Source organism: Pan troglodytes, chromosome X, assembly GCF_028858775.2.
Source record: "Pan troglodytes isolate AG18354 chromosome X, NHGRI_mPanTro3-v2.0_pri, whole genome shotgun sequence".
In the NCBI taxonomy this organism is placed as follows: Eukaryota; Metazoa; Chordata; class Mammalia; order Primates; family Hominidae; genus Pan; species Pan troglodytes.
The window spans coordinates 82562081-82850438 of NC_072421.2; the positions used below are offsets into that span (position 1 = coordinate 82562081).

Below are 288358 nucleotides of genomic sequence, written 5' to 3' on the forward strand. Positions count from 1 at the left end.
TTCTGGCCGATTTTCTGTAGTGCTGCTACAGTATGTTGGGAGTCCACTCCAGTCCTTAGTTGCCTCATATTTCCCAGTACCTGTAGGTATCACCAATGAAGGCTGTTAAACAGCAAAGATGGCAGTGTGCCCTTCTTCTGGAAGCTCTGTCCCAAAGTGGTTATGGACCAGTTTCTGGCCTGAATGCCCCTGTAGGAGGTGGCTGGGTGTTGTGGGAAATCAGGGACCCTGAATGGAGAGACCTGCTGAAGCCCACAGCAGAAGAACATAAATTGTGAAGATTTCATGCACATTTATCACTTCTCCAATCAATACTCTTATTTATAATTTCCTATGCCTGTCTTTACTTTAATCTCTTAATCCTGTCATCTTCGTAAGCTGAGGATATATGTCCCCTCAGGACCCTGTGATGATTGCATTATCTGTACAAATTGTTTGTAAAACATGTGTGTTTGAATAATAGGAAATCTGGGCATCCTAAAAGAACAGGATAACAGCAATTTTCAGGGAACAAGGGAGATAACCATAAGGTCTGACTGCCTGCGGGGCCGGACAGAACAGAGTCATATTTCTCTTCTTACAAAAGCGAATAGGAGAAATATCACTGAATTCTTTTTCTCAGCAAGGAGTAGCCCTGGGAAAAGAATGCATTCCCAGGGGAAGTTCTCTAAAATGGCTGCTCTGGAAGTTTCTGTCTTATGCAGTTGAAAATAAGGGATGAAATACACCCTGGTCTCCTGCAGCACCCTCAGGCTTGCTAGGATTAGGAAATTCCAGCCTGGCGAATTCTAGTCAGACGGGTTCTCTGCTCTTGAACGCTGTTTCCTGTTAAGATGTTTATCAATGACAACGCATGCACAGTGAGACATGGAACCTCATTAGTAATTCTAATTTCACCCTGGCCTGTGATCTTGCTCTGCCCTTCTGCCTTGTGATCTTTTATTGACCTATGAAGCATACGATCTCTGTAACCCACTCCCTATTCATACACCCCTCCCCTTTTGAAATCTCTAATAAAAACTTGCTGGTTTTGCAGCTCAGGTGGGCATCATGGAACCTGCCAACATGTGATGTCACCCCCGGAGGCCCAGCTGTAAAATTTCTCTCTTTTGTACTCTTTCTCTTTATTTCTCAGACCGGCTGACACTTAGGGTAAAGAGAAAAGAACCTACGTTGAAATATTGGGGGCTGGTTCCCCTAATAGCTGGGGACCCAGGATGGGATTTCTCATCCAGTTAGGAGAACTGGGATCAGGGACCTGCTTAAAAAAGCAGTCTGGCCATGTTTTCCTAGAGCAGCTGTGCTGTGCTAGTAGTCTACTTCAGCTCCTGATTGCCTCAGATACTCCAAAGCCCAAAGGCTGGAATGGCTAAGTTTTCCAAACAGCAAAGATGGTGGCCCACCCCTCTTCCTGGGAGCTCTGTCCCAAAGAGCCCCAAAACCTCTTTCAGCCAGAGAACACCAGTGGGGTAGCCAGAAACCCTGGTTTGGAGGCACTACCTGGTGATGAGGAATAGGGTTGGGTACTAACTTGCAAAAGCAGTCTGGCCATGTTTTCATGGGGCTGCTGTGCTGTGTGGGATACTGTTTCCACCCCTGGTCCACTTGGGCTCTCCAAAGCCTGAAGGAAGGCTGGAACTGCTAAGTCACCCAAATGGCAAAGATGATGGCTTGCCCCTCCCTCTGGGAGTTCCATCCTAGAGAGTTTTTGAATATCTGTAGACAGTACAATACTGTTGGGTGTGGCTAGAGGCCCCAGTTGGGAGATTCCACTCAGTGAAGAGGAACGGGGGTGAAAGACCTGTGTAAAAATACAGTGTGTTCATGCATGCTTTCACAGAGTAGCTGTGCTCTGCTGGGGTACTGCTTCCACCTCAGTTGGTTTGGGCTCTTCAAAGCCCACCAGCTGGAAAGGCTAAGTCACCCAAACAGCAAAAATGGTGGCCTGCCCCTCCCTCTCGGGAGCTATGTTCCTGGGAGTTTTCAAATGGCTGTCTTCTGGAGAACATTGGCGGGGGTGAATGGAAGCCCCAGTTGGGAGGTTTCACCCAGAGAGGTGGAATAGGAGTGGGGAGCAGCTTAAAGAAGAAGTCTGGCCAGGCTTTAATATAGCAGCTGTGCTGTGCTGGTATACCTGTTCTGCTTCAGTCAGCTTGGGTTCTCCAAAACCTGCAGGCTGGAATGGCTAATTTACCCAAACAGGAAATATGGCAGCCCATCCCTCCCTTTGGAAGCTCTGTCACAGGGAGTTTTCAAATTACTGTTGGCCAGAAAACATTGGTGGCAGTGGTTGGAGGCCCCACTTGGGAGGTTCAGCCCAGTGAGGAGGAATGGATTGGGGACTCACTTAAAGAACTAGTCTGGCAACATTTTGGTAGAGTAGCTGTGCTGTGCCTGGGGATCCCTTCCTCCCCCGGTCAATTTGGACTCTCCAAAGCCCACAGGCTGGAATAGCTAAGTTGCCCAAACAGCAAAGATGGCAGTTCACCCCTCCCCGTAGGAGCTCTGTGCCAGGGAAGTGCAGCACTTCTACTGGTGGCTGGCTGGAATTCCAAGCCTGTGGGTGTTATCCTGTGAGGTGCCATGAAATTGGGGCCCTTAGACCATCAGTGCTTGACTTCTGGGTTCAGCCTTTTTCCTAGGGGCAGGTACATGAATTTAATCTCCCACTGTTGTATCCTCAACGCACCAAGATGTAGCAGTCTCTCACTGTCTGAGATAACACCCGGAGTTCTTTGCCTCACGTCCAAGATAATATAGGAGCACAGAGACAAGGCTGATTTAGTAAGCAAAAGCAGAAAGCTCTCTGCCAGCAGAGAGGGGAGCCCGAATGAGTTGCCCCCTATGAGGCTGGGGTCCAGTGTTTTACGGACAGGGAAAAGGAAAGAATGTGCTTAGTTTGCAGGCTGTCTTGGAGAATACATGACTCGCCTTGGCCTGGGACCAATTAGAAAACTTGGCACGGGGCTTGACGGAGCAGCTCACGCCTGCAATCCCAGCACTTTGGGAGGCCAAGGCAGATCACGAGGTCAAGAGATTGAGACCATCCTGGCCAACATGGTGAAACCCCATCTCTACTAAAAATACAAAAATTAGCTGGGCATGGTGGCACACGCCTGTAGTCCCAGCTATTCAGGAGGCTGAGGCAGAGGTTGCAGTGAGCCGTTATCACTCCACTGCACTCCAGCCTGGTGACAGAGCAAGACTCTGTCTCAGAAAATAAAGAAAACTTGGCCCGGGACCAATCAAGGGCTGAAGGGATTATTCACAGAGGCTGCCCAGCTTAGCCTGGGACCTATCAGGAACTGAAGTGAAAGCTTTGCCCGGGACCTTGACCCAGGACCAATCAGGAGCTGAAGTGATGATCCATAGAGGCTGGGCTCACAATCCAAAAAGGAAAGGAAAGTACCCACCAGAACCCACTGGAGCCCACTGTGTTCATGCCCACAAAAGGAGAAAAAACATTTTCCTGTAAGCCCACTGATTATACAAAGGACAAAGGCATTTCTATGTCAGGTCTTGTTCCCTTATGTGAGTGAGCTGGAGGTTGGTGCAAGTTTTTACCTGAATGGGCTGGAGGTTCTCCTATCTGTGCAGCTGTGAGCATGTTTCCAGGCACAACTCCTTGTGCTAGTTCTCTTATTAGTGCCTGCAGCTTGATTTTTTTCTCAGGCTGCTTTTTATGTTATGTGGGGATGAGGCACTGACCCATGAGTCAGGGGCTCTCCAGAGACCCTTGCCTTGTCTATCTAAGGCAAGCTAGCTAACTCCTGTCACCACCTTGCCAGAGTTGCAGTTACTTTTGCTGGGATGCCCAGAAAGCTAGAGAATCTAAAGCTCCCAGGATTCCATATGTGCCTGAGCAGCTGCTTGTCTGAGACGCTAGGTAGCTCTGTGTGTCAGACTGAAGGCCCTGGTGGAGTGGGTTCACAAGCCTATCTCTTGACCTTAGGCTTGCAAAGATCCATAGAAGAAGCATGGTTTCCCAAGGCTGCACATTTATTCACCACTTCACTGGGTTGTGGAGGTTCCATTAACTCCATGTCACTCCCAGGTGGGCCATCATCCTGCCTTGCTTTTATCTGTTCTGGGTGGGTTGAGTTGTTTCCTTGATTAGTACCAATGTGAGTACCTGGATGTTCCTGTTGAAGGTGTGTATTTACTCACCCCTTCCATTCCTCTCTGTGGAGAGCCATGCACCCCAGCTACTTCTATTTGGCCATCTTTACCACTCACCCTCCAGTAGTGTATTACAAGAACAAGACAGCATGCCTAAGTAGGATTTACTCCAGAAACTCAAGGTTAATTTAGAAGAAGCCTTATTAGTCTAATTCATTTAAGACTAAAAAAGGAAATCCATGTATTAACAACTCAATAGATACAGAAAAGTTATTCAATACTTTTAATAACAATTCTTGATATAAATAAAAATCTCTTCTGTGCACTGTTTATTTTTTTACTGTGCTTATACATTACTTCTATAATTTCAAATGAAAGTTAAAGTACTATTGCCTAGTCTAACAGGAGAGCTAAAGCAAAACATTGACATTTGACTCTCCATCTCAAAAATGTTACAGAATATTTTAAGAGTGGTCAGGTAACCAGGTAGTTATTTATATGTGTATATGTCAAATGAAAATTTTCTGATAGCCATGGTTAATCCAAAGGAGTGCACACACTCGGGGTCTAAGAATTGAACATGACTCAAACTTTACTTGAGTGTATATATTTTCCTTTTATCAGTCATTTTTAAAACTACCCCAGTTTCATAATGTAATTTTATTGGAATTAAAGTTGAACACTTTAAAATTGTATAAGCAGTTACTACCAGCTACAGCTATTAATCTATCCATATCTGCTATTATGTTTTTTTCCTAGGTTTAACCATCTATAGTGATAGCATGAGATAGATGGTTGGGCTTTACTGTTCTATGAATTCACGTGTGCCAGCTAATCAGATTATAAATTTGGGTAAATTATGTGAGACAGTAAATTAGGTTTTAAAAAATAAAGATGGGTAAAAATAATGTGACTGCTATTTAGTTTTGAAAGTCATCAAGTAGGGGAAGCATAAAAGATCTAACAGCTATATGTTAAATACTCAGGTATTTTTGTCATGATCTATTATTTTTCATCTTCCAGAAAACACAGAGGAATTGTTCACAAATAGAGAATCCACTTCATTTTCTCTTATTTAATTAAAAAGGGACCTTTTTTCAGATAGTTGGGGATTTTTTTTAACATCGTGACGGGATCATTTCTATAAGAAGCCCACCTTTTGATGATTTCTAATATGTGCATAGATTTTCACTGTCATGATTTTACCCAATCTATTCTCAGTGAACAAGACCCACATTTCAAAATTGATGTTTTAATAAACCCTTATAACATTCATCCTTAATATAAAACCAGTACAGATTCTTAAAATACAGGGATCCTAAGCAATTTCACCAGGGATTAATGGGCAAAGATAGGCAGGTGCTATAACTGGAGAACTGCGTTCTAGATCAAACTCTATCACCAACTAACAATAACATGACAAATATTACTTGGCCTTATTTCTCTATCTATAAAGCAAAGGATTGAGCTAGACGATCTTTAAAGTCTCTTCTAGCTCAACAATTCTGTGGTTCTAATGTGCTGAAAAAGAATATATCTGGAAAAGCCCCCTTCTACAGTAGAAGGAAGTGGTAGTGGCCATAGTTTGAAGAAAAAATTTTGAAAAATTATTGCAATCACAGATATCTCATCCTCCTCACACATTTATATATGTGTGAACTCACACAAAGTGACATACTGCATAAGCAATAGCATGGTTTTAGAAATCTAAGTTAAACTGTTATCTTCAGTAACAGGCTCTTAAAAGGTAGGAAAAATGTATAATTTGGTTTGGCTTTGTGAAGAGACCCATTCTCTGTGCATAAACTCTTCAAATTATAGTGACTTCAGTATTCAACTGAAACTTAAGGGAGAACTTTCTCATACTAGTATAACTGTGTGAGAGTCCAGAATAAAGCAACAGTAATTTGATAATTAGTATAACAGTTGTAAGCTGGACCCTGGAGTGATGAGATTTTTTTTGTTTGTTTTTTGTTTTGTTTTGTTTTGTTTTGTTTTTGAGATGGAGTTTCGCTCATGCTGCCCAGGCTGGAGTACAATGGCATGATCTCGGCTCACTGCAACCTCCACCTCCTGGGTTCAAGTGATTCTCCTGCCTCAGCCTCCTGAGTAGCTGGGATTACAGGCATGCACCATTACCCCCGGCTAATTTTGTATTTTTAGTAGAGACAGGGTTTCTCCATGTTGGTCTGGCTGGTTTCAAACTCCTCAGGTGATTCCCACCTCGGTCTCCCAAAGTGCTGGGATTACAGCCGTGAGCCACTGCGTCTGGCCAGAGTGATGAGTTTTTAAAAGTGCAACCACAAGTTACAATGGCATATAGTTGTAGCAAAATTTTAATTAATATAATAATATACACTTAATTTTAAAAATAAAATAACTAATTTTATGAATAAATTTGCCTTGGGATTTCTAGGAAAAGCAACACATGCATTTAAGGAATTCAGTACATATATGTACTCTGAGACCAAATATGTTTTTCTTCCTTTTTTTAAAAAAAATTTTACTTTAAATTCCAGGATACACGTGCAGAACGTGCAGGTTTGTTACATAAGTATATGTGTGCCATGGTGGTTTGCTGCACCTATTGACCTGTCCTCTAAGTTCCCTCCCTTTGCCCCCCACCACCCAAAGAGGCCCTGGTGTGTGTTGTTTCCATCCCCGTGTCCATGTGTTCTCAATGTTCAACTCTCACTTATGAGTGAGAACATGTGATGTTTGGTTTTCTGACCCTCTGTTAGTTTGCTGAGGATGGTGGCTTCCAGCTTAATCCATATCCCTGCAAAGGACATGATCTCATTCCTTTTTATGGCTGCATAGTATTACACAGTGTATATGTACCAAATTTTCTTTATCCAGTCTATCACTGATGGGTATTTGGGTTGGTTCCATGGCTTTGCTATTGTACATGGTGCTGCAAAAAACACACGTGTGCATATGTCTTTATACTAGAATACTTCATATGGGATTGCTGGGTCAAGTCGTATTTCTGGTTCTAGATCCTTGAGGAATTGCCATACTGTCTTCCACAATGGTTGAACAAATTTACATTCCCACCAACAGTGTGAAAGTGTTTCTATTTCTCCACAGCCTCACCAGCATCTATTGTTTCTTGACTTTTTAATAATCACTGTTCTGACTGGCGTGAGATGATATCTCATTGTGGTCTTGATTTGCATTTCACTAACGATCAGTGATGTTGAGCTTTTTTTCATATGTTTGTTGGCTGCGTAAATGTCTTCTTTGGAGAAGTGTCTGTTCATATCCTTTGCCCACTTTTTGATGAGGTTGTTTGTTTTTTGTCCTGTAAATTTGTTTAAGTTCCTTATACATTCTGGATATTAGATGTTTCTCAGAGGGGTAGATTGCAAAAATGTTCTCCCTTTCTGTAGGTTGCCTGTTCACTCTGATGATAGTTTCTTTTGCTGTGCAGAAGCTCTTTAGTTTAATTAGATCCCATTTGTAATTTTGGCTTTTGTTGCAATTGCTTTTGGCATTTTTGCCATGAAGTCTTTGCCCATGCCTATGTCCTGAATGGTGTTGCCTAGGTTTTCTTCTAGGGTTTTTATGGTTTTGGTTTTTACATTTAAGTCTTTAATTCATCTTGAGTTAATTTTTGTATAAGGTATAAGGAAGGGGTCCAGTTTCAGTTTTCTGCATATGGCTAGCCAGTTTTCCCAGCACCTCTTATTAAACAGGAGATTCTTTCCAATTGCTTGTTTTTGTCAGGTTTGTTGACAATCAGATGGTTGCAGGTGTGTGGTGTTATTTCTGAGGCTGAGACTAAATTTTCATGTCTATTACACTGAGATGCTCTGAAGAGATAAAAGAGCCAACGTCTGATTTCAATCATGTTCTTAATGTTGTTTACCTTGGCCATGGGAAATGCAAGAGATGGCTCTGGAAGAAAAGACAGTCTAGAAGAATCCTCTTTTTTAAATGGAAAATATACTGGCTTATTGTGAAACAGTCAACTCTCTACTGGTTGCCTCACAATGTAAGTGTACCAGGAAGGAAAGTAAGTCTATCTATTATCACTGAATTACAGTGAAAAACAGTTAAGTGTTTATTTGTGCCAAATAACAGTTATTTTTGCTTAAACCATAACTTATTTAAATTTTAGTTAGAGCTGTACAGTTTTAGGCTCTCTATCTACACATAGAAAATGAGATCACAAATTGTTGGAATTACACCATTTGTGGCATCCATTATGTAACAATAAAATGATAGCCCGGAAATATACTTTTTTCCTAAAATTGCAACAAAAATGATAAAATACACAAGAATAAACTTAATATAAAATGTGTAAGATGTGTGAGAATAAAATGTAAAATTTTCATAGAGGAAATGATAGATAAATGTTGAGTTATATGGCCACATTTCTGGCTTAGAACAGTCAATATAGTAAATATGACAAATCTCAAATATTTCAAATTAACTTTAAATGTAATGCTACTTTAATCAAAATTTTGATGGGATTTTTTCGGAAGTTGACTCTAACTCTAAAAGTTCATCTGGGAGAATAAAAACTGTGAGAGAAATCCCAGATAAAAATACTAAGTTTAATTAGAAGGTAATCTACCCCAAAAAATTCTAAAATATACTCTAAATGTATAATAATTAATATACTGGCAAAAATAAAAATATGTAAGTATTCTAGTGAAATGAATAAGAAAATCCAGAGACAGGATAAATATGTGAAAAATATGTGAAAAATATACTAAAGGCAATATTTCTTTTATTATTATTATTATACTTTCAGTTCTATGGTAAATGTGCACAATGTGCAGGTTTGTTATGTATGTATACATGTGCCATGTTAGTGTGCTACACCCATTAACTCGTCATTTACATTAGGTATATCTCCTAATGCTATCCCTCCCCCATCCCCCCACCCCATGACAGGCCCCAGTGTGTGATGTTCCCCTTCCTGTGTCCAAGTGTTCTCATTGTTCAATTCCCAACTATGAGTGAGAACATGTGGTGTTTGGTATTTTGTCCTTGTGATAGTTTGCTGAGAATGATGGTTTCCAGCTTCATCCATGTCCCTACAAAGGACATGAGCTCATCTTTTTTATGGCTGCATAGTATTCCATGGTGTATATGTGCCACATTTTCTTAATCCAGTCTATCACTGCTGGACATTTGGGTTGGTTCCAAGTCTTTGCTATTGTGAATAGTGCTTCAATAAACATACGTGTGCATGTGTCTTTATAGCAGCATGATTTATCATCCTTTGGGTACATATCCAGTAATGGGATGGCTGGGTCAAATGGTATTTCTAGTTCTAGATCCTTGAGGAATGGCCACACTGTCTTCCACAATGGTTGAACTAGTTCACAGTCCCACCAACAGTGTAAAAGTGTTCCTATTTCTCCACATCCTCTCCAGCACCTGTTGTTTCCGTACTTTTTAATGATCACTATTCTAACTGGTATCAGATGGTATCTCATTGTGGTTTTGATTTGCATTTCTCTGATAGCCAGTGATTATGCACATTTTTTCATGTGTCTGTTGGCTGCATAAAAGTCTTCTTTTGGAAAGTGTCTGTTCATATCCTTTGCCCACTTTTTGATGGGGTTGTTTGTTTTTTTCTTGTAAATTTGTTTGAGTTCATTATAGATTCTGGATATTAGCCCTTTGTCAGATGAGTAGATTGCAAAAATTTTCTCCCATTCTGTAGGTTGCCTGTTCACTCTGATGGTAGTTTCTTTTGCTGTGCAGAAGCCTTTTAGTTGAATTAGATCTCATTTGTCAATTTTGGCTTTTGTTGCCATTGCTTTTAGTGTTTTAGACATGAAGTCCTTGCCCATGCCTATGTCCTGAATGGTATTGCCTAAGTTTTCTTCTAGGGTTTTTATGGTTTTAGGTCTAACATGTAAGTCTTTAAGCCATCTTGAGTTAATTTTTGTATAAGGTGTAAGGAAGGGATCCAGTTTCAGCTTTCTCCATATGGCTAGCCAGTTTTCCCAGCACCATTTATTAAATAGGGAATCCTTTCCCCATTGCTTGTTTTTCTCAGATTTGTCAAAGATCAGATGGTTGTAGATGTGTGGTGTTGTTTCTGAGGCCTCTGTTCTGTTCCGTTGGTCTATATCTCTGCTTTGGTACTGGTACCATGCTGTTTTGGTTACTGTAGCCTTGTAGTATAGTTTGAAGTCAGGTAGCATGATGCCTCCAGCTTCGTTCTTTTGGCTTAGGATTGTCTTGGCAATGCGGGCTCCTTTTTGGTTCCATATGAACTTTAAGCAGTTTTTTCGAATTCTGTGAAGAAAGTCATTGGTAGCTTGATGGGGATGGCATTGAATCTATAAATTACCTTGGGCAGTATAGCCATTTTCACAATATTGATTCTTCCTATCCATGAGCATGGAATGTTCTTCCATTTGTTTGTGTCCTCTTTTATTTCATTGAGCAGTGGTTTGTAGTTCTTGAAGAGGTCCTTCACATCCCTTGTAAGTTGGATTCCTAGGTATTTTATTCTCTTTGTAGCAATTGTGAATGGGAGTTCACTCATGATTTGGCTCTCTGTTTGTCTGTTATTGGTGTATAAGAATGCTTGTGATTTTTGCACATTGATTTTTTATCCTGTGACTTTGTTGAAGTTGCTTATCAGCTTAAGGGGATTTGGGGCTGAGACGATGGGGTTTTCTAAATATACAATCATGTCATCTGCAAACAGGGACAATTTGACTTCCTCTTTTCCTAATTGAATACCCTTTATTTCCTCCTCCTGCCTGATTGCCCTGGCCAGAACTTCCAACACTATGTTGAATAGGAGTGGTGAGAGAGGGCATCCCTGTCTTGTGCCAATTTTCAAAGGGAATGCTTCCAGGTTTTGCCCATTCAGTATGATATTGGCTGTGGGTTTGTCATATCAATGGGGCAAAGATGGATTATTCAGTGGATAGTTTTGGGTAACTTTCAAAAAATTTGGAAAAGAGAATTATACCTGGATCACTATATTATATAAATGGTATGGTTTGGCTGTGTCTCCATCCAAAATCTCATCTTGCATTGTCATAATCACCAAGTGTCAAGGGTGGGACCTGGTGGAGATAACTAAATCATAGGGGTGGTTTCCCCCATACTGTTCTTATGATAGTGAGTTTTCATGAGATCTAATGTTTTTTGTTTGTTTTTTGAGATGGAGTCTCACTCTGTTGCCCAGACTGGTCTCAAACTCCTGGCCTCAAGCTGTCTTTCCAGCTCCACCTCCCAAAGCACTAAAATTACAGGCTTGAGCCACTGTGCCCAGCCTGAACACTTTCAATAGCCTCTGACCTGTCTCCCCATGTTCACTTTGGCCCCCCTCTAATCTGTTCTACCATTCTAATCAGAGAAAAATTTTCTTAAAATATAAATGTGATCATATCACCACTCCTTCACCTCACTCCACTTTTCCATCCATCCCCTTTATTTAAAGCTATCAATAACTTTTCATTATTTTTAGACTAAAAAAAATCCGTAAAAAGAATTACCAGGCATTGCATGGATTCTATACCTCTCGAGTCACATCTTATACCATGCACCACTGTGGTTTTTTACATTCCAGCCATGTTGGCCTTCTTTTAGTTTCTCTAATGTGTTATGTTCCATCCACCTACGGAAACTCTGCATATGTTTTTCATTTTTCCTATAATACTCCATGACCTGGGTAACTCCTAGTCTTCCTTCAGAGCTCACTTTAATATATGATTCTTTTAGGAAAGCCTTCCCTAATCCCTCCCTGCCCACCAACTTGATCACTTATTAGCTCTCATAGCATTATGTACCTCTACTTCACAGCATTTAGCACACTCATAATTTTACTTTTGTTTTGTGACTCTTGTACTAATGTCTGTCTTCTGCTTTCACAAGTACTACCTCTCTGTTCCCAGAACTTCTAACCCCAACAGTTCACATGCCTCAATATGTGGCACAATGTATGTTGCTCAATTGATATTAACTAAATTAATGAACAGTTGTGATGATTCAATGAATTAATGCACGTAAATTACCTTTGCATAGCGTCTATCACATAATAAGTCATCAGTAAATATCACTCCTCATCATATTATTCTATTCCCTCTTCAACCAATGTGAAAAATCTTCTATTTCAAATGTGAAAATTTTTAAGACCAGTTATGAAATATCAAATCATTGTATATTGTATTAATAACCTGATGAATATCATTCATCTTATTCTTTTCCAAATTAAACAGAAAAAATACTAAATTGTATTCACCATGTTTTCATTTCACTGACAGAGCATTCTTACAATTAATTATCTTAATACAAGCTAAATCAAAGTTCCAGTGCCTTTTTTAATGGATCGGCTTTGTGAGCATTTTTTTCCATGTGGCCTTTTGTCAGATTATTATTAAATGTATGAGATTTTGATTTTTTAATTCAGTGATTGCTAGGTTTATATTTTTATATAACTTTAATAGAATCTTTCCCTTGGGAATTGTAATGCATGTTACAAACATCACAGCATATCAATAGTTGGTTCCCCTTTTTTATTCTTGAAGAAATTGTGACTCAAAAAGAATAAGTGACTTGGTTAGCATTGGTATAATTATAACAACCAGATCTTAGTAACCTCTATAAATAAGTTGAGTGATGTCCAACCTTTTGTCATTTCATGACAATTTCTTAGAAAAATTATGGGTTGCTTGTAATACCAGAGAGAGGGAGAGAAAATGGTATACTAAAAAGACCACATTTCAAATGCTGCTCTGTGATGCCCATATGCTAAACAATTTCATGCTTGGCAACTTCATTTTTAGATATTTTTAAAGAGTTTTCAAAATAAAAATAATTGATGTATGTAATAACCATCCTATATTAGGAAACTTAAGGTTTAGAAATACGTTAAATGTTACTATCACCACCCTTTTCTGGCCTTTTGGGATATATTTTTTCTTCTGTATTTATCTACATGTATGTATTTCTTCTGTTCATGCCCTATTGATGTTGAGAACTATTTGTGTATTTTGAAGTAATTCTGTGTAGTCATTAACTTAAGAGTATGCTGTTACCATAGCTGGTTTACTAAATTCATGGTCCATTCACTTTGCAGAAAGCTATTAATATTAGGTTGATGCAAAAGTAATAGTGGTTTTTGCCATTACTTTTTCACCAACCTAATATCTCAAATGCATGGTAAGCAAACTGCATTCTTTAATAAACAGTCTACAAAACGGTTGTTCATTATCACTCTGGTGACCTGGCTCTTGGCTCTTCATTTCAATGGCTAACACACTCTATTCAGTTTTTTCTTTACATCCTTTTTTTCTTTCCCTTTTCCATTTCTTTTGTAGAATATCAAGGCTGAGATGATTTTATATATCTGCCTGAATTCCAAATTGACTTGGCTCCATGTTGCAGAAGAAACCAACAAATACATCCTTAAGTTCAAAGTCCAGATCAGCACTGTACAATAGAAATATAACATAAGGTACATATATAATTTTAAATTTTCAAATAGGTTGTCCAGAATACCGGTGTTCCAGCATTATGCTGTGACTGGAATTTATGAATAATAGATTCTATAAGATTAACACAATAGTTCTATTACTTTCAAATTAGCTTACCACTTTATTTCATTTTTCACCTTTCTTCATTTTATCTGCAAAATATTAAAATTACCAGTTACCTTTCTTTGGGGGAAGAATCATAGGATTTATATATTTTTATCAAGTCTTTTTCTAACTTACTATATTACAATACCTACTAATTTACAATGTTCTTCAAATGATATGCTGCCCATCCTATAGCCAGATTCCTATAATTAAAGAATGTGTGCACAAAATCATCAGCAAGCTTGGGAGAAGAATTAATCAGCATCAAATTGTTCTTTTCCCTTTTGTTGACTTAATAAAACCACATACATTAACTTAGTTCTACAACCAAGGACCTATAGGAAATCAGGCAATGGATCAAAAAGAAATAGAATGACTTCTGCTTCTGCTCTGGGCTAATATTCTAGAATATGTATGATAAATTATGTTAATGGTTGTAACAAATTTTGAAGAAACTCAGTCGAAGAACTTGGAAAAAATCTACCACCATCAAAATAGCAGAAAAAAACTTTGGAAGCCAAAGTCATCCATTTAGTTTATTATATAAGTGCTAAAATTAAGATGTTTGGAGAATGCCAGTATAGTACTAGGAGATATTGAAGAGATAAGTATCTATAAGTTACTAGATGTCATACTTTCTCTATTAGGTTATATTCTTACTATTATATATCTTAGTATATAATATATAATTATATATAATATATAAGAAATACAATAATATATGATATACATTACATATAAGTCATAGCATATAGTTTATATAGCTTCAGAACAGATGAAATGAAACTTGGGATGATTCAGGGAAGAGAAATAAATCCTAATCACAGGGATATAAAAATAGATTCCATGAAGAAAAGTTAAATAAATCAGTGTGTTTTAGTGGTAGAGAGAGTTACATAATTATTACAACTTAGTATTTTAAAAAAATTATACAAAAAGGCAGTTGAAAATTAAAAATAAAATTGCAAAAATACGTGTTTAAGTTGAAGCTGGAGAGCTTGAATTATCTATAAAATAAAATATATGACCAGAATTGGCTATTGAGGAAAGTGATATAGTTTCCACCTTTTAATATCTTAAACTGTGTCCTGGAGGCTTAGGTATTCAAGCCTGAAGTAAGAAGTAGAAACAAATTGCTTTTTTTAAGTAGCTTTCCAACTATAAGATTGCATAATTTTTCATTAATGTGGACTAGAGAGTATGTCTAGACAGTACTTACCTGTGTGTAAGATATTGCCCTGAAAGAGCTTGTAACTTTTACATTTGTCCCGTGATGTGGAGGAGTGATTTATCTACCAGTGAAGGAGATGAGGAAGGGCAAAAGAAACCCATTCTTATTTTCAAAGTGGAAGAGATTTAGCTACTCAAAAGCCCAGGTCATTTGACACTAGGGGTAATTCACTAAATGGTAAAAAGAATAAACAGTCGTATTAATCACATCTCTAACAATTTACCCTCAAATTCATGTATATTGTTAACAGATAGCTCCCTGGACTGAAAACTTCGGGTATTCTAGAATGCAAATTCCTAGGAATAAAAGTTGGCCCCTGCCATCTAGTGGACACCATAAGATTATTTTCTTTCTAGTATTTACCTACTATTTTGGTTTTGGAAAACAGAAACCAAATTAATACAGGACTTGGTGAATCATTGTCAGTACTATATTTCTTTATTTTGCTCAGAACTATACCTTTCCTTTTTAATCAGTGTTTCATATGTTGGTCACGCCACAGAGGTGGAATGAATCCCCCACCCTCAACCTCAACTTTGGTTAAGAGGTCAAGACACCACATACACACCAGGACACTATGAAAATGTTTATTATTTGCATAATGATGCTTTCCGGGGAGAGCAAGACAGGCATTCCTGCCGATCCAAAAATAACTTGAGGTCAGGGTGTGGTGGCTCAGGCCTGTAATCCCAGCACTTCGGGAGGCTCAGACAGGAGGATCTCTTGACCCCAGGAGTTCGAGACCAGTCTGCACAACATAAGGAAAACCTGTCTGCATAAAAAACTAAAAAATTAGTAGGGCATGGTGGCAGGCATCTGTGGTCCCAGCTACTTGGTAGGCTGAGGTAGGAGGATCGCTTGAGCCCAGGAGGTCGAAGCTTCAGTAAGCCATGATTGCACCACTGCACTCCAGCCTGGGTGACAGAGTGAGACTCTGTCTCAAAAAAAAAAAAAGCTTAGTTTTTCTAATATTTAGGGGCTGAGGCTGGGGATTAAGTTTCTAGCATATGAGGGAGAGGGAGGAGGGTAGAGCTTGAAAACTATCAGCAATCAAATATCTAAAGTGGAGTCAGATTATTTATTACCCTTCTTAAGGGATATTTTGCCCTATTAGACTAAATTTAAGTCTATATAAGGAAAATGAACTACATAATTTACATTGACTATCCTAGTAGACTAAGTGGGTTATTCTGCTAGATTATATAAAGATACTATTGCTGATTCTGTGATACCAATATTATGGAATTGCAGAGAAGAAATATTTCTATTCAAGTTTATAATGTTTTCTAATGTATAAATACTTAACACACTGAAAATTTCAATTTTAAAGCAGATAAATTAATAATTGATAACTCACATTATAAAATAATCACATTACAAAGTAACCTTTACTTAATAACTGACTTTTTTTAAAGTAGTGAGATTTTTTTAGACTAATGATACTTTGCCTATATTATAAGGTAACCATTTTTCAGTGAGAATATATGATTTAGAAACAAATAGGAATGACACGCATCTCTTGTGAATACATTTATTGCAAGGATCATGGTATATTTTTAGTTTACTACTTGCACAAACAATGAGGAATATCCCCATTTTTTATTGTTGCTGCTATTATGTTCGACTTCAATTCCTTTTTAGGTATAACCTACACTTTTAACCTAGACTATGTTGAATTATTTATTTTTTAACATCATAATTCCCTTTGCCTTTTGGAAACAACCTAAGTGCCTTAAGCTATAAAAGTAACTTTGAATTTCCACTGCTGGATTATCACTCAATTGCTGAATTTCTTAATTTTAATAAGAATTGTGTTTGGATAAACCTTTTGTCAATTGCAGTAGATTTATACTTACTATAAAAAACAACAGCACAGAAATATAGTGGCTTTAAAATACTTAAAATTAGGGAACAGGAACACTGACACATTGAAGGATCTGACTATGAAAAATGTTGAAACATTGATATATAGAGAAAGAACATTCACTGAATTTGATTTAAATACAGAGTAAAAACAAAAGACTTGAAGTCTGAGCAGGGCATATCCTTACTTGAGTTTGACTATTTTAGTTTCAGTAGTAGTATACTCAAACAGAATCATACCAAGGATAATGGATATTGTGCATCAAATGTTGACTTACTGGCAGAGATTGCATAAGAAGAAAATTAATGAGTAATAAAGGTCAGCTGTTGTTGATGCAGCAAACTTTTTTAAAAAAAAATTCCAGATCTAGGTAAATTATGGGAGAAAGTGTTCATGTAGTGACCCAATATACGAGAAGCAAGATTGTTAAGGACATTATTGTTTAATTGTACATTTGCACATAAGATAGCCTTTTACAGTATTAATGATATTGTTTTGTTCTATATAAATCTTTTTGTGTTTTATGCTGTTTTTAATGGATATCACACAGCCTTAATTGAAAGTGTTTGGTCCTTAGGATAAGGCACATTTTAGAAAAGAAAATTTTAAGTTGTGGGAAATGGGCACTTATTTATTTTTCTTCTCATTTGGATTAAGCACGTACATAAGAGCCTGTTAGAGGCTAGAATGGTGGGAATGAAACAAAACAAGTGGATATATACAAGATACCTTTAGGAAGTAAAATCAACAACTTGGCTACAGGAATTGAGGGAGATAATGTGTCAAGGATGACTTCTAGGCTTCTGGCTTATATAACAAGATGGATTTCATTGTAATTTTCAATGAGATATGGAACACTGGAAGAGGACCAGAATTTTAAGGACGAGACTATGAGTTTGGTCTGTGGACATGTAGAGTTAGAGGTATCTGTGAGACATCCTAGGGAGTTTCACATAGTTTCCTCTTAGCCTGGAGCTCAGAGAAGAGGACTAAACTGGAGATAATTTGTGAGTTATCTGCATTGAAATGGTGTTTGAAGCCATAGGCATAGATAGGTGAGAACAGCTAAGACAGTGGTTCTCAAACATGAACATACATCAAAATAAACTGGAGGGATTATTAAAACACAGATTGCTGGGGCCCATTCCTGAAGTTTCTGACTCAGTAAGTCTAGTGTGTGGGCTGAGAATTCACCTATCTAACAAGCTCCTGGGTAATGACGACGCTGGTGATCCCAGGTCTCTGAGAACCACTGGCCTAAGGAAAGAGTTTAAAAGTGATAAGAAGACCCTGCAGAAAACCAACATTTAATGGCTGAGTAGATCCTGCAAAGTAAACTGAAAGAATGTCCATAAAGGTGAGCAGAATTGCACTAACACTATAGCATCATTATTTAATATGTTCCTAGGATTCTATAGCAGAGATCTATAAGCACAGACAACACGCAGTACTTTGTTCTTAAGGAGCAAAAGCTGTTGAACTTTCTAAGTCAGGGGTTGTTGTTACACATACAATTTAGCTGTATATAAGGTGTTTGCTTCAGAGATAAGAATATTTGTAGAGGTAAGAATATGTGTTGACTAATGTCATCAATGAAACTTTGACTATAACAGGTTCTTATGTTCATGTTTAATCTAAACGAGAAGAAAAATAAATAATTGCCCATTTCCCAAAACTTAAAATTTTCTTTTCTAAAATGTGCCTTATCCTAAGGACCAAACAATTTTTTTTTTTGTTTTGTTTTTTTTGAGACAGAGTCTCACTCTGTCACCCAAGCTGGATTGCAGTGGTGCGATCTCGGCTCACTGCAACCTCCACCTCCTGGGTTCAAGCAATTCTCCTGCCTCAGCCTCCCGAGTAGCTGGGACTACAGGCGCGTGCCACCACGCCCGGCTAATTTTTTGTATTTTTAGTACAGATGGGGTTTCACCATGTTGGCCAGGCTGCTCTCTATCTCCTGACCTCGTGATCCATCCGCCTCGGCATCCCAAACTGCTGAGATTACAGGCGTGAGCCACCGCGCCCAGCCATGGACCAAACACTTTCAATTAAGGCTGTGTGATATCCATTTTATTGTGTTTCTCAATGTAAAACTAAGAACTGGGATAACTTTGAAACCTGACACAATGAATCTACTCAGCATTCATCAATAGCCACTATGCTTTCACTGATATTTAAGACTATAGAATGAACAAGAAGATATTCTATTTACCAGTGTTCTGTGTTGTTGGAAAGCATTAGGAAATCATTGAAACTAACTGCCTTGATTCAAGTCAATGGTAAACTGCTTTTTACAGGCTGACATTGCTTACCATAATGATTGAACATTTTTTTTGTTAGTTTTATGTACATTTACTTGAATTTTAAAAGAATGTGCAATAAAACTTACAAATCGTTTCTTGCTTATCTTGATTATTCTACGGTCTATAAGCTGACTACAGCACAGTGCCACAAGTTAGTTTAAAGCTTATCATTCTTTCAAATAGATCATGCTTGATCTGCTTGTATATTAAGCATGATCCCTATGGAAGTCGATAGATGGAGTTCTCCTTTTGTAACAAAAATACCCCATGTGAGTAAAATATGCCCTATAAGGCATTAATTCCAATTAGGGAAAACAATACATTATTGATATTTTAAACTACATCCTACAGATTTTAAAGTGTGTTGACTAATGTCATCAATGAACCTTTGACTATAACAGGCTATTACATTCACGTTTAAGCTAAATGAGAAGAAAAATAAATTATCTATAATTTCAAAAGGGAAGTTGTTTACATTTGTAGTAAACATGCGAGAAGGAAGGGTTGTTCTTCCCTTAGTGAGTTTATTCAGCCCACTCTCAATTTTAATCATGCTGAATTTAATCCTGTCACATTGCTAGTGGCTATAATTTATGCCTCTGAGACCCAAGCACAACAACATTCTGTCTTGAGAAAAAAAATAATTTCTGTCTCGACAACACTTAAGTAATAACTCATTATAAAAAGAAAAAAATCTGACAATATCAGAGAGGCTGTCAGATTATTCCCAGAAAAGGGCATAGTGATAAGTGTAGCTAAAAGTCCCCTGGAAAGACTCTGAAGAATATCCTGACATGGAAACAATAAATGTTTTCTATTCTGTCAAGAAGTGTAGTAGGAAGATTGTTTGGCATCTGGGAGAAAAATCAAGATTAAAGGTAGAGTATTGTTTTAAATAAAGAAAAATATTTGAAATGTATTTATATCCTAAAAGGAAAGAATCAATTTAAAAAGGATGAGATGAAAGATACGTCAATAAAAGAAATGGCTGAGGAAGCAAATGAGGAAAGAGAGGATGAGATCAAAGACATATATGGGGAATTAGGTTGTGAAAATGAATAAATAACTGAGGATAGGTAGGTATGCAGGCAAGGTTGAAATATGTCATTACACACAAAGTAAATAATACACTAAGCCTGAGACATTTGACTGTTTGTATTAAATAACATCAAAACAGTGTGAATGTTTTAAAGCAAAAGTGATTTAGCCCAGACTCTTCATAGAGATACCTCCTTCTTAACTTTCAAATTGTCAGCAAACCCTAAGGGAATGCATTCCATAGTCAGCAAAGCAGTAGTAAAACTATGATAGATTCAAAGAATCTTGATGTCTGCTTTGTTCTCTCCATCAACATTATTTTTTAATCAGAGAAATGTTAGAATTTTTCTATGATAAACCTTTGTTGGTTGAACTTGAAATATTTAAGTTATTATATTAAAATATAAATGAAGACCTAAAACATTTCTTATTACCCTTTTCCAGTAATTTTATGTAATTTAAAAATTTATCAGGTATCACCTAGTTAGAAACAGGTAGCTATAGTCTGTCATTCTTTTTCTCTGAAAAAGTTGTTGCATGTCTGGTGATGATTTTATTAGAAAAATGAAAGAAGAGGAATATATAATTGTTTTAACTAAAATAAATCTTTGTCTACATAGAAATATCATAATTGATTATAAATATACAACTAGAAATGAAAATAAAATCATTGAGAATAGATTGGTTTATGTTACATCATGTTACATGCTGTTTTTTCTTTTGAAAGTGAGTGAAGGATATTGAATAATTTGAAAACAGTAATAATTGATAAATAAAACTATAGTAAGTTTAAAAGATTATGACTAAAATGTCATCTAAATGCAGTTTCTATGATCTAAGTGGTTATGAAATAATATCTAATAGGAAAATACTCATAAAGTAAATTTGATTTTACTTTAATTTTAAATTACATACAATATAATTTTCTCTTAAAGAAAATTTAACATATATTCAGATAAAACTTTTCAAAGACTATGCTCCTCTTTATTTTAATAAATGTGAAATCTGAGACACTGATTGAATTCAATTTTGTGCCCCAGATCTGGAAATATCTACTAGAATAGTTAAGACTTTGTATAACCCTGATTCTCCACTCTATGTATATAAGTATTTCTTAATAAAGTGATGCATAATATTTTGGCAAATTATTGTTTTTTACTTTATACCTTATGTAATCCAAAATTATTTCTCTTATCAACATATTTATACAAGGCCATTTACTCTTAAACTGAAGAATCAATGCTCTGTATAGAGTTGACAGGGTTGTAGGTTTGTTTGTGTTTTAATTCCATTAGCTATATGGAAGAGAAAAGAGATCCACACATATAACAACATGGATTGTCATGTTCATATGTTAATGGTTAGGATGTCTGAAGAAACTTTGTTATTTATCTCACAAATCTAAGTAAATGTTGCATGAAAAGAGAGCAACAGAATTATGTTGTATAATCAAATCAGAAGTACTTGATCTTCTGTATAGCTTTACTTATAAAGACTCAGCAATTGTAGCAGCCCAGTTCAGTCATTACAGAAAGTATGCACGCCCTTTGTGTCTGTTTGAAAAGTCAATCATCATTTTCCTCTCAGTAAAACAGAAAATAGAAAGATACGGAACTCCAGATACAAGCTACTTTCACCTGTGAGCAAAGTCTGTTTGGCCAGTGAGATACCCTAAAAACAACTCAGAAAATTCTTCTTACAGGTTTATAAGAAAGAAAGTGGAAGATAATAGAATCTTCTTTGATTTTTGGTTTTTAATACAGGATTATAAATATTCTGGGCAATAAAATAGAAAGCCAGATATGGTAGAGCACAATAGTTTAAAATTAAAGTACTTGCTTCACCTACTAACTAGAATATAAAACAGAGTGCCAAAGTTAAGGAGACAGAGTACCTCAAGGTACAAAATCACAAAATAAACACCATAGATATTTGTCTAAAGAAAAACATGAATGCACAGCCACTAAAATTTATGTTTCAGAATTAAATAAAATCTTTGATACACTAAGTATGTCTGTCCTAGAAACAAAAATATTTATATTGGTCTCTATCAATATGTTGTCCAATTTATTTAAATGCACATATCTATTCAAAGTTTATCTGTATGTATTTATATTTCTTAAGTAGGCCTCATTCAACTGTAATCCTTATGAACCTCAACAACTTGACTTTCTAGTGAGTTTAAAATTTCAGTTCCTATATTTATATAGAAACTTTTCAAGTTTAGCCTATTTTGATCTCATTTTACATCCTATCTCCACAAGTATTATATCTGTAACTAAAGCAATATGAACAATTTCAAAGATATTTTTGCTTGATTTCTATATAAAAAGCAAATAGATATAAATTTCACTTCTAACTAATATAGAATAATAAATATGATTTACCATCTTAAAATATTTTAAAATCTGAACAACATATATAAAAAAAGGATTTTCAAGACATTGAAGATCAATGAAGGACAGTAGTCCCAGAGAATCTGGAAATAAAGGAGTTGGATCATTACGCCTACTTATATTTTTCAGCACACAGAAAAGGGAAGGAGAACCCTGGTGGAACAAGGCAGACTCCCTGAGTTGAGGAAACAAAGTTAAGCATCTGCAGAGACCAAGGGGGCTAAAGTTTATAGAGAAAAATCCCAGAGAGTGGAAGACTACGCAAAGAGTGAGCTCTGTAGATCTGTACAGGTTCCCATCCAGTATTCAGTAGAGCACTGTTTAGGTCATGTCTGGAAGAAAAGTCCTCAATGCTGGTAAAAGAACCACATGAAATGATTAGAGAAAATATATCCAGAGCTCACAATAAGCTTGAAATAGTTCCTATTCCCAGAAACCATACTGAAAAACTGTGTAATTTATGGAGCATTGATAAGAGGGTCCTGCTTCTGTAGAAGGTAATAATTTAGAAAATATTATTCTTCATTTTTTGAGACAGTCACACTCTGTTGCCCAAGCTGAAGTGCAGTGGCAGGCAGGATCTCCCTTTTTTGCCCAGGCTGGTCTCAAATTCCTGGACCCAAGCAATCTTCCCACCACAGCCTCCCAATGCGCTGGGATTACAGGAATGAGACACCATGCTCAGCCAACAAATATTATTCTGATCTCACCTAACAAATATTTTTAAGAGACCCCAAAAGATCAAGCCATTTCAAAGTAACTTAATTGTGTCCCACAAAAAGCTCAAGAATATTTATAGAAAACAAAATATCTACCACCCAAATGAAGTAAAATGCACAATATCTGCCAACCCTTCAAAAATTACAAAGCATGCAAAGAAACAGTAAAATGTGATTTTTACTAAAGACAAAAATCAATCAAACCCAACCCAGAATTCACACACTAGTATTAGTAGATCTAAATATACACTGCCTATGAGAAATTCCCTTTAAAGATAAAGACACACTTGGTTTAAACATAAATAAAAGGAGTAAGACATCATGCTCAATAAATTAAAATAAAGTTCACATGGTCAATTTGTGGAAAATGGTCAATTCATAAGAAGGACATAACAGTCCCAAACCCTTATGACATTAATAACAAAACTTCAAAACACACAATATATACATTTTTTTCATGAGCACAAGGAACTTTTACAAAGATAGATGATATGTTGTGCAACAAAACTAATCTCAATAAATTTAAAAGAATTCAACTCAGACAAATGTTTGCTCACGATGGAATTAAATTAGAAATCAATAACAAAGAGATATCTGGAAAATATCCAAATATTCAAAAACTGAATAACTTACTTCTAAATAGCCCATAGGCCAAAGGAAAAAAAAAAAGAAATTGGAAAGTATTTTGAAATAAATGAAATAAAAACAACATATCAAAATTTATAAGACGCCACTAAAGCAGTACTTAGGCAGAAACTGATAAATTCTTATATTGGAAAAGAAGAAATGTCTCAAATCAATAACTTCAGCTTCCACAAAAAAAAGAAAAACTAAAAAGGAAAGAGCAAATGAAAACCCAAATTATGCAGAAGAGAGAAAATAATAAAGATAAGAAGAAAAAACAATGAAATAAAAACCAAAACAAAACAAAAACATACAATCAATGAAACAAAAACCTGGATCTTTGAGAAGATCAGCAAAATTAATCATCTTCTACACCAAATGATCAGGAAAAAAAACAGTGATGAAATCTCCCAAGATTGAATCAGGAAGAATTAAAACTTTGAACAGACCAATATCTAGTTATGAAATTGAATCAATAATTAACCTACCAACCAAAAAAAATTCCCTAACAAGATAAATTCACAGTTGAATTCTACCAGATATACGAAGAGCTGGTACCAACACTACTGAAACCATTGCAAAAAATCAAGGAGGGACTCCTCCCTAATTCATTCTATGAAAGCAACATCACCCTGATACCAAAACCTAAAAAAGAGACAATGGAAAAAAAGAAACTGGCCAATATCCCTGATGAACAAAGACACAAAAATCCTCATCAAAATACTAGCAAACCAAATCCAACAGCATATCAAAAAGTTAATTCATCACTTCAAGTAGGCTTTATTCCTGGGATGCAGGGTTGGTTCAACATATGCACATCAATAAATGTGATTCACCACATAAACATAATTAAAAACAAAAACCATATGATTATCTCAATAGGTGCAGAAAAAAACTTTCAATAAATCCAACACCCCTCATTTAAAACTCTCAACAAACTAGGCATTGAAGAAACATACCTCAAAATAATAAAAGTCATCTATGACAAACCCACAGAAAACATCACAGTGAATGAGCAAAAGCTGGAAGCATTCCCCTTGATAACTGGAATACAATAAGGATGCCCACTCTCATCATTACTATTCAACGTAATACTGGAAGTCCGAGCCAGAGCAATCAGACAAGAAAAATAAATAAAAGGCAATCAAATAGAAAAAGAAGTCAAACTGTCTCTCTTCACTGACAATATTATTCTATACTTAGAAAACACTAAAGATCCCACCAAAAGCCAACTGGAATGGATAAATGACTTCAGTAAAGTTTCAAGATACAAAATCAATGTACAAAAATCAGTAGCATTTCTATACACCAATAATGTTCAAGCTGAAAGACAAATCAAGAATGAAATCTCATTTAAAATAACTACAAAAAAGTGAAAGTCCTACAAATACAGTAAACCAAGGAGGTGAAAGATCTCTACAGAAAAAAAAACTACAGGCCATGTGCAGTGGCTCACACATGTAATCCCAGCACTTTGGGAGGCCGAGGTGGGTGTATGACCTGAGGTCAGGAGTTCAAGACCAGCCTGGCCAACACGGTGAAACCCTGTCTCTACCAAAAATACAAAAAAATAGCTGGGCGTGGTGGCACATGCCTATAATTCTAGCTACTTGGGAGGCTGAGGCAGGAGAATTGCTTGAATCCAGGAGACGGAGGTTTCAGTGAACCACAATCACACCATTGCACTCCAGCCTGGGCAACAAGACTGAAACTTTGTCTCAAAAAAAAGAAAAGAAAAGAAAAGAAAAGAAAAACTACAAAATACTGCTAACAGAAGTCACAGATGACACAACAAAATAGAAAAACATTCCATGCTCATGGATTGGAAGAATCAATATCACTAAATGGCCATACTGCCCAAACCAATCTACAGATTTAACACTATTCATATAAAACTACCAGCATCATTTTTCACAGAATTGGACAAAAGTATTCTACCATTCACATGGAACCAAAAAAGAGCCTGAATAGCCAAAGCAATTTTAAACAAAAAGAACAAAGCTGGAGACATTACATTACCGGACTTCAAACTATACTGCAAGGCTACACATTAACCAAAACAACATGTACCGGTACAAAAGCACACACATAGACCAAAGGAAGGGAATGGAGAACCCAAAAATAAAACTGCATACCTACAACCACGTGTTCTTTGAAAAAGTTGAAAAAAAATAGCAATAGAGGAAAGGATTCCTTATTCAATAAGTGGTGCTGGGATAGCTGTCTAGCCATATGCAGAAGAATAAAACTAGACTCCTACCTTTCACCATATAAAAAAATTAACTGAAGATGAATTAGAGATTAAAATGTAAAACCTCAAACTGTAAGAATCCTAGAAGAAAACCTAGAATACACCATTCTGGACATTGGCCTTAAGAAAAAATATATGACAAAGTCTTCAAAAGTAATTGCAACCAAAAAAAAATTGACAAGTAGGACTTAAATAAACAAAAGAGCTTCCACACAGAAAAAAAAACTATCAACAAAGTAAAGACAACCAAAAGAGAAAATATTTGTCAAATATGCATCTGCCAAAGGTCTAATTTGCAGAATCCTTAAGGAACTTAATTGAATAAGCAAAACTGAATTACCCCATTAAAAATGGGCAAAAAACATGAACAGACGTTTCTCAAAAGATGACATACAAGTGTCCTACCAACATATGAAAAAATGCTCAACATCACTAATATTCAGAGGAATGAAAATCAAAATCACAATGAGATACCATCTCACACCAGTCAAAATGGTGATTATTAAAAAGAAAAAAATAAAAAAAAGATTCTGGTGAGGCTTCAGAGAAAAAGGAACACTTATATACTGATGGTGAAAAAGTAAATTAGCTCAGCCACTGTGGAAAGCAGTTCAGTGATTTCTCAAAGAACTACCATTTGATCCAGCAGTTTCTTTACTGGGTATATATCCAAAGGAAAATAAATCGTTCTACTAAAAAGACACATGCACTTGTATGTTTATTGCTGTGCTATTCACAATAACAAAGATATGGAATCATCATGGTGCCCATCAATGGTGGATTGGATAACGGAAATTTGGTTTATATATATCATGGAACACTATGCAGCCACAAAAAGAGTAAAATCATATCCTTTGCAGCAACGTAGATGCAGCTGAAAGCCATTATTCTAAGCAAATTTATGCAGGAAGAGAAAACCAAATATTGCATGTTCTCACTTATAAATGGGAGCTCAGCATTGAGCTGAGCATTGAGTACACATGAACAGAAAGACAGCAACAATAGAGACTGGGGACTACTAGAAGAGGGAGGGAGGTGCAAATGTCAAAAAACTAACTATTGTGTACTATGTTTAGTACCTGGGTTATGGGATCAATAATACTCTAAACTTCAGCATTACTCAGTATACTCAGGTAACAAACCTGCACATGTACCCCCTGAATCTAAAATAAATGTCAAAGTTAAAAAATAAAAACTGAGATGGCACTAATTACCAATATCAAAAATGAAGGTTGATGCATGTTCTAAAGATATTTAGAACCTAATAATCGATATTTAAAACAACTTATGCTCATAAATTTGAAAACTTAAATGAAATGAAACACTTATTTGAAATATACAAACTACCAAAGGTAATTCAAGAAGAAAGAGAAAATCCGAATAAACTTACATCTATTAAAGAATTGGAATTTGTAGCAAAAACCTTTACCACAATCAAGACTGCAAGTTTAGGTGGCTTCACTAGTGACTTCTACCAAACACTTAAATTAAAAAAAAAAAAAAGTACCCATTCTAAAGAAACTCGTCAAGAAAATGTTATGAGGTCAATATTTGCTTGATACCAAAACCACACAAAGTCATTACAAAAATTAAAACAACAGACCCATATTCATTATAAATAAAGATGCCAAAATTCTTTTTTAACTTTTATTTTAAGGTCAGTGGTACATGTGCAGGTTTGTTATATAGGTAAACATGTGTCATGGGGGTTTGTTGTACTGATTATTTCATCACCCAGGCATTAAGCCTAGTATCCATTATTATTTTTCCTGATCGTCTCCCTCCTCCCACCCTCCACCCTTCAATAGGCCACAGTGTGTATTGTTCCCTGACATGTGTCCATGTGTTCTAATCATTCAGCTTCCACTTATAAGTGAGAATATGCAGTATTTAGTTTTCTGTTCCTGCATTAGTTTACTAAGGATAATGCCCTCCTTCTCTATCCATTTCCCTGCAAAGGATATGATGTTTGTATTATTCCATTTTCACACTGCTACAGAGACTGGGTAATTTATAAACAAAGGTTTAATTGACTCAGTTCCATATGGCTGTGGAGGCCTCAGGAAACTCACAATCATGATGGAAAGCAAAGAAGAAGCAAGCATGTTTTACATGGCAGGCAGCAAGAGAGTGAAGAAAGCAAAGGTGGAAGAGCCCCTTATAAAACCATCAGATCTCCTGAGAACTCACTCACTATTATGAAACAGCATGGGGGCAACAGCCTTCATGATCCAATCACCTCCTACCAGGTCTCTCCCTCAACACCTGAGGATTACAATTGAAGATGAGATTTAGGTGAGGACACAAAGCCCAACCATATCAATGTCATTCTGTGTGTGTGTGTGTGTGTGTGTGTGTGTGTGTTTTGAGATGGAGTGTGTGTGTGTGTGTGTTTTGAGATGGAGTTTCACTCTTGTTGCGCAGGCTGGAGGGCAATGGCATGATCTCAGCTCACTGCAACCTCCATCTCCCAGGTTCAAGCTATTCTCCTGCCTCAGCCTCCCAAATAGCTGGGATTACAGGGATGCACCACCGCACCCAGCTAATTTTGTATTTTTAGTAGAGAAGGGGTTTCTCCATGTTGCCAAGGCTGGTCTTGAACTCCTGACCTCAGGTGATCCACCTGCCTTGGCCTCCCAAAGTGCTGGGATAACAGGGGTGAGCCACCACACCCGGCCAATATCATTTTTTTTAATGGTTGCATAGTATCCCATGGTGTATATGTATCACATTTTCTTTATGCAGTCTAAGTCTATCACTGATGGTCATTTGGGTAGATTCCATGTCTTTGCTATTGTGAATAGTGCTTCAATGAACATATGCATCTTTATAATAGAATGATTTATATTCCTTTTGGTATATCAGCAGTAGTGGGATTGCTGTGTCAAATGGGATTTCTGTTTTTAGGTCTTCGAAGAATTGCCACAGTCTTCCACAATGATTGAACTAATGTACATTCCCACCAACAGTGTATAAGTGTTCCTTTCTCTCCGCAACTTCACCAGCATCTGTTATTTTATGACTTTAATAATAGCCATTCTGACTAGTGTGAGTTGGTATCTCATTGTGGTTTTGATTTGCATTTCTCTAATGATCAGTGATGTTGAGCTTTTTTTCGTATGCTTATTGGCTGCATATATGTCTCCTTCTGAGAAGTGTCCATTCATATCCTTTGCTTACTTTTTTATGGGGTTGTTTTTTCTTATAAATTTGTTTAAGTTCCTTATAAAGGTTGGATATCAGACCTTTGTCAGATGCATAGTCTGCAAACATTTTCTCCCATTCTGTGAGTTGTCTGTGTAATCTGCTGATAGTTTATTTTGTTGTGCAGAAGCTCTTTAGTTTAATTAGATCCAACTTGTCAATTTTTGCTTTTGTTGCAATTGCTTTTGCATCTTCATCATGAAATCATTGCCCATTACTTAGTTCAGAATGGTATTGCGTAGGTTGTCTTCCGGGGATTTCATAGGTTCAGATTTTACATTTAAGTCTTTATCTTGAGTTAATTTTTGTGTATGGTCTAAGGAAGGGGTCCGACTTGTACCTTCTGCATATAGCTAACCAGTCATCCCAGGACCGTTTATTGAATAGGGAGTCTTTTCCCCATTGTTGTTTTGTCAGCTTTGTTGAAGATAAGATGGTCATAGATGTGTGGTCTTATTTCTGGGCTTTCTGTTTTATTTCATTGGTCTATGTGCCTGTTTTTGTACCACTACCATGCTGTTTGGGTTACTGTAGCCACGTAGTATAGTTTGAAGTTGAGTAAAGTGATGTTTCCAGCTTTGTTCTTTTTGCTTAGAATTGCCTTGGCTATTCAAGCTACTTTTCGGTTTCACATAAATTTTAAAATAGTTCATAATAGTTCTGTGAAGAATGTCATTGATATAACAGTTGGATAGAAATAGCATTGAATCTGTAAATTGCTTTGGGCAGTATAACCATTTCAGTGCTGTTGATTCTTCCTATCCGTAAGCATTGGATGTTTTTCCATTTGTTTGTTTCTTCTCTGATTTCTTTGAGCAATATTTTGTAATTCTAATTTTAGAGATCTTACACCTCCCTGGTTATCTGTATTGCTGGGTTATTTTATTCTTTTGTAGCAATTGTGAATGGAATTGCCTTTCTGATTTGGCTCTCAGTTTGGCTGTTGTTGGTGTATAGGAATGCTAATGATTTTTGTATATTGATTTTGTATCCTGCAACTTTGCTGAAGTTGTTTATCTGCTGGAGGAACTTTTAGGCACAAACCACGGTTTTTTGTAAATATAGAATCATGTCATCTGCAAACAGGGAGAGTTTGACTTTCTCTCTTCCTATTTGGATGTTCTTTATTTCTCTTGCCTGATTATACTGTCTAGAACTTCCAATACTATGTTGAATAGAAATGGTGATAGAGGGCATCCTCAGCTTGTGCTGGTTTTCAAGGGGAATGCATCCAGCTTTTGCCTATTTAGTATATAATGTTGGTTGTGAGTTTTTTATATATGGCTCATTATTTTGAGGTATATTCCTTCAACACCTACTTTTTTGAGAGTTTTTAACATGAAACACTGTTCAACATTATCAAAAGCCTTTTCTGCATCTATTGAGATAATTATGTGGTTTTTGTCTTTAGTTCTGTTAATGTGATGAATCACATTTATAGATTTGCCTACATTGAACCATCCTTGCATCTTGAGGATGAAGCATACTTAATCATGGCAGATTAACTTTTTGATGCGCTGCTGGATTTGATTGGCAAGTATTTTGTTAAGGATTTTTGTATCATTGTTCATCAAGAATATTGACCTGAAGTTTTCTTTTTTTGTTGTGCCTCTGCCAGGTTTTTGTATCAAGATTACTCTGACCTCATAGAATGAGTCAGGGAGGAGACTCTCTGCCTCAGTTTCTTGGAATAGTTTATGTAGGAATGGTACCAGCTCTTCTTTGCATATCTGGAGGAATTCGGCATGAGTCCATCATGTCCCAAGCCTTGTTTTGTTTCATAGGCTATTTATTACTGATTCAATCTCAGAGCTCATTATGGGTCTGTTCAGGGAATCAATTTCTTTCTGGCTTACTCTTGGGAACGTGTATGTTTCCAAGAATTTATCCTCTTTTCTAGGTTTTCTAGCTTGTGTGCATAGTAGTGTTTTTAGTAGTTTCTGATGGTTGTTTTTTTTCTATGGGGTCAGTGGTAACATTCCCTTCAGCATTTTTAATTGTGTTTATTAGGATCTTCTCTCTTTTATTCATTAGTCTAGGTAGTGGCCTATTTTATTAATTTTTTGTGGGAAAAAAAAGCTCCTGGATTCATTGATCTTTTGAATGATTTTCATGTATGAATTTCCTTCAGTTCAGCTCTGATTTTTGTTATTTCTCATCTTCTGCTAGATTTGGGGTCGATTTGTTCTTGCTTCTTTAATTCTTTCAGCTGTGAAGTTAGGTTGTTAACTTGAGGTCTTTCTAAGTTTTTGATGTGGGTATTTAGTGCTATAATTTTTTTTTTTTTTTTTGAGAGGGAGTTTTGCTCTTGTCACCCAGGCTGGAGTGCAATGGCGCAATCTTGGCTCACTGCAACCTCGTCTCCTGGGTTCAGGCGATTCTCCTGCCTCAGCCTCCCAAGTAGCTGGAACTACAGGCACACATCACCACGCCTGGCTAATGTTTGTATTTTTACCTCCTGACCTCAAGTGATCTGCCCGCCTCAGCGTCCCAAAGTGCTGGGATAACAGGCATGAGCCATCATGCCCAGCCTGAATTTTCCTCTTAACACTGCCTTAGCTGTGTCTCAGAGATTCTGGTATGTTGTATCTTTGTTTTCATTAGTTTTAAAGAACTTCTTGATGTCTGTCTTAATTTCATAATTTACCCCAAAGTCATTCAGGAGCATGTTGTTTAATTTCCATGTAATTGCATGGTCTTAGGCAATTTTCATAATCTTGACTTCTGTTTTTATTATGCTGTGGTTGAAAGTGTGTTTGGTATGATTTTGGTTCTTTTACATTTGTTGGGCATTGTTTTATGTCTAATTATGTGGTCAGTGTTGGAGTATGTGCCATATGGCAATGAAAAGAATGTATATTCTGTTGTTTGGGTGTGCAGAATTCTATAAAGGTCTAAAATCCATTTGGTCCAATGTTGAGATTAGGCTTAAAATATTTTTGATAATTTTATTCTGCTTGATGATCTTTTCAATACTGTCAGTGGGGTGTTGAAGTCTCCCACTATTATTGTGTTGGAGTCTATGTCTCTTCATAGATCTCTAAGAACTTGATTAGTGAATCTGGGTGCTCCTGTATTGGGTGCATATATATCTAGGATAGTTAGGTGTTCTTGTTTAATTGAACCCTTTTCCATTAGGTAATGCCCTTCTTTGTCTCTTTTGATCTCTGTTTGCTTGAAATCTGTTCTGTCTGAAATTAGAATTGCAACACATGATTTTTTGCTTTCCATTTGCTTAGTAGATTTTCCTCTGTCCTTTTATTTTGAGCCCATGATTGTCATTATGTGTGAGATGGGTCTCTCAAAGACAGTATACCACTGGGTCTTGCTTTTATTATCCAGCTTGCCACTCTGCACCTTTTAAGTGAGGCATTTAGCCCATTTACATTCAAGGTTACTTTGATACGTGTGGATTTGATCCTGTCATTGTGATGTTAGCTGGTTATAATGTTGGCTTGTTCGCATAGTTGCTTTACAGTGACACTGGTCTGTGTGTTAGTGTGTTTTTGTATTAGCTGGTAGCAGTCTTTCCTTTTGATATTTAGTGCTCCTTTCAAGATCTCTTGCAAGGCGGGTCTGGTGGTAAGAAATTTCCTCAACATTTGCCTATCTTAAAGTATCTTATTTTTCCTTTGCTTAGGAAGTTTAGTTTGCCTGGATATAAAATTATTGGTTGAAGAGTTTTTTCTCTAAGAATGTTGAATATAGGTCCCCAATCTCTTCTGGCTTGTAGGGTTTTAGCTAAGAGGTGTGCCATTAGCCTGATGGTGTTCCCTTTGCAATTAACCTGCCCTTTCTCTCTAGCTGCCTTTAACATTCTTTCTTTTTTGACCTTATGAATCAGACAATTATGTGTCTTGAGGATGATCTTCTTGTGTAGAATCTTGTAGGAGTGCTCTGTATTTCCTGAATTTGACCATTGGCCTCTCTAGCAAAGTTGGGGAAGTTTTCACAGATGATATCCTGAAATATATTTTCCAAGTTGTGTGCTTTCTCCGCCTCCATTTCAGGGATGCCAATGATTTGTAGATTTGGCCTCTTCACATAATCTCATACTTTTCAGAGGTTTTGTCCATTCCTTTTTATACTTTGTTCTTTATTTTTGTCTGTGTTATTTCAGAGAACCAGTCTTCAAGTTCTGAAATTATTTCCTTAGCATGGTTTATTCTGCTGTTAATACCTGTGACTGCATTGTGAAATTCTTGTGTTGTGTAATTCAGCTCTGTCAGATCTGTTAGGTTTTTTTTGTTTTGTTTTGTTTTTTTAACTTGCTATTTCAACCTTCAGTTCCAGTATTACTTTATTGTGATTCTTATTTTCCTTGGATTGGGTTTTGCCATCCTCCTGAATCTCAATGATCTTTCCTTCTAGCCATATTCTGAATTCTATTATGTCATTCCAGCCAGATCAGCCTGGTTAAGAACTCTTGTTTGAGAACTGGTGCAGTTGTTTGGATAACATAAGACAATCTGGCCATTCGAGTTACCAGATTTTTTGTGTTGGTTTTTCTCATCTATGCATGTGGCTGTTCCATTAACTGCACTGTAGATTGAGTACATTCAATAGACTTCTTTCCTGGATGTTTTCACCAGGCCAAGGCATTGTGTAGGGTCTTTACTTGAGGCTGACTTCTCATCTCTGGTTTTAGATGGGTGTATATTAGTGAAATATTTTTGGTGTTCGCTCTATGCTGTGTGATCCAGCAGGTGGCACTTAGGCTTATTGGTCAGTTGGTAGACTCTTGAATGGCTTTGTGGCTTCCTTATGTGTCCACACAGTTGCAGCTCTGTTCCCTTTCAATGCTCTGAAAGTGTGGGTTCATCTCCTGCTTGAGTGCTGGCTATAGATCTTGACTTGGTACTCCTGGGCTACCCACTGCAGCTCTGGGGCAATCTCATTGTTTATGTTTCTTCTCCAACTTGGAGGCAGCAGAGGAAGGGATCTTAGTAGTCATTGTGGCCAAGGGTCACTTATTTGTCTCCTGAGGGCTCCACCCCAGAGAGATGCAGATCAGCAATTGCTCAGTGCAATCATCCCAGGATGGAGAATCTATGCTGTGGGCCCAAGCCAAGGGTTCCCCGTCTGATGTGTGTGGGATCCATGGGAGATGGACTGGCCTCTTTATGGGTCAGCTGTAGCTTCTTGGAGGTACTTAGGGTCTTCGCTCCTTTGCTAGTCTGATGATGGCAAGGGCAGTTCCACTGCAGAGGCAGTGGCAGAGAGGCCTTCAGTTGCTCCTGGAGGCTCTGCACAGGGAGTTACCTGTGTCTTGATAGTTCTGGTGGAGGATGGCTGGAATCCGAAGCCTGGAGCACCTGCCTGGTGAGGAGATATGGGAATGGGCACCCACATAATAGTGTGACCACTTGTCCATAGGGCTGCTGTGGTATGGTTGGGGCCCACTCTAGTCCTCAGTTGCCTTGGATTTTCCAATACCTAGAGGTATCAGCCATGAAGGCTATAAAACAGCAAAGATGCCAACCTGTCCCTCCCTCTGGAAGCTTCATCTCAAGGAGTTACAGGCCTATTTCCAGCCAAAAGTCACCTGTAGAAGGTGTCTGGAGACTCTGGTTTGGAGGTCCCACCCAGTGAAGAGGAACTGTATCAGGGACATGCTTAAAAAATCAACCTGGCCATGTTTTGGTAGAGCAGCTGTGCTGTGGTGGGGGTCCACTTTAGCCCCTCGTTGCCTCAGACACTCCAAAGCCTGAAGGCTGAAATGGCTAAGTGGCCCAAACAGCAAAGATGGTGGCCTGCCCCTCCCTTTAGGAGCTCTGTCCCAGGGAGCTCTCTGTCCCAGGGAGCTCTTACAAATCTCTGTTGGCCAAAGAACATGGACAGGGGTGGTTGGAAGCCCAGTTTGGGAGGTCGCACCCAGTGAGTAGGAATGGGAATGGGGACCCACTTAAAGTAGTCTGGCCATGTTTTGGTAGGGTGGTTCTGCTGTGCTGGGAGATCCTTTCCACCCCAGTCGGCTCAGACTCTCCAATGCCCAAAGGCTGAAACAGCTAAGTTGCCCAAACAGCAAAGATGGTAGCCCACCCCTTCTTCTGGGAGCACCATCCCAGGGAGAATTCAACTCTCTGTTGGCTGGAGAACACCAGTGGTGGTGGCTGCAGCACCTGGTTGGGAGGTCCCACCCAGTGAAGACGAGTGGGATCAGCGACCTACTTAAAGAAGTAGTCTGTCTGAAGGCTCTACTTCCACAGCACCTCATAAGATAAGACCCACTGGCTTGCTTAAAGAAGTAGTCTGGCTATGTTTTAGTAGAGCATCTGTGCTGTGCTGAGGGATCCCTTCCACCCCTGGTCAGCTCAGACTCTCCAAAGCCTAAAGGCTGGATCAGCTAAGTTGCCCAAACAGCAAAGATGGTGGCCCACCCTTCCCCCTAGGAAGCTCCTTCTTAGGGAAAGGCAATGCCACTACCAGTGGCTGGCTGGAATTCCAAGCCAGTGGGTCTTATCTTGTGAGGTGCCACGGAAGTAGAGCCTTCAGGCTGTCACTGCTCAGCCCCCTGGATTCAGCCTCTTTCCTGGGGGTATGTATGGGGGTCTAACCTCCTATTTTGCTGGAGCTGCAGCTACTTTTGCCAGAAATCCCCAGTATCTAAGGTTCCAGGGTTTCCATGCATGCCTGAGCAGCCGCTCTGCCAAGACTCCACATAGCTCTGTGTGTCAGACTGAAGGCCCTAGCGGAGTGAGTTCACAAGGATATCTCCTGACCCAAGGGTTGCAAAGGTCCATGGGATAAGCATAGTTTTTCACTGTGGCACATTCACTCACTGCTTACCCAGGCAGGGAAGTTCCCCTGGCTCTGTGTTGCTCCTGGGTGCATCATTGTTCTGTCTTGCTTTTCTTCATTCTTCATGGGTCAAGTTGTTTCCTTGATTAGCCCCAATGTGAGTACCTGAAGGTTTCAGTTGAAGGTGTTGTATTTACTCACCCCTTCCATTCCTCTCCTTGAGAGCCATGCATGCTAGCTGCTTCTTCTAGTCAGCCATCTTGGCCACTCCCCCCATATACAAATGTTAACTCAAAATGGATCACAGACCAAAATTTAAAACCTAAAAGTATAAAACTCCTAAAACAAAATGTAGGAGAAACTCTTTGTGACCTTAGGTTAAGCAAAGATTTAATAGGTAAGATACCAAAATCCCAATCCACAAAAGAAAATATCAATAAATTGGGACTTCATCAAAATAAAATTTTCTGTTCTTTGAATGATAATGTTAAGAGAATGAAAAGGCAAGCAACAGAGGAGGAAAAAATATTTGCATGTCATATATATGATAATGGACTTGTATTCATAATAAAGAACTCTCGAAATTGAATAATTAAAAAATAGTCCCAAAAATCTTTTTGACACAACAATCTCATTAATCTGATATTGATTTTTTATTACTTTTGTGATAGAAACCAAAGAAAACTCCATAATTGTGTCAACTCCTGTTAAGGGCAAAGAGAGGAATATCAGCCATGGGAGATTAAAGAATCAGCTGCTGAGCTTCTATTTGTCTTAGATAACTAGAAGGGACATTTTAGCTACACAGGGTGATGGAAGATGAAAAACAGTTGATAGTTAATAATCTATTCCACCCCACACATTTTAAGTGAAATGCTAAAGTTTTGGCCAGGCCCGGTGGCTCATGCCTGTAATCCCAGCATTTTGGGAGGCCAAGGCAGGTGGATCACTTGAGGACAGGAGTTCGAGACCACCCTGGCCAACATGATGAAACCCCATCTCTACTAAAAATACAAAAATTAGCTGGGCTAATCCCAGCTACTCGGGAGGCTGAGGCAGGAGAATTGCTTGAACCCGGGAGGCAGAGGTTGAAGTGAGCCGGGATCGCACCACTGCACTCCAGCCTGGGTGACAGAGTGAGACTCCAACTCAAAAAAAAAAAAAAAAAAGAAAAGAGAAAGAAATGCTGAAGTTTTGACTGACCTCTGATGAGTATGAACCGTGAAAAAGATAGTATGGAGCCAGCTTTGCCTTGACAGCCTTTGCCTTGGGCAATGAAATAAGGCTGACTCTTTGTGGAATTAAATATATGTTTCATTAAGATACCATATTGAAAAGATACTTATATCATTTTTATTCCTAAAGTTTTGACAGTTGATTATCTATAATAAAAGAATAATAGTGACTGTATCTGAAGAAAGCAGTATTTCATTTTGGTTTAACTCTAAGCAGAGCAGTATATTATGCAGATAAAAGTTAAAGAGGGCTGGGCATGGTGGCTCACGCCTGTAATCCCAACACTTAGGGAGGCAGAGGCGGGTGAATCACCTGAGGCCAGGAGTTCGAGACTAACCTGGCCAACATGGTGAAACCCCGTCTCTACTCAAAATATAAAAATTAGCCAGGTGTGGTGGCACATGCCTCTAATTCCAGCTACTCGTGAGGCTGAGGCAGGAGAATCGCTTAAACCTGGGAGGCAGAGGTTGCAGTGAGCCGAGATTGTGCCACTGCACTCTAGCCTGGGTGACAGAGCAAGACCCTGTCTCAAAAAAAAAAAGAAAAAGTTAAAGTGGCTTTGAACTGTCGTTCAGGGCTTGTCAAATGAAGAACAATGCAATGTATTCCCATTATATTGCTTTTTATTTTTATTGTGGTATAATATCTTGTGGCCTGTAATGTTTCTGACTTAAATTTTAGGTTAGGTGGAGAAATTTTATATCAATGACTGTGTATAAATTATATCATTCATCTCTTTTTTTTTTTTTGAGACAGAGTCTTGCTCTGTCGCTGAGGCTGGAGTGCAATGGCACAATCTCGGCTCATTTCAACCTCTCCCTCCCAGGTTCAAGCGATTCTCCTGCCTCAGCCTCCCGAGTAGCTGGGACTACAGGCACATGCCACCACGCCTGGCTAATGTTTGTATCTTTAGTAGAGATGGGGTTTCACCATGTTGGCCAGGCTGGTCTCAAACTCCTGGCCTCAGGTGATCTGGCCGCCTCGGCCTCCCAAAGTACTGGGATTACAGGCTTGAGCCACTGCGCCCAGCCATCATTCATCTTTAATGAATGCATGCACTTATCCAGAAAGTATTGAGTACCTAATATATACTGGGCAGTAAGATACAAAAATGATCAAGGCCAATTTTCACATCAAAGAGCTATCAGACTGATTAAGAGGATGAACATTTAAAAAGATAGTGACAATGCAGTATAATACATGCTGTATTAGAGACACATAAAAGATTCTGTGTAGCTGAACAGAGAGAAGTTTAAATCTCCCTGGGGATGACTTAATTGGGCAGCCCTGAAATTTAGAATTTACCCTTCAGGTGATGGATGGCTATTGAAAGCTTTAAGTATGGATTATGATAGGAATTAATTTATGCTTTAGGGAGATAATTCTACATGGCAGTGCTGAAGGTGGATTTGAGAGTGGCAAGATTAACAGCACAGACACTTATTAAAAATATATTATTGTAGTCTGGTGACAAATGATTACATCCTAAATTAAGACAGCCACATTGAAGATTAAGTGCAGATGAATATAAAAGGTATATTCCACAGGATTTTATCACAGAACAGACGTGGGGATCATGACTACACTTTTTCCCAACAGAGAACTTACACAAGATTACATGATCCTTATTCCCAACCCAATCAAAAAGGTTGGTGTTAATGGCATCCAGTCTTGCAAAATAATTTTCAAGTCTCATCACAATGGAAAAAGAAAACTCTGGAAGTTTGCTATATAACATTTTGCAATAATATGCTTCCTAAACAAATAGCTAGCCTTGGTTTTCTTTTTGAATTTTCTTACAAAATGTTATTTTAATTGAAGTCTTTAAAGTTCGATATTTCATAATCAGCAGAGTAAACAGATAACCGACAGAATGGGAGAAAATATTTGCACACTAAGCATCCAGCAAAGGACTAGTATCCAGAATCTACAAGTAACTCAAATCACCAAAAAAAATATAATAATCACATTAGAAAGTGGGCAAAGGACATGAATAGACATTTCTCTAAAGAAGATATGCAAGGCCAGGCACGGTGGCTCACTCTTGTAATCCCAGGACGCTGAGGCAGGAGAACTGGTTGAACCCAGAGATGGAGGTTGCAGTGAGCGGAGATCGCGCCACTGCACTCCAGCCTGGGGACAGTGTGAGACTCTGTCTCAAAAAATGAAAAAAAAAAGATATACAAATGGCCAATAAACATATGAAAAGATGCTCAACATCACTAATCATCAGGGATATGCAAATTAAAACCATAATGAGATATCACCTTACCCCAGCCAGGATGGCCATTATTTAAAAAGTCAAAAAACAGTAGTTTTTGGCATGGATGTGGAGAGAAGGGAACCCTTATGCACTGCTAGTAGGAATGTAAATTAGTACAACCTCTATGGAAACCATTATGGAGATTCCTTAAAGAGCTGAAAGTAGAGCTATTCAATCCAGCAATCACACTACTGGGTATCTACCCAAAGGAAAATAAGTCACATCAAAAAGATACCTGCACTTGCATGTTTATTCCACCATAATTTGCAATTACAAAGATGTGGAATAAACCTAAGTGCCCATCAGTTAATCAGTGGATAAAGAAAATGTGGCTTATATACACCATGGAATACTATCAGCCATTAAAAGGAATGAAATAATGCATTTTGCAGCAGCTTGGATAGAGCTGGAGACCACTATTCTAAGTGACTTAACACAGGATTGGAAAACCAAAAACCATATGTTCTCACTTGTAAGTAGGAGCTAAGATATGAATATGCAAAGATATACAGAGTGATATAATAAACTTTTGAGGTTCAAAAGTGGGAAGATGAGAGAGGGCCTAGGGCTAAAAAACTACACATCAGGTACAATGTACATGACTCAGGTGATGGATGCACTAAAATCTCAGAATTCACTACTATATAATTCTTCCAAGTGACAAAATACCACTTGTACTCCAAAAGCTATTGAAATAAAAAATATAAACTAAAACTACTGAAAATGTAATTTAAAATACTAGCACACATGTAGTTGCAGAGATTTGTTTTTAATTGATCTCTATCCCTTGTTATTCTCATTGGTCTCCCAGGAAGAATAAACTGTTGCACAAGAAAAATAAATAAACAAAAAGAAAATTTGGTATTTCACCACAGTAACAGGAATAACTCATTTGTTCAGAAGCACACAAACCCTGTTCTTCTGTGGTAATAGATAACCCAACAGATTTGGGAAAGTTCCTTTCAATTAGTTAGACATTTTAACCTACTGTTAGAAGATCCACTCTTCTATATCTACATTCTCACCTTTATAAAGTACTATCAAATAATTATCTTGCCTTCACAAGTTGGTTGAACAGGTATGTTAGTTAACTAATTTTGCAGCAAGAAATTTTCATAACTGAAGGATATCCAGTATCTTATAAATAAAACTATGACCTAGTTTATATACTGTAATTTCTTACCAAAACTTAAGAACTCCTTATTGAATTCTTACTTAATTCATGGAAAGGAATTGATATGGCTGACAGGCCAACCTATTTTGAAGGTACTTATTTGGCTTTACATTCCCACATATAAGCAAGTGAAGGTTTCATGTGAATCAGTATTAGTACTGCAAAGCCTCAAGAATGAGACATTCTGTTCCGCAGTTATGCTTGTTATTGGAACCATTATTTTTTTTTTAAAAAAAGATCATTTTTATAAACAACAATAACTGAAGTGTTCATATATGCCAGATGGACTACTGGTTTCCTTTCTTCCTGCCCTCCCTTTCTTCTTATTGTCAGGAGTTCCTCAACGATTGAAGTTGTTTTAGCTCCAAATTGAATTTTTTGAAGGCCTTAAACCTTGATTAAAAATAAATTTACCAAAACATTGTCAAAAGTTACTTTAAAAAGTATTATATTGATAGTAAATCTACTAAACTTATTTATACAAGAGAATGTCTCTGGAAATACACAAGTGGTGAGAGAAGGGAGGGGAGGAGAAGGCCTCTGAGGTAAACTGTGAAGGGAAGTTGACTGTGGGTAAGGGGCAGAGAGGCATTCATTGAACTGCTATTTCTTGAGGTCACTCTGGGCGAAGGGCAGTGCCTGGGGTCCTACTTGCCGACCCAGGCACAGGCACGGAGTCAGAACATCCTGCCCCGCCCCTTCCCCCCAACCTTTCACCTTCCTTTCCAGCCCCACCCCGCTCCCATGGCCCTGGACCTTGGCAACGCTGCGCAGCGCGTCAGTCAACGTCACAGGGCGTGGGGGTGGCTAGAGGCCCCAGTGGCCTCTGATCTCACAGAGCAGATCAGCGCGGGTGTCCAGCGCCCCGATGTGGGCAGTCGGGGCTAGCCGCTGGGGCAGGCTGCCCCCAGCAAGAGGAGCGGCCGCTCCAAACCACAAAATCTCCAACGCCGGACAGCGCGACCTCGGTCACCATAAGCTACAGGCATCCTGCAGGCCATCGCGTGTGGTGGAGCGTCCGGCGCTTATCGTGGTCAGTCCCCCTCTACGCCACCGTCCGATTCCCCCGACGCCCCCGCCGACCCCGGAGCTTGCCCTCAGCCCCTTCATCTGCCGAGGCATACCCTTGCTGCCCATCCCACCCAGGGATCGCCACCGCTGCCCTCTACCAGGCTCCGGGCCCGGTGCCGAGGACTGGCCGCCAAGGGTTGCGGACTATGGCCCTAAAGCTCATCCACAAGGAGTTCCTCGAACTGGCCCGCGACCCCCAGCCCCACTGCTCAGCAGGGCCAGTGTGGGACGATATGCTCCACTGGCAGGCCACCATAACGAGGCCCAACGACAGCTCCTACCTGGGAGGGGTCTTCTTCCTAAAGTTTCCCTCCGACTACCTATTCAAACCACCCAAGATCAAATTTACCAACGGAATTTACCATCAACGTTAACGGAAATATGGGACAGGAGGGAGTATGGCAGAATAGCTAGAGACTGGACTCAGTAGTGTACCATGTAATTTCAAAATATAATTCCATCGCCTTAATAATAAAGATGCAGAAAGTGGCAGTTCACTTAATTGGTTATGTTTTGATTACTTTCTATGAAGGGGAGTCTCCTCATTCTTCTGGGCACGTCTTACGCGCTTTTCTTAGCAGGCAATGAGTGGAGGCCATAGAAGTGGTGGGGTTCTGGGGGTTGGGGACAGGGGCGTGCACGGTTGGTGGAGAGTGTGGCCGAGTGGGAAGTGAGGGTGTGTGGGGAGTGTAAGACAAACAGGTCAGTTTTCATTTAGTTTTGACAAAAAGATTTATTTGTTGATTTAGGATTGTGAAACAAAGCAAGAACAAGGGGGTGGTGGCTTTAAGATTGAGAACAGTTCCACTGACTAGTGGGAATTTTATTTATTTATGTATTTATTTATTTGAGACTGGAGTCTTGCCCTGTAGCCCAGGCTGGAGTGCAATGGCATGATCTCGGCTCACTGCAACCTCCACCTCCCGGGATCAAACGATTTTCCTGCCTCAGCCTCCCGAGTAGCTGGGATTACAGGCGTGAGCCACCAGGCCCAGCTAATTTTTGTGTTTTTAGTAGAGACGGGGTTTCACCATGTTGACCAGGCTGGTGTTGAACTCCTAACCTCGTGATCCGCCCGCCTCAGCCTCCCAAAGTGCTGGGATTACAGGAGTGAGCCACGACCCTGGCTGGGAAAGTTTTTAATGCGCAGTCTGTTTTGAACTGACATCAGTTGGGAAAAGCAAGATGAAGATTAATAAAGCTCGTATTCATTTTATTCTGAAGAACCTGTGTCTTAAGTTGTTTTGATTTTGACCATGAATAATATTACCCATCCTCTACTTGGAGATTCAGATTTAACTGGCCCAAAATGAAATGGATTAGTTGTTACAATATAAAATGTATTTTTTTCCCAGTTTCCGACAGCCCCCATACCTTCATCTTCCACCTTTTTGCCCACTCTGCCTCTCTCCCACACCCAGAGTTGGGTTGTTTGTGACTTCTCAGGACATACCTACTAGCTCTTACTTGTCATGTTTTCTCGAGAACCATGTAAGGTCTGAGATTCTACCCAGCCTGCAAGCTACAAGTTAGCTTGTCACAGTTTGGTGGAGGCTGGCAAAATGACAGAGAGTCCTGGGTTAGAGGCAGGAGTCATAGTACAGCAGGCAGCATGAGCTTCACTGACATCAGTTTCCCTTGCTCCCTCAAGTCCCAAGGAGGAGAGGTAGATCAGACCAGGTGAGTGGTGCACACACAGTGGGTTTGGGTCACAGTTGAGAGAACTTAAGTTTAGGAACCCCCATTCTTTGAAAGGGGACTGCTAGCAAACCTGCCCACCCTTTGCCTAGAGAGAGATGTTCTTATTAAGCTGATCAGGAAACAGGCAAATCTACCCTCTCCCCTGGAGGGGCCTCTAACTTCCAAGGCTGTTGTATACAAGCATATGTCAATAAAACTATTTGAAAAAGAAAAAAAAAATACTTTCAATATGAAACTGAGTTTTCAATAATCCCCTTTTATTCACTTAAACGCAATTTTTACATTTTTTAGTTTTTGTTTACATTTTTACAAGAAAAATCAACTATTAAAGATTAGTATATCTGTAAGAAAATTTATATTTTTCTAAATATAAAAATATATATATTTGAAATGACAGTCCAGGACAAATGTTGTCACAGGATGACTAGAATTATCATGAAGAATTGCACCCTGACAGTTTTAACTGGACTATCTGGTTGTACAGGTAAAAATTAATTTTATGAAAATACTTGTGTGTAAGGAAAAGCCCAGTTCCTCCATTAGAACTTGTACATTCAGGGATGACCAATCAGTGTAATAAGCAGATTACTACCATCATCACATTTAATACATTTTGTAATTTAATCAATTATCTAATCTTAGTAGGCTAAAAAAGTTTTAATTTTCTGAAGGTAAGTTTAATCCTTAACACTTCAAATAAAAGAGAACAAAAACTACTCAGCAGGAAAAATACATGCTTAGTGTCTTACTGCTTTCATGCACGTTTAAAATAATTTATTTGGATGCTGACAATGTTATTGACATTACATTTTCAATACATGCCAACTTTTCTCTTACCTGGAGCACAGAAGAAAAAGAGACATAGAGAAACTTCTTCAGGCCTGGCACAGTTGCTCATGCCTCTAATCCCAGCACATTGGGAGGCCAAGGAGGGCAGATTGCTTGAGTTTAGGAGTTCGAGACCAGTTTTGGCAACGTGGCAAAACCCCATCTCTACAAAAACAAAATTAAAAAAAAAAAAGCCAGACATAATGGCGCACACCTGTAGTCTCAGCTACTTAGGAGACGGAGGTGGGAGGATCCCTTGAGCCCGGGGGAGGGGGGCTGGGTGTTGAGGCTGCTGTGAGCTGTGATTGAGCCATTGCAATTCGGCCTGGGTGTCAGAGTAAGACCGTGTCTCAAAAAAAAAAAAGTCTTTGCATTTAAATATGTGAATTTGTAAATTACACTAAATCTCACTTGAGAAGACTTTATAAACTCTTTTTTGAAGTGTAAAAGTTAACTTTAGTATATTACCTATGATCTACTCTTGTTAAAGGGCAGATGGAGGGATGAAGGCAATACTGTCTAATAAAACTTTCTGCAATGACGGAAACATCCTATATCTACACAATCCAAATACAGTAGCCGCTAGCCATGCATGGCTATTGAACATCTGAAACAGAGAGAGAGGGAGAATTTTGTTTTTACCTAGTTTTTAGTAAAAGCTTTCTTGCATGGTTTGCAAACCACTTTTTAACCTTTGTATTTTAGATTTTACATGCCTCCAAGAGATCTTTACAAAATGTTTACATTATGATATGTAACTATAAAAAAAAAGAATAAAATTTCTGTCCATGTCACTAGAGATCATTGATTTAGTAGAGAGCTATGCTATGAATATGTTTGATATTTGTAGACTGTTGAAACATTACCACTTAAGAAATTTCTAATCAAGAAATTCAATATTATAGTCTGTTCCTAAGAAGCAAATAGAAACTTTTATTGTAGAGATTATGTATGTAGGTCATCAATAGTGATAGCTGGAATTTTCAGAATATTAATACAATGATCTCACACTATTATGAGCTTTTCCTATTATGGTCCAATTCACAGTTACTAATTATATTGCCTTTATTATTTTGCTTCAAATATCATATTTTCACCATCAAAATCAAACCCACATAATAGTAAATATTTGGGGATAAACAATAAAATCTAAGCAGGACATTATGAGACAGTCAAAATGGCCATAGTAGGATGGCAATTCTATTTCTGATTAGAATATTTAAGGTTCTTTTTTATTCAAAATGGTTACTCCCATCTTGCTCTGTTAGTCCCTACCTACCAGTTCCTCGATTTCAGTGAAATCAATTATGAAATGTTAAAATTTGTATTTGGATTAGGGGAGGGAAAGATGATCGTATTCTATTGTCAGTATTTTCAGAAGCAGAATAACTGAGCTGATTTGGGGAAAAGGTTCTATCCTAGGTATCAAAAAACATAGCTTTTGCCTCGTAGAAACTGCTAACACATACTCTACACGTAAAATTGAGTACTTTCAGCTTACTAAATGTTTGGCATGATTTTTAATATCGTGTTTTGTGTGTATTAGGGGTAAGATATTATGACTTTGTCTTGCCTCTATAGATACCATCAGGGCAAGTCTAATTCAGCTTGAAAGTTAGGCCATGAACAAGGATAATCTGGCATATATTATTAGCATTTATAAAAATATTTAGCTAAAAATATTTAGCTTTCTCATGTTAGGTATATGAAAAGCATAGCAAATATCCAACCATCCATAGTACAGCTTTCTTTCATCTCATGATGAGAAAAAAGGTTCTTATATAATTTATACTGGCCTCAAATCGTGATCTTCACTTGTTTTGGGTTTATACTGTCAACAAAAAGAGTCAAACTCTGTAGAATATTTGAAGAGGTTTGTTCTGAGCCAAATATGAGTGACCATGGCCCGTGACACAATCCTCAGGAAGTTGGTCCTGAGAACATGTGTCCCAGGTGGTCAAGGTGCAGCTTGGTTTCATACATTTTTATAGAGCCATGAGATATCAATCAAATACATTTAAGAAACACATTGGTTTGGTTCAGAAAGGTGGGACAATTCAAAGTGGGGGCTTCCAGGCAATAGGTAAATTTAAACATTTTCTGGTTGACAATTTGTCGAGTTTGTCTAAAGACCTGGGATCAATAGAAAGGAAATGTTCCTGTTAAAATAAAACATTGTGGAGACCAAGGTTCTTTTAAAATCTTACAGTGGCTGCCCTTAGAGACAATAGATGACAAATGTTTCCTATTCCAATCTTTAAAGCTGGTAGACTCTTGCTTAATCTCTTTAGGATTGGAAGGGCCTGGAAGAAAAAGATCTAGCTATGTTAATGGAGATTCTTTACAGATGCAGATTTTCCACCACAAAGGACAGCTTTGCAGGGCCATTTCAAGATATGGCAAAGAAACATGTTTTGAGGTAAAATATTTTGACTTTCTTATTTGTCACATAATGTTATGCCAGAGTCAGACTGGAAAGTAAGTCACAACATATAGGGTTAAATAAAACCCATCTGATGAGAATTTGTGATTTTCAGGGCATGATTCTCCAGACCCCCCAGATAGGAATTTGGGCATGATAAAAAAAAAAAATCAGAGCTTAGTCCTCAGTGCCCCCCGTTGGACAAATGTTCAGGCCAACAAACAGCAGCAGGTCCCACAGTGCTAGGAAGGCTCATTCCTAGAGTTGTCTGGTTTGGCCATCTGGCAAGGTTTCCTGGCACTAGGAAGGCTCGTTTCTAGAGCTCTCTGATTTGATGGTAATACTTTTAAATATTAAGCTGGGTGCGGTGGCTTACACCTGTAATCCCAGTACTTTGGGAGGCCAAGGCATGTGGATCACAAGGTCAGGAGTTCAAGACCAGCCTGGCCAAGACAGTGAAACCCCATCTCTAAAAAAAAAAAAAAAAAAAAGACAAAAAAAAATTAGCAGAGCGTGGCGGCATGCACCAGTAATCCCAGCTACTTGGGAGGCTGAGGCAGGAGAATCACTTGAACCTGGGAGGCAGAGGTTGCAGTGAGCCGAGATCGTGCCACTGCACTCCAGCCTGGGCAACAGAGTGAGACTCTGTATGAAAAAATAGATAAGTAAATAAATAAATAAATAAATAAATAAATAAATATTAGCTATTTGGATCACGGGGGAGGACATGGTCTGAACCAATATAATAGCCATTTGTTTAAGGGGTGAGATGGAGTCAGGCCTAGGGTTTAGTAAAAACAAACAAAAAAATTCCCAGGCCAGATGTATTTTGTGAGCTATCATGATCCGGGTCCTTAATTGTGCCTTTTCCTTTTGCTGTATCTGGCATAACATTTACAAGAGTTGTATAATGCTAATATAGTAAGAAATATAATAAAGTTAGTGAAGATTGAGTGTCCAAGGTTATAGGTAGAATCAGAGGGCAGTAAACAACCCAATCTGCCAGAAAATCCCCTGTATGCATTATTATATTCTTGGATCAAACTCACAATGTGTTCAACCCCCTTGTTAAGGGTTATTTGAACTTTATGATAAATCTTATTTGAGGATAGTAGGAGTGACATTAAATCAGAATCCAATAAATTTAGTGTCTCTTCTAGCCAATTTATCTCTATAGGTATAACAACCTGAGGAGGGTATTAATCAATTGCAAGAAACACCCGTCCTCAGTGTCTAAATTGTTATAGACTTGCTAACAGTAGAAAAATCTATTTTTCCCACCACTTTTGTATTGCACCATATACTGGTATTTGGGAGAGAAAAGAAGGCTTTGTCACAGGAGAAGTCATGTAATTCTACAGTGTCATTTCTTTTTGTCCCTCGGCAGGACTCCCTATGGCTGAGAGCCTTAAGAGTCAAAAGACTTATAGCCAATTAATTGTTCTAGGCCAGCTAGGAATGGATGTGGACAGGCATTTGTTACTTCTTAAAATTATTATTTTAAGTAAAAAAGCCAACAACAAAACCAAAAGGCAAAGTTACAAGACACTTATTTTTAACTTCTATGTGTTGAACTACTATAAGCTTTGTTTTTGTTACAGACTTTTAGCAATTAGCTATATAAAACATAAGCATTGTTCTGAAAAATAAACATATCTATATCTATATAGATATAGATATACTTATCTTCACAACTCATAATTGGGAGTGTTATACCCAGGAGGCTTTGTTACAAGGTATTTTTATCCGGTTATTTTACTAGTTAGTAAATATTTCCTTCTAATTCTATAGTAAGCAGAAAATTTTTATGGTCGTGGTGGATGCAAAAGTGACACATGATAGTTTAGAAGGCAATTAAACTTGTTTTACCAGATATTTAGGCATTTTTGTACCCCCTTTTAGATTTGGAGGGTTTGACCTTGACTTAGTCCCTCAAAACTGACCCTTACAATATTATGCACCCATCTCTTCCACGATAGTCCCTGGGCCTAGAGGGAGGCAGCTTGTAAGGTTTTAGTAGCAGAGCATTAGCAGTGAAACAGATCTGGGCCCAGGGGGCTGCCAAATGAGGGAGATTCATATCTCTGGTCTTTAGAATACCATGGCTTTGGTTTCCTTGGAAGTAAAACAAGGAGAGATAAATAACATTTATAGTTTGACAATTATAAGAGTCATTGAGGCCGGGCACCCGTAATCCCAGCACTTTGGGAGGCCAAGGCGGGTGGATCCCCTGAGGTCAGGAGTTCTGGACCAGCCTGGCCAACATGGTGAAGCCCCGTCTCTACTAAAAATACAAAAATTAGCTGGAAGTGGTGGCAGGCGCCTGTAATCCCAGTTACTCAGGGGGGCCGAGGCAGGAGAATTGCTTGAACCCGGGAGGTGGAGGTTGCAGTGAGCCGAGATCCTACCATCACACTCCAGCCTGGAGGACAAGAGTGAGGCTTCATCTCAAAAAAAAAAAAAAAAAGAATAATTGCTATGTGAGAACAGAAAAGGAAACCTATTCAATTAGGGCGCCAACTAAAAATATGAAGAAAAATTATAACGATTTAATCTGTACTCGAAAAAGTTAGGGCTGAAATCCAGTATTAAGTGTTATGTTTTTCCCTTGAAAGTATTTTTTTAGCTGCCTTTATTTATTAAAGATAAAATTATAGCAAGGCCAATTTGTGTGCAAGGTAAATTTTAGGCTTATTATGCTTGCCTGATTATTTGCATAAAATACATTGAGAATTGATTGACCATATAGACTCGTTTTAAGTTGGCTTTGCTGGAACTTTGCTTAAAAATAGGCTATTTTAGTTTAAGTCTTGGTAAAATAACCAGTGTCTCCAATTGTTTTTTTTAGACAGTCTCTCACTGTCGCCCAGGCTGGAGTGCAGTGGTGCCATCTCGGCTGGCTGCAACCTCCACCTCCCGGGTTCAAGAGATTCTCCTGCCTCAGCCTCCTGAGTAGCTGGGATTACAGGCGCATGCCACCACGCCCTGCTAATTTTTTGTATTTTTAGTAGAGACAGGGTTTCACTGTGTTAGCCAGGATGGTCTCGATCTCCTGACCTCGTGATCTGCCCGCCTCGGCCTCCCAAAGTGCTGGGATTACAGGTGTGAGCCACCGTGCTCAGCCTGTGTTTGTGTTTTTTGTTTGTTTGTTTGTTTGTTTGTTTTTACTATTACTGAACTAATGCAGACAACTATAATGTCATAAAATTTCAATCTAAATTTTGGAGAGCTCAGAAAGGTAAATTTTCTTACAAAGACATACTGTACCCAAATAACTTAAAAGAAAAAGATTCTCTTGAGCTTTCTTTAACCAGAGTAGCAGCTTTTAAAACAAGATGTTTGTATACCTTTGAAATGCCATTTACAAACCAAACAGCTCCTGAGAGCTATTAGGCACTGTAGAATTTAGCAGCTCCTCACAGTTAGTCCTAGGAAAGAGGCTCTCTGCTTATTAGGTAGCAAGATTTTATATAAACCATTTTTATTCTATCATGGCACTCTTTTGGGAAACATTATTTTCATTAGCATAGGGATAGCTTCAGTTAATATTTCATAGCAAGGCAGTAAATGCCCCATTAAGTAGAAATTCTCCAGTTCAGTCATTGTCATTGAAAGGTACTCACAGTTTTTGCCAACAGCCCTGATAAAAGCTCCACATAAAGGGGTATGCAGTGGAGGATTTGTCCCAACTAGCACTCCAGCTCTTACCCTATATTCTGTGCACTTAGGCAACTTACTAGTTTCCATTTAGCATGTGCAATTAAACATTTCTTAAAAGAACAGATTTATATGCCTTCAGTTTACACTGCTAGATGGGGAAACATCTAACCGTGTAAGTTTGATATAGTATCCATTTTTATAAGACTTTCAGTAAACGGGTTACAACTACCTTATATAAAGCTTGTTTAAACGTTTCAATTTTATAATTCTATGAGCCTGTATGTTTTTATGGTCCGGTCTCAGTAACCCTTTTTTTACCCCCAGACCAATTTACATTTTCTGGTGAAAAGGATTTCGGTTCCCACAGGGAGTTGCATCTGTAAGACTGATGAGGGACAGCATATTTGATAAGGCTTCTTAAACAGTCCTATTATTCTGTGGGAGGAGCGCCCATGTAAAATGGGCTCCCTTAACCCCAAAATTTACCATGATCTGGGTAATAGGCACATTTGGTGGGAAGATATCCCACTTATCATAAAGTTAGTCCAACGTGGCTTGCATATGAAGCATATCAACTGCTTAATCTGGGGTGCTTCACTTAGTATTTTACAGGGAGAGTTGGGCAGTCCCCTTCTCAAGGCAAACAGACCTTACAATGGCATTATCTGGCCCACTAGGCTGATCACTTTCTTAGGAATAAACCCCTGTTAATTTGGAACAAATATACTCAGTGATGGTTAAGTGATGAGCTGTGGGTCCTGCATTAATCTAAACAAGGTCTTATATTCTGTAGCATTTAAAATTAAGAATTTTGTTCTTAAAGTGGTTATTTTTACAATCCACTATAGTAAAGATTTTTTTTTAAAGAAGCTGGATGACACCAATCTACAAGATGGAACAATTCCTTTACATTACATACTTGGGTTTTAAATAGTTACTTTGTTTTACCCTTTCCCTATATGGACTATTGTCTTGGTAACCACAGGGCTCGGAGTTTTGTTGCCCTGGCTTGCTTCTTTTTTTTTTTTTAATTTATTTTTTCTGTATAATTTCCTTCATTATAAAGCAACTCTTAGTTTTTTTGTTTTTTGTTTTTTTTGAGACGAAGTCTCGCTCTGTCGCCCAGGCTGGAGTGCAATGGTATGATCTCGGCTCACTGCAACCTCCACCTGGTTCAAGCAATTCCCCTGCCTCAGCCTCCCAAGTAGCTGGGATTACAGGCACATGCCACCACATCCAGCTAATTTTTTTTGTATTTTTAGTGGAGATGGAGTTTCACCATGCTGGCCAAACTGGTCTTGAACTCCTGACCTCAGGCAATCCGCCCAACTCGGCCTCCGAAAGTACTTGGATTACAGGTGTGAGCCACCACGCCCGGCCTAACTCTTAGTTTCTTAACTGAAACAAAACTAACTTTTTTTGAAAATTGACATCCTTGTATTTATAAAATTTTTACCAAAGGCATATTTTATGCTTCTACTATTTTAACTTTTTAGTAACCCAAATTTCCAGTGGGAAAAAATCCTGACAGTTTAATATGACTCAAAGACTTTTAAATTACAGGAGAATTTTAGGATTAAATTTACCAAATTAATTTTACCAAAGATTACCAAGGTTATGTGAATTAAAAGGCACCTGAGCTAACTTCCACCAATATGATAAGCACTTACTTTTTTAAAAGTTACTTGATTGTAAGGGAGGAGACCACCCCTCATTTTGTCTTATGCCCAATTTCTGCCTCCAAAGAAAGAAGAAGTAAAAACTAAAAGGTAGAAATGAAATCCACAGGCAGACAGCCCGGCACCGCACCCTAGGCCTGGTTAAAGATCCACCCCTGACCTAATCGGTTATGTTATCTATAGATTACAGACATTATATAGAAAGGCACTGTGAAAATCCCCATCCTGTTCTGTTCTGTTCTAATTACTGGTGCATGCAGCCCCCAGTCATGTACCCCTGCTTGCTCAATCAATCATGACCCTCTCACACGGACCCCCTTAGAGTTGTGAGCCCTTAAAAGGGACAGGAATTGCTCACTCGGGGAGCTCGGTTGTTGGAGACGTGAGTCTTGCCGAAGCTCCCGGGCAAATAAAGCACTTCCTTCTTTAACTCGGTGTCTGAGGGGTTTCGTCTGTGGCTTGTCCTGCTGCATTTCTTGGTTCCCTGACCAGGAAGCGAGGTGATTAATGGACGGTCGAGGCAGCCTCTTAGGCATCTTAGGCCTGCCCTGTGGAGCATCGCTGCAGGGGCCAGCTTGAGCAACACAGATCCTGAGAGTGCTCTGAGGTAGGCAATTGCCCCTGTGGAACGCCTCACCACAGCAGCGCATGGCAGGCCCCCGTGGAGGAACAACGCAGTGGCTGAACACCGGGAAGGAACTGGCACTTGGAGTCCAGACATCTGAAACTTGGTAAGACTAGTCTTTGGAATCTGCCCACTCCATTTGAGTGGAAGCGTGGCCTGATCACCCGTGGCGTGCCTGTACCGGCACTTTGGTTTTTGTTTTTGACTTGACTTGGATTGCTTGATACTTTGGTTTTCATTTTGACCTGGCTTGGATTTCTGGATACTCTGATTTTGGTTTTGGTTTTTGTTTGATGTAAACTGTAAAAGTGTGTGTGTGTGCCCTTTTCACCCGTTCTTTGTTTTGTGGCATGCGTGTGGTGTGAGCCTGCTGTTTTGTCTCGAAGAAGCATGAGTCAGGCACAAAGTAAGCCCACCCCACTAGGAACTATGTTGAAAATTTTCAAGAAAGGATTTAAGGGAGATTACAGTGTTACTATGACACCAGGAAAATTTAGAACTTTGTGTGAAATAGACTGGCCAGCATTAGAGGTGGGTTGGCCATCAGAAGGAAGGCTGGACAGGTCCCTTGTTTCAAAGGTATGGCACAAGGTAACCCATAAGCCAGGGTACCCAGACCAGTTCCCATACATAGACACTTGGTTACAGCTAGTTTTAGACCCCCCCCACACACAGTGGTTGAGAGAACAGCAGCATCAGCGGCTGGCAGAGGCAAAGAAAGACCAGCAGAGAGAGAGAGAGGAAAGAGACAGAGAGTAAAAGAGGCAAAGACAGAGAGGAAAAGACAGAGAGGAAGAGACAGAGAGACAAAGAGGGAGTCAAGAAGAGAGAGAGAAAGAGAGAGGCAGAGAGAGAGGAAGAGACAGGCAAAAGGAAAGTCAAAGAGAGAGAGACAGAAAGTCAAAGAGAGAAAGAAAGAGATAAATATACAAGTAGTTAAGAAATAAACAGTGTACCCTATTCCTTTAAAAGCCAAGGTAAATTTAAAACCTATAATTGATAATTAGAGGTATTCTCCGTAACCCTGTAACACTCTAATACCACTTTGTTGTCAGTGTAAACAAGGGCATATCCGAAAGGACTGAGACCTTCCTATCAAAAATCTTTAACCCAGTAACCTGCGGATGGCCCAGATGCATTCAATCTGTAGCGCCAACAGCTTTGCTAACAGAAGAAAGTAAAAAAAAAATAACTTTTAGAGGAAACCTCATTGTGAGCACACCTCACCAGTTCAGAAGTATCCTAAAAAAGAAAAGAAAAGAAAAGAAAAGAAAAGGATGATTTAACATTAACCACTGAAAATTCTTTTAACCCAGCAGGTTTCCTAACAGGGGATCAAAATCTTAATTACCATACAAAGGTCCGACCAGACCTAGGAGGAACTCACTTCAGGACAGGATGATCTATGGTTCCTCCCGGGTAATTGAAGGGGGAAAAAAAAGCCATCTATACCAATTCTAAGTTAATTTGGACTAAACAAGGTCTTATTAATAGCAAAGGATAATTGAAATCCCAAACTTACAAGGTTTTCAACAAAAGTAAAGTTTGCTTAAAGTTAACAGTGTAACAAGTATTATAGTAACTTCTAATCTTGTGGCCTTAGACAGTCTAGTCCACAGACATAAAGGAAGTTCGTTTTGGAAAAGAATGGTTATCATCTTCGAAAAAAAAAGGGGGGGATGAGGGGGTAGAATTTATGTAAAAAGAGTGTTATATGGTAAATTCTTGTCCTGAAATAAATTAACTGGTTGTTTAAAGAAAGAAATGTTTGTAATAAGTCAGAAAGTTAAGGTATGTTGAAGAATTGTCTGCGAAAGTCATGAAAGAGAAAAATTTTATAAAAAAAGTATGCAAGAAATGTTGTATAATTTAAAAGTAATAAGGCCTCCTGAGTAATATTGAAGAAACAGTTTATGTGCAAAGTGTATAAGGAAAGTAAAATATACCTTTGGTAAAAGGATTATAAGGGGGCATAAGAATGTGGATTTTTATCTACATTAAAAGGTTAAAAAATATTGTTTTGAAGGTTTAAGCAAGTTTTAAAATGTTAATTATAAAGAAAATTCTGTGTGTAAACATATTAGCTCAAGTTAAAGCGGTATCATCCAGTTTTTCTGTGAACTGGACATTAAAGTAAAAACACAACAGGTTTTTCTTAAAGCACTAACCTGCTCTTTAAAAAAGATTATAAAAGGTTAAAAAGAGTCTATAAAAATCTTACCTTATGGTCCGACATTAAAAATTGAATAAATATGTATACAAAGTTTTATTAAAACTAAGTTTAACATTAATAGCACAGTAATATAAAGGTGAAATTTAGCTTATCTGGTATAAAAATCATACAAGAAGCATTGTCAAATGTAAAATGGTGTTTGGCTTCTTTGGTCCAAAAACTAATAAAAAATAGGTGCTAAAGGAAATTTCTCAGTAGAAAGGCACCAAGGACTATAAAGTCCACTGCTGATGCTCCCACACTTAAAACAAAAAGTCAATTTCTTAAAAATTATATACTTGGTTTATCTTCCACTTTCCTTTCCCTCAAAACTAAAAGTCCTTTAGCACGTGTACCACCTCTAGAATTTCCAGTAAACCAGCACCAGCCTGAAGATCACGTTCTCATCAAAGGGTGAAAAGAAAGGAAACTTGAGCCAGCCTAGGAAGGACCCTACCTTGTGCTGCTAAAAAGATTGCTGTTTGTACAGTGAAAAAAGGATGGACTCATCACAACTGAGTCAAGAAAGCACCACCCCCTCCAGTGTCCTGGGCCATAGTCCCAGGGGAAAACCCTACCAAATTAAAGCTAAGAAAAATTAAACTCTTTCATCTATTCTATTACTCTTTCTTCTCTCCTCGCTCTATTGCTGACCATCTAGTTATTAACATAATGAAGTCAATTTTGCCTCAAAATATTGCATTTAATGCTTGCCTGTTACACCCTGTGGGGACTTGCCAAGTCAAAGACAGCTCTCTACTTCAAAAAAGTACCTCTGTCCCTCCTGACTCTCCTCGGACTGGGCATTAGTAAATTAGGACCATTTAATCTGGGGAAATTTTGATAAAGACTCCAGTGTCAACCAGGAGTCTTGCCCCCCAATGTAGAGCTTTTATGCCATAGTTGGTCCAACATTCTGTGGAGCACTAAAGAGCAAGGTTGGACTGCCCTAACTGGTTTTTATAATTTCCTAAAATCATACATTCATTTTACTGGAGGATCATAGAAGTTAAAGACTTAAAACAAACTTTGACAATAAAGAGAGGATGCCAAGTTTCAAATGCCTGGTTGGAAGGGATCAAATATTCTATCCACACATTAAACAAAAGGAGTTGTTATGCTTGTGTGCACAGCAGGCCAGAGGCCTAGAGTGTCCCCTTTCCACTAGGGTGGTCCTCCAGTCGACCAGGCGTGGGCTGCGTGGTAGCTCTTTCCCAGGATTCTACAGCCTGGAGTAACAAGTCATGCCAAGCTCTCTCTCTGCTATATCCCAAAGTCCAGCATCCTGTGGGTCAGCCCCCAAGGGCCATCCAGCTTCCATCTCCCAAAACTAAGTTCACCTCGTGTCTCTCACGACAGGGAGGAAACTTAGCGTTCCTTGGAGACCTGAAGTCACGCAGTGAGCTTAAGAATTTTCTAGAGCTTATCAATCAGTCAGCCCCTGTTCATCCCCGAGTGGATGTGTGGTGGTATTGTGGTGGACCTTTACTGGGCACTCTGCTGAATAACTGGAGTGGCACTTATACTTTAGTCCAATTGGCTATCTCTTTCACCCTGGCATTTCATCAACCAGAGGGAGGAAAAATAAGACATCATAAAGCGAGAGAAGCCCCTTGTGGATCTTTTGACTCTCACGTCCACTTAGACACAATTGGAGTCCCATGGAGAATACCAGATCAATTTAAAGCTTGAAATCAAATAGCAGCAGGATTTTAGTCAATATTTTGGTGGGTGACAGTTAATAAAAATATAGACTGGATAAAGTACATCTATTACAACCAACAGCAACAAGCTTTTCATGAGTTAAAAGAAAAACTCATGTTGGCCCCAGCCCTGGGGCTACCCGACCTGACAAAACCCTTTACACCCTATGTGTCAGAAAGAAAGAAAATGACAGTTGGAGTTTTAACCCAGACTGTGGGGCCCTGGCCAAGGCCAGTGGCCTATCTCTCAAAACAACTAGACGGGGTTTCCAAAGGCTGGCCCCCATGTCTAAGGGCCCTGGCAGCAAAGGCCGTGTTAGCACAAGAAGCAGATAAACTAACCCTTGGGCAAAAGCTGAATATAAAGGCCCCCTATGCTGTGGTAAGTTTAATGATTACCAAAGGACATCATTGGTTAACAAATGCTAGATTAACCAAGTACCAAAGCTTGCTATGTGAAAATCCCTGCATAACCATTGAAGTTTGCAACACCCTAAACCCCGCCACCTTGCTGCTGGTATCAGAGAGTCCAGTTGAACATAACTGTGTAGAGGTGTTGGACTGTTTATTCTAGCAGGCCCAACCTCCGAGACCATCGCTGAACATCAGTAGACTGTGAGCAGTACATGGATGGGAGCAGCTTCGCCAACCTCTGCAAAGTGACTCTGAAGAAGACGACAAGCCCTGCTCCAGTCACACCCAGAAGCTGATTGGTCCACGCATGGCCAAAGCATGAGAAAACTCATCACGGGACTTATTTTCCTTAAAATTTGAACTTTTTCAGTAAGGACTTCAACTGACCTTCCTCAGACTGAGGACTATTCCCAGTGTATACATCAAGTCACTGAGGTAGGACAAAAAGTTGCTACGGTCCTATTATTTTGTGGTTATTATAAGTGTACTGGAACTCTAAAAAAAACTTGTTTGTATAATTTTATTCTATACAAGGTATGTAGCCCAGGAAATGACCAACCTGATGTGTGTTATGGCCTATCTGAGCCTCCCATGACCACAGTTTTTAAAATAAGATTAAGTACTGAGGACTGGTGGGGGCTCATAAATGATACGAGTAAAGTGTTAGCTGAAACAGAAGAAAAAGAGGTGCCCAAACCAGTCATCTTGAAATTTGATGCCTGTGCTGTTATTAATAGTAATAAGTTAGAAATAGGTATGGTTTTCTTAATTTAAAAAGAGGCTATATGGCAGAAAATAAGTACATTTGTCATGAATTAGGACTGTGTGGAAATAAATGTGGATACTGGTCTTGTGTCATTTAGGCTACTTGGATAAAAAATGAAAAGAATCCTGTCCACCTTCAGAAAGGGAAAAGTGGCCCTTCCTGTACCAGTGCTCAGTGTAACCCCTTAGAACTAGTAATAACCAACCCCCTTGATCCTCTCTGGAAAAAAGGGGAGCATGTAACCCTAGGAATCAATGGGGCTGGACTGGATCCTCGAGTAAATATCATGGTTTGAGGAGAAGTTTATAAATGCTCTCCTGAGCCAGTATTTCAAATCTTCTATGATAAACTGAATGTGCCAGTACCAGAAATTCCAGGAAACAAGAAATTTGTTTTTGCAATTAGCTGAGCATGTAGCCCAGTCTCTCAATGTCACTTCATGTTATGTATGTAGAGGAACTGTAATGGGAGATCAATGGCCATGGGAAGCCCAAAAATTAGTACCTACAGACCCAGTTCCTGGTGAATTCCTGGCTCAAAAGAATCACCCTGATTCTTTTGAGAATCTGGGTCCTAAAAGCCTCCATCATTAGACAATACTGTATAGCAAGAGTGGGAAAGGACTTCACCCTTCCTGTGGGAAGACTCACCTGCCATGGGCAAAAATCTGTATAATAATATTACAAAAACAGCCACCTAGTGGAGTTCAAACCATACTAAAAAAAATCCATTTAGTAAATTCCCAAAGTTGCAAACCATGTGGACCCACCCAGAGTCCCACCAGGACTGGACAGCCCCCACTGGATTGTACTGGATATGTGGGCATAGACCTTATGCCAAATTGCCCAACCAGTGGGCAGGTAGTTGTGTTATTGGCACTATTAAACCATCTTTCTTCCTACTGCCCATAAAGACAGGCGAACTCCTGGGCTTCCCTGTCTGTGATTCCCATGAAAAGAGAAGCATAGCTACAAAAAATAGGAAAGATAATAAATGGCCCCCTGAGAGAATCATACAATATTATGGGCCTGCTACTTGGGCACAAGATGGCTCGTGGGGATACCCGACCCCCATTTACATGCTCAACCGAATCATATGGTTACAAGCTGTGTTAGAAATAATCACTAATAAGACCAGCAGAGCCTTGACTATTCTGGCCTGGCAAGAAACTCAGATGAGAAATGCTATCTATCAAAATAGATTGGCGGTTGACTACTTGCCAGCAGCTGAAGGAGGGGTCTGTAGAAAATTTAACCTTACTAATTGCTGTCTACACATAGATGATCAAGGGCAAGTAGTTGAAGACACAGTTAGAAATATGACAAAACTGGCACATGTGCCCGTGCAAGTGTGGCATGGATTTGATCCTGGGGCCATGTTTTGAAAATGGTTCCCAGTGCTAAAAAGATTTAAAACTCTTATAATAGGAGTTATAATAGTAATAGAAACCTGCTTACTGCTCCCTTGTTTGCAACCTGTCCTTCTTCAAATGATAAAAAGCTTCGCTACCTTAGTTCACCAAAATGCTTCAGCACAAGTGTACTGTATGAATCACTATCGATCTGTCTTGCAAGAAGACTTGGGTAGTAAGAATGAAAGTGAGAGCTCCCACTATTGAGTGAGATTCTCAAAGGTGGGGAATAAGGGAGGTGACCACCCCTCATACTGTCTTATGCCCAATTTCTGCCTCCAAAGAAAAAAGAAATAAAAACTAACAGGCAGAAATGAAATCCACTATGACAAACCCACAGCCAATATCATACTGAAGGGGCAAAAACTGGAAGCATTCCCTTTGAAAATGGGCACAAGACAGGGATGCCCTCTCTCACCATTCCTATTCAACATAGTGTTGGAAGTTCTGGCCAGGGCAATCAGGCAGGAGAAGGAAATAAAGGGCATTCAGTTAGGAAAAGAGGAAGTCAAATTGTCCCTGTTTGCAGATGACATGATTGTATATTTAGAAAACCCCATTGTCTCAGCCCAAAATCTCCTTAAGCTGATAAGCAACTTCAGCAAAGTCTCAGGATACAAAATCGATGTACAAAAATCACAAGCATTCTTATACATCAATAACAGAAAAACAGAGAGCCAAATCATGAGTGAATTCCCATTCACAATTGCTTCAAAGAGAATAAAATACCTAGGAATCCAACTTACAAGGGACATGAAGGACCTCTTCAAGGAGAACTACAAACCACTGCTCAAGGAAATAAAAGAGGATACAAACAAATGGAAGAACATTCCATGCTCACGGGTAGGAAGAATCAATATCATGAAAATGGCCATACTGCCCAAGGTAATTTATAGATTTAATGCCATCCCCATCAAGCTACCAGTGACTTTCTTCACAGAATTGGAAAAAACTACTTTAAAGTTCATATGGATCCAAAAAAGAGCCCACATTGCCAAGTCAATCCTAAGCCAAAAGAACAAAGCCAGAGGCATAATGCTACCTGACTTCAAACTATACTACAAGGCTACACTAACCAAAACAGCATGGTACTGGTACCAAAACAGAGATATAGACCAGTGGAACAGAACAGAGCCCTCAGAAATAATGCCACATATCTACAACTATCTGATCTTTGACAAACCTGACAAAAACAAGCAATGGGGAAAGGATTCCCTATTTAATAAATGGTGCTGGGAAAACTGGCTAGCCATATGGAGAAAGCTGAAACTGGATTCCTTCCTTACACCTTATACAAAAATTAATTCAAGATGGATTAAAGACTTAAATGTTAGACCTAAAACCATAAAAACCCTAGAAGAAAACCAAGGCAATACCATTCAGGACATAGGCATGGGCAAGGACTTCACGTCTCAAACACCAAAAGCAATGGCAACAAAAGCCAAAATTGACAAATGGGATCTAATTAAACTAAAGAGCTTCTGCACAGCAAAAGAAACTATCATCAGAGTAAACAAGCAACCTACAGAATGGGAGTAAATTTTCGCAACCTACTCATCTGACAAAGGGCTAATATCCAGAATCTACAATGAACTCAAACAAATTCACATGAAAAAAACAACCCCATCAAAAAGTGGGCAAAGGATATGAACAGACATTTCTCAAAAGAAATCATTTATGCAGCCAAACAACACATAAAAAATGCTCATCATCACTGGCCATCAGAGAAATGCAAATCAAAACCATGATGAGATAACATCTCACACCAGTTAGAATGGTGATCATTAAAAAGTCAGGAAACAACAGGTGCTGGAGAGGATGTGGAGAAATAGGAACACTTTTACACTGTTGGTGGGCCTGTAAACTACTTCAACCATTGTGGAAGTCAGTGTGGCGATTCCTCAAGGATCTAGAACTAGAAATACCATTTGATCCAGCCGTCCCATTACTGGGTATATACCCAAAGGATTATAGATCATGCTGCTATAAAGACACATGCACACGTATGTTTATTGCGGCACTATTCATAATAGCAAAGTCTTGGAACCAACCCAAATGTCCAACAATGATAGACCGGATTAAGAAAATGTGGCACATATACACCATGGAATACTATGCAGCCATAAAAAATGATGAGTTCATGTCCTTTGTAGGGACATGGATGAAGCTGGAAACCATCATTCTCAGCAAGCTATCGCAAGGACAACAAACCAAACACCGCATGTTCTCACTCATAGGTGGGAATTGAACAATGAGAACACATGGACACAGGAAGGGGAACATCACACACCGGGGACTGTTGTGGGGTGGGGGGAGGGGGGAGGCATAGCATTAGGAGATATACCTAATGCTAAATGATGAGTTAGTGGGTGCAGCACACCAACATGGCACATGTATACATATATAACAAACCTGCACATTGTGCACATGTACCCTAAAACTTGAAGTATAATAATAATAAAATTAAATAATAATAATAATAATAACAACAACAAAAAGAAATCCACAGGCAGACAGCCTGGGCCTGGTTAAAGATCCACCCCTGACCTAATTGGTTATGTTATCTATAGATTACAGACATTGTATAGAAAAGCACTGTGAAAATCCCTGTCAAGTTCTGTTCCATTCTAGTTACTGGTGCATGCAGCCCCCAGTCATGTACCCCTGCTTGCTCAATCGATCACGACCCTCTCACGTGAACCCCCTTAGAATTGTGAGCCCTTAAAAGGGACAGGAATTGCTTACTCAGGGAGCTGAGTTGTTGGAGACGTGAGTCTTGCCAAAGTTCCCGGCCAAATAAAGCCCTTCCTTCTTTAACTCTGTGTCTGAGGGGTTTTATCTGCAGCTTGTCCTGCCACAATTAGAGCTCTTTCATGTATTTTGGTAGTGAAATATCACATCCACATGACACATGTAAAGATAGAGCTATAAAAGGCATGTAGAATAAAAGCCATTTTCAAAAGATACTTTGCCTGTTTTCAAAAAATGTTTCTCCCTTACTTTAGATAATTAGTAAAACTTATAGAAGCCAAAAAAATTGAAGGAGAGAGCCATCATTCAAGGCCTTTTTAAAAGAGAAAGAGTGGCACTTTTAAGATATCAATCTGGACCAGGTGCGGGGGCTCTTGCTTGTAATCCCAGTACTTTGGGAGGCCGAGGGGCCAGATCACCTGAGGTCAGGAGTTTGAGACCAGCCTGGCCAACTGGTGAAACCCCATCTCTACTAAAAATACAAAAAATTAGCCAGCCATGATGGTGCGTGCCTGTAATCCCAGTTACTTGGGAGTCTGAGGCAGGAGGATTGCTTGAACCCGGGAGGCGGAGGTTACAGTGAGCTGAGATAGTGCCATTGCACTCCAGCCTGGGCAACAGAGCAAGACTCCGTCTCAAAAAAAAAAAAAAAAATCAATCTGAAGAATGTTAAAGAGATTGATTAGAGAAGTTAAAAATTTAAAAATGTCTTGCATTAAAAGTAAGTCAATATTTGTAATAAAATCTTGTTTTAACCAATTATTTAGTTCTGTATTGGTGCATATGTTAATATTAAAGACCCATCTCTAGAAAGATTATTGTAATTTCCCTTTAATTATATCCAACTGAGTTATACAATCCCTTTAAAAGTTCACTTTTATTAACCTTATTACAACTTTCATAGACCACTTATAACATAGTTAAACTTTCTGCTTTACCCTAAACATTACTCTTTCTTGAACAACCCAGTCATTTATTTTAGGGAAGAAATTCACCACACACGATTCTGTCTTATATAAAATCACTTTCCTTTTTACTTTCTTTACCAAAAATACCTCTTTATATCTTTAACTTACTTTACATCTCTTATTTCCTGATTCCTTTACCTTGTTTTACAAATACCCTTAAATAAGATTTGAATTAGACAAAGATATTTCACCTTTAATAAGAACATTAAAAAATGTTTTCCTATAATTCTGAAATTGGAAATTACCAAGATACTTAATATCAAATAATAACCTTAAATCCTAAATTATGACGTTTGTTTACAAGCATTTATTTCATTTCATTTATCTGATTAATAGTTTACGTAGATTATTTACAAAAACCGTGATAGCCAAATATTCAAAGTTATTTTTCTATTAATCATTTTTATACCTGTGAATTTCAGGTATTTACCTAAGTAATAAAATGTATGGTTAATTTTAAAGCTATTTATACCGATAACTTAGGATTTAGCTGTTTTCATTAGGCCAAAAATATTTCATAAGCATACACAAGCGAAGATTATCCTGTCTTGGGCTGGGTCTTACAGTTATAACCCTTATGGCAAATTTTATAGTATTCTGCAGGAATAAACGTAAAACAATTTGATTGAAAAAAATGCCAACAAAATGCTTACAATGTTTAAGACATTGCTAGTACTATTTTACCAATAATTTTAAAACCACCTTATTTATTAAAGATTATACTTAAGTGATGGGAACTTGAAAAAGCATTTGACTAGTCTTTTAAATATCTGATTTAAGTGTTTTTATATATTTTCAATCCAATTAACTAGAGCTCTTTATATATTTTTAGTAGTAAAACTTTGCATACACAACACATAAATACACAGACGTATTTAGGCATGCTGATAAAAGTACATTTTATAGATTCAAACAGACCTCCTTTTTCCTTTTTTGTTATTTTTTTTCTATTTTAGACTTTCAAATTCTTGATAACATGTTGCATCACCCTAGGGAGTTGTCAGCTAACTAGCCCTAAATTTGCATATTAAAGGAAACAACTCAATTTGTAAGGATCAGATAGCAAAATTTACATCATATGGGGAGAAAATTTTGGTGTGTTAGGGAAATTAAAATGAATTTAACTGCTAATAAAACATAAAATTATAGAATTTATAAAGGCCTTTTAAATATACACACACAAAGATCTATAGCATTACTTTAGTACTTTAGCCATGAGATAAGTTTAAATTCACCAGCTTGCAAACAAAACATGTTAGCTCCAAATGGTGGTTTTTATCTCGGTAGAAAAGTGACAGCAGATTTCAAGCAGGAGGAAAAGAAAATTGTTAAAGAGAACTTAGGAACTCTATAGTTTCCAAGTGGACTTTAGGGCTCTTTTTCCTCCATGTAAATATGCACACAGACCATAATTACTTCAGTTTTCCATAAACTCTGGCAATTAAATGTGCCATAAAACTTACAGAGTGCTTGAAAGGGGGTCATTCTCCTTGTTTTCTCTTTATTCTTAGATTGTTTCTTTCCCACATTTTCTTTTCTTAAAAGGAGGAACTGAGCTGTGGCCTAAGGTTTCTGTGTGGTGGATTGATATGTTTCCTGTATTAGCTATTCTTAAAATTAATTTTTGCTGGGGATTTCCCTGCAGGGCTGCTGCACGTAATGGGGGTCAACTCCCCAGGCACTCCTATGAGGCACGCCCTGTCACCCAGGAGCACTTTTTGGCTGAGAGGAGCAAATGCCCTTTCTCTTCAGAGCTGAAAAAAAAAATACTCAGTCTCTTATTTATCTATGAAAATGACAGCTCAGTTCCTCACGAAAATGCACACAGACAATCCAAATTGAAATTAATTCTGAGAGAAAAAGCAATAGAGAAAACCCTTTAGAATGCATCTCTGAACTAGAATTAGGACCCTTAAACAACAACTTCCTAGTACAAAAACCAGCTCAGAATAAATCAAAGACCCTCAACCAAAACAGGAGGTCCAGGGCTCAGGAGAACTTGCCATTTTCACTGGAGGAGAATCTCGAACTCAGTGAGGCTTCAATGGACCCCAGCTGGTACCATAACTCTGGTTTCAGGCAACTCCCTCTGGGTCCTGAGTCTTCTCTGAAGCCCTACGTTTTAGGGACACCAAATTATTGTCAACAAAAAGAGTCAAACTCTGTAAAATATTTGAAGAGATTTATTCTGAGCCAAATATGAGTGACCATGGCCCATGACACAGTCCTCAGGAGGTCCTGAGAACACATGCCCAAGGTGGTCAGGGTGTGGCTTGGTTTTATACATTTTAGAGAAGCATGAGACATCAATCAAATACATTTAAGAAATACATTGGTTTGGTCCAGAAAGGTGGGACAACTCAAAGTGGGGGCTTCCAGGCTACATTTAAACATTTTCTGGTTGACAGTTGGTTGAGTTTGTCTAAATACCTGGGATCAATAGAAAGGAAATGTTCAGGTTAAGATAAAACATTGTGGAGAACAAGGTTCTTTGGAAGTCTTATGGTGGCTGACCTTAGAGACAATAGATGACAAATGTTTTCTATTCAGATCTTTAAAAGGTGGTAGGCTCTTAGTTAATCTCTTAAAAAGAAAAAGATCTAGCTATGTTAATAGAGATTTTTTACAGATGCAAATTTTCTCCCACAAAGGACAGCTTTGTGGGGCCATTTCAAGATATGGCAAAGAAACATGTTTTGAGGTAAAATATTTTGACTTTCTTCTTTGTCACATAATGTCATTCCAGAGTCAGACTGGAGAGTAAGTCATGATATATAAGGTTAAATAAAACCTATTTGTCACACATGTCCATGTGAAGAGACCATCAAACAGGCTTTGTGTGAGCAATAAAGGTTTTTAATCACCTGGGAGCAGGCGGGCTGAGTTGGAAAAGAGAGTCAGTGAAGGGAGATAGGGGTGGGGCCATTTTATAGGATTTGGGTAGGTAGTGGAAAATTACAGTCAAAGGGGGTTGTTCTCTGGTGGGCAGGGGTGGGAGTCACAAGGTATTCAGTGGGGGAGCTTCTGAGCCAGGAGAAGGAATTTCACAAGGTAATGTCATCGGTTAAGGCAGGAACTGGCCATTTTCACTTCTTTTGTGATTCTTCACTTGCTTGAGGCCATCTGGATGTATATGTGCAGGCCTGCGCTCAGAGGCCTGACACTATCTGATGAGAATTTATGGTTTGTAGGGCCTGACTCTCTAGACCCCTTAGATAGGAATTTGGGCAAAATAAAATTTAAAAAAGAAAATCAGAGCTTAGTCCTCAAAACCATTACTCTTTTTTTTTTTTTCTTTTAAGTTCACCAGTATGAGTGCAGGTTTGTTACATATGTAAATTTGTGTCATGGGGGTTTCTTGTACAGATTATTTCATCACCCAGGCATTAAGCTAATACCCATTAGTTATTTTTTCTGATCCTCTCCCTCCTCTTCTCCTCCATCCTCCAAAGGCCCCAGTGTGTGTCTTTCCCATCTATGTGTCCCTGTGTTCTCATCATTTAGCTCCCACTTATAAGTAAGAACACATGAATTTGGTTTTTTGTTTCTGTGTTAATTTGCTAAGGATAATGGCCTCCACCTCCATCCATGTCCCTGCAAAGGACCTGATCTCATTTTTTTATGGCTGCATAGTATTATATGGTGTGTATTTACCACAGTTTCTTTATGTAGAAAGTAAAGTAGAGGTTCCTCTTCAAAGACTTTCCTCCCCATCTAATTAGGAATAAATAGTAACTTCTCTTAGAAGCAAAATTTATTCAAAGACATGTGCTAACATTCTTAAATAACTGCTAGCCTTAATAAAGAAATCAATGTACTTTATGTTCTTAGCTCCCAAAATTTAGCCTAAATATTTGCCCTGGCAAACACTTATACTTATCCTAGCAAGCATTAGGTCATAGCCTGTTCCTCTTCCTTATGTGAATGTATTTTTACCTTTCTCAGCATTCCACAAGTTACTTCCACCTTACTTTGTTCTCCTCTTCCTTTTCCTCTTTTAAAAAGCTCTAAGTTGCTAGCCAGTTGGGACAAATACAAAATGTGAGGTCCTGTTCCAGCCAATGGAAATCAGACACAGCAGTTGGGTGGATTCCTAAGGTTATAAATGACCCTGTCTGCTTTGTTTGCTGTACTCTTATGGCAAAACTGCTGGCGGGTGTACCCTTTCTGCAGAAAGTAAAAAAAAAAAAAAAAAAAAAAGGCCTTGCTGAGGAAATTAAATTTATGTTCAAGTGCTATTTCTTTATGGCACCAGGGAACAAGCATTTCAAACATTTATGTAGTCTATCATTGATGGGCATTTAGGTTGATTCCATGTCTTCGCTATTGTGAATACTGCTTCAGTGAACACATGTGTGCACGTGTGCTTGGATAACTGGCTAGCTATATGCAGAAGATGAAACTAGACCCCTTCTTTACACATATACAAAAATTAACTCAAGATGGATTAAAGATTTAAATGTAAAACACAAAACTATAAAAATCCTGGAAGACAACCTAGGCACTACCATTCTGGACACAGGCATGGGCAAAGATTTCATAATAAGATGACAAAAGCAATGGCAGCAAAAGCAAAAATTGACAAATGGGATCTAATTAAACTAAAGAGCTTCTGAACAGCAAAAGAAACTAACAGGTTAAACAGACAACCTACAGTACGGGAGAAAATTTTTACAAACTATGCATCTGACAAAGGTCTAATATCAGCATTTATAAGGAATGTAAACAAATTTATAAAAGAAAAACAAACAACCTTATAAAAAAGTGGGCAAAGGACATAAAGAGACAATTTTCTTTTTTCTTTTCTTTTCTTTTCTTTTTTTTTTTTTTGAGACAGAGTTTCCTCTTGTCTCCCAGGCTGGAGTGCAGTAGTGCGATCTCGGCTCACTGCAACCTCCACCTCCTAGGTTCAAGTGATTCTTCCACCTCAGCTTCCAAAGTAGCTGGGATTACAGGCATCCGCCATCATGCTCGGCTAATTTTTGTACTTTTGTAGAGACCGGGTTTCACCATGTTGGCCAGGCTGGTCTCCAACTCCTGACCTCAGGTGATCCGCCCACCTTGGCCTCCCAAAGTGCTGGGGTTATAGGCATGAGTCACCGCGCCCAGCCGAAGAGACTCTTTTTAAAAGAAAACATATACATGGCCAATGAGCATGTGACAAAAGCTCAATATCACTGATCGTCAGAGAAATGCAAATCAAAATGAGATACCATCTCACACCAGTCAGAATGTCAGAATGGCTATTTTTAAAAAGTCAAAAAACAGATACGGGTAAGGTTGTGGAGAAAAAGAAATGCTTATGCACCATTGGTGGTAGTATAAATTAGTTCAGCCATTGTGGGAGGCAGTGTGGTGATTCCTCAAAGACATAAAGACAGAAATACTATTCAATCCAGCAATCCCGTTACTGGATATATACCCAAAGGAATATAAATCATTCTATTACTCTATTGTTAATTAAAAATTTCTCACTAAATAAAATTGTTTATGCAACTCTGTTGCATTTGTTATCAAGGTTACATTCCTTTTAATTTTAAGGTATCTCTAATGATAGCTAGAAGCCATATGTTATAGAGGTGAATATTGTGGGATTAAGAGCACCAGTGCTTACTAGCTGTGTGAACTCAAGCATATTATTTAACATCTTGGAACCTTAGTTTTCTCATTGTTTATTAGGAATAATAATAGTTTATACCTCTTATGGTTGACATGAGTATTCAGTGAGAAAGTCAATAGTTCAGTGAGAAAGTCAATGATTATTGGCTGTTATTATTAACTGTTGCACTTTTTCTCCTTGGTACTTTTTACAGTTGGGTTGGGCAAATGTTACAATTAGGATATGCTTTTTTCTTTGGAGATGCAGCTGCTAATGCAGGTATGGACTTCAAACTTCCAAAGATTTGTGCAGTTTTAAAAACCCAAAAACACGATTTAAATATAAGCTCATCATTAACACATGTTTCCATTGATGGTATCATTTAAACAGCACCAGAAGCTTTACTATAATGCATCTAATAAATACAAGATAATTACTTTTCAAATATACATTTCAGAATTCTTGAATTGCATCAAAAGTGTTTAATTGGGTTGAAACAGATATAGAAGTAAACTATTTTTATGTAATCTTTTGGAGAGATTGTTGATTTGTTACATGAGGAAGCATGTACTTTACAGATGCAGTACCCTTTTGTATGCTTATCACTTAGCTTCTTGACTCTCTCACCAGGTAACTCAAAACACAGACAATTTTCTGGCCTATTGATTAGAGACTACACAATCCTCAATACAGTAGATCGTATATCTATCTGCCCTTTTGTAATTCTGCATACAATAAATTTATTCTGTCTAGGTAGCAAATTCCTGAAGGGTAAAAGTCAGGATTAGCTTAGCCTAATTTAGTCCCTAGAATTACTCAGTACCTTTAAAAAGCAACAAATATCAGTTGATCACTTCCACTGATGGAAGTATCATTTACAAAGTGATTTTGAAGCCAAGTAAACAAAAGTTTTCTTGTCAAGAACATTCTCATGGATTCATTATTATTACCAATCATTTAAAAATCTTGCATGTAAGCTGATCTAGAAAGTAAAAAAAGACAATAAAGAATTTAAAAGCTTATGCAGAAATATTACATATAAATTTTTACTAATTTGCAAATTCATCAAAAAGCAAGCACACTTATAATTACCAAACTCCAATATTTACTTATAAAATGTCACAGTACAACTTTATTGCAGAGTTGGAGTATGTTACTGGGTATGAATAAATAAATTAATAAACAAAATTACTTAAAAGGAGCTATTCCCGGTAGCTAATTATTTACTGAAATATTCCACAAACACACAGAGGCATACACATATGCAATATGAAGAGTGGGAACGTGTAGTATTTGCATACTACACTAACCATTATTTCCTTAGTTGAGCTCAATTTCAATGACCTTAAAATTGGTAATTGATTAAGTTTCTTTGACAGCAATATCTATATATGTTTGTTTAGTGAAATCCTAGATGCAGCAGTAGCACTAGCCACATAACCGAAATTTCCAGACTATTGGAAAATGCGGCTACTGTCATCACTGTTATGTGTTAGAAGGGAAGAAAGGGCTAAAAAAGGTTTCCCTTGTTTCTCTCATTTTCCCTTTGTTGAAGCTTTGGAATACATTTCAGGCTATCACGAAGTTTTCCAACCTACAAGTTAACCTTGGGTAGACTCTTCAAACATAGATCCCTATATTTTCTTACAGAATACAGATGTATAGATGCAATGATTTATGCAAGTGTCTTTTGACCCTGAAGAGACAGTTTCCTGCAATTTGGTGTAACAACTGCTATGAAATGATTATTATAAATACTGTCATAATTTCAACATTGGTCAGCAGCAGCCAAATGTATGATAGAAAACTCAAATTTCCATTGTTTAAAAGTGTATTCATGTCACAATGCAGTTTCTGTATGAAAACTCTTAGTGTAAAATATGGATACCATTTTCAGATGACAGAATAGTAGAATCCATAAAGAAAAGCAACAGAAGGGGGAGGATAGTAATTTTCCTTCCTTTCCATTTGCTGCTCTGCTGAAGAAGTGATCAAGACTGGTATGACAGGTAGACATTTAACACATGCAGATTTTTCCTTCTTTGAACATTGAAAGAGTGATATCAACATAAATTGGACTGAAAAAATGTAATTTCAAGAAATGAAATTATTATTTATATACTTTAATTTGTAAAATCATCTCAGGAACTTATTTACAGCTTCAGGGAGGTTTTTAAAGTTCCCTCTATATTTTTAAAGGGCATAAAATATAGATTTTTTTTAAAAGCTATAGTAAAATTCAAAACATCTGCTAAGTATTGCTAGCATTTAATCTTAAAGACTACTGTTTTTAATATTTTTTCTCTAGCTTTTATGATATTAACCTTATATAACCAGAACCAAAGAAAGCATTACTATAGCAACAGCATTGCATTGAAAACTTCGGGCTAATATTTACCCATTACTTGCTGTTTTATCAAGTGGAAGATGAGTTTAGATCCTCACAAAACCATCTTCCAACTTTTTTGCCTTTTACTGTTAGACATTTTTAGGAGACAAAGTGTGCTATTCAGTAGTACCCTATTTTTATTTTTTTATTTTTGGAATGACAATGTGAGGAGGAGGTCCTTGTCTATTTGATTAGAATAGACTTTGCCACAGAATGTTCCCATAAAATGTTCGTAAGTGGTCTTATAAAAATTGCTATATTAAACTACATTTAAAAAAAGGAAGTTAAATACAATTTTTAAAGACTTATCAGGAATGTAAAATGGTACAACTGCTTTGGGAAATTGTCTGGCAATTCCTCAAATGGTTAATTATAGACTTACAATAGGACCCAGTAGTTCCATTCTGAGGCACATACCCAAGAGAAATGTAAACATATGTTCACATGAATCAACCTAAATACTCATCAACAATAGACTGGATAAAGAAAATTTGGTACTTATACACCATGGAATACTACACAGCCATAAAAAATAACAAGGTCATGTGCTTTGCAGGAACATGGATGGAGCTAAGGGGCATTATCCTAAGCAAACTAAAACAAGAACAGGAAATCATATACCACATATTCTCACTTACACATGGGAGCTAAGCATTGGAAACACATGGACACAAGAAGGGCAACAAAAGACACTAGGACCTACTTGAGGGTGGAGGATGGGAGGAGGGAGAGGATTAAAAAACTACCTATTGAGCACTATGCTTATTACCTGGGTAAGGAAATAATTTGTACACCTAACCCCCATGACACACAGTTTACATAAGACAAACCTGCACATGTACCCTTGAACCTAAAATAAAAATTTTAAAAAAGAAAACATATGTCCATACAAAGACTTAGACATGAATGTTCAGAGTGACACTATTGCTAAGAGCAAAAACGTGGAAACAACCTAAATGTCCTCAACCAATGAATAGATAAGCAAAATGTGACATACGCATACACTGGAATATTATTTGATCATAAGGAGGAATGAAGTAGCAATACATGCTATAATATGGATGAATCTTTAAAACATTATGCCAAGTGAAAGAAACTAGGTAACGTATTGTACAATTTTATTTACATGAAGTGTCCAGAACAGGCAAATCCATTGAGACAGAAATTAGATTAGTGTTTGCCAGATAAGCCAGTTAATGACAATTCTGTGGGAATGAGTCTTTGAAGGACCTCCAACCCTGTTCTGCCTCCTCTGATGTCTGTCAGGTCCCTGGTCATCCCGGTGATTGCAGGATGTTGGTTTTCAAGGCTACTGTGGAAGTTCACAGGGGGATAATGGAAATAGGGCATATTAAATTGCAACAAAGCTCACTGTTCTCTCCAATATTCAGTTGATTTTCTTGAATAAGTGGCCACAAATTGCAGCAAGCATGTGGTTAATTGCTAGAGTTTTTGTTTGTTTGTTTTTTGTTTTGTTTTGTTTTTGGAGACAGAGTCCCACTCTGTCACACTGGCTGGAGTGCAGTGGTGCAATCTCAGCTTACTGCAATCTCCGTCTCTCAAGTTCAAGCAATTCTCCTGCCTCAACCTCTCAAGTGGCTGGGATTACAGGCGACCACCACCACACCCAGCCAATTTTTTGTATTTTTAGTAGAGATGGGGTTTCATTATATTGGCCAGGCTGGTCTCAAACTCCTGACTTCAGGCAATCCACCTGCCTCGGCCTCCTAAAGTGCTGGGATTACAGGCATGAACCACCATGCCCGACCTACAGTTTTTAAAATGGTTGATTCTGACACTTACTGCTAGTTTTCTCATTGCTTTTATGGAGGAAATAATTTCTTTTTCTTCATTTCTTCTAACAAACAAAAAACGGGATACATGTGCAAAACGTTCAGGTTTGTTACATAGGTATACGTGTGCAGTGGTGGTTTGCTGCACCTGTTGACCCATCCGCTAATTTCCCTCCCCTCACCCCTACCCCTCAACAGGCCCTGGTGTGTGTTTTTCCCCTCTCTGTGTCCATGGGTTCTCATTGTTCAACTCCCACTTATGAGTGAGAACATGCAGTATTTCGTTTTCTGTTCCTGTGTTAGTTTGCTGAGGATGATGGCTTCCAGCTTCAACCATGTCCCTGCAAAGGACATGATCTCATTCCTTTTTATGGCTGCATGGTATTCCATGGTGTACATGTACCACTTTCTTTATCCAATATGTCATTGATGGGAATTTGGGTTGGTTCCATGTCTTTGCTATTGTAAATAGTGCTGCAATAAACATACACATGCATGTGTCTTTATATTAGAATGATTTATATTCCTTTCAGTATATACCCAGTAATGGGGTTGCTGGGTCAAATGGTATTTCTGGTTCTATATCCTTGAGGAATCACCATGCTGTCTTCCACAATGGTTGAACTAATTACATTCGCACCAACAGTGTGAAAGCATTCCTATTTCTCCACAGCCTCGCCAGCAACTATTGTAACCTGACTTTTTAATAATCACCTTTCTGACTGGCATGAGATGGCATCTCATTGTGGTTTTGATTTGCGTTTCTCTGATGATCAGTGATGTTGAGCTTTTTTTCATATGTTTGTTGGCCACATAAATGTCTTCTTTTGAGAAGTGTCTGGTCATATCCTTTGCCCACTTTTAAATGGGGTTGTTTGTCTTTTTCTTGTAAATGTGTTTAAGTTCCTTGTAAATTCTGGATATTAGACGTTTGTCAGGTGGGTAGATTGCAAAAATTTTCTCCCATTCTGTAGGTTGCCTGTTCACTCTGATGATAGTTTTTTGTTTGTTTGTTTGTTTGTTTGTTTCTTTGTTTCTGTGCAGAAGCTCTTTAGTTTAATTGGATCCCATTTGTCAATTTTGGCTTTTGTTGCAATTGCTTTTGGCATTTTCATCATGAAGTCTTTGCCATGCCTATATCCTGAATGGTATTGCCTAGGTTTTCTTCTAGGGTTTTTATGGTTTTGGGTTTTACATTTAGGTCTTTAATCCATCTTGAGCTAATTTTTGTATAAGGTGTAAGGAAGGGGTCCAGTTTCAGTTGTCTGCAAATGGCTAGCCAGTTTTTCCAACACCATTTACGGAGTAGGAGATCCTTTCCCTATTCCTTGTTTTTGTTAGGTTTGTCAAAGATCAGATGGTTGTAGATGTGTCATCCTATTTCTGAGGTCTCTGCTCTGCTCCATTGGTCTATATGTCTGTTTTCGTAGCAGCATCATGATGTTTTGGTTACTGTAGCCTTGTAGTATTTTTTGAAGTCAGGTAGCGTGATGCCTCCAGTTTTGTTGTTTTTGCTTAGGATTATCTTGGCTATATGGGGTCTTCTTTGATTCCATATGAAATTTAAAATAGATTTTTTCTATTTCTAATGTGATTGCACAGTGGTCTGAGAGACTGTTATGATTCAGTTCTTTTGCATTTGCTGAAGAGTGTTTTACTTCCAATTATATGGTCTATTTTAGAATAAGTGCCATGTGGCACTGAGAAGAATGTATCTTCTGTTGATTTGAGGTCGAGAGTTCCTTTTTTTTTTTTTTTTTTTGAGATGGAGTCTCACTCTGTCGCCCAGGCTGGTGTTGATCTCGGCTCACTGCAACCTCTGCCTCCCGGGTTCGAGAAATTCTCCTGCCTCAGCCTCCAGAGTAGCTGGGATTACAGGCATGCACCAACATGCCCAGCTACTTTTTGTATTTTTAGTAGAGACAGGGTTTCACAGTGTTGGTCAGACTGGTCTTGAACTCCTGACCTTGTGATCTGCCTGCCTCGGCCTCCCAAAGTGCTGGGATTACAGGCATGAGCCACTGTGCCTCGCTGGTAGAGAGTTCTTTAGACATCTCCTAGGCCACTTGCTCCAGAGCTGAGTTCAAGTCCTGAATATCCTTGTTAATTTTCTGTTTGTTGATCTGTCTAATACTGACAGTGGGGTGTTAAAGTCTCCCACTATTATTGTGTGGGAGTCTAAGTGTCTTTGTAAGTCTCTAAGAACTTGTTTTATGAAACTGGGTATTCCTAAATTGGGTTCATATATATTCAAAGTAGTTAGCTCTTCTTGTTGAATTGTTTCTTTTATCATTATGTAATGCCCTTCTTTGTCTTTTGTTGGTTTAAACTCTGTTTTATCAGAGACTAGGATTGCAACCCCTGCTTTTTTTCACTTTCCATTTGCTTGGTACATTTTCCTCCATCCCTTTATTTTGAGTCTGTGTGTGTCTTTGCAGGTAAGATTGGTCTCCTGAATACAGCACACCAATGGTTCTTGACTCCTTATCCAATTTGCTAGTCTCTGTCTTTTAATTGGGGCATTTAACCCATTTACATATAATGTTAGTATTGTTATGTGTGAATTTGATCCTGTTATCATGACACTATTTGGTTATCTTGCACACTTGTTTATGCAGTTTCTTTGTAGTGTCATTGGTCTTTATATTTTGGTGTGTTTTTGCAGCAGCTGGTACTAGTTTTTCCTTTCTATACTTAGTGCTTCTTTCAGGAGCTCTTGCAGGGCAGGCCTGCTAGTAGTGAAATCCCTTAGCATTTGCTTGTCTGGAAAGGATTTTATTTCTCCTTCACTTATGAAGCTTAGTTTGGCTGGATATGAAATTCTGGACTGAAAATTCTTTTCTTTAAGAATGTTGAATATTTGCCCCCAGTCTCTTCTGGCTTGTAGAGTTTCTGCTGAGAGGTCTGCTTTCAGTGTGATATGCTTCCCTTTGTAGTTTACCTGGCCTTTCTCTCTGGCTGCCCTTAACAGTTTTTCCTTCATTGCAACCTTGGAGAATCTGAGGATTATGTGTCTTGAGGTTGATCTTCTCGTGGAGTATCTTAATGGTGTTCTCTGCATTTCCTGAATTTGCATGTTGCCCTGTCTTGCTAGGTTGGGGAAGTTCTCCTGGATAATATCCTGAATTGTGTTTTCCAGCTTGTTTCCATTCTCCTCATCTCTTTCTGGTACTTCAATCAATCATAGGTTCGGTCTTTTTATGAAGTCCCATATTTCTAGGAGGCTTTGTTAATTCCTTTTTATTCTTTTTTCTCTATTCTTGCTGCATGTCTTATTTCAGTAAGGTGGTCTTCAAACTCTGATATCCTTTCTTCTGCTTTGTCAATTCAGCTGTTGAACTTCATGAAGTTCTTGTTCTGTGCTTTTCAGCTCCATCAGGTTGTTTATGTTCCTCTCTAAACTGGTTATTCTAGTTAGCAATTCCTCTAACATTTCATCAAGGTTCTTAGCTTCTTTGCATTGGGTTAGAAAATGCTCCTTTAGCTCATTGTAGTTTTTTATTACCCATCTTCTGAAGCCTACTTCTGTCAATTCATCCATCTGATCCTCTGTCCAGTTCTGCGCCCTTGATGGAGAGATGTTGTGATCATTTGGAGGACAAGAGGCACTCTGGCCTTTTGGGTTTTCATCATTTTTTCATTGATTCTTTCTCATCTTCCTGAGTTTGTTTAGTTTCGGTCTTTGAGTATGATGACCCTTGGATGGGGTTTTTGTGGGGGCTTTTTCATTGTTGTTGTTGTTGATGCTGTTGTTGTTGCTTTCCTCTTGTTTTTCTTTCAATAATTTGGTCCCTCTTCTGTAGGGCTGCTGCAGTTTGCTGGGGGTTCACTTCAGGCCCTATTCATCTGATTCGCTCCTGTGCCTGGAGATGTTATTCAAGGAGGCTGGAGAGCAGCAAAGCTGGGCGCCTGCTCCTTTTTCTGGGACCCCTGACCTCAAGGGGCACCAACCTGTTGCCAGCAGGATTGTTTCTTTATAGGGTGTCTGACAACCCCTGTCAGAGGGTCTCACCCAGTTGGGTGGCATGGGGAGCAAGACCCGTTTAATGAAGCACTTTGTCCCTTGGTAGAGAGGGTGTGTTTCACTTGGGTGGGGGGGAACCCATTGGTCTAGGCTGCCTGGATTCCTCAGAACTACCAGGAGGAGAGGCTAAGTCTGCTGGTCTGCAGAGACTATGGCCACCCTTCCCCATAGGGGCTCAGACCCAGGGAGATCTGAATTCTCTCCCTGAGCCTCTGGCTAGAGTTATTGGAGATCCTGCAGGGAAGCCCTGCCCACTGAGGAAGGATGGGTTGGGGTTAAGCCTGAAGAGGCACTCTGGCTGCAGACTGCCACAGCTGGTGTGTTGGGCTGTGTGGACAAGTCTTGGGACCAAGCCGTCCAGCCTCCCTGGCTCCAGCAGGGAAAAAGCACGGCTTGGAGCTATAGAAATTGGTGCCACCCTTCCCCTGCCCAGGGAGCTTAGCATGTTAGGTAATTGAGAGTCCAAATGCTGGCTGTTGACCCTCCCCCAAGGAGCTCGAGTGGCTTAGACAGCAGGCTGCTTCAGCAGGTGCTGGTCACCCCTCCCGTCAGGAGTTTGGTAGGCTTAGGCAGATTCCTGCTGGGAGGCTGTAAGCATCTGTGTGTTCTGGGGTTGGGACGCTAGGCCCTGGTGATGTGGGTTCATGAGTGGGATCTTCCAATCCATGGGTTGCACAGTTCTGTGGAAAAAGCACAGTTTCCTTGGCTGGGTAGTGCACTCACTCACCACCTCCCTTGGGTGGGAAGTAGGGGTTCCCCTTCCCCATGTGGCTTTCAGTTGGGCCCCACACCACACTGCTCTTCCTTCTCCCCGTGGGTCATACCAGCCTTGTAGTCAATTTTGATGAGAGAACCTGGATACCTTGGTTGCTCATGAAGGATTCACACACTTATTATGGGTTTTTTTTTGGTGGGAGCCTCCAAACGCAGCTGCTTCTAGTTGACCATCTTGGCCCCCTTCCATCAGGAAATAATTTTCATGGATCCTTACTGTGCTATTTTTGCTGGTGTCCTTGGACTTCTTTTTGGGGTGATGAAAATCTTCTGGAGTTAGATAGTAGTGATGGTTGTCAAACTCTGTAAATATGCTTAAAAATACTGAAGTACACATTTTAAAAGGATGACTATGGTATGTGAATGTTTTAATAAGTTTTATTATTTGTATTTGCTATTTATATATTATTATATATGTTAAGGCTAACAGACCAGGAGATGACTGCTATTGAGAAAAGTTTGTTGTTCACAGATCCAAATAGGAATGGGCATGCCATGTTACTGGAGGATAGAGTGTGGTACATGGAAAGCACCAAGGTCTTCGGATCTTCGTATGAGGCAGGGCAAACAAGTTTTGGATTGGTTAGTTGGAATAATTTCAATGGGCTCTAGGGTTTAGGGGCTGTACCTAGTTGTCTGGTACCTGGTCCTATGGTGATTATGGCAGGCAGACAGTGGTCTGAAGTGTCAGAGCCTAATAAAGGAAGTGGTTCGGGTATTGGCTCTCGATTGGTTGATTTGCATTTGGAAGGTGCACTCACAGGCAAGTTGTTTGCTATCTCTAGGAATTGTCTAACCCTAGGAGGGGTAGTGCCTCGAAGATTAGCAAGGTCCGAGATGTCAAAATATTAGAATACAGAAAATAAAAGACATGGTTAATATAGTTAATTATATAGTTAATAATAGTTAATAATAGTTAATTATATAGCAATAAAAAAGACTTCTCAGAGCCTTTAATAGTATCCTATACTATGAAGCTCTAAGTAATAATTATATGTTATTTTCTCAATTATTGGCCATGGAATCATGTGTGTGAGGAGGGGGTGGAGCCTTTCATGAGACTAAGATTCTAGGAAATACACTTTGAGAAACACTAGACTAGAATATTCTGTCCCTTGAAGAAAGAAAGTAATTCTTTTGGGGATTCTTTACATTTATCAATGATTTGGAGGAATCTGAATATGTCTATAGTGTCTATTTTAGTGCTATCCTAGACCTACAGATCTAAGATAGAATGTGTCAAACAGAAGGCAAGGGAATTAAGTGTGTTGATGTAATGTGATGAACAGTATCTCTGAACTTAAATTTTCTTTCAGATTGTTTCTGTGACTCCAAACTTTCAATACAAACATGCTCAAGATGTTTCTGAGGATTTCATCTATTTCTCCCCTATTGATGTGGAAGTTCGGGATAAGTCCAGAAGACAAAAACAACAGAAACCAAGTATGGCCCCCTGACAACACACTCAAGAATGTATCCATTAGAGGGCCCTGGGGATTATCAGTCCAGTGGTAATGGTTACCACCTCCCCACTAACTAAGGAGTTAGAAGGAATAGCCCTTATAAAACCAAAAACATTTTAGGGTTTCTTCACCTAGAGAAAATGACAGTTAAATCTCCAAGGATCCTAGAATCCCAACACATAGATGTTACAGAAATTGACAGTCCAGAGCAAAGGGGAAAGGATGCCACAGTATTGTTGCTCTTGTACCTGGAAAGGAGGAGCTAGATAATACAGAAATTCCAACTTTGAAATTCACTGGGTTTATACACCTGGAAGCTTTAACAAATAATTGTTCAGTATCCTCTGGATAGAGTCACCCACAAACTCCAAAAAATCTGGAATCTCCAGAAAATGCAGAGCCCCCAGGAAGTGATGAACTGGAAGTAGTAAGAAGCGTGTATTCTCTTTTTTTTTTTTTTTTTTTTAGATGGAGTCTCACTCTGTCACTCAGGCTGGAGTGCAGTGGTGTGATCTTGGCTCACTGCAAGCTCCGCCTCCTGGGTTCACACCATTGTCCTTCCTTAGCCTCCTCAGTAGCTGGGACTACAGGTGCCCGCCACCACGTCTGACTAATTTTTTTTTGTATTTTTAGTAGAGATGGGTTTCACCACGTTAGTCAGGATGGTCTCAATCACCTGACCTTGTGATCCCCCTGCCTCAGCCTCCCAAAGTGCTGGGATTACAGGCGTGAGCCACCGTGCCTGGCGGAAGCATGTATTCTCTTAGAGAAAGACCATCTTTTGGCAGTTCCTGGGCAGAGCTCCTGGAAGCACTGCTGATTGGTGAAAGGATCCACATTCTCCAAACTATTCTGACAGAAGAGGAGAGAGAGATTGGCTACCTCCAGCTACCACCAGAAGAGGAGAATCAAGCAACTACCATACTCAAGGGTGACCATCTCCATGCTTTGGAAGGCCCTTTTCCATTGCTGCCCCCAGCATCTTAAGTTCCATTGGTGGCACAGTCACAGACTGCCAGGATACAGCGATGTCAGGAGCTGAAAACTAAATGCACCAAAGTTAAATGCAACAGAGTTAACATCCAGAAGAGAAATGCTTCTTCTTCTCAAATGATCATAATTTGTTCACAGAAGGTAAGATTTTCAAACTCGCTTCAACTACTTTTGTAAATTATGTATAATTTTCCAGACAAGCAGATTTTCATCAGTGAATTCATTTTCAAACTTACCACCTGGAAATCTGTTTCTTTATATCCCATAAGGTATCAGCTTTTTCTAAGAGAATTGGGGAGTTCCGTACAATTGTAAGCCTAATATTTGGTGATTACAGTATTGAGATGTGACAATGTGCTAGCAGCCCTCGCTCACTCTCAGTGCCTCCTTGGCCACGGCATCCACTCTGGCCATGCTTCAGGAGCACTTCAGCCCGTGGCTGCACTGTGGGAGCCCCTCTCTGGGCTGGCCGAGGCCAGAGCCAGCTCCCTCTGCTTGCCGGGAGGTGTGGAGGGAGAGGCGCAGGAGGGAACCGGGGCTGCACACGGTGCTCGCAGGCCAGCGCAAGTTCCAGGTGGGCGTGGGCTCGGCAGGCCCTGCACTCTCGGAGTGGCCCTGGGCAGTGAGGGGCTTAGCACCTGGGCCAGCAGCTGCAGAAGGTGCATCAGGTCCCCCAGCACTGCCGGCCCGCCTGCACCTTGCTTGAATTCTTGCCGGGCCTCAGCCACCTCCCCACGGGGCAGAGATCAAGACCTGTAGCCTGCCATGCCCAAGCTCCCCCCCACCACCGTGGCCTCCCACTTGGCCTGAGCCTCCCTGATGGGTACTGCCCTCTGCTCTGCCCAAGGGCTAAAGAGTGCAGGCACATGGAGTGGGACTGGCGGGCAGCTCCACCTGTGGCCTCAGGGAGGGTTCCATTAGGCAAAGCCAGCTGGGCTCCTGAGTAGGGTGGGGTCTTGGAGAATTTTTATGTCTAGCTGGAGGATTGTAAATGCACCAATCAGCACTCTGTGTCTAGCTCAGGGTTTGTGGATGCACCAATCAGCACTCTGTATCTAGCTAGTCTGGTGGGGACTTGGAGAACTTTTATGTCTAGCTAGAGGATTGTAACTGCACCAATCAGCACTTTGTGTCTAGCTCAAGGTTTGTAAAAGCACCAGTCAAAACGGACCAATCATCTCTCTGTAAAATGGGCCAATCAGCTCTCTGTAAAATGGACCAATCAGCAGGATGTGGGTGGGGTCAGATAAGGGAATAAAAGCAGGCTGCCTGAGCCAGCAGCTGCAACCCCCTTGGGTCCCTTTCCTTGCTGTGGAAGCTTTGTTCTTTCACTCTTCACAATATATCTTGCTGCTGCTCACTCTGGGTCTGCGAAGTCTTTAAGAGCTGTAACACCCTGAAGGTCTGCAGCTTCACTCCTGAAGCCAGCGAGACCACGAACCCACCGGTAGGTACAAACAACTCCAGATGCGCTGCCTTTATGAGCTGTAACACTCACCACGAAGGTCTGCGGCTTCACTCCTGAAGCCTGCGGGACCATGAACCCACCAGAAGGAAGAAACTCCAGACACGCCTGAACATCAGAAGGAACAACCTCTGGACACACCATCTTTAAGAACTGTAACACTCACCATGAGGGTCCACAGCTTCGTTCTTGAAGTCAGCGAGACCAAGAACCCACCAATTCTGGACACAGTATGACTTAAAGTTGGATGCTTTCAATGAGACTCCAGTTAATAATTATGAGAAAATAAACTGTTAAAATATACAAACTAGTTATGACTTTGGAAATTTGGAATAAATTTTCTCTTTTAAAAATAACTTTCAGTTAAGCGGGTAATCTTGAGAAAATGACTAGTCTTCATTCTATCACAGATTTTAACTGACAGAATGGCAACATTTACCTCCTAACACACCCATCCACCCAGTAACAACCCTGTTGGTTAAAACAGAAACACTCCACTCCATTTCCTCCTGCATGTGAGCACCATAGTGGCTAAAAAGTATTAATTGACAAATAAATGATTAATATTATAGCCTATACCTGAAGTAATATTAACAGAACTACTTATGATGTATTTATAATGTACATTAAAATCCTAGGCTGAAATCTGCACTTAACTGTAAGGTAACATTTTAGTTTTTATCATTAGGGCTATTTAAACATATATGAAAATAATACTATGAATACCAAATAGTACTAGGAATTTTTAATTCTAACTCATGTTAGAAACCGACCCCCATAACTTCATGAAAATGGTGTCATCAACTAGAAATCTTTCTTAGAAATAGCCCCACCAAACTACAGAAGGTAGTTCCAGAGAAGAATCTGGAATCTAACACAAACTTTGTATGCAAATCATAATTTGGCCATTCTGTAATTTGTTTCTTTTTCTACACACATTCAAGACTGATAAATTATTTATCAGGCACTAAAATTTAAGTATTCAAAATCAGCTTAGATCACTTTATCATTTGAAATGTTTATAAAATTGGCTCAACCCTAAAATCACATCCAATACCCTCCTCAATATTCCTGCAAATTCCTAGAGGCTTCCATTTTCATGGTTACCCCTCTCTCTGATTTCATATTTCCACTGAACTCTTCATCTCATCCTTCATTTGTCACCCCTCTGCAGCTCCTCTCTCACCGCAATATTGTTCTTCCTCTCTCGGTTGTTCCTCCATTTTTCTACTTTCCACTGTCCACAAATTCCTGGTCATTGTGTGAAACCATTTAGCCACAACTTTGGATTTTTTTCTGTTCACCTTTTATACCCAAAACAGATATTAAGATATTTTGCTAAACAGAAGGTTACATACCGTGATGATAGTGCCATGTGATTTGGAACTGTTAGATGATTGGATTGGTATAAAATTTGGATATACTTATCTGTCATTCTTACAGTTTCTTCTCAAAACAGAAGTCAATCTTCCATCTTTTAAAAACAACTTCTGATTATGTGTTTTAGAAAATGCAAATGAAAGAGACAGCATTAAAGAAGCTTGGCAAAAGGCCATTTTGTCAGGTTCTGCAGACTATTTTCCTATCAATTCAAGCTTTTAGAATTCTTCTGAAATTTGGGGTAAAATTAGAATTCCTGAAGATAGTACTGGACTTCCCAGGAACAATGTTAGAATTCCCAGAAATAATGTCAGTATTCCTATGGTTAATGTTGGAATTCCCATGGATAATCCTGAAGTTCATGGAGGCAATGCTGAAGTTCATCATAAGTTTAATGTTGAGGTTCCTACGAATAATGCTGGGGCTCCAAGAGGCAATGCTGGAGTGCTCATGTGTAATCTTGAAGTTCCTAGAGGCAATGGTAGTGTTCCCAAGGGCAGTGGTGTTGGGGTTCCCATGGGTAATGTTGAAACTCTCAGGCATAATGTTGGAACTTCCAGCAGACATACTGTATCCTCTCCACCTCCTGAGCTCTCAGAGATAGGTGATCTCCAATTATAAAAACTGACATCTTACAAAGTAGTCCTAATAGTTAAATAAACACATCACAACACTTAACATCTAAACAGAGATGTACCAAGTCTTACAACCCAAAATAGTAAATGTAATATTTAAATTCAAAATGAATAAATAAATATATAAATACACTGATTATGATTGTCTTTTTTGGCATTGGATTGGGTTTATTTGCTAGTTTATTCTGAATGGGAAGCATCAATTATCTATGAGATAATTTGGTTAGGGGTTGAGTTGTGAAGGAGTAAGATGCTTAATTCCTTAAGCCTAGATTTCTACTTGCTAAAGAGATACAGTGTCTATATCACTAAACAAAATAGCAACTAACCTTCAAATAATATTGTGTATCTCATATTCCCAACAATGGCAGGTCTTCTTGGATATTTTGATGGGCAAATGAAAGCAATCTCATAGTTATTAACAGTTATCTATATGAGTCTAGCTTAATATCCAAGAAATTTATTGACTGAAAGCTAACGAAACAGGAAATTTGGCAAAAGATTATTGAATACAGTGCTTCTCTGAAATGTCCAGATAGAACCTCTGCAGAAAGCTCATTAACAAGAGTACTTAAATATGTGTATTTATTTTTGTGAAACATATCTGAGAAAAGTATAAACACTTACTGGAATTCTTTCTCTCTTTTTTTTTTTTTTTTTTTTTTGAGAGGGAGTCTTGCTCTGTCACCCAGGCTGGAGTGCAATGGCACGATCTCGGCTCACTGCAACCTCTGCCTCCCGGATTCAAGCGACTCTCCTGCCTCAGCCTCCTGAGTAGCTGGGATTATAGGCACCCGCCACCACGCCCAGCTAATTTTTGTATTTTTAGTAGAGACAGGGTTTCACCATGTTGGTCAGGCTGGTCTCGAACTCCTGACCTCGTGATCTGCCCTCCTCGATCTCCTAAAGTGCTGGGATTCCAGGCGTGAGCCACCGCGCCCGGCCCGTTTACTGGAATTCTTAAAAATATTAGAAGAAAAACAACTGTAGAACTGTAAATATTATATGTAGTGTTAATGTAAATAATATAAATAAGACAACACTAACAACACTACAGGATGCCTAAAATATTGCATGTTAATACTTTTGTTTTGAAAATTAATTTAGTTTATTCCTCTCAACTACCAAATTAGTTTGGCATAAAAAGACACAGGGCATAAGGGGGAAATTATTGAAATATTTTACTAAATCACTGAGTAGAATGCTCTTCTCAGAGAGAAGAGGACCACTTTTTAATGGCCAGATGATCATCATGGTATTCAAATTACACAACCATAGTTACCTGTAAAATCTGGTTTTAAAAAACATTTATTTCAGCCAGGCGTGGTGGCTTACACCTGTAATCCCAGAACTTTGGGAGGCCGAGGTGGGTGGATCACCTGAGGTTGGGAGTTCGAGACCAGCCTGACCAACGTGGAGAAACCCTGTCTCTAATAAAAATACAAAGAATTAGCCGGGCATCGTGGCGTATACCTGTAAACCCAGCTACTCGGGAGGCTGAGGCAGGAGAATTGTTTGAACCCAGGAGGCGGAGGTTGCAGTGAGCCGAGATCGTGCCATTGTGCTCCAGCCTGGGCAACAAGAGTGAAACTCTCTCTCAAAACAAAAACAAAAACAAAACAAAACAAAAAAGCAAAAAAAAATTTATTTCACAAAAACCTTTAAGATAGATAAGATATGACTGGAAGGTAATGAGGCTAGCTCATAAACTACACGGGGGAAATAATCTCATTATATTCAAACATAATATATTTTTTCCCAAAGTTTCGGGGTGTATGGGCCATTATTCAATTTGTACATTTAAATTTTCAACTATGCTGAATAATGGTAGCTGTTGTTTTTACAAAACCAAGGGTAATTTAAATTTTAGGTTACCACCTAACCCCTAATTGTGTGTCTTACCACATAATGCAAGGGGTGGTAATCTGTAGTCTCATGGCAAACTCCTGCCCACTCACAGGATCCATTTGGTCTTTGAGGAAGAAGGTAAAGAGGATAGCCCTCTCTTCACTACCCCCTGGTTCAGTGTGTGCTTACTGAACCATGGCTTTGGCATCAGAAGAAAAGGACAAGTAGTGAGATTTCTTTCCCCTATTTCTTACCAGCCCAGAAGATAGCATACCATTTCAGACTTGAGTAACCTGAATTTTGTATAGGGTAGCAAGACCACAGAAGTAATGGAAGGATACAGGATGCCATACTTCAGTGACTGTCAATGCCTGACTTAGAAAAAAACAAACGGACAATTCACCTTGTTTAACAGAGAGTCTATATATACACGATGTTGTCACACTGACTTTGTGAAATAGAACTATTACATTTCTGATCTTCAAAGGGAACCACCTTGTGGGTGCAAAAACAGTAAAATAAGATGGAAACTGAGAAATGGCTTACTAAGAACTAACATTTACTACAAAGCAAGTGAAAAAAAAGACAAACAAAATTGTGCTCAACCATATATAATACTGACATATAATTGAAAATGGTCACTAAAACACTACCACCATCAACAACAGCAGCAAAACCCTGCTATGTCAGTGTTATTTCTCATCCTTTATGATTAATATATTTTTGGGGTACTGTATTTAGTGACTTTAAGCATAAAAAATTATATGTGAAGTGGCCAGGTGCTTCTTTGCAAAATTTCAAGAAATTGAATGAAACTAAGGTAAAGAATCAGATGTGAAGATGGTCTAAGAAGATAATTCTGAATCTCGTAAAGAAAATTACTTCCAAATATTGTTAGTTCAGAACTAAGCAATGCAAAAGTTTCAATGACACATCACTATTTATCTTCCAAGATTGTCCCATGTCTTCTTAGGGCTCTCTATGTCAAGTAAATTATCTAAAGTCATTCAATAATCATCATAATTCTAGAGGAAAGAGAGAGTAAAGAACATGGAATATACGGAGTAAGAAATTTTCCTCACAAATTTCACATAAATTGAACCTGAGGCCTTCATGGAAAAAAAAATGTTAAAATTGAAAATCTAAAGGCATAGGATTGAAGAAGGAAAATGATGAGCCATTTCTAATTCTCTTACTTTTTCCAAATAAATGACAGATTAAAATTACCTACATGTAATATTTCTATATTTTAATATGCTCCTATAAAATAAGAAGAAAATTACTTGCTAAAATTAATGATAGCATAGGATGGGAGAAAGAACTCTGAAAGTGTCCTGCATATTTTACTATGCAAGAAAGAACAGTTAATCAGAAAACAACAATAAATAGTTATTGGTTAACCACCATAATTAGCCATATTGTTTCCTTCTAAGGCTCTAGAAAAATGTTAAGTGTGCACTGCTCAGTGTGAGTAACAGATGAATTCTTCTAATTTTACAGATGTTTTACATACATTCCCCTAATTATACTAAAATAATTTTAATTTGTAAATTAAATTGTACAATGTGCATTCAGATAAGTTGAAATAATTTTTAATTCACAAGTTACTTAGCAGAAGAATGAAAGAGTTTTCTTTACTAAATAATATTTCTTTTATGTTTAAGTCTTCAAAAATTAAGCAAATGAAAAAATATTTTCCTCAAAGGTTAATATGATGGAACTAAGGAGAAAAATATTTGACACAAAAACACTTATCTAAGAACCAACAAAATGTAGTATTCAAATATCATAACTGCTACTTTCATTTCAATAAACACAGTGTTAGAAAAATATTTCTCAAACCATTTAGTTCAATTCAAAATATTTTTGAAGCATTCTGAATAGGGAAATCATTCATACATAACCACGACCTGTACATTAGAACAAAGGGACTTCAACAGTTTGTAACATTAAAAAATATATATTTCAAATGGTCTGTTTGTCTATAATTAGAAGGTAAAATGAAGAATTGAGGCTTTACACATGTAGTGAAGCCTTAATTTATTTCAGAAAACCACAATATCAAGAATCATTATAAAATTACAACACACAACTATGAAGAAAATTTATCCAAAAAATCAAGCAAGGGCATTAATTTTGAACATTAAACTCATGGTAACTGAATGCACAACAGTATTTCTTTTTAAGAATGAGACAGTATAGACAGTGTGTATAATTTATATTAAAATCCATTAACTAGCAAGAAAGCTTCATTTATTGCATGTGGCGTTTCCATCTAATGATTAAGTATGTTTTAGAAGTGAAAACTCAAAATATTGCAAATTGCTTTTAGTAGATCATAGGGTATAAAGTGCATATGACTGTTCAATAAATCTTTTAAGAGCAAAGAGCCTCATTGATGTGTGATAATCTTGTAGAAAGTGGGGGGATAAAAGAAGAGCAAAACAGAAATTAGAGTAAAACTGTAGCAAACCACCATGGCACACATTTACCTATATAACAAACCTACACGTCCTGAATATGTACCCCTGAACCTAAAAGTTGAAAATCAAAAAAGAAACTTAGAAATTAATGATAAAATATTGTGAGCAGTCCCAGATCATATTTTAGCATTCTTTTGCCAAGTGAATGGAATGATTATGAAACAGATATCTCATTTGCCATTAGAAAAGGAATTAGTTGCATAATAATAGACTTGATTATATTGTTTGTCTCACTGTCTTCCCACTTTTTATGTGGGCAGCATCTCTTTTTTTTTTTTTGTATCCTTTGCTGGTATGCAAAATAGATTGATACATTAGTTTTAAAAAAAGAAAAAAAATAAAATGATGTATTTTGAAGGTTTTTACGAACTTCTTTGCACGTTTGAACTTGTCATTTTACTTTTTATTAATATGAACAAATAAGCCTTACAATAATTAAACTTTATCACTAACATCCCTAAAGTTTATGCTACCACTGGCCGGGTGCAGTGGCTCACACCTATAATTCCAGCACTTTGGGAGGCTGAGATGTGTGGATCATGAGGTCAAGAGATGGAGATCATCCTGGCCAACATGCTGAAACTCAGTATCTATTAAAAATACAAAAATTAGCCAGGAGTGGTGGTGTGCGCCTGTAGTCCCAGCTACTCAGGAGGCTGGGGCAGGAGAATCGCTTGAACCCGGGAGGCAGAGGTGCAGTGAGCCGAGATCATGCCACTGTACTCCAGCCTGGGTGACAGAGCAAGACTGCATCTCAAAAAAAAAAAAAAAAGTTTATGCTATCACCGATTTCCTAATTCTTATGATATACATCATCAATTTATGAATTTGCCTGGAGCATATTTTTGCTATTAAAAAGTAATATTTAAGAGTTTATTTTTAAAGCTGACTTACCTCCAGTAGATTTGATTATCTTATGCGACTAGTATTTACCTACAAACTATGTTTTCTATTCTTATACATATACTAGAGTAAAATAAGAGATCATCTTCAAAATAAAACTTTAGAAATGCAGTGACATTCAAAATTATAGCTAATATAATATTAAATTGTGTTAGAATTATTAACAGTTAATATTGCTGATTTTCCCCAAAGCCCAACAATACTGAAGATCATCATGAAAATACTAATTTTCATAATTCTTCCATAAGTGTATCTAGTCATTCAAAAATAAATACACATACATTTCAGAATTTTAAAGCTGCAGAATAATAATGGACAAAGTTCATTCCTGAAACTTAACATTTCAATACTATGTAATAAGTGCTAATGGCAACACATGTGCAGTACTCAGACGGATTAAAAAGTCTGTGAAGAAGAAAAGATCACAAAGATGTCGTATTGACTTGGAAATATCCATTATTGTCAAAATTCAGTAATAACACCTTTACACATTACACCTTCTCAAACCTTTAAGCCTGTCAAATTCTCAAACCAAGTGTTTGTTTGTTGTATCTGTGTGCAGTATGTTTCAAGTAAGTGACTTTATATTTCTCTTTTTCTACATTTATCACCAGTGACTAGAGAACAAATCTGTTTTAACTTAAAAAACAAACAAACAAACAAAACCCTTTCCTGATTCAAGAAAATGAGCAAGAGCTGATGCAGTGCTTAAAATTTTACTATTCATTATGAATTTAAACTTTCTACCTTTCGGAAATGAAAGATACAACTTGAATTTATTTTCAAAGAAAAGGACAATGAGTAAAGTACACTGGTATTATGAAACACCTTCCATTTTTACACTGATACTGTATTCAATTTTTTAAAATGTGTATTGCCATTAATTGCTGGCCATTGTTGACTTCTGTCTTATGTATGACGTGTCTACTTGCATAGGTTTAAACAGTGTAGCATTCAAGGTGATATTTTAATATATATGTGGCATGTATACCTTGGCCTCTATTGTATCTTTAAATAAAATGTGGTATAGATTGATGTGATAGGTTTTTTTTTTTTTTAATTCTGGGGTTGAATTATCACAACACTGGGATATTAAACTGTTGGTGCTCAATCTGTACAATTATCCTAATCTTGCAAAGCTTACAACAGGTATTTTAATATCTTACTAAGTTAAAATTCTAATAAAGAATATTGCAGAGGGGTTATAACAATTTAAATGCAAAATTTTTACTAGATTAATCTTATTTCTGCAGCAAAATGTACCAATCATTTATTAGGATTCTTTGCAAAAATATACAAAATTAGGCTGGGTGCGGTGGCTCACATCTGTACTCCCAGCACTTTGGGAGGCCGAGGTGTGAGGATTGCTTGAAGCCCAGGAGTTCAAGACCAGCCTAGGCAGCAAAGTGAGACCACCCCACCCCCCGCCATCTCTACAGAAAATAAAAAAACTAGCCAGGCATGCTTGCAGTCCCTGCTACTAGGGAAGCTGAGACAGGAGGATCACTTGAGTCCAGGAGTTCGAGGTTACAGTAAGCCATGATCATGCCACTGCACTCCAGCCAGGATGACAGAGTGAGACCCTGTCTCAAAAAATAATAATAAAATCGAAATCACTTCTACACCTACTGATGCAGCTGCTACCATGGTCTTTTGTCCAAGTGTCGTGGTATGATGTAGGCACTATCTTTTTTTATCTTTCTCTGTGAGTGTGTGTGTGCATGAATGCACATATATGTGAAACACAGAGAAAGGAGACTTGGAAATAAATATATACACCATCATTTGCACTTATGTTTAATCATTGATAGTTTTAACACAGTTACTTTCTTAAGCACCTTAAGATTATTTTATATTTTACTGTAGAAAGATTCCAATATCACTTCATTTGTACTGGTAACATACACCCGTGGTTCTTATACTTTGCCTTGCTAAGCTGGCAAGTAGAGAAATAGATATTTCAAATGTTACCTTTTGTGTCCGAAATTAGTAATTAAATATCATAAAAAAGTAGAAAAAATGTTATGATTAATTCTATGTAATAAAAAGAAGAGCTAACCTACTGACTTACACACTGAAAATCTTGGTTGGTTCTATGTTTCACATGTTTCGTTTATATACAAAATCTCATTAAAAATTCAGTTTTCCTTTATTCAGAAAGTGAACTATTTTGTGAAATGCAAAAGATTAAGAAACATGAACTAAAACACTAGAAATGTTTGATGCTACAGGAATTAAAATTAACTCACTTCTGTCTTATATCTTAAAACTAAATTTCAACTCGTGGATAATGTTGTTTCTCCTAAATATTTTAAATTTTGTATTTGTAACATGCTGAGACTTGTACTCTAAGTTATGTAACCTATAAGTGTTAGTTGTTTCTTTTCCTTCTTCTCATCAAGTAAATTATGAAACTTATTGTAATTGATGCCATTTTGCTATCAGATTTCTGCCAGATACCTTGTTAATATTTAGTGTCTGGTAAAATTTATTGATGGTGAGTGTCACTGTGCAGTCCTTATTAGGCATATATTTTCCAATACATTACAATGATATGCAAGGTCCACTGCAAACATGTTTTAAAATGGTCTTTTTTCTAACATATTGATCTGCTGCAAATAATATATATTTGGCACAATAGTGAAAGGAACATATTTCTTCCTAAATTCAATTTTTTCCCCCTTTTTAAATTTTTTTATTTTTTATTTACTTTAAGTTCTGGGATATATGTGCTGAACGTGCAGGTTTGTTACATAGGTATACATGTGCCATGGTGGTTTGCTACACCTATCAACCTGTCATTTAGGTTCTAAGCCCTGCATACATTAGGTATTTGTCCTAATGCTCTCCCTCTCCTTTGCCCCCGACCCCCCGACAGTCCCTGGTGTGTGATGTTCCCCTCCCTGTATCCATGTGTTCTCATTGTTCAACTCCAACTTATGAGTGAGAACATGCAGTGTTTGGTTTTCTGTTCCTGTGTTAGTTTGCTGAGGATGATGGCTTCCAGTTTCATCTATGTCCCTGCGAAGGACATGATCTCATTCCCTTTTATCTCTGAATAGTATTCCATGGTGTATATGTACCACATTTTCTTTATCCAGTCTATCATTGATGGGCATTTGGGTTGGTTCCAAGTCTTTGCTTTTGTAAAGAGTGCTGCAAAAAACATATATGTGCATGTGTCTTTATAGGAGAATGATTTATAATCCTTTGGGTATATACCCAGTAATGGGATTGCTGGGTCAAATGGTATTTCTGGTTCTAGATCCTTGAGGAATTGCCACTCCACAATGGTTGAACTAATTTACACTCCCACCAACAGTGTAAAAATGTTTCTATTTCTCCACAGCCTTGCCAGCATCTGTTGTTTCCAGACTTTTTAATGAATGCCATTCTAACTGATGTGAGATGGTATCTCATTGTGGTTTTGATTTGCATTTCTCTAATGACCTGTGATGATGAGCTTTTTCAAGAAAAAAAAAATCCCATCGAAAAGTGGGTGAAGGATATGAACAGACACTTCTCAAAAGAAGACATTTATGTGCCCTAAATTCAAATTTATCTTTCGCTTAAAAACATCATTTACAAATTTAGATTTCAATAAATGGTGTCACCTGCTCTCAAGTATTATATTTTTTCTTTTTATTCTTTCAGATACAGTTTGCTTAGTGTTACAGTCATCCCTTGGTATTTGTGTGGGATTGGTTCCAGGACCCCTTCAGATAACAAAATCCACAGATACTTAAGATTTCTATATAAAATGGCGTAGTATTTGTATATAACCTACACACATCCTCTCATATACTTTAAATCATCTCTAGATCACTTATAATACCTAATACAATGTAAATGCTATGTAGACAGTTGTTATACTGTATTGTTTAGGGAATAGTGACAAAAAAATCTGTGCATGTTTAGTACAGACACAATCACCCATTTTTTTCCCCAAATATTTTTGATCCACAGATAATTGAATCCATGGATGTGGAATCTGTGGATATGGAGGGCCAACTGTACAAACATCCCTAATTCAGCTATGTTGAATCTCAATCAAATAATAATAGAGCTAATTATTTGAATGCTTGAAACCTCAAGCCATACCCCATAAAACAGTCCAGTAATTTAAAAAGCATTTGATGGTGCTACTTTAAATCTTGAGTGACTTATGGTTGAACCCAGTTGTGTGTAAACAAAACCTATTAAGCAATGTTAGAATTTGTGAGAAACACAAGCTTCCATCACATCCCAGGATTCTGACACACATGGGTCTCCACCTAGAACTTTGCTAAAGGCCTCTCTTCTCAGTTCACCAATCTCTCAACAATGTTACTGATGTGCCCCAGGTGTAGATGGGGTGACTTTTCACTTTGGGGAACTTCAAGCATTTCAGAGGTCTGAATATGCTGAACATAACTTCAGAAGAGCACTATTTACTCCTTTCCACTATATAGATGTTGAGAAAATATTGATATGTTTAATGAGTACATATATTCATTAATATATATGTATATGCTAATATGTATTGCACACATTAGAGTTTATTCTAACTACATTACATTGATGAGACAAAGATAATGAATAAGGCCAAACCAAATCAGCTATCGTTCTTTATTACCTAGTCCCAATTTTAATTTCTGGCTATTTTTATAACTTAAAAAGCTGGGGCCGGGCACGGTGGCTCACGCCTGTAATCCCAGCACTTTGGGAGGCCAAGGCGAGTAGATCACCTGAGGCCAGGAGTTTGAGACCAGCCTGGCCAACGTGGCAAAACCCTGTCTCTGCTAAAAATACAAAAATCAGCTGGGCGTTGTGGAGGGTGCCTGTAATCCCAGCTACTCAGGAGGCTAAGGCAGGAGAATCGCTTGAACCTGGGAGGCGGAGGTTGCAGTGAGCCGAGATCATGCCACTGCACTCCAGTCTGGGTGACAGAGTGGGACTCTGTCTCGAAAAAAAAAAAAAATGAACATTTTATGTGGGATAAAATATTCTAACCAATTAATGAATGAACATCAGTATGCTAATAACAGTATTTCATTGAGAAGAGAATTACTGCAGAAAACTTGAGAAGAGAGAGCCATGGCATCCATTACTTTTATTCAACATACAGTTGAGCACCAACCCTATAACGTGTACTGAGCTAGGCACTAGGGAATATAATGATGGAAAAAACAACCTCATTCATACATACACTCTGGAAACATACAAGCTCATTGGGGATACAGAGTAAATAATTAAGGTGGTCATAAAAGGCCACTTTGGCAACAACTGGTAATTACTTTCACTTCATTTTTATAGGAAATAACTCTTAAAACCAGCTACAAATAAAGTATTCATACAGACAAAAAGGTCTGCTTCAGTCCTTACCGCGTTTTTATAACATAAAGTAGCCTTGGACAAATATTGAGTGGTATCCTATAAGAATTCCAGAAAAGTATTCTCTCTCTAAAAGTCAGCAAAGTCTTGGGCATGAAATCCTATAATAAGTCAACACAACCACAGCAAAGAAATCAACTCACAATTGTTACTCCTGTTTATCTTGTTGATAAGTTTTCTCCAATGCAATGACTCAGATTTGATGTGCATTGAAATGTCTTGGAGACGTAGTTACAAAGACCAATTTTGAAGCCAGACCTTAATACTAAATAAGAATCTTTGAAGATAGGACATAGGAACCTATATTTTTATTTTTATTTTGAAACAATTGCATACTTAGAATAAAAGTATAAGTGCAGTAGAAAACATTTTTATTTCGGGACTGTTTCAGACTAAGTTGCTTACCTGATGCACCTCCACCCTCAAATAATTTAGCGTGTATTTCTACAAGTAAGGACACCATCTATGTAACCACAATATAATCATCAAAACAAGACAATTAACAGACCCTACTGGAATTTTACCAAGAGTCTCAATAATGTACATTATGACAAAAGAATCCAGTTCAGTATCACATGTTGTATTTAGATGCCACAATTCTTTAGTCTCCTTCAACCTGGAGCAGTCCCTCAGTCTCTCCTAGAGTTTCATGACCTTGACTTTTTTTGAGGATTACAAGCTAGTAAGTTTTTGTGCGTTTATTTGTTTGTTTGTTTAGAATGTTTATGAATTGGGTTTGTCTCATGCTTCGTCATCACTAGATTCAGGTTATGTATCTTCAGCAGGAATATCACAGTATGTTGTGATCTTATTGTGTCCTATTGGATAGCACACAATTTCAATTTGTCTTATTTAGCTATTCTGTTCTCCATCAAACTTTTGTCATTCATTTATTTATATCTGCAAGGACACACTAGTTTCTGATTTATTCAATGATTTATAATCTACTATTAATATTATTTTTATGCCCCAAATATCCTCCATTTAGTCAGTAGGATTTCCTTAAGACCTGACTTCTTATCCTTTCAACATGTCACCATTGTTCTTTTGTACTTCCTGGCTCTATGGCACAAGATGTCCCAGGTTCATCTAGTATTTTTCCTGTACCAGCCCAGGAATCACCATTTCTCCAAAGAACCATCATTCCTTTTAGTGGAGATTGGTACTTAGAGGCCTAAATCTAGGTATTAAGTGTTCAATACTATAGGGGTGTGGTGGCTTTTAGGGTTCATGGTTAAACGAAAACCACAATGTGTATTCTCATTTTCTCCTTTTCCAAATTTGTAATGTCCTTCTCTGGCAGTGAGAAACCTGGCTTTAATTATACTTAATATACTTACTTCTTTGATTAAGAAACCAATATCCCATTTATGCATCCACAACCCTCCCCCTTGCATATACTGTGTTATCTCTGTTCTCACTCTGAGTCCCCATTCTGAGCCAAACATATCCCCCAGCCTACATGAATGCCCTCCTCATGCTACTTAAGATATGACTTCTTGAGCCAGGCCACCCCTCTGTAGATATGCCATCCTTACCTTGCTAAGGCTTGGACTCAATATCTTTAGAACTGAATTGTTCAGGAATAGAATAAAAGAGAAGAGAGAGGAAAAGAAGGGAAGGGAAGGGGAAGGGGAAGGGGAAAGGGTGCCAGTCTGGGACCTCTGAGGAGTAAACCCTAAGATGCAGTTAAATGTACAAGATTTTTATTAGGGGAGACACCAGTGACAGAAAATGGGAAGGGAGCTGGGAAAGACTGCAAAAGTCATCAGACCTAAAATGAAGGAGTGAGGGAAGGAAAGTTTGGTAGAAGTGTTCTAGACTACCTTGTGATTTCAGGAAGGTTTGTCAAGACTGTGGTGGAGTGCTCAAACCCATGACATTTGTCCAGAGGAGTTCCATGTCTTAGGAATTTGCCTGCCTTAATTTGCCTGCCATGCTCAATCATATGGCAGGAACAGTCCATGGAAGGCATGATTTTAGTCCAAATACAACAGTGAATTTTGGAGTACTGCACCTGAGGCCCTTGGTGAATTACACTTACTGTAGTTGGAAGCCTATAAGGAACTTTCTCAACGCATCCACCTGAGAAAGGAAGGGATTAAAAAAGTAGAGAAGTGTACCCAACAGAGCATCTGGAAGTCATTGTGCTGTTTGTTGAATATTATAAAAAAAGTATTTATGGGAGGAAAAGGACTTCCTGGAGGTGGAGCAAGATGGCAGAATAGAAGGCTTAACCGATCATAAAGGACACCAATTTAACAACTGTCTACATGAAAAAATAAAAAAAAAAACACCTTCATAAGAACTGAAAATCAGGTGAGCCTTTGTAGTACCTGGTTTTAACTCTGTATCATTGAAAGAGGCACTGAAGAGATAGAAAAATCATGCCCTTGGAAATATGAAAAGAGTATGTAGAGATTTACATTGTGAACTTCTATCTAAGAAGGAACATAGGAGCTCAGGATTAAAGCAAAAGAAACTTTGGATCCTTTGAAAAATATGATAGATGGCAGACTGCATGGTGGGTGCAGCAGAAGACTGTGAGTAAAGCCTCAGTTCATGAGAGAGGTAGAGAAGGTTTCTATGATATACATTCCCACTGGGGAGTCAAGCAATCAAGGCTACCTGGGGGCTCCTTGAGCCCACCAAACACCGGATCTGATGTGGGGAGCAGTGGGGAGACCCTGGGAAGAAGTGTCAGCAGAAATTGCCCCATGCATGCTCCCAGTCCCTGGCAACAATAGAGGGAGCAGCAGTCACTGTTTTAAAGAGTGATTGCTGTCCATGATGTCACCAGAGTGGCCAGAGACACAGTTTCCTGACTGTGGATGGCGATCTATTCTCAAGTGGAGTGGTGAGTGTGGCATGTGTTCCAGCCACTGGCCTGGGAGTTGGGCACCCCCTCACTTTGCAAGACCAGACTGGAAAAGGTATGGCCTGGGAGCCATGGTTTTTCACCTAGGCAGAGTTCCTTAACCTAGGATAGGTTTGCAGTCTGAGGACAGACTGCTTGTAATGTGGCTGGCTGTTCTCGCTTGCTGTGGCCAGCTGTGGGCCACAGGAGGGAGTCCCAGTGGGCCAAGATCACAGGAGTGAGGTGGGTACCACTGCAGCCTGCTAGTCTGTGGAGCCTTAGCCACCCCTCTTTCTTCATGCTGGCTCTTTGGTGTGGCAGTGGTTGCTCCACTCCTCCCTGGAGAATTGGCCCAGTGACCTGAGAACTGTCTTCTGACTCCCATCAGGGTAAGCCCTTGTGTTAGCTCTTAGGGATCCCAAGCATGGGCTTTCCTGGCTCAGCCCTGCTTGGCTTGCCCCCTACACCTGTCTCAGAAGCAGAGCATGGGAGAAGGACCTCTGGGAGTTCCACAGTCAAATTCATTGCCTAAGACATCTGACGTCTCCTGGTTAAAAAAGTTGAAGCATACATGGAATACTATGCAGCCATAAAAAAGGATGAGTTCACGTCCTTTGTAGGGACATGGATGAAGCTGGAATCCATTATTCTGAGCAAACTATTGGAAGGACAGAAAACCAAACACCGCATGTTCTCACTCATAGGTGGGAATTGAACAATGAGAACACATGGACACAGGGTGGGAAACATCACACACCAGGGCTTGTCATGGGGTGCGGGGAGGGATAGCATTAGGAGATACGCCTAATGTAAATGACGAGTTAACGGGTGTAGCACACCACCATGGCACATGTATACATATGTAACAAACCTGCACATTGTGCATGTGTACCATAGAACTTTAAGTATAATAAAAAAAAAAGTTGAAGCATAAACTCTACTGTCACCACTGTGGCTGGCACTCACATGAAAGTACCACCTACTGGCTGGGAGGTCAACCTGCACAGACCATTACAGCATCTGCTGATACAATTGCACAGTGCTTAGGAAGGAGACAAATTTGTGTAACTGCTGCTACCACCATTGTGCACACCACCCTGGCTACTCAGAAGGCCCTGAGTCCATTCACTTGCCCAATACATTACTACTACAGCTGGCATTTGAGAAAGCCACCGCATTTAGGCTATTTATGACCCAGGAAATCATACAGAGACTATGCCACTGAATGCACCCATAATCAAAGCCAAATGACCCTACAAACTATACATCATAAACACATCCTGAAGAAAAAAAGTCCTGCCCTAATAAAAGTAAACTCAAAAATGAGAAATGATTGTTACTTCAGATGCAAAGGAATCAGTGCAATAATACTAGAAGTTTAAAAAAGAGCCAAGACGCAATGACACCCTTGAAGGAACACAGTAATTCTCTAGCAATGGATCCTAAACAAAGAGAAATCTTCAAAATAGCAGATAACAAATTAAAAATACAGATTGTAAAGGTCAATGAGATACAAGAGAAATCTGAAAACCAATACAAAAAAAATCAGAAAATCAACTCAGGATATGAATGAGAAATATATCAAAGAGATAGATTTTTTTTAAAGCCAACAGAACTTCTAGAAATGAAAAATTCATTGAAATAATTAAACATATAGTTGAAAGTTTCAACAACACACTTGACAAAGCAGAAGAAATCCTCTTGGAACTTGAAAACAGGTCTTTCAAATTAATCTGGTCAGACAAAAAGAAAAAAGAATTTAAAAAAATGAACAAAGCCTTTGAGAAGTATAGAATTATGCAAAATGACTGAACCTATGAATTAAAGATATTCACACAGAAGAAGAAAGAGCAAGAGCAAAAAGTCTGGAAAATTAATTTCAGGAAATAACTGAGGAAAGCTTCCTAGTCTAGCAAAAGATATAGATACCCTGATACAAGAAGCTCAGTAAATACACTGCAAGAAGGACCTCACCATGACATAGAGGCATCAGACTAAGATCATCAAGGAAAAAACCTAAAATCAGCAAAAGTGTCTAGTCATCTATAAATGATACCCCACTAGACTAATAGCAGACTTCTTAGCAGAAACTCTATGAGCCAGAATGGAGTGGGATTCTTTTATCAAAAGTGGTTAAATTAAAAAAAAAATGCCAAACTCAAATTTTGTATTCTCTGAGAAGATGGATAAATTCCTCGACACATACACCCTCCCAAGACTAAACCAGGAAGAATTTGAATCTCTGAATAGACCAATAACAGGAGCTGAAATTGTGGCAATAATCAATAGCTTACCAACCAAAAAGAGTCCAGGACCAGATGGATTCACAGCCGAATTCTACCAGAGGTACAAGGAGGAAGTGGTACCATTCCTTCTGAAACTATTCCAATCAATAGAAAAAGGGGGAATCCTCCCTAACTCATTTTATGAGGCCAGCATCATCCTGATACCAAAGCTGGGCAGAGACACAACCAAAAAAGAGAATTTTAGACCAATATCCTTGATGAACATTGATGCAAAAATCCTCAATAAAATACTGGCAAACCGAATCCAGCAGCACATCAAAAAGCTATCCACCATGACCAAGTGGGCTTCATCCCTGGGATGCAAGGCTGGTTCAATATACGCAAATCAATAAATGTAATCCAGCATATAAACAGAACCAAAGACCAAAACCACATGATTATCTCAATAGATGCAGAAAAGGCCTTTGACAAAATTCAACAACCCTTCATGCTAAAAACTCTCAATAAATTAGGTATCGATGGGACGTATCTCAAAATAATAAGAGCTATCTATGACAAACCCACACCCAATATCATACTGAATGGACAAAAACTGGAAGCATTCCCTTTGAAAACTGGCACAAGACAGGGATGCCCTCTCTCACCACTCCTATTCAACATAGTGTTGGAAGTTCTGGCCAGGGCAATTAGGCAGGAGAAGGAAATAAAGGGTATTCGATTAGGAAAAGAGGAAGTCAAATTGTCCCTGCTTGCAGACCACATGATTGTATATCTAGAAAACCCCATTGTCTCAGCCCAAAATCTCCTTAAGCTGATAAGCAACTTCAGCAAAGTCTCAGGATACAAAATCAATGTATAAAAATCACAAGCATTCTTATACACCAACAACAGACAAACAGAGAGCCAAATCATGAGTGAACTCCCATTCACAATTGCTTCAAAGAGAATAAAATACCTAGGAATCCAACTTACAAGGGATGTGAAGGACCTCTTCAAGGAGAACTACAAACCACTGCTCAAGGAAATAAAAGAGGATACAAACAAATGGAAGAACTTTCCATGCTCATGGGTAGGAAGAATCAATATCGTGAAAATGGCCATACTGCCCAAGGTAATTTATAGATTCAATGCCATCCCCATCAAGCTACCAATGACTTTCTTCACAGAATTGGAAAAAACTAAAGTTCATATGGAACGAAAAAAGAGCCGGCATTGCCAAGTCAATCCTAAGCCAAAAGAACAAAGCTGGAGGCATCACACTACCTGACTTCAAACTATACTACAAGGCTACAGTAACCAAAACAGCATGGTACTGGTACCAAAACAGAGATATAGATCAATGGAACAGAACAGAGCCCTCAGAAATAATGCCACATGTCTACAACTATCTGATCTTTGACAAACCTGAGCTTCATAAATTAAGGAAAAATAAAGTCTTTCTCAGTCAAGCAAACACTGACAGAATTTGACACCTTTAGACTGGTCCTAACAAAAATAGGCAAAGGAGTTCTAAACATGGAAACAAAAGATCGATACTCACTATCCTAAAATCCCATGAACGTATAAAACTCACAGATTTTATAAAACAATCACAGAAATAAGAATGAGAAAGAAATAAAATGGCAGCATGACAGAACTCCACCAAATCACAAAAAGACAGGGAAAAAAAGAAACAAAGAATCTACAAAGCAACTAGATAACAATATTATGACAGGAACAAAACCTCACATATCAATATTAACTTTTAAGAGAAATGGATTAAATGCTCCATTCAAATGATACAGATTTGCAGAATGGATAAAAAACACAGATTAACTATATGCTACTTACAAGAAACTCACTTTTAAAGACACATAGACTGAAGGTAAAAGGGTGGAAAAATGATATTCCATGGAAACAGAAACCATAAAGCAAACAGGAGTCCAGGTGTGGTGGCTCATGCCTGTAATTCCAGCACTTTGGGAGGATGAGGCAGGTGGATCACTTAAGGTCAGGAGTTTGAGCCCAGCCTGGCCAACGTGGTGAAACTCTGTCTCTACTAAAAATACAAAAAAAAAAAAAAATTATCCAGGCATGGTGGCACGTGCCTGTAATCCCAGCTACTTGGGAGGCTGAGGCAGGAGAATTACTTGAACCTGGGAGGTGAAGGTTGAGGTGAGCCAAGATTGTGCCACTGCACTCCAGCCTGGGTGACAGAGTGAGACTTCTTCTCCAAAGAAAAACAAAACACATACACACAAACAAGAGTAGCTATACTTATCTAAGATAAAATAGAATTTAAATCAACAGTAAAAAAATGTCAAAGAAAAGTGATTATATAATGATAAATGGATTCAACTAATAAGAAGATATAAAAATCCTGCATCTATCTGCACCCAATCCTGGAGCAGCCAGATTCATAACACAAATATTACTAGACCTACCAAAAAGACGGAAAGCAATATAAGAATAATGGGGGAATTGAACACTCCACTGACAGCACTATACAGATTATCAAGACAAGAAAACACTACTTAAATTGGACTTTAGACCAAATTGATCTAATAGATATTTATAAAACCTTCTAACCAACAACAACAGAATATACATTATTATCATCAGCACATAGACTGTGCTCCAAGACAAACCATGTGTTAGGCCACAAAAGAAGTCTGAATACATTTTTAAAAATTGAAATAATATCAAGTATCTTCTTGGACAAAAGTAGAATAAAACTACAAATCAATTCCAAGAGGAACTCTTGAAAAAATACATAGAAATTAAACAACACATTACTGAATAATATTTGGATCAATGATGAAATTAAGATAAAAACTTTAAACATTTTGGAAACAAATGAAAATGGAGACACAACACACTAAAACCCCTAGGATACAATAAAAACACTGCTAAGAGGAAAGTTTGTTGTGCTAAATGCCTACATCAAAAAACTCAGAACACAAATTAACAACCTAATGTCACACCTCAAGGAACTAGAAAAGTAAGAACCAAACATAAAGCTAGCAAAAGAAAAGAAATAACAAAGATCTCAGAAGACCTAAATGAAATTGAGGTCAAAAAAATACAAAGAATCAATTAAACAAAAAGTTGATTATTTCAAAAGGTAAACAAAATTGGAAAAATTTTGCAATCTATCCATCTGACAAAGGGCTAATATACAGGATCTACAAATAACTTAAACAAATTTACAAGAAAAACAACAAACAACCGCATCAAAAAGTGGGCGAAAGATATGAACAGACACCTATGAAAAGAAGACATTTATGCAGCCAACAAACACATGAAAAAATGCTCATCATCACTGGTCATTACAGAAATGCAAATCAAAACCACAATGTGATACCACCTCACACCAGTTAGAATGGCAATCATTAAAAAGTCAGGAAACAACAGATGCTGGAGAGGATGTGAAAAAATAGGAATGCTTTTACAATGTTGGTGGGAGTGTAAATTAGTTCAACCATTGTGGAAGACAGTGTGGTGATTCCTCAAGGATCTGGAACTAGAAATACCATTTGATCCAGCAATCCCATTTCTGGGTATATACCCAATGGATTACAAATCATTCTACTATAAAGACTCATGCACACGTATGTTTACTGTGGCACTGTTCACAATAGCAAAGACTTGGAACCAACCCAAGTGCCCATCTATGATAGACTGGATTAAGAAAATGTGGCACATATACACCATGGAATACTATGCAGCCATAAAAAAGGATGAGTTCATGTCCTTTGCAGGGACATGGATGAAGCGGGAAATCATCATTCTCAGCAAACTAACACAAGAACGGAAAACCAAACTCTGCAGGTTCTCACTCATAAGTGGGAGTTGAACAATGAGAACACATGGATACAGGGAGGGGAACATCACACACAGGGGCCTGTCAGGGGCTGGGGGACTAGGGGAGGGATAGCATTAGGAGAAATACCTAATGTTGATGATAGGTTGATGGGTGCAGCAAACCACCATGGCACATGTATACCTATGTAACAAACCTGTACGTTCTGCACATGTACTCCAGAACTTAAAGTATAATACAAAATAAAAATAAAAAATAAAATAAAATAAAAGGCTGTTTATAAAAAAATACAAAGAATCTATTAAACAAAAAGTTTTTTATTTCAAAAGATAAAAAAAATTGAGGCCAAGTGCAGTGGCTCATGCTTATAATCCCAGCACTTTGGGAAGCTGAGGTGGGCAGATACTAATGATATTAATCATCCATAAAAAAGAACAAAATCATATCTTTTGCAGTAACATGGATGGAACTGGAGGCCATTATCTTAAATGAAATAACTTAGAAAGTCAAATATCACATGATCTCACTTATAAATAGGAGCTAAATAATGTTTATACATGGACATAGAGTGTGGAATAATAAACATTGGAGACTCAGAGGTGTGGGAGGTGGGAGGGGTGTGAGGGATGAGAAAATGCTTAATGGATACAATGTATACTATTTGGGTGATAGTTATACCAAAAGCTCAGACTTCACCACTACACAATATATCCATGTATAAAAAATGCACTTGTACATTTTTTATACATGGATAAATTTATACAAATAAAAAATAATAAAATAACATAGCCACGATAGGGAAGAGGAGAATTAGCTGCCTAAGGTTAGGTATATTTATCCTGAATGTAGGGGTTTTTTCGAAGAGTAAAATGAAACTTTTCCAGTGAGACTGGGTAGATGAGTTTATTGGCAAAAAAGTGGTTGAAGAGATGTACCACAAGGTCTAGGCTGGTTAGAAAATAAAATGAGGCCAGAAGGGACTAACAGATAGTGAAAAAGGTGATGTGATGGTGGCTTTAAAATATGTATTTAAAGTCTTTGGTATTCCTCCATTTAAAGCTAGAGCCTACTAACTCTATGAGCTCTATGAGGACACTCAGTCAACCTTATGGAGTGATTCACATGGCATATCTGAAGGCTCCTATCAACAACCACCAAAGCAAATGAGCCATTTTGGAAGTGGATCCTTAAACCCCAATCAAGCCTTCTGATAACTGCAGCTCTGGCTGATATCTTGAGTACAACCTCATGAGAGATGAGTAGAATCATCCAGCTAAACCACTTCAGAACTCTTGACCCACAGAAACTGTGAGACAATACATGCTTGTTTTTTATATTGCTAAATTTGGGGTAAAGTGTTGTGCATCCAAAGATAGCTAATATAGACATTAAGATCTAGAGAGCCCAAGGAAAACAATAAAATGTGTGGGTCAAAGAGCTCAAGGGAAAATAGTTGAAGTCTGAAAAAATTATGTTTGAATTTAAAATTTCAGAGGTAATGTAGTTTTCTTAGCGATAACAGAGTCAAAACTATGGCCATTTTTGCGGATAGCTGAGGTGAAGTGAAAATAAAAGTCAGTGGAGAGGAGGATTTCATGTGTCCACAAGAATACTTTGTTGCCCAGGATCACCAAATACCATTAAATAAGAGCCCTTACATGATCCTAGGATGTCAGAGCTAGAAATAACATACCATTGTTAAATTATGTAGTCCGTATAAGTGGACTTGATTTGTTTCTCAATATGTGGCCCAAGGAATATCCATATTAGAAACACCTGGGGTACTCTTCAGACATGCCCCTACATCAGAACAAATAAATACCAATATCCAAGGGTGGGATCCAGGAATTCTCATTTTATCAAATTATCCAGGTGATTCCCAAATACACTAACTTTTGAAACATCTGGTCTGGCTCAGCTCCTTCAAGATTCTGCCTTTAGAGGCCAAGATTTTATTTTGATGCTAATACTTTCCATTATACAAAGCTGCCTTTTGTGCCCAAAGCAATTAGTGGCAATTGATAAACTTACAATAATAAATCAAGGAATATTTAAGAATAAATAACCTAAAAGAAAATCCAAATTCTTTATATAGATCTGGTTCCTGCCAGACTCTTCTATCACTTTCTGCCTTACTTATGGTGCTCCAGTAAGTTTATTCTCACCTCACGGTCTTTGCATTAGTTGTTCCTTCTGCTTGGAGTGCTCAAATATTAACATGAGTAGACTCACGTTTTACTCAAGACTGCTGAAACACCTGCTCCTTCAAGAGGTATTCCCAATCTAAAGTAACTTTCACCCCAAACCAGAGACTAAATACTATAGTCACTCTCTGTAGTATTTATCAGCATTTAAAATAATCTTAATTTATTTGCTGTCTTAGTCAAAATATACTTAAGCTCCCTGGGACCAGGGATTGTGTCTGTGTTGTTCATTGCCTCAAGCCCAGTATATATTTTTTCTGACTTTTTAAATATTTCTGCCACTAATTGGGACATCACATAGACATATTCTGAGAATTACACTTCTTTTTATTCTCATACACGATAGTTCCATGTCCTATAGATCATTCTTACGCAAAGTCAAAGCATTTAGTTGACAAAAACATGCCAGTCATCAGCTTCCACATTTGCGGATAAGGTCATAAAAGCATTGAATGCATTCCATTGATTTATTCTTGATTGTTCATATAGGAAAAGATGAGTGTAAGTAAATTATGAATTTTTTTCTATTTTTGGATTGAAAAAGTTAATATTGTTTTTATTTATTTACTTTTTAAAAAACTTTTATTTTAGGTTCTTGGGTACATGTGCAGGTTTGTTATATAGGTAAAATTGTGTTATAGGGGTTTGTTGTACAGATTATTTCATCACCCAGGTACTAAGCCTAGCACCAAATAGTTATTTTTTCTGACCCTCTCCCTCCTCCCACCCTCTACCCTCAAGTGGGCCCCAATGTCTGTTGTTCCCCTCTTTGTGTTCACATGCTCTCATCATTTGGCTCCCGCTTATAAGTGAGAGCATGTGATATTTGGTTTTCTGTTCCTGCATTAGTCTAAAATAAAGGCCTCCAGCTCCATCTATGTTGCTTCAAAGGACATGATATCATTCTTTTTTTGGCTGTGTAGTATTTCATGGCATATATGTACCACATTTTCTTTACCCAGTCTATAGTGATTGGGCATTTACGTTGATTCCATGTCTGTTATTGGGAATAGTGCTGCAATAAACATATGTGTGTATGTGTCTTCATGATAGAACCATTTACATTCTTTTGTGTATTTACTCGGTAATGGGATTGCTCAGTTGAATGGTATTTCTGTTTCTAGCTCTTTGAGGAATTGCCACACTGCTTTCTATAATCGTTGAACTAATTTACACTCCCACCAACAGTGTATTAGTGTTCCCTTTTCTCTGCAACCTCACCAGCATCTGTTATTTTTTTGACTTTTTAATAATAGCCATTCTGACTGGTGTGAGATGGTATCTCATTGTGATGTTGATTTGCATTTCTCTAATGATCACTGATATTTAACTTTTTTTCATATGCTTGTTGGCCGCATGTATATCTCCTTTTGAGAAGTGTCTGTTCATGTCCTTTGCCCACTTTTTAATGGGGTTGTTTGATTTTCTTGTAAATTTGTTTAAATTCCTTACAGAAGCTGGATATTATTTTCTCCCATTCTGTAGGCTATCTGTTTATTGATGGTTTCTTTTGCTGTGCAGAAGCTCTTTAGTTTAATTAGATACCATTTGTCAGTTTTTGCTTTTGTTGCAATGATTTTGGTGTCTTTGTCATGAAATCTTTGCTAGTTCCTGTGTCCAGAATGGCATTGCCTAGGTTGTCTTTCAGGGTTTTTATAGTTTTGAGTTTTACATTTAAGTCTTTAATCTATCTTGAGTTAATTTTTTATTATAGCATAAGGAAGGGGTCCAGTTTCAGTCTTCTGCCTATGGCTCGCCAGTTTTCCCAGCACCATTTATTAAACAGGGAGTCCATTATTGGGTATATACCCAAAGGAATATAAGTCATTCTACTATAAAGACACATGCATGGGTCTGTTCATTACAGCACTATTCTCACTAGCAAAGACATTGACTCAACCTAAATGCCCATCAACAGTAGACTGGATAAAGAAAATGTGATACATATATACCATGGAATACTATGCAGCCATCAAAAACATAAAAAAGAATAAGATCATATCCTTGGCAGCACCATGGGTAGAGCTGGAAGCCATTATCCTCAGTGAACTAGTGCAGGAACAGAAAACCAAATACTGCAGGTTCTGACTTATAAGTGGGAACTAAATGGTGAGTATGCATAGACATAAAGATGGAAACAATAGACACTGGGGCCTACTTGACGGTGGAAGGTGGAAGGAATGTGAGGATTGAAAAACTACCTATCAAGTGCTATGCTTATTACCTGGGTGAGGAAATAATCTGTATGTCAAACCCACTTGACATGCAATTTTCCTGTATAACAAACCGGCACATGTACCCAAACCCAAAATAAAAGTTAAAGTTGGAAAAGAAGCAACAACAACAACTACAACAACAAAACATGGGTGTTCTTGAAATTCCTGAAATTTTTGGGAAATAAGATTGTTACAAATTTATTCTAAGCTTATTCACAATTTTAAGACTTTTCTTATTTGCCTGTTGATTATTGTGAAATAAACCTGACTGATATTAAAATCAATAAAAAGTGTGCATCAATCAGTTATGAACAAAGTTAGCTTGACAAATCTAGGTATACCATTTATTTAATATGCAGAAATGTTAAATTTGGATGAAATTATTGACAAATACACAGAGGTTAAGGCTCAAAAACAGAAACTGTAATATTATTATTCATTCCTGTGGCAGACCACTATGTAGATATAAGTATTTTTCCTTTGAAAAATACATTAATGCAATTAAAACACCTTGATCCATTTTTTTCCTTTTTTGGTTCTGTACTATTTATTTTGCATTTTATTTTTATATTGGCATATATATGTATGTATATGTTTATATTAAGTTCAATAAAAGAAAATAGTCACTCAATGTTTCTTTTGTAGCCAGTATTATTAGTTTCATTTCATCATTATTTCTTAAAATAATTTTGTCATTTACAGGACAGTTCTGTTAAAAAGGATCTGTTTTGGGTATGAAATGTGATAGGTATCAACTAATGCCTAGTATATAGTTCGCACTTAATAAATATTTGTTGATTGAATGAATGAATACATGAATTAATATTGGGACTGTTAATGGGCATATTATGAGCATCTTCTTTCCTCAGAATCCTTCAGGGAGGCCTACAGCAGACCTTGCTCCTGTTGTGAATATTGCAATATACCCTTAGTATATTCTCCTGATAGCACCAAAATCATCCTTTAAAAATGTAAATTAGATGACATCACACCTTTGCTCAAAATCCTCCAATGATTTCCCATCTTATTCAGCATAAAATCCAAATTTATTTTGGCGGCACGAAAGCCCCTACACTGTGTTACTTCGCTACCTCTGAAATTATTGCTCCAGCCTCACTGGACTTTTTCATTGCTGTTCCTTCCGTATGCAACCCTCTTCTCTAAATTCCTCCAGGACTTTTATCAAATGAGCTTATCAGAGTCTTTCTCTCATTGATATAAACCAGTAAACTCCCATCTCATTCCCATACTGTTTTATTTTCCTTCATAGCATTTGTCTCTTTTTTAAAATTTATTATTTATTTTTATTTATTTATTTATTTTTTTGAGACGGAGTCTCGCTCTGTCGCCCAGGCTGGAGTGCAGTGGCGCGATCTCGGCTTACTGCAAGCTCCGCCTCCCGGGTTCACGCCAGTCTCCTGCCTCAGCCTCCCGAGTAGCTGGGACTGCAGGCGCCCGCTACTACGCCTGGCTAATTTTTTTTGTACTTTTAGTAGAGACGGAGTTTCACCGTGTTAGCCAGGATGGTCTCGATCTCCTGACCTCCTGATCCGCCCGTCTCGGCCTCCCAAAGTGCCGGGATTACAAGCGTGAGCCACCGCGCCGGCCTCATTTGTCTCTTTTACTCCTGTAATCATAAGCTCTGTGAGGAAGCCACCATATTTTGTCTATGCCCGGAACAACTGCCCGGCACAGAGTAAGCTCTCCGTGACTTAGTTTTAGAATGAATGAACTTACCCATGTTTCGCAGAGGTAATAAGTTGTTTTTCTTACTATATAATTAATTATTAAAGCAGCTACATTTGGGTATTAAGTCCTTATCTGGACATACCACATATGCCCGAAACAAAATAATTAAAAGTTCCGCACCCAGGAAAATAACTCCCAACTGGACTATTGATAATGTTCTGGAAGGCTTTATCTGGGACCGGGAGGGTCAACCACAGGGGTGAACAGTTTCTCCAGAAGACAGCTGACCGAAACCGCAGCAGTTGCCAAGGCAGCTGGAGGAGGGCGGAGAAAAGGCGGTAACTGGCAGGCAAGGGGCGTAACGGGGTGGGGCTGTCGTAAGGGAAGCCTAGTCGAACTGATTTGTCCCTCTCTGCTCTCCGTCTGAAAACCTTGGCCGAAAGGGTTGTAGACATGGCGGCCATCAGGGTAAGCGAAAACGAACTTGCTTAATTTCTGTGGGTGCCGATAGCATCCCGGTAACTGTAAAAGGGATCCTACTAACTTCTGAAGGAGCCCTGAAACAAGGGGCAGGGTGGAGGTGGGTTTTGAGATAATTGCAATCTTTATCGTTTGAAGCCTCAAGACACCTGCCTTTCCCCATTAGGGTTTTATCAGCCTGGGACGCTGCTCCCTCAATCCCCTGTGGTTGTCGATTTACACAGTGGCACAGTACAAAACTGGGAAACGGCTGGGTGAAAATGGCTGGCCAGGCGACGAGCCGCAGTAGACGTTTCGGTCTTCAGCTGCAATAAAGAGAAAAATATATATATAAACTTGGCATTTGTCTCGGCGCACAGGGCAAGGCCTCATGACCCTATGGAAGGACTTTGTTGAAACATTTGGGGTGAAACTGACCAGGATAGAGAGGTCCCATAGTCTTTCAGCAGTGCGCTGGTTTACACATAGTGTTGTTGCTTTCTGCTCGAATAACCTGTTCCTTTCGAGTTTTACGCTTGGGAAAGGTGCCTTTACTTGGGAATCCGTGTACAGTGAGTGACTCAGCTGGCAGCTTGCTGCAGTTCCCTAAGTAGTGTTTAATAATGGTAGTCTACAGATATTTACGTAGCGGGTTTTAATTGTAAAATATTCTGTTAGGCTTGCAGGAGATACAGTATGAATAATTCAGTTCCGCTGAAGTTTTAAGTCGGCAGCGTCTACAGTTCTGGCTCTCATACTTCATCTGAGTTATTTGAACAACCTCCTACCTGAACTTGCCACCTCAAGCCTGGCTCTCATGTAATCTGTTTTCCTCTGTGTTGCCAGAGTACATCTACCAAAATGCAAATTTGATTTTTGCCTCCCCCCGCATTTAAAAAAATTTATGGGCATGTCATCATCTCCCCTCTGGGGTCAGGCCATACTCTTATGTCTAGAACATCTGATTTTACCTAGACTTTCCAGCCTCATCTCTTGTCACTCAGGAACCCTCCTCCTGTCGATACTGAGCTACTTGCTTGACCCCGCCATGCTTTTTTACGTGCTCTTTCTCTGGGCCTAAAGTGCCTTTTCCCATGCTTATCTAGTTGTATTTATAGTTCATTCATTCATTCAGCAGCTATTTGTGTACAGCCTCCCCATATGCAAAACACAAAAATGCCTTGTTTAATAGTGTCCTTGATCTCCCCAGTCTATTTTATTTTATTTTATTTTTTATTTTTTATTTTTGAGACGGAGTCTCTCTATGTCTCCCAGGCTTGAGTGCAGTGGCGCGATCTCAGCTCACTGCAACCTCCACCTCCCGGGTTCAGGCGATTCTCCTGCCTCAGTCTCCTGAGTAGCTGGGACTACAGGCGCATGCCAACCATGCCCGGCTAATTTTTTTTATTTTTATTTTTTAGTAGAGATGGGGTTTCACCATGTTGGTCACGCTGGTCTCGAACTCCTGACCTCGTGATTCCCCCCCCCCCCCCCCCGCCCCGGGCCTCCCAAAGTACTGGGATTACAGGCGTGAGTCACCGCACCCGGTCCTCGCCAGTCTATTTTAAATAACTCTTGTTTGTGCTCCCAGAGGACTCTGGGCACACTCTTAACCAAGCATTTATTCCACTGCACATATGGACTACTTACTTGTCTGTTCTAGCTACCTAAACTATAAGCTCCTTGAAGACAGTAATTATATTAACCTTTGTATCCGTAGTACCTAGCACAGGTCTGGTGTATATTAGGTAGTCAACATGTTCTACATGAATAAAGTGCCAGGCAATGAGGACAGAAGAGATTAAGTGGTGGAGATATAACACATATAACACAAATGACTGTGATTCAGAGTAAGGGGAGTTTCTTACCTCAAGAGAAGTACAAAGTGCTCTGACGCTCAAAAGGAGAGAGCTCACACTTGGTTTGAAGAGAGTAAAAAGAGGCTTCCTGGAGAAGGTGCAGAGACAGAAGGAATGGTCAGTGGCAAAAAGCAAACCAGAATAGTGTGTTTTCATTGAGAAGAAGAGAGTTGAACAGTCCTTTGATTTCACCATTAATAAGTTGCTGCTGTTATCATTTATTAAGTGCTTACTCCAGGCCAGGCACTATGCTAAAACACGTTACATGTGTTAATTCACTAATTCTCAAGACAACTTTATGTGGTGGGTATTATTACCATTTTACACATGAAAATTAAGGTTTAGAGAAGTCAGATTATTCAAAACCATGCTAATAAGAGCTGAAGTGAGCTAAAGAGATAAATAGAGTGGTAGAGGAATAACCAAGATTGTATGGGGTTAAGAAAAGAATAAGGGATGGAGAACTGGCATTCATTTAGCACCCACTTTGGCCAGATGATTTACATATATTATTTTAGTTTAATCCTCTTGATGACCCTAAGAAATGGGTAATATATCCATTTTACAGATGGAAAAACGGAGGCTTAGAAAAACTGCTTGCTCCAGGTCATACAACCACTAAGTGGAAGAACTAGGTTCAAACAGTATATTTATCTCCAAAGTCTTTCCACTCCTCCTTGCTTCCTCTGGAAAGGAGTTATACATTACTCTTTAGAGAAGTTTGGTGGTGAAAAGAAGGAACAAAATCTTGGAATGAGGGTAGCAAATTCCAGAAAAGGTGTCTTTTAATTAAAAAAAAAAAAACTAAAAACAAAACAGGAGACAGAAGACTTGAGCTACTTTGGAGACAAGGGAAAATGTACCAGGAGGTATCTAGAGGGAAAGATATTAGTATTTACAGCTATTGTGTTATTGAATATTGACTACGTGCTAGGAATTTTGCTAAGCACTTTATGTGGATTCTCTCATTTATGTTTCACATTGGCCCTATGAGTAGGAATTTATATTAATCACTTTTTACAGGTAGGGAAACAGAAGCTTAAAAAGGTCAAGTAACTCCAAGGTCACACAGGAGTAAAGTGGTAGAGCTGGATCTGAAATCACATGGTATGAGTCCTGAACCTGGACTCTTAACCATACTTTGTAAGAAAGTGGTAAAATCAAGAGAACAAGTGGAGGGATTAACCTTGCAAAGAGGAGACACACTTTGCTTCAAAGGCCAGAGTTGGTCGAGATAGAAGGTGAAGATACCAAGTGATTTTGAAGAACGGAGGAGGTAGAGGAGGGAGCTCACATTGGAGGTCTGTATCTTCTGGGTGGAAGGTCATCTGCTGAGAGGAAAATATGCCTTTAGGAGTTTAAGAATGGGATAGGCTTGGAAAAGGTGCTTTAGGAAATTCAGTAAAGTATCAGTAGACATTGAATAAAATATTAATAATTGCTGAGAAGTGAGGGCCTGGCTAATGTTGGCTCTAGTAGTGACTTTCTCCAGCAGTGCTCACAGCATAGGAGGGGAAGAGGAGACAGTGGGGTTGCTCAAATGCTGAGTGTTGTCAAAGTGAGAATGATAGAAGATCTAGGGAATTTATCCAAATAGTCATCCACTGTGGATAAGGAGACAAAGAAGAAGATTGAAGTGATGGACTAGGGTACTAGAAGATTTATGGCCATAGTGAGAAAGAAGAACTAGTTCAAAAAGAGTAGGAGAGTTGAAAGAGCATTCTATTTTAATGAGGGAAATTTCAAGCATTTAGGATCTTGAAGGTGAAACGATTTCTAATAATTGCAAAGTAGGGTAACTGTGTTAGAAATGGCTAAGATTTGTGGAGATCATGGTGCTTGAGAAGCAAGGACTGTGCTGATCTCTCGGGTCTTCTGGAATCGGGGAATTGCTGGGGGTCTGGCCTTCAATTAAGTGGATTGGGAGGAATGTATAATAGTAGTGTCAAATAAAAGCCAAGTTTCATTTAATGCCAGAGGTTGAGAGTGAGTTTGAGGACAATTTGGGTATTGGCAGATAATTTGTTTTTAATGAATACTTAAAATCAAAATTTGTCTATGATTTATTGAGGACTTACTGTGTATCAGGTACTGCGCTAAGCTGTTGATACTCATTATTTCATTTAATTCTCACTAAAAGTCTTCTAAGGTAGGTAACTTTACCTGTAAGAACTGAAATAGATCAGTAAGGAAATCGAAACTGTAATGATAGGAGGTTGCACTCAGAGAAAAACTTGCTGAATTTATGATTTTAGCTATTAAGACGTTCTAGGGAATGGTAAATTCAAGATGTCCCCAGGGAATAGGTAGCTATAAGACCCTCTGGGTTTATGTATTTTTTTTTCTTTTTTTCCCCAGTTTATTGAGGTATAACTGATAAATAAAGTGGTTTGATTTTAAGGTGTGCAGTGTGATGATTTGATATACATATATTTTGTGGAATGATTACCAGAATCAAATTAGTTTATATGTATCACTTCACCATGCTGTGTATTATATCCCTTGAACTTACCTGTCATTGAAAGTTTGTGCCCTTTGGCCAACCTCCCAACCTCTCGCCTTTCCTTTACCTTTGCCTGTGGGAACCAGCATTCTATTCTCTAGTTCAGTGAGTTCAACTTCTCAAAATTCCACGTACAAATAAAATCAGGCAGAGTTTGTCTTTCTCTGTCTGACTTACTTTACTCAGCATAATACCCTTGAGGGTTATCCATGTTGTTGTAAATGACAGGATTTCTTTCTTTTTTTTATGGTTGAATGATAACCCGTTGTGTGTGTGTGTGTGTGTGTGTGTGTGTGTGTGTGTGTGTGTATGTATACCACAGTTTCTTCATCCGTTGATCTGTTGGCAGACACTTCGATTAGACACTTAGGTTGTTTTCATGTTTTGGCTGTTGTGAATAATACTGCAGTGAATACGGGAGTGCAGATATCTTTGCAATTGCTGATTTCATTTGCTTTGGTTGTACACCTACTTTGGCTATTCAGAGTCTTTTGTGATTCCATACAAATTTTGCAATTGTTTATTTTTTCTATGTCTGTGAAAAATGCCACTAGAATTGAATCTGTGGATTGCTTTGGGTAGTATGGATATTTTAACAACATTAATTCTTCCAATTCATGAACATAGGATATCTTGCCATTCATTTGTATCTTCAATTTTTTCCATTATGGTTTGATAGTTTTCAATATACAGCTCTTTGACCTCTTGGGTTAAGTTTATTCTTAAGTGTTTTATTCTTTCTGATGCTATTTTAAATGGGATTGCTTTCTTTCTTTCTTTTTTGGGTAGATCATCTTCGATAGTGTATAGAAATGTAACTGCTTTTTTGTATGTTGACTTTGTATGCTGCAGTACCCTGAGTTTATTTATTAGTTCTAACAGTTTTTTGGTGGCGTATTTAAGATCATCTATGTATAATATCATGTAATCTGGGAGAAGAGACAATTTTACTTCTTCTTTTCCAATTTGTATGTCTTTCATTTCTTTCTCTTGCCTGATTGCTTTGACTAGAACTTCCAGTGCTATGTTAAATAAAAGTGGCAAGAGACTTGTTCCTGATCTTAGAGGAAAAGCTTTTAGCTTTTCACCATTGGGTATGATATTAGTTGTGGCCTTATCATATATGGCTTTTATTATGTTGAGGTACATATCTTCGATAATTAATTTGTTGAGAGTTTTTATCACAAAAGGATGTTGAATTTTGCCAAATGCTTTTTCCACATTCATTGAAATGATCATGTTGTTTTTGTCTTTCATTCTATTAATGTGGTGTATCATGTTTATTGATTTGGATATGTTGAACCATCCTTGCATCTCTGGGATAAAACTTACTGATCATGGTGAATGAGCCTTTTACTTTTATTTATTTATTTACTTTTTTTTTCAACTTCTATTTTAGGTTCAGGTGTACATGTGAAGATTTGTTACACAGGTAAACTCGTATCATGGGCATTTGTTGTGCAGATTATTTCATCACCCAGCTGTTAAGCTCATTACCCAGTAGTTGTCTTTTCTGCTCCTCTCCTTGCTCCCACCCATTACCCTCAGGTGTCTGTGGTTTCCTTCTTTGTGTTTGTAAGTTCTCATCATTTAAGTTCTCATCATTTAGCTCCCACTTATAAGTAAGAACATGTGGTATTTGGTTTTCTGTTCCTGCGTTTACTTGCTAAGGATAATAGCCTACAGCTCCATCCATGTTCATGCAAAAGACATGATCTCATTTCTTTTTATGGCTGCATAGTATTCCATGGTGTATATGTACCAATTTTTTTAATCCAATCTGTTATTGGTGAACATTTGGGTTGATTCCATATCTTTGCTATTGTGAATAGTGCTGTCAAGCTACCCTTCTAAGTGGCTGTATCATTTTGCATTCCTACTAGCAATGAATGAGACTTCCCGTTTCTCCATGTTCTCCCCAGCATTTACCGTCGTCAATGTTTCAGATTTTCACCCTGCTAGTAGGTATACAGTGGTATCTCATTGTTGTTTTAATTTGTAATTCTCCAATGACATGCTGTTAAGCATCTTTTCATATGCTTATTTGCCATCTGTGTATCTTTGATGAAGTATCTGTTCGGATATTTTGCCCATTTAAAAAAAAAAATTTAATAGATTTTTAGGAACAGGTGGTTTTAGGTTAAATGGGTGAGTTCTTTAGTGGTGATTTCTGAGATTTTGGTGCACCTGTCACCTGAGCAGTTTACACTGTCTCCAATGTGCAGTATTTTGTCCCTTACCCCCTCCCAGTATTCCCAAGTCCCCAAAGTGCATTATCTTACTTTTATGCCTTTGCATCCTCATAGCTTAGCCCCCACTTATTAGTGAAAACATGATAGTTGGTTTTCAATACCTGAGTTACTTCACTTGGAATAATGTTCTCCAACTTCATCTGGGTTGCTGCAAATGCCATTATTTTCTTCCTTTTTATGTCTGAGTACTATTCCATGTTGTATACATACCACATTTTCTTGATCCACTCATTGGTTGATGGACATTTGGGTTGGTTACATATTTTTACAATTGTAAATTGTGCTGCTGTAAACATGCATGTGCAAGTGACTTTTTTATATAATGACTTTTTTTCTTTGGGTAAATACCCAGTAGTGGGGTTGCTGGATCAAATAGTAGTTCTACTTTTAGTTCTTTAAGGAATCTCCATACTGTTTTCCATAGTGATTGTACTAGCTTACATTCTCACCAGCAGTGTAAAAGTGTTCCCTTTTCACCACATCCACACCAACATCTATTATTTTTTTATTTTTAATTATGGCCATTCTTGCAGGAGTGAGATGGTATCGTATTGCGGTTTTAATTTCCGTTTCCCTGATAATTAGTGATGTTAAGCATTTTTTCATATGTTTGTTGGACATTTGCATATTTTGAGAATTGTCTATTCATGACCTTCGCCTACTTTTTGATGCAAATTATTTGTTCTTTTCTTGATTTGTTTGAGTTCCTTGTAGATACTGGATATTAGTCCTTTGTCAGATGCATAGTTTGTGAGTATTTTCTCCCACTCTGTTGGTTGTCTGTTTTCTCTGCTATTTTGTTTGCTGTGTAGAAACTTTTTAGTTTAATTAGGTCCCATCTATTTATTTTTGTTTTTGTTGAATTTGCTTTTGGGTTCTTGGTCATGAACTACTCTTTGCCTAAGCCAATGTCTAGAAGAGTTTTTCTGATGTTATCTTCTGGAATTTTTATGGTTTCAGGTCTTAGATTTAAGTCTTTGATCCATGTTGAGTTGATTTTTGTATAAGGTGAGAGATAAGGATCCAGTTTAATTCTTCTACATGTGGCTTGCCAGTTATTCCAACATGATTTGTTGAACAGGGTGTGTGTGCTTTTCCCACTCTGTTTTTATTTGCTTTGCCTAAGATCAATTGGCTGTAAGTATTTGGCTTTATTTCTTGGTTCTCTACTGTGTTCCATTGGTCTACGTGCCTACTTTTATACCAGTACCATGTTTTGGTAACTGTAGCCTAGTTTGTAGTATAGTTTGAAGTTGGGTAATACGATGCCTTCAGATTTGTTCTTTTTGCTTAGTATTACTTCAGCTATGTGGGCTCTTTTTTGGTTCCATATGAATTTAAGGATTGTTTTCTTCTAGTTCTGTGGAGAATGATGATGATATTTTGATGTGAATTGTATTGAATCCATAGATCACTTTTGGCAGTATGGTCATTTTCACAATATTGATTGTACCCATCCATGAGCCTGGGATATGATTCCATTTGTTTGTGTCATCTATAATTTCTTTCAGTAGTGTTTTATAGTTTTCTTGTAGAGATCTTCCACCTCCTGAGGTTTTTTTGTTTGTTTATTTTTTTGTTTCTGTTTTGCAGCTGTCGTAAAAGGGATTGAATTATTGATTTGATTCTCAGCTTGATCATTGTTGGTGTATAGCAGTCCTACTGATTTGTGTACATTGATTTTGTAACCTGAGACTTTACTGAATTATTTGTTAGATCTAGGAGCTTTTTGGATGAGTTCTTAGACTTTTCTAGGTATACTATCATATCATTGGTGAACAGCAGTGGTTTGACTTCCTCTTTTCTGATTTGGGTGCCCTTTATTTCTTTCTCTTGTCTGATTTCTTTGGCTAGGACTTCCAGTATCATGTTGAATAGAAGTGGTGACAGTGGTTATCCTTGTGTTGTTTCAGGTCTCATTGGAATGCTTTCAATTTTTCCCCATTTAGTATGGTATTGGCTGTGGGTTTGTCATAAATGGCTTTTATTACCTTGAGATCTGTCCCTTCTATGCCAATTTTGCAGAAGGTTTTTATCATGAAGGGAGCCAGGAGTTTTTCAAATGCTTTTTCTGCTTCTGTTGAGGTGATCTTATGATCTTATGATTTTTAGTTTTAATTCCGTTTATGTGATGTATCACATTTATTGACCTGTGTATGTTAAACCATCCCTGCCTCCCTGGTATGAAACCCACTTGCTCATCTTTTTGATATGCTGTTTGGATTCAGTTAGCTAGTATTTTGTTGAGGATTTTTGCATCTATTTTCATCAGGGATATTGGTCTGTAGTTTTCTTTTTTTTTGTTATGTCCTTTCCTGGTTTTGGTATTTGGGTAATACTGGCTTCATAGAATGATCTAGGGAGGACTCCCTCTTTCTTTATTTTTTGTAATAGTTTCAGTAGGATTGGTACCAATTCTTCTTTGAATGTCTGATACAGTTTAGCTGTGAATCCATCTGGTCCTGGAATCTGTTTTTGTTGGCAATTTTTAAATTACTGTTTCGATTTCGCTATTGGTCTGTTCAGTTTCTGTTTCTTCCTTATTTAATCTAGGAGGATTGTGTATTTCCGGGAATGTATCCATCTATGCTAGGTTTTCTAGTTTGTGTGCACAAAGGTGTTCATAGTAGCCTTCAATGATCTTTTGCATTTCTGTGGTATCAGTTGTAATATCTCCCTTTTCATTTCTACGTGAGCTGATTTGGATATTCTCTCTTCTTTAATCTCTCTAATGGTCAATTAGTTTTCTTAATCGTTTCAAATAAACAGATCCTTGTTTTATTTATCTCTTGTATTTTTTTGTTTCAATTTTATTTGGTCCTGCTCTGATTTTGTTATTTCTTTTCTTCTAGCTTTAGGTTTAGTTTGACCTTGTTTCTCCAGTTCCTAGAGGTGTGATATTTGATTGTCAATATTTGGGCTCTTTCACACTTCTTGATGTAGGCATTTAATACCATGAACTTTCCTCTTAGCACTACTTTTGCTGTATCCCAGAGGTTTTGATAAGTTGTGTTACTGTTATTCAGGTCAAAGACTTTTTAAATTTCCATCTTGATTTCATTGTTGGCCCAAAGACCATTCATTAGTAGATTATTTAATTTACATGTATTTGTATAGTTTTGAGGGTTCCCTTTGGAGTTGATTTCAGTTTTATTCTACAGTGGTCTGCAAAGATGCTTAATATGATTTTGATTTTCTTAAATTTATTCAGAAGTGTTTTGTGTCCTATCATGTGGTCTGTCTTGGAGAATGTTCCATGTCCTGATGAAAAGAATGTATATTCTGCAGTTTTGGGGTAATAAGTTCTATAAATATCTAAGTCCATTTGTTCTAGGATGTAGTTTAAATCCATTGTTTCTTTGTTGACTTTCTGTCTTGATGACCTGTCTAGTGCTGTCAGTGTAGTATTGAAGTCCCCTACCCTACTATTATTGTGTTGCTGTCTATCTCATTTCTTAGGTCTAGTAGGAATTGTTTTATGAATTTTGGAGCTCCCGTGTTAGGTACATATGTGTTTAAGACTGTGATATTTTCCTGTTGGGGTAGTCCTCTTATCACTATATAATATCCCTCTTTGTCTTTTTAAACTGTTGTTATTTTAAAGTGTGTTTTGTCTGATATAAGAGTAGCTACTCCTGCTCACTTTTGGTGTCCATCTGCATGGACTATCTTTTTCTACCCCTTTACCTTAAGTATATGTGAGTCCTTATGTGTTAAGTGAGTCTCAGCAATTACTTGGTTGGTGGATTTTTATTCATTCTGCCATTCTTTATGTTTTAAGTGGAGCATTTAGGCCATTTACTATCAGCGTTAGTATTGAGATGTGAGGTACTGTTCTATTTATCATGCTAGTTGTTGCCTGAATACCTTTTTTTTAAATTGCATTATTGTTTTATAGGCCTTGTGAGATTTATGCTTTTAGTTGGTTGTATTTTGGTGTATTTTGAGGTTTTCTTTCAAGATTTAGAACTGCTTTTAGCAGTTCTTGTAGTGCTGGCTTGGTAGTGGCAAATTCTCAGCATTTTTTTTTTTTTTGTCTGAAAACGACTTTATCTCTCCTTTATTTATGAAGTTTAGGTTTGCTGGAAACAAAATTACTGGCTGACAATTATTTTATTTAAGGAGGTTAAAGATAGGACCCCAATTCCTTCTGGCTGTAAAGTTTCTGCTAGGAAATTTGCTGTTAGTCTGATAGGTTTTTCTTTATAGTTTACCTGATGCTTTTGTCTCACAGCTCTTAAGATTCTTTCCTTCACCTTGAGTTTAGATAACCCGATGACTGTGTGTCTAGGTGATGATCTTTTTTGTGATGAATTTCCCAGAGGTTCTTTGAGCTTCTTTTAGTTGGATGTTTAGATCTCTAGCAAGACCAGGGAATTTTTTCTCAATTATTCCTTCAAACGAGTTTTCCAAACTTTGAGATTTCTCTTCTTCCTCAGGAACACCAGTTATTCTTAGATTTGACCATTTAACATAATCCTCAGTTTATTGGAAGCTTTGTTCATTTTTTTGGATTACTTTTTCCTTGTCTTTTTCTGATTGGGTTAATTCGAAAGCCTTGTCTTCGAGCTCTGAAATTCTTTCTTCTAGTGGTTCTAGTCTATTTTTGAAAATTTCCACTGCATTTTATATTTCACTAAGCATGTCTTTCATTTCCAGAAGTTGTGATTGGTTTTTCTTTATGATACCTATTTCTATGGAAAAGGTTTCATTCATATCCTGTATTTTTTAAAAAAATTATCTAAGGTCTTTTTCACCTTTCTGTGGTATCTCCTTGAGTAGTTTAATAATCAGCCTTCTAAATTCTTTATCTGGCAATTCAGAGATTTCTTCTTGGTTTGGATCCACTGCTGGGGAGCTCGTGTGATTATTTGGGGGTGTTATAGAACCCTGTATTGTCATTACCAGAATTACTTTTCTGGTTTCTTCTCATTTGTGTAGACTATTTCTTAAAATTGTTCTTGAATCTTTTTTTGATTGGACTTCTTTTTTATTTTAAATTTCTTTTTTTCCTTCTTAAGGATCGGACTTTAATATTTATTTATTTATTTATTTATTTATTTATTTATTTATGAGATGGGATTTCACTCTTGTGGCCCAGGCTGGAGTGCAATGGCGTGGTCTCTGTTCACTGCAACCTCCGTCTCCCGGGTGTAAGTGATTCTCCTGCCTCAGCCTCCCGAGTAGCTGGGATTATAGGTGTGTGCCACCAAGCACGGCTAATTTTGTATTTTTATTAGAGATGGGATTTCACCATGTTGGCCAGGCTGGTCTCAAACTCCTGACCTCAGGTGATCCACCCGCCTCGGCCTCCCAAAGTGCTGGGATTACCGGCATGAGCCACCATGCCCGGCCCAGACTTTGATATTTATTTTAGCCTAATTTGGTTCTTTGTGCTTGTAGGGGTGAAGACTCTGTATGAGATCCTTAGTTATAAAGAGAGCCTTTGTGTGCTGGCTTTCCCTGATGCTGGTTGTGGTAGTTATGTTTGTGGTGTGTGGGTGAGTTCACTGTCTCCTATGGAGTTGGAATGGCAGGGATCTTTTGAAGGTTATCTCATTCTCTCATGGCATACAATTTATTTATTTACTTTATTTTTTCCATTGTTTTATTTACTAAATTGATGATTCAGTCTTCAGTCTAATAGGGAAAGTATCCCTGGATAGTCACCAGTTGTGGCTAAGATAGGGTTGGTGCAAAAGGAATTGAGGTTTTTGCCATCAATGGCAAAAACCTCAATTCCTTTTGCACCAACCTAATAATGCCCAACTGTGGGCCAAGGTCCCAACCTTGATGAGGGTTGCTGGGGGAGCTCTCAGATCTGCTGAGGTTTTATCAGAGTGAAGAGTGGGAGCTACCTCAGCTCCCCTGCCATGTCAGCAGGAAGGTTATTCACGTCATAGCCTCACTCCTGTCTTTGTGTTTCAGCTACTTGGATCATACAGGCACATCTTTTCATGTATAGGAATGTTGATCTTCCAGGTAGCGGGGAATTGTGACTCTGCCTCTCATGCTGGCCCGAACCTGGAGTGTGCTCCTCTTACGGGGATACACTCACCCTGGATTGTTCCAGCAAGCCTGTCTATACATTCCTCTAGGCTGCGTTCCTGTTGGGGAAGCCCCTGCTGTGTCTTCAGTGGAGTGCCGGGGGGTACAAGGTCCCCTTCTCCAAGACATTTTATGATCACAGAGGCTGCCTGCCTGTTGGGGTACAGGTGTAGACTTTCTCTACTGTGCCCAGCATTGCAATTGTGTCTCTGCTGTGAGAAACTACCCACCAGCAGAAAGATCCAGAACTCAAGTCCTGCTGTTCAGATTCTTTTATCCCATGGGGCGATCACCTGACGTGGTGCTCTCCCCCTTCTTAGGAGCAGGGTTATTCTGTCATGAGTTGCTGTAATGGCCTGAGATAATTGGCCTCCAGTCAGGAGGTAACACATTCAAGATAACACCAGCTGTGGTAGCAGTAGTGGGATATAAGCTTGCCCTAAGTTTGCCAGAGGAAGTATTCTGTTTTCTCAGGTAATGGGCAGGGCCATAAAGCTCCCAAGAGTTCACGTCTTTTGTACTTGGTTACCAGGGCAGGTTGGAAAATACCACCACGTGGGGGCAGGGTTATTAAGTGGATCTGAGCTTAGACTCTTCTTGCACGGGGCTTGCATAGGCCTGTGTGGGGGTTGAGGGGGGTGGTTCTCAGGCCAATGGGGTTATGTTCCAGAGGGGATTATGGCTGCCTCTGCTGTGCAGTATAGTTCTCCAGGGATTTGGAGTATAGCCAGTAGTGAAAGGACTCACCCAGCTCCCATGCATTTGGCGAGGCCGATCTTGATTCTGCAGTGCCCTGCTAACAGTTTAGATCCAGGCAGCCTGTGCACAGAGCTCAGACCTGCCCTGGGCCATAAGTTGCCTTGCTAAGAACACAAGCGCGGCTTTCAGGCCCTCTTCCCTCTCTGTGTGCTCACAATGTCAGTGATTCCTATGCTCGTATTTGCAGCAGTTCCCATTCACACCCCCTATATTCTGCTCAAGAATGTTTGTGCCCAGTCAAAATTATTACAAAATTCAGTTGGAAGTTTCTTTCACCCTTTGACCCCTCCCTAATTCTGCTGGCTGTCTTCTCTGAGGGCCCCTGTGAGATATAGTTAGGGATGGCTTCCCTGGGCTTGAGCTGGAGACTCTGAGTGCCTACGAGGTCCTTCCCCACTGCTGCTTTTACCTTCATATTTCATGCGGCTCCTGAAATCTATTCCAGCTCTAGGCAAGGTTAAATCCTTCTCCCATGATCTGGATTTTTAGATTCCCCAGTGGAATGTGTGTTTGGAGGCAGGTCTTCACCCTCTCTCACTTTGGGAACTCACCCATCTCATGGAATTTGCAGCAGCGCTCCACTACCATCAAAGGATCTGTGAATTCTTTTGGTTTTCCTGGTATGTTCCTGCAGTGGTTCTTGGAACAAAAGTTCATGGTATGAGTCTCCACACACTGTTCTGTCTGTCCAAGTGGGAGATGCTTGTTAGCCCTGCTTCCTATTTGCTATTTTCCTCCCATCCATGAATGAGTCTTTTAATGTGCTGTTGAATTTAGTTTGCTAGTATTTTGTTGAGGACTTTAGCATCTATGTTGTATTAGACCATTTTTGCATTGCTATAAAGGAATACCTGAAGCTAGCTAATTTGTGAAAAGAGGTTTTATTTTTGGCTTACAGTACTGCAGGCTGTACAGGAAGCATGGTGCTGACATGTTTATGGTGAGAGCCTCAGGAAGCTAACTACCATGCCAGAAGACAATGAGGAGCCAGTATGTCATATGGTGAGAGTGGCAGCAAGAAAGTAAGTGGGGAGGTGCCACAAAATTTTAAACAACCAGATCTTGCAAAAACTCACTCACTATTATGAGGACAGCACCAAGTTATTTATGAGGGACTGCTCCCATGATCCAGTAACCTCCCACCGGGCCCCACCTTCAAATTTGAGATGACATTTCAACATGAGATTTGGAGGGGACAAACATCCAAATGTGATCGGTGATTCAGTTGATGGGTTTTCTTCACTATTTTTCATTCTTTTTTTTTTTTTATCTTCTCAATGGATAATTTCATAAGATCTGCCTTCAAGTTTGCAGATTCTTTCTTCTGTTTGATCATGTCTGCTGTTTGAAGCTCTCTTTTACATTTTTATTTCATTCATTATATTCTTCAGTTCTAAAATTTTTGTTTGGTTCTTTTTGATAATTTCTGTTTCTTTGTTGAACTTGTTTTGTTTATTACTCTCCTGAGTTCATTGAGCTGTATGTGTTCTCTTGTATCTCACTGATCTTCCTTAAAATAATTATTTTTAATTCTTTTTCAGATAACATAGATCTCTGTTTCTTTGAGATCACTTACTGCATAGTTACTGTGTTTCTTTAGTGGTATCATATTTCCTTGATGTTTTCATTTTTCTGGCAGCCTTACGTTTATATGTGTGCAGTCTGTGGTGGCTATAGTGGCTAGGGCTCTTGTGGTCTTTGGTCGTGGTGGCTGCTGGGTTCCTCCTGCACTCCTTTTCTCTCATGGGGGGATATTCTAGCCAAGGTTATTCCTCTTGGCACTGGTTGTGGCATGCTGGCATTCACACAACCGCAGCTGTGGTGATGCTGGGATTGGGGCAGGTGCATGATCAGTGACTGCTATGGTTTGAATGTGGGTGTTCCCTTCAATTTTATATGTTGGAAACTAATACCGTATGTGACAGTTTTAATAAGTGAGGCCTATCTGAAAGATATTGAGTCATGAGGGCTCTGCCCTCACAAATGGGATTAGTGCCCCCATAATAGAGATTGAAGGGAATGTACTTACTTCTTCTGCCATGTAAGGATGCTGGAAGAAGTTACCATCTTTGAAACACAGAGCCAGCCCTCATTAGAGACTGTTAATCTTCTGTTGCCTTGATATGTGACTTTCCAGCCTCCAGAACTGTAAGCGATACATTTCTATAATTTATAAATAATCCAGCTTAAGTCATTTTGTTATAGCAGCCCAAAGAGGCTAAGACAGTGATGGTGGTACCAGTGCTTAAGGCACAGGTATTTGGAGTAGCAGCTGACGTGAGGATCTGTGGTTAGGTGTGCACGGAACTGCTGTGGCATTTGGGGACTGGGGCACAGACGTACTTGCTGGGGTAGTAGTGCCAGTGATTAAGACATGGTCTTGTGCAGATCATCTACAGAGTTCAGGGTGGATCTCTAGGACATTCCACAATGACTTGACCTCATGGGGAAGGGATATAACAGTAACACAGATCCAGCAATGACAGGACCAAGAAGAGGACTGGGCTGTGGGTCTGTGGTACAACTAGTGTGGCCCAAGGGGTAGCTGGTTGTAGCCAAAACTCAGGCCCCAGGGAGTGGGGCAAACAGCAGTGATAGCTGTGACTTAAGCCCCAGAGTGTAGAGTCTAGAGCAGTGGCAGCATAACCCCAGTGATGGTTATCAAAGCCCTGGCTCAAGACCCATGGGCTAGGGCACAGAATAGTGGGAATGCATCCTTAGTAAGGACATGTGAAAGCCCTGATTCAAGACCTATGGGTGGGGTGCTGAACAGAGGCATTGTCAGCAGGATCGGTGATGATGATATGACTGGTCAAAACCCTGACTCAGAGAAAAGCATCAGCAAGATGGCAGAGTAGGATGCTCCAGCAGTCATTCCCTTGCAGAAACATCAATTCGAAGATCCCTGCATATACGAAATGACCTTTATAGGAGCTAAGGAAACCAAGTGAGAAATTACAGCTCCTGAGTGTAGCACAGAATTATGAAAAGATGCATTGATGAGGGCAGGAGGGACGGTCAGTTTTACATTGCCCATGTCACCCCTCCCCCAACACCAGGCAGTGTAGTGTGGAGAGAAAGAGGGCAATGGACACTGGACTTTGCCTTGGACACCAGCAACAGGCTTGTCTCAGTAAAACACAATGCAGGGTAGGCCCCCACAGCTCCAGACTCCAGGTCAGTATCTATGTACTAAGCCTCTAAGCCCACCTGTTCTAGCACCAGGCTGCATCCCACAGACCCGGGCTCCAGACTTATGCAGCAGACTTGGTCTCCAGGCTGCTTTACTGTCAGGACAACCTCAGGACCCTCAGGTTCTGGACTGTCCTCAATGTTGAGCTGACCTCAGTGGTCCTAAGCTCTCGGCTACCCCCAGCACCAGGCTGGCTCTTGCAGCCTTAGTCATCAGGCTAGCATGTGTGGATACAGGTTCCAGGTCTGCTCAGTACCAGGCTAGCCCCTTTACCCCAGGTTCAAGTTAATACCTGCAGATACAGCCTGAAAGCCCACCCTGGTATCAGGCAGGACCCTCTAGCCCCAAGCTCCAGGCCTCCCTAGTGCTAGGCCAACATCAGTAGCTCCAGGCTCTAGACTATCCCCAGCCCCAGACAGGTCCTTGCGTTTTAGGCTCCAGAGCCACCCCAGGGCAAGGCCACCCCTAGTGACACTAGGATCAGGATTGTCCCCAGCAATGGGCCAGTTCTCATGGCCATAGGCTTGAGGTCCACTCCTTAGCACCCTTAGCCTTTGACACTAGGCAGGAACTCAGAGACACAGGCTCTAGGCCTGCCCAGTGTTAGGCCAGTCCCTGTGGCCCCATGCCCCAGCAGACCCAGGGTCCAGGCCTGTCCCAGTAGACGCCGCTAGTGGATTGGCCTCAATGGACCCAGGCTCCAGGAACACCCATGTATACCCAGGACCCAGGCTGGCCCCAGAACCCAGGCCAGTCCTTTCAGACTTAGCCTCTAGACAAGCACCTATACAGTCAGCCTGCAGCCAACACCAGCAGACACAGGCTCCAGGCCTGTCTCCACAGCGCTAGGATCCTGGCCATTTCCAGTGGCTTCAGGTAACAGGCCAGTGCCATAATCCTAGGCTTCAGACCAGCCCCTACAGCACCAAGCTCCATGCTGGCCCCAGGCTCTAGAGAACCCAGAGTTCAGGCCCACTCCAGCAGACCCAGGGTCCATTCTCACCCCAATACTGGGACAGAGCCTATGGACTGAGATGCTAAGACAACCCAGACCCAGGTTCCAGGCCCATCCCAGTGGTCCCAGGTGCCAAGCCTCTCTCAGCACCAGGCCAGTTCCTGTGGATTTAGGCTCCAGGTTCCAAATATAAAACCTAATGTTACACCTCAAGAAGCTAGGAAAAACAAACAAACAAACAAAAACTAAGCCCAAAGTTAGCAGAAAGAAGGAAATAATAAAGATCAGAGCACAAATAAATGAAATAGAAACCAGAAAAACAATATAAAAGATCAGTGAAAGTAAGAGTTGATTTTTGCGAAAAGATAACATAGATAAACCTTTAGCTAGACTCAGTTCTAAAAAAGAGAGAAGACAAATCAGAAATGAGGGAAGAGACATTACGAATGATACCACAGAAATACTAAAATTTGTGAGACTACTGTGAACAATTATATGCCAACAAACTGGATAACCTAGAAAAAAACTGATAAATTGCTAGACACATACAACTTACCAAGACTGAATTACAAAGAAATAGAAAATCTGAACAGAGCGCTAATGAATAAGGAGATTGAGTCACTTGTAAAAAGTCTGTCAAAGAAAAGCCGAGGACACGATGGCTTCCCTGCTGAATTCTACCAAACATTTAAAGAAGGAGTAATACCAGTTCTTCTCAAACTCTTCAAAAACTGAACAGCAGGCAATACTTTCAAATGCATTTTACAAGGCCAGCATTACCATGATACAAAAGCCAGACAAGGATACAACAAGAAAAGAAAATTACAGGTCAGTATTCCTGATGAACTTAGATGCAAAAGTCTTCAACAAAATACTAGTAAACTGAACTCAACAGCACATTAAAATAATCGTTTACCCTGATCAGTGGGATTTATCCAAGGGATGGAAGGATGGTTCAAAATATGCAGATCAATAAATGTGACATATGACATTAACAAAAGGAAGGACAAAAGCCATATGATCATGTCAATAGATGCAGAAAAGGCATTTGACAAAATTCAACATCCTTTCATGATAAAAACTTCAAGAAATTAGTTATACAAGGAATATACCTAAACATGGTAAAGGCCATGTATGAGAATCCTACATTTAACATCATACTCAATGGTGAAAAGCTAAAAGCTTTTCCTCTAAGACCAAGCACAAGACAAGGATGCCCACTCTTGCCATTTCTATTTAATATAGTACTGGAAGTCCTACCTAGAGCAATTAGGCAAGAGAAAGAAACAAAAGATATCTCAATTGAGAAGGAAGAAGTTCAGTTGTCCTTATGCTATAATCTGGATGTATTTTTCCCCAAACCTTATATTGAAATTTGTTTCCCAATGTTGGAGGTGGGTCCTCATGGTAGATGTTTGGGTCACAGGGCCAGATCCCCCATGAATGGTTTGGTGCAGTCCTTACTATAATGAGTGAGTTTACACTCCATATTTCCTGCAAGAGTTGGTGGTTACAAAGAGCCTGGCACCTCCACTCTCTCTCTTGCTTCCTCTCTTGCCATGTATCTAGCCTTCCAGCCAGCTGAATCATGAGCCAAATAAACCTTTTTTCTTTATAAATTACCCAGTCTCAGATATTCCTTCATAACAACACAAAAGGACTAAGACCCTGTTTGAAACAACATGATCTTTATATACAGAAAACCCTAGACTACACAAAAATCTTTTAAAAGTAATAAATAAATTTAGTAAAGTTGAAGAATACAAAACCAGCATACAAAATCAGTGTTTCTATACACTAACAGTGAACTATCCAAAAAAATCAAGAAAATTATTTCTTTTAAAATAGCTACTATAAAAAATACTTAGAAATAAATTTAGCCAAGTAAGTGAAAGATCTGCACACTGAAAACTTTAAAACAGGGATGAAATGGAAGACAGAAATTGAAAGCTATCCCATGGTTATGAATTGAGAGAATTCATATTATTAAAATGTCCGTACTACCCAAAACAGTCTACATATTCAGTGCAATCCCTATCAAAATTTCAATGACACTTTCCCCAGAAACAGAAAAACAATCCTAAAATCCATATGCAACCAGAAGAGACTCCAAACAGCCAGAACAATATTGGCAAAAAGAAGAAAGCCAGAGGCATCACATTGCATGATTTGAAAATCTATTCCAACGCTATAATAATAAAAAAGCTTGGCACTGGCATAAATACATACACACAGATTAAGGCAACAGAGTAGAGTCCAGAGTAAGTCCACCAGACAAAATAGCTTTCAAGACAGAAATATAAGAAGAAAGAGAATATCACTGCATCCATCTGGATTTTCTCTAAGATAATTTCTATTGGGTCAAAACTTCCCGTTTATTTGCATGTTTTATATTTTTGTGTTGTAAATGGGACATTTTAGATAATATATTGTAGCAACTCTGGTTTCCAATAGCACCCTTCATCCCACCCCAGGCTTCTTGTTGTTGTTGTTTGTTCCCTTATTTGTTTAGTGACTTCCTTGGACTTACTCGGTGAAGTCTATTTGTAACATGGTATGAAGTCTCAGGTATCCCGGCCTAGATACTTTTTTTCTGTTTTTGTCTTTAGGCCTAGATTTCTAGGGATTGCCTCTGTGTCAGCATGCTTAGTGATCAGTGGTTGGCCAGAGGTTGTGATTAAGCATTTTAAACCAGCAAGGTGTTTACCCTTTACTGTTGATTCTGTTGGTAGCTTGGAGAGTGCTTTCACAGTTCAAGGAGCTTGAGGTTGCCTCATATTCAGCCAAGAACTAGATAATCATTTTTCTCTTCAAGCATTCCTCGGAGTATGCAGCCTTGGGTATGTGCCTAGTATTCTGGGCCACTAGTGATGACTGGTATTTGTGGAGTTCTCTTTGTCTCTTTTTCTGATCTCCCCAATAACGGCTCTTGGCTTCTATTTATATCATACCAAACTTCTAGTCTCCACTGATTGCTGTTAGTTCTGTTGTTTTTGATAACAATCCGGAGCATAAATTGCCCTGCAGTTTTATCCAGATAAAGTCTAGTTGCTTGGCAAAGTTAGGGTGTTGCCAGTTTTCACGCTTGATCCAGTTTTCCCCTGGGAAGAACCCCTGCCATATCTAACTGGGATACCACTTTTGCACCATAAAGTTGAGAGATATGCAAGATTCCACATGGGTGTTTTAACTCCTAGACCAGCTCTTCAGTCACACAGAGCTATGAGGGACTAGGGAACTGGACTTTTCGCCAGCAGCCGTCTTTTCTGAATCCTCTCTATGGGGCAGAAGCTTTGGCTGAGAAAGCAGCATATTTCCCAGTTTTCAGCATCTGCCAAATCCATCTGGAATATCTCTTTTAGCTCGGGGAATTGGGAAAGATGAGAGTTGCCAGTCTGCTGGTGAGCTCTTTGAAATAGCTCTTTCAAAACAGAGCTCTGAATGGGTATGGGTACAGACCATTGTTGTAAACTGGACTGTGTTAGGCCATTTGTGCATTGCTATAAAGAAATACCTGAGACTGGGTAATTTATAGGCAAAAGAGGTTTAATTGGCTCACGATTGTTTAGGCTTTACAGGAAGCATGGTGGCATCTGCTTCTGGGGAGGCCTCACAAAGCCTCCAATCATGGCAGACTACAAAAGGAGGAGCAGGCATCTCCCATGACAAGAGAAAGGGCAAGAGAGAGAGACAGAGAGTATGTGGGGAGGGGAGGTTCCACACAGTTTTAAATGACCAGGTCTCACAACAGCTCACTCACTGTCATGAAGACAACACCAAGCCATAAGGGATCTGCCCCCATAATGCAAACACCTCCCACTAGGTCTCGCATTCAGCATTGGGGATTGTGATTCAACATGAGATTTGGGCAGGGACAAATATCCAAATTACATCATTCCACCTCTGGCCCCTCCTAAATCTCATGTCCTTCCCACATTGCAAAATACAATCGTACTTTCCCAACAGTCCCCAAAAGTCTTAACTCCTTCCAGTGTTAACTCAAAATTGCAAAGTCCAAAGTCTTATCTGAGACAAGGCAAGTCCCTTCCACCTATAAGCCTGTCAAATAAAAAACAGGTTTTTTATTTGTTGGGTATAGGCATTAGGTAAACATTCTCTTTCCAAAAGGGAGAAATCAGCTAAAATAAATGGGCTACAGGCCCCATGTACATTCAACACCCAGCAGGGCAGTCATTAAATCTTAAAGCTCCAAAATAATCTCCTTTGACTCTACGTTCCATATCCAGGGCACACTGCTGCAAAGGGTGGGCTTCCAAGGCCTTGGGCAGCTCCACCCCTGTGTCTTTGCAGGATTCATCCCCCAGGGCTGCTCTTATGGATTGGATTTGAATGACTGTAGCGTTTCTAGGTGCAGGGTGCAAGCAGCTGGTGAATCTACCATTCTGGGGTCTGGAGGTTGGTATCCCCTTTCTCACAGCTCCACTAGGCAGTGCTGTATTGGGGACCAACCCTTGGCACTGCCATAGTGTGTGGGGGCTCCAACCCTTGGCACTGCCATAGTAGAGGTTCTCTGTGAGGGCTCCACCTCTGCAGTAGGCTCCTGCCTCAGTACAGAGGCTTTCTCATATATCCTCAGTATCGTCATATATCCTCAGGGAAGAGGCTGCCAAGTATTTATCACTGCTGGATTCTGCACCTGTACAGGCTGAACACTACATAGAAGCTACCAAGACTTAGGTCTTGCATTCTCCAGAGTGGTAGCCTGAACTCAACCAGGGCCCCTTTGGGCCATGGCTGGAGCTAGAGTGGCTGGTATATGGGAAACAGTGTTCTGAGGCTGTGCAGGGTTATGGGGCCCTGAGCCTGGCCTACAAAACCCTTTATCCTCCTGGGCCCCTGGGCCTGTGATGGGAGGGGCTGCTGCAAAGGTGTCTGAAATACCTTCAAGGCCTTTTCCCCATTGTCTTGGATATTAGCCCTTGGCTCCCTTTTAGTTATATGACTATCTCTAGCAGGTGGTTGCTCAGCAGCCTGTTTGAAAAAGCTTTTTCTTTGTCTGCCACATGGCCAGGCTGCAAATATTTCAAGCTTTTATGCTCTGCCTTCTGTTTAAATGTAATTTCTAACTTTAAGTCATTTATTAGTTCTTGCATCTCAGTGTAGGCTGTTATAAGCAGCCACATCACTTCTTGAATGCTTTGCTACTTAGAATTTTTTTTTCTATCAGATACGCTAGGTCATCAGATCCCTAGGACATGGACACAATGTAGCCAAGTTCTTTACTAAGGCATAGCAAGGCTGACCTTCGCTCCAGTTCCCAAAATACCCTCATTTCCATCTCAGACCTCAGCAGCCTAGAGTTCATTGTCCATATCACTGTCAGCATTTTGGTCAAAACCATTTAACCAGTCTCTAAGAAGTTCCAGACTTCCCCTCATCTTCCTATTTTCTGAGCCCTCCACACTTTTCCAACCTCTGTCCATTACCCAGTTGCAGAGTCACTTTCAAATTTTCAGGTATCTTTATAGCAATGCCCCACTCCTGATACCAATTTTCTGTGTTAGGCATTCTGGCACTGCTATAAGGAAATACCTGACACTGGGTAATTTACAAAGAAAAGAGGTTTAATTGGCTCACAGTTTTGCAGGCTTTACAGGAAGCATGGTAGCATCTGCTTCTGTGAAGATTCTCAGGAAGCTTCGAATTATGGTGGCAAGTGAAGCTGGAACAAGCATCTTACATGGCAGAAGCAAGAGAAGTCGGGGGAGGGAAGGAGAAAGGGAGAAGGGAAGGTACCACAGACTTTTAAACAACAAGATTTCACGAACTCACTGTCGTGAAGACAGCACCAAGCCATGAGGGATCTGCTGCCATGACCCAAACACCTCCCACCGCCAGCCCCCACTTCCTATATTGGGGATTAATATTCAACATGTGATTTGGGAAGGGATAAATATCCAAACTATATAACGGACGTTTTAGATAATATATTGGAGCAACTCTGGTTTCTGATAACACTTCACAACCCCAATTCACGCTTGTTATTGGTGTTGCATGTTTGTTCACTTATTTGTTTGGTGGCTTTCCTGGACTAACTGTGATGTCTCTTTCCCATAAAGCATGAAGTCTCAGCTATCTGATATATATTCCGGAAACTAATGCTCTGTTAGATGAATAGTTTGGGTCAGTATTTTTCATCCACTCTGCCAATATCTGCCTTAATTAGTATATTTAAATAATTTACATGTAATTCAGTTATTGATATGTTAGGGTTTAAGTTGCCATGAATGCCATTGCCTCCCACGCTTCTTACCAAGTTCTATAGATTTTGTTGAATAAATGCATCTCAATTTGTTGTGAGTGATTTGATCAATATTCAGAGAATTTGCTAATTTTTACTAGTTTGATAGGTGTCTCCCTGAGGGAGAAGTTTCATCAAGCTTTTCATACTGCCATTCAAGAACCAAGTTAATGTTTCCAGTTTGGGCTGTTGCAAATAAAGCTGCTACAAACAATTGTGTACAGGATTTTTTGTGGATATAAATTTCATTTTACTGGTATAAATGCCCAGCAGTATGATTGCTGAGTCCTATGGTAATTACGTTTAGTTGTTTTAAAAAATGATTCTTGGTGGTTTGACACTTCTATTAAGTTTTTATAGCTGCTGTAACAGATTACCACAGCCTCAGTGGCCAAAAACAACAAAAATTTGTTTCCTCACAGTTCTGGAGGTCATAAGTCTAAAACAAGGTGTTGGCAGGCATGTGTTCCTTCTGGGAGTTTTAGGGGAGAATCCATTTCTTTGCCTTTTGTATTTGCTAGAGACCATCAGCATTCCTAGTCTCATGATGACTTCTTCCATTTTGAAAGCCAATAATGGCTATGCAAATCCTACACATTCTGCCTCACTATGATACTCTTCTGTAATCAAATCTCTCTCTCTTTTATTTTCATGTTTTTTAAAAGTTTTGTAGGTACATAGTACATGTATATATTTATGGGACACATGAGATATTTTGATGTAGGCATGCAATGTGAAATAAGTACATTATGGAGAATGGGGTATCCATTCCCTCAAGCATTTATCCTCTGAGTTACAAGCAGTCCAGTTGCACTCCTTAAGTTCTTTTAAAATGAACAATTAAGTTATTATTGACTCTAGTCGCACTATTGTGCTACCAAATAGTAGGTCTGATTGATTTTTTTTTTTTTTTTTTGTAATAACTAACCATTCCCACATCTCCCCTTACCCCTATCACTATCCTTCCCAGCCTCTGGTAATCATCCTTCTACTCCCTATGTCCATGAATTCAATGGTTTTGATTTTTAGATCTCACAAGTAAGTGAGAACATACGATCTTTGTCTTTCTGTGCCTGACTTATTTCACTTAACATAATGACCTCCAGTTTCATCCTTGTTGAAAATACTGGATCTCACACTTTTTTGTGGCTGAATAGTACTTAATCTTGTATAGATACCACATTTTTTTTATTCATTGATCTGTTGGTGGACACTTAGGTTGTTTCCAAATCTTAGCTATTGTGAACATTGCTGCAACAAACAGAGTGCAGATATCTGTTGGCTATACTGATTTCCTTTCTTTTGGGTATATATCCAGCAGTGGGATTGCTGGATTATATGGTAGCTCAATTTTTAGTTTTTTTGAGGAACCTCCAAAGTGTTCTCCATAGTAATTGTACTAACTTACATTCCCAGAAACAATATACAAGGGTTCCCTTTTCTCCACATCCTTGCCAGCATTTATTACTGCCTGTCTTTTGGATATAAGCCATTTTAACTGGACTCACATGAGAATTTCCCTGCCCTATCATATAAAAGCTATATAACTTTGGGCAGATCACATAAATGATCTAAGTGTGTTTTCTTATCTGAGTAATTAAAATAAGAATTGTACTTGTTTCCCAGGGTTTTTATACTGGAAAATACTAAATTGGTAATAGGTAATGTGCACAACACTATGCTAGGGCTATTTCAAATGTTCAATAATTGCTAGCTTCTGCTGTAATTTTGTTTTAGAAGAATTCTTTTTTTCCCAGTACCTAGTGTAGTGCAATATTTCTTCTGATCTTCAGATCTCAGTTTAATTCTCACTTTCTTCGTGCCAGTGGACTAATAACCTGTTTCTCGTCACAGTGAACATCAAAAGTCTCAAGCAATTATAATGGAAATTTGTTGTGTAGTATTATCAAACAGAATCTATAAGGAACTCAAATCACCAAGAAAAACAAATAATCCCATCAAAAAGTGGGCAAAGAACATAAATAGACATTTCTCAAAAGATGTACAGTCATCAAACATATTACAAAATTCTCAACATCACTAATCATCAGGGAAATACAAATTAAATCCACAATGAGCTACCACTTACTTCTGCAAGAATGGCCATAATTAAAAAGCCAAAAAGCAGTAGCTGTTCATGTGGATGTGGTGAAAAGGGAACACTTTTACACTGCTGGAGTGTAAAGTAGTACAACCACTATGGAAAACAGTATGGGGATTCCTTAAATAACTAAAAGTATATCTACCACTTGATCCAGCAGTCCCACTACTGGGTGTCTACCCAAAGGAGAAGAAGTCATGATATGAAAAAGACATGCACATGCATGTTTATAGCAGCACAACTCACAATTGCAAAAACATGGAACCAACCTAAATGCCCATCAACCAATGAATAGATCAAGAAAATGTGGTATATATACAGCATGGAATACTACTCAGCCATTAAAAGGAATGAAATAATGTCTTTTGTGGCATCTTGGATGGAGCTGGCAGTCATTATTCTAAGTGAAGTAACACAGGAGTGGAAAACCAAAAACCATATGTTCTCACTTACAAGTAGGAGCTAAGCTATGAGTACACAAAGGCATGCAGAGTGATATAATGGACTTTAGAGAGTCAGAATGGGTATACTGGGAGGTGGGTCAGGGATTAAAAAAAAAACACTACACCTTAGGTATAATGTTCACTGCTCAGGTGACAGGTGCACTAAAATTTCTACTACATAATTCATCCATGTGACCAAAAACCACTTGTACCCCAAAAGCTATTGAATTAAAAATAAATAAGTAGATAAATAAATACAATGTAATGTTGTGTATACACCACGGAATACTACTCATCCACAAATAACAGTGAAAGAATGTCTTTTGTAGCAACTTGGATGGGACTGGCAGCCATTCTAAATGAAGTAACTCAGGAATGGAAAGCCAAATACCCTCTGTTCTCACTTATAAGTGGGAGTTAAGCTATAGGTATGCAAAGACATACAGAGTAGTGTAATGGAATTTGGAGACTCCGAAGGGGCAGAGTGGAAGGAGGACTCAAGATGAAAAAGTACATATTAGGTTAAAATGTATACTGTTTGGGTTATGGGTGCACTAAAATCTCATAGTTTACCTCTATACAATTCACCCATGTACACAAAAACCACTTGTACTCCAAAAACTATTGAAATAGTAGATACATAGAAATTAAAAATAATAAAATAATTTTTCAGAGTTCACCAGAATTGTATTTGATTCTTAGAGCACTCCTGAGGGAATTTTGTATCTGCATATCAGGATAAAATGTACTTGTGATAAATTTCATTTGTGTTGGAGCCAGATTGATTGGGTCCTCAAATGCCTCAGAGTGTGTTGGCCTGCAAGCATATGCAAAAATTTCAGAGTAAGTACATGTTGAGCTAAGATAGTTAATAACTTTCATTAGATTTTCAAAAAGTTAAGATTGCTGAATCAGTCTTACAATTTCAGTTTCGCTTTAGGGCCTTTAGTTGTTTGCCTCCACAAATGCTTGGTATATAGGCATCTCATAAATGTTATTACGTAAAATGACTTAGTAGATTCTCTGTGTGTACTGCCCTATTTAAACCTGCGTATCATTTTATTATTTAGTTTTAAGGTCCTTAGTCGTGCAAAGTCTTTTGGATATGAGAGGTCTAAGACTACTCACAGGAGTCTATATTTAATAGAAAAATAGGCTGCATATATTTCAAAAAGATAAATAATAATATAATGTTATATTTGTTAAACACCAGATTAGTGCCTCACAAAAATATGAACTGTATGAATTCAGAGAGATGTCTTTGAGTGAACTAGTGGGAATTGAGCCAGTCATTCAGTGAAGGGCAGGGTTTTGGTAAGTGTATTCATTCAATAATTATTTTTTTGAGTACCTGCTGTGTGCCAAGTACTGTTAGGTACAGGAGAGGAGAGGGCATTCTAGTACAACACATGCAGTGTGTGAAGGCACTGAGGGAGGAATGTGCTTGACATGTTTGGGGCCTAGGAAGATTAATTTGGCTAGGGCCAGAGGAAGGCGGTAAAGGTTGTTTGTAGAGCTGAGAGAACAAACAGTATTTTAGAAAGATCAGTTCAGCATTTCTGTATAGCTTATTTAATCCTGTTTTGAAATTTTGTAACGTCTGAATTCTAAACTGACAACAACTTTAAAATCATCTTTTATTGGAGTGCTACAATCTTTTCAAGTAAATAGAATGCTCTCAATATTCCTCTCCCACATTTCCACCAGGGAGATACAGCCTATTTTTTTTCCCCAGATATAGCATATGTGTATATATGTGTGTGTCAAAGGAGGCTGTTAGGTGTTTTTCAAAATCTGATTACTGAGTTTGGCAATATTCGGTATTTGTCAATGTACTGATTAAAATGTCTAAAAAAATACTCATAAAATACTTTAGCCTGATTAACAAACTGGCTAAAGTGGAATTTTGCTGATCTGTTGTGCCGTTTCTGGAGGATTTTTAAGATGTTTAGTTGTGGCTGGGCGCGGTGGCTCATGCCTGTAATCCCAGCACTTTGAGAGGCCAAGGCGGGCCGATCAACTGAGGTCGGGAGTTCAAGACTAGCCTGACCAACATGGAGAAACCCCGTCTCTACTAAAAATACAAAATTAGCCGGGCGTGGTGGCACATGCCTGTAATCCCAGCTACCTGGGAGGCTGAGGCAGGAGAATCACTTGAACCTGGGTGGCGGAGGTTGCAGTGAGCCGAGATCGCGCCATTGCACTCCAGCCTGGGCAACAAGAGTGGAATTCCTTCTCAAAAAAAAAAAAAAAAAGTTTTAAAAAAGATGTTTAATTGTGTAAATATACTCTCTGTGTATGTTTTTATTTTTAATTTTCTAGTTAGATTTTTATTGATCTAAGATAAAATTTTGATACTTTCAAATATTACCCAGTAATAATTGCACCACAATTATTGAATGATTAATATGTTCAGAAATTTCAGAATAATTCTTTCATACATCATAATTAAAGTAACTTAGTTCTTGAAATGCTTTACCATTAATATTGTATAATTTCATAATACAACCACACTGATCTAGACACTTATTTGTTGTAGGAAACTTAAGATTGGTCTTTTAAGTGCTAGAGCTCTAATTTTGATGAACGTTATATCTTGAATGTACTACGTAACTCCCACCTATGTTAAACCCGACAGTTGAACCCTTTCTTCGTAACTCAGTATCTTTAGTTTTTAACTTTGCCAATTGTAATATGTTGTATTTGTTATCTAAGTGAAGGTATAGATAGTGGACCTGAATGGGTATTGAGCCCGGAAATAGTCTTAGAAAGTGCTATATTGAAAAAGTGGCTGGTGTCATTTGCTTTTTCTTCCATAATTGTGAATTGAAATATATACAACTTCTTGGCTTTGTGGGCAGGGTGACATGCTCAGTGAATCAAAGGCAGCCTTTTTCCAAGTGTTTTTCTGTTCTCCAAAGGCCACTGCTGGTATTTGTGTTCTTTACTTGTATCCAAATACTTTCTGGTGCATAGTAGGCGTTCAGCAAATGTTAATTACCCCTTTTCCATTGCTATTATATTAGACCACAGGTGTTATTTTGTCGGCACATTCATCTTCAGAGTATTTGACTTTTAGAGCTGTGTTACAGGTCACTCCTTTCTCTTAGTATTCTTAATATTTAGTTTTCAAGAAAACACCAGATGCTATGCATCATTTTAAATGGCACTTTGATGTGGGCAACAGCGAAAAATGGAAGAACCTGGATTCTCAGTAAGCTAGTGAATTAACCAATCCTTATGTCTGCCTGCTCCTAGACTTTGTTATATGGAGAATAAGTTTTTTTCATTGTTGAAGCCAGTTTAAGTTGGAGATTCCAGAATTTTAGCCAAAACCATCTTAAATAAGACCCACTATATTGGATTATTGTGAAGATTAAAAAGACTAGATCTGTATAAAGCACCTGGCACATAGTATGCACTCCTTAAATACAGAACAAACACACTGTCATCAGAGATCTCTTTTCTTTTCAGGGACATTATAATGAGGTGTGGCACAGGTACCATAACACTACCAGACTGTAGAGCTTTTCCATCATGCATTTTTAGCTTTGTTGCTGGTTCTTTTCCTTTGCCAGCCATACTGTGCCTCTGGTACTTTTATTGTCTTTTTATTATTTCTTAACTCTTCTATTCCTTGTTACTTCTCCCATTTTGTGACTTTTGGTATGTATAATCTTAACTTTTATAATCAGAAGTGGCCAACTGGAGTAACCTTACCTCTAACACTCAGCTCTTGGTTTTTCTCCCTTTGTGTTGGTCGCTGGATGTTCCAGGACAGGTTTTTGGCCACAAGAGATTTTGAAAATGTCTTGTTTCTTTTCCCCCTTTGCTGGTTGAGGAACTCCTCTAGAAGCTGAAAAGTTCTAGATAGCTGAGTCACACAATGTATATTTTCTAAATAAAAAAAAAAATACCATTAGTCAAGATAGGTGTTATTGGGGAAAAGTATATTTTCTTGCAGAATGACTTTTTTTCTCCTCTTTTATTTTAGAATCAGGTTGTATTTGATCATGTTTCCCCATAATGTTGTTAGACTAGAAGTAATAAAACCGATTATTGAAATGTTTTATAAATATTATTTTACAAAAATGCTACATGATAGAGAATAATTATAGAAATCAGCCTTATGTTTTTAGTAAAAGTAATAGGCTTCATAATTAAATTCTAGTTGGCACCTTTTTGTTTTTTTTTTTTTTAATAATTTCAACTTTTATTCTAGGTTTAGGGGTACATGTGCAGGTTTGTTACAAGAGTATATTGAATGATGCTGATGTATGGGGTTTGATCCCATCACCCAGGTAGTGAGCATATTACCCAATAGTTTTTCAATTCTTTTCTCCCTCCCTCCCCCATCTACTAGTCCTCGGTGTCTGTTGTTCCCATCTATATGTCCGTGTGTACCAAATGTTTAGTTTCCACTTATAAGTGAGAACATGCAGTATTTGATTTTCTGTTCCTGCATTAATTCAGTTAGGATAATGACTTCCAGCTGCATCCATGTTGCTGTAAAGGACATGCTTTCTTCTTTTTTATGGATGCATAGTATTCCATGGTGTATATGTATCTCATTTTCTATATTCAGTACACCACTGATGGGCACCTAGGTTTATTCCATGTATTTGGTATCGTGAATAGTGCTGTGATGAACACATGAGTGCATGTATATATGGTAAAATAATTTATATTCCTTTGGATATATACCCAGTAGTGGGATTGCTGAGTCAAATGATAGTTCTGTTTTAATTTCTCTGAGAAATATCCCAACTGCTTTCCACAGTGGCTGAACTAATCTTTATTCCCACCATCAGTGTATAATGTTCCCTTTTCTCAGCAGCCTCACCAGCATCTGCTGTTTTTTGATTTTTTATAATAGCCATTCTGACTGGTGTGAGATGGTATCTCACTGTGGTTTTGATTTGCATTTCTCTGATAATTAGTGCTGTTGAGCTTATTTTCATGTATTTGTTGGCCACTTGTATGTTATCTTTTGTCAAGTGTCTGTTCAGATCTTTTCCCCATTTTTTAATGGGGTAAATTGTTTTCTGCTTGTTCGATTGTCTAAGTTTTGTGTAGATTCTGGATATGAGACCTTTTTAGATGCATAGTTTGTGAATATTTCCTCATATTCAGTAAGTTATCTGTTTAATAGTTTCTTTTGCTGTGCACATGTTCTTTAGTTTAATTAGGTTCCATTTGTCAATTTTTGCTTTTGTTGGAATTGCTTTTGGTGTCTTTGCTGGGAAACCTTTGCCAGGGCCGATGTCCAGAATGGTATTTTCTAGCTTATCTTCAGGGTTTTTATTTTTTTAGGCTTTACCTTTAAGTCTTTAATCCATCTTGAGTTGATTTTCGTGTATGGTGAAAGGCAGAAGTTTAGTTTTAATCTTCTGCATAGGGCCCACCAGTTATCCCAGCACCACTTGTTGAATAGGGAATTCTTTACCCATTACTTGTTTTTGTTGAGTTTGTCAGAGATCAGATGGTTACAGTTGTGTGGCTTTATTTCTGGGTTCTCCAACGTCTGACCTGGGTTCTCTAACCTCTAACCTGTTACATTGGTCTATGTGTCTGTTTTTGTACCAGTACCATGCTGTGTTGGTTACTATAGCCTTGTACTGTAGTTTGAAGTCAGGAAGTGTGATGACACCAGCTTTGTTCTTTTTACTTAGAATAGTTTTGGCTATTTGGGCTTGTTTTTGATTCCATATTAATTTTAGAATAGTTGTTTCTACTTCTGTGACAAATGTCGTTGGTAGTTTGATAGGAATAACTTGAATCTGTAAATTGCTTTGGGCAGTGTGACCATTTAAAAAATATTGATTCTTCCTATCCATGAGCATGGAATGTTTTCCCATTTGTTTGTGTCATCTCTGATTTCTTTCAGCAGTGTTTTATAGTTCTGATTGTAGAGATCTTTCACCTCTGTGGTTAGCTGTATTCCCAGGTATTTTATTCTATTCATGGCTAATGTGAATGGGATTGTATTCTTAAGTTGGTTCTCTACCTGGATGTTGATAATTTATAGAAATGCTCCTGATTTTTCAAATATTTATTTTGTATCCTAAAACTTCGCTGGAGTTGTTTATTAGAACCACAACCTATTGGACAGAGACTATGGGGTTTTCTAGGTATAAGATCATATCTTCTTTGAAGAGACTTTGTCTTTTCATATTTGGATCAATTTTATATATTTCTTTTGCCTGACTCCTGGCTAGGACTTCCAGTACTATATTGACTAGGCATGAAAAGAGTGCACATCCTTGTCTTATTATAGTTGTCAAAGGGAATGCTTCCAGATTTTGCCCATTCAGTTAGATGTTGGCTATGAGTTTGTCATAGATGGCTATTATTATTTTGAGGTATGTTCCTTTGATGCCTAATTTGTTGAGGGTTTTTAAAATGAAGGGTTGTTGAATTTTATTTTATTTTTAAAATTTTATTTCAATAGTTTTGGGGGAGCAAGTGGTTTTTGGTTACATGGATAAGTTCTTTAGTAGTGATTTCTGAGATTTGGTGTACACGTCACCTGAGCAGTGTACACTGTACCCAGTATGTAGTCTTTTTTCCCTCGCATCCCTCTCATCCTTCCCCTGGAGTCCCCAAAGCCCATTATATTGTTATTATGTCTTGCATCCTCATGTATTAGCTCTCCTCAAGCTTAGCTCTCATGTATAAGTGAAAACATACAATATTTGGTTTTCCATTCCTTAGTTACATCACTTAGACTAATGGCCTCCAACTCCATCCAAGTTGCTGCAGAGGCCATTATTTCATTCTGTTTTATGGCTGAGTAGTATTCTATGGTGTATATATCACACATTTTCTTTATCCACTCCTTGGATGATGGTTATTTTGGTTGGATCCATATTTTTGCAATTGCAAAAGATGCTGCTATAAACGTGTGTGTATGTGTCTTTTTCAAATCTGGAGGCATCACATTACCTGATGATATGGGTTGGCTGTGTTCCCACCCAAATCTCATCTTGAATTGTAGCTCCCATAATTTGCTCATGTTGTGGGAGATAATTGAGTCATCAGGGCAGTTTCCCCCATACTGTTCTCTTGGTAGTGAATAAGTCTCATGAGATCTGATGGTTTTATAAGGGGAAACCCCTTTTGCTTTGATGTCATTCTTCTCTTGTCTGCTGCCATATGAGACGTGCCTTTCACCTTCTGCCATGATTTTGAGGCCTCCCTAGCCATGTGGAACTGTGAGTCCATTAAACCTCTTTCTTTGGTAAATTGCCCAGTCTCGGATATGTCTTTATCAGCAGTGTGAAAACAGACTAGTACACCTGACTTCAAACTGTACTATAAGGCTATAGTTACCAAAGCAGCATGGTACTGGTGTAAAACTAGGCACATAGACCAATGGAACAGAATAGAGAACCCAGAAATAAAGCCAAATACAGCCAACTGATCTTCGACAAAGCATACAAAAACATAAAGTAGGGAAAGGATACCCTATTGAACAAGTGGTGCTGGGATAACTGGTAAGCCGCACATAGAAGAATGAAAATGGATCCCTATCTGTCACCATATACAAACGTCAACTCAAGATTGATCAAAGCCTTAAATATAAGGCTTGAAACTATAAAAATTCTAGAAGACAACATTGTAAAAACTCTTGTAGACATCAGTCTAGGCAAAGAATTCATGACTAAGACCCCCAAAACAAATACAACAAAAACAAAAATAAACAAATGGCACCTAATTAAACTAAAAAGCTTCTGCACAGCAAAAGAAATCATCAGCAGAGAAAACAGACAACCTACAGAGTGGGAGAAAATATTCGCAAACTATGCATTTGACAAAGGTTGTTGAATTTTACTGAAATCCTTTTTTGCGTCTATTAAGAGGATCATAGGGTGTTGTTTTTAGTTCTGTTTATGTGATTAATTACATTTCTTAATTTGCATCTATTAAACCACCCTTGCATCCCAGGTTTAAAGCCTTCTTGGTCGTGGTGTTTTCCTAGATTTGGCTTTCTAGTATTTCCTAGATGTTTTCCTAGATTTGGCTTTCTAGTATTTTGTTTAGAATTTTTACATCTATGTTTATCAGAGTATTGGCCAGAAGTTTTCCTCTTTTGTTGTGTTTCTGTGGGGTTTTGGTATTACAATGATGCTAGCCTCATAGAATGAGTTAGGGAGGAGTCCCTCCTCCTCAATTTTTGGAATACTTTTAGTAGGATTGGTACCAGCTCTTCTTTATACATCTGGTAGAACTAAGCTGTGAATCTATCTGGTACAAGTTTTTTTTTTTTTTTTTTTTTTTCTCTGGTTGGTAGGCTTTTTATTACTGATTAAATTTCTGAACTCATTATTTCTCTGTTCCGAGTTTTAATTTCTTCATGGTTCAATCTTGGGTGGTATATATTTCTAGGAATTTATTTGTTTCTTCCAGGTTTTCTAGCTTGTGTTCATAGAGGATTTCATAATAGTTTCTGGGGGTTGTTTGTATTTCCATATAGTTGGTGGTAATGTTCCATTTGTCATTGCTGATTGTGTTTATTTGGATCTTCTGTTTTTCACTATTAGTCTAGCTAGTTGTCTCTCAGTCTTATTTATTTCTTCAAAAAACCAACTTTTTAAAAATCTTTTGTGTCGTTTTTCACATCTCTATTATATTGAGTTGCTCTATGATTTTGGTTATTATTTTTCTTCTGCTACCTTTTTGGTTGGTTGGTTCTTGTTTTTCAAATTCCTCTAGGTGTGATGTTAGGTGATGTTAATTTGAGATCTGTCAAGCTTTTTGATGTGGATTTTCAGTGCTATAAACTTTCCTCTTAATAGTGCTTTAGCTGTGTCCCAGGGGTTCTGGTATGTTGTATCTTTGTTTTCATTAGTTTCAAATAATTTTTTGGTGTCTGCCCTAATTTCATTGTGTACCCAAAAGTAATTCAGGAGCATATTGTTTAATTTCCATGTAATTGTATGGTTTTGAGAGATTTTGGTATTGACTTTTTTATTTTTAATTGCACTGTGGTCTGAGAATGTGATTGGCATGATTTCAGTTTCTTTTGTGTGTGTATTTTTTGAGAACTGCTTTAGGGCTGATTGTGTGGTCAATTTTAGAGTATGTGCCATGTGCAGATGAGATTAATGTATATTCTGTTTTTGTTGGGTGGAGTGTTATGTAGATGTCTGTTAGATCCATATGGTCATGTGTCAAGTTCAGGTCCTGGTATCTTTGTTAGTTTTCTGTCTTGATATTTCTAGTACTGCCAGTGGGGTGTTGAGGTTTCCCACTGTTATTGTCTATTTATGTAAGTCTCCTTGTAGGTATCTAAGAACTAGAACTTACTTTATGAATCTGGGCACTCCAGTATTGGGTGCATATATATTTAGGATTGTTAAGTCTTCTTGAACTCCTTATTATATAATGTCCTTCTTTGTCCTTTTTTGATCGTTGGTTTAAAGTCTTTTTTGTGTGAAATTAGATTAGCACCCCCTGCCCTTTTTCATATTGTGTTTCCTTGGTGAATTTTTCTCCATCCATTTAATTTGAGCCTGTGGATGTCACTGCATGTGAGATGGGTCTCTTGAAGGCAGCATACAATTGGTTTTTACTTCTTTATCTAACTTGCCACTGCATGCCTTTCAAATGGGGCATTTAGCCTGTTTACATTCAAGTTTAACATTGATATGTGCAGATTTGGTCCTGTCATCATGTTGTTAGCGGGTTAATATGCAGATTTGATTGTGTGGTTGCTTTGTAGTTTCAGTAGTTTATGTACTTAAGGGGATTTTTGTGGTGCCACTGACAGTCTTTCATTTCCATGTTTAGCCCTCCTTTAAGGACCTCTCGTAAGGCAGATCTGGTGGTAACAAATTTCCTTAGCATTTGTTTGTCTGACAAGAATCTTATTTCTCATTAGCTTATGAAGCATATTTTGGCTGGATATGATATTCTTGCTTGGAATTTGTTTTATTTAAGAATGCTGCATATAGGCTCCAAATCTCTTCTGGCTTATAGCATTTCTGCTGGAAGGCCACTCTTAGCCTGATGGAACTCCCTTTACAGATGACCTTCTTCTTCTCTCTAGCTGCCTTTAATATTTTTTCACATTGACCCTGAAGAATATGATGAGTATATATCTTGGGGATGGTCATCTTATATACTGTCTCACATGGCTTCTATTCATTTCTTGAATTTGAATGTTGACCTTTCTAGTGAGGTTGGGGACATTTTCATGGACAATATTCTCAAATATGTTTTCCAAGTTACTGTATCTTTCTCTCTGTGTTTTAGGGATGCCAGTGAGTCATTGGTTTGGTCTCTTTACATAATTCCACATTTCCAGAGGTTTTGTTCCTTTTTTATTCTCTTTGTTTTTGTCTAACTGAGTTGATTGGAAGAACTGATCTTCAAGCTCAGATTCTTCCCTCAGGTTGGTCTTTTCTGCTGTTAGTACTTCTGATTATATTATGAAATTTTTACAGTGCATTTTTTCGGTTCTTTCTATTGGTTTTGGTTCTTAAAATAGCAATTTTATCTTTCAACTCTTGTATTGTTTTATTTAATTCTTTAAATTCTTTGGATTTGGTTCAACTTTCTTCTGAATCTTGATGTTCTTCATTCCTATCTATATTCTAAACCTTTTGTCTTTCATTTCCACCACTTTAGTCTGGTTGAGTACCATTGCTGTGGAGGTAGTGCTGTTGTTTGGAGGTAAGAAGACACTGGCTTTTCCAGTTGCCCGAGTTCTTGCACTCATTCTTTTTCATGTGTGGGCTGACGTTCCTTTAATGTTTGATGTTGCTGTCCTTTAGATTTGTTGTTGTTTTGTTTTGCTGCAGTAATTGTAAAAGTGGTGTGTCTCTTGATTACTTCTGGGAGCTCCCTCCCAGGGAAATGCAGAGCTGCTGCCAGCCCAAGTGCTCAGGTTGGGGTAGGGTGGCTGTACTGGGGACCCTGGTAGGGAAGCTCTGCTCAGTGAGGAGTAGCACTGGCAGAGACCTGCATGGAAAATAATCTGGCCACTTTTCTGTAAGGCTGCTGCAGTGTGCTGGAGGCCAGCAATATTTTGGGCTCTTCTCTCCCTTCTCAGCCTGAGTGTAGTAGAGGTGGGGGCTGAGGCATTGGCAAAAATGTCAGTCCTGTCAGTTACCTCTGGGAGGTTTATCCCAGAAGAATTGCAGAGCTGCTATTGGCCTGAATTCTTAGGTGGGGTTGGTGTAGTTGTGTTAGGATCCCAGGCCAGTGGGCTTTGCCTAGACAGGTATAGCAGACGCAAAGCCTGCAGTCCGTCCATTCCTCAGCACCATGAATATGGTCCCTATCCTGGGGGCATGTGAGAGAGTCTGGCCTCCCTTGTTGGTGGAGCTATGTAGCTGGTGCAAGAGTGCTCAGGAGTCCAAGGCCCTTGGGCATCCTTATGTGCCTGAGTGGCAACTCTGCCCACCCAGAAAACTCCAGGCAACCTGTGTCAGTCTGGAGGCCTTGGGAATAGAGGGTCTATGGGGATCTCCTGTGTCCAGGACTGCAAAGGTTCATGGCATAAGTGTGAGTGTCTGGGGGCTTTTGCTGACTTACCATTTCCCTGTGGTGAGGAGCCCCCCCTTGTCTTCCTGCCAGTCCTGGGTGGGCAGCTGTCCTGTCTTGCACTTTTCTGCTCTCTGTGGGTCATGGTGCTCCCTTGATGAATTCCAGCATGTCCTCCTGGATGATTCAGTGGAAGAGCTTGTGTTCACTGGCTACTGTGTATCTTCTCCTTGAGAGCAGCATACACTGGCTGCTTCTAATCAGCCATCTTCACACCTCCCAAAACAAAAATTCTTAATAGCAAGAGCTAACCAAATACAAAATCAGTAGAAGAAAAGAAATAATAAAGATCAGAACAGAAATAAATGAAATTGAAATGAAGAAAATAATACAAAAGATCAATGAAACAAAACGTTGGTTGTTTTAAAAGATGAAATTTACAAACCTTTAGCTAGACTAACAAAACAAAAGAGAGAGGAACACCCAAATAAATAAAATCAGAGATGAAAAAGGAGACATTCAACCAATACTGCAGACATTCAAAGGATCATTAGTGGCTGCTGTGATCAACTATATGCCAATAAGTTGGAAAATCTAGAAGAAATGGATAAATTCCCAGACACACACAACCTACCAACATTGAACCATGAAGAAATCCAAAATCTGAACAGACAGATAACAATGAGGTGGAAGATGTAGTAAAAATCTCCCCAGAAGGAAAAGCCTGGGACTTGATGGCTTCACTGCTGGATTTTACCAAATATTTAAAGAAGAAATACCAGTTCTACTGAAACTATTCTGAAAAACAGAGAAGAGGGGAATACTTCCAAACTCATTCTACAAGGCTAATATTACCCTGATATTACAGCACATCAATAAAGAAAACTATAGACCAATATCCCTGATGAATATTGATGCAAAAATCCTCAACAAAATACCAGCAAATCAAATTCCAAAACACATTCAAAAGATCATTCATCATGACCAAGTAGGATTTATCCTAGCGATGCAAGGATGGTTCAGCATATGCAGATCAGTTAGTGTGGTACATCATATCAACAGAATGAAGGATTAAAATCATATAATCATTTCAACTGATGGTGAAAAAGCATTTGATAAAATTCAACATCAGTTCATGATAAAAAACCTTCAAAAAACTTGCTATCACAGGAAGCTCGCCCTGTATTTTTCCCTGGAGAAATGGTACAGTATTCTGTAAATCAGTATTCACAGCTACTTTATAGAATATAACTGCTGGAAATAACAAGAATCAGCTATATTTTTATTGCAGGCACAGTTGGAGGGGGTGAGTCTTACAGGTAAGTTACCTCATGCTCATATTTTAGCCCTGCTGTTTGTAAATTTCCATGTGAGAGATATCTGTTTTAGGACCTGTTCTATTTTGTAGAGAGCCAGTTTTTAATCTCTCATTGATTTTAAATAAGTCGTAATTTTGACTTGATGAGTTATTATTTCGAGTTACAAATAGTTTTAAGTCAAGGTCTTTCCTCTTGTGAAAACTCGATTATTTCTGCTCACTTTTAATGCTGTTTGATTAATGACAGCCTCATGAGGCTGTAAGTTTTTTATAACACCCCAAACTCTAATAACTTTTTGAATATCTTATTTGGTTTTCTAAATTGGAGGCTGGCAATTTTTTTTTTTTTTTGTAAATGGCCACATGGTAAATGTTTTAGGCTTTGCAGCATGCATAAGATTTCTTGTCATATATTCTTCTTTGTTTTTACAAATCTTTAAATATGTTTTTTAAAAACATTTTAAACTTAGAGTCCAGGCCAGATTTAGCCCAGAGTTGTAGCTTGCCAGTCTTTTTTCAAAAATTTTCAATGTGCTGTACCATTAGCTTTCCCTCTTTAAGATAGTGACATGTACTTCACCAGTATAACTTAGACTTGTAGATACCCTAGTGTGCCAGTCTTCCTGATTTCTTTTGACAAAAATTGCAACCTTTTTTTGTTTGGAGGTAATAAATATGTTGGATAGATTTTATTGTTATCACTGTTCTCACTAGAGCCTGATTAGCATGAAATACATGTGCAAAGAAAAATGAGGAATAAGCAGAGCCACTTAATTTTTTTATTCAGCAAACAGAAGGAATGGGAAATTAAACTTAATTGCCTATGTACCAAGTGTAAGCCATTTTAATATAACTCCTTATTTAATCCTTGTGATAATCAACAGGATGGCATACACATTTTTTCAGATATTTAACCTAATAATAGTTAACCTAATTAAGACATTTTCTAGAATTTTCTGCAATGATGGGCTTGTTTTATATCTGTGCTCTACATTATGGCTGTTGAGCACTTGAAATGGGACTAATGTGACTGAAGTTTTTATTTATTAATAATTTTAATTTCAATTTAAATAACCACATGTGGCTAGTAGTAACCATACTGGGCAGCACAACTTGAAGAGCTTCAATAATTGATTCAAGTTTAGACAGTAAGTTCCGTGTAACTCCTAAGCTCATATTTATATGTGTGTGTGTGTGTGTGTGTGTGTATATATATATATATATATATATATATATATATATATATATATGTATTTTTTTGTTGAGACAGAGTTTTGCTCTTGTTGCCCAGGCTGGAGTGCAGTGGTGCTATTTCGGCTCACTGCAACCTCCACCTCCTGGGTTCAAGTGATTCTCCTGCCTCAGCCTCTCAAGTAGCTGGGATTACAGGCATGCACCACCACACTCAGCTAATTTTGTATTTTCAGTAGAGACAGGGTTTCACCATGTTGGTCAGGCTGGTCTTGAACTCCTGACCTCAGGTGATCCACCCGCCTCGGCCTTCCAAAGTGCTGGGATTACAGGCATGAGCCACCACTCCTGGCCCTAAGCTCATATTTTTTTTCCATTGTGCCATACTGCCTCCTCAATAAAAGTCAAGGAATCTATGAAGACAGTAGGAAAGAATGGGTGGACCTTTATTACCTTACAGAGTAAAAAATGTGGAGAAAGTACTTAGGCAATTTTCAAGGTATATTAACTTTTAGGCCATGAGCTCAATTAGTAAATCCATAATCTGGAATATTAGATCATAATTATCAGCAATATCTATGAAATTCTTTTATAGTGTACATATTATTATTACATTATATGAAGTAACATGAGTATACTCTGTGATCATTAGTGTGTTGAAAAAATTCAGCATACTTTGAAAGTATTTGTCTTATATCCAGGGAGTAGTCTCTTAAGAAGAAGTAAAGTCTAGTCAGGTATTTCAAAAAAAGCTTTTCAATGTTATAAAATTTTACATCCTTCCTATAATATAGAGATTTTATTAACAAAATTTCCCTGGTTCATGGGGACCATACTTGCTGGCATCAGTTTTAATATACATTTAAATTATACCTGACATAGGTATGGTGTGGAAATCTTGTTATTTCATTAATGAATACCAACTGGGTATAAGAAATAAAGTGATGTCTTTAAGGGATGCATGTGCAGATAAATCATTCTATGATGCTGTTTCCTGTACTAGAAGGAGGCATGGGGGAGGAGAATAAAAAAAATTTATCTTCTTAGTGTTGACTCTTAATTTTACCCTGTATTTTTACAGCCCCAATCTAAATCAGAGTCCTGCCCAGTTTAAACAGGAAATTACTTAACTGATTGATGCCTGAGTAGCTTCCCTTGCTCTTCTCAGAAAATATTAAAAACAGTGTCAGAAATGAAGTATAGGTACTATCACTGTCATTGGAGAACATTTAGAATCCTTTAGCCAATGATTCTTCCAGGTGTTGCACAATTTTATTTGTGTGTAAAACAAGGAGACTGCTTCCCTCATAATGTCCTTTGTCAAATTCAGGAAGCTTCTTTCCCATCTAAAGAATCAGAGTATTAAAATATTTGTACCTTGGAAAGCTTTACAGTTGGCCTTGTTGAATGGATAATCTTTGGGAATTATTTTGGTACCTGAATAACACTAGAAGACTTTATTCTTAGAGCCAGTACTTTTCCTCATTCTTAATTCAAATCAAGTTATAGCTAAAACAAAGATCACTTTTTGCTTTAGATTTAGCAAGAAACAGGTAAAAGGGAATGCATTGGCAAAATCAGGGGCAAAGGATTTATAATAGAAAGAATTCATTTTTTATGGATAATGTTGATATAAATTGTATTTCAAGATGCAGCCTGCATCACTCAGTACTCCAGACCACTCTTATCCTTTACTTTCTCCAGAGCATTTATCAACTTATAATATAACATATAGTTTATTGTGTTTATTGCCTGCCTCCTCTCTACTGGAATGTCATTTGTATGAGAACAGGAATCTTTGTTTTGTTCACTGATATATTCTAAGCACTAAGACCAGAGTCTGGCACATAGTAGGTGTTCAATTGATGTTTGTGGACTGAATGAATATCAAGACCAATCCCACTCCATTCCTCAGATTTTAGTAATTATTACATTGCTATATTATTACATAATAATATTCCAGATAAATATTATATTGCTATATTTCTTATGAAGTAGTTAACAAACAGGTAAAAATAGTGCTCTGCCATCCAGTATGAGAAGATAATTTTATGAACTATGTCTTAAAAATGTCTGAGGTAATTTGGAGTGTTTGAGTATTTAATATATTAAAGTGAAACGAATAGATTTCCTGAGATTCCTCCAGTATTTATTAGGAAATGGAAGATGGAAAGCTTTTCAACTAAAAAGATGTTTTTGATATATCTTTCTTAGATGGGAAAACTGACAACCATGCCTGCAGGTCTGATATATGCATCTGTAAGTGTACATGCAGCCAAACAAGAGGAATCCAAAAAGCAGCTAGTGAAACCAGAGCAGGTAATTTGCCTACAAAGGTTTATGAACTTTGTATAATATCAAGATGACACAAAAGCTATATTTTTTTAAATTATCTTTGCCCATCAAAAATGTCTTAGAAGTCTTTGTTAGGTAGATATTAAAAGTTGAGAGAAATAGTTATGAAGTATCTCAAAAGACAATATGTAACTCAAACATCTAAAATTCTAACTCCAGTGAAAAACAACTAGTGATTTTTCTTAATGAATAATCAATAAGTAGTGGAGGGTGTTAGACGTTCTAGGCAGTCTGATTTTTATTTCTTGAAAGATTTACACAGGTACATTCAGTATTAGGAAACTTCAGTTTAACAAATTCATTAAGATCTCAGTTTTGGAAGTGACCTTAGATGTTTTCTAGATCAACCTTCTGTATGGTACTGTAATTCCCTCTATAGTAGGCACATTTAGTGGCCATATATCTTCTACATGAATAAAACTCTAGGTAAAGGAGCCTAAGGAGCCCATTCCATTTTCTAAATCCTCTCATTTAACTTAAGGTCCTTTCTTATATCAGACAGAAATTTGTCTCATAATAACTTCTACCTGTTGGTACTGTATCTCTTGCATTGGTGCCATACAGAAAACTCTCTTTCAAAAAACAAGCCTTTAAATATCAGTTATACTTTAAGTGATTTTGCTTCCAGGATAAACATTTTAAAGCGTTTAGTAGCTTCAACTATTTCTCATACATCACAGCTTTGAGTTCCTCACTATCATGATCAGCCTCTGCCAAGCATGTTCAGGATAGTGTTTTCTTCAGGTGTAAGTAGTTTGTTTTTCTTTTTAAAAAACATTTTGGTTTTTGGTGCCATGACTTGGATGTATGAACCACGGTGTTTTGACTGCTACAGGATAGAGTCAGTCTCTGACTTTTCCTCTTCTAGATGTTATATTTCTATTAATGCTGCCTAAGATCACATTAGTTTTTATATTTGAGTGCTCAAAATCAACCATGCTCATAAGCGGCCTTTGACCATGACATAGTAAGCATGTGGTTCTCTAAAATTCATTAAGCCTTTTTACATGGACTACTGGTAAGGTATGCCTCATCCCAGTCTGTACTTAGGCATTTGAACTTTCTGGACTCTGTTGAAGGTATGTTTATACCTGTTTAAATTTTACCTTGTTGATCTGGCTTATCATGCCAGCCTGTTGAGCTGTAATTGTGGTTACTAATTCTATTCATCATTGTGCTTTTTATCTCTTCCCGCTTTAAGTCAACCTTAAGATTTATCCACACACTTAATAATATGTTTTTGAATCAGGCCTGAATTTGAATCCTGATTCCACGACTGACTAGTTAGATGACATTGGCCAGAATTCTTAATGGTGTCATAAGTATTCTGCTGTATGAATGTACTACCATCAAATAAATGTAAAATTTTCATAAATTTTTGGAAATGTAGACTATTTCCAGCTATTGCTATTGTAATCAGTACTTGTTGAACCACTTTGTATTGAATCTATATATACATCTATAACCATTTCCTTAGAATGAATTTCTATAAGCAGAAGTGTAGGTCAAAAGGCATAAAACATTGATAATATTGCCAAACTAACATGCATAAAGGTAATATTCATAAATTCAACCAAAAATATTTTCTAAGCTCCTCTTATATATTTGTGAGGCACTGTTCTAATTACTAGATAAAGTTTATTTTCATTAATGGTCTAGGGTAGAGTCATTTCCCTACCCGCTAACTGATTCTAAGTATTTTTTTATTTTTTCTGTTTATTAATCTTAGGAGGATGTTGATTTTAAGGCTTCCTTGACACTCCCATATCTGGACAGCTCAAATCTAGGTAGGAAGATAAATCCCTAATGGCTGAATTTAATTTTTGAAATTTTAAAATAAAGTAGTGCTGCTTATTATGGAATATGCAGTATTCCTTGGTATTTATTGTATTCCCCAAGTACATTTTAAATATCATTTAATTGAATTACTTATCAAACAAAGTTGGTTGCCAGCTATGTGCTAGGAACTATACACAAAGTCAGGATCTAGTCCTTGAGGAATGTAGAATTTCTGAAGGGATTAAAATGTGATTTATGCGCAACATTTCTAGCTACTTTTATTGTGTAAAGTGAGCTATACTTCTGTTTAAATCTGTAATAACACTTCTACTAAACCAGAATACTTTATGAATGAAGTGTTCTGGTTATTTGGTTGTTTGAATCTTTTGGTAAACTTGTAGCTAAACAGAAAATCTGTTTTAGTTCAACTCTTCTCACTAAACATCTTTTTAAATATTCTCAATGTATTCCTGCCTTATATGCCATCTAGTGAACATAATTAAATCTCCCTTTGATAGAAAACTCTGTAGGACCATGAGACAATCATTTTTTTTAACCATGAAATCTGTAGTATTCAGATCAGTAAAATGACTGGCAATTGGAATGCATGTATACAGCCAGCCCTAGACATCCCTGGACATTTCTTTTTAAAATCCCTCTATGAGATGAATTATACTTATTTTCTTGCCATTTGCTTGTTGTCACTGAGAAATAACAGAAAAATACTGATTTGAGAGTTTTAGTTACTTTGGTTCAATTTAATTTTAAATGTGGTTTTATAGCTTACTCAATGTAATCATAATTTCTAAATGAGAACATACAAGTTCTATCTATACAATAAGTGGCATTTAAGCCCCAAGGTCTCTAAAATTTGTGGTGAGAATGCTTTTCTCAATGGAGACTATAGTAACATGCTACTGGCTAGCTCTTAAAATTCTTAAAGTAGAGCTGAAATCCTATCATCATAAACGTTTCAACTATGCCTATGCCTTAGAAGGAAAATACTTTAAAACACTGGTTCTTAACCATTCTGACCCCTTTGAGAGTCTGATAAAAACTTTGAATGCTCTTCCTAGAAAACTACATATACAAAATTTTGTTTATAATAGGCAACAAACAGATAAAGAACCTGAACCCGTGAGGCGCGGTGCCTCATGCTTGTAATCCCAGCACTTTAGGATGCCAAGGCGGGCGGATTGCTTGAGCTCAAGAATTGGAGACCAGTCTGGGCAACAGGGTGAAACCCCATCTCTACAAAAAAAATACAAAAATTAGCCGGGTTTGTTGGGGGTGTGCCTGTAGTCCCAGCTACTCGGGATGCTGAGGTGAGAGGATTGCTTGAGCCCGGGAGGTTGAGGCTACAGTGAGCTGTGTTCATGCCACTGTACTCTAGACTGGATGACAAAGCAAGACCCTGTCTCAAAAAACAAACAAACAAAAAACAACTTAATCAGCAGGTTTTGATGGGGACAGAGGAGAGAGAATAAGAACAACGAGTGTAATAAAGTTTGGAATTGGGATGTGTAAATAATAAAGAGGATAGAAACATGATGGACAAACATGTAAGTAAATAACGTTGCCCACTCTGACACCAGTACATCCACATATATCTCTCCTTTCTAGGGGAGAGAGGAAACTTGCCTACTTGCAGTGCACCTGCTTTTTATATATAAAACACATCTTTAATAAGATATGCATCTCTCACCTTCCTAATTATACATAGTTGCCAATGTGGTGAATTTAAGCATTAGTCCAGAAAGATAAATACTAACTCTTTAATCCTGGTATGGGTAGTAAAGAGTCATTTAATGGTAAAACAAGACTTTTCTGACTTACTACTGGAAAAGCTTTACCAAACTCACACTGTCTTATGTTTTATTTATTTTTTAACTTTAAATAAAAAAACTGACATAAAATTGTATGCATTTACCTTGTACAGCATGATGCTTTGAAGTATATATACATTGTGGAATGACTAAATCTGTCTAATTTACATATGTATTACCTTGAATAGTTATCATTTTTGTGTTGAGGACATTTTATACCCACTCTTAGCATTTTTCAAGAAAACAATATAGTGTTAACTATAGTTTCATGTTTGTTGTTGGTAGAGGAGCAAATCCAAAGTCATTAATCATCTAGTTCCCTTGATGTTGATTTGTAAACTTGATTCTTCCCAGTTCTATCTTCCTCAAACACCAGGCTTCATAGGAGGATTTATACCCTAAATATAAAAGCAAAAAAAAAAAAAAATTTTTTTTTAAAGGAAATAAGTCCCTACCTGGTTAAGTTTTTCATTGTTCTTTTGTGTATGTTTGTTTTTATTAAATACTAATTAGAATCAAAAGGCTGTTCAAAATATGAAAGGTATGAATAATAATATGATGATGATAATGATGTACAACTGTATACCTAGCACCCAATTTAAAGGAAAACAAAATCCTCTGTGTTTCCATTTCATTCCATTCAGAGGTTACCATTACCCTGAATTTTTACTATTATTCCCCTCCTTTACTTTTTAATTTTACCTTATATGTCTGTATTGCTAAGCAATGTTTTTTTTAAGTAACCTTATATTCCTGAAATTCATCCAAATTTTTCCATGTTGCTGTAATCTTTATATTTACCCCCTAATTTCTAATATTTGTTTGTACGAATATACCCCAAAGGATCCATTTTACTGTGGATGGACATTGGGTTGGTTGTAATTAAAATGTTGCTGTGAACGTTATTATACTAACTCTGGGTGTGCAAAGACAGTAGTTTCTCTAAATATACATAGGAGTAGAACCATTGGATTATATTATATTTGGCATCTTTTAATTTCTGGGTTTTAAACGGTCTTTATAAACAGTTTACCACATCATTCCTGTATTTAAGATGGTTTTTTAAAAGTATTTTATCAGCATTTTTAGTTGTTTTTAGAAAGAAGGCTGATGAGGATTCCTGTTCTGCCATACCGCTGTTATGGACAGTCCAGCTATTTTATGTTTTTGACATGAACATTTTTTGCCTGTAGCTCCCCATATATACTGCACCACCGCTCCAGTCTAAATATGTTGAAGAGCAGCCTGGTCATTTACAAATGGGCTTTGCTTCCATCCGCACTGCAACTGGTTGTTATATTGGCTGGTGCAAGGTAAGTCAATTCTGATAGTGGTTTAATATCAGAGATTTCTGATTAATTGTTCCAGTTACCTACTGATGTGTAGAAAACGAATCCAAAACTTAATGGCTTAAAACCACAACCATTATATTACATCTTATGATTTTGTAAGTCATGAATTTGATCTGAGTTCAGACAGGTGATTTGTCTGTTGCATGTGGCATTGACAGAGGTGGCCCAGTGGGGTTCATCTGGCAAATGAGCTGATCTAGACAGTCCAAGACAGCTTTATTTGCATCTCTGGCACCTTGTTAAGGATGGCTGGATGACTGGGTTCAGCTGGGATTATTGACTAGAACACCTACACGTGGCCTCTCAAGCATGGTGATCTCAAATAGGTCAGATATAACTTACTTGGGTAATTCAGGGCTCCTAAAGACAATGTTAAAGTGGCCCTAGGCAGAATTTGCCAGGCTTTTTGCCTATCATCAGATATCCAAGAAAGTCACTTCTACAGCATTCTATTGTTAAGTCACTAAGGCCAGCTCAGTTTTAAAGGGAAGGGAATTAGATGCCAACTCTCAGTAGAAGTAGCAGCAAATAATTTGTGGCTATATTGAACCTACTCTACCACTACTGCATAGATTAAAGTAGTTCAGCAAGGATTTATGTCACCTAGCATGTACACAGTGTCACTCACTTTTTATGTGAAGTTCTGAGATTACTTCTGAATATTTTCTTCTTTGGCTAAGCAAAGTGTTATTTACTTGTTGGCGTTAGCTCATAAGACCATTCTAACTACAGTAAGCTATTGGGCAAAGTAGAATACACGTGACTTTAATGCTTAGCCTTCAATCAGCGATATCCATCAGCAGAGTGGTGGAGTAAGCTGATGCAACACTAATGTTTCATTATCATCACATAAACATCATTGTGTTAGCATCAGTATCTCCAGTGTCAGTATCTTAATGTTGGTACCAGTGTTTTCATCATTCTGACCTAGTAACCATGCGACTTTTCCCCAAATATAGCCTGATGGTGAACCATTGTTCTTTTTAGTTTCCATCCATTATCTTTAAAAAGAAATCTAATGAACTTATGAAAAATAATTTGTGCTTAGGTGAAATACCAAATCAATGAACTCTGGTAATTCCAGATAATATTTCAAATATCTGATAAGTACATGATGTTATTTTTGAAAACTTGTGTTTGTCATACAATTCTTATGGTACTAGTTGTACTACACACTATTAATAGTTTGATCTAAGAGGGAAATACCTTAACCAATTATGGTCTGTATCATGCCCCTATGACTACGTGCCAATAGCTAGATGATTCAGACTTAAGCCTCCTGAGATGTAATTTTCCATAATGTTCTGAAATTTTTCTTCAGTGAGATAAAATGTTCCTGAGAGGTCTTTAAATTGCTATTGTAACTGTCATCCAATTTAAGATTCAAAAGAATGTTTTATTCCATTAATATGCTCAAACAAATAGGTTGAAGAAAGGCAATTTCCAGTGCATTTTGTCCTAAATGTAAACAATTTTTTTTTCCTAATTTTCCCCTAAAAATGTAATCCATTCTTTAAAAATTATGTCTGACTCAAATTCATTCCACATTAAACCTTGAATCATGTAGAGCAAATTCAATTTCTACTCCTGCTAGCTTAGTGTTTTGAAATTTAGGTAGCACTGACCCCATGTGGTAAAAATGAATTCCTTAGCAGAGCTAAGAAAAATTTTTTTTGAAAGATGACTAATTTTCTTCCTTGATGGTTAAATGATTCCCAATCGACTGGTCAATAGGTATTTTACCTTTGAAGGTGAAATATTCTCAAGACAGTCCCTACAGAAAAGTAGTTCAATAGCAGTTAGCGTTTATGCTGATTTGTACAATTTTAAACCAAGATGAACCTCTGCATCTCTCTGATAACCATTAAAATATGTAAGACAAAATTACAAAACCAAGCTATCTCTATAACAAAAACTTATTTCTTCCCTGTCCAATATAATAATATCTGTTTTCTCTGCTTTGAAAGTCTCTTTTGTTCTTGTTTTTATCCCATGGTTTCATAGCAGCTAGTTCAGAGAAGGATTGTGTTTTCTGGTTCCATCAACAGAGTACAATATTACCACGAGTAAATCATTTTGTGACTTCCTTTTTTTTCTTTTTTTCTTATCTAAGTGAGGTAATACCTAGCACTCAATAAATATATTTAACACTCTTTTGCACTAAAATAAATCAGTTAGAAACAGGTAAAGTTAAAGATTTGCTTTAAAACTTTAATTCCTCTGATGTATTAACATAGTTTTGATTTCTAGAGAATTTATGTTCCGATTTAAAAACAGGATAAACACTGGTCTATGTAGGATGATTTCTGTCCTGAGGTAATTTAGATTTTTTTTCTCATTCTAATGCACACTAAGAAAAGGGAGGAAGATGAAGCCCTTTGCTTTAGGCTTTTTGCTCTTTTTTTCCCTCCACAAATCATTATGTTGTTGCTATTGCATCTTTATTAATCAGATGTTGCTTCTAAACTGAAATATACCTCCCTTCTTCTTTATTTAAATTCCATTTATTTTTCTAGGTCATTATAAAATAAGATGATAAATATTTTTTTCAGTATCATTTCTGCTCTGATTATTCCATAGGCACATTATCCATTTATATGAGAAAAATGATATAAATGTTATCCATGTTAAATAGAATGAAAAGCAGGAAATGAAAACAAGCTGGTAGTGAATACATAGGAAAGCTGGATTTAGATTTGGGCATAATGTTAAGTCAACCTTTTAATATAATCTCAGAGATGCAGGCAATTTTATCTCATTATCAACAGCTTCAAAAATGCAGATGTCTTCCCCCCCTTTTTTTTGCTTAGGGTGTTTATGTCTTTGTGAAAAATGGGATAATGGATACAGTACAATTTGGAAAAGGTAGGTGAGTAGATAATTAGAAATGTTTTATTGTGTTTTTAAATTGCATTGTTTAAATGTGAGAAAAATAAACTTGGTATGTTACCCATTATCATGCATTTACCAACTCAGAAGGTACTCTCTATAGCAATTTATTGATTAATTTATTGATTATTTGTTGATTATTGATTAATAGCAAAGCAGTAATATTCATTATTCAGCAGTTATTATTGGCTAAGGTGTTGTACTTAGCATTTTACATAATTTTTGTCACAATTATGTTAGTATTGGTATTATAATTATTCCCATTTTACAGATGAGGGCAACTGAGGTTTAGGAAGGTTAAGTAGGTTATCGAGCTTACGTAGCTGTAAGTGGTAGTGCCAGGATACAAACTGAGGTCTGTTTTAACTACAAAGTCTATATTATATATCATAAAGCATAAATTAAAAACATGTCTCCATTGTTGCTAATTAGTTTAAGTGCTACTTGCTGTTAAAATACATTGTATTTTGCTGTCAATTGCTAGGAAATGTTATAGCAATCACTAACCCTGGAATATTTAAGCTAATGGTTAAAAAGCAATTATACTTGACTCTTTAGCTTGTTAATGGTGTTTGGCAACAGATATAGCTTTGTAATATTCTTGGCTTATGCCAGTTGTCATAATAAATATGTATAGGAGATAGAAAGATGAGCTAAAATGTTGAATGTTTCCATGAAGTTGATGACCTGTATTTGAATTGTCATTATTTAATGTATTAGGAATAAATTCAAAATTATATTCCTCATCAATCATGAGGAATAGGATTAAATATGTGATTGCCATTAAATAATTAACTATGATAGAAAAGTGTACTTTTGGAACCAGAAACAAATTCAACATATAGAAAGCCAAGAACTACTCTTCATCTACTTTTTGTCTAGGCTCACCGATGATTGACTTTAACCAACAGCAGTGGCTGTCCTGAGGTTATTAGGGAGTAGTGGCAAGCAAGGTCTAGTAGCTGTGTATATCCTTAAACTATTATTCAAAACTCCTTAATAAAGTATCTATTTCATTTCTTATTGGAGGCTACCAGTGTTTGAACAGATAAGGGCAGAAGTTCATCATAGAGATATAATACATACGCAGTCAGAAATTTACCTTACAGTAACCCATATTAAGATGTGCCCTCTAGCATTACATTTCTTTATAGTAATAACCGTCAGTATCATTAGGAAAAGAAATATTAAATCAGCTACGGAAGGAAAATTTTATTTTGTAACAAGTAAATATATCTAGTTTTTTAGCTTGCTACTCATGTTGTCATTATATATAGCTCTTTTGAAGAATATTTAAACCTCATTATTATCTTAGCAAATCTCTTTAACCTTCCTGCATTATAACTGTATAGAATATCCAGTATAATTCAGTTATTCATGTTAATTTTTAACTGATTTCTTGAGATGCTTATGTCTATCTGAAGAATCCTCCTCGAGATTTTCTTCCGAAAATGGGAGTTATTACAGTTTCAGGATTGGCGGGCTTGGTTTCAGCGAGAAAAGGTAGGGTTTAAAAAAATATATTCTCTCTTAATGCCATGATATTAGTTTCTGAATTTTGTGGTCATGAGAAAACCTCATTGAATATTATCTGGATAGGCTACTGTAAAGATTTTTAGATTCTGTATTACAGCATGCTTACTTTTATAAGGACTTTGTGTTTTCAAAACTATAGCTATTCCAAAGGCTGTTCAACGTCATTAGTCATTAGGGAAATGCAGATGAAAACTAGAGTGAGATACCATGTCAGTCCCAACAACATTCTTTAGGATGAGACCAAGAGAAAATCAAATTTTGTCTCATATATCAGTATCTCTGTCTCAAATATTTAAAGTAGCTGCCAGAATATGGGGGTCATGACTGAGAAAAGTAGTTTGAGTGATTAGTATATATTTTTACATTAAGATAAAACTCTCAAGAAATTTTTTCAGTAGTTAGTGACTCTTAAGGTCTTAAAAAAAAGTTACCTAGAAAACAAAATGACAAATTATAATTTTAATAGAAATAGCTATATGTTTAAAAAAATTTTTGGCCGGGCACAGTGGCTCACGCCTATAATCCCAGCACTTTGGGAGGCTGAGGTGGGTGGATCACCTGAGGTCGGGAGTTCGAGACCAGCCTGACCAACATGGAGAAACCCTGTCTCTACTAAAAATACAAAATTAGCCGGGCTTGGTGGCACATGCCTGTAATCCCAGCTACTCGGGAGGCTGAGGCAGGAGAATCACTTGAACCCGGGAGGCAGAGGTTGTGATGAGCCAAGATCATGCCATTACACTCCAGCCTGGGCAACAAGAGCGAAACTCCATCTCAAAAAAAAATTTTAAAATTATCACACAGTAAATTCATACAATTCTATCAGTTTTAATATATACATAGAGTCATGTAACCATCACCACAACCAGGATACAGAACAGTTATATCATTCCCAAAAAGTACCTCGTGCTGTCTGTCTGCAGTCAGACCTTCCCACTTCTAACTCCCAGAAACACTGATCTGTTCTCTGTCACTATAGCTCTGTCTTTTTGAGAATGCCATCTAAATGGAATCATACATAGACCGGCTTCTTTCACTTAGATTATCAAGATTGTTGCATGTGTCAGTAGCTTGTTCCTTTTTGTTACTAAGTAGTATTCCTTCATATGGGTGTGCCACGGTTTACTTTATCACTTAACCTGTTGGACATTTGGGTTGTTTCCAGCTTTTGGTGATTAGGAATAGAGCTACTATGAAAATTTGTATACAGATTTTTCATTTCTCCAAGCCCTTACTAAGCTGGTGTAGTTCTGTAGTCACTAGCCATTTTGGTCACCTTTCATCCATCCTTTGTCCACATTCCAGTTGCCAGACATTGTCCCCAAACTAAATTACTTATATTGGAAGGCACAGCTCTGAGCCGGTCTGGAATCTGATGTCAGGTACTTTGTAGTTTGTTTTTCCAGCTATAGTCCTAAAAGCCTCAAATCAAGGCATAATTAGGTACAAAACTGCTGTGCAATTATAAGAACATTCTAGTATCCTAACTCATATATATATATATACAACATATATATAATATAGATATATAACATATATATAATATATATATATGAGAGGATGCTAGAATGTTCTTATTGTGTATATATATATATCTCATCTGAATGGATGATATATATATATGTCATCTGAATGGATGATATACATATATCTCATCTGAATGGATGATATATATATCTCATCTGAATGGATGATATACATACATCTCATCTGAATGGATGATATATATATATATCTCCCTATAGCTAATATTAATGCTTCCCTATATCCTATTTCTTATTATAGTAGGTAAGCAACTTCTAATTGAATAAGTATTATAAATTATTCAGTAAGAAATAATTACAAACCAAGATCACCATATAAAACAATAAGACTCAAAGAATTAAATTTTGAAGGAAATTGTCCAAAACATATTACTCAATTTCTCAGTAAAAAACTTATACCATTCTTGTAAGAGAAAATGTTCCTTAGGTCATTCACCGTGTTTTCAAATGTCAGAGCTAGAATAATCTAAGCCAGTGTTTTTCAAATTGGAGATCTTAACCTATTAGTAGGTAGTGACATAAATATAATGAATCTCAGGAGACATTTTACCTTTTTTTAAAAAATTATATTTTAAGTTCCAGGGTACATGTACAGCATGTTTAGATTTGTTACATAGGTAAATGTGTGCCATGATGGTTTTGTGCACCTATCAACTCATCACCTAGGTATAAGCCCAGCATGCATCAGCTATTTTTCCTGATGTTCTTCCGCCCCCCACCCGCCCACAACAGGCCCCAGTGTGTGTTGTTCCCCTCCCTGTGTCCATGTCTTCTCATTGTTGAGCTCCCACTTATAAGTGAGAACGTGCAGTGTTTGGTTTTCTGTTCCTGTGTTGGTTTGCCGACGATAATGGCTTTCCAGCTTCATCCATGTCCCTGCAAAGGACATGATCTCATTCCTTTTTATGGCTACATAGTATTCCATGGTGTATATGTACCACATTTTCTTTATCCAGTCTATCATTGATGGACATTTGGGTTGATTTCATGTCTTTGCTATTGTGAATAGTGCTGCAATGAACATATGCACGCATGTATCTTTATAATAGAATGATTTATGTTCCTTTGGGTATATACCTAGTAATGGGATTGCTGGGTCAAATGGTATTTCCGGTTCTAAATCTTTGAGGAATCGCCACATTATCTTCCACAATGGTTGAACTAATTTACATCCCCACCAACAGTGTAAAAGTGTTCGTTTCTCTCCACAACTTCACCAACATCTGTTATTTTATGACTTTAGTAATAGCCATTCTGACTGGTGTGAGAGATTATCTCATTGTGGTTTTGATTTGCATTTCTCTGATGATCAGTGATGTTGAGCTTTTTTTCATGTTTATTGGCCACATGTATGTCTTCTTTTTTTTAAAATTTTATTATTATTATACTTTAAGTTTTAGGATACATGTGCACAACGTGCAGGTTTGTTACATATGTATACATGTGCCATGTTGGTGTGCTGCACCCATTAACTCGTCATTTAGCATTAGCTATATCTCCTAATGCTATCCCTCCCCCCACCCCCCACCCCACAACAGTCCCCAGAGTGTGATGTTCCCCTTCCTGTGTCCATGCGTTCTCATTGTTCAATTCCCACCTATGAGTGAGAACATGCGGTGTTTGGTTTTTTGTCCTTGCGATAGTTTGCTGAGAATGACAGTTTCCAGTTTCATCCATGTCCCTACAAAGGACATGAACTCATCATTTTTTATGGCTGCATATTATTCCATGGTATGTATGTGCCACATTTTCTTAATCCAGTCTATCGTTGTTGGACATTTAGGTTGGTTCCAAGTCTTTGCTATTGTGAATAGTGCCGCAATAAACATATGTGTGCATGTGTCTTTATAGCAGCATGATTTATAATCCTTTGGGTATATACCCAGTAATGGGATGGCTGGGTCAAATGGTATTTCTAGTTCTGGATCCCTGAGGAATCGCCACACTGACTTCCACAATGGTTGAACTAGTTTACAGTCCCACCAACAGTGTAAAAGTGTTCCTATTTCTCCACATCCTCTCCAGCACCTGTTGTTTCCTGACTTTTTAATGATTGCCATTCCAACTGGTGTGAGATGGTATCTCATCATGGTTTTGATTTGCATTTCTCTGATGGCCAGTGATGATGAGCATTTTTTCATGTGTTTTTTGGCTGCATAAATGTCTTCTTTTGAGAAGCGTCTGTTCATATGCTTCGCCCACTTTTTGATGGGGTTGTTTGTTTTTTTCTTGTAAATTTGTTTGAGTTCATTGTAGAGTCTGGATATTAGCCCTTTGTCAGATGAGTAGGTTACAAAATTTTCTCCCATTCTGTAGGTTGCCTGTTCACTCTGATGGTAGTTTCTTTTGCTGTGCAGAAGCTCTTTAGTTTAATTAGATCCCATTTGTCAATTTTGTCTTTTGTTGCCATTGCTTTTGGTGTTTGAGACATGAAGTCCTTGCCCATGCCTATGTCCTGAATGGTATTGCCTAGGTTTTCTTCTAGGGTTTTTATGGTTTTAGGTCTAACATTTAAGTCTTTAATCCATCTTGAATTAATTTTTGTATAAGGTGTAAGAAAGGGATCCAGTTTCAGCTTTCTACATATGACTAGCCAGTTTTCCCAGCACCATTTATTAAATAGGGAATCCTTTCCCCATTGCTTGTTTTTCTCAGGTTTGTCAAAGATCAGATAGTTGTAGATATGCGGCATTATTTCTGAGGGCTCTGTTCTGTTCCATTGATCTATATCTCTGTTTTGGTACCAGTACCATGCTGTTTTGGTTACTGTAGCCTTGTAGTATAGTTTGAAGTCAGGTAGCGTGATGCCTCCAGCTTTGTTCTTTTGGCTTAGGATTGACTTGGCGATGCGGGCTCTTTTTTGGTTCCATATGAACTTTAAAGTAGTTTTTTTCCAATTCTGTGAAGAAAGTCATTGGTAGCTTGATGGGGATGGCATTGAATCTATAAATTACCTTGGGCAGTATGGCCATTTTCATGATATTGACTCTTCCTACCCATGAGCATGGAATATTCTTCCATTTGTTTGTATCCTCTTTTATTTCCTTGAGCAGTGGTTTGTAGTTTTCCTTGAAGAGGTCCTTCACGTCCCTTGTAAGTTGGATTCCTAGGTATTTTATTCTCTTTGTAGCAACTGTGAATGGGAGTTCACTCATGATTTGGCTCTCTGTTTGTCTGTTATTGGTGTATAAGAATGCTTGTGATTTTTGTACATTGATTTTCTATCCTGAGACTTTGCTGAAGTTGCGTATCAGCTTGAGGAGATTTTGGGCTGAGACAATGGGGTTTTCTAGATATACAATCATGTCATCTGTGAACAGGGACAATTTGACTTCCTCTTTTCCTAATTGAATAGCCTTTATTTCCTTCTCCTGCCTGATTGCCCTGGCCGGAACTTCCAACACTGTGTTGAACAGGAGTGGTGAGAGGGGGCTTCCCTGTCTTGTGCCCGTTTTCAAAGGGAATGCTTCCAGTTTTTGTCCATTCAGTATGATACTGGCTGTGGGTTTGTCATAGATAGCTCTTATTATTTTGAGATACGTCCCATCAATACCTAATTTATTGAGAGTGTTTAGCATGAAGGGTTGTTGAATTTTGTCAAAGGCCTTTTCTGCATCTATTGAGATAATCATGTGGTTTTTGTCTTTGGTTCTGTTTGTATGCCGGATTACATTTATTGATTTGGGTAGGTTGAACCAGCCTTGCATCCCAGGGATGAAGCCCACTTGATCATGGTGGGTAAGCATTTTGATGTGCTGCTGGATTTGGTTTGCCAGTATTTTATTGAGGATTTTTGCATCAGTGTTCATCAAGGATATTGGTCTAAAATTCACGTTTTCCGTTGTGTCTCTGCCCGGCTTTGGTATCAGGATGATGCTGGCCTCATAAAATGAGTTAGGGAGGACTCCCTGTTTTTCTATTGATTGGAATAGTTTCAGAAGGAATGGTACCAGCTCCTCTTTGTACCTCTGGTAGAATTCGGCTGTGAATCCATCTGGTCCTGGACTTTTTTTGGTTGGTAAGCTATTGATTATTGCCTCAATTTCAGAGCCTATTATTGGTCTATTCAGAGATTCAGCTTCTTCCTGGTTTAGTCTTGGGAAGATGTATGGGTCAAGGAATTTATCCATTTCTCCTAGATTTTCTAGTTTATTTGCATAGAGGTGTTTATAGTATTCTCTGATGGTAGTTTGTATTTCTGTGGGATTGGTGGTGATATCCCCTTTATCATTTTTTATTGCGTCTATTTGATTCTTCTCTCTTTTCTTCTTTATTCGTCTTGCTAGCGGTCTATCAATTTTGTTGATCTTTTCAAAAAACCAGCTCCCGGATTCATTGATTTTTTGAAGGGTTTTTTTTGTGTCTATTTCCTTCAGTTCTGCTCTGATCTTAGTTATTTCTTGCCTTCTGCTAGCTTTTGAATGTGTTTGCTCTTGCTTTTCTAGTTCTTTTAATTGTGATGTTAAGATGTCAATTTTAGATCTTTCCTGCTTTCTCTTGTGGGCATTTAGTACTATAAATTTCCATCTACACACTGCTTTGAATGTGTCCCAGAGATTCTGGTATGTTGTGTCTTTGTTCTCGTTGGTTTCAAGGAATCTTTATTTCTGCCTTCATTTCATTATTTACCCAGTAATCATTCAGGAGCAGGTCTTCTTTTGAGAAGTGTTTGTTCATGTCCTTTGCCTATTTTTAAATGGGATTCTTAGTTTTTTTTCTTATAAATTTGCTTAAATTCCTTGTAGATTCTGGATATTAGACCTTTGTCAGATGGATAGATTGCAAAAATTTTCTCCCATTCTGTAGGTTGTCTGTTCACTCTGATGATGGTTCCTTTTGCTATGCAGAAGCTCTTTAGTTTAATTAGATCTCATTTGTCAATTTTTGCTTTTGTTGTGATTGGTTTTGGTGATTTCATCATAAAATTTTTGCCCATGCCTATGTCTGAATGGTATTGCCTATATTTTCTTCTAGGGTTTTTATAGTTTTGGGTTTTACATTTAAGTCTTTAATCCATCATGAGTTACTTTTTGTATAAGGTGTAAGGAAGGGATCAAATTTCAGTTTTCCTGCATATGGCTAGCCAGTTTTCCCAGCACCATTTATTAAATAGTGAATCCTTTCCCCATTGCTTGTTTTTGTCAGGTTTGTCAAAGATCAGATGGTTGTAGATGTGCGGTTTTAGTTCTCTATTCTGCTCCATTGGTCTGTGTGCCCATTTTTGTACCAATACCTTGCTGTTTTGGCTACTGTAGCCTTGTGGTATAGTTTGAAGTCAGGTAGCATGATGGCTCCAACTTTGTTCTTTTTTGCTTAGGGTTGTCTTGGCTATATGAGCTCCTTTTTGTTTCCATGTGAATTTTAAAATAGTTTTTTCTAATTCTGTGAAGAATGTCAATGGTAACTGAATGGGAATAGCATTGAATCTTTAAATTCCATTGGGCAGCATGGCCATTTTCACGATATTGTTTCTTCCTATCCATGAGCATGGAAAGTTTTTCCATTTGTTTGTGTCTTCTCTGATTTCCTCGAGCAATGGTTTGTAGTTCTCCTTGAAGAAGTCCGTCACTTCCCGTTAGCTGTATTCCTAGGTATTTTATTCTTTTGTGGCAATTGTGAATGGGAGTTCATTTATGATTTGGCTCTCTGCTTGCCTGTTGTTGGTGTATAGAAATGCTAGCAAATTTTGCACTTTGATTTTTGTATCTTGAGGCTTAGCTGAAGTTGCTTATCAGCTTAAGAAGCTTTTGGGCTGAGTTGAGGGGGTTTTCTAGATATAGGGATCATATCATCGGCAAACAAAGACTATTTGACTTCCTCTCTTGCTCTTTCAATAGCCTTTATTTTTTTATTTTGCCTAATTGCCCTGGCAAGAACTTCCAATACTATGTTTAATAAGAGTGGTGAGAGAGGGCATCCTTGTCTTGTGCCAGTTTTCAAGGGGAATGCTTCCAGCCTTTGCCCATTCATTATGATATTGGCTGTGGGTTTGTCATAAATGGCTCTTATTATTTTGAGACATGTTCCTTCGATACCTAGTTTATTGAGAGTTTTTAACATGAAGGGATGTTGAATTTTATCAAAGGCCTTTTCTGTGTCTATTCAGATAATCATGTGGTTTTTGTATTTAGTTCTTTTTATGTGATGAATTACATTTATTGATTTTGCATATGTTGAACCAGCCTTGCATCCCAGGGATGAAGCCAACTTGATCATGGTGGATAAGAATTTTGATGTGCTTCTGGATTTGGTTTGCCAGTATTTTACTGAGGATTTTTGCATCGATGTTCATCAGGAATATTGGCCTGAAGTTTTCTTTTCTTTTCTTTTTTTGTTGTATCTCTGCCAGGCTTTGGTATCAGGATGATGCTGGCCTCATACAATGAGTTAGGGAGGAGTCACTCCTTTTCAGTTGTTTGGAATAGTTTCAGAAGAAATGGTACCAGCTCCTCTTTCTATCTCTGGTAGAATTCAGCTGTAAATACATCTGGTCCTGAGCTTTTTTTGGATAGTAGGCTATTCATTACTGCCTCAATTTCAGAACGTTTTTCTGGCCTATTCAGGGATTCAACTTCTTCCTGGTTCAGTCTTGGGAGGGTGTATGTGTCCAGAAATTTATTCATTTTTAGATTCTATAGTATATTTGCATAGAAGTGTTTATAGTATTCTCTGATGGTGTTTTGTATTTCTATGGGATCAGTCATGGTATCTTCCTTATCATTTCAGATTGTGTTTATTTGAATCTTCTCTATTTTTTTCTTTCTTAGTGTAGCTAGCAGTCTATTTTATTGTTGTTGTTGTTTTTTGTTTTTTTCAAAAAAACAGCTCCTGGATTTTTTTTTTTTTTTTTTTTTGAGGGGATTTTTGTGCCTTTGTCACCTTCAGCTCTGAAGCTTGGTTATTTCTTGTCTTCTGCTAGGTCTGCGGTTTGTTGGCTCTTGGTTCTCTAGTTATTTTAGTTGTCATGTTAGGATGTCAATTTGAGATCTTTCTAGCTTTTCGATGTGGGCATTTAGTGCTATAAATTTCCCTCTTAACGCCACTTTAGCTGTGTCGCAGAGATTCTGGCATGTTGTCTCTTTGTTCTCATTAGTTTCAAAGAACGTCTTGATCTCTGCCTTAATTTCATTATTTACCCAGAAGTCATTCAAGAACAGCTTGTACAATTTCCATGTAGTCATGTGGTTTTGAGTGAATTTCTTAATCTTGAGTTCTAATTTGGTTGTGCTGTGGTCTGAGAGACTATTATGATTTCAGTTTTTTTACATTTGCTGAGGAGTGTTTTCTTTCCAATTATGTGATCAATTTTAGAGTAAGTGCTACATGGCACTGAGAAAAATGTATATTCTGGTTTTTTTTGGAGGGGTGGAGAGTTCTATAGATATCTATCAGGTCCACTTGATCTAGAGCTGAGTTCAAGTCTGAGTATCTTTGGTAATTTTCTGTCTTGATGATCTTTCTGATATTGACAGTGGGATATTAAAGTCTCCCACTATTATTATGTGGAGGTGTGTGTCTCTTGATAGGTCTTTAGTACTTGCTTTATGAATCTGGGTGCTCCTGTATTGAGTACATATATATTTAGGATAGTTAGCTCTTCTTGTTGAATTGAGCCCTTTACCATTATTTAATGACCTTCTTTGTGTTTTTTGACATCTGTTGGTTTAAAGTCTATTTTGTCAGACACTAGGATTGCAACCTCTGTTTTTTTCTGCTTTCCATTTGCTTGGTAAATTTTCCTCCATCCCTTTATTTTGAGCCTATGTGTGTCTTTGCACATGCGATGTGTCTCTTGAATACAGCACACCAATGGGTCTTGTCTTTTTGTCCAGCTTACCATCCTGTGTCTTTAATTAGGGCATTTAGTCCATTTTCATTTAAGGTTAATATTGTTATGTGTGAATTTGATCCTGTCATAATGATGCTGGCTAGTTAATTTGCAGACTTGTTAATGTAGTTGCTTCATAGTGTCATTGGTCTGTGTACTTTGGTGTGTTTTTGTAGTGGCTGGTAATGGTTTTTCCTTTCCATGTTTAGTGCACAGCGCAGGCGTGGTGGTGATGAAATCCCTCATTATTTGCTTGTCAGGATGCATTTTGTTTAAAAATAGAGGAGAATAGCAAATATCAGAGTAGTTTGTTCTTGCAGACTGGCCTTTCTTATCAGGTAAAGAGAGGATGACTATAAGTCTTTCTAATCTTTAAAATGACACATAAGGAAAAACTGCCACCTACTATGTTTAGGAGCAGCACAATTAGGGGAATTTGGTTAAGTCAAGGGAACTTACCTCAAGAGATACTAGGATTATAAAATAAGAAATTTAACTGTAGATAATGGAATAATAGCAAGCAGGGCTAGAGTAAAGGAGCAACTTAGGACATTTTAATATACTTAAACCCTCTTTCTGCATATCACAAAAGTCTAAATCTAAAGAAAAGCTAAACTAGTTTGAATCAGCCTGGCCACCCACCACCCGCCACCTCAGTCCATTCTAGACATGACTATAGAAAGCTCTCTTAATAATAGTTAAACCAGACCGAGATAGACCTCTTGTTTTTCCCTTCCCTAAACTGCAAATTTGCCTGCAAACATTCATTTTCATTTGTATAATATACCAGGTAGGCTGTTCCCTTTTTAGATTAGGGATTGTATAAGCTGCTTCAGATCATAAAAGTACTTATCCCAATTAAAAAACCCATCATCCAGTTACCTGGATCATATATACAGTATAAGATACTCAGACAAGCGTTTAACATACATATTATTTTGAACCAACAATCTGTTGGAACTAAGCTATGGCTTAAAGTGGTGGATTTCAAACTATTCTGTAGAACCCTTAGTTTCATGGAAGTGTTTAGTGGTGCTATCAGGATAAAGGAAAAGCCACACAGCTAGGGTTTGATACAGAGCTTCCCACCCCCAAGTTAGAGCAGCATCAAGTTTATAGGTTTTATATATTGAAGTTCCTAGGGAGATTCTATTTGAAAGATATTTTGAAAGGATTTTGTTATCAAAAAAAGATACGAAAATAACTCTTAAATGATGCATAGTTAAGGCACTTATTGATATGCATTACTTATGTCAGGTTACTTGCAATTATTATTCAGTATTCTAAGTCAGTGACATGAAGGAGTTATGTACCTGTTAAAGTCCTTAGTTGATGATTTAGTTGAGTCATTCACCTTTCCAAATACTTAATCAAAAAAGGACATGTAAGAGAGAGTCCATTTCACTTTTACATGGTGTCACACAGTAGTTAACTAATTATCTATATTATCATGCTTTATTAGATACTTGCAAAATTGTGGTTATAAATTTGGGTTTCGTAGGACATGAAAAATACCTAGCTTTCAAGCAGAAGAAAATCATCAATTCCTTTTGTGTAGGTAATTGTGAGTATTAGATTGAGAATACTTTTGTTAAATTGGACATGACAGCTAAGGGGCTATTGGCTTGAGATCCTTAAGGGCATTTTAGCTTCCATCTTGATTGGTATAATTACCTAAAAAGTAATTTAACAGAGGGTGATGGCTTACCAGGGGAGCAAAGAAAGCATTACAGTATAAGAACATCAAGTCTCTTGTGATATATATTTGGAGTTTAATAATTTATTTGCATTTTATAGGTTCCAAGTTTAAGAAAATTACTTATCCTCTGGGACTGGCCACTTTAGGAGCAACTGTTTGCTACCCAGTTCAGTCCGTAATAATTGCTAAGGTAAGTTCTTTTTAAATAATAGCAACATTTCAGTATTTGTTTAAACTCTCAATGTGACAATATTTAAATGTTACACAGCACCTGCAACATTTAATTTTAAGAGACATAGTTGGTATCAACTCTTATGTTGGCCAAATCACATTAGCATCTCAGTATGGTAAATGCCATTGTTAATAAGATGAATTTGTGTAAATATAATTCAACAATGTAAAGGCAGATTTGAGGATTACGTTCAGAGACACTGAATTAGAATTTATGGGGAGAAATACTGCTCCATTGTTGAGATATATAAACTTCAATTTTTATTTAAAAGAAGATTAAAATGCTAGCAGCTGTTTGGTTCAGCAGATTAACCTGACATAAGAAACAACCAGTTGATAGATTGGTTTCAGTGGTTTCTGAAGGTAAAACACACATACACACACACACACACACACATACATACACACACACACACATACACACACACACACACACGCACAGGAACCAATATGGAAACCACTTAGAATTAAGAAACACCTGTATAAATGCTTGTTATAGTTCTGTCTTTTTCTTGTGAGCTTAAGTACAAATCCAGATTCTCTCAATGATTTGAACAGTTGTTTTCAGTGTTTTTAACACATGTTCAGATGGAGAAGGAAAACTTTGGGTTATGCATTTTTTCCCCTCTTTTCCTTCTCCTCTTAATTACCAACAGTTAGCATTTCCCCCTCATGCTTGAAACAATGTGTAGTGTTACCAGAAGGACTTTCTGTACTTGTATTCCCATTACTTCATCCCTTTAACTATTGATATAGAGAAAGTTGCCTATCACTATTTTGAGAATGTCGAGGATATGGTGTACTATGTAGTTTGTAATGTGATCAAACTATAAAAGCTCCTAACAAAGGAAGAGAGCATTATTCATTAAGTCTACTTATACCTGAAATAATTGATAACATGGTAAACTTATTTTTAAAACTCTTTCTTAATAATTTACATAGGAATTAACCACTTAAATTAATAAAATGCTAGTATTGAAAGAAACTGTTAAGCTCATTTAATTCAACTTTGATCTTTTCTCATTTATCTATAGGGAAACTGTAGCTCAGAGGAGTTTCACAGTGACTGACTTGCCCAGCATCATACTGACCTTCAGATATTTTGGCCTCCATGTTCATTACTCCTCCCAGTGGATGATGCTTCCACTGATTCTTCTTCTTTTTTTTTTTTTTTCTTTTTTTTTTTGAGATGGGGTCTTTCTCTGTCGCCCAGGCTGGAGTGCAATGGCCCAATCTTGGCTCACTGTAGCCTCTGCCTCCTGGGTTCAAGTGATTCTCCTGCCTCAGCCTCCTGAGTAGCTGGGATTACAGGCTCCCACCACCACGTCCAGCTAATTTTGGTATTTTTAGTAGAGATGGGGTTTCACCAGGCTGGCCAGGCTGGTCTCGAACTCCTGACCTCAGGTGATCCATCCGCCTCGGCCTCCCAAAGTGCTGGGATTACAGGCGTGAGCCACCGTGCCCGGCCCTGATTCTTCTTTTTTCTAAGAGTAATGACATCATGGTTGCTTTTAAAAATTATACCTGCTTATCTTTAGATAATCTAAATATTTCAGAAAAGTTTAGGAAAAAAACAACAACCCAAAATGCATCTATCCATACAAATATCCATGTCCACATTTGGATAGAATGTTCTTCTAGACATCTTCACATGCATACACAGAGATAGAAAAACTGATTATGAATAGGCAGATAAGAATGAGATCATAGTATGTGTCTTATTTTTATTTTTTAAAATAAAGTATTAAACTGAATTTTACTTTACAAAAGGAAAAACAAAATAATTGCTGAACTTCAAATAAAAATTTTTCTAATATAAGAGATTAATTTTTAAATGTTCTTCTAGGGTAAATAATAATTGTTACTTTAATTCTTAGAGTTGAAATCCTTGCTTTTCTTTTGACTATAATAATATCATTTAATATTTTACAAATTCAAATATATGATTTTTTTTTAACCTGAGATCCGTGATGGACTTTAGAGAGTCTATAGCACACCCTCCTATCCAAAACTTTATGAAAAGTCACGTATGTACAAGAAAAACCTTCTTATTTGACATAATCAGGACCAGTAGTTAACAATTAATCAAAAATGTTAAAGCAGCGAGTTGTAAAAATATATGTAAAAATGTATACCCACAATTTTACTTCAAATTAAAACATAAATGTCTTTCTTCAGCCTGACCAATGTGTTGAAACCCCGTCTCTAGTAAAAATACAAAAATTAGCCAGGCCTGGTGGCGGGCGCCTGAAATTCCAGCTACTCGGGAGGCTGAGGCACGAGAATCACATGAACCCAGGTGGCGGAGATTGCAGTGAGCCGAGATTGCACCACTGCACTCCAGCCTGGGTGACAGAGTGAGACACCATCTCTAAAAAAAAAAAAAAGTCTTTCCTTTTTCTCTATTTTGAAGTAGGGCTTTTCTTTGAGTATTGGTCTCCTGGTTAAAGATCTATAACATCTTTCCAACCGTAAGCCATATCTGTAGTATGTCTTCTACAATTTCCAGATTAGGTTTCTTTAAAATAGAATGAACAGTTAAAAACATTAAAAAAAATTGAGTGCAGAATCCTTTTAGATGTTTATTTCTCCCAGCTGTTATAATTGTCTTGCTCACCTCTAATTTCATAGCAGTTATTTTTTTAGCCATTCACATTTGAGTCTTTACGAAGCATTTAACTTAATTTTCCTAGAAACAATAATTCTTTTTATACTCATATTTTATCATATTAAGTTACATTTAGACTGTTTAATTACAAGTAAAACTGATGCAGCAACTTGGGGAAAAAAGTAACTTAATAAGCATACTAATCAACTTGTGAAAGATAGTACCTTAGCATATTGGAGAGCACCTGATAGGGATGAATATTCAACATTCTACAAACATCATTTATAATAAATTAAAAAAACATTTTATTAATCAGTCAAGTCTCCTAAAAGGATGTCAGGTGAGAGCTTTTTAGTGTATCTGTGTTTTTCTGAAGGAAAGGGCCTATAGCTTTCAAGAGCTTCTCCAAGGTATCTGTGATATTAAAAAGTTTAAGAAATGATAAGTCTGGAAGGTCCTTTGAAAAACAAAAGACTTACTTCAGTTACTCATCATTTTGAAAATAGACTTCAAGATGGAATTACTCTTTGCTTTTTATAATTTTCCTCACAATATTTTTATTATTAACTTATGTGAAGAGTAGCAAGTAGTCTGTCTTTGAAAGCTATAAAATATCTAGGAATAGACTTACCAAATAATGTTTTAACGCCTGTTTAAAAGAAAAATAAACTATCAAACTTTACTGAAGGGTATTTTTAAATTTTCACAATATTTAATTGATGAATAAAGATTGAATATATTCAAGGTGTACAACATGATGATTTGACATACATATACATTGTGTAATGATTATTACAATCAAATTAACATATCCATCACCACCCATGCAGCACATTATATACCCAGAACTTGTTCATCTTATGACTGAAAGTTTGTACCCTTTGACCAACATCTCATTTACCTCACTGCTATCCCCTGGCAACCTCCATTCTACTCTCTGCTTCTATTCTGCGTATATATCCAAAAAAAAAAAAAAATGAAATCAGTATCTTGAAGAGATATATGCACCTCCATGTTCATTGCAGCATTATTCACAATAGTCAAGATTAGAAACAACCTAAGTGTCTCTCAGTAGATAAAGGGATAAAGATAATTTGGTACATATATACTACAACAGACTGCTATTTAACCATTAAAAACGGAAATTCTGCCATTTGCAATGGCATGGATAACCCAGAGGACATTATACTCAGTGAAATAAGATAGACACAGAAAGACAAATACTGTTTGATCTCACTTATATGTGAAGGATATTTAACAAAAAATCTTGAATGTCTTTGGACATATATCCTGTTTCTCGATGAAAGACTAAATGTTGAAATACGGCAAGTATTTCAAAGTCTAGAAATTTAATTCAGTTCTTACAAAAGCTCTGGATTTGAATGGAGTGTGACATTCATTCATCTAGTATTTGTTGTCTGTCTACTGTGTATTGGTTACTATAGTATACACAGTAAAATAGATCAAGAGGACAAAAGAGAATATCCAAACAATTATATTGAGTATATTTTTGTACACATGAGGGTAGGGGATTGATACGTGGTACAGGTGGCATTTCAAATCAGTGTGTAATGGAAAGGATGAATTTTTTTTTTCCAAGAAATATGTTGGGATAATTGGCTGTTTGTAAAATTACTCAGACCTTTACCAACTATCATGGGAAAACTAATTCTAGGTGGAATACAGATCTAATCATAAACTAGAATACTATAAAAGGTATGAGAAGAAATAAGAGGAATACCTGTTTAATCTTGAGATAGGAAAAGCTTTCTTAAGCAAAATACAATCTAGAAGCCATTAAAGAAAATGTTGACGTATTTGACTACATCAAAATTAATACATTTCTGTAGATTACAATATACCATACACAAAGTTAATGGATACATGAAAAACTTGGAAAACTATTTGTAACATATATGACAAAGTACTAATATCCTTCATGTATTAAGAACTCCTGGCCAGGCGTGGTGGCTCATGCCTGTAATCCCAGCACTTTGGGAAGCTGAGGCAGACGGATCACGAGGTCAGGAGATCGAGACCATCCTGGCTAACACGGTGAAACCCCGTCTCTACTAAAAATACAAAAAATTAGCCGGGCATGGTGGCGTGGGTATGGTGGCGTGCGCCTGTAGTCCCAGCTACTCGGGAGGCTGAGACAGGAGAATGGGCATGAATCTGGGAGGCGGAGCTTGCAGTGAGCTGAGATCACGCCACTGTACTCCAGCCTGGGTGACAGAGAGAGACTCCGTCTCAAAAAAAACAAACAAAAAAAGAACTCCTATAAATCAATGAGCAAAAGATGAATGTGCCCTCTGGGAAAATGAAAAAAGCAGTCTACAAAATAAGAAACATAAATGGCCTAATATATGTAAGATACTTGATTTCATCAACAAATAAATGCAAATTTGAAAAACCATTTAGATATTGGTTTTTAGCCTTTAAATTTGACAAAGATTTAAAAGACTTATAATATCACTGCTGGTAAATAGGGTAGGAAAACAGACATATACTCTTGGTGGTAGTGTAAATTGCTGCAGTATATTGCTGACTTTCTGGAGAGCAACATGGTAATACTGTCAAAAATTAATATGTGTATACTCTTCAGTGCAGAAATTTCAGCTCTAGGAATTTATCCTGAGGAAATACTATAAGGGTTATGGTCCCAGTTGTATGTATAAGGATGCTAATTTCATCATTGCTTATACTTGCCATCTCCCTACCCCCAAAAATGAAAACAGCCCATATGCTCACCAACGGGATTTGTTAAATCATCGTGCCTCAATAGGGAATTTGTTAAACAAATTGTGGTGCATACATTATAGAATACTAAACTAAGCAGCAAATTTAAAAAGTAGATCTACGGTATATAAAGTAATATAGAACCGTGCCTTTGAAATACTGTCAAGCTTTTAAAAAAATCATATCAGAATAATATGTGTACTGTGATCTCAAGTATTTGAAAAGGAAAACAAACTAAATACATATGTAATTTATTTTAAAATTTAATTGAAAACATAATTGAGATTGTATTGCATAATCTATTCTGTAACTTTTTCAAATTAGTGGTTCATCATGGACTTCCATTCATGCCAGTACATATAGATCTACTTCATCTTTTTTGAAAGATCTGTAAATATTAATATTACATTTGTTTTAAAATTTGTGTATATATAATGTATAGATGAGTAAAAATTCAGGAAGGATATATGTATAACTGTTAACAAAGGTTATATTTGGGGAGGAAGAGGAATTTCTTTATATTAGTATATTACTTTTCAACTGTAGGTATATACTTAGTAAAAACAATAAAAATATTTCTATTTGAGGATGGAAACATAATTTTTAAAAAATTTATGTTTGTAGAAATTATAATCCTGAAAAACACCTCAAAACATCTTCAAAACTTGAAAAATCAATGGCTGTTGAAATTACTTTAACTAAAATGAACAAAAGCATTGGAGAAGAATAGGAAAAAGAAGAAATCAGAAGTAGATTTTCAAAGAGAAATAGAGATGAATGAAAATAATGGTAACTTTAGGAATTCAGCCAGCATCCTGGCCTCTGCTTGAGTATATTTATCAGTCATTGTTTATTTTACCTTTCTACCAAAAAAGAATATTATTCTTTGGAGGAATTAGTTGATGCCTTTTATTTCTTTATGAATGGAGAAAGCACCATCAAATTTTAAGCAAAAGCATTAACTTTGTAGCATGTTAAAAATCTCATTTTCTCAGTCAGCAGTTTATTATCTCAAACTGTATTCCCCAAACTCCTGTTAATAGACACAGTTTTCACTTATATCAAATCACCATGTTATATACCTTAAATAGATACAATTTTATATATGTCAATCTAATCTCATTAAAGCTGAAAAAAATTTAAAAAATAGACATAGTTTTAAATTTATGTGTTACAATGTGAATGCAGATTATACATTTCTTATAACCTTTGTATGACACAAAAAATTTTTCATATAAGATTTTAGAAATGGTGCTTTGTGTTATATGATTTAGAGATTTATATCTTTATTGATTCTGACTTGAGTGTTCATATAAAATACCTGACAAATCTAAAATACATTTTTAATTTTAACTTTTAAAAATATGTTATTTGACTTTTTGTTTTAATTAGGTAACAGCAAAAAAGGTATATGCTACAAGCCAGCAAATTTTTGGAGCAGTTAAATCATTGTGGACAAAAAGCAGCAAAGAAGAGTCACTCCCTAAACCTAAAGAAAAAACTCAGGTAGAGTTTACATGGAGCAAGACGGTCAACATTGAGTTTTGTTTGGGTGGGTGTTGGCTTGTAATGAGGGTACTGGACAGAGGTCGAGGATAAAATGAGAAAGTAGATGAAGGAAATAGTAAAATGATTTACTTATGAAGGAAAAATCTGTTTGGTAAACAGCTAGGATCCTCTTCCGAAATAGAAGTACCTGCAAAAACAACTCACGTCTTGAAACACTCAGTGCCCTTGCCAACAGAATTCAGCTCTGAAGCAAAGACCAAATCAGAATCCACTTCAGGTTTGTTGGGTATAAGTCAATTTTGTTTTCATTCTTTTCTTAAATAATTTGATAGCATTATCATTAGTGGTTTGAACTTAAGATGTGTTCTCCCCATAAATATTTTGTCTTTCTCATATCTGTGGTTTCTGTTTCTTTTTAGGTTATGAGGTACTTAAGTATCTGCAATTGCTTTAAATTATCACATAGTTCATAATATAGATCTTTGAATGTGAGTATATAGAGTAACACTGACAGGTTGATTAGGTGAAGCATTTAATATAACTTTATAAATTTGAGCTATTAGGTGGGGGAAAATGGGCCTTTCTAGATTCTGTAATTTTAAAGGGATGAGTCACACCTACATAAAGAAATGTCAGCTTCCATTTTTTGTGCTATTTACCTATCAGTCTCCCTGTCAATCTTAAGACTTTTATTTTTATTAAGTTTAGTTTTACTAAGTTGAGGCACCAAAAGAACTTTCAGCATCTAATAGTAGAAATATCATCCATTATAATACTTATAACATTGCTAGTATTCCATACTGGCAATAAATACTTTGTGGGACCAAGCAGTGACAATTATACTTTCTAAACAAATACTGCTGTGATTTTACTGTGATCAAAAAGAAGGTGACAAAGTGTTTAATACCATTTTGACAATGTATTCATATTGATTTGCATAGGTTTATCTATATGTACAATGTGAATTATAAAACCCGCTAAGTTGTCTTATTGCAAAGGAAGGTGGCTAATTCAGCGGTTGGGGAATAATAATAATATGCACCCTTTATCGAGCACATACTGTGATGCAGAGAGCTAGAAGTATATTATGTTATTCAGCCCTTACCCACAAAGCAAAACAAAAACCTCTGCTGGATCGGTAATTATTCCCATTTTATGATGAAGAGACTGAGACTCAGGGAGCTAAAATAAGTTGCCCCAAATCATATAGCTTGTGAGTAGCAGAGTTCTGTTTATGGCCTAGATCTTCTTAACATCAAAGTCTAAGTTCTTTACATTGTCTATAGATTATCTAATTTAAAACTGGAAGTTAGTCTCTAATTTCAGCCTCCTCCTCTCACTTAATCTTCATAAAAACTGTCATTGAATAACAAACCTGATTTGAGTTTTACTATTTTCCTCTGTCCTCTCTCTTTTCTAATCAAGAGGAGCTATACAGTTTTTAGACTCTGAATAATCTACCAGTGACCATATTCTCACAAGAATATAATGTATGGTCATTTTTCCACATGCCTTTTAATTCCAGAGTATCTTTATGAAGATGAAACATACTACAGCTTAACAGTGGGACCAAAACCTTTCCAAGCTAATGTCTTTTCCTCACACATCTAGATTCTGGAACCCTTTATTTGCCTGTCTTGGGTGATGTGGTATATGAAAAGCATTCTATGGAGACAATGCAGAGGGAGAAAGAGATGCCAGTGCTACTTACTCATTCTTATCATAGATGTCTTGGTCAGTTTGAGCTGCTGTAAAAAATACCATAGACTGGGTGGCTTATAAACAACAGAAATTTATTTCTCACAGTTCTAGAGACTGAAATTCTGAGATCAGGGTGCCAACATGGTCAGGTTCTGGTGAAGACCCTCTTCTGGCTTGTAGACAGCCTACTTCTCATTGTATTCTCACATGGCAGAGAAGAGAGGGAAGCAGGCTCTCTCAAGATTCATAAGGGCACTACTGATCCCATTCACAAAGGCTGTACCCTCATCACTTCCTCTAATTCTAACCACTTCCCAAAGCTCTCCATCTCCTAATACCATCACAATGGGGGAGATAGGGTCTCAACATGTGAATTTTGGGGGCACACCAACACGCAGTACATAACAATATATCATTTGGCGTTTATTATACAGTATAACCTTGGGATTCACCATTTCCACGTTTCATATGTAGAATAAAACATTTTTTTTTTTTTGGCCATGAGAAACAGTAGTGATTGTGAGCACAGGTTATAGAATAAGACTTGAATCGAAATCCCAGATCCAGCATTTACTAGTTCTGTTACCTGGGGCAAGTTATCAAACACCTCAAGCCTCAGTCTCCTCATTCAACAAAAAGGGGACAATAATAGTTCTCACATGGTTGTGAGGATTAAGTGAGATATTGCATGTAAAGCACTAACTGTAATGCCAGGGACATACTAAGGGGTATCAGTGGATATGAAAATATATCATTATTATTATTTGCCTAGAGCAGTTAGCCATTTTGATGAGAAACAGATTTTCATTGAGCATACTTAAAGAGCAAGTCACTTACCTAGTGAGCCTAGCCATGGCTATAACTTATCACCATACAGAACAGGTAGGGTGTACTGTCCAACTATATGTTGTGGCTCTGAATATGAGTTTGGTTGTTCTCTACCATCTCATGTACATTAATGGAGAAAATTGCTATTTTGGGAATCACAAATTTAGAATTTGGTGTCATAGACCTCTTCAAGAATCTGATGAAAGCAGAATGAAATCTCTCACAGTCTTGCAAGATTAATGTCCCTCTAAAGCAGAAGTTGACAAACTATGGCCCGTATGCCAACTCTGACTATGTTTTTTTTTAGGTGATAAATTTGCTAAACTTATATATATATATATATTTTTAATTATACTTTAAGTTCTAGGGTACATGTGCACAACATGCAGGTTTGTTACATAGGTATACATGTGCCATTGTTGGTTTGCTGCACCCATTAACTCATCATTTACGTGAGGTATTTCTCCTAATGCTATCCCTCCTCCTGCCCCCCACCCCACAACAGGCCCCTGTGTATGATGTTCCCCACCCTGTGTCCAAGTGTTCTCATTGTTCAATTCCCACCTATGAGTGAGGATATACGGTGTTTGGTTTTCTGTCCTTTTGATAGTCTGCTCAGAATGATGGTTTCCAGCTTCATCCATGTCCCTGCAAAGGACATGAACTCATCCTTTTTTATGGCTGCATAGTATTCCATGGTGTATATGTGCCACATTTTCTTAATCCAGTCTATCATTGATGGACATTTGGGTTGGTTCCATGTTTTTGCTATTGTGAATAGTGCCACAATAAACATATGTGTACATGTGTGTTTATAGTAGCATGATTTATAATCCTTTGGGTATATACCCAGTAATGGGATGGCTGGGTCAAATGGTATTTCTAGCTCTAGATCCTTGAGGAATCGCCACACTCTCTTCCAGAATGGTTGAACTAATTTACACTCCCACCAACAGTGTAAAAGCATTCCTATTTCTCCACATCCTCTCCAGCATCTGTTTTTTCTTGACTTTTTAATGATCACCATTCTAACTGGTGTGAGATGGTATCTCATTGTGGTTTTGATTTGCAGTGATGATGAGCATTTTTTCATGTGTCTGTTGACTGCATAAATGTCTTCTTTTGAGAAGTGTCTGTTCATATCCTTTACCCACTTTTTGATGGGGTTGTTTTTTTCTTGTAAATTTGTTTAAGTTCTTTGTAGATTCTGGATATTAACCCTTTGTCAGATGGGTAGATTGCAAAAATTTTCTCCCATTCTGTAGGTTGGCTGTTCACTCTGATGGTAGTTTCTTTTGCTGTGAAGAAGCTCTTTAGTTTAATTAGATCCCATTTGTCAATTTTGGCTTTTGTTGCCATTGCTTTTGGTGTTTTAGTCATGAAGTCCTTTCCCATGACTGTGTCCTGAATGGTATTGCCTAAGTTTTCTTCTAGGGTTTTTATGGTTTTAAGTCTAACATTTAAGTCTTTAATCCATCTTGAATTAATTTTTGTATAAGGTGTAAAGAAGGGATCCAGTTTCAGCTTTCTACATATGGCTAGCCAGTTTTCCCAGAACCATTTATTAAAAAGGGAATCCTTTCCCCATTTCTTGTTTTTGTCAGGTTTGTCAAAGATCAGATGGTTGTAGATGTGTGGTGTTACTTCTGAGGTGTCTGTTCTGTTCCATTGGTCTATATCTCTGTTTTGGTACCAGTACCATGCTGTTTTGGTTAGTGTAGCCTTGTAGTATAGTTTGAAGTCAGGTAGTGTGATGCCTCCAGCTTCGTTCTTTTTGCTTAAGATTGTCTTGGCAATGCGGGCTCTTTTTTGGTTCCATATGAACTTTAAAGTAGTTTTTTTCCAATTCTGTGAAGAAAGTCATTGGTAGCTTGATGGGGATGGCATTGAATCTATAAATTACCTTGGGCAGTATGGCCATTTTCACGATATTGATTGTTCCTATCCATGATCATGGACTGTTCTTCCATTTATTTGTGTCCTCTTTTATTTTGTTGAGCAGTGGTTTATAGTTCTGTTGAAGAGGTCCTTCACATCCCTTGTAAGTTGGATTCCTAGGTATTTTATTCTCTTTGTAGCAATTGTGAATGGGAATTCACTCATGATTTGGCTCTCTGTTTGTCTGTTAATGGTGTATAAGAATGCTTGTAATTTTTGCACATTGATTTTGTATCCTGAGACTTTGCTGAAATTGCTTCTCAGCTTAAGGAGATTTTGGGCCGAGACGATGGGGTTTTCTAAATATACAATCATGTCATCTGCAAACAGGGACAATTTGACTTCCTCTTTTCCTAATTGAATACCCTTTATTTCTGTCTCTTGCCTGATTGCCCTGGCCAGAACTTCCAACACCATGTTCAATAGGAGTGGTGAGAGGGGGCACCCCTGTCTTGTGCCAGTTTTCAAAGGGAATGCTTCCAGTTTTTGCCCATTCAGTATGACACTGGCTGTGGGTTTGTCATAAATAGCTTTTATTAGATTTAGATATATTCCATCAATATCTAGTTTATTGAGAGTTTTTAACATGAAGGGCAGTTGAATTTTGTCGAAGGGTTTTCTGCATCTATTGAGATAATCATGTGGTTTTTGTTGTTGGTTCTGTTTATATGCTGGATTACATTTATTGATTTGCGTATGTTGAACCAGCCTTGCATCCCAGGGAGGAAGCCGACTTAATTGTGGCAGATAAGCTTTTTGATGTGCTTCTTGATTCGGTTTGCCAGTATTTTATTGAGGATTTTCACATCGATGTTCATCAGGAATATTGGTCTAAAATTCTCCTTTTTTGTTGTGTCTCTGCCAGGGTTTGGTATCAGGATGATGCTGGCCTCAGAAAATGAGTTAGTGAGAATTCCCTTTTTCTATTGATTGGAATAGTTTCAGAAGGAATGGTACCAGCTCCTCTTTGTGTATCTGGTAGATTTCGGCTGTGAAACTGTCTGGTCCTGGACTTTTTTTGGTTGGTAGGCTATTAATTATTGCCTCAATTTCAGAGCCTGTTATTGGTCTCTTCAGAGATTCAGCTTCTTCCTGGTTTAGTCTTGGGAGGGTGTATGTGTCCAGGAATTTATCCATTTCTTCTAGATTTTCTAGTTTATTTGCGTAGAGGTGTTCATAGTATTCTCTGATGGTAGTTTGTATTTCTGTGGGATTGGTGGTGATATCCCCTTTATCATTTTTTATTGCGTCTATTTGATTCTTCTCTCTTTTCTTCTTTATTAGTCTTGCTGGCAGTCTATCAATTTTTTTGATCTTTTCAAATAATCAGCTCCCGGATTCATTGATTTTTTGAAGGGTTTTTTGTGTCTCTATCTTTTTCAGTTTTGCTCTGATCTTAGTTATTTCTTGCCTTCTGCTAGCTTTTGAATGTGTTTGCTCTTGCTTCTCTAGTTCTTTTAATTGTGATGTTAGGGTGTCAATTTTAGATCTTTCCTGCTTTCTCTTGTGGGCATTTAGTGCTATAAATTTCCTTCTACACACTGCTTTGAATGTGTCCCAGAGATTCTGGTATGTTGTGTCTTTGTTTTTGTTGGTTTCAAAGAACATCTTTATTTCTGCCTTCATTTCGTTATGTACCCAGTAGTCATTCAGGAGCAGGTTATTCAGTTTCCATGTAGTTGTGCGGTTTTGAGTGAGTTTCTTTTTTTTTTTTTTTTTTTATTATACTTTAAGTTTTAGGGTACATGTGCACATTGTGCAGGTTAGTTACATATGTATACGTGTGCCATGCTGGTGCGCTGCACCCACTAACTCGTCATCTAGCATTAGGTATATCTCCCAATGCTATCCCTCCCCCCTCCCCCCTCCCCACCACAGTCCCCAGAGTGTGATATTCCCCTTACTGTGTCCATGTGATCTCATTGTTCAATTCCCACCTATGAGTGAGAATATGCGGTGTTTGGTTTTTTGTTCTTGCGATAGTTGAGTGAGTTTCTTAATCCTGAGTTCTAATTTGATTGCACTGTGGTCTGAGAGACAGTTTGTTGTGATTTCTGTTCTTTTACATTTGCTGAGGAGTGCTTTACTTCCAACTCTGTGGTCAATTTTGGAATAAGTATAATGTGGTGCTGAGAAGAATGTATATTCTGTTGATTTGGGGTGGAGAGTTCTGTAGATGTCTATTAGATTTGCTTGGTGCAGAGCTGAGTTCAAGTCCTGGATATCCTTGTTAACCTTCTGTATCATTGATCTGTCTAATATTGACAGTGGGGTGTTAAAGTCTCCCATTATTATTGTGTGGGAGTCTAAAGTCTCTTTGTAGGTCATTAAGGACTTGCTTTATGAATCTGGGTGCTCCTGTATTGGGTGCATATATATTTAGGATAGTTAGCACTTCTTGTTGAATTGTTCCCTTTACCATTATGTAATGGCCTTCTTTGTCTCTTTTGATGTTTGTTGGTTAAAAGTCTGTTTTATTGGAGACTAGGATTGCAACCCCTGCTTTTTTTTGCTTTCCATCTGCTTGTTAGATCTTCCACCTTCCCTTTATTTTGAGCCTATGTGTGTCTCTGCATGTGAGATCAGTCTCCTGAATCCAGCACACTGATGGGTCTTGACTCTTTATCCAATTTGCCAGTCTGTGTCTTTTAATTGGGGCATTTAGCCCATTTACATTTAAGGTTAATATTGTTATGTGTGAATTTGATCCTGTCGTTATGATGTTAGCTGGTTATTTTGCCCATTAGTTGATGCAGTTTTTTCCTAGCATCGATGGTCTTTACAATTTGGCATGTTTTTGCAGTGGTACCGGTTGTTCCTTTCCATGTTTAGTGCTTCCTTCAGGAGCTCTTTTAAGACAGGCCTGATGTTGACAAAATCTCTCAGCATTTGCTTGTCTGTAAAGGATTTTATTTCTCCTTCACTTATAAAGCTTAGTTTGGCTGGATATGAAATTCTGGGTTGAAAATTCTTTTCTTTAAGAATGTTGAATATCGGCCCCCACTCTCTTCTGGCTTGTAGAGTTTCTGCTGAGAAATCCGCTGTTAGTCTGATAGGCTTCCCTTTGTGGGTAACCTGACCTTTCTCTCTGGCTGCCCTTAACATTTTTTCCTTCATTTCAACTTAGGTGAATCTGACAGTTATGTGTCTTGGGGTTGCTATTCTCGATTAGTATCTTTGTGGTGTTCTCTGTATTTCCTGAATTTGAATGTTGGCCTGCCTTGCTAGGTTGGGGAAGTTCTCCTGCATAATATCCTGCAGAGTGTTTTCCAACTTGGTTCCATTCTCCCCGTCACTTTCAGGTACACCAATCAGACGTAGATTTGGTCTTTTCTCATAGTCCCATATTTCTTGGAGGCTTTCTTCATTTCTTTTTACTCTTTTGTCTCTAAACTTCTCTTCTCACTTTATTTCATTAATTTTTCATTAATTCAATCACTGATACCCTTTCTTCACTTGATCGAATGAGCTGTTGAAGCTTGTGCATGAGTCATGTAGCTCTCGTGCCATGATTTTCAGCTCCATCAGGTCATTTAAGGTCTTCTCTACACTGTTCTAGTTAGCCATTCATCTAATCTGTTTTCAAGGTTTTTAACTTCCTTGCGGTGGGTTCGAACATTCTCCTTTAGCTTGGAGAAGTTTGTTATTACCGACCTTCTGAAGCCTACTTCTGTCAGTTCGTCAAAGTCATTCTCCATCCAGCTTTGTTCCATTGATGGCGAGGATCTGTGATCCTTTGGAGGAGAAGAGGTGCTCTGGTTTTTAGAATTTTCAGATTTTCTACTCTGGTTTCTCCCCATCTTTGTGGTTTTATCTACCTTTGGTCTTTGATGCTGGTGACCTAGAGATGGGGTTTTGGTGTGGATGTCGTTTTTGTTGATGTTGATGCTATTCCTTTCTGTTTGTTAGTTTTCCTTCTAACACTCAGGACCCTCAGCTGCAGGTATGTTGGAATTTGCTAAAGGTCCACTCCAGACCGTGTTTGCTTGGGTATACCGAGCGGAGGCTGCAGAACAGCAAATATTGCAGAACAGAAAATATTGCTGCCTGATCCTTCTTCTGGAAGCTTTGTCCCAGAGGGGCACCCGCATGTATGAGGTGTCCTGACTCACTATTTTTGTATATTCTGCAAGCTAACAGTGACGGTTGAAAAAAAATCAAAAGAATAGTATTTCATAGCAAGTGAAAATTACATGAAATTCAGATCTCAATGTCCAGAAATAATGTTTTATTAGAACGTACCCACACACATTGATCTATGTATTGTCTACGGCTGCTTTTAAACTACAGTGGCAGAGTCGAGCACTTGTGACAGAGACCATATGGTTCACAAAGTCAAAAATATTTATTACTGACCTTTTGCAGAAAAGTTTGCCAATTCCTCTTCTAGAGAGAGGGCATGTGCCACATATGCATGATTCATGTCCCCCTCATGGTAGTTGCCAGATTTTTTGTGGATTCGGAGACTAAATAGCCAAACTCAAAACCTCTTAAGGGCAAAATCGAATTTCCTACAGTTTTTTGGTGCTGTGGAGAGAGAAACTAGTCAGTCTGTCAGTCAGAAGCTTGGGAGTGCCATAGGTGAACTGGGAGGAACCAGAGGTTAACTGACTCTTACTAAAATTAGAACGCAGCCCAGACCCAGCTCAATGCCTGACTAGATTGAGATGATAAGTGTTTCACCCTTTGTAAAGAGAGTAAGGGCACCCCTGTCTGGTGCCCTTTATCTTCTGGAGCTTCTACCTTTCTTTTATACATAATGTCCAGTATACAAACAAACAAAATACTAGTTATGCAAAAAGGCAGGAAGATGTGACTGACAGTCAAAAGAAAAAATACATAAATATAACAATAACAGCAGACCCACAGATGACCTAAATATTGAAGTTAACTGAAAAGGACTTTACAATAACTATAATTAATATATTAAATAGAAAAAAAGATGGACAAAATGGATGAAAAGATGGAGAATGTCACAGGGACTTGGACTCTGTTAAAAAATTCTAGTGGATATTCTAGAAGTGAAAAATACAGTACCCGAAATTAAGAACTCATTGTATGGGTTTAACAGCAGACTATTTACCAGAAAGCACAGAATTAATGAATTCAAAGACAAGTCAATAAAAAATAGCCAAACTGAAGCACACAGAGGAAAAAGGAATGGAAAAGTTTGAGAAAGTACTTTATAGTGACTAGTGTCTTTAAGTATTTGAGTTGCTAAGAAGCTGAATGCTGAATGTCATCCTGATTTTATATACAAGAAACCAAAAGAAAATTTGTAACAATCCTAACTTCACTCATCAATTTATTAGTTATCTGTCCTTTTTTTTGTAACTAACTTGCTTAAAATATCAATGAGATAACACGTGAACTAAATTATCAGTTATGTGATATTATCAGATATCACATAAGGGCTATTTGAGACTATAATTCATTGCTGTCTTATAACTTTAAACATATTTCTTTCCTATTTGTAATAACACCAACTTTTTGAATAGTCTGCTAAAAAGCTTTAAGCAGAAAATGTTCTTATTAGAGAGCAAATGTATAAAATTGCAAAGGAATGCATCATGATGATTAGGGCATTCAGATTCAAGAAGAGTTTTATGACAGCTTATTCTTTGGGAGTGTAAGAGAGCCCTTAATCCATTCAAGAGATGAAGAAATTTCTAAGAAAGATATAATTCTTAGTTGCTTATAAGAGCATGAGATGAAGCTTTTTTTTTTTTTTTTGAGATGGAGTCTCGCTCTGTCACCCAGGCTGGAGTGCAGTGGTGCGATCTTGGCTCACTGTAACCTCTGCCTGCCGGGTTCAAGCGATTCTCCTGTCTCAGCCTCCCAAGTAACTAAGACTACAGGCACCTGCCACCACGCCCAGCTAATTTTTTGTATTTTTGGTAGAGACGGGCTTTCACTGTGTTAGCCAGGATGGTCTTGATCTCCTAACCTTGTGATCCTCCCACCTCGGCCTCCCAAAGTGCTGGGATTACATGCTTGAGCTACCACGCCTGGCCTTTGAGATGAAGCTTTTCAAAAAGATGAATCAAATGACAGGCTAAGTGGTTCTAAACCAGAGAGATCCATATCACAATTACTTGAGGGTTTTTTTTTTTTCTCAAAATCCATAGGTCCAGACTCTACCAAGAATTATAAATCTGAATCTCCAGAGGTGAGGCCTCTAAGCAGGTGGATTTTAGGAAGAGCTTTACAGGGGATTCTGATACATATTACTCTTGCTAATAATCTCTGTTTTAAGTTGTGAATAAATTAAAATCTTGAAGACTTTTAAGAAATTTTGAGGGGTGATCTAAAGGCAAACGATTCTTTCTAATTCAGGAAATTGGGGTAAGCTGAATCTTTCACCAAACTTTGAACAAGAATATAAATTAAGGAAGTATTTAGAAGTGCTAGAGAACTTAGTCAGTTGATGGACATTGTTAAGCAAATTTGACACACTGAGATTTACGTAAAATAATTATTTGTCACATGCCTACTATATAGTGTTTTCTGCTTGATAAAACTTGTTGCACACTTTTCACTTGTACTGAGCAATGGTTCCCACCAGATGGCAGTAGAGATACAGCAGAACCACCAGTGGATTCCTAACCATTTTTTGTGCTACAGCCTCTTCTCAGAATAATGTTTTCAAATGCAGAAAATAAAATACATAGTAATGTATGAACTTCCTTAAGTGTATTAAACAACAATATCTAACAATAGGTCTAATAACTTTTAATTTTTAAGTAGTGGCGAGTGTGAATATTTTGAGATAATCTGCAACTATAATGTAATAAGATATCTGTGATTTCTGTTGGTGACAAAGAAATCTAAGGTACTGCTGAAACTACTGTGTTTTGTTGCCTGTATACAGTATTGAAGACAATGTCCATTTAAGTCAGAGGTAAGTGAAAATAATGACACATTTTCCTCATCCAAGTTAATAGATCACATGAGTTCTATAACATACCCCCAGAGACACGAGGTTAAGAATTTATTCTATGGAGAGCTGCATTACCTGTACCATCATGAATACTAATTACTTATGAATCTGGTTGTTTTGTTAATATATGTGGTGATGAAGTTACACATAGGTGTGTCACACTGTAAAATATGTTTCAGAAAAGATAGGTATAAGATAAATCATTGTATTCCAATTTCTCTCCTTTGTTTTCATTATAAAACTGGAAATTAAATTCTTTTATGCAGAAAAGGTATGGTTCCCAAATGTAATAAAATTAATTTTAAAATGAATCCGATTTTGAACATATTTAAAATAAAAACAAATTTCTGAAAAAATGTTTGTAGTATTATGTCACAAAGTAAATATAAAATAGTTGTCTCTTGCCTACTTACCATGCACAAGGTATTATATGCATCAGTTTGTGTGCATTATCATGTTTAGTACTAAAACTAGTTGTATGAGATTTTTACTGCTATAAATATCATTTTAAAGAAGAGCCTGGGTTGTTATGTTGTGGTCAGACAAATGTGGATTCATTCCTGGCTCCACCACTTATCAGCTGAATGACTTTGGTCAAGTTAGTTAACCTCTCCAAATTAAAATTTTCTTATCTGTAAAATAAGGACAATGTAAAAATAGTATCTGCTTCATGGTGGGATTATGAGATAATGCATGAAAATAACTTAGCTACTTGCCGGGGACACAGGAAGCTTGTCAAGATCACCAGTGATCCACACATTGCCAAATCCAGGAGTCGATTCTCAATCTCCATCTTATGCAATCCATCAGTAACCTTTGACACAGGTTAAATTCCTTCCTCCTTCAATCTCTTCACTTGGCCTGTGGGATATCTCTTGCTCTTGGTTCTCTTACCTCATTCACTGGCTTTCCACCTTAGTCTTCTTTCCTACATTCTCCTAACCCTCTTAACATCTTCTAATCTTAACCCAAAAGACTCATTTGTACTCAGATGTTTAGTAAGCAATTCAAATTTAACACATCCAACACTTAATGATTCATTTGTTTTCCCCTAAACCTGCTTCTCCCACATTTTCCCCTATCTCAATAAATGTCACCTCCATTCTTCCAGTTTCTCAAGTTGAAGAGTCTCTCTCACAAGACATAGTCAGTCCATTTAGGAAATCTTGTCTATTCTACCTTCAACATTATCCAGAATCTGGTACCTTTTCACCACTTCTACTGCTACCATCCTAACTAAAGCCCTCAGCATGTCTTCTGGAGTATTGTAATTGCTTTCTAACTGGTCTCCCTGCTTCTATCCCTTGTTTCCCTATAGTTTCTTTTCCCCATAGCCAAGAGTGATCTTTTTAAAAACATAGCATCATTCACTCCTCTACTCAAAATTGTCCAGTAGCTTCTCATCTCACTTAAAGCCAAAATCTTTACCATGGCCCTATGTGACCTAGCTTTCCATTGTCTTTTTGATCACATCTCCTATCATCTCACTGCCTTGCCGCCACCCCTACATACACCACATTTGTCTACTGTGTTTCAACCATATTGGTTCCTCAGACATACCTCAGGTCCATTACACTTGTCGTCTGCTCATCCTGGAAGGCATTGCCTGCTGGTATCTATAGGGTGCACACCCTCACCTCCTTCAGTTCTCGGCTCATGTATCACCTTTCCAGAAGGCTTTCCCTGGCTGCCCTATTTAAAATTACAAATCACCTAAGCACTCCATATATCCTTCCTTGTTTCATTTTTTCACATAGCACTTAACCACCATCTGATATATATTTAATTAGTTTGTCTGTCTCACCTAACTCAAATGTTAGGTCTGTGTCACCAGAGATTTTTATCTGGTTTGTTCGCTGCTGTCTTCCCAGTATCAAAAATAAATTTGTTAAGTGACTAATTTTTCTTTTCATTTTAATACTTTATCAGGTGCAACACAGTTTATGCCTGACCCCAAGCTCATGGATCACGGGCAGTCCCACCCAGAAGATATAGATATGTACAGCACTAGAAGCTGAAGTAGACTGCATGCAGAGACTACACAGAAAACTACAAGATGTGTGACGTTGCAAATAATGATGAAAATAAATCATGTAATGGGTAACTGATACATAGAGTATTACCTAAACCAAGTTTCTCCCTTACATTTCCAAATGTGCCATTTGATAAATTACATAAGTGGTTAACACACAAACTGTGAATGCAGTGTAAACAATATTAAATGATTGATGAGGAGACTTAGGTAGAAGTATTAGCTTGCATTTGATGACCTTTAAGGGCACTTAAAAAAAAATGAAGACATGAATTCTAGTGAGATTAAAATCTAAAAATACATATATATATGTATGTATAAATACATACATATATATGTATAAATACATACATATTTATACATATATATAAATACATACATATTTATACATATATATTTATACATATAAACATATATTTCTGCTCTAGCTTTCCCAGATTAATGCTAGTTAAATTAGAATGGTGTATGGAAAGGTGTGTTTCCCTCTGTTTTTTTTTTTTTTTTTTTTTTCCATTTCCTAGAGCTGGAATAAAATATCCATGTTTTATGGGACTTGAGCTTGGCTTTGTCCCTTGGTTTTGTTAATGTTAATTCCTCTTAAATATCTAAAAACATCTCTACCTATTTGAGAGGGCCATATGCTACACAGGCTTCCTAATACTGCTTAGCAATCCTTCTACTGGTTCCTAAGTGGTTTACTATTGTGTTCCCTGGAAGAGGTATTACAAACGTTTTATTCTCCTCAAGCCTCTTAGAACTGTCAAAGTTGACTATGCCTCCTATTTCATAGAGAAAAAACTAAATTATTAGATATGACCATTCCCAAAACTTCTTCCCATCTACCTTCAAGACTTACCTCTTTTCAGCCATGCATCCCCCTTTTCTAAGACATGCTTCTCTTTGTGTTCTTGACCTCATTGCTTCCCATCTAAGACCATATTCCACCCTGTTTAATTTCTAGTCTTCGGTTTCTCTTTTTACTAGTTTCTTTCCTCCACCTCTACATAGCTGCAGGTCTTCTCTGTCTTAAATCAATAATAACAAAACAAGACAAAAACCTTTCCTTAACTCGGCCTCTTCCCTTGAACTATTTTTTCTCTCTCCTTCCTATAATTGTTATACTTCTTTAAAAAGTAATTGTTACTTTTTGACAAAAGTAAATATTGTCCCTTTTTTCCCTACTTTCAAGTCCTCTCTGTCTTGTGACATTCTGGCCTCCATACCTGCTTAATTTTTTTTGAGATGGCGTCTTGCTCTGTTGCCCAGGCTGGAGTGCAGTGGCACAAACACAGCTCACTGCAACCTCCACCTCCCAGGATCAAGCAATCCTCCCATCTCACCCTCCCAAGTAGCTGGGACTATAGGCACCCGCCACCATGCCTAATTTTTTGTATTTTTGGTAGTGACAGGGTTTCACCATGTTGTCCAGGCTGGTCTCGAACTCCTGAGCTCAAGCATCTGTCCGACTCAGCCTACCACAGTGTTGGGATTACAGGCGTGAGCCACCGCACCCAGCCCCTACTTGAATTTTTATGTCATTATTGACTCTTCACCACTCTCTCCTTGGGACTCACTTGTCCCTTTGCTCTCTATTTTTCCTGCTTTTGTTATTCTTCATTTTTCTTCTCTTGCTCTGAATCCCTTAAATGCTGAGGCTGCTCAAGTTTCATCCCTAGTCCTATTTTCTCATTCTATATGCACACTCATTTTTCATTTAACAGACTTCACTGGCTTCAGGCACCATTTGTTTTATTATTCATATTTTCAACCCCCATATCTCTCTAGTGCTGTAGACCTTTATTTCTACTTACTAGTTATATTCACCTAACATCCCATAGATATGCCAATGTCAATGTGCCTAAAACAAAATTGTCTCTACCTCCCGCTCCTTCAAATCTATTCTGTCTTCTCTAATCCTATAATTACTCTCCCTCAAGTCATCATCATCACTTTTCTGGGTTACTGTAATAGCCTTCAGGCTAATTTGCTCACTGTCAATCTTGCTGTCTCTCATTTCAGAATATGTTCTGCTTGCAGGTGACAGTAAACTAGTTAAACAAATATTTAATATTAGCTTAAGCAAAAAAAAAAAAAAAAAAAAAGGCCTATCCTATTTATAGCCTAGAATTAGGCAGTATAGGGTTGGGACAGTGGCTCATTGGTGCTATCAAGGACGTAGACTTTTTCTCTTTCCACTCTGTCCTCTACAGCATGCTGGTTTGTCACCTCATGGTCACAAGATATCTGCTGTACCTCCAGGGAGCAGATACACATTCAAAGTAGGAAATAGCAGATAAAAATGTACACAAGATACGTCTGACTCCCTTTTACCAGAAAAGTAAATGCTTTCTTAGAATCTCCTCAGAAGACCTCTGTGTATATCTCAACCAGTACTTGTCATATAGCCACACACTTAGCTCAAGGAAGATAGGGAATAGGGAAATCATGTTTCTTTTCCCCTGTGGTGAGGAAGGCAAGGGGTAAGGGGTTGGGAACAGGTGCTGAATTAAAGCTAACATACAGTATCTACTACCCTATTCTTCTAACCCATTTGTCTATTATGATATAGTTGTCTTGACAACTATAATGAATAGCTGTCTTTCTGAAATCTTTAGTGGCTCATCATTGCCTGCAGAATCAAAACTCCTTAGTCTGATATACAAGGCCCTTCATATCTGATTCCAGCTTACCTTCTAATCCTATCTTCCCTCTCCTTACCCACCCTACTGCTAATGTGTATTATATTGTCTTTATGACATACCATTTGTTTCTTGAACATGCTTTGCTCATTATTGCCTCTTTCTCCGCCTGTGCTAGTGTGTCCTCTTAGAATGTTCTTCCATCTTATCCTGCTCTACATTCTAACTTCTACCCATCCTACAAGTCCAATTCCAGTGTCGTGTTCCCTTTCTCAATCTTCCAGGGTAGAATTTAGATGTTCTGTCTTTTAGAGATAGGTATTGCAATGTTGCCCAGGCTGGTCTCAAACTCATGGCCTCAAGCGATCCTCCCACCTCAGCCAACCAGACATGAGTGACTGTGCTCAGCCTTTTTTAAAAAAATGAAGGTATTTGGTATGGCCGGGTATGGTGGCTCACACCTATAATCCCAGCACTTTGGGAGGCCAAGGTGGGTGAATCACCTGAGGTCAGGAGTTTGAGACCAGCCTGACCAACATAGTGAAACCCTGTCTCTACTAAAAACACACAAAAAGTACAAAATTAGCTAGGCATGGTGGCTCATGCCTGTAATTCCAGCTACTTGGGAGGCTGAGGCAGGAGAATCACTTGAATCCGGGAGGTGGAGGCTGCAGTGAGCCGAGATCATGCCATTGCACTTCAGCCTGGGCACAAGAACAAAACTCAGTCTCAAAAAATAAATAATAAAAAAATAAAGGTATATAATATGTCTTAGATTTGATGAAATATGAGTGTGTTTGAGATCTGATCCAAGGTTTTAAAAAATTCATTTCAAATCCTGGAGATAAATTCTGAGGAGCTTACTTATGAAAAACTAGCAAGTGATAGCTGGTATTTACAGATATGGTACTTTACACAATTTATGTAATTAATATTTTCTCACAGACAAGGTTCCTTGTGGATATCACTGAATAATTTTTGTGTAGTTTCTATGCCCATGAAGTGCCTGGTAGGTAGTAGGAACTCACACGTTCTGCTATGCTGGTTGCAGCACAGGACACAAAAGTTAGAATTATTTCAAAGGACTTATACTCTACTAGGAAAGAGAGAAACATAGAAATATAGTGTTGTATGTGGTATCTTCCCTAAGATAAGTACAACCAAAGAGCTATGGATGTTCAGAGATAGAATGTAGTACTGGGATGATGTCAAGGAGGCAGTGGTACTTAAGCTGCTCAAGGTAGGGAAGCAGTTTACTTGCTAGTTTTTCATAAGTAAGCTCTTCAGAATTTATCTCCAGTATTTGAAATGAATTTTTTTAAACCTCAGATCTGAATATATTCAAACACCCATATTTCATCAAATCTAAGGCATATCATATACCTTTAATTTAAAAAAAAATGCTGAGCAGAGTTGCTTATGTCTGGGAGGCTGAAGTGGGAGGATTGCTTGAGGCCAAAAGTTTGAGACCAGCCTGAGCAACATAGCAAGATCCTGCCTCTAAAAACAAACAAACAAAAAATGCTGCCAGTTGATCATTACATTTATCCCGACATCAGATATGTCAAATTGTGAAAAGCACCTTAATTTTGATGAAATATGGTAGGTAAAAAATAGCGCAAAGCTAAGTATAAGTGACTTTTAAATTATCTGCTCTTTTGGATTATCACTACTGCTACTAGCCGTTAGAATATTGGTTTGGATAATGGAAAGTTGACTAGAGCTACAAAATCTGTTTCAAAATAAAAGATCTGCTCAAACAAGAATGTGATGATCACTTGCTGTATTGTACAACAAAGTCAAACTGCTGTTAGACTCAGGTGACAGTCAAATGTTGGAGGCTGTGTTGGGATGAGTTGTTACAAGGCCTCTTTCATTCTTCCCATGCCATGTCCAGGAGTTCTTCTCTGTTAAACCTGAAGAGATGCCAGCCGTCCTCAGAGGAAAGGTCTAAAGCCCCTCGACTAGTATAGTAGTTGATAGAAGCCTGGTTCCAAATGACGACAAGAAAGTGCATGCAGTTACATTGAGTTGTGATGGCTATCTGTTTAAAAACAAACAAGCAAATATTACTTTCATTTGAAAGTATAATCTTCGTTAACACATATATTTTATTGAAGGTCTACTCTATGCAAGACACTATGTGTGAATAATACTTCCAAATATAGTAGTTACCTTTTGAACTTTTCTATAGCTGTAAAAAGAAAAAAGTCTCACTGTTCTGAGCTTTAAAGCCCTCTTTAAAATCTCAAAACTGATTTGCAAAGCCTTTATCATACAGAAAAGGTGTACCTAAAAGAACACATGTTCTCATATGTTTCCAAAATACAAGAAGATCTTGCTTTTATAGTCTTGTAATATTCATACTGTGAGCCTGTTTTTTTGAATAAAAATGCTTTCTAATCTCCCTCCTTCTTACTTTCCCTTGATAGCAAAAAGGGTGTATAGTGTGGTTGTGGATTATATATAAATCAATTTTAATTGACTATAATTCATATACTGTATATGATCATCTGATTTGAAAATCCAGTTTAATTTGGGTAGAAATTTGAAGTATATGTTGGGGTTATGTTCAAATGGTGAGATTAATGATTTAATTTATGCCCTGTGAATATTTATTAAGAAAAGATTAATGTATAGAATATCAATACTAATTGTAATACATACCTGACTTAGCCTCTTCAGCATTTCAGCTCCAATACCTAGGCCTTTTAAATAGACAATGCAAAGTGAAAACTGCAAATTTCACTTAACTAGTTATTTGCTTTAGTTTAAAATAAATAATATCTAAAACTCTGTATCTGTTTTTTGTATATTATTAATAGCTTCTGGAAACACAACTCGTGAATGCTTTCATATCCCTTTTTCCTAATTGGAATGACGTACCAAAGGTCATAGAAGAGTTTGGGTTTATTTTAAAGATCAGTGAAGAAGTGAGTCTCTGCCACTATTGTCTTATAACGGTATATTTCTTAGCTGTTTTTACTGAAAACCACCTAAAATGTGAAAGCATTTTTTAAAGATAAAAGTATAGCTGTGTGGCCTATACTCACACGATGGCTCACACATGTGATGGCACGATGGCTCACACCTGTAATCCCAGCACTTTGGGAGGCCAAGGCAGGAGGATCGCTTGAGCCCAGGAGTTTGAGACCAGCCTGGGCAACACAGACCCTGTTTCTCCAAAAAATAAAGAATTAGCTGGGTGCTGTGGCACATGCCTGTAGCCCCAGCTACTTGGGAGGCTGAGGTGGGAGGATTGCTTGAGTGTAGGAGGTTGAGGTTGCAATGAGTCGTGATCACACCACTGCATTCTAGCCTGGGTGACAGAAAACCCTGTCTCAAAAACAAAATAAAAAAATATATAGCCATGTGATAGCTTGGCTTATTCAAACCTTGAGAGGAACTAATAAAATGTTTTTCTAATCTGTGACTGAGTCTTCACAATCACAGATTAGATCAAACTCATTAGGATAGTGATCAAACTCATTAAGTAGCAATAAGTTACATTAACTAAAACACCGTATGTATAGTAAAGCCCTATCTCCTTAAAATATGTCATTTTAATTTTTAAAGTATTTAAAAGTAATATCATAAATTTTAGTTTTACCTTGGTAAGCTTGTGTGACATAAAAGTCCTCTAGGTAAAGTACCTTGCCAGTCCATGAGTCATATGTAAAGTAGTACATGGCAAATCCAACAGTCAGTTTGCCTAGGAAGGGAGAAGAAAGGGTGTAGAAAGGTTGGTTGAATCTTAGCCAGTTCTTTACCCCCAAATTGAATGTCTTTTGGTGTTTGTTTAACTATTAAAGTAATAAATGCTCACTGGAAAAAAATAACAATACAAAAACATATAGTGTAGAGGACTTAAGTCCCTTAAAATACAACCTTTAAGATATAAGCCCTCCTTTTATAGTGTGGTGTACGATCTTCCAAAAAATTTTAGCTGGGCGCAGTGGCTCATGGCTGTAATCCCTGTGCTTTGGGAGGCCAAGGCGGGAGGGTCGCTTGAGCTCAGGAGTTTGAGACCAGTCTGGGCAACATAGTGACACCCTGTCTCTACAAAAAATAATTTTAAATTAGTTGGACATAGTGGCACATGTCTGTAGTCCCAGCTACTTGGGAGGCTGAGACACTTGTGCACAGGAGTTTAGTTGGAGGCTGCAGTGAGTCACGATCATGCCACTGCACTCCAGCCTGGGTGACAGAGCGAGACCCTGTCTCTTAATAATAATGTTTATACAAACATAAGTACATACCATGCATTTTCTTTAAAAAAACTGGGTTTATACACATTCTCTTCTGCTTAATAGTAATTATATGCTACAAAACTGTACTATTTTTCAGCATGGAAAAAATATACTCCAGATTGAACTGGAGAAGAAAGGTTTACTCTACCTGATGGTTTTTGTTGATCGTTTACTTCTGCAATCAGGCAGTAGAAAAGGGGATTGTCCCCAAAGCCATCTCTGAGTAAATCTGAAATATCAATTCATATATAGGATGTCAGAAAGTTTATAGCAGAGAGAAGGAGATGGTGGATAGGAAGCACTAGGAATTTCTCTCTCCACCTGGATAGCAATTGTATTGGCGGAAACTGAAGTGAATATTTTGGAACTCTGGAGTTTATCTGAACATTTGCAACTTACAGGAGACAGCCTGGCTGGTCAACTGCAGTTAATTTGGATCAAATTCAGCCATCAGTGAGGTGGCAGCTACCCAACACTCAGCACCCTCTACTCCATGGGAACAGCAACCTGTATTTCTGTAGCAGCTTGCTGGAGCAAGGGTGACCAATAAACATCTTGTCCTCAAAATACTGAAGTTCTGTGTTTTGACTGTGTGTTGTTACTCTGATCACTGAGGTGACGACTTGGAGGTTAACTGCCATTGTTCCAACCCCCACGAGCTGAAGTGGCTTCCAGGAGATTTAAAGGAGCTGCCCTGTTTTGTGAGACATTTGGGAATTAAAAACATATATACAGGGGAATTTAGAAAGTTACCATGTGTGACTAGATAAAGATGGAGAGGGGACCTGAGAACACATTAAGCTTTCAACTCAGGCTGATCCCTGACACAGAGAACGCCCTGTAATGCTTTAAAATAAACTCCATCAAATCCTGGGGAAAAAGGAGAATCTGATTTCCAGAGTTACCATAGTATAAGTTTCAAATGTCTAGCTTTCAACAAAAATCACAAGAAACGATGGTCATTCAAAGGAATAAAATACATTAACAAAATCATAGCTGATGAAAGCCAGATGTTTGACTTACTAAACAACTTAAAACATCTGTCTTAAAGATGCCCAGAGAGATAAGACATGCACAAATACAGGAAAAATATATGTAAACAAAATAATATAGATATAAATTTTAAAAAATCCTCCCCCTAACATTCTGAAGCTTAAAAGTTCAATAACTGAAATGAAAAAAAAATGCACTGTACTGGAGGGGTTCAAAGGCACATTTGAATAAGTTGAAGAAAGAGTCTGTGAACTTGAAACTAGGCCAGGTGAAATTATTGAGTCTGAGAAACAGAAAAGGGATGAGGAAAAGTGAACAAAGCCAAAAGTGTCTGTGGAACATCATCATCATCAAGTGGAACAGGATATATCTTGTGGGACTTAACAGGAGAGAGGGAGAGAGAGAATTTGAAAAAATAGCTGCTGAAAACCAAATTTGACATAAAACATGAATCTACAAATACAAGAAGCTCAACAAACTCTAACTAGGATACACCCAAAGAAATCCACACCAAGACACATTATAATGAAAGTCTCAAAAACCAAAGACACAGAATCTTACACAGCAAGAGAAGCAATTTGTCATATATGAGGGATCCTCAATTAGATTACCATCTGATTTCCCATCAGAAACCTTGGAAGCCAAAAAGCAGTGGATTGATATTTAAAGTCTGGGGGGCAGGGGGAGCAGGGACTGTCAACTAAGAATTTTATATCCACCAAAACTGTCCTTCAAAATGAGGGATAAATTAAGACATTCCCAAACACCCCCAACCCCGGCCCCCTCAAAAAAAAAAAAAAAAAGAAACTGAAGGAATTCATTACCATTAGACCTGCCCAGCAAGAAATGCCAAAAGGAGTCTTTCAGGTTGAAATGAAAGTAATCTAAACAGTAACTCAAAGTTGTATGAATAAAGATTTCTGGTAAAGACAGATACATGAGCAATTATAAGAGGTAGTATTGTAATTATGTTTATACAGTCGACCCTTGAACAACATGGGGTGGAACTGTGCAAGTACACTTACACGTGGATTTTTTTCAAACACAGATCAAAAACGATATTCATTGGAGGAGAAACCCACATATACAGAGGACTGACTTTTCATATATGTGAGTTCAGTAAGACTCACTGTGGGACTTGAGTATGCATGGATTTGGGTATATGCAGTGGGTCCTGGAACCAATCTCCTGCATATACTGAGAGATGACCCTAACTCCACGTTTTGTTTTCTACATTGTCTAAAAGACAAGTGGATAAAAATAATTATTACTTTTTATTTTTTTGAGACAGAGTCTTGCTCACCCAGGTTGGAGTGCAGTGGCATGATCTTAGCTCACTGCAACCTCTGCCTCCTGGGTTCAGGTAGTTCTCATGCCTCAGCCTCCCATGTAGCTGGGACTACAGGCACCTGCCATCATGCCCAGCTAATTTTTTAAAGTATTTTTAGTAGAGATGGGGTTTTGCCATGTTGGCCAGGCTAGTCTCGAACTCCTGGCCTCAAGTGATCCACCCACCTCAGCCTTCCAAAGTGCTGGGGTTACAGGCGTGAGCCACCATGCCCAGCCTAATGTACGTTATTGGGCACACAATGTATAAAGATGTAATCCCTGACATCAATAACAGAAGAGGGGGACAGAGATATATATATAAGAAGAATTTTGTATGCTATTGAAGTTAAGTTGGTTTAAATCAAAATTAGATTGTTGTAACCATCAAATATAATCCCCGTGGTAAACACAAAATATCTATAAAATACACACATAAGGAAATGAGAAGGAATCAAAATGTTTCACTACAAAAATAAAACACACGAAAAGGACTAATGGAGGAAAGTAGGAACAGCCAAAAGCTTTAAGGCGTATGGAAGACAGTTAAATAGTACAGGTGAGTCCTTCCTCATCAGTAATTAAATGTAAATGGATTAAAGACTCCTGCCAAAACACAGAGATAGGCAGAATAGATTAAGGAAAACAAACAAAAACATGATCCAAGTATATACTGTCTAGGAAAACAAACAAAAACATGATCCAAGTATATACTGTCTACAAGAGACATACTGTAGATCCAGTCACAAATATGTTGAAAATGAAATGATGGGAAAAGGTATTTCATGCAAATAGTAACTGAAAGAGAGCTAGGGTGGCTATACTAGTATCAGACAAAATAGACTTTAAGTCAAAAACAGTTACAAAAGACAAAGTACATTATGAAATGATAAAGGGGTTAATTCACCAAGAACATATAGCATTTATAAATATACATGCATTGAACATCACAGCTCCAAAATATATGAAGCAAACACTGACAGAACTGAGAGAACTACACAGCAAGACAATAATAGGAGATTCAGTACCCCACTTTCAGTAATATATAGGACAACCAGACAGAAAAGTAGATGACTTGAACACTATAGACCAATTGTATCTAACAGACATATACAGAAACCTCTATCCAACTACAACAGAATACACATTTTTTTCCCTCAAGTACACATGGAACTTTCTTTAGGATAGATACATTAGGTCACATACCAAGTCTTAATAAATTTTAAAATATGAAAATCACACACAGTATTTTTTCTAATGACAATACAATGATACTAGAAATCAGTGGGAAAAAAACTTGAGAAATTTACAAATATGTGGAAATTAAACAACGCACCGTACACAAACAATGGGTCAAAGAGGAAAGTATAAGGGAAATAGGAAAACACTTAGATGAACGAAAATGAAAACACAACAAACAAAAGCTTACAAGATGAAGTGAAAGTAGTGCTCAGAGGGAAAATTATAGCTGTAAATGCCATTTAAAAAATTATCTAAAACAATAATCTAACTTTATGCCTTAAGGAACTAGAAAAAGAAGAGCAAACTAAGCCCAGAGCTTGCAGAAGTAAGGTAATAATAAAAATTGGATAGAGATAAAATAGAGGATAGAAAAACATGGAGAAAATCAATGAAGGTTGATTATTTGAAAAGATCAACAAAATTGACAGCTAGACTGACAAAGAGGATGCAAATAATTAAAATCAGAAATGAAAATAAGGACATTACTGCCAACACTACAACATTAAAAGGGGGTATAGAAATATTATGATTTATATAACAACAAATTAGATAACCTAGAAGAAATGGACACATTCCTTCAAACATGCAAATTACCTAAACCTACTTAAGAAACAGAAAATCTCAACAGACCTGCAAGAGTTTGAATCAGTAATCAAAGATCTCCCAACAAAAAAAAGGAAGGAACCAAATGGCCTCATCACTGGTGAATTCTACCAAACATTTACAGAAGAATTAATACCAGTCATTCTCTAACTCTTCCCAAAAAATGAAGAGACGGGAACACTTTGTAATTAATTCCGTGAGGTCAGCATTACTCTGATTCCAAAGGCAGTCAAAGATATTAGAAGAAAGTTACAGGCCAATATTCCTTAATAATATAGGTTAAAAAATTCTCCACAAAATTGGAAATTGAACTCAACAGCATATTAAAGGGATTATTCACCATAATCAAGTGTGATTTATCCTAGGAATGTAAGGGTGCACCAACATAAGAATATCAATTTAATACATCATATTAATGAAACAAAGGGGGAAAAACCCACATAATCAAATCAATGAATGCCGAAAAAGGTGTTTGACTAAAGCACAACACTTACATGATAAAAGCTTTTATAAAACTAGGAATAGAGGGACATTCCTCAACATGATACAGTGTACTTATGAAAACGACATTATACTCAATGGTGAATGACTGAAAACATTCCCCCTAAGATTAGGAAGAAGACAAAGATTCCCACTTTCACCACTGGTATTCAACATTGTACTGGAAGTTATGGCCAGAGCTTTTAGACAAGAAAAATAAATAAAAACCATCCATAGGCCAGGCCCAGTGTCTCACGCCTGTAATCCCAACACTTTGGGAGGCCAAGGCAGGTGGATCACCTGACGTCAGGAGTTTGTGACCAGTCTGGCCAACATGGTGAAACCCCATCTCTACTAAAAATACAAAAATTAGCCAGGTGTGGTGGCATGTGCCTGTAATCCCAGCTACTCGGGAGGCAGAGGCAGGAGAATCGCTTTAACCTGGGACATGGAGGTTGCAGTGAGCCGAGATCGTGCCAATGCACAACAGAGCAAGACTCTGTCTCAAAACAAAACAAAACGAAACAAAAAAACAAAAAAAAATCCATAGTAGAAAGGAAAAGGTAAAACTATCTATTTGCAGATCACACAATTCTATATAGAGAAAATTCCAAAGAATCTAAGAGAAAGCTTCTAGAGCTGTAAACAAATTCAGCAAAGTTGCAGGGTACAAGATCAACAAACAAAAATAAGTTTTGTTTCTATATAGCAGCAAAAAACAAACCAAAAATAAATTAAGAAAGCAGTACCACTTACAATAACCCCTAAAATAATTGAATACCTAGGAATAAATCTAATCAAGGAGGTTAAAAACTTGTATACTGAAAGCTATAAAACATTGCTCAAAGAAACTGGAAAATATCCAAAGAAATTAAAAAAGAAAAACAACAACAACCCTGTGTATGCATAGGAATACAACATCGGTAGGATGCCAATACTATTCAAAATGATCTACATATTTAATGCAGTCCCTATTAAAATTCCAACAGCCTTTTTCACAGAAATAGAAAAGCTGATCCTCACATTCATATGGAATTCCAAGGGGCCCCAAATAGCCAAAACAATCTTGAAAACAAAGAATAATATTGGAGGACTCACACTTCCTGACTTTGAAACTTATTAGAAAGCTACAGCAGTTAATACTGTAGGGTAGTGACAAAAGGACAGACATATAGACCAACGGAACAGAATAGAGACCTCAGAAACAAACCCTCACATATCTGACCCATTGATACAAGGGTTCTATGACCATTCATGGGGAAAAGGACTGTCTTTTCAACAAACAGTACTAGGGAAACTGAATATCCATATGCAAAATAATGAAGTTGGACCCTTAACTTCACACCATGTACAAAATGTAACTCAAAATAGATCAAATACCTCAACATAAGTGCTAAACCTATAAAACTCTTAGAAGAAACATGGGAAATCTTCAAGACATTGGATTTGGCAATGATTTCTTGGATATAACACCAAAAGCACAAGTGACAAAAGAATGAATAAATTGGACTTTATCAAAAATAAAATCTTTTGTATGTGAAAGGGCAATATCAAGAGTAAAAAGGCAACCCATGGAATGGGAGAAAGTATTTGGAAATAACATCTGATAAGGGATTAATATCCAGACTATATAAAGGACTCCTACAACTCAACAACAAAAAACCAACTCAATTCCAAAATGTGGAAATATCATAAATAGACACTTCTCAAAGAAGATATACAAAGGGTCAATAAGCACATGAAAAGGTGTTCAACATCACTAATCATTAGTGCAATGCACATCAAAACACAATGAGATATCACTTCATACCGACTAGGATGGGTATTACAAAAAAACAAAAATAAGTGTTGGTGAGGATGTGGAGAAATTAGAACCCTTGTGCTTTGCTAATGAGAATGTAAAATGATGCAGCTGTTGTGGAAAACAGTATGGAGGCTCCTCAGAAAAACCCCAAAATTATCATATGATCCAGCTATTCCACTTTTAGGTACGTGCCCAAAATAATGAAAGCAGCAACTCAGACAGATACTTGTACACCAATGTTTCACAGCAGCATTATTCACAATAGCCAAAATTTGGAAACAGTCAAAATAAACAAAATGATATATATATCTATCTCACATTATATATATACACAATGGAATGTTATTCAGCTTTGAAAAGGAAAGAAATTCAGATACAGGCTACAACTTGGATGAAACTTGAAACATTATGCTAAGTGAAATAAGGCAGACACACAAGGACAAATATATGTTTCCAGTCATATGAGGTACCTAGAATAGACAAATTTGTAGAGATAGAAAGTAGAATAGTAGTTATGAGAGCCTAGGGGGAGGGAGGTCGGCAATGGGGATTTATTTTTTTTAATTTATTTTTTTAATTTTTAAATTTTATTTATTTATTTATTTTATTATTATTATACTTTAAGTTTTAGGGTACATGTGCACAATGTGCAGGTTTGTTACATATGTACACATGTGCCATGTTGGTGTGCTGCACCCATTAACTCGTCATTGAGCATTAGGCATATCTCCTAATGCTATCCTTCCCCCCTCCCCCCACCCCACAACAGTCCCCGGAGTGTGATGTTCCCCTTCCTGTGTCCATGTGTTCTCATTGTTCAATTCCCACCTATGGATTTATTGTTTAATGATTACAGAGTTTCAGCTCTGGAGGTCTAGAGATGGATAGTGGTGCTGGTTGCACAACAATGGATGTATTGAATGTCACTGAATTATACAGTTACAAATAGTTAAAATGATATGTGTATTTAATCACATTTTTTAAAAGTTTGCGACAATAGGTAAGAGTAAACAAAAATCAAATATCTCACCGGCCTCTATACAAGTACATAAGGACATTTTAAGATAAAAACAGGACTGAGGACATTATGAAATTACTGCAATTTAAATATATACTGAAATCCTAAGGCAGGATGCTGGAGTATACAAAGTATTTTGTTGTTTATTGTTTATGATTGTTACATATTACCCTGAGCAGTATTTTTCTAACTACAATGAAATAGTGTAGGGGCATTATCTCAACATAGTACAGATTGAGTATCTCTTATCCAAAATTCTTGGGACAAGAAGTGTTTTGAATGTCTGATTTTTTTTGATTTTTAAAATATGTCATTATATACTCAACAGTTGAGCATCCCTGATCTGAAATCTGAAATGCTCCAATGAACATTTCCTTTGAGTGTAATGCCAGTGCTCAAAAAGTTTCTGATTTTGGAGCATTTCAGATTTCAGATTATCAGGTTAGGGATGCTCATTTTGTTATGCTGTTTCAGTTTGAGTACTGCTTTCATAGAGTGTACATTACTTTCAACTTTGTATTTCTTACTATTTCTTTTAAGCCAACAAAATTACTATTTAATTAACATTCTAGTGGTGTTAATTACCAAGTATAAGAACATAAGTATCATCACATAAGACAACTGATCCATGATCTATGCAGTTCAGAATTCTATTTCTGACCAAGGCACTAAGACTAGTTTGTTAGGGCATGGCGCAAAAGACTCCACAAAACATCCCATAACTTCCTTCTGAATCTGTCACCCAGTATTATAGTGAAACCATTTATCTCCTTGGTAGAATGTTCTCAGTTTATTACATGCATTCTGAAGTATTCAACTTCAAGGAGTTATCCTTCATCAATTCTTCTAGATTTTGATAACTGTCTTCACCTAGTCTTTGCCATTTGTAATTTTATATACATCAATAATCTTTTCATCTTCATATTTACTGCCTAAAATGTTCCAATTCAGAAATCACTAGCCTATCCTATTAATCTTGATGACTATCAAAATGTAGTAAATACTTTGAAAATATTTTAAATCATTTTGCTTTTATCAATTTCCTTGTATCAAGTTACTACCAACATACTGGGTGTTAAATTATACTTTTTTGACCAGTAACACTCCTCATTTTACATTCTGAAAACCAGCTGAAGTCTGTTGGAGCTGTAAAGGTGTAAGAGCTCTTAAGTATCATTTTTGTACTAAAAATAAGGAAAATAAAATAGTGGAGCACTGACAAAGCTATCAAATTTATGTCCTGCACATGTTAGTAATGGTGTTATCTTTATGTACCAAGAACAATAGCTTCCACATATCTAAGTAGTACTGTGTTTCTTTTTCTTGCTCTGAAAATACCACAAAACATCTTACCAGCTGCTGTTAACTCCATTGCATCTAGCATGTTTTCACAGGCAGCCAATTCCTGTCAAAGTAGATAAAACCTTCAGTTTATGATTTAGCAATAAATTATTAAGATGATAATCATCATAAAATTTGTATTAAACATTTATTGACATGTGACATCCTGGGCAGTGTTAAAAGTGAGTCAGACTTAATCCCAGTCATCTAGAAACAAAATCTAAAACAGTAATGCAGCAAAAGGATGTATAAATATTATTAGAGAGAGAGATTAACTATATTTATACCTCACACATATGAATGTCAATTATCCAGATTAGTAACCTTGAATGCAGCCAGAAACTGGGAAGTAAAGCAAAAAAAGTTACTGAGCATTCAAGGCAGCTGTCATAAAGTTTATGTATTATGAAGCTCATAGGCTTTACAGAGAAGTCTCTCAGGTGTTTGCCTATGAAATGTTTTTGCCAGTTTAACCTGAGGCTTTTTTATTGTGGCTTTTTACTATATCATTTTATTTTACATACTCAGGTTCTTTCCTTCATGGTTTATATCTCATGCTTGAAAACCAAAAAATATTCACTCGTTTTCTTTTTAAGATCATAGTATTAATAATTGATTTGTTCAACTTTTTTTGGTGTAAGAAGTTAGGTACAATTTCACCTTTATCTTTTCCTCCCAATAGTCCCAACAGCACTTACTGAATAACCCATCTTGGCTGACTTGACATGTCCCTTTTATCATATACTACATCCTCATTTACAGTCATCCCTTTGTATCCATGGGAGATTAGTTTCAGGACCTGCTCCCTCAGCCCCAGGATACCAAAATCTGAGAGTGTTCAAGCCCCTTATATAGCAGAGTATTTGCCTGTACCCTATGTACATCCTCTCATATATTTTAAATCATCTCTGGATTACTTACAAGATCTAATACAATGTAAATATTATGTAAATAGTTATACTGTATTGTATACGGAATAATGACAAGAAAAAAGTCTGTACATGTTCAGTACAGTTGCAATTTTTACAAATATTTTCAATCCATGGTTGTTTGAATCTACAGATGCAGAAGCCATGGATACAGAAGGCTGACTGCATACTTAAGAGAACTTCTGGACTCTCCATTCTGTCCCACTGATCTATCTTTCCACTAGTTACCATAGTATTTTAATTACTTACAGTTTTATAATATCTGGTATAGATCATCTCCCCTCATTACTCTTCTTTTTTGAATTTTTAAAATGTTTCTATGTGAAAATTTGGAGATTTTGACTGGAATTGCATTAAACTTTTAATGGAAAAAAGCTTTTAAAATACAGGAGAACCCCAAGGGCCAGATTACATAGAGCATTAGTAAGAAGTTTGGATTTTATTCTCAAGGCAACCAGAAGCTCAATGGAGTTTTAAGCATTTTGGCTGCTGTGTAGAGAATGGATTGGTCAGGGAGGACAATATTTATGTCGATACCTCCCCTAAGACACTGTAAGCTCCTTGAGGGTAGAGAGAGACTGTAATCCAGGAATCCTTATATCTTTTATACTACTTGGTATATAATCTTCCCCTAATATGCATTCAATGTTTGTATAATGAACAAAAATAAAATATTAATATGACCCAGCACCATCTGTGGTTCACCAGTGGTCCAAAACCACACTTTAAGGACCACCACAATAAAAAGCTTTAGAAATTCTGGTAAGCAAGAAGTATGGCTGCCTGGCAATGAAATGACTAGGCTCCCAAATAATGCTGTGATGTGCTGATTGAGAATAGTATAAAATGAGTTCATACAGAGGATACTTGGAATGGGACAGTCAATAAAACCTGCAATATATTCAGCTAAGCAATTACTGTGATTGCAACTCTAATAAACTCCTCTGCAAAGAGAGAATGTTTTGCAAACTTAGCAATGAACAGGAGTTAGGACAAATGGACATAAAATATTAAGAAGAACATAAAACTCAAAGCCAGTTAGTCATTATATACATGTATGTGAGAGAGTAATTTAGCTTTTCTATTATTTTTCCACAATGAATACTCATTAAAATCACTCCCAATAAACATCTTATGTATTATCAGATACATGTGGCAAATTAAAAAGTAAATGTGGCCAGAAACCCTTCAGATAGTTTCATTGAAATGGGGTAATCTAGTGATGTATTATTCCCTTGGTGATGACAATGGGCATTGCTTGGAAAGCTAGGAAAAGTGCATTTGTCCAGGTAAAGAGATTAATTGTCATTCAACAATAAATTTATTAATTGCCGACCGAGTGTCAGATGCTAGAACTACAAAAAACTCTTTAAAAAATGTTTTCTACCACCTGGAAGAATGTGGATCTGTAATAATCTGTTGGGCATAGTATTTTGATAGGTTATCTAATCATTCAGATTAATGCCAGTTAGAGAAATGATGTGGGAATTTGTGGAAATGGGATAGAATGTAAGCCATAAAAGGATAGATAACCCAATTCTTACAGATCTGTAACCAGGCCTAGAATCACTTCAACAGGTGGATTTCACTAGAAAACTATGGGTATTTTATTTTGGCCGTTAAAACACACTCTCCAAAGGGAACACAAACTTGGCCTGATTTAGATAAGATTTAAATATATTAGTGAGGATATTATTAAAACATTTTCATTACAAAACTCTTATGAGGGCTGCGTATCTACAATCTATGCCTTGCTCCAGCCACATATTTACTCCATAAAGAACCTGGTTTACAGCTTTATATGGAATTGTGTAGGTTGTCCATCACATAAATGAGTGCTTTCAGCACCACAGAACTTCAGCACAGTAACTGTGACTACTAGATAGCTTGTCCCTTTAATTAACTGGAATGATTTCCAAGGGAGCCATTAAAATAAACATTTAAATGAGAAATATGTAACCCAGCTCCTTGGCTCCTGGGGGCTGTCTGTGGATGGGCTTCAGTGATCAATGAACTGTCTGAAAATGTATGGAAAATTTGTTGCATGTGAATATTGTTTTTTAGGTAGCTGATCATCAGTTTCTACAAGTAGGTGTGGCCTTAGAAGCAATGCGACTCCCTACCGCAAAATCCTAGCCACTAAAATATGAAATTCTATCATCGGTGGGTCATTTGTTTAAGGTAAGCATTTCTTTTCTCTAAGACACTCTTTTAAAGTTAAAATTTCCCCAGGAAAGAGAACACATTCAGTCCCTAAAATTTCCAGGAATTGGTTCCCCTATAACTTTTTGAGCCCCTTACTAAATGCCAAGCAATTTATATGTAATCATTTTATGTTATTGTTTCATAACAACAATCTTTTGAGATATATATTGTTATAATCTTGATTTTAGATGCAGAAAATGAAGAGTAAAGAGGTTAAGTAACTACCAGAGGTTATGTACACATAACTAGCAGAGGCAGAATTCGAACCCCAGCTATGCCTCCCTTACTCTTTCAGCCCTACACCAATGCCATGAGGCTCCATGTAATAAAAATAGGCTTACTTTAATCAGTCGCAAAATTTCTGGGCAGTCTCCAGCCTCTGCACGTCTTATTTGAAAGTAATCCATGCTTGTTTGCCTCATGCCCATTTGGCTCACACTTGGTTGGCTCCTGCCTGGTTGACTCAGGCCTGGTTGGCTCAGCACTAATTGGTTCAGGTCTTGTTGGCTCAGGCCTGGCTGACTCGGCCCCGGTTCCCATATGCCTGGTTGGCCCCTGCCTGGATGGCTCATGCCTGTTTGGTTCTTACTTGATTGGCTAGTGCCTGGTTGTCTCATGCCTTGTTGGCTGGGGACTTGCTGGCTCATGCCTGGTTGCCACATGCCTGGTGGACTCTTGTTTGGTTGCCTCGGGGCTGGTTGGCTCAGGCCTGTTTGCCATGTGCCTGGTTGGCTCATGCCTATTTGGCTTGTGCCTGATTGGCTGGTGCCTACTTGTCTCATGCTTGGTTGGCTCCCACCTGACTGTCTCATGTCTAGTTGCCACATCACTGGTTGGCTTATACCTGATTGGTTTGTGCCTGCTTGGCTCGTGCTTGATTGTCTGGGGCCTGATTGGCTTGGGCCTCGTTGCGATGGACCTGGTTGGCTTATGCTTGCTTCACTCCGGACTAGTTGGCTCAGGCTTTGTGGCCACATGCCTGGTTGGCTCCTACCTAATTGCCATGTGTCTGGTTGTTTCATGCCAGGTTGGTTTATGTCTGGTAGGTTTGTACCTGATTGCCTCATGCCAGCTTGGCTCATGCTTGGTTGTTTCATGTCCACTTGGTTCATTTCATATAGGCTTGCACTCCGTTGGTTCATGTCCATTTGGTTCATACCAAGTGAGTTTGTGCTTGGCTGGTTTATGCCTGCTTGGTTCGAGTCTGATAAACTTGATTGGTTCGTGCCTGATTGGTTCATGCCCAGTTGATTCCTGCTTTGTTGACTAAGGATGGGGTGGCAGATGATGGGTTGGCAGACAACTGATTGGCTGATGACTAACTGTCTTGATGGAACAGGATCCCTTAACTGTGCTGTGGTGGGAGGTTGTTGGCTGTTCCCAGTCCTTCTCAATTTGATTCGCCCACTTTGAGATACCCCTCTATCAAGGTGGGAATTGGAAAAAGAGAGGAGCACCTCAGGAAGATTATTAATGCCTCCGGTTTGCTGGAGTTGACTTCACCAGCGACCACAGCTGCAAGCTTGGCTGAGTTTCAGGTTGTCATCTGGCCTTTCCCTGCCAAAAGGGGGGAAGTAAAGGGAAGAAGAAAATGATCCTGGAGGAGTATAACCACCAGCCCTCCCCTGCATGGTCACTGCATCATAATGGCGAAGTCACAATGCAGGTATCAAAGTGCCTACGTGCTCCCCCGTGTGGTGAGGGTGGGGCAAAGCAGGGCTCGCTTGACCACTTTATTTCATCCTCTCTTAAGAGCTTAAAATGGTGAAGCAAGAGGCTGTAATGAGTCTCAGAGCTTATGCTTGGCAGTCCCAAGAGTCCCTGCTGTTTTAGCCAATTCAAAGAAACTTGCCGCAACTCCCCTCCCTTTCCCTTCATCCCGTTCCTCAAATAATTCAATTCCTATTTCCGTCCTCATTTTTCACTTACACTGGAAACTAGTTGTCCCGATGAAGTGCTCAAGTCTCGAATGCAGATACTACGTCTTTAAAAATAATAATAGCTGGGCTGGACGTGGTGACTCACGCCTGTAATCCCAGCACTTTGGAAAGCCGTGGCGGGTGGATGGCCTGGGGTCAGGAGTTCGAGACCAGCCTGGCCAGTATAATGAAACCTCATGTCTACTAAAAATACAAAAAATTAGCTGGGCATGGTGGCGGGCACCTGTAATCCCAGCTACTCGGGAGGCTGAGGCAGGAGAATCGCTTGAACCCAGGAGGTGGAGGTTGCAGTGAGCTGAGATCGCACTATTGCACTCCAGCCTGGGCAACAAGAGTGAAACTCCGTCTCAAAAATAATAGTAATTATAATAGCTACAGCTAACATTTACTGAGTTCCTTTATGGCCTAGGCTCAGTGGAATGTACGTTTCATTTTCTTATTCAATCCACATCAACACTATTATCCCCAATTCTGAGGAAACTGACTCAAAAGATTTGGTTACCTCCCCAAGGCTTCGTAAAAGTTGGTGGAGAGCCTGAATTCAGACCCAGATCTATCTTTCCAACCTTTTTATTATTATTCTGTCCAGCCTCTTAAACACATTCCACTCATTCTCCATCCTCATATCTGTGAGGTCAGGCATTTTGTCCTTTTACCTCTCCCCTCTGCAGGATTCATTCTCCCATCATTTTAACTGCTGGCTTACTTCCTCAACAATGTATATTATATAACTGGTTCTAATATTGTTTCAGATGGAATATTGTTTATTTTTTAAATATACGAGAGAACTTTGGTTGAGGCTGTTCTAAGTCTCACGCTGTGATAAGGGCTTTACATATGTATTATCTCACTTAATCATCAAAATAACCCCGTGATGCATGTACCGTTGTTCCCCATTTTATCAATAAACTGGAAGTTAAGTTAACTCAGTTCCCCAAGTGTAGTAAACGGAGGAATGGGGATGGGTATCCAAGGCCCATCCCATAGATAGAAACTTTCAATTTAAATTAGAGACCCCAATCACTATTAGGCCTATGCTAGCTCTAAATTGTACCTAGAGAGCCCATCTTAGCATGACAAGCAAATCAAGTCACATCGCGGAACTATGTCAAGCCTAATACAAATTAGATGTATGTGTGTTGCTGCTTTCCATCTACCTTATAATAAAAACAAGAGCTAATATTTAGTGAATTATTTCTGTGGTGTCAGGCATGGTTCTAAGGAACACTTGTATTAACCCAATCCTCATAACAATCCAATGAGGTAGGAGATAGTCTTATCCCCATTTTTCAAGTAAAGAAACAGATTGAGAGAGGTTAAGTAACTTGACATAGGTCACACAGCTAAAAGTCCAGACAAAACAAGGAAAACCCAGTTATTTTGTTTTCTTCTGAAATGCAGGCAAAGAGATGAGATAATTTTGCTGTTTACTTTACAAAATCAAACAATTTGCATAATTTGTTGTGAGAATGGATGAAGTTTGTCTTTTGCTTTCTTAGAGGAAGAGGCAAGTAATAGGTTTCTGGTTGATGTCTTTAATAAGTAAAGTTAGAAAAATGCAGTTTCATAATCTAGAATTGGTTAATGACTTTATTTTGCATTTTCTTTACATGAGTTGAAGACTATTTAGATATTTGTTTTTTGTTATTTTTAAATAATATTGGGTTTGAACATAATGCATTTGTGTTTTTAAGGGAACATACACAAAATACATTTTTGCTTAAAGTTACTTATTAGAACAATTTGTCTCATCTTGGAAACTCAGAATAAGACTGGCTCCATCAAACATTCAAAAATCCACTTTAATTGGTACACCATCAGGGAAAACATAGTTTTTAATAGACTATTTTTAAAAAAGCTTCAGTAGTCAATCTTTGCCACAAGGCGGCAGTGTTATCCAGTTTAGGAACCAAAAATCTAAGAAATATTGTAAGCTTGTTTATTTGAATTTGAAGTTTTCTTTTATTCCAGGTATTAACAGAAAATTTCTAAAAGCCTAATTTTAGTTTTAACATACTATTTTATTAAAGATCTAGTTTAGGTAGTGAGTTTTGTAGGCCAAGACTTCCCAAATTCTTTTTCTAAAACTTCAAAATGTACGTGCATTGTCTGCTCTACCAAAATGTTTTGAATTAATGTAACATATGAAGCCACCCCTCAGAGATCTATAATACATACAATCCCCTTTTTCTGTAGGTGCTAAGTAAAATCCAGACACTTTTAGTAGCAGAATGTATCCAAATCATGAGACAACAAAGTATGTTACCTGCAGCAAATTTGTAAGGGTCAGTAGCAACCTCAATTCTGGCTTCCCCAGAAGAAAGAATTAGACTGAGGGGCATAAGGTGGAAGAAGAGACCAAGGCAAGTTTTAGAGCAGGAGTGAAAGTTTATTAAAAAGTTTTAGAGGCCAGGTGTGGTGGCTCAGGCCTGTAATCCCAGCACTTTGGGAGGCTGAAGTGCGTGGATCAGTTGAGGTCACGAGTTTGAGACCAGCCTGGCCAACATGGTGAAACCCTGTCTGTATTAAAAATACAAAAAATTAGCCAGGCTTGGTGGTGGGTGCCTGTAATCCCAGCTACTCAGGAGGCTGAGGCAAGAGAATCGCTTAAACCTGGGAGGTGGAGGTTGCAGTGAGCTGAGATTGTGCCACTGCACTCCAGCCTGGGTAACAGAATCAGACTCTGTCTCAAAAAAACAGCTTTAGAGCAGGAAGAAAAGGAAGTAAAGTACACTTGGAAGAGTGCCAAGCAGGTGACTTGCGGGATGAAGCGCACGGTTTGACCTTTGACTTAGGTCTATATATGTTGACTTACTTCCGGGGTCTTATGTTCCTTTTCCACCAATTCTTCCCTTGGGCGGGGCTGTCTACATGCACAGTGGCCTGCTACCACTTGGGAGGGGCTGCATGTGCAGTGTGTTTACTGGAGTTGTATGCATGCTCACTTGAGGCATTCTTCCCTTACCAGACAAATAATCCTAGAGGGTCATATACCAGTTAGACTCTGCCATTTTGCCTTTAATGCGCATGCTTGAGTCCACTCACCCAACTCCTGAGATCTTATTGGGAAGATGCTGACCACCAGTTTCAGATTTTTATATCTATAGGGAGACTGCCTTTCCTGGTGCCAGCTGTGACCAATTATTATGTTAGCAAAACAGTTAACAACTGCCTGACCATCACCTGATGGTCACCTGACATTCCTGGTCAGGAGGGCTCTCCTGCCCTGCTCATGTCTGCCTGACTAACTACTGTAACATTTTCCCCATCAAGAGTTCAAGACCCTAATTCTTTGGGGAAAATGAATGAAAGTAAGTCTTCTGTAACTGCTTCCTTTTTCCTTCTGACAGCGTGGGGCTGGTGGTGGTGGTTCTGTGGGTCTTGGACTCTTGCTACCTGTCAGGGCAGGGTGGCTCCGTGGGTTAGTGAAAGTGGTATCTAGCTAGGTCCAAGGGAGTCAGGGGCAGAATTATGCCTCTGTTGTGTCCCACTGATGGGTAGTCTAGGGTTTCTTTGTAAAAGGGTGACTCTTGAATATTGAGAGGATGATATCCCTCACTGAGGATCATTTGGAGCGTGATGGCCTGAAGGCAAGAGGAGACAAATCAGGTTATTTTTTAGAAGAATGTCAAACCAGAATAATAGGCTGCAGATAGCTCCAAAAAATCCTGAGGCTACCGACATGCTGCAGTAATGCCTGCTAAGAGTTAGGTGCATGGGGTTGCTAGCTGATTTCAATATGTGCCCAGAATTAGAGTGTTGATCCACATTTTTGCATTATCCAACCCTTTTGTTTCCTCTGAGCTGCAGGGAGAGATCACTAGTTGGTTCAGAGGAAAAAGCAGGGTTAGTCTACATTGCAGACAAAAACTCAAAAACAACTGATGAGTCTAGAGCCTAATAACACGTATACTATATTTTTTTAAACATAATTTTTCTGTCTCCAGTCCTCATTTGTATTAAAAACAAATCATGATAAGACTGACTTGTTTTGCAAAATAAGCTTTAGTTTTATTATACTTGGCTTGATTATTTGCATAAAGCACAGCAAGAATAATTATTTGCCATATAAGCTCCTTTTAAAATTGGCTTTGATGGAACTTTGTTCCATAAGAAATCTCAGATAAGACTTTTTAAAACCTTAAGCCCAGCCATAGGTGGGTGCCATCAAATACCATATGAGTTGTGTAAATTCCTCTCCTCTTGAGATCCCAAGATAACTTGGGATCCCTGGGCCTGTCAGAAAGTGACATTCTTTACTTACCACAGGTTAGTAACCATGTACAGGGACTGTGTATACAGGGTATGAGGCCGATTTTCACAAGAGACAAATTGGCTCTCTAAGTTACATTTGATTGCTTAAAAGAAAGCATGCTGTTCCAGTCAAAGATTTGGTAAAATTACTAGTGGCTCTAATTGTGTCCTATTACAAAAGAAAACAGATTTTTATTGCACTTATAAAAATAACTGTATTGTTATAAGTTAAGAATATTCACAAACAGTTTCCAAATTACTGAGAAACCAGGTAGAGAGGAACTAATATGCTCCAAATTTTATTTATAAGAGTATACTGTACTCAATTGTTAAAAGCTCTAAATAGCTCAAAAGAAATGTTTTCTTGACTCTGAAAAAAAGGATCAGGAACATTTTAAGCAAAAAGTCATTAAAGGATTATTTCAGTTCTCTATTTGTTCACTGCATGCAGTCCTGCTCTGCTTGATATTCATGAACGTTTTAGCTCTCCATGAGAGTTCTGAAAGTGTTTTCCTCTATTCTAATGTCACAATCTCCAAAGTTATCAGAAACCTGCTTTTGAGAGCAACTGTTGAAGTTCTATAGCTGATTATAAAACCACATTTTTAAGAGGATTAAAACAAGACAACAATTGTCTGTGGATAACAAAAAGTCTTAGGGCAGTGAGAGTCAAAGACAAAATTGAAAAGGAAATGTGTTACCTCTGTGGGACACAATAATTTAACACAACATATACTAAGTTATATCAGAATAACAGAAGATTTGCATAACCTTGAAATGCATACCAATAACACATTTATAGAAATACAGTCTAAAGAAAGCCAGATTTTACCTTTGCATTAGTGTACTATTAATGTCAAACCCAGTTCTTAATAAAATCTTATAGACAAATCTATACAATCTTAATAAGTTTGACCATAAGGTAGGATTCTTATAAAACTTTTATAACCCTTTACAATTTTCTGTCAAAGAGCAGAATTATCTCTTTTGTCTGATTCCCATATCTTATGATCTTTAAGGAGATGAGTAGCCTATTTTTTAAATAACTGCCACAAGGGGGCTGGACTTCCCTCCCCTTGAATATGAACTTGAAGGTCTTGATGCATATTGGGAAGGGCTTGGAAGTGATTAGAGAAATGGAGGCTACAGGAGGAAGTGGAAGGAAGTGAGAGGAATATTCATGGAAAGCCTTCAAATGCTTGAAAAAACAGCAGCCCTTGGATTCCAGAGGGTAAAGTTTATTTGCCCTCTTGACCTAATGGAGGGAAATTTGCAGTACTTGGGGCTTGAGGTAAGAACTTGCAAATGGCAAAGGAAGGATTGCTCCTCCTCCCAAAGGAGGGCTAACTCAAAAAAAGCAAATAGGTGAGTTCCTCAAAGGGCAACAGAGTGAGGCCCTATGCAGGCAGACAAACTGCTTCAAAAGCCACTGGAATACTTGGCCCTGTGGCATAACAGGAATGAAAAGTATATGGTAAGTCATAAACAGCTGGGACAGCTGGGGTTCCAATTAGTGTCTGTCCTGGCAATGTGCCAGAAGACAGGAGAAGGGTTGGAGGTCATCTGAGCTGGTAGGTTAAAAACAGGTATAAATCTCAGGGGATATCCACAGAGGAGCCCATGTTTTTGCTGCCAAGAAAACGTGGCAAGAGCTCTGGGTGCAAAAATAACAGGGAATGTGTGTTTAAGAAGTCACATGGCATGTGAAGTGTAACTAGAGAAAAGGCAGACTTGCCCCCAAGGTGTACATTCTGGCAGGTGCACAAGGCCATTTCAAAACACACACAGAGAGAACAGGAAAATAGGCAGCGTGGGTTCTTTGAAAAGAGCCAATTTTAGTTGAACAAGCTGAAGAAACCCCAGACATTGCACAGTTTTAGGCTTTCGCTCTGCCACTCTCATGAGCGTCCTGTCCAGGAGGGCCATTAATGTTTCAGTTCTAATCAGTGTGGACCCCAGGATCCTTCCCACCACCCTTGAAAGCCACACATCAGGGTGAGCTGAGAGATCAGCCAGGGGGAGCAGAGCCATTTGTGGCTGAGAGGAATCGTTCTAGTGGTTGGTTAGTAGGCAGGAGAGTGAATAGGGAGAAGAAAACTGCATATGGGGGTTGAACACCTCTAGCCAAAGAACGAAAAGTATAGAGGTTACATGCCTCTGTAAAGTGAAGTGGAGAGGTGTCTTACCACTGGGAAATGTATCCAAGTCACATGGCACCAAAGTATGTTAGCAGCAGATTATATCCCAGTTGCATGGCATCAACGTATGCTACTGGTGGTGAATCCATGTGGGTCTGCAGAACAAAGAATTTGATTGAGAGGCATAAGGCAGAAGGAGATACTGAGGCAAATTTTAGAGCAGCAATGAAAGTTTATTAAAAAGCTTTAGCGCAGGAACAAAAGGAATTAATGTACACTTGGAAGAGGGCCAAGCAGGCAACTTGAGAGATCAAGTACAGGGTTTGACTTTTGACTTGGGGTTTTATATGTTGGCATACTTCTGGGGTCTTGTGACCCTTCTCCCATGACGCTTCCCTTAGGGTGGGCTCTCTGCATGTGCAGTGGCCTTTTAGCACTCGGGAGGGGCTGCGTGTGCAGTGGAGTCCTATGCATGCTCACTTGAGCCATTTCTTCCCTTACCAGCCAAATGTTACTAGAAGGTCATATACCAGTTAGACTCCACCATTTTGCCTCATAATGTGTATGCTTGAGCCCACTAACTCAACTTCTGAGAGACAGGAGAGACAGTATTTCAGAGAAACAGTTAACAACCAACTGACCATCACCTGATGGTCACCTGACATTCCTGGAGGGCTGGGGGGTCTCTACTGCCCTGCTCATGTCTGTCTACCTACCTACTCCAATAATAGGTAGTCTCTAAAACAATAATTGGTCACAGCCAGCACCAGGGAAAGGCAGTCTCCCAATAGATAGAAAAACCCAAAACTGATGATCAGCAGCTTCCCAATAAGATCTCAGGAGCTGGGCATGTGGGCTCAAGCATGTGCACTAAGAGGCAAAATAGTAGTGTCTAACTGGCATATGACCTTCCAGGAACATTTGGTTGGTAAGGGAAGAATGCCTCAAGTGAGCATGCATATAACTCTAGTAAACATACTGCATGTGCTCCCTTCCCAACCGCTAGTAGGCCACTGCACATGCGGGCAGCCCAGCCCATGGGAAGAATCAGGGGATAAGGGACACAAGGCCCCAGAAGTATGCCAACATATAAAACCCTAAGTCAAAGGTCAAACCGTGTGCTTTATCTTTCAAGTTGCCCACTTGGCCATCTTCCAGGTGTACTTTACTTTCTTTCATTCTCACGTTAAAGCTTTATAATAAACTTTCCCTCCTGTTCTAAAACTTGCCTCAGTCTCTCCTTCTGCCTTATTTCCTTCAGTGGAATTATTTCTTCTGAGGAGGCAAGAATTGAGGTTGTTGCAGACCCACATGGATTTGCCACTGGTAACAACTCCGGCTTGGTTTCATCTAAATAAATACTTGTGATTAAGAAAGGCATTTGTATAATCTTCATCTAGAGCAAGCAGAGTTTAAATTTGTAAGAATCTTCTTACCTCAGAGCCAATATTGTTTTTTCTCTCCCTTTTAAGTTCATAGGCTTTTTTGGTACCCCTGTAAGATTCAAACAGGAAGGAAGAGAGAGAGAAAGGGAGAGAAAAGGAAAGGTTAGGGGAAGGAGACCTTAAAGCAAGGAGCCAGACTGGAACAGAGCTGACAAGTGGGATAGGTTCTGAAATAAGAACTTGAAGTGCTTTGGAGATATTCATCCATAAGCAACACTTACTTTTTAAAGTAATATTTACTGTATTATATTTTATTAAAGAATGCATGTTCATTGTAGAAAATATCTATGACAGGTAGACAGAAAATTACCTCTAGAGTTTGTTGTAATTGGAAAAAAGCACACTCAAGAATTTGAATTTTCTTCTTTTCCAGATATCATCAGCAAATTTTCAATTAAGGGAAAATCTCTCTCTTTGTTTTTGCTGTCTCTTTGCTTAGCTAAGGGTGGAGATCAGGGACAAAAGACTTTTTTTTGTTTATAAAAGTTATTCAGCAGTAACCTTTTGTGAAAGGCAAGATGGATCTGGGGGCTAGTCTGGGATAGGGGCTGATAATGAAACTGCTTTGCAAATAAAAAAAGAACTTAGCTTTTTTTTTTTTTTTTCCAGAGTGCAGTCTAGAGAAAGAGGCTGAGAAGAGGGGTTAAATGTAAGGTCAGAGCTCTTGGCATGAGGAGCAGAACCTGGCAAAACGGGTAGTAGGCTGAGGCCTAGGGCACAAAACAGCCAGTAAAAGGTTATCTTTAAGATGTCAATATTCAGTTTTAAATGTTTTCCTATTTGGTGCTATCTGGAAATATGTCTACCTTTTCCCCAATACTTTAGTTAAAGTTGCTTACCACACACCAGTCTTGTATTTGCGGTAGTGCATTTGGGGGCATGAAAGTGAAGGGATGAGGAGCCTGGACTGAGTCATGAACAGGTTTATAAGAAGAAGGTAACCCTGGAGAAGGAAGGCTGAGTAAAGAGAATAAATCTTGTTACCTGGGATGAAAACTCAAGACATTTTGTTATTACAAAAATAAGTGACTCCAGAAGATTGGAAGACATTTAGGTCACTTACAAAACACATAAAATAGAAATGAAAAATTGCTTAGAATCCTATCTGGAGATAACCACTAGTTACATTTCAGTGACTATCCTTCTACTCTTTTCTTTTTAAATACATAGAATGAATTTTTAAATAAAATTGAAGTCATAGTTGCTTTTTTTCACTGAAAAATATATTGTATTCTTGAAAATCACTGGGAGTAGATTTTAAGTGTTCTTATCACAAAAATGATAAGTATCTGAGGTAATACATATGTTAATTAGCTTGATTTAGCCATTTCACAATGGATACATACTTCAACACAGCATGTTGTACACGATAAATATATACAAGTTTTGTCAACTAAAGTTAATTAAATAAATTTTTATAAGCAAACAAATATACGCATATATATATCATTAGTCTTCCACAGATCCATAGCATTACATATAATATTTCAAAAAATTATTATCATTCAGTAAATACTTATTAAACATTAAGTATGTGCCAAGCTGTTTGAGGCAATGCCGAACATTAATCAAGTGCCAGGTACCATGGCAAATGCTTTTTATACGTAATCCCATTTATTCATCACAATGAATTAGGCATAAGGACCCCTATTTCACAGATAAGTAAACTGAGGCTTAGAGAAGCTACAGTCCCTGGGTTCAGCTCCTGTCACTGTTGTCCTCTTTCAGCACCTCTGCTCACATGTGATCCTCATCCCTTCACTTTCATGCCCCCAAATGCACTACCGCAAATACAAGACTGGTGTGTGGTAAGCAACTTTAACTAAAGTATTGGGGAAAAAGTAGACATCGTGTGCCCACGATTACAAACCTTTAAAATGATTGAGCCAGGTTCCAGATTCAGAGCTAGTATGACTCCAGAGCCCACTGCTCTCAATCAGATGCTGTCACTTCACCGCTTAAGTATATGTTTTCATTTATTTAACCAATCTCATATTTGATGTGCATTTTAATTGTTTCCCATTTTGTGGCGTTAAACAATGTTCCAGGAAACATATTTGTATAATACATTTTAAAATAAATATCGCTTTAAATATTTCTTGGAAACTCTGGAGGCTTTTTGTAAAAATATCAGTTGACAATGCCTAGAAAAAGGCCCTATTTAAGACGCTTAAATACCTTGCATTTGATATGTAAGTCAGGGAATGCCAAGTTAGAGCCTACCTTTTATGTTAAAAAAATCTGGTTTTACTTTAGCTCCTCAAATACTTTAAGGAGAATCAGAGGAAATTGGTGGAGAAAAACTATCCTTAAGAGGGATTTTGGATACCATTAGTAACAATTAATGATACTTAAAATATCTAGGTATTTTTATTTTAATAACCAAGAATAAAATGAAGTTTAGTGTCTTCTTAAATTAAGCGAATAAAAGGCTAAAATAAAAAAATGTTCAAGTACTAGAATAGGATAATTCAGCATATATTTATGAAGTAACTTGTTCTCACTTTGAGTCTTAATTATGAAGAACTTTAATTTAAATCCCGCTTTTTCTCCTTCAAATAGTCCTCCTTTTAAACTGCCTAGTAACCCAACAAAATATTACTGTAATCTTGTTGTTTTAGTCTCTTCAAATATCCCTGTTCCTGTGCTAGTACTTTGAGAAAGCTTGTCTCTCCACAGTATGGTTGAGGTGAAATGGGGCAGATACTACAGCTGTGACCCCAGAGAAATTTTTATATTCCCTTTATTTGTACTCACAAATCTTACTAACCTTTGACTATTTACTTACTGTCTTTCTGGAATGTCCCCAGTTTAGAAGGAAATCCCAGCTCCAAAAGAGGAAAAATACCAGTCTTTCTGTACTTCCAATGAGGAAGTGATATTTGTGGAAAAATTGAGAGGTAAATTTAAAAACTGTTCAGAGGAACGTAATTTTGGGATGAAAGGGACCAAAAAGAGCTAACAAGTTTGATGAAATTGAGAAATTGGTTTACTTTGGGATTATTGGGAAACATCCAACATAGCAGGAAACAAAGTTAGAGGAACTGCATTTCCAGAAATTGAGTTTATGTTAATGGTGGTTGATGAGAGAATCCTGCTTCATTTAAACTTTGGAACTTGAAAAATCATAGCCATAAACTATCTTATGTAATATCTTGAAACATTACTGAAAAGGTTTTTACAAGAAATATTGTGCTTAGTTAATAAGTACTCATTAGATGCTAGTGATTTAGCAACGTATACTTGAAGACATTTCTTTTCATCTATGAGCCTTTCTATTACAAAAAATATTTAGAGTTGTCTGTCAATGCAAGGCGTGAAAGACAAATGGGGTCCTGCTTAAATTGACCTGAGACCTTTTGAATCATCACCTATGGTGATGATACTCCCAACATTGTAATGGCCTTCAGTTGGCTGGAGTATATAAAATCTTGGAGGATAATCTCAGAATACAAGATGCCGTCAAATATGGAAAGAGGTAGTAGAAGAACAATGAACTGGGCAAAAGCAAAATAAAATGCAAAACATAACAAACATAAAAAATTGTAAAGAATTAGCTCTGTGCTTCTTAGTAACTTTGAGACCTTAAGAACCTTAACCTCCATGAGCTTCAGATGTTTTATCTGTAAAATGGAAATGACAACACTTGCCCAACCTACCTCATAGATTTTTTGTGGGGATCCATTCAGATGAAAAAATGTATAAGAAAGTGCAAATGTAAGGGATTGTTATATTATTTATTTTATTTTTATTCTTTGTGGGTACACAGTAGATGAATTATTATATTTAGAGAGAGAATAATATGTATATATAAATATATGTATGTATATAAATATATACTATATAAAAATATATGTATGCATATAAATATATAAATATATACTATATATAAATATATATTTCTTGTTATTAGCTATTTCTTGTTAGTATATAGTATATATATTTATATATATACTATATATAGTATATATATTTATATATAATTATATATATAATTATATATAAATATATATACTATATATAGTATATATAAAAATATATAATATATATATTATATATATAATTATATATATATAATAATATATATATAATTATATATATATAATTATATATATATAATTATATATACTATATTTATATAGTATATCTATTTCTTGTTAGTTGATAGTATATATACTAACAAGAAATAGCTAATGGACCAAGAATATGACAGAAAATGATTGAATGGTCCTTCTTAATCTTCTTGACCTCCTTCTCCTCCACACCTCCCTTAAGTCTTATTGATCCCTATGGTACCAGTGTTGGTTACCATCTTGAACTATCCTCTCCATGGGGGGTGGCTTGTCGACCACTCTCCTGCCCCCTACCCACCTTAAATTCTATGTGGGGGTGGAGAATGGGGAGTTGTTTAAAGGGTAAAAAGTTTTGGTTAGACAGGAGGAATAAGTTCTGGTGATCTAATGTACAGCATACTAACTATAAATAATAATAATGTACAATATACTTGAAAATTGCTAAGAGAGTAGATTTTAAATGTCCTCACCACAAAAAATAAGAAGGATATAAGATGCTGGATATGTTAATTAGCATGATTTAATCATTCCAATGTATACATATATCAGAACATCGTGTTGTACACCATAGATACATACAAATTGTCATTTGTCAGTTTAAAAATAACTAAATAGGTAAAAAAAAAAAAGCCCTCAACTGTTTAGACATATTGAACTTCTTTCAATTTCTTAGTGCAGGCATTCTCTCTCGCTCTCATATTCAGGCAAGTCTTTCTTCTTGTTATGCTCTTATTTACCTCCCAACCCCCAACTTTCAACTGTCTAGTTAATTCTTACTCATTGTTCATCTCAATTTAGACATAACTTTTTGCAGACGTCTTCCCTGACATCCTTTAAACAAAGCTGCCCACCATACACTTTCCTTTGCACCCTTGTTCTTCTATAAACTACCAAAAGAAAACATCCAAATTAGAACCACCTATGGAGCTTATTAAAATGTAGATTCCTGGGATCCACCCTCCAGGTATTCTGATTCAATGGATCAGGTGTAGGGCCAGTCTGCAAATTTAACATGTATCCCAACACTCTGAAGTTTAAGAATCACATTCTGTCATACTACTTATCACCATGAGTTAAAATTGTATACTTCTGTCTTCCCTCTAACCTATAATGAGAGCTGGGACCCTGCCTGTGTTGCTTACCACTGTATTCCCAGAGCCTGGCATATTGTAAGCACTCGATTCATATTGGAACAAATAAATAAGTATACAAAAAAAAAAGAAAAGAAGAATAAATAAACTTTTCTTTTTCCTTACAAATTTTATTTTAGGTTTGTGGGGGTACCTGTGCAGGTTTGTTACATGGGTAAGCTGTATGTTCAGGAGTTGGGTGTACAAACTATTTTGTCACCCAGGTGATAAGCATAGTACTTGATAGGTAGTTTTTTAATCCTCACCCACTCCCCACACTTTGCCCTCAAGTAGGCCCCAGTGTCTATTGTTTTCTTGTTTGTGCTTGTTTGTATTCAATGTTTAGCCCCCACTGATAAGTGAGAACATGAGGTATTTGGTTTTCTGTTCCTGCATTAATTTGCTTAGGATAATGGCCTCCAGCTACATCCATGTTGCTGTAGAGGGCATGATTCCACTGTTTTTTATGACTGCATAGAATTCTGTGATGCGTATATATCACATTTTCTTTATCCAGTCCACCATTGATGGGCATTTAGGTTGATTCCATGCCTTTGCTATTGTGAATAGTGCTACAATGAACATATGTGTGCACATGTCTTTATAGTAGAATAATTTATATTATTATTTTTTGGGTATATACCCAATAATGGGATTGCTGGATCAAATAGAAATTCTGTTTTAAAATCTTTGAGAAATCTCAAAACTGCTTTCTACAGTGGCTAAGCTAACTTACATTCCCACCAGGAATGTGTGTTTCCTTTCCCCCACAACCTCACCAGTATCTGTTATTTTTTGATTTTTTAATTATAGCCATTCTGACTGGTGTGAGATGGTATCTCATTTTGGTTTTGATTTGTATTTTTCTAATGATCAGTGATATCAAGCATGTTTTCATATGCTTGTTGCCCATATGTATGTCTTCTTTTGAAAAGTGTCTGTTCATGTCCTTTGCCCACTTTTTAACGGGGGTGTTGTTTGTTTTTTAGTTGTTAATTTGTTTAAGTTCCTTATGGATTCTGGATGTTAGACCTTTGCTGGATGCATAGTTTGCAAATATTTTCTCCCATTCTGTAGGTTGTCTGTTTACTCTGTTGATGATTTCTTTTGCTGTGCAGAAACTCTTTAAGAAACAGTCTTCTAAAGTTGGAAGGACCACATGAACTCTGCATGACCCTTTGAACCCTGAATATCAATGATTACAAAGAAACATCCTCTAAGAACACAAACACTAAACGAAAACATTTACCTACTCCTGGTTTCCCTGTCATAGTAATTGCCAACTATGATTTCATATCAGTCTTTTAATAAAAACAGCTGATGATTTTTCAGAAACAATAAAAGCATGGACACAACACAGCAAACTGTTAACTCAGGTTACCACTGAAGAGTAGGATGGTGGGAGGGTAAATGATTTGGGGTTTTACTTTGTATACTTCTGTATTTTTTAAGTTAGAAGTATATATTACATTAAATTTTTTTAATTATGAAAAATAAAATAATTGTTTTAAAAAGTCAAGGACTGTGTTATTGACTCCATGATTTATAAATATGCTAGCCTACAAAATACATTTGGATAGTTGTTTACAATCCAACTTTGTGATAATTAGATATTAGAAATTGATGTGGAGCTATTTACCTTTGAATATTTGCTTCATTCCTTTGTTTTGTCACTTTTTAATATTACCCCCAGGCATATCTTTTACATTATAGATTCAATGGAGAAGTTACATTAAGCAGATATTGAAACTATGGAGTAGAGTGAAGAGCATTAGCTTTGAAGTCAAACAGTCCTCAGTTTGAATTCTGGCATTGCTGTTTAATAATTCTGTGACATTAGAAACGTTACTTAATCTTTCTGAACTTCAGTTTCCTCATCTTTAAAATGGTGGTAATAATACCTTCCTCACAGAACTATTGTGAAGAATAAATGTGAGTTTACATATAAAGTGTTTAGCATGGAGCTAGGTGATCAATAAATGCTAGCTTTCCTCTCCATTTTGTTCATTAAAAAAATATGTACTTAGCACCTATATGTTATGAGGCAGGTTCACTAATAAGTAACCCTAAGAGAAGACTCCCACTGTGTGGAGGGTAGCAAAGATCATCACTATGCCAACCATCAGGAATAGGAGTCCAAATCTTTCTGCCCACTGCATTTTGGGCTGCAGCTTTATTTATTGCCTGAGTTCAATGAGAGAACACACATAAAACAAGTTATATGAAGCAGATTTATTACTTATAGATAGTAAGCAAGGGACAAGAGAAGCCTTTGGATCCATTGTGAGCTGGTGCCCCAAGGCTCAATAAATCTACCCAGGGTGGATGGAGTCTTGACTGCACGTGCCCCATTTGTACCACAGCTGAGGGACCCCTAAAGGATGTATACTCTGGGTTTTATACCTCAGGAGTAATATGAATCATTGAGAAAGGTTTTTAAGGACATTCTGCTTCCAGAGGTGAAAGGAACCAAAGCCAGACTGTCCCGGGCAGTTTCTCTCTCACTCAAGGAGAGACAGGAATAAGACCCAGGCTGTTTCAGGCAGTTCTTCCTTATCTTAGGATGTTGCATACCCAGGGTACTTTATAGTTATTTTGAGAACTATGGGCAAGAAAAAGAATAGACTGGGTTGGCCAAGGCTACCCAGGGACCATTCAGCTCATGCCAGACATCATTTTATGCATTGGAGATACATGGTACACAGACATTAAATTATATATACCTATCTATTTAGTGAAAAAGTACAATAAGTACCATGAAGAAGAACCACAGGATGGTATGAGAGAGTATAACAAAGATATCTAATTTATTTTTGTTTTAGTTTTAACGTGGAAATGTGGGTACCTTCCTTGGGAAGTGACAATTACACTGAGTAGTACTGGGCCAGGCAAAATGTGCAATCAAAAGCAAAAAGAACACTGTATTGCTTTAATCTTAAGTATGTCCTTTTTTTTCTTCCACTTGAAGGTAAAAACACATAGGAAAGTGTGTGTGTGTGTGTGTGTGTGTGTGTGTAAGAGACAGAGAAGAATGATAGAATTGTCCATTGCCTTAGGTAAATGGTGTAAATGGTAGATACAACTTATAAACTCTGAACACATGAGAACATATCTCAAGTCAATCTATGATGAGCCCATAGGAATTTGCTTAAACAAACATCTACAGCACCATACTATTCACTGTATAGATATCAGATGAAAAAAATTTTTAAATATATATATATATAGCCAATCCATTATTGAATCATTCAATTAAAATCCTTACCAAATATGTGATCCATTGCAAGCAGTGTCTTAAATTTCCACATTTAATTCTTTATGAATTATGATCTGTCTTCTAAGAGTACTTAGTCAATCTCAGGGTAAAGAATTCCCTGGCCAGTGATGGATGCCAGGGGATTCAAGTTATGCTTTACTCATTGTAATCCTATGTTACCCTTGATCCAGAAGATCTCTTTAGGGCCAAAAAGGATTTCAGGTCTTTTTCATTACAGGCCCAGCGAACCCTAAATGATCTTGAAGATCCCAGAATTGACCTACCCTCACAAGAGTTAATCTGAGGATAAATGCAGACCACAATACATTTCAGGCTCTTCCTCCCCTTCTGTATCTCCAATCTGCTTCCAAAGGAGCCCATCTTTCCTTTGAGCTTTTTATCTTTGACATCTTCCCTATCATCCATCACTCCAGCTTAGATTACTGCAACAGCTTCTCATTTGGTCTCCCTAGCTTCAGCCTTTCCTACTTTGTCAGTCCTTCCTGTGGATCTGGATTATTAATCATTTTATGTATGTTTTACTCACATGTAAAGCATTGGGTACTTGGAATTTTTCTAAACATTACAAACATATTAATTCATTTAATCCTACCAATAATCCTATAATATTGGTGAGGAACCTGAGGCACAGGAGAGGTTAAAGTAAGTTGCCTAAGACCACATAGTAAGTAGTAAAAATCAAATTGAAATTAGACAATCTAGCACCAGAGTTTGTGCATTTTACCACTACTGCCGCTTTCGGTATAATGAGACAATCTCTAGCTACTCTAGCCCTACTGATCTTCTTTTATGTGGATTATAAACTGCACCACTTTAGTATTTTTTGTATAATTTTTTATGCCTATTGATTTGGACAGTCCAACCAGGGTGTAAAATTCTCAAGGAGCAGCAACCACATCTTATCAAAATTTTGTAGCCCTCAGAACCCCTAGCACAAATTAGGTACCTAGTAAATTGCCCAGGACTTGAACCAGCCTCCAGGGGTTGGAGTACCAAACGATGGCCTTTATTCCTTTCATCACAAGTTTTACCCCCACCACCACACCCCTCCCACCCCATTTTGGGTAAGCTGATATATACCATTATAGGAAATGTATTCACTGTAGTTAGAATGACTCATGTATCAAAATTCAAAGTTACTTTGAAACACTGGTAAACTGACTCAGGGAATATTTTAATTTATCAACTCAACCTCCTTGAAGTCGGCCATCATATAATTTTAATGTATTATTTTGCAAAAAGAAAAGAATAAAATTAAACAGTTAAATTCTTGTCACTAACTTGCTGATTCAGAGTCCTATGTAATATACTGTGATCTAGTGTACAATTTATAGTCAAAAGACTTGAATACTATTCCCTACTCAATACTTTACTAGTTATATGTTTTTAAGAGGTTACTTAATCTCTCTGAGCCTGACCCTCTACCACCTCACTTCACCCCACTCCTGTTTTCTCATCTATAAGGCAGGGATAATATTTGCCTTACCTCAAAGATAACTTTGAGGATCAAAGAAGACAATGTTTCTGAAAGTCCTTTTTAAACTCTAAAGCACTATATAAATGTAGGTTGTATTATTATTCATAGTATCAGATCCAAGAACCAAGGAATGTTAGTTTAGATTTAGTTTTGTCTCTATTCCACGCCATGTGATCTGGATGAAGGCATTAACTTCCCTGTGCCTCATTCTTTCCATTTGTAAAATGAAACAGCTTACAATTTTAATCCTTTGTGATCTAATTCTCTTAACTTGCTCCATATCCTGTTGGCAAATAACACAAAATCTGTTTTGTTACTGGACTTTTTCAATCCAAATGACTACCAATGCATGAAGTGAATTATTATTATTTTTATTATACTTTAAGTTCTAGGTTACATGTGCACAACATGCAGGTGTGTTACTTATGTATACATGTGCCATGTTGGTGTGCTGCACCCATTAACTCATCATTTACATTAGGTATTTCTCCTAATGCTATCCCTCCCCAGTTCCCCCACCCACGACAGGCCCCAGTGTGTGATGTTCCCTGCCCTATGTCCAAGTGTTCTTATTGTTCAATTCCCACCTATGAGTGAGAACATGCAGTGTTCGGTTTTCTGTCCTTGTGATAGTCCGCTCAGAATTATGGTTTCCAGTTTCATCCATGGCGCTACAAAGGACAAGAACTTATCCTTTTTTATGGCTGCATAGTATTCCATGGTGTATATGTGCCACGTTTTCTTAATCCAGTCTATCATTGATGGACATTAGGGTTGGTTCCAAGTCTTTGCTATTGTGAATAGTGCCACAATAAGCATACGTGTGCATGTGTCTTTATAGTAGCATGATTTATAATCCTTTGGGTATATACCCAGTAATGGGATAGCTGGGTCAAATGGTATTTCTAGTTCTAGATCCTTGAGGAATCGCCACACTGTCTCCCACAATGGTTGAACTAATTTATACTCCCACCAACAGTGTAAAAGCCTTCCTATTTCTCCACATCCTCTCCAGCACCTGTTGTTTCCTGACTTTTTAATGATCACCATTCTAACTGGTGTGAGATGGTATCTCATTGTGGTTTTGATTTGCATTTCTCTGATGACCAGTGATGATGAGCATTTTTTCATGTGTCTGTTGGCTGCATAAGTGTCTTCTTTTGAAAAGTGTCTGTTCATATCTTTACCCACTTTTTGATAGGGTTGTTTGATTTTTTCTTGTAAATTTGTTTAAGTTATTTGTAGATTCTGGATATTAGCCCTTTGTCAGATGAGTAGATTGCAAAAATGTTCTCCCATTCTTTAGATTGCCTGTTCACTCTGATGGTAGTTTCTTTTGCTGTGCAGAAGCTCTTTAGTTTCATTAGATCCCATTTGTCTATTTTGGCTTTTGTTGCCATTGCTTTTGGGGTTTTAGTCATGAAGTCCTTGCCCATGCCTATGTCCTGAATGGTATTGCCTAGGTTTTCTTCCAGGGTTTTTATGGTTTTAGGTCTAACATTTAAGTCCTTAATCCATCTCGAATTAATTTTTGTATAAGGTGTAAGGAAGGGATCCAGTTTCAGCTTTCTACATATGACTAGCCAATTTTCCCAGCACCATTTATTAAAAAGGGAATCCTTTCCCCATTTCTTATTTTTGTCAGGTTGGTCAAAGATCAGATAGTTGTAGATGTGTGGTGTTATTTCTGAGGGCTCTGTTCTGTTCCATTGGTCTATCTCTCTATTTTGGTACCAGTGCCATGCTGTTTTGGTTACTGTAGCCTTGTAGTATAGCTTGAAGTCAGGTAGCGTGATGCCTCCAGCTTTGTTCTTTTGGCTTAGGATTCTCTTGGCAATGCAGGCTCTTTTTTGGTTCCACATGAACTTTAAAGTAGTTTTTTCCAATTCTGTGAAGAAAGTTATTGGTAGCTTGATGGGGATGGCATTGAATCTATAAATTACCTTGGGCAGAATGGCCATTTTCATGATATTGACTGTTCCTATCCATGAGCATGGAATGTTCTTCCATTTGTTTGTGTCCTCTTTTATTTTGTTGAGTAGTGGTTTGTAGTTCTCTTGAAGAGGTCCTTCACATCCCTTGTAAGTTGGATTCCTAGGTATTTTATTCTCTTTGTAGCAATTGTGAATGGGAGTTCACTCATGATTTGGCTCTCTGTTTGTCTGTTATTGGTGTATAAGAATGCTTGTGATTTTTACACAGTAATTTTGTATCCTGAGACTTTGCTGAAATTGCTTCTCAGCTTAAGGAGATTTTGGGCTGAGACGATGGGGTTTTTTAAATATACAATCATGTCTTCTGCAAACAGGGACAATTTGACTTCCTCTTTTCCTAATTGAATATCCTTTATTTCTTTCTCTTGCCTGATTGCCCTGGCCAGAACTTCCAACACTGTGTTGAATAGGAGTGGTGAGAGAGGGCATCCCTGTCTTGTGCCAGTTTTCAAAGGGAATGCTTCCAGTTTTTGCCCATCCAGTATATTAGCTGTGCGTTTGGCATAAATAGCTCTTATTATTTTGAGATGTGTTCCATCAGTACCTAGTTTATTGAGAGTTTTTAGCATGAAGGTCTGTTGAATTTTGTCAAAGGCCTTTTCTGCATCTATTGAGATAATCATGTGGTTTTTGTCTTTGGTTCTGTTTATGTGATGGATTATGTTTATTTATTTGTGTATGTTGAACCAGGCGTGCATCCTAGGGTTGAAGCCAACTTGTTCATGGTGGATAAGCTTTTTGATGTGCTGCTGAATTCGTTTTGCCAGTATTTTATTGAGGATTTTCACATCGATGTTCATCAGGGATATTCATCTAAAATTCTCTTTTTTTGTTGTATCTCTGCCAGGCTTTGGAATCAGGATAATGCTGGCCTCATAAAATGAGTTAAGGAGGATTCCCTCTTTTTCTATTGATTGGAATAGTTTCAGAAGGAATGGTGCCAGCTCCTCTTTGTACATCTGGTAGAATTCGGCTGTGAATCCATCTGGTCCTGGACTTTTTTTGGTTAGTAGGCTATTAATTATCGCCTCAATTTCAGAGCCTGTTAGTGGTCTATTCAGAGATTCACCTTCTTCCTGGTTTAGTCTTGGGAGAGTGTATGTGTCCAGGAATTTATCCATTTCTTCTAGATTTTCGAGTTTATTTGCATAGAGGTGTTTATAGTATTCTCTGATGGTAGTTTGTATTTCTGTGGGATCGGTGGTGATATCCCCTTTATCATTTTTTATTGCATCTATTTGATTCTTCTCCCTTTTATTCTTTATTAGTCTTGCTAGCAGTCTATCAATTTTGTTGATGTTTTCAAAAAACCAGCTCCTAGATTCATTGATTTTTTGAAGGTTTTTTTGTGTCTCTATCTCCTTCTGTTCTGCTCTGATCTTAGTTATTTCTTGCCTTCTGCTAGCTTTTGAATTTGTTTGCTCTTGCTTCTCTAGTTCTTTTAATTGTAATGTTAGGGTGTCAATTTTAGATCTTTCCTGCCTTCTCTTGTGGGCATTTAGTACTGTAAATTTCCCTCTACACACTGCTTTAAATGTGTCCCAGAGATTCTGCTACATTATGTCTTTGTTCTCATTGGTTTCATAGAACATCTTTATTTCTGCCTTCATTTTGTTATTTACCCAGTAGTCATTTAGGAGCAGGTTGTTCAGTTTCCATGTAGTTGTGCGGTTTTGAGTGAGTTTCTTAATCCTGAGTTCTAATTTGATTGCACTGTGGTCTGAGAGACAGTTTGTTGTGATTCCTTTTCTTTTACATTTGCTGAGGAGTGCTTTACTTCCAACTATGTGGTCAATTTTGGAATAAGTGTGATGTGGTGCTGAGAAGAATGTATATTTTGTTGATTTGGGATAGAGAGTTCTGTAGATGTCTATTAGGTCTGCTTGGTGCAGAGCTGAGTTCAATTCCTGGATATCCTTGTTAACTTTTTGTCTCGTTGATCTGTCTAATGTTGACAGATTAGACAGGGGTGTTAAAGTCTTCTATTATTATTGTATGGGGGTCTAAGTCTCTTTGTAAGTCTCTAAGAACTTGCTTTATGAATCTGGGTGCTCCTGTATTGGGTACATATATATTTAGGATAGTTAGCTCTTCTTGTTGAATTGATCTCTTTACCATTATGTAATGGCCTTCTTTGACTCTTTTGGTCTTTGCTGGTTTAAAGTCTCTTTTATCAGAGACTAGGATTGCAACCTCTGCTTTTTTTTTTCTTTCCATTTGCTTGGTATATCTTCCTCCATCCTTTTATTTTGAGCCTATGTGTGTCTCTGCACGTGAGATGGGTCTCCTGAATACAGCACACTGATGGGTATTGACTCTTTATCCAATTTGCCAGTCTGTGTCTTTTAATTGGAGCATTTAGCCCATTTACATTTAAGGTTAATATTGTTATGTGTGAATTTGATCCTGTCATTATGATGTCAGCTGGTTATTTTGCCCATTAGTTGATGCAGTTTTTTCCTAGCATCAATGGTCTTTACAATTTGGCATGTTTTTGCAGTGGCTGGTACCAGTTGTTCCTTTCCATGTTTAGTGCTTCCTTCAGGAGCTCTTGTAAGGCAGGCCTGATGGTGACAAAATCTCTCAGCATTTGCTTGTCTGTAAAGTATTTTATTTCTTCTTCACTTATGAAGCTTAGTTTGGCTGGATATGAAATTCTGGGTTGAAAATTCTTTTCTTTAAGAATACTGAATATTGGCCCCCAGTCTCTTCTGGCTTGTAAGGTTTCTACCGAGAGATCTGCTGTTAGTCTGATAGGCTTCCCTTTGTGGGTAACCTGACTTTTCTCTCTGGCTGCCCTTGACATTTTTTCCTTCATTTCAACCTTGGTGAATCTGACAATTATGTGTTTTGGAGTTGCTCTTCTTGAGGTGTATCTTTGTGGCATTCTTTGTGTTTCCTGAATTTGAATGTTGACCTGCCTTGCTAGGTTGGGGAAGTTCTCCTGGATAATATCCTGAAGAGTGTTTTCCAGCTTAGTTCCATTCTCCTCGTCACTTTCAGGTACACCAATCAAATGTAGATTTGGTCTTTTCAATAGTCCCATATTTCTTGGAGGCTTTGTTCATTTCTTTTTACTCTTTTTTTTTCTAAACTTCTCTTATCGCTTCATTTCATTAATTTGATCTTCAATCACTGGTACCCTTTCTTCCTCTTGATTGAATTGGCTATTGAAGCTTGTGCATGTGTCACATATTTCTCATGCTGTGATTTTCAGCTCCATCAGGTCATTTAAGGTCTTTTCTACACTGTTTATTCTAGTTAGCCATTCAACTAATCTTTTTTCAAGGTTTTTAGCTTCCTTGCAATGGTTTCAAATGTCCTCCTTTAGCTCAGAGAAGTTTGTTATTACTGACCTTCTGAAGCCTACTTCTGTCAACTTGTCAAAGTCATTCTCCATCCAGCTTTGTTCTGTTGCTGGCATGGAGCTGCTATCCTTTGGAGGAGAAGGGGCACTCTGGTTTTTAGACTTTTCAGCTTTTCTGCTCTGGTTTCTTCTCATCTTTGTGGTTTTATCTATGTTTGCGCTTTGATGATGGTGACCTACAGATGGAGTTTTGGTGTGGATGTCCTTTTTGTTGATGTTGATGCTATTCCTTTCTGTTTGTTAGTTTTCCTTCTAACAGTCTGGTCCCTCAGCTGCAGGTCTGTTGGAGTTTGCTGGAGGTCCACTCCAGACCCTGTTTGCCTGGGTATCACCAGCAGAGGCTGCAGAACAGCAAATATTGCTGCCTGATCCTTCCTCTGGAAGCTTCATCTCAGAGGGGCACCCAGCTGTATGAGGTGTCAGTTGGCCCCTACAGGGAGTTGTCTCCAAGTTAGGCTACATGAGGGTCAGGGACCCACTTGAGGAGGTAGTCTGTCCATTCTCAGAGCTCAAACACCATGCTGGGAGAACCACTACGCTCTTCAGAGCTGTCAGACAGGACATTTAAGTTGGCAGAAGTTTCTGCTGCCTTTTGTTCAGCTATGCCATGCCTCCAGAGGTGGGGTCTACAGAGGCAGGTGGGCCTCGTTGAGCTGCGGTGGGCTCCACCCAGTTCGAGCTTCCTGGCTGCTTTGTATACCTACTCAAGCCTCAGCAATGGTGGACACCCCTCCCCCAGCCAGGCTTGCCACCTCACAGTTCGATCTCGGACTAGCAGTGAGCAAGGCTCCATGGGTGTGGGACCCGCTGAGCCATGCACAGGATATAATCTTCTGGTGTGCCATTTGCTAAGACCATTGGAAAAGCGCAGTGTTTAGGTGGCAGTGTCCTGATTTTCCCAGTACAGTCTGTCACAGCTTCCCTTGGCTAGGAAAGGGAAATCCCCTGACCCCTCATGCCTACCGGCTGAGGCGATGCCCCACCCTGCTTTGTCTTGCCCTCTGTGGGCTGCACCCACTGTCCGACCAGTCCCAATGAGATGAACCAGGTACCTCATTTGGAAATGCAGAAATCACCCGTCTTCTGTGTCAATCATGCTGGGAACTGCAGACCAGAGCTGTTCCTATTTGGCCATCTTGGACCAATCCTCTGAAGTGAATTATTTTATATTATTGCCTTATATTGCCACTTAGAATTTACATAAATCTTTTGCATGATTAAATTATTTTAATGTCTCCTGTTTTATATAATTATCAATTATGATATAGAAAATGCTATATTCACATTGTTTTACATAGAAAATATTAAATTTCTTTCTTTTCATTGTTCAAAAAGAAACTGAAAGAAATACACATTTTAGAGTCCTCTTGAAGAAAATAAGTGAATTTTGCACCAGGAAGAAGAACATTTCTTCCCTGCTCAGAATTAAAGCTTCAAAAGCATATGTGAACTCCTAATTAATGAGTGTTTCAATAATAATGTAAAGCATCTACAAATATATATGTATGTGTGTATGTATATATATATATGTGTGTGTGTGTGTATAGTGTGTGTGTTTGTGTGTGTGTATACTATTAAGTTTATTGTTAATGGAAAGCTTCAAGATGGAAGTATTTAAAAAGAGACATTAAACCTAAAATGAGAAATGTCTGACTCATGAGAAAGGGAAGGTATGAAAGGAGGAGAATATACAACCTTGCAGATTAAATTGAAGGTAGAGGTGAAGCTCTCATTTACTTAACCATTCATTCAAAAAATTTGATTACCTTCTATGTGCCAGGTAGGTATAATGCTAGGCACTAGGGAGACAAGAAAATGAATAGACAAATCTCTGTTTTCAAGAGTCTCAGTATTGTTGGAGAGGCAGTCCTATATATAGATATAAGTCAATGTAAGTGCTGTGCTAGAGATATGCAGAGGGTGCCAAAGGAGCAACAGAAAGAATATCTATCTCAAAGTAAAGATCAAGTAAGCTTCCTGGAAGAAGCTTCCTGAGCTGAGTTTTAGTTGGGAAATAGAAGTTATTCATGTTAAATGAGAATGGTATGTATTCCAGGTAGTAAAAGAAGCTTTTATGAAAGTCTGAAGATAACAAAATGCGAGGAGGATGCCAGGGGTCTGTAAGGTTTTCAATGCTTAGAGTATGAGGAAGGAGTAGCAACAGATAAAGCTGAAGAGGTAGGTGGTAGCTAGATCTTGAAAGGACTTGGTATGCCATGCTAAAATGTTTGGATTTATCCTGAAGGCAACTGAGAATCATCAAAATAATTTAAAAGTAACAGTGACATGATAAGTTTTATCTTTTAGAGAGATAACCCATGGAATACTATGCAATCACAAAAAGGAACAAGATCATGTCCTTTGCAGGGACATGGATGGAGCTGGGAGCTGTTATCCTCAGCAAACTAATGCAGGAAGAGAAAACCAAATGCTGCATGTTCTCACTTACAAGTGGGAGCTGAACAATGAGAGCACATGGACACATGGCAGGAAACAACACACACTGGGGCCTGTCGGTGGGGGACGGGGGTAGGGAGAGCACCAGGAAGAATAGCTAATGAATGCTAGGCTTAATTCCTGGCTGATGGGTTGATCTGTGAAGCAAACAACCATGGCACATGTTTACCTATGTAACAAACCTGCACATCCTGCACATGTACCCCAGAACTTCAAAGTTGAAGAAAAAAAAACTTCAAATATTTTCTAAGTGATAGTCTTGTGCTGCAGAAGTGAAATGTGAAATAATGGGTGTGTTATACTGCCTTACAATTTTGTTGGGAAAATTACAACAAAAATCAATACTTGATTCACTGTCCTTGGTTCTGAGAAGTACTGCATTTAATTATAAATTATATTTTGTTACTTATAAAATAAAATGCATTTGCTTTCATTAAAAAAAAAAAGAGTGAGATAAATCTTGTGTGTGTGTGTGTGAGACAGGGCCTCACTCTGTCACCCAGGCTGGAGTGCAGTGGCATGATCTCGGCTCACTACAGCCTCGACCTCCCAGACTCAAGCGATCCTCCCCCCTCAACCCCCGCACCTGAAGTAGCTGAGACTATAGGCACTCACCACCGTGCTCGAGTAATTTTTTTGTACTTTTCATAGAGATGGGGTTTCACCGTGTTGCTCAGGCTGGTCTCAAACTCCTGAGCTCAAGCGTTCCATCTGCCTTGGCCTAGCAAAATGCTAGGATTATAGGCATGAGCTACTGTGCCCAGCCTAGAGAGATAAATCTAATGAAGAAAGGAAAGAGCCAAAACCGGTTAGGAGTTGTTGTTTTAATCTAGGTAAATTATAGCAATAATAATAATGAGTTCCTGAAATAAAGCAGTAGAGGTAGGGAAGAAAAAGGGCACAATTCAAGAGTTATTTAGGAGGTAGAAGTGAGGAGAGTTGGTGACCAACTATTAATACATGTGAGGATGAGGGGGATCGTAGGGCAGAGGAAGACCCCTGGATTTTGGGCTTTCATGAATAGTTGAGAGTGCAATTTAATGAAACATGGCATATAGGAGAAAGAATAGATAGGGAGACAAGATTATGAGTTCAGCTTCAGTCATATAAAATTTTAGGTGTCTTTGAAATTTCCAAGCAGAGATGTTCATTAAGCAGTTGGATATCTACACTGGAGATAGATTTGAGAATATTTTTATAGAGTATAGATGAAGACATAATCACAGTGAGATTACTCAACAAAGAGTACAAAAACTTAGATCAGAACCCCAATGATATAGTCCTAAGAAGTCCCAATGTTTATGGAATAAATGGAAGAAGAAGAGCACCTGAAGAAGACTGAAAATATTGTCTATAGAGGTATGGGGAAAGTCTGGAAGACAGTAATGTCACAGAATCTAAGGGAGCAGAGAGTTTCCAGAAGGGAGTTGTCACCAGTGTCAAAGGCTGCAAATGTTCACAGAAGATCAGGTTGGAAAAGTGCCTGCTGGATTTAGCAACTAGTAAGTTATATATAACCTTGGTGTATACAGTTTCAATTTCAGTGGCCTGAAGGGAATGGAATAAAAATGCAGTAGGCTGAGGAGTAGTAAGAAGTGAGGAAGCCCAAGGACATTTTCTTTGGCAGCCCCACAAATATTTTCTTTTGGGAGCTCATAGCAAATAGTAAAGTGTACCTGCCTTCTCGTTATATATAATTTCTCCCTGTAGCATTTATTAAAAGATTTTCAGCAAAAATAAGTGAGCATAGGCAATGAGTGATTATTACTCTTCCAACAGGCTGTGCTATAAAGAAAAGGCAATAAATAGTGATAACTCTCCCCTCTCCCCATCTCTGTCTGTCGCTCTGTCACTGAAAATACTTGAACATGTTTAAATACTACTGGGAAGGAGCCAACAGAAAGGAAGAGGTTGAAGATTCAGAAAAGAGGGGAATAATCGATGGAAAAGGAACCACAAAGAGGCAGAAAAGTGTGGGATCAGGAACACATATGGAAGAATGGGATTCGTTAGGATTGGGAAACACCTCTTCCATTGAGATGGGAATGGAAGAGTTAAGGATGAACGCCAATGCAGAGAAGTTCATAGTTGGGGGCTGAATGGTAAGGACCAGGGAGTGGAACAGTTCTTACATCATAACCCCAATTTTACCCCATGAAAATTTTTATTTGGAGTAGTGAAAGTCTGAAATAGTAGGTGAATGTAATAATTGAAAGAGATGACTAAGATAAAGTGATGCTAGGGGGCAATGAATATTTCATGCTCTTCATCTCTATTCTTATATCCCATTTCCAATCCATCAGGAAATTCTACAACTTTATCTTCAAAATATACCCCAAATCCAGCCACTTTTCTCCACCTACACTGCCACCACCCTAGTTTGAACTATCACCGTCTCTCTTTGATTACTGTAATAGCTTTTCCCACTCCACTCCACCCCACCTCTACCCCACTCTGGCTTCTTTCAAGATTTTCTCTTTGTCTTTGATTTTCAGCAGTTTAAATTATATATCTAGGTATAGAGTTTTTGGTATTTATCCTGCTTAGTATTCTCTGAGATTCCTGGATCTGTGTTTTGGTGTCTGCTATTAACTTCAGAAAATTATCAGCCATTATCACTTCAAATATTTCTTCTGTTCTTTTCTTTCTTTCTACTCCTTCTGGTATTCCCATTATGCATATGTCATAGCTTTTTAATTGTCCGACAGTTCTTAGGTATTCTACTTTTTTAATTCTTTTTTTCTCTTTGCATTTCAGTTTGGGAAGTTTCTACTGAGATATTTTTCAGCTCAGATTCTTTCCTCAGCCATGTTCAGTCTACTAATGAGCGCATCAAAAACATTCTTCACTTCTGTCACAGTGTTTTGATTTCTAGCATTTCATTTTGATTCTTTCTTAGGGTTTCCATCTCTCTGCTAACATTACCTATCTATTCCTGTATATTGTCCACTTTTTCCATTAAAATCTTTAGCATATTAATCATGCTTATTTTAAATTTCCTGTCTGAAAATTCCAAAGTCTCTGCCACATTTGAGTCTGGTTCTGGTGCTTTGTCTCTTCAGACTATTTTCCCTGCCTTTTGGCATGCTTTGTAATTTTTTACATGATGTATCAGATAAAAGGAGTGTGAGGTTTTATGTTTATCTGGCTAGGAGTTAGGTGCTTAGTGTCTGCTGTAGTTGTGGTACCGACAACTAAAATTTTCCCTAGTGACCTTGGTTTTGTCTCCCCTGTTGGGAGTTTTCCTGGAGCCTCCTTAAATAGAGTCTGAGTCTTGCAGCTCTCACAGTTGTGATCCACTATTATTATACTGCAGCCCTGTTGATTTGGTAGTAAGGTATTGAAAGTGTGAGAGTCCCCCTAAGAATGTGACTCGGGAGTTTTTTTTGTTTTTGTTTTTGTTTTTAACTCCCAAGCAGGTCCATTCTCAGCTTATAGCAATTTGTCAATCACCATTTAGGTGTTCCTACCAGTTATTGACTCCAGTGGTTTCTGCTCCAGCTAAATTAATCTGGGCTTTTATTTCTTTGCATAACAGGAGCAGATTGGTAACGAAAAAGTTTGACTGAAGTGGGTTCAAGATAGAATAGGGAAGAAATATTGGAAACAGCATTTCTTTTGAGGAGTTTTGCTGTGAATGGGAGTAGAGAAAAGAAAAATAGCTGAAGGAAGATATGGGGCAAATATTTTTTGTTTTGGAGATTAAGGAAATCAGAGCATATTTATTGATGAGAATGATCCAATGGAAAGCTGAAAATTCTAATGCAGGAGAGAAATGAAGATTTTCTGCAGCAAAGTCCTTAAGTAGGCAAGAAGAAATGAGATGGGAGCCAATGTACAAGTTATTATTATCATTGAAAATATTATTATTACTTTTTTACTATTATTCCTTTCAGTACAAATGTTCAAATGATCTTTGGCTTGCCTGATTCATGTGAATCTGTTTCTACTGTTCTATGCAGAATTTTCTAGCCGTTTGCTGACCACCATCATAAGGAGACTTTCACTTCAATAAATCACAGTTTGGAGGCCAGGATGGAGCCTTAATCCTACCAGAGTCCCTCAACATTTGGGATAAAGTATTTAAATGGAGAGGAGCCTAGAATCTATAATAACAGCTAGTACTTTTATAGCATCTATGTGCCAAGCAATGTGGTAAATACACACATGTATATATGTATATGTATTTATCATATACGTAAATTGGGTACATATCTATACACAACCTCATTGGGTTATTGTGATAAAAATATGAGTTGATATATAGAACTCATATTATTATCACAGTAACCCACTGAGGTACATGCTCTGTTATTCTCATTTTACAGATGGAGAAACTGAAATATACAGCTAGTAAATGGGGGAGTCAAGAGATATGAACCCAAAGTCTTGGGCTCTGGAGTCTATATACTTAACCCTACCATAAATCTTTTCCTTTTCTGAGCAAGAATTCATTTAAGGCCATGATGATAATGTCAAGGTTCACTGAGCTTAGTTCAGTCTCTGAAGAGAGGAACACAAGCTTAGTTCCTCATTACACTGTCCTGAGAAATCTTCGTAAATCTCAGAAAGAGCCCTCAGATTAATCTCATTTTCTTATGGCTCATTATTTATGAATTTGTCTTTGTCCATAAACAGATAAAGTATACTATGCCTTTTTCAAGATAAGAATCTGACTTTATTTTACAGTAGATTTACACTATTTCTATGAACACCCCAACCTGCCTTTTAAAAACATTTTTACTAAAGTATTACATTCAGAAAAGTATCATAAATGCACAGTTAGATAAATCTTCACACAGTGAGCAAGCCCATGTAACTAGTACCTAGATCAAGAACCAGAACATTATTAGCACCCCAGTGTCCCCTTCTTGCCAACTCTCAGTCACTATCCTCCTAAATGTAACTGCTATTAGTTTGTTATGTTTTTGAACTTAAATCCAAACTATTAGATTGGTATATTAATGGCAAAAACAGCAATTACGTTTGAACCAATCTAACACTTTTAAATTAACCCCTACTTCCATTAACAATCTACACATTTCTTGCCTGATTTTTTCCAACTCATTCAAGGATGAAAGCTAAAATTGTGTCATGTCCTGCTCACCTAAATGACCACATTTTTTTCTGAGTTTTTATTTGAACTATGTTTATGTGATAAAATAATAAATAATAATAGTAACCACACTTACTGAGCACTTACTATGTGCCAGGTAAGTGTTTTACCTGTCTAATCCCCATAACAACCCTAAGAGGGTGGTATTATATTTTAATTTCTACTTTTCAAAAGAGGAAACTGAAGCGCAGAGAGATTAGGTAACCTTCCCAAGGCCACACAGTTAGCAAGTGGCAGAATTAAGGTAATTTTTTTCTCCCTTTGAAATATGTTTGGCCATATGTAGATCAGACAAATATATCCTAGTTCATCTGGATGGACTCTTGTTATTATAAGATTAGTTTTAATGAGTTATTTAAATACACTTATCTATTATATCTGATTATACTTTAATTGCAGTCCACACTGAATTCCCCCTTATACAATCAATTCAAAATTTAGAATCCATTGTTAACCTTCTTGGATTTAATTGTGTCCTGTTTCATGCATCAGATTAACAGGTTGCTAGCTACTGTTCCCAATGTGTACAATACAGAATATTTACGTTATATCCCTAGAATTTTTTTCAAAGGCATTTTGGTTGATCCATATTATTGTCCCTTTAATTAACATGGTTTGTCAGTTAGAATACTTTTGGCTGCAAGTAAGAGAACACCCAACTAAACATATTTTAAACAGCAAAGATTTATTAATAAATCTCACATAACAAGAAGTCTTAAGTTAGGCAGTCCCAGGCTTGATTCATTAGTTCACTGAGGTTATCAAGGACCCTATTTTTTTCCCCATCTTTCCGCTCTGGAACCTCCAGTTTATTGGGATGATTCTTCTCAGGGTTGCAAGATGACTGCAGCCATTCCAAGCATCACATCATGACACAGCTGTATGCAAAGCAGGCAGAAACGGGCTGCAAGGGAAGGCTGCCCTTTCCTTTTTTACAGAAGAAACTTTCTGAGAAACCCCAGCAAACTTCCCCTTATGTCTCATTGGCTAGAATTGTTCCATGTGGCCACTCCTAGCTGCAAGACAGGCTGAGATAACAGTAATTAACACTCCCAGCCTCTGTTGGGAGAAGAAAGGTGTTTATTGGGCAATATGTTGTTAGATAGGTAACCACCATCATGTGCTTCACATAGATAATTTACAGCTAACCTTAATGTCTTAGAAAGGATATAGATGAAGAAAGGCAATATTAACTACACCCATAGTATATTGGATGTGTAAGCTGAAATGTTGCCTTCCTATGACTTGTCAGTCTGATAGTCTTGATGCTACTGTATTTCTGAAGTCTCACCATATGGTAGGACTTTCTAAGTGTGTCACAGTGAATTTGCTCCATATTGGCTGGAAGTTTCAGGAAAATAGAATTTGGTTTAATAGAAAGAAGTATATTTCTGACAGAGCTGGTTGTTTCCAGAAGGTTTGAAACACATATCACCAAAATGTTTAAGTAGAGTGCTTCAGTTTACAATAACAACAATAATAATTACAATAATAATATATAAATTCTGAATCAAGAGATACTCAGCCTCCTGTCAAAAACCAATGGATTTTTGTAGAGGGAATTCATGTGGAGCTTAGATAAAGAATTAGAGTCTATCTATGATTTATAACCTTTTGTATCTTATTTCTTACTAAGTACTCAAATAATTATTTGTCTCTTACCATAATAAAAACAAATAAACAAAAATGCCTGTTTTCCAAAAATGTGCATGTATATTTTCATAATATTGTACTAATATTAGGTTGGTGCCAAAGTAATTACTGTTTTGCCATTAAAAATAATTGCAAAAACTGCAATTACTTTGGCACCAACCTAATAATATTAAGTACATACTTTATTGCTATGATATTATAAAACAAGGAGATCATTTTTTAGAAATTGAAGTAGAGGCCGGTCACGGTGACTCACGCCTGTAATCCCAGCACTTTGGGAGGCTGAGGCGGGTGGATCACGAGGTTAGGAGATCGAGACCATCCTGGCTAACACGGTGAAACCCCGTCTCTACTAAAAATACAAAAAATTAGCCAGGCGTGGTGGCGGGCACCTGTAGTCCCAGCTACTCAGGAGGCTGAGGCAGGAGAATGGCGTGAACCCAGGAGGAGGAGTTTGCAGTGAGCCGAGATCACACCACTGCACTCCAGCATGGGTGACAGAGCGAGACTCCGTCTCAAAAAAAAAAAAAAAAAAAATTGAAGTAGAGTTGTTGAAAGCAAACAAATTATACCAGGTCAAGGTAAGCTGGGTAGATAAAAAATTATCTGTATTAACAGGTGGCATGAAGGTTCAACCTGAAGCTCTCATGAAACTGCAATTTTATTAGCGGCAAGAAAGGAAGAATGGTGAATAAAGTACAATAATAGATACATTCCAGCAGAAATACTTACATAAAAATAAATATACATGCCAGTAGGTGGGGAGAAGAGTGGATTCTGAGACACACATGGGCTACAAGGTTAATGATAGCTTGTCAAGGTGACTTAGGTGGAAAATATATGGCAGATATGATTAGGTGAATTGGCGTCCTGACAAATGTGGATCTAAGGAGAAAAAGAGAGAGAATATCCTAATGAAAGCCTGGTATCCCAACTGGATTACATCTGTATTTGTTTCCTTACCGGATACTTCCTTCTCTTTTTATTTTCTCCTCCTGAAAACTCTCCTAACTTTTGTTTCTCTTTTTCTGCCCTCTTCCACTTTCATTTCTTTCTCTTATCTTTTCTTCATCTCTTCTCTTTGCCAGTGATACCCAATGATGTCCTCAGATGATTGTTCAGCACTCTTGGTGGCTGTAAGGTCAGAGATCTCTGGTTATGAGCAGGGTTGGAAAATGTATTAGTAGCAATATGTTTCAAGCAAAGGTTTAACTTTGGCAAATAATAAAACATGAACCTTAGTACAAAGATGAACAAATAGTTCTTGGAAATAATAAATAGCTATGACTGAACTCAAGTGGTATACAACTCATACACAATTCGTGCATGTTCCATATACAGGAAGTATAGATATGGGGATCTGACAAGTGTACAACCAAAAAGTTAACTGGTAATTTATACATGCTGTAAGGAACAAGTTCAAAATCCATGGTCCCTTATCTCCTATATAAACCATTCACAATCTCTGCTGATTGCCTCTCCTAATTGCAGCAGTCTTTAAATGTAGTTGACAAGACTGCCTTCTTCTATCTTACTCTCATGATGGTGGATCACTTGTTTATACTGTCTTGAATTCTGTTCATCTCTTGGTGTTTTGTGACTGTACATTGTGAATAACGTAAGAAAAATTTTAGTTGCTTTATTTCTATAGGTTAAAGATATAAATAATTAATTATGCTTTAATTAGAGAGGGAATCAATGCTTTGTAGTATCTAAGCTAAAGAACTAGACAGTATTACAAGCAAAGGTTCTGTTGTTTAAAATTCACAAACCTGAAAGTATCTGTTTTTTTAAAAGGTGATTATTTTTAGAAGAGATAAATAATTATTTCCTCTTAAAGATAACATGTTTGTCTCTGATCTCTGAGATAAATATGAAAAATTCTATGGACCAGTAACTAAAATTTTTACTTGTGTCAATATTAGTAATTGTTTTAGGCTACTTATATTTAACACTGTTTCTTAGAATATATAAATGTTGTACTATATTTTTAAGAAAATTTTCAACCTGCAATGTATTCAATACAAATATGTACTTACATGATATAATAAAAACCATGTGAATCCATGTAAAAGGAAAGAAATGGCCAAAGAAATAAGTGGTATAATCATACCTGTCTATGAAACAGCATAAAATCTTTGCCAAGCCAAGAAGTACAACTTTTTTTTCTAAATATTGGCTATTGAAAACAGATGTGACTTAAATTTCTCTAAACAGCACCATTTGACATAGTAATTCTGGTGGGCACTTTTGGAATGTTGGGTAGTTGAATGTTCAGTGGAGCATTTTGGCCCAGTGAAGTTGTTTCCATATTTAAAGGTGTAAGTCAAACTTTTAAAGTACTGTACTATGTTTTTACCTAAAAACTGTGTTATATTTTCTGATGTTGCCTTTTCACTCCTTTTAGCAATATGTTTATGTAGTAGAATCAGTGTGTCATATTTTACATTAGGAAAAAAATACGCTCTACAAAGGGCAAACAGCTTCCTTTTGGATTCTACGTACCTAATCTCATCAAAGAAACTTCCCCTTCTTGCCTATCACCTCCATCCCCAAACATACTCGGATACTCAGAGACCTGGGATTCAGGCAATCTGAACTCTGACTCCATGGAATCTCTTCTTTGTGTTTAGGCTGGAGGAAGGTTAAAATAATTTTCCTTTTCTTGGAATTGCAGTTTCTGTGCATGTTTATAGGTCCTGTGACTTGACTCGTAAGAAAGGTTCCTACTGAGTTTCAGACTTTAGAAAACTTTTTCTCAGTTCAGATCAGGGAGGAGACACTGCAGCCATATCCTGGGCAAAATGACTCTCCACAGTTTTCTTGAAATTATCAAAACATCATTAAGAGTTGGGGCTGTCTGGGTGCAGTGGCATATGCCTGTAATCCCAGCTACTCAGGAGGCTGAGACGGCTGGGTCTCTTGAGCTCAGAAGTTCAAGACCAGCCTGGGCAACACAGTGAGACCCAGTCTCTTCAAAATATAAAATAATAATAATAAAAGAGCCAAGTGTGGTGGTGCACAACTATAATCCCAGGTACTTGGGGGGCTGAAGTGGGAGGATTACTTGAGTCTGGGAGGTAGATGCTGCATGAGCCGTGATTGCACCATTGCAATCCAGCCTGGGTGACAGAGCTAGGCCCTGTCTCAAAAAATAAATAAATAAATAAAATAAAATAAAATAAAAAAGAGAGCAAGAGATGTGGCTGAGCTGCCTGCTACCCTTAGTGGCCTACTAGTAGATTGACTATTTAATCTATCTGTCTAAATTAGTGCACATTGGGAATGAAGAGAGCATTATTAATAATTATTCTGGGACAACAGGCATAAACTGGAAATGTCCTAGCAACCCAGTATTTATGTTGACCCTATCTTTGGGTACTGTGCATCTTGTCAAATTTACTAATTATGCTTATTTTTATGTCTGTCTTTCTCTTGTATATTGTAAGCTATTTAAAAACATAGATCTTTGTTTTAACCATGATTACCTATCAAATGACTGGAATAGTACTTGGCACATACTAGGTGCCCAATAAATCTTGTTGAATGAGTGAAATATTACTGTATAATAGGCCATTTTTTGTGATTCATTCCTAGGCTAAATGAGAAATATACTCTTGTGAAAGTCCTTTTCCAGGAAGAAATCTATGAGTATGAATAAGATATATTTGAAAAATATACTTTGACCTCCAATAAATGACAGTGTATTACATATTAAAAGCCACATCCTTTTAAGTAGAGTACCACCTATTTGAAGCTGGTAGACACATTTTCTTACAGAATCCTAGACAGTCATAGCTATGAAAGATTATAGTAATCACCTAACCGATCTTTTCATGTCAGCTATGACAGTATGCCATAATATAGTAGTCCCCCTTATTTGCAGTTTCACTTTCTGTGGTTTCAGTTACCTGTGGTACCACGATCTGAAAATACTACATACAGTAAGATATTTTATAAGAGACCACATTCACATAACATTTATTACAGTATATTCTTTTTTTTTTTTTTTTTTTTTTGAGACAGAGTCTCGCTCTGTCGCCCGGGCTGGAGTGCAGTGGCACGATCTCGGCTCACTGCAAGCTCCGCCTCCCGGGTTCACACCATTCTCCTGCCTCAGCCTCCCGAGCAGTTGGGACTACAGGCGCCCGCCACCACGCCCGGCAATTTTTTTGTACTTTTAGTAGAGATGGGGTTTCACTGTGTGTTAGCCAGGCTGATCTCGATCTCCTGACCTTGTGATCTGCCTGCCTCGACCTCCCAAAGTGCTGGGATTACAGGCGTGAGCCACTGTGCCCGGCCTACAGTATATTCTTATAATTACTCTATTTTACCAATTGTTATTCTTGTTAATCTCTTACTATGTCCAATTTATAAATTAACAGGATGACTACAGCCAATGATAATTTATTGTCCATTTAAAAATAATTAAGAGTATAATTAGATTATTGGTAACACAAAGAAAGGATAAATGATTGAGGTGATGGACACCCCATTTACCCTGATATGATGAATATGGATTGCATTCCTGTATCAGAATAGCTCATGTACTCTATAAATACATACATCTCCTATGTGCCCACAAAAATTAAAAATTTAAAAAAATAAACTTTATCATAGGTATGTATGTATAGGAAAAATCATAGTGCATATAGGGTTCAGTACTATCTGCAATTTCAAGTATCCACTGGGAGTCCTGGAATCTATCACCTGTGAATAAGTGGGGACTACTGTTTATTGGAATAACACATACTAGGAGTACCTTACTTAGGATCTGACATTTACTGTTCGATGGGGTAACCTGATAAAAATTCTGCAGGAGGCAATGAAGCACTCTCTAAAGATACTATATGAACAATTCTTGCCAGTAGTCACTCCCATTGGGGAATGTGGGAAAGTCATATTCTCCCTCTCCATAAATACATGGACATTTCTGGCTGGCAGCCAAGATGGCCGAATAGGAACAACTCCGGTCTACAGCTCCCAGCGTGAGCGACGCAGAAGATGGGTGATTTCTGCATTTCCATCTGAGGTACCGGGTTCTTCTCACTAGGGAGTACCAGACAGTGGGCGCAGGACAGTGGGTGCAGCGCACCGTGCGAGAGCCAAAGCAGAGCGAGGCATTGCCTCACTTGGGAAGTGCAAGGGGTCAGGCAGTTCCCTTTCCTAGCCAAAGAAAGGGGTGATGGACGGCACCTGGAAAATCGGGTCACTCCCACTGTAATACTGTGTTTTTCCGACGGGCTTAAAAAATGGCACACCAGGAGATTATATCCCACACATGGCTCAGAGGGTCCTATGCCCACGGAGTCTTGCTGATTGCTAGCACAGCAGTCTGAGATCAAACTGAAAGGCGACAGCAAGGCTGGGGGAGGGGTGCCCGCCATTGCCCAGGCTTGCTTAGGTAAACAAAGCAGCCTGGAAGCTCCAACTGGGTGGAGCCCACCACAGCTCAAGGAGGCCTGCCTGACTCTGTAGGCTCCACCTCTGGGGGCAGGGCACAGACAAACAAAAAGACAGCAGTAACCTCTGCAGACTTAAATGTCCCTGTCTGACAGCTTTGAAGAGAGCAGTGGTTCTCCCAGCATGCAGCTGGAGATCTGAGAAAGGGCAGGCTGCCTCCTCAAGTGGGTCCCTGACCCCTGACCCCCGAGCAGCCTAACTAGGAGGCACCCCCTAGTAGGGGCAGACTGAAACCTCACACAGCCAGGTACTCCTCTGAGACAAAACTTCCAGAGGAACGATCAGACAGGAGCATTCGTGATTCACAAAAATCTGCTGTTCTGCAGCCACCGCTGCTGATACCCAGGGAAACAGGGTCTGGAGTGGACCTCTAGCAAACTCCAACAGACCTGCAGCTGAGGGTCCTGTCTGTTAGAAGGAAAACTAACAAACAGAAAGGACATCCACACCAAAAACCCATCTGTACATCACCATCATCAGAGACCAAAAGTAGATTAAAACCACAAAGATGGGGAAAAAACAGAGAAGAAAAACTGGAAACTCTAAAAAGCAGAGCACCTCTCCTCCTCCAAAGGAATGCAGTTCCTCACCAGCAATGGAACAGAGTTGGACGGAGAATGACTTTGATGAGTTGAGAGAAGAAGGCTTCAGACGATCAAACTACTCCAAGCTACAGGAGGAAATTCAAACCAAAGGCAAAGAAGTTAAAAACTTTGAAAAAAATTTAGAAGAATGTATAACTAGAATAACCAATACAGAGAAGTGCTTAAAGGAGCTGATGGAGCTGAAAGCCAAGGCTCGAGAAATACGTGAAGAATGCAGAAGCCTCAGGAGCCAATGCGATCAACTGGAAGAAAGGGTATCAGTGATGGAAGATGAAATGAATGAAAGGAAGCCAGAAGGGAAGTTTAGAGAAAAAAGAAACGAGCAAAGCCTCCAAGAAATATGGGACTATGTGAAAAGACCAAATCTACGTCTGATTGGTGTACCTGAAAGTGACGGGGAGAATGGAACCAAGTAGGAAAACACTCTGCAGGACATTATCCAGGAGAACTTCCCTAATCTAGCAAGGCAGGCCAACATTCAGATTCAGGAAATACAGAGAACGCCACAAAGATATTCCTCGAGAAGAGCAACTCCAAGACACATAATTGTCAGATTCACCAAAGTTGAAATGAAGGAAAAAATGTTAAGGGCAGCCAGAGAAAAAGGTCGGGTTACCCACAAAGGGAAGCCCATCAGACTAACAGCGGATCTCTCGGCAGAAACTCTACAAGCCAGAAGAGAGTGGAGGCCAATATTCAACATTCTTAAAGAAAAGAATTTTCAACCCAGAATTTCATATCCAGCCAAACTAAGCTTCATAAGTGAAGGAGAAATAAAATACTTTACAGACAAGCAAATGCTGAGTGATTTTGTCACCACCAGGCCTGCCCTAAAAGAGCTCCTGAAGGAAGCACTAAACATGGAAAGGAACAACTTGTAGCAGCCACTGCAAAATCATGCCAAATTGTAAAGACCATCAAGGCTAGGAAGAAATTGCATCAACTAACGAGCAAAATAACCAGCTAACATCATAATGACAGGATCAAATTCACACATAACAATATTAACTTTAAATGTAAATGGACTAAATGCTCCAATGAAAAGACACAGAATGGCAAACGGCATAAAGAGTCAAGACCCATCAGTGTGCTGTATTCAGGAAACCCATCTCACATGCAGAGACACACATAGGCTCAAAATAAAAGGATGGAGGAAGATCTACCAAGCAAATGGAAAACAAAAAAAGGGAGAGGTTGCAATCCTAGTCTCTGATAAAACAGACTTTAAACCAACAAAGATCAAAAGAGACAAAGAAGGCCATTAAATAATGGTAAAGGGATCAATTCAACAAGAAGAGCTAATTATCCTAAATATATATGCACCCAATACAGGAGCACCCAGATTCATAAAGCAAGTCCTGAGTGACCTACAAAGAGTCTTAGACTCCCATAAAATAATAATGGGAGACTTTAACACCCTACTGTCAACATTAGACAGACCAATGAGACAGAAAGTTAACAAGGATATCCAGGAATTGAACTCAGCTCTGCATCAAGCAGACCTAATATACATCTACAGAACTCTCCACCCCAAATCAACAGAATATACATTTTTTCAGCAACACACCACACCTATTCCAAAATTGACCACATAGTTGGAAGTAAAGCTCTCCTCAGCAAATGTAAAAGAACAGAAATTATAACAAACTGTCTCTCAGACCACAGTGCAATCAAATTAGAACTCAGGATTAAGAAACTCACTCAAAACTGCTCAACTACATGGAAACTGAACAACCTGCTCCTGAATGACTACTGGGTACACAACGAAATGAAGGCAGAAATAAAGATGTTCTTTGAAACCAAAGAGAACAAAGACACAACATACCAGAATCTCTGGGACACATTCAAAGCAGTGTGTAGAGGGAAATTTATAGCACTGAATGCCCACAAGAGAAAGCAGGAAAGATCTAAAATTGACACCCTAACATCACAGTTAAAAGAACTAGAAAAGCAAGAGTGAACACATTCAAAAGCTAGCAGAAGGCAAGAAATAACTAAAATCAGAACAGAACCGAAAGAAATAGAAATACAAAAAACCCTTCAAAAAATTAATGAATCCAGGAGCTGATTTTTTGAAAGGATCAAAAAAATTGATAGACTGCTGGCAAGACTAATAAAGAAGAAAAGAGAGAAGAATGAAATAGATGCAATAAAAAATGATAAAGGGGATATCACCACCGATCCCACAGAAATACAAACTACCATCAGAGAATACTACAAACACCTCTACGCAAATAAACTAGAAAATCTAGAAGAAATGGATAAATTCCTCGACACATACACTCTCCCAAGAATAAACCAGGAAGAAGCAGAATCTCTGAATAGACCAATAGTAGGCTCTGAAATTGTGGCAATAATCAATAGCTTACCAACCAAAAAGAGTCCAGGACCAGATGGATTCACAGCTGAATTCTACCAGAGGTACAAGGAGGAACTGGTACCATTCCTTCTGAAACTATTCCAATCAATAGAAAAAGAGGGAATCCTCCCTAACTCATTTTATGAGGCCAGCATCATCCTGATACCAAAGCTGGGCAGAGACACAACCAAAAAAGAGAATTTTAGACCAATATCCTTGATGAACATTGATGCAAAAATCCTCAATAAAATACTGGCAAACTGAATCCAGCAGCTCATCAGAAAGCTTATCCACCATGATCAAGTGGGCTTCATCCCTGGGATGCAAGGCTGGTTCAACATATGAAAATCAATAAACATAATCCAGCATATAAACAGAACCAAAGACAAAAACCACATGATTATCTCAATAGATGCAGAAAAGGCGTTTGACAAAATTCAACAACGCTTCATGCTAAAAACTCTCAATAAATTAGGTATTGATGGGACGTATCTCAAAATAATAAGAGCTATCTATGACAAACCCACAGCCAATATCATAGTGAATGGACAAATACTGGAAGCATTCCCTTTGAAAACTGGCACAAGAGAGGGATGCCCTCTCTCACCACTCCTATTCAACACAGTGTTGGAAGTTCCGGCCAGGGCAATCAGGCAGGAGAAGGAAATAAAGGGCATTCAATTAGGAAAAGAGGAAGTCAAATTGTCCCTGTTTGCAGATGACATGATTGTATATCTAGAAAACCCCATCGTCTCAGCCCAAAATCTCCTTAAGCTGATAAGCAACTTCAGCAAAGTCTTAGGATACAAAATCAAGTTGCAAAAATCACAAGCATTCTTATACACCAATAACAGACAAACGGAGAGCCAAATCATGAGTGAACTCCCATTCACAATTGCTTCAAAGAGAATAAAATACCTAGGAATCCAACTTACAAGGGATGTGAAGGACCTCTTCAAGGAGAACTACAAACTGGTGCTCAAGGAAATAAAAAAGGATACAAACAAATGGAAGAATATTCCATGCTCATGGGTAGGAAGAATCAATATCATGAAAATGGCCATACTGCCCAAGGTAATTTATAGGTTCAATGCCATTCCCATCAACCTACCAATGACTTTCTTCACAGAATTCGAAAAAACTACTTTAAAGTTCATATGGAACCAAAAAGGAGCCCGCATTGCCAAGTCAATCCTAAGCCAAAAGAACAAAGCTGGAGGCATCATGCTACCTGACTTCAAACTATACTACAAGGCTACAGTAACCAAAACAGCATGGTACCAGTACCAAAACAGAGATATAGACCAATGGAACAGAACAGAGCCCTCAGAAATAATGCCACATATCTACAACCATCTTATCTTTGACAAACCTGAGAAAAACAAGCAATGGGGAAAGAATTCCCTATTTAATATATGGTGCTGGGAAAACTGGCTAGCCATATGTAGAAAGCTGAAACTGGATCCCTTCCTTACACCTTATACAAAAATCAATTCAAGATGGATTAAAGACTTAAATGTTAGACCTAAAACCATAAAAACCCTAGAAGAAAACCTAGGCAATACCATTCAGGACATAGGCATGGGCAAGGACTTCACATCTCAAACACCAAAAACAATGACAACAAAAGCCAAAATTGACAAATGGGATCTAATTAAACTAAAGAGCTTCTGCACAGCGAAAGAAACTACCATCAGAGTGAACAGGCAACCTACAAAATGGGAGAAAGTTTTCGCAACCTACTCATCTGACAAAGGGCTAATATCCAGAATCTACAATGAACTCAAACAAATTTTGAAGAAAAAAACAAACAATCCCATCAAAAAGTGGGCGAAGGACATGAACAGACACTTCTCAAAAGAAGACATTTGTGCAGCCAAAAGACACATAAAAAAATGCTCACCATCACTGGCCATCAGAGAAATGCAAATCAAAACCACAATGAGATACCATCTCACACCAGTTAGAATGGCAATCATTAAAAAGTCAGGAAACAACAGGTGCTGGAGAGGATGTGGAGAAATAGGAACACTTTTACACTGCTGGTGGGATTGTAAACTAGTTCAACCATTGTGGAAGTCAGTGTGGCGATTCCTCAGGGATCTAGAACTAGAAATACCATTTGACCCAGCCATCCCATTACTGGGTATATACCCAAAGGACTATAAATCATGCTGCTTTAAAGACACATGCACACGTATGTTTATTGCGGCACTATTCACAATAGCAAAGACTTGGAACCAACCCAAATGTCCAACAATGATAGACTGGATTAAGAAAATGTGGCATATATACACCATGGAATACTATGCAGCCATGAAAAATGATGAGTTCATGTCCTTTGTAGGGGCATGGATGAAATTGGAAATCATCATTCTCAGTAAACTTTCACAAGGACAAAAAAGCAAACACCACATGTTCTCACTCATAGGTGGGAATTGAACAATGAGAACACATGGACACAGGAAGGGGAATATCACACTCTGGGGACTGTTGTGGGGTGGGGATAGGGGGGAGGGATAGCATTAGGAGATATAGCTAATGCTAAATGATGAGTTAATGGGTGCAGCACACCAGCATGGCACATGTATACATATGTAACTAACCTGCACATTGTGCACATATACCCTAAAACTTAAAGTATAATAATAAAAATAAATAAAAATAAAAATAAAAAAGTAAAAAAAAAATACATCGACATTTCTATGTGATGTATGCCATCTCAGTTTTCAGTATATGCATCAGAGAACCACATTCATATTATTTGGCAGGGTCTCAAGGTTTCACAAAAACACTAGAAGTTCATATATGAGTCATTTATTTCTATAAAATATAGGAGGAAAATCTGGAATCGTGGGAAAGATGGGGGCAGGTAGATTTTGCTGGCAGTCTTTTCTCATCTTTTCATGTTTCTTCTTGCATTTGCTACAGACTGGCCAAGTTAGTCTGTTAACCTACATTCATTGCTGTAGGAGTAGGTGCGAGGAAACACTCAGATTGCAGGTATGGAACTGGAAGCCTAGGCCTCTTCGACCTCTTCAGAGCAGTGATAGAACTAGTGTAGCCAAAGTGAATGCAGGTATAAGCCGTAGGCAAAATGCTGACAATTTTAAAAACAGTCTTGAGACAGCCCTTGTGGATGAGCCTTATTTTTCTTCATACGTGCCACAACTTCATTGCCTAATGATTGGGAAATCTTGTCAGCCTTCTGCATGCTGACTCAGTGTGTTAAAACCTGTAGGCTTTAGAGTGCTTGTTCAGGTGGGAAATGGGACAACATAAAACTCTTGAAGGTCTTAAGGAGAAATGTGATGGTTGAGTAACAATGAAATGTTTGATTCATTCAAGGGAGACCATTTGTTTTTTCCTAATATGTGAGCTTTTTCTATTTCTCTCTATGTAGATGTCCAAATTTCAGAAGTCAGTGGAAAAATTATGGGTACATGGGGACCAAATGTGACCAACTCTGGAGTACTCCGGATCTGATTTTAGTAGTGGCATTGCTTGGAATACGATTGGCTTTAATAGTTGGTGTAACAATCCAGACTATGTACTGCTGTAAAAAGAAGTCAAAGAAGAATATAGCTGACCACTAGTAAGAAATTTCTAAATACCTTGAGAATGATGGCAAATCTCTTGTGAGATCAGCAAATGAATCCAGAAATAATGAATATAATTTATCATGCATATTACATACAGGTGGTATGTTCTCTTCCACATTCATCAACATCGTAATTAAATTCTAACAAAAGTCAGATTAACACTGCCACACCAGACATATTTTGTTCAGGATTTGGATAAAGTAAAAACTGGAAAGTCACTTCCCCAGACAGAAGCCAAGTGTAATTCACAAGATAACTGTCCTACTTCAGTGTTTTCCTTCCCACCAAGGGTCAGTATTTGTGTGCACCCCCATATACTGTCCTAATAGTGTGTGTTGGTTGGGGGTGGGAGACGGCGTACCATTACCTCCCACTCACTCCCTAATCCCAGCAACAATGCCAGATAAATGGAAAGAGGAATCCAATAGACTTGCTCTAATCTGAATCTGTCTTGGGTAAATCTCTTCACATCATTGGGCTTCATGTTCCTAATCTATAATATAGAAATTGTTATAATCGGATCTACCCACCTCACAGAGATGGTGGAATGATACTTAAAGCAGCAATCGTTTATTGAGAGTTTATTATGTGTGTCAGGCTGAATTATAAATGTTTCACACCTATCAACTCATTTAATACTCACCACCCTATAAAGTCCTGATGAGATTACTGAGGCACAAAAAGATCAAATAACTTAGCCAAGGTTACAGGCCTAACTCTGAACCCAGGCAGTCTGGCCATCTGGCCACTAGACCTAAACTCTTAACTCCAGACTATATTAATGGAATCTAATGAGATAAAATAGTGCTTAGAAAGCTGTAAAGCCATGCTATATTCCCTTCACTTATTTGTTTAAAAGCAAACTGTATCCTTTATACTTTGCACTGTCTCTGAATGAGACGTATGAGGGGTAAATAACAGTATAGTAAAATCTCATAAATTTTATATCGGTAAATTTGAATTAGCATCTACATTAAATTATAATTCCCCAGTGACAAGATAATGTTACCCTCTATGCAGTATAAAGGTAGTTTGAAATATTACTTTAAAATTGGAAGAATGGGCTTATAAATTGTAATAAAATCAGCAATTTGAACAGCCTCAGATATTTGTCTCTGGGAGGAATGAGATAAACTCTCCAACCTTTTTGTCATTTCAAAATCCTAAACTTTGCACCATAATTCCGTATCCTTTAAAGCATCATGTGGTATACATGTATATATAGGCATAAAATCAATGCTAAACATTAATTTTTAAAATTTAAATTACTGTGGAGAATTCCATATCACCATTTGACAGAGGTTGGAAATCCCCTGAGATGTTAAAGAATCATTATGATTAGAAATCACACCTGTAAACATGTCACTTTTGAACTATTCTCCATAGCTTTCCTACTCCAAGGTTTTCTAGAACACTGGATTTGTATTCCAATCTTTCTTTTCCTCTAATTGGGTATAACTTTGAGGTGATCACTTAGCCCCTATTTCCTCCTTTAGAAGTAGGGAGAAGGATAATACATATCTTACTTCCCTATACTTGTGAGATTCAAATGAAATAATTAATGAAAAATTGTATTGAGAAGCAAAAGTAAAACGGAAAGATTTATAATAAATCACAAGCACTTGGGGTTATTTACATGCTTTTTGGGTAAATAATTAAGCTGCTTTATTTTCTTCCAATTAAAATGCAGTTTAGTTTGAGCTCCATTTTATTCTCCCTCTGCCATTTCCTGATTTGTGAATTGACAAAGTAACTTTAAATATACTCTGGGAGATTCTTTAGTGTAGTGAAAAAAATAGGGGCCACGGTTCCAGACAGAATGAGACTCAATTCCCTGCCCCATAAATCACTGACTATGTGGCCTAGGGGCACTTTCTTAAAATTTCTTAGAGTTGGGCTTCTTATCCACAAAATGAAGTTAAAATTACCTACCTTGCAGGCTTTTTGTAAATATTTAAATAAAATAATGTAATATTTTTGTGAAATATACTGATGTCTGCAATTTACTTTTGGGTGTTTCAAAAAATAAGGTGTATTAATGGATAGATAAAGGAATGAATAGATGGACAGATATATATTAAAGAAAGTATATTAAAATTTTAATGGTATAATTAAGTTGGTAGATACATGGGCATTAACTGTAAAATTCTTTCAGCTTTGCTATAAGTTTTAGCGTTTTTATAATAAAATGTTGGATGAATCAGACAATCTTAAGTAAACCACTTTGAACATGGAAAACATTAAAAAAGGTCACCATTCTTATTGCTTTCTCTTGGGTATAGTCTGAAAATGGGAGCATTCATTCCGTATTGTCGCAAAACAGTTTATCAAAGAAAAAGATTTATAACCAATTAAGCAAATGCTCTATCCTATGTCGTTGTTGTTTTTCAAATGTGCCAGAGAACAGAGGCGTTCATCAGGACTCCAACCTTAGCAGAATTCTGCATATGATTTTGATACTGATATGAGGCCTCCTCAACCTGATCAAGGCCGGGTAAACACTGGAACTCATTTGCCAGATAAACTAAGTTTACAGAAGGCACCATAAACAGAAATGCCTCGGAGAAACAAAAAGAACCTTGGGAGATCAAAGAAGTAGTCAGAGACAACAAAATGAGATGTAATCAGAAGATCAAATTTCACAAATATGGGATGGTTGATGACAGGTAGAGTACAGGTTGATGATCAGTAGAGTACAGGCCAGGCCTGGGGCATTTACACTGGGAGTGCTGTCTACTATTCCTCCCCACCATTTGTTTCCAGGTAGCATCAAGTTAAAACACATATCTAAGGCAGCCTTGGGGAAAGTTAAAACATATCAAAGAGGCAAAGAAGTCCACAAAAGAGGGCCAGAAAGATATGGATAACAGTACAAGGATTTGAACCATGTGGATATATATATATATATATATATATATATATATATATATATATATATAATATGTAAATCTCTTCTCATCCAATGTTCCTAGTAGCACAGATTCTCTAACAGAGACTTGTGGGAATCTCTTCAATTCATTTCATTGTACTTTAGGAGCAGCTCTGAATGAAGAGTAAGAGGGGTATGTGTGTCATATTAGGCCACAAGTATCAGAAACGGCAGCAATGCTTTTATTGTTTTAAATCGAACAAATCATATGTAAAACACTACAAAATCATCTTTTTGTTATGGCATACTAAGTCCTAGAATATGCCCAATTATGATCTCTATATTTAAGGAAGTAATTCTACATATGTTTCTGATATGGCTCTGTCTTAATAACATCAAGGCCAGTTAAACACTGAAACTCATAAAAAGGTTAAATTAAAGGGTTGATGAATCAAGGAGAGTGGCAAGATACTTTCTAGTTGAAGTCAAAAAAATTAAATATTGAAACAAATTATAGTATGAAGGGTTTGTTGTAATCTATAGTATTTTTCAAAAAAGGTTAAAGTACTCTAGGTGAATATCCTACTATGAATATTGTTGATGTCTCCAAAAGGCTAAACTCTAGAACTGTCAAATGATTTTAGTTGCCCATTTTTCCCAATTATTTTCTAGATAAACCCTAAAAGTTAGAGAACCGTGCAGGTAGGAGACACCTTTCTTTTTCTAAGGATTCACTTTTTCTTAGTCTCCCTAGTTACTTCTGTCACCCACCTATTTTTCAAATCTCCGAGTTGACATTCTCATCTTTTCTCCTCTGTAATAATCTCTCTTTTTAACTTAATGCTATACAAGCTCTAATTGTGGATAAAATTCATGAGGAAAGCCAAGTATAATGCCCATCACTTAGGCTATGTTCAATAAATGTCACTCTCCCTTTCCCTGTCTCAAATTTCCTATGGCTAAATCTCTGCTATAGTTCTTGTTAAATATGAATACTTATGGATACTTTTTATTTAATGCTTTAACCATTTCCTAAACTTGCCTTGTCTAGGAAAGCCACAAGCGAACTACCATACCTGTCCCAATCTACATATTCTTCTCTTTCAGATTGTTTCCCAAAGTCTGGGGAATTAGGAAGCAGAAATGGACTACAGGTTAACAACTTAATAGAAAACTAAGAGACTTTTAAACCAACTTAAACTATCTAGAAAGGTGTCCAGATGCACTTTGCTCTGAACGTACATTTGAAAGATTGACTTTTGCAAGTAATGACTTCTCAGAAGCTAAGACTTAGATGAAGTTTCCACAGAATTAATGCTTTTTCATGCAAATTCATCACTGTTTTTTTTTTTTATTCAGCTAGCTCACACACACAACCAGGAACTAATAAGCAGAGGTTGAATTCATTCTTGAATTGTCTATGTTAACCTTTTCTAACTAATTTAGCAATTAGATTTGAGTAAGTAGACGTGAGACTACATATTTGCTACCTATTCTTCACCCCATCCCCACCTCCACTTTTACGTTTAGCACAAAGTAGCTTATAGCTTTCAAAGTTGTTACAATTGTGGCATGAGCATATAATTAGAAATCCCAATACATTCTGTAAATCTTTGACAGAAAGGGGTGCTCCATAGTTTAGTCATGTGAAAAGAATTCACCGTTGCCTTTGTTGGTTATTTTCGTTGTTGTTCTCATCATAAATACCTTTTAAAAATTTATCTACCTTTAAAACAAAGCTTTTATAGTTCAGCCTTTTCCATAGGAAAGGAATATGCTTGAATTACTTTCACCTGGTGAAAATAAACAACAATTATATTGGGGGAATAAAAACTACATTTCCTAGAGATCCAGCTAATGGGCATATTCTTAAGAGTATAGAAATAAATACTGGTATGGCTTAACGAACATAAAAAGAATACCAAGCCATATAATAGAAGCAACAAATATGGATAAATGCTCACTGAAAAGGAAGAACACTGAATAATAATCCGATTTTCTAAATGTGGCAGTGATAATCACAAACTTACCAGATTATTGACTTTATTATATTTTCAAATGGAATAAATTGAAAGTAGGAGGAGACAAGCTAAGCTTTAAATTATCAAGTTTTTAAATCCAGGAAATTATTCTTCCTAGATAATAATACAAAAATAATATCTAATTATTTAAAGTATTCTTTACATACCTGAGAGTATTATTATAACTTAATAATTTGTCATTTGAAGTTGTTCATACCATCATCAAATAGTTAAATATTATCAAGCACTCCACAACAGACAACACTGTACAAATTGTGATAATCTCCAGCCCTTCACTATAATTTCAATATGTAATATCACTGGATAAGTATAAGATTAACTCCACCCTATAAGTACCTGGTTAGTTACAGCTTTATGACTGTGCATATTTGCATGGTTAAATCACTATGTCATATCACTTATGTAATTCATGAAATGAATATTTTTAGACAACCAGTTATATACAACAGGGGTCCCCACCCTCCTGGCCATGGACCCATACTGAGGGGGCATTAACACCTAAGTTCTGCCTCCTCTCAGATTAGTGGCAGCATTAGATTCTCATAGGCATGCAAACCCTATTGTGAACTACACATGCGAGAGATTGAGGTTGCATGCTCCTTATGAGAATCTAATGCCTGATGATCTGAGGTGGAACAGTTTCATCCTAAAACAATCCCCACCTGACTGCCCTACCCCCAATACATAGAAATATTGTCTTCCAGGAAACTGGTCCCTGGTGCCAAAAAGATTGGGGATCGCTGATCTGAAGTGTACTGGAAATAAGAAAGGTAGAAATAACATATTTTACCATGTTTTTTTTCAAAATAAATAGCACAACGTTTTGCTTTAAAAAATATTAGCCCTCATGGTAACACCACCATGAACACAACTGCATGCAGTTGCTAGAGGGTCCCCCTGACCAAGCCATGCTGCCTCTGTGAATGCCCACATGGAAGCCAGCAACCTGGCACCTGCTAGCATCCTGCTGTAGCTGATAAGCATGAACCCTGCCATGCTGCCACTGCTGCTGCTGCTGGGACATGTGAACAAGGATGGATCCTGCTGCCACCACCCTACGAAACACCTTGGCTGGCACCATCCATTGGCGTTCTGGGACCAGCAGGTCGGGAGCACATAGGCCCCCACCATCACAGTGTGTTCTTAAACTTAAAGAGCCAGAAAACAAAGTCGGGGCCCAATATCAGTCCCCCAGTGTTAGAGCATGCAGTTCAGGAGTTGTGAGCTGAGCCTTGGCCCCTTACAATCTTCCAGAAATGAAGTCAGCTGACTGAACCCACCTTACACCATAATCAAACTCTCAAGGTCATCAAATAGGAGAAAAGAAAAAAAATCTAGGGGACAGCGACTTTAAAGATGGAAGGAATATCAGCCCATAAACATGAGAAAGAATCAGTGCAAGGTCTCTGACAACTCAAAAAGCCAGAGTGCCTTCTTTCCTCCAAACAACCACACTAGCTCTCCAGCAAGGGTTCTGACCTGGGATGAGATGGCTGAAATTACAGAAATAGAATTCAGAATATGGATAGGAACTAAGATCATCAAGGTGCAGCAGTAAATTGAAACCCAATCCAAGAAAACTAAGGATCACAGTAAAACGATACAGGAGCTGACAGAAAAAATAGCCAGTACAGAAATGAACGAAACTGACCTGATAGAGCTGAAAAACACACTACAAGAATGTCATAATGCAATCCCAAGTAGAATACCAGAATAGACCAAGCTGAAGAAAGAATTCCAGAGCTTGAAGACTGGCTTTCTAAGACAGTCAGAAAAGAATAGAGAAAAAAGAATGAAAAGGAAAAAATAAAACCTCCGAGAAATATGACATTATGTAAAGCGACCAAATCTATGACTCACTGGTGTCCCTGAAAGATGGCAAGAATGGAAGCAACTTGGAAAACATATTTCGGGTTGTCATACATGAGAACGTCCTCAACCTAGCAAGAGAGGCTAACATTGAAATTCAGGAAATGCAGAGAACTCCAGTAAGTTACTTCACAAGATCTACCCGAGACACACATCATCAGTTTCTCCAAGGTTGAAATGAAAGAAAAAAATCTTAAAGGCAGCTGGAGAGAAAGGTCAGGCCACGTACATCAGACTAACAGTGGAACTCTCAGCAGAAACCCTACAAGCCAGAAGAGATTGGGGGCCAATATTCAACATTCTTAAAGAAAAGTAATAACAACCAAAAATCTCATATACGGCCAAACTAAGCTTAATAAGCAAAGGAAAAATAAGATTCTTTTCAGATAAGCAAATACTGAGGAAATTTGTCACCACCAGACATTCCTTAAAAGAGTTCCTGAGGGAAGCAGTAAGTATAGAAAGGAAAGACCATTACCAGCCACTACAAAAACACACTGAAATACACAGACCAGTGACACTATAAAGGAACCACACGAACAAGTCTGCATAATAACATCTAACACATCATGATGACAGGATCAAATCCACACATATCAATACTAACCTTCAATGCAAATGGGCAAAATGCCCCAATTTAAAAGGCACAGAGTGGCAAGCTCAATAAAGAAGCAAGATCCGATGGTATGCCATCTTCCAGAGACCCATCTCACATGCAGTGACACACACAGGCTCAAAATAAAGCAATGGAAAAAATCTGCCAAGCAAATAAAAAAAAAAAAACAGAAAAAGCAGGGGCTGCAATCCTAATTTCAGACAAAACAGACTTTAAACCAACAGAGATCAAAACAGACAAAGAAGGGAACTACATAACAGTAAAGGGTTCAATTCAACAAGAAGACCTAACTATCCTAAATATATATGCAGCCAATACAGAAGCATCCAGATTCATAAAGCAGGTTCTTAGAGACCTACAAAGAGACTTAAACTCCCACATAATAATAATGGGAGACTACAATACCTACTGACAGAATTAGACAGACAATTGAGGCAGAAAATTGGATATTCAGGACCTGAATTCAGCACTGGACCAAATAGACCTCACAGACATCTACAGACCTCTCCATCCAAAACTAACAGAATATATATTTTTCTAATTGCCACATGTCACATTCTCTAAAATCGACCACACCATTGGACATAAAACAATCCTCAGCAAATGTAAAAGAACTGATATCGTACCAACCACTCTCTCATACCACAGTATGATAAAATTAGAAATCGAGACTAAGAAAAATCACTTAAACCCATATAGTTATGTGGAAATTAAATAATCTCCTCCTGAATGGCTTTTGGGTCAATAATGAAATTAAGGCAAAAATCAAAAAGTTATTTGAAACTAATGAGAACAAAGACACAACATACCAGAATCTCTGAGATACAGCTAAGGCAAAGTTAAGAAAGAAATTATAGCAGTAAATGCCCACGATAAAAAGTTAGAAAGGTCTCATGTTAAAAACCTAACATCACAACTAAAAAGAGAACCAGGAGCAAACCAACCCCAAAGCTAGCAGAAAACAGGAAATAACCAAAACCAGAGATGAACTGAAGGAGACTGAGACAAGAAAACCATTCAAAAGATCAATCAGTGCCACTGATTTGTGTACATTGATTTTGTATCCTGAAACCTTACTGAATTCATTTATCAGATCTAGGAGCTTTTTGGATGAGTCCTTAGAGTTTTGTAGGTATACTATCATATCACTGGTGAACAGCAACAGTTTGACTTCCTCATTTCCGATTTGGGTGCCCTTTATTTCTTTCTCTTGTCTGATTTCTCTGGCTAGGACTTTCAAGTACTATGTTGAATAGAAGTGGTGAAAGTGTTTATACTTGTCTTGTTTCAGTTCTCATTGGGAATGCTTTCAATTTTTCCCCATTTAGTATGATACTGGCTGTGGGTTTGTCATAAATGGCTTTTATTACCTTGAGGTCTGTTCCTTCTATGCCAATTTTGCTGAAGGTTTTTTATCATGAAGAGATCCAGGATTTTTTCAAATACTTTTTCTGCCCCCATTGAGATGATCATATGATTTTTAGTTTTAATTCTTTTTATGTGGTGTATCACATTTGCTGACTTGCATATGTTAAACCATTCCTGCATCCCTGGTATGAAACCCACTTGACCATGGTGTATTATCTTTTTGATACGCTGTTGGATTCAGTTAGCTTGTATTTTGTTGAGGATTTTTACATCTATATTCATCAGAGGTATCGGTCTGTAGTTTTCTTTTTTTTTTTTATGTCCTTTCCTGGTTTTGGTATTTGGGTGATACTGGCTTCATAGAATGATTTAGGGAGGATTCCCTCTTTCTCTACCTTTTGGAACAGTTTCAGTAGGATTGGTACCAATTATTTTAATGTCTGATAGAATTCAGCTGTGAATCCATCTGGTCCTGGAGTTTTTGTTGTTGTTGTTGTTGTTGGCAATTTCTTAATTACTGTTTCAATCTTGCTACTTGTTATTGGTCTGTTCAGTCTTTCTGTTTCTTCCTGGTTTAATCTTTTCTTCTGCTGGGTTTGGGTGTAATTTATTCTTGTTTCCCTAATTCCTTGGCATGTGAGCTCAGATTTTCTATTTGTGCCCCTTCAGACTTTTTTATGTAGGCATTTAAGACTATGAACTTTTTTCTCAGCATGACTTTTTCTGTATCTCAGAGGTTTTGATAGGTTGTGTCATTATTATCGTGAAGTTCAATTAATTTTTAATTTCCATCTTTATTTCATTGTTGACCCAAAGTTCATTCAGAAGCAGATTATTTAATTTCCATGCATTTGTATAGTTTCGCGGGTTTCTTTGGAGTTAACTTCCAATTTTGTCCCACTCTGGTCTGAGAGAGTATTTCATATATTTTAGATTGTATTAAATTTATTGAGACTTGTTTTGTGGCCTACAATATGGTCTAGGAGAATGTTCCATGTGCTGATGAAAAGAATGCATATTCTGCAGTTGTTGGGTAGAATGTTCTGTAAATATATATTAAGTCCATTTGTTCTGGGTTATAGTTTAAGTCCATTGTTTCTTTGTTGACTTTCTGTCTTAATGACCTGTCTAATGCTGTCAGTGGAGTATTGAAGTCCCCCACTATTATTGTCTTGCGGTCTGTCGCATTTCTTAAGTCTAGTAGTAATCATTTTATAAATCTGGGACCTCCAGTGTTAGGTGGATATATATTTAGGACTGTGATATTTTCCTGTTGGACTAGTCCTTTTATCATTATATAATGTCCCTCTTTGTCTTTTTAAACTGTGGTTGTTTTAAAGTTTGTTTTGTCTGATATAAGAATCCTGTTTGCTTTTGGTGTACATGTGCATGGAATATTTTTTTCCATTCCCTTACCTTAAATTTATGTGAGTCCTTATGTGTTAAGTGAGTCTCAGCAAATACTTGGTTGGTGGATTTTTATCCATTCTGTATCTTTTACGTACAACATTTAGGCCATTTACATTCAACATTAGTAATGAGATGTGAGGTACTGTTCTATTCATTGTGCTAGTTGTTGCCTGATTACCTTGTTTTTTTATTGTGTTATTATTTTATAGGCCTTGTGAGATTTATGCTTTGAAGAGGTTGTATTTTAGTGTATTTTGAGGTTCTGTTTCAAGATTTAGAACTGCTTTTAGCAACTCTTGTAGTGCTGGCTTGGTAGTGGTGAATGCTCTTAGCATTTGTTTGTCTGAAAAAGACTTTATCTCTCATTCATTTATAAAGCCTAGTTTTGCTGGATACAAAATTCTTGGTTGATAATTATTTTATTTAAGGAGGCTAAAGTTAGGACCCCAATCTCTTCTAGCTTGTGGGGTTTCTGCTGAGAAATCTGCTGCTAATCTGATAGGGTTTTCTTTTTGGTTACCTGATGCTTTTCCTCACAGCTCTTAAGATTCTTTCCTTAATCTTGACTTTAGCTAACCTAATGACTATGTGCCTAGGTGATGAATTTTTTTTTTTTTTTTTTTTTTAGATGGAGTTTCACTCTTGTTACACAGGCTGGAGTTCAATGGTGCAATTTCAGCTCACGGCAACCTCCGCCTCCCAGGTTCAAGCGATTCTCCTGCCTCAGCCTCCCGAGTAGCTGGGATTACAGGCACGCACCACCACACCCGACTAATTTTGTATTTTTAACAGAGACGGGCTTTCTCCATGTTGGTCAGGCTGGTCTTGAACTCCCGACCTCAGGTAATCTGCCCACCTCGGCCTCCCAAAGTGCTGGGATTGAAGGCGTGAGCCACTGCACCCGGCCTGATCTTTTTGTAATAAATTTCCTGGGTGTTCTTTGAGCTTCTCGTGTTTGGATGTCTAGATCTCTAACAAGGCCAGGGAAGTTTTCCTTGATTATTCCCTCAAATAAGTTTTCCAGACATTTAGATTTCTCCTCTCCCTCAGGAAAACTAATTATTCTTATGTTTAGGCATTTAACATAATCCTCAATTTCTTGGCGGCTTTGTTCATTATTTAAAATTCTTTTTTCTTTGTCTTGGTCGGATTAGGTTAATTTGACAGCCTTGTCTTCAAGCTCTGAAGTTCTTTCTTCTACTTGTTCTAGTCTATTGTTGGAACTTTCCAGTTAATTTTGTATTTCTCTAAGTGTCTTTCATTTCCAGAAGCTGTGATTTTTTTTTCTTTATGATCTCTATTTCTCTGGAGACTTTTTCAGCCATATGCTGTATTTTTCTTTTTTTTTTCTTTAAGTTGATTTTCACCTTTCTCTGGTACCTAATTGAATAGCTTAATAATCAACCTTCTGAATTCTTTATCTGGCAATTTAGAGATTTCTGGTTGGTTTGGATCCATTGCTGAAGACCTAATGTAATCTTTGGGAGGTGTTAAGGACCTTGTTTTGTAATATTACCAGAATTTACTTTTCTGGTTTCTTCTCATTTGGGTAGACTGTTTCAGTGGAAATATCTGAAACTCAATGGCTGCTTTTCAGATTATTTTGTCCCACGGGGTGATCCCTTGATATGGTGCTATCCCCCGTTGAAAAAATAATTCTAAAATTCTTATGAAACCAAAAAAGAGCCCTCATAGCCAAAGCAAGACTAAACAAAAAGAACAAATCTAGAGGCATCACATTACCTGAGTTCAAACTATACTACCAGCCTATAGTTACCAAAGCAGCATGGCACTGGTATAATAGTAAGCAAGTAGATCAATGGAACAGAATAGAAAACCAAAAAATAAAGCCAAATACCTATAGCCAATGGATCTTCAACAAGACATACAAAAACAAAAAGTGGGGAAAGGACACCCTATGTAATAAATGGTGCTGGGATAATTGGCAAGCCACATGTAGAAAAATGAAACTGGATCCTTATCTCTCACCTTGTTAAAAAATCAACTCAAGATGGATCAAAGACTTAAATCTAAGACCCCAAACCACAAAAATTCTAGAAGATAACACCAAAAAAGCTCTTCTGGACATTGGCTTAGGCAAAGAATTAATGACCAATAGCACAAAGGTACCTGCAACAACAACAAAAAAGATAAATAGCTGGGACTTAATTAAACTAAAAAGGGTCTGCACAGCAAGAGAAATAATCAGCAAACAGACAACCAACAGAGTGGGATAAAATTTTCACAATCTGTGCATCCAACAAAGGACTAATATCCAGAATCTACAAGGAACTCAAACAAATCATCAAGAAAAAATTCAAATAATTCCATCACAACTGAGCTAAGGACGTGAATAGACAGTTCTCAAAAGAAGATATACAAATGGCCAATGAATATATTAAAAAGTGCCCCAAATCACTAATTATCAGAGAAATACAAATCAAAACCACAATGTGATACCACCTTACTCCTACAAGAAAGGCCATAACTAAAAAATCAAAAAATAAATGTTGGTGTGGATATGGTGAAAAGGGAACACTTTTACACTGCTGGTGGAAATGTAAACTAGTACAACCATTATGGAAAACAGTATGGAGACTCCTTAAAGAACTAAAAGTAGAGCTACGATTTGATCCAGCAATCCCGCTGCTGGGTATCTACCCAGAGGAAAAGAAGTCACTATATGAAAAAGATACCTGCACATGCATGTTTATACCAGCACAATCCACAATTGCAAAAATACGGAACCAGTCTAAGTAACCATCAGCCAATAAGTGAATAAAGAAAATGGGGTATATATATATATATATATATATATATATATATGTGTGTGTGTGTGTGTGTGTGTGTGTGTGTGTGCATACATGGTATAAAGGTGTGTGTATATATGTGTGGTATATATGTGTGTGTGTATATACATATCTCATGGAATACTACTCAGCCATAAAAACGAACAAAACAATGGCATTCTCAGCTACCTGGGTGGAGTTGGAGACCATTATTCTATATGAAGTAACTCAAGAATAGAAAACCAAACATCATATGTTCTCACTTGTAAGCCGGAGCTAAGCTGTGAGGACACAAAAGCATACGGATGATATAATGAACTCTGGGGACTCAGAGAGATGGGGGGGGTGATGAGGGATAAAAGACCGCACATTGGGTACAGTGTACACTTGTTCAGTTGATGGGTGCACCAGAATCTCAGATATCACCACTAAATAACTTATACATGTAACCAAACACCACTTGTTCCCCCAAAACTGTTGAAATAATAATAAAATGGAAATAAAAATAAACATAATTAAAAATGACAAATGAGATATTACCACTGATGTCACAGATATACAAATAACCATCAGAAAATATTATGAACACATCTATGCACACAAACTAGAAAATTTAGAGGAAATGGATAAATTCCTGGACACATACATCCTCCCAAGACTGAACCAGGAAGAAATTGAATCCCCAAACAGACCAATAACGAGTTCTGAAATTGAGGCAGTAATAAATAGCTTAGCAACAACAAGAAAAAGCCCAGGATCAGATGGATTCACACCCAAATTTTACCAGATGTACAAAGAAGAGCAGGTACCACTCCTATTGAAACTATTCCAAAAAATTGAGGAAGAGGGACTCATTCTATGAGGCTAGCATCATTCTGATACCAAAACTTGGCAGAGATACAACAAAACCAGAAAACTTCAGGCCTATATCCTTGAACATCAATGGAAAAATCCTCAACAAAATACTAGCCAGCCTAATTGAGCAGCACATCAAAGCCTACTTGTCCATCACGATCAAGTACACTTTATCCCTGGGATGCAAGATTGGTTCAACATACACAAATCAATAAATGTGATTAATCACTTAAATAGAACTAAGAACAAAAAAAAACACGTTTGTCTCAATAGATGCAGAAAGGCTTTTGATAAAATTCAACACCCTTTCATATTAAAAACTCTCAATAAACTAGCTATTGAAAGAATATACCTCAAAATAATAAGAGCCATATACAACAAACCCATAGTTGACCTGATACTGAATGGGCAAAAGCTGGAAGTGTTCCCCTTGAAAAATCAGACAAGGATGCCCTCTCTCACCACTCCTATTCAACATAGTATCAGAAGTCCTGGCCAGAGCAATAAGGCAAGAGAAGAAATAAAGGAGATTCAAATAGGAAGAGAGGAAGTCAAACTATCCCTGTTTGCACACGACATGATCCTATATCTATAAAGTTCCATAGTCTCAGCCAAAAAGCTCATTAAGCTGATAAACAACTTCAGCAAAGTCTAGGATACAAAATCAATGTACAAAAGTCGTTAGCATTCCTATACACCAAAAACGGTCAAGCTGAGAGCCAAATCAGGAATGAACTCCCATTTACAATTGCCACAAAAAGAATACATAGGAATACAGCTAACCAGGGAGGTGAAAGATTTCTACAATGAGAACTACAAAACACTGTTCAAAGAAATCAGAGATGACACAAAGAAGTGGAAAAACATTCCATGCTCATGGATATGAAAAATAAATATTGTTAAAATGGCCATACTTCCCAAAACAATTTATAGGTTCAATGCTATTTCTATCAACCTAGCAATTACTTTCCTCCCAGAACTAGAAAAAACTATTTTAAAATTCAAATGGAACAAAAAATGAGCCCGAATAGCCACAACAATCCTAAGCAGAAAGAACAAAGCTGGAGGTATCACATTACCCAACTTCAAACTATATTACAGGGCTACAGTAACCGAAACAGCATACTACTTGTACAAAAACAGACTCATAGACCAATAGAACAGAATAGAGAGCCCATAAATAAGGCCATACACCTATAACCATCCGATCTTTGACAAAGATGACAAAAACAAGCAATGGGAAAAAGACTCCCTATTCAATAAATGGTGCTGGGTTAAGGGGCTAGCCATATGCAGAAGACTAACTGGATCTCACTCTTACACCATACACAAAAATAAACTCAAGATGGAGTAAAGACTTAAATGTAAAACCCAAAATTATAAAAACCCTGGAAGACAGCCTAGGCAATACCATTTTGGACATAGGAATGGGCAAATATTTCATGACAAAGATGCCAGAACCAACTGCAACAAAAGCAAAAATTGACAAATAGGATGTAATTAAACTAAAGAGTTTCTGCACAGCAAAAGAAACTATCAACAAAGTAAGCAGATGACCTATAGAATGGGTAAAAATATTTGTAAGCTGCATCTGACAAAGGTCTAATATCCAGCATCTATAAGGAACTTTAACAAATTTACAAGAAAAAAAACAAGCAATCCCATTAAAAAGTGGGCAAAAGACAAGAAAAGACACTTTTCAAAAGAAAACATACATGCAGCCAACAAGAATATGCAAAAAAGCTCAACATCATTGATCATTAGAGAAATGCAAATTAAAACCACAATGAGATACTATCTCACACCACTCAGAATGTCTATTATTAAAAAGTCAAAAAGTAACAGATGCTGGTGAGGTTGTGGAGAAAAAGGAATGCTTATACACTGTTGGTTGGAGGTAAATTAATTCAACAATTGTGGAAAGTAGTGTTGTGATTCCTCAAATAGCTGAAAACAGAACTACCATTAGATTCAGCAATCCCATTACTTGGTGTATACTTAAAGGAATATAAATTGTTCTATCATAAAGACACATGCACATGTATGTTCATTGTAGCACTATTCACAATGGCAAAGACATGAAATCAACCTAAATGCCCATCAATGGTAGACTGCATGAAGAAAATGTGATACATGTAAAGCATGGAATACTATGCAGCTATAAAAAAGAACAAGATTATCATCCAGGAATATGGATAGAGCTGGAGGTCATTATCCTTAGCAAACTAATGAAGAACAACAACAACAAAAAAACAAATACCACATGTTCTCACTTATGAGTGGGAGCTAAATGATGAGAACATATGGACATGTAGAGGGGAACAATAGATACTGGGGCCTACTTAAGAGTGGAGGTTGGGACAAGGGAGAGGATCAGAAAAAATAACTAACGGGTACTAGGCTTAATACCTGGGTGACAAAATAATCTGTACAACAAACCCCCATGAGACGAGTTTTCCTCTATAACAAACCTGCACATGTACCTGTGAACTTAAAATAAAAGTTTAAACTATAAGAAAAGTAACAAAAATATTTAGTTGTCCAGAAACACTAAAGGAATCTCAGTAATTGAACAGGAATATTTTTTCTGCAACATTTTATTTTGCCTTTCTCAGATCAACAGTGATATATGGAAAATATTAGTTTACTTGGTTTAAACTAATATTTAAATCTAAGATGATTCAAAGCAATCTATGTACCAATGAAAAGCAAACAGTATGTCTTACAATCTTAGGCTAATGTCCACAGCAGGAAAGAACAATTAGTAAAATCATGAATTATCCCTCTGTTTTTACTTTCACTTAAAATTCTGTCTTTTGGTTTGTATACAGCCATGTTTCATGGCTTGAGAAAATCAGGAATTTCCATATAAATGTGTTAACTGAGTTTGGATTCCAGTGTAAAATGCAAAATCTGTGTAAGTCAAACATTGATTTGGATAAATGAAATGCAAATGCGCTTAAAACAATAGTAGTCTTTAATGAAGAAACAATATATGAGACAAAAAAAAAAGAAGTCAGCTCTTTTGTTAGAGGTCTAGACAAAGGATCATTTGTGAATTTGATATTTTTCTTCCAGTTATTAACATTATCTGGTATAAGCATGGGACATACAACAGAAATTATATAAATGCTTGAACACATGAATTAATGCATGAATGAACAAATACTCTCATGAGTTTCATTTTACTGTGTGAATAAATTTTCATAAAATATCATGTGTGTCATATCTGGATGATCTGATCACTAAAAAGGTTACCTGTAGAGTCAAGAAAATCTTGCATAACTGGTAATTTAAAAGTAAGAAATACTAATAGACTAATATGGTCATAAGCCATAAATGTCAGCCACTGATTACAAGAGAGCACATATGAGAACCGGCATAAATCAGGGTAAACTTATTCTCATTCCTGTATTGTGATCACAAGGCAAAAGTCTGCTTTAGGTGCCCTAGTGATCTAGTTAGAACTAAATATTTCTTTTATTGTTTGTTGTTTACTTTTTGAATCTCATAAGATTGAATCCATGGGAATATTAAAACTTAACTGTGAATATTTATTTTTATAATAGCATCAACACTCTAAGAACTGTACTTTCTTGTATCGTTATTTCAATTATGTTATTGAAGTACGGTTAATGAATACATAATTGCAATCTGCAATATCATTCTAATGTTTTCATGTTTAGAAAATCTCTCCTTTTCTGTTTCTGTTCAAATTATGCTAAGAAAATCTAGCTTTCTTTTCCTATTCACATAAGTGTAAATACCCTCAACCTGAAAAGAGAAGATATAAAGTCTCTCTCACATTCAGGAACTTTGTCCTTGCTAAATACTCCTGAATCGAGTGGGTCATTAGAAAAGACATTACTCTTTGTCTAGTTTCTAAAAAATGGGGACAAAACTTACCCACCTTGTGGGAACTATATATAGCAACAAATCATTCACTATATGAGGCTATAGCTAGCATTCTTTAGTTTACGAAATGAAGAGTAAAGCCCCTTGTAAGTATTTCTGCATACTCTGCTCAAAAGAGCATTGTATTAAATGAACAAATCCTCTCTCATGTGTTTATGAGCATTAATGTCTAGATTGCAGGAATGATTTAAAGAGAATGCCAAGTTAAAGAAATTGTTCTACTAATGACAACGTCTAGTAGTGCCATGGCAGACTGACAGGAGATATAATTCAATACATAATTTGTTTGCCCCTGAAATCATATCACTCACACTGCTTTTGAAGTGATCACTGTGGCCACAATTTCCTGAATTCTTCACTAAGACATTAAAAAGCAAGAAAGGAAAATTATCAACCAATTATCTTATATCTTCTTTCCTTCAATTATCTTATATCTTCTTTCCTTCTCCTTCAAACCCTCTGGAACTTTTACTGGGAGAAAAAGGAAGTATTCATGTGGATATTTACCTAAAGAGGATATACGCATGTATGTGGGGAATGTCTGTAAAGTGTTTAACCATAACATTCATTTACATAGACATTTATTAAAAAATGTTTATTGAGTATCTACTACATGTTAGACACTCTATTTGATACTGGAGATGTAATGTCAAATAACACAAACAGTTTTGACTATCATAGTGCTTCTAGTCTAGTAAAAAAGATGATTATACATGAAATATTCATACAAATAAATGTGAAATTGTTACTGTGAGAAGTGTTTAGAAGGAAGACAATGTGGTGCTTAGAGAGTTCAAATAGTATGAATACTAGACCAGAGGCAAAGGAAAGTGCTTTCCTTTATTCTATACTTCAAATGTCCTACCATTCTTTCATCTTTCCTTCTGTTCTCTATGCTTCTTTGACAGACTGTCTTAACTTAGGGCTCATATAGGCACGTCTTATGCAATAATAAATACATAAATACATGGATCAACAATTTAAAAAATAATTAAAATACAACTTTTAACCACTACCTTGTGTTAAACTACTGTTAATATATTGCCTAGATTGTATGACATCATAGATAACATGAATCCTAAAAGTCCTACTTACAAAGAAAACAAAAACAAACAAATAGAAACCTGGTTACAGGGTTATTAGCTGGTTTGGGAGCCATAAGATTAGATTAGTTTTGTACCTCTATAAGATGGGCATCTATATTAAAAAGAAAAGCCAGAGAAAGAATGTTATATTTTGACTAAAGTCCTAAAATTTCTTAATTTTTATTCTGATTTTTCTTGCCATGTTAGTTAATATTATGATGCCCTCAAATTTTCTAGAATTATTTTTAAAATATGTTTTTATAAACAAATATCCACGCCATGAGAAAAAGCCACTAGATGAAATTCTCCATTTTTAAGAGTAGATGGTGATGGCAGTGATTAACTTTTATATCATTGTTCATGTTTTCCAAGTCTTTGAGCAGGAGCCTCTTCTGTGAAAACTCAAAATAATAAAACCTGTAGTTAAGGACCCAGGGCCAAATTATTTACTGGACTGTACAAGTAGTATCAGATTATGCTTATTTTCATAAAATTTTAAGTGATTTGCGTTATACTAAAGGCATTTTAAAACAAGACTCCATCAAGTAAAAAATAGGAAAATATGAAACTGTAGATATTGAAGGATCAGTACTATCCTTTTTTCTAATGTATACATAAATTATAGAAATACATTTACCAAAATATGGACTGCATTTTTCTTTATGGGTGAGACTACAGGTCTTTTTTTCTCCATTATTGAAATTTTTCCATGGTTTTCTTTTTTTTATGATATTAAATGTTTTATTTTCTAATATACATTTTTAAGTTGTTGATTAATATTGACAGATTTTCAAAGCCATTATAGTTTTGAAGTTTTTCCCCTTCTACCCATATACAACTTTCCAAATTAGGAGATATAACTTTTAGAGGAAAGCATTTCAAACACTTAAACACACACGTTAAAAAAAATTTGTAAGGTTTTAAGTGTAAACATGCATTTAATCTATATGTCCTATGTTTTCACAATCTTTTAAATTGCCTCCAGAAGTCTTTTTTTTTTTCATTATTATTATACTTTAAGTTCTAGGGTACATGTGCACAACGTGCAGGTTTGTTACATATGTATACATGTGCCATGTTGGTTTGCTCCACCCATTAACTCGTCATTTACATTAGGTATATCTCCTAATGCTATCCCTCCCCCCTCCCCCAACCCCACGAAAGGCCCTGGTGTGTGATGTTCCCCACCCTGTGTCCAAGTGTTCTCGTTGTTCAATTCCCACCTATGAATGAGAACATGCGGTGTTTGGTTTTTCTGTCCTTGTGATAGTTTGCTCAGAATGATGGTTTCCAGCTTCATCAATGTCCCTACAAAGGACATGAACTCATCCTTTTTTATGGCTGCATAGTATTCCATGGTGTATATGTGCCACATTTTCCTAATCCAGTCTATCATTGATAGGCATTTGGGTTGGTTCCAAGTCTTTGCTACTGTGAATAGTGCCACAATAAACATACGTGTGCATGTTTCTTTATAGCAGCAATAAAAAGACCAAATACCTAAGCATATACTTAATAATAAAAGTATAAGACCTGTATGGATAAAACTTTTTTTTTTTGAGATGGAGTCTCACTCTTGTTGCCCAGGCTGGAGTGCAATGGCATAATCTCGGCTCACTGCAACCTCCGCCTCCTGGGTTCAAGTGATCCTCCTGTTTCAGCCTCCCGAGTATTTGGGATTACAGGCGACCACCACCCCTGGCTAATTTTTGTATTTTTAGTAGAGATGGAGTTTTACCATATTGATCAGGCTGGTCTCAAACTCCTGACCTCAGGTGATCTGCCCACCTCAGCCTCCCAAAGTGGTGGGATTACATGTGTAAGCCACTGCATCTAGCGGATAAAACTTTTAAACACCAGAAATCTAAGAGCATAACTTAACAGATGGGGAAAGACATACCATTTTCACGGACAATCAAAATCAAAATCAAATAGTGTAAATTTTCTCTCAACTAATAACTGTCCCATGATTGCAATAAAAATATAATAGATTTGTAATATTTGTTTTAGCTAGATGAACTGATTGTAAATTTCATATGAAAATAAATAGAGAATGAAACTGAAAAAGACAATGAGAAGATACTAGTCTTATCAGATATTAAAATATATTATAAGACTTTAATAACAAAACCTATATGGTATGGAGGCATTAATAAACAATCCAACAAAGCAAAAATGAATCCAGGCATTGACTAGACATCAGAATTTAGTACACTGTAAGTGTGAAGGAGAGTTGGAATAATTAACTAGTGTTGTGACAACCAGGAAGCAATTTAGAAAAAATTAATATTGGATCTATGCCTTACAGAAATGATTTTCAGTGTGGTTCAGACCAGTGCATCAGCATCAACCATGGAACTTGTTAGTAGTGAAATTTGTTGGGCCCCTCTCCAGACTTAGTGAATTAGAACCTCTAGGGCACACCCCAGCAATCTGTTTTAAAAAGTTCTCTTGGTGATTTGAATGCATGCTCAAGTTTTAGACTGCCTGCCTTACTCTATACACCAGAGTAATTCAAAAGAAATCAAATATTTACCTATAAAGAATTGAAACCATATAACTACTAGAAGAAAATAGGAGAGAAATCTTTTATAACATTGGAGTAGGAAAGTTCTTTCCAACTATGACTCAAAATACAGCAACCATAAAAATTACTAATAAAATTTTACCACATTGGAAACAAAACAAAACACTTCTAAATTGACAAATCACCCTGAGAAAAGACATGAGGAAACTGTAATAAAACATTTGCAACTCATATTGTATTAACCAGAATCCCAGGAAGAAACAGATGGCACAGGAAATCAGATTAATTAAAGGACAGTTTAATAAAGGGACTATTTGGAAAGGTGTGGACAGATTAAATAAAGTAACCACAATAATGTAATACCCCAGAGCTAGAAATATTAAGGCTTTTGACGCCCCTTGGCTTAAAAAAAATGAGGAGAGGGAATGGTTACTGGAACTTGGGAGGAAAGAATTTTATGGAGAAGACCACTTTAGTCAAGGGGGGCAGTCATTGCAAGGCAACCTGGTAAAGAAGGAGCTGGAGGAATAAATACTTCAATCTTACTCTCCTCCCTCCCTCTTATCTCCTGATATTACTTCCTATTGACCAAACTCAATCAGAAGCCAGAGGCCAAGGAAGCCCATTGATAATTATATGGGTCAGCATTCTGAGGGCAGAGAGCAAAGATGGAGATTACATCTAAAGCACCAAACAAAAGATATCCAGGATAAATATTACAAAGGGCTAATTTTCCTTAATATATAAAGATATCTTCAAAATCTTGAAGTAAAGGATCAACAACTTATTTTTTAAAATGGGCAAATTAGATGAACAGTTACTGAAAAGGAAACTCAAATGGATCTTATACATATAAAAAGACTTCACTCATAATAAGAGAAATGTGACTATAATCACACTGAGATACCATTTTTGTCTACCATTTTGGTAAAGATATGAAAGCGTGATAATATATTCTATTGGCAAGACTGCGAGGAAAATGGCTGGTGAAAAAGCAGTATGGCAATTACAAATGCATATATCATTTGACTCAGCTATATCACTTCTGGTAGTCTATCCTATAGAATATATTTCCACAGGTACAAACTGATGTATTCACACAACTTTTATTGCAGTATAAATTGCAGTAGAAAAGAACTGGAAACCAGACAAATGCCTACTAAGAGAGCCTGGTTAAATAAATCTATCGTACATCTATACAATGGAATGCTATGGAACTTTACAAAAGAAGAATAGTTATCTCTGTACTGATCTGAATAGCTCTCCAAGATATGCTAAGTGAACAAAACAATGCACAAGAGTGTGTATAATATGTTTGCTTTTCTGTATGAAAAGAGAGGAAATTAGAATATATGTACATATTTGTTTACATTTATATAAATAAATTCTACACAAGCAACCATAAAATTGATTGCTGTTTAGGGGGTCAGAGGTTGGGAACTGAGTGGTTGGAGAAGATAAGTCGGAAAAAATTTTTCTCTATTTAAATTAGTACTCATTCAGAAATTTTTCAGTGTTTTGCTTTTAATAATGGAATAAATAAAAGTATGTTTTAAAAGCAATCTGGCAGACACCACCTTAACTATGTAAACCAAGGTTAACATTACTAGTAATAAGATATATCAACATCATGTAATCCCTAATAAGATGCACTATGAAGGGCAGGTCACTTCTGTGGTTTTCTTGCCAAAAATGAGTGGCCTCAATGTAATCATGAGAAAGCATCAAACTCATTGAAGGGACATTCTACAAAATAACTGACTAGCATTATTCAAGTGTGTCAAGGTCATATAAAACAAAGACTGGGTGTCTCTAAACAGAGTTGAAGAGACTAAGGAGAGAGAAGTACAATGTGGGATTCTGAATTAGATCCTAGACCAGGAAAATTATATTAGTGGGAAAACTGTTGAAATTCACATAAGATCTAGAGTTTAGTTAATATTGTTCCTTTGCTATTTTCCTGATTTTGATAATGTACTATGGTTACATAAGGTATGAGAACTAGGAGAAGCTGAGTCAAAGTAATATGAGAACTCACTGTACTATTTTTGCAACTTTTTTGTAGGTCAAATTATATCAAACTTAAAAAGTTATTTTAAAATAAACATTTGTTGCGAACCTCTCAGGTCCCCAGTCCTTTGCTGGGATGTGTGGGAATACAGACAAACATCATTATTCTTGATATTCAGGATATGACAAAAATCCATGAAACAATGGACAAGTCTAGGTCAAGTTCTTCTGTCATACACTCTTGTAGGAAGATGTTTCTCTCTTTTGTAACACATCTCACTGTGCAACTATATACCCAATTTGGGTGGTTATTTTTTAAATGTTTGCTTTCCTTCTAGACTCTAAGTGTAATAGGAGCAGGAAAAATATTCTGTACATATTGTACATGATTTATGTCATAAAGTATAGACAGGACATTTATGTGGAAGAGCAATTATACTAATTTTGCACAGTTCCAAAAGGCAGAACCAAAACTAATGGTGGAGATTACAGGGTGGGGGAAATTTCAGCTCAATGTAATGCATTTAGTTTCTAACAATTGGGTCAATAAATAATTAAATGGATTGTTCCAGTGAGGTGGTTCACACCTAAAAAAAATCCCTCAAAATTGGAAGCATTCCAGAAGATTAAGATGAGATAGAAAGAGCATCTTCAGATGGGAAAGCAGACTAGAGGTCAGCTAAGATTATATGATATTCCAGTGTAAGATTCTGTATCCTTTTCAGCATATCATATTTTAGATTTCCTTAAGCTTCCTTCATATTTGAAGAATCAAAGGAGCTTTTTTTGGCCATCCTTTAACTCTGTGATCTCAGTATGTCATATGTCAAGGTTACCCTTTGAAGCCCATTTTCTAATAAATAACATTTAGCTCACAGAAGATTATCTGTTTCAGTTCTGCCTCTCATTCAGCCTTGGCAGATCCCTATGTAGATTATCCTCATCAATTTGACAGTTCATTCCCAAGAATGCCAACAGCAAATATTAGTCTAGAAGAAATTCTGGAGACCATCTATTTAATGACAGATGCTCTCTCTAGCTCCATGCTGACATAAATTTTAAAGGTCCTTTGGTATGGAAACCTGTCAAAGGTTTTGTTTTTGTTTTTGTTTTAGAAACAGTCTCCCTATGTTTCCCAGGCAGGTCTTGAACTCTTGGGCCCAACTGATCCTCCTGCCTTAACCTTCCAAGTAGCTGGAATTCTAGTAGTGCAACACAAGTGCCTGGCTTTTGTCAAAAGTTTTTGAAGGTCTAAATGAGTTATAACCACTTCAGCCCACACAAAATGCTCAAAAAAAAAAAAAAAAAAACCCAAAAAAACAAAAAAACAAAAAACAAACAAACAAAGAAAAAAACAAAAAAACAAACCTCTAGCTGATTTAGTCAGTCGTAATTTTTCTTTACAGAAATCATGATTATTTTTACCTTTTAGGTTATGTTTTCTTAAGCATTTGATGATCTTTGTTAATCTACCACCTCACTCACCATGAAAGAACAAGAATTATTGGTCTATAGTTCTCATTATTCTATCTTTATGGAATGTAGTTAACATGGTGATCATTTGTAACAAAATGCAACACTTCTTGGTCATTTGTCCCACATTTCAACTTTTACTTCCAGACTCTTCAGGAGATGCTCTCTGGCCATTATGATTCTCCTATACTTAGTAAATTGATTAACTCTTGACCAATGATTTCAAATGGAACTTTCCGTGATGATGTAAATGTTCTATAAATCTGTGCTGTACAGGATGTTACCCACTAGGCACATGTGGCTATTGTGGACTTGAAATGTGGCAAGTATAACTAAGGAACAGATTTTTAGAATTTTCATTTTATTTTGTTAAATTCAAATTTGTATGTAAATAGCCACATGTGGCTAGTGGCTACTATATTGGACAGAACAGATATAGACCATTCTACACATTTAAAATAATTTACACAATACCTCTGACATTTGATTTACTAAACCTTTTGAGACAAGTGCTATTCTTAATATTTTTCTCAGTAAAAACCAATGAAAATAATTCATGTAGTCTGTTACCTAATTTAAAAAAAATATCAGAATAGTTTTTGTTTCTCTTTCCTCATTTTCCACTTTGGGTTAGAGTGTACTAAGCTCCGAGTTTGGAAGCATGTGATCAGCATCTGAGAAATCGTTCAGTGATCTTGATCTTTTCACTTACTTGATTTATTTAATCAGAACCTATTGAATCACAGTAATCGAGTAGTTCTAATGTTTTCTTTTTCTTTTCCCAATCAACTGTTCATTCAATATTCATTAGCCTTTACTGTGAGCTAGGTACTCTGGGATGTAATAGGAATAAGGTAATGGAGTAGAGAAGAACTAACATATATTGAGCATCTACCATATGCCATATTTTCCTATATATAGGATATCTATAAAATAGGACTTCTGTTTTAATTTTCAACACTGCCCTGCATAGTCTTACTACCTCTATTTTTACAAACAAGGAAATCAAGGGCAAGAAACGTTAAGAGACTGCACAGGGCCATGGGACTAAGCAACAGAACCAGGATTCAAAACCAGGTCTTTGAACTAGAAGTTCAATCTTCTTTCTACTAAACCACAGCTGACTCCTGAATAATTAAAAAAAAAAACACACACACAATAATACCTAGCATAGTTTGAGTATTCATGTGCCAGGATGTATGCTGGGTACTTTATATACATTACCATTTAATCCTCACAATATCCTCAAAACTCATTTAATCCTCACAACATCCTCAAAACTCATAGGAATGAGTTTTACAGATAAGAAACTATAAAACACAGGTTAAATAACTTTAAGTTAGCAGGGTCAAATGCTTTAGCGAGGTCAAAAAGGATTTAAATAGTCAGCTTTTCTACCACGTTCAAAGCACTCTATTAGGTTGGGACAGAGTAGGCAGATCACTGTCTTTAAAAGTCTTTTCCTCTTCCATTCTCTTCAGTATTCCTTCCCTCCCCTGTTCACTGTCTATATGAAGTCAGGCAGTGGAGGAATGTTCTGAGAATGCACCATTAGGCACTTCTGTTATTATGAGAACATCATAGAGTGTACTTACACAAACCTAGATGATATAGCCTACTACATACCTAGGTTATATGGTATAGCCTATTGTTCCTAGGCTACACACATGTACAGTATGTAACTGTACTGAACACTGTAGGCAACCAACACAATGGTATGTGTGTATCTAAACATATTGTTTATATTGTGTTATAATCTTATGGAACCAGCATCATATATGCCATCCGTCATTGACAGAAATGTCCTTATGTGGCAAATTACTATAATTTATCAAAGTATATTCAATCTGAAAATCAAGTTAATGATACATAATTTTCATTTATTGCAAATTTGATTCCTGTTACAAATTGTATTCCAATTATATTGGAGTAGGCAGAGCCAGGGTGGAATGTGCTTAAAATTAAGACTGGACTCAAAGTTAACAGCAGAGCAGCTGCTTCTAGTTTATAAGCTCCTGATTCAATTTTTTCCATCTTGTTTCATGACTTAGCTATTCTACCTTGTCTCACACATTTCAGATTTTGACTTTTTTATAACATTCAAAAATGTTATATATATTTTCAAGATGCATATAGTTAATTTCCTTATTCTCCTTATTTTAATTTCTCTTCTTTGCTTCAGGAGACATTAAGTACAATCTAAGTGGAAAGATGAGAACTGCTGCTGGCCAAGATTATAAAAATCGTTTAACAAGAGAAAAATGTGTCATTTGATAAAAAACCTCAACCTGAAAAACGTAAGTGAAAAACAGCTGAATGTAATGTGTGTGTGTGTGTATATACATGTGTGACAGAGTATATACACATACTCATACACACAGACATATATATATATGTGTGTGTATATATATATACATATATATATATATATATATATATTCATTTCCCTCCTGGAACCAAATATTGAGAAAAATTCATCTAAGTGAATGCCCATGGAAATACTGCTTTCCTCTCTTTCTTTTTGGTAGTCCATTTCTGATTCAATCTAAGGAGGAACCAGAGGATTATCTAAAGTCTAGAGCAATTCAAGATGCCTACTCCAAGAGACGTGAGGCAGTTCCCAGATTAACCTAGTATTTCAGTTTTATTTTGAGAGGAACTGGGGATTCAGTATGGATCAAAATCTCTGGGAGCATTCCAGACTACCTCAGAGCAGACTCAAATCCAACTTGCCTGTGGGGTGTAGATGGGTAGGAGTCAGATTTTTCTGAGTGTTAGTCACCAGTCCCTCTCCTTTAACTCTGAAAGCAAAACCTGAATGCAATCTGCAAAATCATACTCAAATTATTTCAAAGGTCCTTATCTCTCAGAAAGAGCATACATCTATGGGTTTGGCTAGTGCTCACAGTCAAATCACAGCTCTTTATATTTGTTTTCTCACCTCTAAAAAAGAAGAAAAAATTGGAATGTGAGCCATCTCTGTCTTGCAGGACTGTTTTAACTACTTAAAGGTAAAGTGCTTCAAATATCAAAATTGTAATACAAACTAGTAGATTATTATAGGGAAAGATGCAAATTCTTTTTAGCATGAAGCACTAAAACAATGTGTACATTTTTCTGGATCTTTTTGTACATTTGAAACATATACCTCTTAAAGCAAGTTTTCTTTAATTAAAAAAATTTTAACTGAACACATAATAATTACACATATTTATGGAGTACACAGTGATATTGTTATACATATAATGTATATTAATCAGATCAGGGTAATTAGCATATCCATCATATCAAACATTTATCATTTCTTTGTATTGAAAATTTTTGATATCCTCTTTTATCTATTTGAAACTATATATTGTTGTTAACTATAGTCATCCTACAGTGGTACAGAACACTGGAAATTAATCCTTCTATGTAGCTGTAATTTTGTATCCTTTAACAAATATTTCCCTATCCTCTCCTTTCCCCTACCCTTCCCAATCCCTAATAACCATAATTCTTCTCTCTACTTTTATGAGGTCACCTTATTCTGCTCCCAAATATAAGTGAGAACATGCACTATCTATATTTCTATTCCTGGCTTATTTCATTAACATAATGTTCCCCAGTTACATCCATGTTGCCAGGAATGACAGGATTTCATTCTGTTTTATGGCTGAATAGTATTCCATTGTGTATACATACCACATTTTCTTTATCCATTCATCTGTTGTTTGACACCTTGGTTGTTTCTATATCGTAGCTACCATGAATAGTGCTTCAGTAAACATGGTGGTGCAGATACCTCTTTGATATCCTTTGATTTCTTTTCCTTGCATGGTAGTAGAATTGCTAAATCATATGTTAGTTCTATTTTTAGTTTTTTGAGGAACTTCCATACTGTTTCTCCATAGTGGCTGTACTAATTTACATTTCCACCAACAGTGTGTAAGAATATCTTTTCTCCACCTCCTCACCAGCATTTGTTATTTTTTTTGTCTTGTTGATAATATGCATCTTAACCAGGGTGAGAGGATACCTCATTGTGGTTTTGATATCAATTTCCCTGATGATTAGTGATGTTGAGCATTTTTTCATGTATTTGTTGGCCATTTGTATGTCTTCTTTTCAAAAATATCTGTTTAGACCAACTGACAATTTTTACATTGGACTGCTTGTTTTTTGTTGAGACGCTTGAGTTCCTTGTGCATTTTGGATATTAATCTCTTGTTAGATGAATACTTTGCAAATATTTCTCCTATTCTTCATGTTGTTTTTATTCTATTGATTGTTTCCTTTGCTGTGCAGAAGGTTTTCAGTTTGATCCCATTTGTTTATTTTTGCTTTTGTTGCATATGCTTTTGAGGTCGTAATCATAAAGTCTTTTCCCAGATCAATGTCTTGAAGGATTTCCCTTATTTTTTTAACTAGTATTTTTATAGTTTCGGGTTCTATATTTAGGTCTCTCTTCCATTTTGAGTTGATTTTTGTATAGGTTGAGAGGTGAGGATCTACTTTCATTCTTGTGTATATGAATATCCAGTTTCCCCAACACCTTCATTGAAGAGACTGTCCTTTCCCCAATGTTCTCGGTGCCTTTGTCAAAAATCAGTTGGTTGTAGATATATGGATTAATTTCTGGGCTCTCTTTTCTATACCATTGGCCTATGCATCTGTGTTTATACTTGTACTATGCTCTTCTGGTTACTAAGGCTTTGTAGTATATTTTGAATTTGGTAGTATGATACCTGAAAGCTCTCTGTTCTTTTTGCTCAGAACTGCTTTGGCTACTTGGGGTCTTTTGTGCCACCATACAAATTATAAGATATAAAAATATTATGTGAAGAATGTCATGAGTATTTTGTTTTTTGTTTAGTTTTCCTTTTTTAAAAGAAGTTTTGTGGCACACAGTAGGAGTATATATTTATGGAGTACAATAGATATTTTGATACAGGCACACAATGCATAATAATCACAACAGAATAAATCAGGTTATCCATCACCTCAATTATTGATCCTTTCTCTGTGATAAACAATCCAATTATATCTTTTTTTTATTTAAAAATATCCAATAAGTTATTGTTGACTGTAGCCATCCTGCTATGCTATCAAATACTAGATCTTATTC

At 37.5% G+C, this 288358-nt stretch overlaps 3 protein-coding genes across 8 annotated transcripts; 2 read left to right on the forward strand and 1 right to left on the reverse strand.

Moving 5' to 3' along the window:
* Window positions 1-41537: 41537 nt before the first annotated feature.
* LOC743463 (uncharacterized) lies at window positions 41538-42297 on the forward strand. Its single transcript, XM_009439298.2, has one exon. It carries the CDS (start codon window positions 41598-41600, stop codon window positions 42228-42230), a length of 633 nt encoding a protein of 210 aa, XP_009437573.2. The 5' UTR covers window positions 41538-41597; the 3' UTR covers window positions 42231-42297.
* Window positions 42298-109434: 67137 nt separating this feature from the next.
* On the forward strand, window positions 109435-193319 carry APOOL (apolipoprotein O like). 5 transcript variants are annotated; one of them, XM_063804217.1, is made up of 11 exons: window positions 109496-109544; window positions 115297-115329; window positions 148692-148719; window positions 152124-152228; window positions 157063-157182; window positions 160032-160086; window positions 161515-161613; window positions 172816-172907; window positions 179688-179801; window positions 179964-180081; window positions 193141-193319. In XM_063804217.1, exons 4-11 carry the CDS (start codon window positions 152124-152126, stop codon window positions 193227-193229), a joined length of 792 nt encoding a protein of 263 aa, XP_063660287.1. In that variant the 5' UTR covers window positions 109496-109544; window positions 115297-115329; window positions 148692-148719; the 3' UTR covers window positions 193230-193319. The 5 variants fall into 5 exon arrangements, with proteins under 5 accessions (XP_009437574.2, XP_016802979.1, XP_063660287.1 ...); XM_063804216.1 differs by lacking the exon at window positions 148692-148719 and adding an exon at window positions 123855-123978 and having other exon boundaries at window positions 109503-109544; XM_016947490.4 differs by lacking the exons at window positions 115297-115329; window positions 148692-148719 and adding an exon at window positions 123855-123978 and having other exon boundaries at window positions 109492-109544.
* A 4329-nt stretch (window positions 193320-197648) lies between these two features.
* SATL1 (spermidine/spermine N1-acetyl transferase like 1) lies at window positions 197649-213735 on the reverse strand. 2 transcript variants are annotated; one of them, XM_016947493.3, is made up of 6 exons: window positions 212415-213735; window positions 208952-209003; window positions 200281-200361; window positions 199493-199594; window positions 198550-198590; window positions 197649-197926 (listed from the first exon to the last, which is right to left on the reverse strand). In XM_016947493.3, exons 1-6 carry the CDS (start codon window positions 213312-213314, stop codon window positions 197756-197758), a joined length of 1347 nt encoding a protein of 448 aa, XP_016802982.1. In that variant the 5' UTR covers window positions 213315-213735; the 3' UTR covers window positions 197649-197755. The 2 variants fall into 2 exon arrangements, with proteins under 2 accessions (XP_016802982.1, XP_063660285.1); XM_063804215.1 differs by lacking the exon at window positions 198550-198590 and having other exon boundaries at window positions 212415-213670.
* Between the last annotated feature and the right edge of the window lie 74623 nt (window positions 213736-288358).

Bases quoted from the DNA above. Each gene is read 5' to 3' on its own strand.
- LOC743463 (XM_009439298.2), top strand. From the start codon at position 41,598: ATGTGGGCAGTCGGGGCTAGCCGCTGGGGCAGGCTGCCCCCAGCAAGA.
- APOOL (XM_016947490.4), top strand. From the start codon at position 123,949: ATGTCATATGGTGAGAGTGGCAGCAAGAAA. The intron at 152,229-157,062 runs GTAATTTGCCTA...TTTTGCCTGTAG, and splicing joins AGCTAGTGAAACCAGAGCAG to CTCCCCATATATACTGCACC. The intron at 161,614-172,815 runs GTAGGGTTTAAA...TGCATTTTATAG, and splicing joins CTTGGTTTCAGCGAGAAAAG to GTTCCAAGTTTAAGAAAATT.
- SATL1 (XM_016947493.3), bottom strand. From the start codon at position 213,314: ATGAACCAATCAGGCACGAACCAATCAAGTTTATCAGACTCGAACCAA. The intron at 198,591-199,492 runs GTAAAACTAAAA...TCTATTTAAAAG, and splicing joins TGTCACACAAGCTTACCAAG to GCCTAGGTATTGGAGCTGAA. The intron at 197,927-198,549 runs GTATGTATTACA...GTTTTTAAACAG, and splicing joins TGCTGAAGAGGCTAAGTCAG to ATAGCCATCACAACTCAATG.